Source organism: Hemitrygon akajei, chromosome 29 (assembly GCF_048418815.1).
Source record: "Hemitrygon akajei chromosome 29, sHemAka1.3, whole genome shotgun sequence".
In the NCBI taxonomy this organism is placed as follows: domain Eukaryota; kingdom Metazoa; phylum Chordata; class Chondrichthyes; order Myliobatiformes; family Dasyatidae; genus Hemitrygon; species Hemitrygon akajei.
Window position 1 is genome coordinate 24,049,473 of NC_133152.1, and position 285,706 is coordinate 24,335,178.

Consider the following 285,706-nt stretch of genomic DNA (forward strand, 5'->3'; position numbering starts at 1 on the left):
GAGAGTAGAGTGGAATTGGTTTGCTGGGGGCTGGCAAGGGTCTGATGGACCAAATGGCATCTTTCTGTGCTGTAATGTATTGCGCTAGGTCAATCTGATTACCAGAACTGTTAACTAGTCTTGCTGGCAGAGTTGAACCAGGGACCCTGTTAGCAGCACTATTCCTGGTAACAGGAATGTTGTTGCCAGCTCCTGTATCCAGTTCATCTTCAGTCAGTCAAAACAACGACCACAGTAATGTAGAATAGAATATGGCAACCACTATGAATTTGGGGTGGGGTGGGGGGGGGGGGGCGCAGATTTCTTTTGAAGGAGTGTGTGGGAGAAACCAAGTCAGCTATAATTACAATGTAGAAGGTGCTGATGAAAGGTCTCGGGCTGAAACATTGATTCTTTATTCCTTTCTGACGCTGCCTGACCTGCTGAGTTCCTCCAGCATTTTGTGTGTGTTACTCTGGGTTTCCAGCATCTGCAGAATCTCTTGTATTTAGAAAGTAGAAGGTCCAATTGGCCTAAGCTGGTATTTAACCTCTGCCTGCCCACCAAACCCCTCTTCAAACTAATAGTGTTATCATAATAGTCTCTGCTTCTATCACTGAGTGGGTGTTGTCATCTTGTTGAGCCCATTAGCCCGACTTGGCGTAGGGCAATAACAGCAGCGTGCCACTCCTGTGTCCTCGGCCCAGAATGCTGATCTTGGCCATGGTTATCTTCATATACTAACATCTTACAAATTCATTTAAAAATTTAAACGCACTCTCCTAAATCTTAGATTTAAAGCTATAGCCCCTTTCCCTCCCCATCCATCGCAAGGTTGGGCTATGTTTAGTTTTTTTTAAAGCTGTATAGTGTAATATGTGATTAAGGTGTGGTATAGTTTGAAGGCAGCTGACCCACAATTAAGTATTTGGAAGTCAAAGGTCATTAACTTTGCAGGGCAGGACTGTGAATTAGGAAGACGGTGGACAGCTTGTATTGGGCTGCCCGTGTCCTCGATGATGAGTGAAGAATGGACTTGTGCTAGGCAGTAGATAATTTAACTGCTCAGTAGACTGTGAGCTCTATTACAGTGGTTGCACCTTCAGCAGTCTCAGCCAACACTTTGAATTCCCTCCCTGAACCTTTAATAACACCTTCCTTAACATTCACTTATTTGAATAAAATTTTAGTTCAGGGGTTGCCAACCTGGGCTCCACGGATGGACCTCTCGGTTAATGGTAAGGATCCATGGTATAAAAAAAGGTTGGGAACTGCTTATTTAGTTACCTCTACCAATGTCTCCATCGTTGTTCCATATTCACTTTTCTCAGACTGTGCTTAGGAAAAGATGTCTGGGATAATTCAGGGTGCTGTGCCTCTAGTAACCAGCATCGGCCCTTGGCCTGTATAGTCATTACTGTATGGTGTGACTGTGTGTCTCCTTGAGGCCACTGTGAGGGTTAACACTAGCATCAACCCTGTGAACCCGCTCCCCTCCTAACCTGTGTATAGTATTACACTGTAACCTTAGTTTTTACGGGTCCCTGAGATTTTCTGTATCTTAACATCAAAGATAGAACAGTAAGGGCCCTTCTGCCCATGATGTTGAGCCGATTTTTAATCCACTCCAAGATAAATCTAAACTTCCCTTCCCACACAGCCCTCTGTTTTTCGTTAATCCCTACACCCATCTAAGAGTCTCTGAAGTGTCTCTGATGTATCAGCCTCTACCACCAACCCTGGCAGTTTCACACACCCACTACTCTGTATTTAAAAAAAACCCTACCTTTTGCATCCCCCATCCCCCAATACTTTCCTCCCAAGCCTGTAAAGTTACAACCCTTTGAGTTAGCCAACACAAGTCCTTTGCATCAGATTTCTGTCAGGGACACCTCCATATTTTCTGTTGCCAATGTAAGGAGCCCCTGACATGTTCCTTGTGAAAGTGTCTTTACATCTTCAGAGGATTCGTGACATTTCCTTTTTATAACATGGCGGCCGAGACTGCATCCTACTGGAAGCACAATACTGGGTTTAGCTAGATCTACCTCATTGCCTCTCTCAGTCCTCCACTTGTTCTGATTTGCCTACGTCAAGCAGTGGGATTGACAATACTCTAGTACGCACAAACTCCGTTCCTGGTTCATCAGCTCCATCCCTCTCCCTGGCCATTCTTTTATTACCTCAGTGTCATATTTAACCCAGCAGTGAGCATCAGACCCCAAATTTCTTCAGTCATTTCCTTCCTGGCTCAGCTGGTACTGAAATCCTCCTCATACAGTGCAGGAACAGGCCCTTCAGCCCATCATTGTCTGTGCTGACCATTATGCCAATCTAACTAATTCCATCTATCTGTATCTGTCCAGTCCCATTCTTAAATAATGCTATTTTATCTGCTCCCATCTCACGGCAGCATGTTCTGGGCACCTACCTCTCTGTGTAAAATAATGTCTCATTCAAAATCTCTTCTCCTGAAACCAGGGGTCCACAGACACCTTACTTAATGGTATTGGTCCAGGGCATAGAAAAGATTGGGGACCCCTGCCTTTAACCTATGCTCTCCAGCACTGGACTGTTCCACCTGGGATTGTGAAAGAGAACTACTGGGCATAGCTCTAGGATGTAACTCCATTGCTCAGCTATCACCCCCCAGAAAGGAGCTCATTCAAAGCTCTGCTCAGATCCTTACGTGATCCTTACCCAACACACCATACTTATGAATTTGCTCAGTTTAACATTTCTTGCTTTCAAACCCCTCTATGCTCCCACTGCAAGATCTGTGATTCATCACACTCTGCATCCTTCATTTTTTCACATTACTTCACCATGAGAAGCAGTGCTTGGGCCCAAAGCCCTAGAATTCCCTCAACAACCAGCCTCTCCTTGACTATTTTTGTTCCTTCAAGTCGTTCTGTTTTCTCTTGAGCAAGTTGCTGGAATAATGTCATTACCTCAATGGTGCTGTACATATATTCAAGTTTTTTTTTGTAGTACAGTCTTTTTTAGTTTAACAACTCCTTCGTTTGTAATTCTGTTCCCGCAAATGAACCACAAGCACTTGGTATACCTTATTAATTTGTGTTATCCTTTGCTGGTAATCTAATTCTGCTCACATAATAATACTGGACTCTAGCTACCTTAGTGCAGGGTATGAGACCTACTTTTAAACTTGCAAACATTTCCCACCTTGCCAAAAATTGTGTTTCATTCAGACTGCCTGTTTTTCTTCTAGACAGGACAGGACCAACCTGTTCAATTTCTCCTCACAAGGGAACCATCTCCTTCCAGGTATTAATTGAGACACCCAGCCCCTATGCATTTGTACCCCGCCTCCTTGCAATAAGGCCAGTGTTCTACATGCTTAAATTATTATCTCAACTTTGTGGTTGTTGACCTAGATCTCTCACCACCAAGATTTGATAGCATCACAGCACATAAATCATATGCTCCCTTTCCTACTGCTCATTTAACCCTTTACAATCCTTCACAGACTGTGTCCTCATGACTAACTTTCCTACTAATCTCTGTAGCATCTGCAAACCTGGATACGTTATACACACTTCCTTCAACTATTTACAATCCATGTTAATGATCCAGAGGCAAGCCACTAGTTATAGTTCACCAACTGGAAAACACCCTGTTGGGTCCCAATATTTTCTGTTAACTAAAATCCTTTCTCCATTATCATGTGTCCTTGTGCAGCAACCTACCAGGAATTGAAATGCATATTATATTCGTAACTTATCCATCCTGCTAATGGTGTTGGAAAACGGCCTTAAATTTTTCTCTTTCATGATTTCGCTTTTATGAAGCCACATTGAATCTTTCCAAACATTATTTTCTAAGTGCGTCATTATTTCTTCCCTAGTAAAGGATTATTCTTAATGCAATCTTTCTTTGTGTTCTCCACTTTACTTTCCCTTGATAAGTTGTCTTTTGTTTGTAGTTGCTGCAATAGTGTTTGATTTTTTTTTTAAAATTCATTTTTGTCACTTCCCTTTTTTGAGCTGTTCACCAATACTTTTTCTGTTGTATCGCCATCTTTCTTCCCTGCAGTGCTCATCTTACCTTTCCTCAGGAGTCTAAGCAGGTTCCCCCTCCCCATCTTCTTCAATTGTCAAAGTTCAAACTTCTCTCATTTACAAATCTCTCTATGACCAACCCTATCCAACCTCTGACAACATAAACTTTACCCTATTAGCCCTTAACTCAGGAGCCCACTGAAAATTTCCTCCTCCAGCATAAATCGACAGGGTCTCAATCTGAAATGTCCATTTCCCTCCCTAGACAGTCCCTGACCCCTGAGTTTCTCCAGCTCTGTGTGTCGCCTCAGATTCCAGCATCTGCAGTCTCTTGTCTCTGGATTAACCACATCTGTATCTTGATGTTACTGGCTGGAATCATCCCATAAGACAAAGCAACAGTGGTTAGCCCAGATACAGATGACCTTGTAGACTCACATCTGCCCCATTGTTAACCTATTTCAAAATTTATATTCACTGCCATTTAAAATGTAAATGCATGTTTATTTAATTAAAAACTTATTTAATCATTAGAAAATCTGTGAAGAGTTAATAAAATACAATTCATAATTAGTTTGAATACTCCGAGCCAACTGTTAACACTTGGCTCTAAGCTGTGAATTGTTTGATCTTCCATTTAGACCAAATCTGGTAACAACACAGAAAACATTCCCATGTTGTTCATATCAAAGGAAGGAAACTGTGGCCTGAAACTAGAGCTTGATTCCTATTTATTTTTCATTTCTATCAAGACGGGGCTGCAGATTTCCATAGGATAGCTACTTATCTGTCACTGGATGTCAGAAATGTCGATCACCAAAAGCAAGTTTTTTCCTCTTCCAAATATATTTCAGTCTAAGCTAAGTTTCAAAGAATCTAACTGAAAAGAAAACTCGAGACTGCTATTAGTCATAATCAAGACGTGTACACAATATGTAACGTATGTAAATATGTAACGTACAAGACCATAAACGATCCCTGTGACTGGGCCAACCACATTCTCCTTTTTTTTTAAAAGACACTTCCTCTTTCACCACACTATTGTTAGGGTTCTGTGTGCAGTAGGAATGATAATAGGCATCCGTTAGTCTCTTGAGACCATGGACTTGTGCCTTGGAAGGTTTCCAGGGCGCAGGCCTGGGCAGGGTTGTATGGGAGACCGGCAGTTGCCCAAGCTGCAAGCCTTCCCCTCTCCACGCCACCGATGTTGTCCAAGGGAAGGGCACTAGGACCCAAGCAGCTTGGCACCGGTGTCATCACAGAGCAATGTGTTGTTAAATGCCTTGCTCAAGGACACAACACACTGCCTCAGCTGAGGCTCGAATCAGTGACCTTCAGATCACTAGACTGATGCCTCATCCACTAGGCCACGCGCCAACACAGTAGGAATGAATCAACTGTTACCCACAAAACTGGCTACTCTTGACACAGAACTTCAACAGGTAACCACTGAGAATGATCAGAATCTTAGACCCTGGAAACTCTCAGCTGGTCAGGTGGCACCTGGGAAGAGAAAGACATGGTTAATATTTAAGGTCAGTCATCTTTCAACAGAAAAACCAACTCAGATTCTCTTTGTACAGATGCTGCCTGATTTAGTGTGTCAGTAAAATGTTGTTAGCAATTGGAAATCCCCATGGTTTGGCTCCCAGCTCACCAAGCGATGCTTCCAGTCCTTATCCCTTCACCAGGGCCCGAGATCCCGCTCTCCCATCAGATGTAGGAGCAAAATTAGGCCATTTGGCCCATCATGGCCGATCCAATCTCCTGTTTTCTCCCTGTATCTCTTCGTGCCCCAACCAATAAAGAATCTCTCCCTTTCAATTACCTGACTCACTGGAACATTTATGATATCGTAACATTTTAAAAAGCTGAATTAAGAGTGTTGAGATGTTAAAGGAGATGGCAATCAGTGGTCTGGAAAATCTTTCACTAACTTTCAAAATGTGCTGGATTATTGGGGTTACACTGTACCTTTCTGTTTTATTTTGGATTTCTAGCAAAGTTTTTTTTCCCTCCACTTTCCAGCCAGGTACAGATAAACAGCTTCCAGGCTGAATCACTGAAAGCTGTATGTGTGCACCTGGCTGGAAACATGGAAGCTGCCACTGATTTCCTCGTTCTTAATTCGCGGACAGTGAGGAACCCTGGCGGAGGCCATCTGGTCAGTATGGTTCCAGCGTGTGTAGTTTTCACTATAAATAGCAAGCTATTATTATTACAGTGCTGGGAATAATCCCAACTGCAAGGTTTTACAACTCTGGATGTTTTTATTTTAATCCCAGTGGAGTAAATAAACCACAACAGTTTCAAATCTATTTAAATCAGAATGTAGTCAGGAACAATTATGCCTTGAGTGGGAGAAATCTGCCGCTGCAGTTACTGCTCATGTCCTTTCATTAGAGAATATGAAAGATTAAAACGTGTTCTGATACTTTACACATTGCTGAGGCTATTACTTAACAAATCTGACTAATTGTTGACACTTAACTATCAGGATTCATAAAAGGTGCATCATCACTTCACTTTTTTATTGACTGGTGCCACTAGAACATTACAATATTAAGGTTCAAGCTGTCCTGGTTTAATAATAGTATATTCAGAGGGTGAATTTTGGGATCCCCTGGATCACTATTGCCTCTAAGCTGGCAGTACTAAGGGGTATTGATGTACAGAGACAGCTGGGGGTACAAGTTTGTAGTTCTCTGAAGTGAGTCCACAGGTGACTAGGTAGTGAACACTGTTCTCTATAAGCTGTGCAGGTTCATGGCCGCATGGTGACTGAAATGCTCCCGCACACACAGCCTTTGTTGCTGCGCAGCTGGGATTTTGTTTTATTTAAAAGGCCACGTAAATAGTCCCTGCTCAAGAGCAAAGTTTGGTCCGTGCAGCTGCGGAGGGAACGTTGCTCTGGCCGTCTTCCCAATTACAGTGGAAAAGCAGAGTATTTGACTCACTGTTCATAATTGCGACCTTTCACTTCTTGCCTAACTCTAGTATATCTGGTGTCTCATTATCTGTGACCTAATCTTTCTGTAGTGCAGCTCTCTGATCTATGAGCAGGGATTTAAATCTGATATATTTTTAATGATCTTTGGCAAAGGTTATGCTTCCCCTACGTGCCCCCTGAATTTGTGTAACACTGAGCGTGACCTATGCCAAGGGCTGCACAAATTCACCATTATTTTCCTTGGCATTAGTCACCACCCATGTGGATAAAATCCAGTGCCCCACTTCTAAAGGACTGTGCATGCAATCAGAATACATGTTCCATCATTTTTTCCTCTCTGAACAATTAAACCACTTATCTGTCCATTCTGCATTCTGTTGATCAGTTCTTCAGGTTTCCAAGCTCCTTAACCTATAGAACAGAAAACCTACAGCATAATACAGGCCCTTCGGCCCACAAAGTTGTGTCGAACATGTCCCTACCTTGGAAATTACCAGGGTTACTCATAGCCCTCTATTTTTCTAGGCTCCATGTACCTATCCAAAAGTCTCTTAAAAGACCCTATCGTATCCGCCTCCACCACCGTTGCCAGCAGCCCATTCCACGCACTCACCACTCTCCGAGTAAAAAACTTACCCCTGACATCTCCTTTGTACCTACTCCCCAGCACCTTAAACCTGTGTCCTCTTGTGGCAACCATTTCAGCCCTAGGGAAAAGTCTCTGACTATCCACACGATCAATGCCTCTCATCATCTTATACACCTGTATCAGGCCACCTCTCATCCTCCATTGCTCCAAGGAGAAAAGGCCGATTTCACTCAACCTATTCTCATAAGGCATGCTCCTCAATCCAGGCAACATCCTTGTAAATCTTGGAATAATTCAAATTTTTTCTCTCATTCAGATCTCTATTACAATAATTCTCATGAATAAGAATAAAAAGAATCTAAGATATACCTTTACCTGCAAGTCCAAATCTCCTTATTGCAACAAATCTCTATTTTGATCATGAATGTACAGACTGAAATTCCTGTTTCAATCAAATCCATAAACTTAAATTGTGAATTAGCTTTATCTGCGTCATAAGAAAGTCGATACTTACACCATGGAAGTCAATGCTGGCTTGATATTTTGTGCTAAAGCCAAGTCCTCGCCATCTCTCCAGTGCACTGAAGGTTGATTAATCTCTTTAAAAGATGCGTGGTCTTTGGCCTCTCATGACAAAATGTTCATAGCTCCCATAACCTTCGGTAAAATGTCTTCTAGTAATCATTAAAAACCAACAACCCTCACCCCTGACCTGTCTTTGTGATTTCCTAATACAGTTCTCACAGTTTTAATTAAGTGCGATTGTGGAAACATGCACTGCCCCTAGAGTCATAAATGGTAGGTAAAGGTGTAGTGGTATCAGCGTGGACTTCAAGGCAGATGGTCCTGTGTTCAGACCCAGCTGGGTCCCAACCCGGGCAGTAGCAGTATCTGCACGGAAGAACGGCCTAGCAATCTACTTCCGTATCTTGCCATTGAAACCCTGTAGACCCCATGATCTGAGGTCACGAAGAGTCTGAGTTGATTAAATGACTGAGCAATTTTAAAAAAGTGCTATTACCATTTAACTAGTTGTGGTTGGTCCTCAGTTGCTAACATAGGTGTACAGGTTCATGAGAATGATCCTGGAATGAAAGGGCTAATGTTTGAGGAGCTTTTGATGGCTCTGGGCCTGTACTTGCTGGAGTTCAGAAGGGTGGGGGGGGGGGCGGGGGTTGAATCTCATTAAAACCTATTGAATATTGAGAGGCCTAGAAAGTGGATGTGGAGACAATGTTCCCTCCAGTGGGTGAGTCTAGGACCAGAGGGTACAGCCTCTGAATAGAAGGATGTCCCTTTAGAACAGAGAGGAGTAGGAATTTGTTTATGAGAATTGTAAATCTGTGGAGTTCATTACCATAAACCATTGTGGAGGCCAAATCACTGGGTATATTTAAAGTTGATTAAGAAGAAAGTCAAAGATTATGAGGAAAAGGGAGGGAATACGATTGAGAGGGATGACAAATCAGCCATGATGGAATAGCAGAACAGACTCAATAGGCCAAATGGCCTTATTTGCTCCGAAATCTGAATTAGAATTCTCACTACAGCATAGGCCCTTCAGCCCTATAACAAATATTTAAATTAGTAATCAAATTGGCCAACTAAACTAATCCCTTCTGCCTACACGCGGTCCAAATCCTTCCATTTTCCTCATCCATGTGCCTATTGCAATGTCCTTTAAAAGTCTCTGATGTACCTGGCTCTGACACCAGCCCAGGTAGAGCATTCCAGGCCCCCACAACACTGTGTATAAAAGAAAGACTCTCATATCTCTTTGAAATTACACCTCCCCCCTCACCTTAAATGCATGTAGTATTAGACATTTCAACCCTTGGAAGAAGACACTGTCTGTCTCATCAGATCTCCCCTCAGTGTCCACTGCTCCACAGAAAACGACCCAAGTTTGTCCACATGTCCTCTCATCCCTTATGGCGTTATGCTGCTCAGTTATTTGTAATTCACTGATCAAGCTTCCCAGCTGACTACAGATCCTGAGTGGCACAGGGCTGAAAGCACCATGGGGGCATTGGAGGAATAAGCAGGAACCATGATCTAGAAGCAAACTGTGAGGTAGAAAACCTCAGATCTGGAGAGGAGAGAAAAGCATGGAACCCTTAATTCTCCCCATTTTAACAACCAAATGCCTGAACCGGAACATTAAACTTCAACGAATTACGTCCCAAAAGAAACTGCAGAGAGTTGTGGACACAGCTCAGCACATCACAGGAACCAGTCTCCCCTCTACAAACTCAGCATACTCCTCGGTCTCAGTAAAGCAGCCAGCACAGTCAAAACCCCCACCCACCCTGGATATTCTCTCTTCTCCTCTCTTCCATCAGGCAGAAGGTAGAAAAACCTGAAATCACATACTGTACTACCAGGCTCATGGACAGCTTCTACCCCACTGTTATCAGACTCTTGAATGAATCTCTGGTACAATAAGATGGATTGTTGGCTTCACACTCTACCTCATTATGGTCCTGCACTTCTTTGTTTCCCTGTACTGCACTGCTTTGGTAGCTTTTATACTTTTTTCTGCATTGTTATTACTCTGGATCAGGAGTTCTGAACCTGGTGTCCATGAACGCCTGCATTGGTCCAAGGCATAAAAAAAGGTTGGGAACGCCTGTTCTGGATCAATGCACTGTGTATGAACAGTATGCAAGGTCAGCTTTTCACTGTAACTTGGTACATATAACAATAATAATAGCAATAACATCTGTCATTAACATCATATTGTCTTCGTCTTCTCAAAGCAGTATCAACACCACCGTGTCATTCAGTTTCCCTTGGGCTCCACCCCATAATGGCCATTCCCCTTTGCCTCTTCCTATTCTTTGCAACCTGAAACACAAAAGTGTTCTTACTTTGCCTAGTTCTGACAAAAAGCCATCAACCTAAAATGCTAACTGTCCATCTCCACAGTTATTACTTGATTCGCTGTGTATTTCTAGCATTCTGTATTCATTTTTCCTTTATCTCTAGTTTTCTTTCCAATAAATTTTCACTGCCTGGATTATTGTCTATTATGCTGTTTTATTTTCTGAATAAAGATACTCATTTTAAGAAAACACAGAGGTCATTAACACACAACAATCTTGGGAACAACTGATGCTGTACACAAGGAACAGAACATTTGACCTGAAATGTTAGCTCTAATTCTTTCCCCACAGATACTCCCTGCCCTGCTGAGTATCCCCAGCATTTTCTGTTTCTATTTCAGACTTCCAGGACTGTATTTATTTTACTTTCAGATCATTTAAAATGCGTTATTTAACTGCATTGAGGTTAATGATCATTAATTCTAGGGCAATCCAAGCAACCATTCTAAATGGGAACAATGTTGGGATCTTTAAAAAGCTGTTTTTAATTGATGTCATCTGACTAAACTTCTACAAAGCATTCTGCTTTAAAAAAAAATCTATGTTAAAGGCATTAAAAAAAAACACACTCAGTGGCCACTTCATTAGTTACAGGAGTGGAATCCGGTGTGGCCTTCTGCTGTGGTAGCCCTTCCACTTCAACGTTTAACATGCTGTGCATTCAGTAATGCTCTTCTGCACACCACTGTTATAATTTGTGTTTGAGTTATTGTCACCTTCCTGTCAGCTTAAACCAGTCTGGCCATTCTCCTCCGACATCTCATTTTCACCCACAGAATGGTACAACACTGGATGGTTTTCATTTCACCACTCTCTGTAAACTCTAGACACTGCCGTGCATAAAAATCCCAGAAAACCATCAGTTTCCGAGATACTCAAACCACCCTGTCTGGCACCAACAGTCATTCCACAGTCAAAGTCACTTAGATCACATTTCTTCTCCAGTTTGAAGTTTGATCTGAACAACTGAATCTCTTGCCCATGTCTGTATGATTTTATGCATTGAGTTGCTGATTAGATATTTGCATTACAAGCAGAAGTATAGGTCTACCTAATAAAGTGGCCACTGAGTGTATATTATCAGAGGCACTGCAACACTCAAGTAATTTTCATCATTCTCTACGGTATAAAGTCGATACTTGCCTTTGGTGGTTCCTTTTTTTTTTAGCTACACTCCAATATTATTTTTTATTCACACATTTTAACGTGATGCCAACAGTCTAATTCCTTAAATATTTTTCTTGTGGATGCTGCTACGTACCTGTGACGATGCAGCAAGTAAGGTTTCATTACACCTGTGCATACGTATCCATATAATAAACTCCATTTCGATGAAGTTGACTTTGGGCACAGCTTTACCTGTGAAACAGCAGTTAAAATTATAATACAGGCTTGTTAGGGTTATAAATGCCTGATTTGTGGATACCCCTTTGAATGAACAAGCTCCTGTAATAACATTAAATTCAAAAGTCTAACGTACATGTTCATTGCTACAAATGGCAGAACTAGTTTTCTCTCTCCATTCCCTTTTTAGTATTTGTTCTTATCATCATTATTCTGTGGTTTTGCTGCCACTCACTACAGTCCTATTTCGGAATAGTTAACATTTCAAGTAGCATCTGTGTACTTTCTGACTTATGGACAAAATTGACTATGGGTCTCTGTAAGAACAGAATCCTTTTGTTACCCAGGAAATCAATAGTTTACTGTTCACATTTTCAGGACCAGGTTTCAGCAACATCCTTCTCGTCCTTTCATCCAGAGTTTTACTCTCCAGTCCGCTCATCCTGTTTGTTCCCTCTCAGAAATGTTTAAAATCTTCACTACCTGAACATATATTTTTTTTACAAAAATAGAAGAGTTTATTCTGAGCGAGGTTCAAAAATTAGTTCCTTGTACATGAATCACCGAGAGCCCTGGCAGCGTAGCAGTTAGTGCAATAGTGCAACAAAGGGCATTCCAGAGTTCAATTCCAACATCATTCAGTGCAGAGTATCCGTACGTCCTCACTGTGAAATGCATTGGGGTTTCTCTGGTTTCCTCGCACAGTCCAAAGTCATTAGGTTAATTGGTCATTGTAAATTGTCCTCTATCAGATCAGGATTAATCGGGTTTGTTGGGGGTTGCTAGGGCAGCATGGCTCGAAGAGCCTACTCTGCACTGTATTGCTAAATAGATCCCACTATAATTTAGATTATTTGAGGGCCGATGTTGGCCTTTGCTCTTTATCTCAAATACTTTAGCAAAAAAGTATTCTTACTTATATAGAGCTTTGTTGAGTCCACACCTCAAATCCCTGGAATTCTCCACACAAGTAGTGAAGGCTCGGTCAGCATACGTTCAAGAGAGATAGTTTGGATATGAAGGAGATCAAGAGTTAAGGGGTTGTCGAGGAGAGTGTTGCCAAGTGATTCTCTTGACTTGTGGGAGAGGTACAAGAGGCCAAATGACCTACCTCCTGGATCTATTACTTGTGTCCCTCCCAGATGCTTTTCAGCAAGTCTTCACCTGCTCAACACGCTGGAGGTCGGGCAGCATCCGTGGAAATGAGCAGTCGACGTTTCGGGCCGAGACCCTTCGTCAGGCCTTTTGCTCCAATAGATGATCTTCCATCTTACAACTTCCTCACTCCGTTCCCCCAGTGTTGGTTTCATTTTTAACCTGAGTTCAGATCTTTCTGCTTTGTTTCTGCCACTGTTGGAACTGGATCACTGCACTTGGTATCAGTTAATTCACCATTTATACACAAGGTTAATTTTGAGCTTAGCTGGTGTTTCAAGCAATTTGAAAGTGGCCTGGTCCTGCATTGGATTTCAATTTTTATCTGTACTTTCAATGAAAATGATTTTCTATATCCTTTGAGATGATCTGATGTCATTATGCTAATTGTCATTTTCTAGGAGTTCAAGCTGTTGGGAAAGACACTCCCCCACTCCCACTACAAGGCATGACACTAATATTTGGATGGGCAACTTTTTTCCAGCTTCAGTCGTTTCTACTGGAACAGTTCTTTTGCAAGATTGCTGCATGCTTTCATAACTGCAAGAATGTAATAGATTGGATGAAGTTTCACGGGTCACTCTCATATACCCTACGTTTACAGAGGCGAACAGAATACAGCAGTACTTGCTATCAATGGGCCGAGTCCTATGAGCTTTATATTTGTATTGGGTCTTTTGTTAACCCCGTAACACTGAATTACTTCTGAAGTCGAAACATAGGAAGTGCAGCAGGCAACTTGTACTCAATAGGATGTCACATAATATAGATAACATTATCTTTTCTGGTGATCTTGGTTGGACTGATGAATATTGCCGATTACATCAGAGGATGCTGCCATGCTTGAATGGCTGATCACAAGACAAGGATGACAGTACAGATTAGCTTTGTCACATGTGCATTGAAACAGTGAAATGTGTTGCTTGTGCAAATCAAGTCTGAAAGACTTGCGCTGGACGGCGTACAACTGTCACCACACATCCAGTGCCAACACAGCATGCCCACGCCTCACTAACCCCAACCAGAGTCTTTGGAATGTCGGAGGAAACCGAAGCACGTGATCACGGGGAGAATGTACAGACAGCGGTGGGAATTGAGCCCCAATCTTACAGATGGTACTGTAATAGCATTCTGAAAATTGCTACACTACTGTCCCTGTACCTTGGAACATCAACGTAGATTTTTGTACTCACCTGGGAGCTGGTCTGGAATTCAGCATCTTTTGACCTAGGCAGGACACGGAGCAGTAACCGGCAGGGGCCAGGGGTGGTGGTTTTGTGCAGCCACCACAATTAATTCATTCGAAGGACGGCTATAAATAGCCGCTTCAATAATAAACTCATTAACGCAGAGCAGAGAACTATCTTAACCAGTTTTTGTTTTCTTCTAAATATAGAATTTTTTAAAAAGCTTGAAATACTCAGGAGGTCAGGTAGTAGCTGTAAAAACAGAAACAATCTACTGTTGCAAGAAAAAGTTTGCGCCCTGCCCTATTAAAAAAATACACAAAGTCAGGTTACTGACTGAGCCTGCTCTTCTCAAGAAAGGTCTGTTTATTTGCACCATGCCTTGATCAAAACAACTTTCAGAGGACCTTAGAAGAAGAATTGTAGAGACGTACGAAGCTGGAAAAGGGTACAAAAGCATTTCTAAAGACCTGAGTGTTCATCAGTCCATAGTGAGAGAAATTGTCTGCAAATGAAGGAAATTCAGTACTGTTGCTACTCTCCTTAGGAGTGGGTGTCCTGCAAAGATCACACCAAGAGCACAATGTGCAATGCTAAAGGAGGTGAAAAAGAACGCAAGGGTAACAGCAAAAGACCTTCAGAAATCTCTAGAAGTCGTTCATGTGTCGACTGTAAAAACACTGAAGAGAAATGGTGTTCATGGAAGGACACCACTGCCCTCCAAAAACATTGCTGCACATCTCAAGCTTGCAAATAAACCTCCTGGATGTTCCACAATGTTTCTGGAATAATGTTCTGTGGACAGTTGAGACAAAAGGTGAACTTTTTGGCAGATATGCACACGATGTTTGGAGGAGAACGGATACTGCAAACCAACACCAAAACCTCATCCCAACTGTGAAATGCGGTGGAAGGAGCATCATGCTTTGGGGCTGCTCTGCTCCTCAGGGACCAGGCAGCTTGCATCATTAAGGGAACAATGAATTCAAAATTGTATCAAGACACTTTACAGGAGAATTTCACAGTAATGGTCTGTCAGCTGAAGCTTAATAAAAGTTGCAACAAGACAATGATCCGAAATGCAAGAGTAAATCAACAACAGAATAGTTTAAAAAGAAGAAAATTTGTGTTTTGGAATGGCCAAGTCAGAATCCAGACCTTAACTCAATCGAGATGCTGTGGCATGTAAGGTATCCCGGAAATATTAATGAACTGAAACAAATAAATAAGCTCTTCCCGGGCTTCAAGCCCTATACAGATATTGATTATAACAGATGCTTCAATGCTTCTGGAAGATGTCAGAGTTTATCATCCAAATGTCCATTATAATCAATACCTGTACACAGCTTGAAGCCCAAGAAGGGTTGATTCATCATATACGTTGGGAAAGCACAAAATCCTGTTTGAACTGGAACAGTTTGTACGGGGAAACATTCCTCCCCACCATTGTGCAATCCTGATCAGGAAATGTTTGGTGAAGATTATTGCTGCTAAAGGGGGTTCCACCAATTATGAAATACAAGGGTTCACATTTTTTTTCCAGCCTAGACTGTGAATGATTAAACAATATGTTCAATAATGACATGAAATGTACAATTGTTTGTATCTTGTTAGTTTAGGCAGACTGTGTTCGTCTATTGTGACTTAGATGAAGATCAGACCACATTTAATGAGTAATTAATGCAGAAAACCAGGAAATTGCGAAGGATCCACGAACTTTTTCTTGGAACTGTACATTGCCGGTCTAGGACCCTTGAACATACCAGGGAAAAAGAAAAGTTAATTTCAGGAACAAGGAAGATAGGGATGGTGAAGAACATCTCCAGAAGAATATAACTGGATGACCTAATGAGGCAGTTAAGGGGTGGTTACAATTAGATTAAGCTTCCGTCCAATGTATTGTTTAATGATAAGGCTGTGGGACATGCCCAAAACAGATCATACAAAACAAAGAGCTAATATAATTACAGGCCAACATGGCCAGTTCCAAAACAATGGGCCTGGCTACACAGTCCCATTCCGGGATCTTGGGTGAAAGTAATTGTCATAAAGCTGGGGGTATCAAAAGACTGGATGTTGTGGAGTGAAGATCTCTTGACAAAATGAGGGGTGCGATTGTCTTGAAGAATACCCTGGTGTTGGATGTTCAGTCATGGTCCAGAGAGGGGGACAGTATAACAGCTGACATTTAGCCTCTGCGTGGCAGAAGTCAATAAAACAGATTACAACAGCACTACCTTTTATCGTCGATTGATTTGCACAGCACTTGATGGAAAGCCCCATTTGGTAATTACTGGTGGAAACCTCTAGAAAGGTCTCAGTGGCCCTCTACACTAATTTGGTGTGGAGCCAAGAAATGGTCTTCCAAGGGAAAATTCGCCTCACCGGCAGTCAGATCTTCCTTGTATCCTATCTGTGGGAAATTCACCGTTGCACCAATTCGTCTGGATGCAATGTGTTAGGTAGCCAGTTCCATACTTAACAGTGACCATCTGTACGATAACAATTTCCTTTTCAACAATAACCAAATCTTTGTTTTTTTTTAAACAAAATAGCCTCTCTCAATTTCTCATTCTATCATTTTGTAATCTCATTTTATTAGATGAACAGGATTTACATGTTTAATCCAATAAAAAAGGATTTATCAAACTGAAATCATTCCATGTTGGAATATAGCGATGATGTTTTAAAAAACAAAGACAGAATCAGTTCCAACTTATAAAAGGAAATACAGGGTCTCCCACTGTAAGATTACCAGGATTGCTTCGACGATTAACAGAACATTTAGAATATATGCTACAGACCAGAAACCTCACTACCCTCTTGCCCAAACATGATTCAGTAGTATCACTGTACTTTCATTTCCCACAGAGTTTAGAGTTCTTAGTGGCAGTTCAGCACCATTGTGAAGGACAGAACATTGGGGTCACTAAGTATTACTTTGATCACATGGACACTTCCTTCTTTGGAGGCTAAGCTTTAAAATTGAGGCACATAACCACATTTTACAGGGTAAGCGTGCCAAATCCAAAACTAGACTTTCACCTAGCTCAACATCAACAAATAACCATATGTAGTCATCGGTCTAAACAGGATGAAACTGTTGGATTTAGGAAACCACAAACTGTCGCCTTAGCGTTTTCAGAGCTGAATTCGTAACCAACCCTCCCCACACTCTATGGGACTGATCCATAGGCAGCAGTGCACCAGGAGGAAGCTCATTATGGCCTTTTAGAAACAAATCCTTTTGTTTTATTAACGCTAAACACATAATAAGGCATTTCTTCCCTCAGTTCTTTGTTCTGGGCAGAAACCTTTGGAGGTCCTCTAGGTTGGAGATCAACAGCTGACTCAAATCTTTCACCATCAACAAGGAAGACAGAAGGCCAACTGTTTCTTTGCTCTGAAATACAGTGCATGGTTTTTTACTTTTTTCATTTAACTTTATATCAGTTTCACATTAAAATATATTCTCACTACAGACCAATAGATCTCAGCATTAACTATTAAGGGTGGCAACTTCAGAGGGTGCAGGATTGAAGGAAAAAGGCAGGAATGGTGGGGGCAGGGGGGGAGGAGGGATTTTCACTGTTTTTGGATAGTTTGAAGTTAATATTTTAATTAAACATTGGCTTTGGTCCAATGTAGACAGCAGCCAAGTTGGCATAGAACTGCAGTATATGACAGCATTTTAACCCTCTGAGTTAAGAGTAATATTTTCTATTTCTAGAACAAAACAGTCTGCCTGCAAATAATTCACCTCCAGCTAAAAAAAAGTCTGCAAAATTATTCCAAACTGAAAAGGGATAAATTAAATGTTTAATTTAAACAAATTTAATAGATTAAAATAATCTAAGTTATTTTAAATATTCATATTTAGAAGTTAATGGAAAGGATTAAATAAGGAAGCTGGTATTCTGACCTAATAAAGTCATCAGTAGGAATTCAAGAATCATATGGTTACTAAAGGGATGAACATGATTGCAAGACAAACAGGATCTGGCCAGCAGTCTCACTTTATTCCAGTGGGTTGTGTCAGTCAACGTGCCTCTATATGGCATTACAATAAGTTAGAATCTGCTTGGAAGAAGTCATCAGTTCTGGTTTACTTACAAAGTTCAGTAACTGTTTTATAATAGGTTTAATTTCTCCTCCTCAGAGTAAAACTCACCTAAACCAAAGATTTCCCAATCTTACCACTAATGGACTGTTGTACAATGTGAATCCCCATGATCTGTGTGAACTTTTACTGGAAAGTTACTGAAACTGTTCATTTCACGAAATGCATCTGAGGTAGGCAGTCAAAGGAATTCGGTCTTGAGCACGATGATTCTAATTGAAAATTAGAGTGATCAACATTTTGAAAGAAGGAACCCAGGAATAGAACTCACATCAATGCAAAACGTCTTCCAGTGGCAGATTTCACCATCCCAGTCTCGTCCCAGCCCAGAGTCCACTGCGAATAGCAGCCGCGAGGAGCTGTATGATGACATGGAACGTTGCTGAAACAGATCGACACACAGCATCGCCCTTTTGTTTTCCTCTCCAACATGCCATGTCCTCAGGTTCCGAGACAAGCAGCTGGAAACGTCTGCACGGTGCAGGCTGAACAGGTCAGGAACTGACTGCTCAAGCACCGGGCGTGAATAACCTTCGGGACTGGACAGTGTAAACTGATGCAGGTTTTGCGTTGGTGCTCAGCAGTTGAATTCAGGGATTCCTGGTGCAGAACCCTGCACCAAACACTCATACTGGTGTGCCCTCCGGTGGGTGCTGCTTGCCTTGCGATTTCTCCCCGCCCTCATTCTTCAACCACTCCATCTTCTGCTTGTGTTGGCCAATTGCATCGGTCACCCTGGAATCAATCATTGCTTCAGTCAGGACACCATCCTCTGAGGCATATGCTGCAGCCTGTAAAATATGACAAATGCAGCTGTCACTAACAATACACCAAAAATGGGTCCAATAAGATTAACAGAGAGACATTTAAATTTTTCCCTAAAATCTGTCTGGCACTGTTTTTGTTTCTCATAGACAGCGCCGCTCAAAGAAACCACAAGTTTTAGAAGTGAGCTTACTTAAAGGAAGCCTTTATTTTTAGTCAATTTAAGAATGTGTTCATTTCCAAATCTGTTCAATCCACTTCATTTCCTTTAATAAAACAAATGAATTAGAAAAGAATTGAGAGAAGGCAATACATGGCTAGGGAGTTACTGGGAGTGAAAGCAAAAAGCCAGAAGCAGCTGGTTTCAAAGAAACAGACCAGAAGGCATCACAGTTAAAAGATTCCAGCCAAAGATAAAATAAATGCAGAAGTTGGAAACCTAAAATAAAAACAAAAAAAATGTTGGAAACACTTTAGCAAGACGGGCAGCATTTAATGCAAAGAAAGACAGGAGTTAATGTTTCAGGTTGAAGACCCACTGTTAAAACTGGGAAAGAGATTCAATATAAAGATAGTTGCAGGAAAAAGTTCTGGGTACACAGCATAAAGGAAATATCTGTGCTATAGTGAGACCAGAATTACCATGGGATAAATTGTAGGGATTTTGGTCAAATGGGTTTATGGGGGAGCAGTTAGAATGTGGCAGCTCAGACAAAGAAGCTTAATTTAATAATAACAATAACAAGTACTTTATTGATCCTGAGTGGGAAATAAAGCAGAACGACTGGACATGCCCAGTGAGTTCCCGTAGCCTTCTTGGCTCTAAAAGATTCAGTGTCCTTTGGGTAATTACTTCTCAACTTGTTCTTTACCTTGTGATTGTGACACTGATGGGTCCTCAACCAGGGGAAATGAATGTTTACTCCGTTTCTTAAGTTCTAATGACCTCTGAAGAAACTGGAATCCAATTTTGAATACAATCTCGAGTTTACGTAGCACCACAAAGCACTTGCAAGACAAGATAATGAAGAATGAATTCACAGGCCCAGGGATCGTACAGAAAAAGTACATGGAGGTAGACGATCAGCAATAACCCTGATGAATGACAGAGACCACTCAAGAGGACAAATGGTCTACTCCCGCTCCTACCTCTGATGTTGTGTAACACTTACATACAGTTTATAAACTCTATCAGAACTTGGCACAGATCACCTCTCATTTCGCTGTTACAATCTCAGATTTGTCAAATATGAATTTTCATCGGAAATACACCTCAACTTCACCCATTCTTATTATTTTCTAAGTGTCCTGTAATAAATTGCAGGAGTTTTTAGTCAAATGGGTCTATTCCTTTAATATTAATGTTAGGCTACCTGGCCTATAGATCCCAATTTTTCTCTCTCTCTTGAAGTGTGGGGTTACATTTGCTCCTTCCCAGGGAATGGTTTTAGAATCTCTGTTACCTTCCAATGTGCCATCACCTTCACTGGCACCTTCTTCAAGCTATCAAGGTTTGGAGATTTAAAACACCCTCTGCCCCAGTAGTTTCTCTATTATTAAAGTTTTTTTAAAAAAAAATTAAGGCCAGTGCTTTTGTGCTCTTAATTCATGCTTAACCAATTTCATGCTCCACCATTTCCAGAAGATGTTCTGTTATTCTTTCGTCAGGACAGTCACTTCATTGCTCCTGCCTCAGCCTACAAGCTACATTTTGGTAGGACGAATCAAAATAGGACATACATGGTAAATGATAGGGCATTGAGGAATGCAGTAGGACAGAGTGATCAAGGAATAATGGTGCATGTTTCCCTGAAGGTGGAATCTCATGTGGATAGGGTGGTGAAGAAAGCTTTTGGTATGCTTGCCTTTATAAATCAGAGCATTCAGTATAGGAGTTGGGATGTAATGTTAAAATTATACAAGGCATTGATGAGGCCAAATTTGGAGTATCGTGTACAGTTCTGGTCACCGAACTATAGGAAAGATGTCAACAAAATAGAGAGAGTACAAAGGAGATTTACTAGAATGTTACCTGGGTTTCAGCACCTAAATTACAGAGAAAGGCTGAACAAGTTAGGTCTTTATTCTTTGGAGCGTAGAAGGTTGAGTGGGGTCTTGATAGAGGTATTTAAAATTATGAGGGGAATAAATAGAGTTGACGTGGATAGGCTTTTTCCATTGAGAGTCGGGGAGAATCAAACAAGAGGACTTGAGTTGAGAGTTAAGGGGCAAAAGTTAAGGGGTAACACGAGGGGGAATTTCTTTACTCAGAGAGTGGTAGCTGTGTGGAACAAGCTTCCAGTAGAAGTGGTAGAGGCAGGTTTGGTATTGTCAGTTTAAAAAAAAATTGGATAGGTATATGGACAGGAAAGGAATGGAATGTTATGGGCTGAGTGCAGGTCGGTGGGACTAGGTGAGAGTAAGCGTTCGGCACGGACTAGAAGGGCCGAGTTGGCCTGGTTCCGTACTGTAATTGTTATAAGAGATCTACTTGAGCTGTGCCTTGCTTACTTACATGAACGTGCTATGGAAGCAATTAACTGGAGGGCACTAGCCTGAGCCTAGCCATGTTCTCCAAAACTTTGGGAGTAGGGGGGTTCACTTAATGAGGAGCAGAAAAGCAAACTGATCTCTAGCTTGGGACCCTGAGACAGATTTCAGGTGAAAGCAAGAGAGTTATGAATATAGCATGAAACTTTAAATTTTAGAAGGGACATAGTATGGCCCAGCATCATTCAGGGCTGAGAGATATACCCACACACACTTCAGTTAAAGCAGGAATAACTGAAGCTAAGTAAGAGATCAGTTCAATGAAAAGCTGTTTATCTATCATGTCAACAACTCTAAACGCTACAAGATTTATTGCTTTAATTACAACTCCACACAGCACATCAATACATGCATTTAAAACTGAATCCAGCCATTTCAATTTTGATGAAATACTGAGTTGGATTTCATAGTAATAATGGTCATTTGTACAATACTACCTCTAAATTCTCACTGATTTATTCCTCAGAGATCTAGCTCAAATGGTTGTGTGCATTCATAACTAACATTTTAAAAACGATAAAGAGAAATCCCGTATAGGGAATTATAGTCATGCAACACATCCTTTATTTCCCCTCTGCCCACAAAAGTATTTGACAAAATGGCTCAAATTTTGAAAGAAAAGCAGAACAGCCCTGAATGAAGGAGGTCATAGTATCCATTATCAAAACTGCTGGCTTTGTACGTTGTTGATTCAATTGTTTCCCACTACTGGCAGGGACAAGACAGATGCTCACCACAAGACTCTTCAGATTTAGTTAAATTACAGGACATTAAGGAGCTGCAGTAATGACAATCAGTGGTAATTCTGGTATTGATGCCAGGATAAGATTCTCTGGGTTTAGGTACAAATGCTTTCAGAGTGTATGCTTGTAGAGTTGAGCTTGCAACCCAATTAATAAACAGTGTATAGCACGCCTATTTAATTTACTTATTTAGAAATACTTTCAGCCCAATCAGCCAGACGGCCCAGGAACCCAACCCTTCCCCAGCCATAGGAAAACTGACAATGACCAATGAACCTACCAGCCGGTATGTCTTTGGAGTGTGAGAGAGAGGGAGAGAGGGAGAGTGTGTGTGTGTGTGTGAGTGTGTGTGTGTGTGTGTGTGTGTGTGTGTGTGTGTGTGTGTGTGTGTGTGTGTGTGTGTGTGTGTGTGTGTGTGTGTGTGTGTGTGTGTGTGTGTGTGTGTAACCCCACACGTTGATGGGCGTTCACGCAAATCCCTCACGGGATTGAACTCTGAGCTGTGATAGTGTGCTACTATGCTACCGTAGCACCCATTAACCGCACAGGCCGATTTTTGGAAAGTGCCCAGCACAGTCAGCTCTAATAATTCGATAATAATTGGACAGGTAAATGACAAATGCATGTCACAGGTTTTTTTTTAAACAAGTGACTTGTTAGAAAAATAGCATACCACACTGCTGAAATGTTGTGCATGTTATATTTAACCATGTAAGGAATATAGACCTGTAGCTGCTCAGGCTTGTAATTCTCACAGTGAAGCAGCAACGACTATGATCATCTTATGTTGCACATGGGACATTTTTGATCCAGCACATCACCTACTCTCCATTCATTTCCCTCAAATGAAATGAAACCGTCTCTTCATTGGAATTAAAAATAATATCTAGGAAAAGTGTTCCAAATGCAATTCAAAAAGCTTCATGTGAGCAGTATACTTATTCCAATCTTTGAGATAATTAAAATCACCAGTATTGATCACTTCAATAATTACCATCTAATTTATTACCAGCACAGACTTGCCTACAAAGTACTGAACCAAATAAAAAAATCAGTTTAAAAGGTTTGGAATAGTGAAAAACAAAATCTCACTCAACTGACGCCTTATTCCTTAGCCCATTAAATTTCTCATAAGATAAACTAATCTGAGCTCGACTGTTCATGACAGAAACGTTATGAGACGACCCTGTCTACAGCTGAGTTCTGCCTCTTTAGCTCTTGGAGTCAGAGAGGTTCCACCTACCCTCCTGTGAAGAAAGACAACCACCAGGTAGCTCATTTACAATGGTCGGTTATGCTGGCTCAGAATGCAATCAGCACCATTAACCAGGCCAATGAATAAATCGGGGTTTCAGTGCCGATCCAGGCTGCTTCAGTGACAGCAACCACAAGTGATTCACAGAAAGACTACCTGTGGAAACTCTTATCATGCATTACATTGAATTTCCACCTGTCCACCAGAGCAATTAAAACTCTTAATGTAGTATGTGAAAAGGAGTTTTGAGTCCTTTGCGTTACACCAACAGATAGGCTGTCATTTATCTCACACACACTGCCAACAAACAAAGTGATTATGGCTGTGAAGCAATTTTCAGTGTTGGTGTTTTATGGATCTCACTAATCAAAAGAAAGTACTTTCCTTTGACCATGCTTGCCTTTTAGATTAAAAACCATAATAAGACTCTACAGGATAGGAGGAGGATTAAGGCCATTTGGATCATGTCTGCTCTGCCATTTGATGATGGCTGATTTATTTTCCCCTCAACCCCATTCTCCTGCCTTCTCCCCATGACCTTTGACTCCTTTACTAATCAGCCTCCACTTTGGATATACCCAATGAACTGACCTCCACAGCTTCAAAGATTCAACACCTTCTGGCTGACGTTACTCCCCATCTAAAGGGATGTCCTTCTACTCTTGAGGCTGTGCCCTCTGGCCCAAGACTCTCCCACAACCAGAAACATCATCATCTGCATGACCACTGAGATCCCCACCCCATTCTTCTAAGCTCCCGCAAGAACAGGCCCAGAGTTATCAAACACTCCTCACAGGTTAACTGGGGCCGAGCACTTGGGAGGATTTTGCTCGGTCTCTTGCGAGGCTCATTCCTCTCCCTGTGGCACTGAGGCTGTGAACTGCTCCACGGCCGTCATCTCTGCGAGTATCGCGGCATTTTTGCCCCACTAATACGATGAACTGAGATCGAGACTTGGGCCCACTCCAGCTGCCCTGGGGAGCGGATCTAAGGACTCAATCTGTCGTTTACTCCAATTGTTTGCATGGTGGCTGGGCGTGGGGCGTGTGGGGCATTTCCCCCTTTCTCAGTGCAGTGGTTATGATCTTTGTTTTTTTAAAAACTGGGTTATTCGGGGCTCTTGCTTTGAGTCTGCCTGTAAGCAAACAAATCTCAAGGTGTATAACTTATATATTCTTTGATAATAAATTATTTTTAATCTTGAATCTTTTACTCCCAGGATCATTCTCATAAACCTTCTCTGGACCCTTTCTGTTGCCAGCATATCTTTCCTTAGATATGGGGTGCAAAACCGTTTACAATACTCCAAATGTGGGCTGACCAGTGCTTCAGCATTACACTCTTGCTTTTATATTCTGGAAACGAATGCTATCATTGCATTTGCCTTCCTTACTACCAACTGAACTTGCAAGGTAACCTTTAGGGAATCCTACACTAGGACTCCCAAGTCCCTTTGCACCTCCGATTTCTGAAGGGACACATTCAATGGTTTAAGAACAGCTTCTATCCCTCTGCCATCAGATTTCTGAATGGACAGTGAACCAACCCATGAACATCTTAATATTTTTGCACTACTTATTTATTTTAATTATTTTAAAGACACATTTATTATTGTAATCTACAGTATTTTTAATGTATCTTTTAATGTTGCATATCACCAAATTTCATGATCTGTGTCAGTAATATTAAACCCAATTCTAATAATGAAATAAAACAAACTATTACAGCCAGGCGTTGGCCTTCAAAGTTCTGCTACCTTCATTCCCTGAGAAGATGATAGCAAAATCTGCCAACAATTCAGAGATCTTCAATCATGCTCATCTGAAGAGCCAACAGTTTTGGATTACTTGTGAGAACAGATTGCAGTTTTGACAGAGGTTTCCTGCCTCAGCTCAATATGCTCTATAATCTGCTCTCCTTCTGTTAAGACTGGTGGGCTCTTATTTCAAAATACATTAATGCCAATGCACTGGTATTTTTAGATCCAAGTCATTAATTTTCCATTAACCTATGTCAGCAGTAAATATACATAAAAGTGTTAATAATAAGGCACAGGTGGGAAGAGTTAATCCAAAATGGCACGTGAGCAAGAATCCAGTGCGACATTCAACTCTGTTAAAGCAGAGAGTAGTCAGGAACTAACACTGTAGGGAGAAAATGTAACTAAGCAAAACTGTTTCCGTGATACATCATTTGACATGGGAGAAACAGCTATGTCATGATGCTGAAAAAGAAGGACATCTGTTTGAGAGTCAGAGAGAGAGAGACACACACACAAAGAGCGGGAAAGCAAAAGGGAGACTAATTATTATGCACAAGAACTTTATTTACTCTTCTTGATCAAACAATGGCAAACTAAATATTTCCACAAAAAAAAATTCAAGTGTATTTAATGTATTGAGCATTCAAGTAACGCAAGAATTAAATAAAAGCCATACCTGCCAGGCCACTCCCAGCTTGGAGATCTCTCTACCCGACATCCCTTCAGTAAGCAACGCAAGTTCGGAGCATTTCTTGCTATAGTCAAACTGGGCCACTTTCAGGCGCCTGTGAAGTAGAGTTAGATGGTGACTGGGTGCTGTGAATAACAGAATTAGGACATTTGGCCCATCACGTTTGCTCCACCATCCAATCGTGGCTGATTTATTATCCCTCTCAATCCCAATTTTCCTGTCTTCTCCCTGCAGTGTTTGACACCCTTATTAATCTAGAACCTGTAAGCCTCCACTCTAAATATACCCAATGACTTTGACTTACTGTTGTCTGTAGCAATGAATTTAGCTTCAGGCTAAAAAAAAAATCCTCATCTCTGTTCTAAAGGGATTTTTTTTATTCAGAGGCTGTGCCCTCTGGTCCTAGAACATCCCACTATAGGAAACATGCCCACTCTATCTAGGCCGTTCAATATTAAATTGGTCATTTATGTGCAGCCAATTTCTTCAAGTTTAACTTTCACCTGACATGTGCATTTTTGCTGTTTAGCATTCAGCACTTGCTCATTCAAGCCTGGGGATTAATCTCATAAAATGAGGCAGGGAGCCTTGAGACATGGCATTCAGCTCTTACACTGGAACAGTTTTATGACAGAGGTATATCCTGTACAGAACAAGTGCCTGAACCTTTCTTGTACCCAGGGCGTCTCAAAGATGCTTCAACAAATTTTTGCACATTAATAAAATGAATAACCTGTTATCAGGAATGATGGCTAAGGATTATATAGCAGCCGTAACACTAAACCGAACTCTTCTCGCTGTAGCATCTACCTACCTGAATGGGCAGTTTTTGTGTGTTTAATCTGAGAGTCAAAACAATTGACAACACAGTACACTGCACTTATTGTGCTTAAACCACAAAGCAGGTCTTGACTGGGTCGAGTGGTTTTAAAGACTAAGGTTGCAGCTTTCATAATGGGGCTTGGAGCGACGGAGGATGAGAGGTGACCTGATAGAGGTGTATAAGATGATGATGGGCATTGATCATGTGGATAGTCAGAGGCTTTTTTCCCCAGGGCTGAAATGGTTGCCACAAGAGGACACAGGTTTAAAGTGCTGGGGAGTAGGTACAGAGGAGATGTCAGGGGTAAGTTTTTTTACTCAGAGAGTGGTGAGTGCGTAGAATGGGCTGCCGGCGACGGTGGTGGAGGCGGATACAATAGGGTCTTTTAAGAGACTTTTAGATAGGTACATGGAGCTTAGAAAAATAGAGACTATAGGTAAGCCTAGTAATTTCCAAGGTAGGGACATGTTCGGCACAACTTTGTGGGCAGAAAGGTCTGTATTGTGCTGTAGAGGTTTTCTATGCTTATACCAGCTGTAACCAGAGCATTTCGCACACAAAGAGATAAACTGATCTTAACTGCCCACTTAAGAAGTCACAACTTATCCAGATGCTGATGGTTAGGTTTGCTCTTGCTACAAAGCTGACGCCATTCAAAATCCAGTGGCCTTCATTGTACCTTCCAACAGTCACCCCACGACTATTCAGTACACTGCCGACTGATCAAGCTGAACTCTGGATTTTAAAATTCTCATTCTTTTCACCCACATCAGTCTTTATCCCACACCTACAGTACTGTGCAAACATCTCAGGCACATTTATATAGCTAGGGTGTCTAAGACATCCTTCGCTCCCACCAGATTTCCAAACTCTCCACTCCACTTTGACAAATACAGTACTGTGCACCCTAGCTGGATACAGTATATGCACCCAAGACTTTTACACAGTACTGCACACCATCTCCTTTCCTCACTAAGTCTAGTTTGTACTACTTTGTCAGGTACCTCCTGCACACCACCATTGTGAAGTCTGGTTATTTGAGACACTGTCTGTCGCCTTCCTGTCAGTTTGAACCAGTCTGACCATTCTCCTCTGACCTATCTCATTAACAAGGCAATTTTGCCCACAGAACTAGGTGTTTCTTGCACCATTCTCTCTAAACTATAGAGATTGTTGTGTGTGGAATATCTCAGGAGATAGAGTTTCTGAAATACTCAAACCACCCCATCTGGCACCAACAAACATTCCATGGTCAAAGTCACTTAGATCACATTTCTTCCCCGTTCTGATGTTTGTTCTGAACAACAAAGCAACCTGGTGATCATGTCTGCATCCTTTTATGAATTGAGTTGCTCCCACATGATTGGCTGATTAGATATTTGCATTAATGAGGTGTACAGGCGTAGCTAATAAAGTGGACACTGGATGAATATAGTTCTGAAGGGGGTAAGTGACTAACCCACAGAACTGAGGGCACTTGCTCTATCACTGGCAGGCACGTATTTACCCATCAATGCCCAAACTCTTAAATTCCCTTCCTCAATTAGAACCTGCAGTATCATTCAGTCCTTTGACCAACTGGTCAAATTGTCTGTATTTTGTTAGGCACTCGTCCTTTGAAGCACCTGGAGTTATTTCTGCTACTTTAAAAGCATTTATAAATTAGAATTGCTATTGTTACAGTCGGCTACTCATCGAACAAATCAAAATGTAGTTGTATGAAAACTCATTGCCCTTTTCAGGATTCAGGATTGTGTAAAGTCATTTTCTGAATACAAGTGTAAAGGAGAACAAAATAATTGTCACTCAAGATCTGATGCAACACAAGAAAAATTACGATAAAGAACATAATAATAATACTTAAAGGATGTCTGTACATAAGGTGACCCTGACCGGAAAGATAAAGTGGTGTTGGTGGGGGGCGTAAAGGAGTGGGTTAGTGGGTGGAGGCATTGATCAGCCATACTGCTTGAGGGAAGTAACTGTTTCTTTTTTGTTTTGAGTCTGGTGGTCCTGGTGTGAATGCCACGTAGCCTCCTCCCTGACGGGAGCGGACAAACAGTCCACGAGCAGGGTGGGAGGGAGGGGGAGCATCCTTCATCATGTCACCGGCACTTTGGTGATGGATTTCAGCTTTCGGTGAAATGAACAAACAAGTGAAAAACGACAGCTATGAACTTCACCCTGATGCTCGATTCCTTGACACCTTTCAATGGAAAGATCAGATCCTTCACTTTCCTTCACATAGGCGAACAATTCAGGAGAACAATATAGGGAAAAGGGACATTAAGGAATTACGTGTGTAAATGAAATGATATTTCAATAGTTCTACTCATAACTTTTATCTATTAAACAGATTAGCAAGGGGGTGATGAATCTTTGGAATCTGTTGTCACAGGCAGCTGTCTTATGTATATTTAAGGCAGAGGTTGTTAGATTCTCGCCTGGTCAGGGTATGAAGGGATATTATGGGGGTTGGGGAGGAAGGAAGGAGATTAGGGCTGAGAGGAAAATTGGATCAGCCATGATGAAATGGTGGAGCAGACTCAATGGATCAAACGGCCTGATTCGACTCCTATATCTTATGGTCTTATTACAAAAAACCAGCTCAAATGTAGGGCATGTCAGACTGGAGCAGTAAATGGCAGGCCCTCCAGTCTCTGCCCATCACAACAGAAACTCCAGTAACACACCTTGAGAGACTTTCTCTCTCAAGGAAGGTAGGCTAAAATGGGGCGGGGAGGCAGGAAGAAAAATCGGAAAAGTAAACATAAATAAAAGTAAGCAGGAATAGGAGCACCACATGAGACCCCATCGTGGTCCTCCAAACACAAGTTAGAGCACGTACTGTTTTCCCTCTGTGGCAGGTTGCAGGACATATTTGTCAAAATATAGCCGGACCAGCCGCTCCCTCTCCTCTAACCCTGGTAGGCCGAAGTTAACAATTTCATCAACACGATCGTTGATTGCCCAGTCAAACTGTTCCGGCTGATTGCTTGCTAACACCAGCATAAACCTGTCAGGAAAAGCAGACGAGACATTAATAGGTACAAAGCCCAGAGACCTAGAATATAAAAACAAGGATGTCATGCTCAGGCTTTATAAGGCATGGGTCAGACAACATTTGGAGTTACGGGCTCCATATCAAAGGAAAGATGTGGTGGCACAAGAGAAGACCCAGAGGAAATTTACGTGAATGATCCCAGGAATGAAAAAGTTAACATATGAGGAGCACTTGATGGTTCTGGGCCTCTACTCACCGGAGCTCAGAAGAGTGACAGGGAATCTCATTGAAACCTACTGGGGGGGGGGGGAGGGAAGGGGGGAGAGAGGGGGAGAGGGAGGTGTGTGTGTGTGTATGTATATTTATATATATATATATGTTCCCAACAGAAGGGGAGTCCAGGTAGGACCAGAGGGCAGAGCCTCAGAATAGAAGGGTGTCCTTCTAGAACACAGACGAGGAAGAATTTTTTTTAGCCAGATGCTGGGGAATTTGTTACCACAGGTAGCTGTGGAGGCAAAGTCATTGGCTATATTTAGACTGGAAGTTGATAGGCTCTTGATTAGTAAGGGCATCAAAGGTTTCAGGGTGAAAGCAGGAGAACTGGGTTGAGAGGGAAAATATATCAGCCAGGGCCGAATGGCAGTGCAGAAACGGCCAAATTTTGCACCTATGTCTTACGGTCTTTGATATTGTTCAAAAATAAAAATCGGAAAAAAAGAATCGATAAAAGCAGGCACCACTGTACAATTGATTGCAATGTTTCAAAGCATTTAGTGTGCTTCTCACATTTATTCTGAAATGAAATAATTATCCCTGGTGAGGCTTAAAATTCATCTTTCATCCGACCATTCTCTATATCAGTTACAATAAAATAAACACAACAAAGCTGTCAAACAGCAGCACTCATGAGAAAATGTACAGAATGAACTTTGTTAATATTTTAAAGAAACACAGAAGATTTACAGATGGGAATTTTGCAAGCAGTGTTAGAATTGGGCCAGGAAACTAAAAATGGATGAGATCATTACCATGGATTTTAGATATGTTGTCAGTCTCCAATGAAGTGAATTTAAGTATTAATCCAGTCCTCAGCATTTTCAAAAACTACATTATCACTGACAGCTCATGAAGTATAACTGGGGTTAGGCAGAATTCACATAATGCCTGTATTAAATGGAGGGGCGGAGCACAGTTAAGATGGCGCTAAACGGTGACTCCTTTGCTTGCATCTTCCAAAACAGCTCTATATCTATCTTTGATATCTCTTCCCCTGCCCCCCCCCCCAGGGTTCTTTTGAAGACCCTGACCTGGAGTCGCATTCTGACTGGTTCTCTGCGGGAATGGAACACGCTCTCAGGGTCCCATGACCGGCCACTTTTTTCTATCCCAAGGACACGGCCTAGAAGACTGGCATGCCTTCAGGATTCCAGATTTTCCTGGCTCTGGAGACGTGCTGGTTCTAGGCTGGTGCCCCTGACTGAGGCGTCACGGGAGAACATGGAATGTCAGGAGCAGCAGGTTAGCTGCCATGGTTGTGTGTCCAGAGATCTGCACCATTTTGGGCAGGAAACGACGTGACGGACTGAAACATCGTAAATCAGCCAGTTGTTTTATGTCTCCCCTCTCACTGTGAAACGGGGACACCTCTTTTTCCCTTATTAGGAGGGAGAGGGAGAGGGAGGAGGGAGGAGGGAGAGAGAGAGAGAGAGAGGGAGAGAGGGAGAGAGAGAGAGAGAGAGAGAGAGAGAGAGAGAGCCTGTGGTATGTTGAATTACTGGGTGAATGCGTAGTCTTTGGGGTACTGCAAGTCTGTGTCTTTATCAATATATTCGGTGGAGGGTGCTGATGCTTTTTGCTGGTGGGGGGGTCATCGCTTTGCTGTTGCTTGTGCGTGGGAGGGGCTTTGGGGTTCTAACGTTTAACTGTCATTCATTCTTTGGGGTACTCTCTGTTTTGTGGATGTTTGCGGAAAAAAAAGAATTTCAGGATGTATATTGTATACATTTCTCTGACATTAAATGTACCTATTGAAGTACAGGCGTCCCCCACTTTATGAACGTTCGCTTTACGACATTTCACTTTTACGAAAAGCCTACGTTAGTACCTGTTTTTGCTAACTGAAAGAGGATTTTCGCTTTTACGAAAACAGACGCCCGCTTTAAACTTGTGTTTACCCCAAGAAAGACTACCATGACCCTGAAGCCTTGCACGGGCAGGTGTGTGCGCATGCGTGTACGTGCCGATTTTTTTCTACAAATCGGTTTTGGCTCAACCTTTGAGATTCTGGTAAGTGAAACTACACTTTACATACAATATTTCTACTTTATATAGGCTGTGTGTTTATCATATCATTCCTGCTTTTACTATATGTTCGAGTTATTTTAGGTTTTATGTGTTATTTGGTATGATTTGGTAGGTTATTTTTTGGGTCTGGAAACACTCAAAAATTTTTCCCATATAAATTATTGGTAATTGCTTCTTCACTTTACACCATTTCGACTTACAAACTGTTTCATAGGAACGCTCTACCTTTGGATAGCGGGGGGAAACCTGTAATCAATAGAATTAAAAATGTTTTGCAAAATCTGTGTTTTGTTTAGAGTGTGCACTTTGAGATACAAAAATGCTGGTAAAATATTAGTCTGTTGCTCATAGTGGGGGAGATTTGATGGTAATGTATACACTACTCTGCGGAAGCCTTAGGCACTTATACATTATATAGCTATGGTGCCCAAGGCTTTTGCACAATACTATAATAATTTTATGTATTGCATTGTACAGCTGCCAAAAAAAACAAATTTCATGACACGTGAGTGATGACAAACCTGATTCTGATATGGGTCTCCATTGCGGACTGAGTGGGAAGGGTTGGGGCAGGGGAAGGGGAACGGAGAGGGGAGGGAGCGAGAAGCACCAAAGAGACATTCTGTAATTCTCAATAAACCAATTGATTAGAATCAAATGACCTTGCCCGGTGTCTCAGGGCTGGGTGTGTCTCCACCCACGCCACCCCCACACCACTCCGGGTCTCCTTCTCTGCAACCTGTCTCGCACCTCTCCCGCAGCTTAGGACTTTTGCATAGTACTAATAATGCAACATTAAAACTGCTGGTTTAATAGAAATATTTTCTCTGAAGACCGGCGCTAATGGAGAGAATTAAAGCACAGACTCCTAGCAAGTGGGCCATTTTGTTCTGAGATGTTATAAAATAGGAATCTTTTCAGTTAAGTGGCTATTAATAGCTGCAGTTGATTGGCAAGATGAAGAATGATATTCAGTGAAGGAAAATCATAGAGATGCGGCATGCAAGAGGTCTTTAAGCTTAATAACAAAATGCATCCAGCCGTAAATTTCACAGAAAAATCATTACAATATAATTGCTTAGCACAGCATCTTTTATGAGGAATTTTTCTCCTCCCCATGAGTGACGTTGCTTGCTGGGATGATGATTCCACAAGAACCGACCACACTCCAGCATCTGATAGAAAGAGCAACTTCTACATGAAGCCTACACAGAAGGGGTAGAGGGTGGTGTGAGTCGAGAGAAGTAAATGATGCTGACACAACTAGAGCTTCTTAAAAAGAAAGTCAAAATGTATGGTGATGTTGGTAAATAGAGATATTTAACTGAACATTTATAAGTGTTTTTTTTTAAGAAACTGCACTCTGCTTCACAATCAACAGAAAATGCCCCATCAATGGCATTTAAGGCATGAAGATTAAGTGGCTTGGAAAGCAATTATCAGCTGTCGCAGAGTTCACACAAACAGAGTGCACCGTGGAAGAGAGAGAGAGAGAGAGCGAGAGAGCAAGAGAGAGCGAGAGAGCGAGAGAGCGAGAGAGCGAGAGAGCGAGAGAGAGAGAGAGAGAGAGAGAGAGAGACACACACACGCACACACACCTACCTACCTACCTGATCTCAGCAAGTCAGACAACATCAATGGAGGGGAATAAACAGTTAACATTCAGGCCGAAACCCTTCCTGAGGAAATTAATAATGTGGATTCTTAAGCTTGTGTATTTAGTATGGTAGAGGAAGGAAATGGGGCACAGCCTTTTGCATTGTAGTGGTTCAAGATAGCAATGGATATTTAAAATTATCAATGCTTTGCTGTTCAGTGCAAAAAGAGAGTAATTTCTAAATGCTGAAATAGTTGCCATCTAAACTGGAATCCAAGTTTAAAGATTGTTAAAATTTCAGAGGCAAAAGAAATTGAAAAAAAAAAGCAATGCTAGCCCAGAAAACAAATTTGAAATAAAAGCAACACACACAAAATGCTGGTGGAACGCAGCAGGCCAGGCAGCATCTATAGGGAGAAGTACAGTCGACGTTTCGGGCCGAGACCCTTCGTCAGGACTAACTGAATTTCCAGCATCTACAGATTTCGTTTGCGTTTTTACATTTGAAATAAATGCTGGAGGTCATTGATGTCAAATGCTAACTCTTGCATCTCTCCACAGATGCTGCCTGACTGAGTAAGCTTTAGGACAGGAAATCAAGGTAGAGATGTTATGCTACAGCAAGGCAAAGCCCCGATAAGAGTACATATGGATCTACACTCTGCAGGGAGGAAATTCAAAGTTGAATTGACTGAAAACTGAGATCTCAATTGATTGAACAAATAAGATATAGACAGTCAGGAGTAAAGAACCCCTTTTTAAAAAAAACTGTCCCCAAAAAAAGGCAACTGGTGCAGTGCTGAGGCCCAGAATGCACTTCACCAGATTCGTCAGCGAAAGCCTGGATGCATTGAAATGTTGTCCACAAAATGCAATTTAAAATCACCTGTTTAACACAGACATTAAAACCTAAGGGGTTTATAGACTTGAATGTTTATTCCCTCCCCCAATGACTAGGAGGAAGGCCTTACACCACGTGCTTATCAAAACAGAATTTAAACCCAATCTTGAAAAACCCACAAAAAATGGCTGTTGATTTTGTATGAAAAGCCACTTTAATTGTACTCAGTTTTGAGTGGTCAAGGGCATCACCTTCAGCTTCTGCCCTAAATGCTCATCGGATAGTAAGCGGGATTTTTCTTGTCTGTGAGGCACAGCTCCACAATGGGTAAAGTTGCTGACTCACTAGGGGGAACAGCTTTACAAGTACTTAATAGATCCAATCTTCGTCAAGGAGAAAATCTCCGAAGGAAGTCAATACTCCAAGCTGCCCAGCAAATCGATTTGGCAGCACAGATGTAGCCTGCAAAGAAGTGTAACTCTGCAGTAGAGAAGAGAAGCAATAAAATGCTCTGCTTTTAACATGTAGCTCACTGTAAACCAATTCATTACTGCTCAAACACTATGTTCAAATAAATAACCTGACATGCTACATTTCAAACAAACTTTTAAACTGTTGTTAGCTTCTGCAACGATGCAAGTTCAGGATTAACACAGCTGCAGACCTTTGGGCTTTTCTGAATCAACAGGTTTCAAGGCTGTTATCATGCTCATTATAAACACTTTACATGATAGCTAATATTTTATTACGTGGAGATAGAAAACGGAACAGGCCCTTGCGATGTATAGAGCCATGCTGCTCAGCAACCCGCCAATTTTAAACCTAGCCTAATCACAGGACAATTTACAAGGACCAATTAACCTGCTAACCAGAGGAATCCCATCAGAGTTCTTATGCTCTTACGGGAAGAACGTACAAGTCTTCAAGAGGACGCTGGAATTGAACTCCGACACCCCGAGCTATAATAGCATTGTGTTAACTGTGGCACCCCATCATTATCTAGCCAATGAAGGAAAGGCTATTGGTTGTGAACGAGAAGAGGTACATGCATGAATCCAAGACAAAGGTTCAGGTGCTCCTCAATTCTTTTGTGCATTGTTAAGTCATTTTGCCCTCCTCTTTGCAATACCCTGAAGCAAAGTGGACACCTCTCCTGGAAAACCCCTCAGCTGTGCTCCATAATGAGGAATTAACTCGTCACCCCAACTCCAAGCCTTCTTGAATAGGCTTTTGCATTAGGGTCCAGATGATTGTTCTTTTTAAAAAAAAATTTTCCCCCCTGTACTTTTAGCTTTCTTCATGCTTCCTTACATTTGGATAATCACCAGTTTGTCTTAAAAACTGTTAGTGACTTGTAGTGCATTTGGTTCTATATTTTTGCAACCGCGGTCCACCTGCCCTATACCTCCTCCCACACAACCTTAACAGTCCTTTTCGGTGAGGTAGAACTTCACACAGAGCTGTTTATTGCTCCCGGTGAACTCAGCATGTGCTGCCTGACCTGCTGAGTTCCTCCAGCAGTTTGTGTGCTGCTCTCCTGTAGTTTCTTTGGCTGCAAGGCTGAAGAGCAACTCAGTCAAAACCTGTTAAGGAACTTCTTATCTAAACCTGTCAAACTGGTCTGTAGACAAGGCTGACACTGTCTGACCTGAACTATGATGACAGTTAATAAAATGGCTGCAACCACAAGACTTACACCTCATTCTTGTCTTCCAAAGAACCTTCTAGACAACATCAGCTCCAGATCTAACAGGGCTATAAGGCCCAATATGCTTCCGTCCAGGCAACTGCCTATTTAAAACCACTTGCGTTAAAGAAATGAAATTCTATTTCAAATAAAAAAGATGAGGGAGAATAAAAATGCATAATAAAATGCAAATCATGAAGCTCAGTAAGTTTTAAGGTGGATTCAATGACAGAAAAAGACAACAAAAACCAAAGAAAGCAGACCGGATACCCTATTCCTCCACTCTTTCTGCAGCATTAAGAGAAATCCCACATGAGAGATGATGTTAACCTCATTACTCACTATTACTGCACTAAAGAGCAATAAAAGTCTTGACGTACATTTTCTAAGCACTGTAATGCTGAATCAGGTTCGTGGATCTGGCAAGAGGGACAGAAAACACTGGCTGCGAATAAGCACATGAATCATTTATTTACAAGCAGTAAAAATCTGACCAAACATTCACTACAAAGCTGTATGTTCAACAAACACACTTTGTTAAAAGCATGGACAGAGCATACCCTCCCAATGGCTATGTGCACATCTTGCCTTAAACAAAGAGAAAGAACCTCCCATACATGCTCTCTAGATAGCCAGGATATTTGAATCTGGACACCAGACAGCTAACCAATGGGAAACACAAAGTACACTGCAGATGCTGGGGTCAAAGCAACACGTACAACAAGCTGGAGGAAGTCAGCAGGTCGGGCAGCATCCGTGGAAACCAATGGGAAAAACAGCTGCGGTTTCTAAACTAACCAATCACAATGGAAGTGACTTTCAATCAGAATAAGCCACGACTCCTATGGGACAAGCACCCTAAATATTGCAAAACATCCTGGAGGTGCCTCATTGGAAAGTTACAAAAATTTGTTTTTGAACATAATATTTACTGCCCTTAATGAAATAAAAGCAATTGTGGGCATTCCAAAGCCTCTGGGTTTAAGAAGCATCTTAAAAAAGTAAAGAGGAGAGGCAATGAAGATGTTTAGGAGGAAATGGATGAAATGGAGAAAAGATGAAATGGAGGCAATTCTATAATCAAGTCTTGGGGAGCTGATAAATCCCAATGGCTCAATCAACTTAAGATTTCAATTATAATTGTCAGTGAAACATCCACCTAGCCTTGAAATATAAATTCATGCGGATTCTATTTATCAAGAACATTAAAACATTGCCAATTTTATATAAAGGCTTTTTATTATTGAAGTTCTTCCCTTAGCCTCCTGTACAAATGCCAATCTTTCTGCACAACAGTGTAAATCTATTTTCTTTTAAATTTTCTACTTTGTTGTTTGAATCATCTTTCCATCTGATTCAGGAATTTGAAGAAAACATTAAAATATTTGCAAATGGCTTTTCATCTCAAGTTACAATTAAAATTATAGGTTAGTAAACAATTGCCAGACAGTGTCTTCACTATTATCCCTCGTTACAGTAGTGTAGTGACTAGTTAAACAATTTACAGTGCCAGTGATCGGGGTTCAATTTCAACCATTGTCTTTATGGAGTTGGTATATTCCACCCGTAACTGCAAGGGTTTCCTCTGGGTGCTCCAGTTTCCTCCCACATTCCAAAGTCACATGAATTATTTACGGTTACTAAGTTGTGGACACGCTATGCTGGCACTGGAAGTGTGGTGACACTTGTAGGCTGCCCCTGGCAAATCAACAGATTGTGTTGGTTGTTTATGTAAAAAACGCATTTCATTTTTCCCCCATCCTCTCTCTTCTCTACTCTGGCCTCTTATCTCGTCTCACCTGCCTAATACCTCCCCTTAGTCCTCTCCTCCTTCCCTTTCTCCTATGGTCCACTCTCCTCTCCGATCAGATTCCTTTCTCTCCAGTCCTCTAGCCTTCCCACCCACCCACCTGATTTCATCTATCATCTTCCAGCCCCATTCCCTCCCCCACTTTTTTATTCTGGAATCCTTCCTCTTCCTTTCCAGCCCTGAAGAAGGGTCTCGGCCTGAAACATTGACTGTTCATTCATTTCTACAGACGCCGCCTGACCTGCCAAGTTCCTCCAGCATTTTCTGGGTGCTGCTCTGGATTTCCAGCATCTGCAGAATTTCTCATGTGTATGAGAATGCGATATACATGTGACAAATAAAGCTGATCTTTATCTCATCCTGAGCAGTGATATCTACCTCATCTCTGCTCTGCTCATACGACCAGGGAAAATTCTTCTCTCCTCCAATGCGGACACCTGCTCAGCAGAGTTTAGAAATCAGTAGTAACTGTACCTGCTGCAATCTGCACTACAATAGAGTGACATAATTTACATCTGCACTTGAATGCTATAGAGGACAATTTGCACCAGCAGAATTAATGAACTGATGCTTTCGCAAAAGCACCAGCAGAAAGACAGAAGGAAGAGGGGAAAAAACACGACAGATTGAGCCCGCACCTTACCCCTGCCACTGGGCTCAATAATACCTCAGAGACAAGTAGCATCACCATCACTTTGCCATATGTCAGTACAAATATATGGAAATATAGAACTACACCTCAAATACAGTGGATTCTGCAGAATTGGGACACATCGGGACCAGTACTTCTTGGCCCAATTAAGCAGCATTCCCCACCAAATGAGGTTTCAAGGAAATAGCTGAAAGGTAATTAAAAAAAAACCCACAAACTATTGTTTAACTGGGTAACAATTTATGTATTTAAATGAAAAACCAAACAAACTAGAATACTATCAATGCCTCTACAGTACTATAGAACTGTGTATTAGTTCCCAATAGTTATCGACAGAGGTATCCATGTGCCATGTTCTTTTATTGACTGTAAATATCAAAATCAGAGCAGAAACCTCATGCAGATAATGGACTGCCTTCGTACAACGCTTTAAACGATTGCACCCTGCAAATCTTCATTTTCATTACAACATTCAAGATCATTGTCCTGGTGAAGGGTCTCGGCCCGAAACGTCATTTAGTCTTTTCCACAGATGCTGCTTGGCCTGCCGAGTTTCTCCAGCATTGGGTGTGCGCGTGCGTTGCTGCAGATGATTGTCAATACCTTTGTGGTTCCCAGCTTGAAGCAGTGAAGTAATTTCACGCTGCTTCTGGCATTTCCAAGGCTGATTGCTTGAAGCCACAGTGAACAAAACACTTCCAAATTGTCTTGCTGTTTATTTCTCGCCAACTATCAGTGACAAAAATCACTGCGGTTTGAACACAGATAGAAGCTGGCCGATGGCGTAGTGACATCAATACTGGACTTCGAAGTGAACGGGCCCCGAGTTCAAATCCGGCTCGTCTCAACCTGGGCAGCAGCAGTATTTACGCAGAAGATTGGCCCGGCGATCTAAATCCCTATCTTGCCACGAAAACCCTACGGAAAACTACTCTAGGGTCGCCACGAGTAGACGATGACATGATGGCACTTAACAACAAGCGACTGACGCTATTTAAAAGCTGATCGGTGTTGTGCACACAACTGATGTCAGTCAGAAACTGTTTGGCAAAAGCCGCCTGCCCCATTTAAGCAGCATAGTGTCCGAAATAAATAAAGGGAATCCTGGCTACTTTCTCAATTTTGTTTAAAAAAAAAAGATTTGTCCCAAATAAGCAGCAGTCCCAATTAACTAACGGTCCTATTAACCAGAATCCACTGTACATCAAAATAGAGTTACAATCATTAAATGTGCACACCTGGAGCATCATGCTGGGGATAAGGGTCAATGAAAACAAAGCACCATAATTTCTTTATTTCATGCTCTCAAAAATTCCATCACAATCACAACTCACCTTGAGTAAAGCCATAGGGCTGCATCAAATTTACACAAATCAATCAAGATGCATTCTGAAACCACGACTGCCACTTATATGGCTCAGCTGCTTTATGTTGAACTGTAAATGGCTTCTTACTTTAGACAGTGATTTAGCCTTCAGCTATTTTTAAAAGCGGGCTTGCGTGTCAATCAGTAAGCAGGAGGCATGACAGAGGTTAGCTGAGAACAGCTGATAAGGCTTCTATCTGATAAATACATTAGCATTCAAGACTTTATACAATAAGCATAGAACCACTTGGTCAGGAAACTGATTTATTCACCTCTGTAGTGCAATTATATTCACTGTGAATGGCAGATATAGGATGCCACATGAGATGTTTAAAGAGCAAAAGTTTAACAAGGACTGCACTGCACTAGATGGACAACAAGTTACAAGTGGACTCTCACAGGCCTAAAATATTGCCTTGCCTGGTTTGATTGTATTAAGTGTATATTAAAAATAAACATTAATGCTGTGCCTTTAGGATAAAGGAGCAATGCTCTGCCCAAGCCTGCAGTAATTTCTCTTGATCATAGATTAAGACAAAGGGTTTAGTTGATTCACTTTGTGATTAGGGATAAATCTTAACACAGAATTACCTCTACTACCCAAGTAATCATATCTTAAAAAGGGACATTTTGGTATTTTAGGGAGGAGAGCTGCACCCACATTCACATCAAGTAAATAAAGACATTGAGAAGCTCTTCAAAGTGTCTCATCAGATTATTACACATTGTCTCAAGCCTCAAGGTATCAGGAGAGAGAAAAAAACATGCTGGTCACATTCAGAGACAACTGAATTCCTCACTGATATAGAAACATTCCAGCAGACCCTTACAAACCAAAATCATTACTGCATATTTCAAACTACAGTCGGCCCTCCTTATCCCCAAGGGTTTGGTTCCGGGACCCCTCGTGGATACCAAAATTCGCGGATGCTCAAGTCCCTTATTCAACGTGTCTCAATGCAGTGGATCTTAGGACCCAGCGGAACCCCAGACCTTATTTAACCGGTCTTAGTGCGGGACATTAGGACCCAGCGGCAGAGATCTGAATCCGCAGTGTTTCTGCTCACGAAAATAATCACGATAACGATTGAAAATAAAGTGGAAATAATAAAGCAATCGGAAAGAGGTGAAACGCCATCGGTCATTGGAAAAGCGTTAGGCTACGTCGGTCAACGATCGGAACAGTTTTAAAGGATAAAGTGAGAAAGGCTCTGCCCCGATGAAAGCTACAATTATTACTAAGCAACACAGTGGTTTAATTATTGGGTTTTGGGGTTTTGGGTTTTTGATCCTCCACATCAACCCGGCACGGTGAAGAGTGCACTCGGAAGTGGTCTGTCACTAGATTGAACTTGGGAACTTCCATTCCCGAGCCTGGCGCTGAAACATACGTTCTGAAGTGCTTTATATGCATAGAAAGGTAAAATATATACTATATACGAAGACAAACATTTGACAAACTGACGCTAAATAATACCAGATGTACCTGTTCCGACTTACTTCCAATTTTTTTCGATCCCGATCCATGATAACCCACGCACATCCTCCCGTATACTTTAAATCATCTCTAGATTACTTATAATACCTAATACAATGTAAATGCTATGTAAAATAGTTGTTATACTGCATTGTTTAGGGAATAATGACAAGGAAAGAAAAGTCTTTACATGCTCGAACAGCAAGTGCTGGAAGGGTTTTCGCGATTCGTGGCTGGTTGAATTCACGGATAAGGAGGGCCGACTGTACTTTCAATTCAGGTATTTTTAAAGTTCCTTAAAAGTGATGAGTGAAACTCAACTCATAGTATCAAGTTATTTCTTATAATATATCTGGTATCTTTGATAGCCCCAAGCTCCAAAAGTGTCTCTAGCCTCTATAATTATATAGCCACCTATAATTTAAGAATCAGAGTGTACTTTGGAAGAAAAAAAATACCGATAATGGTAAAACTAATGCTTACGTCAATATCGAGCTGACTTAAAAACCAAACTAATTTGTACAACCTTTTGCAAAACCTTTTGTACAAACAATTTGCATCATTGCTTGCTGACGTACAGCAACTCATGACCAATAAAAGAGTGTTTTACTCTTAACTACCACTAGAGTTTATGAAGGGGTTAAACATTCTCAGGTGCAAGTACAAATGGCAGTGACCTGTACACTTTACAAGTCACATCCAATTCAAAAACAGAACTGCTACAATTCTCTATATTTAAAGTTTAAGAAATAATAGGGAAGACATAGTAGGGGTATAGCACTGACAGGATATTAGTGATAGGGATTAGTACAGATGAGTGAAAGTTGGCTTGGATGCGTGTACTGAAGGGCCAGATTCTATACTGTTCAATTCCAATTAGTACTTGCCTCTATGGTGTAGGGAGTGCACCTGAAGATGCTGTGTTTTCTTTTAAACCCTGTTACCCCTGTGTTTACTGAATTATAGATGTTTCCTTAATTAAACCTCAGGGGTCTTTGCAATGTTGCCTTGGTATTCGTGAGTGAGGAAAATTACCTCAGACTTAATCTTGTGAACCCCACTGTACTGGCAGCACTTATGTTTCCCTCCTTCCAAATAATCTCATGAGGTTTATCAGAAATTCACAATTGAATCCTCGATACTGGACACTGCACCCTACAACCTACTGCATAAGTAATTAAAAAGGGGTTAAGCAGAGGCTTTCTAAAGAGTCCTTTTCTTTCTTTCAGATGTTGATTTACCTACTGTATTCTCAGCATCTCTGGATATTAAGATCAATACCTACTTGTTACTTTGCTCCCCAGTTCGGTACAGGAATGCATTTAAAGTTGCTCTCAGATCTTCACTGATTTTTTCCTTTTAAAAAAAAAACACACACAAGATTTAGGAACAGAAACACCCTCCCAAACTCCTCAACAAAATGATGCACAAACATTTATGAATCTGCACCCAAAGCTTAAGAGTGCTCAGTGCAGAGTTTAAAATGCAAGAGAGCTTCTAAGGCTTTTAGATTGGATCTGGCTGACTGCCATCTAAATGGAAAGAAACCACCCATTATAAACGGGGGAAAAATACCTTATTTGGTAAAAATCTTATAGATCAATAGCAGATGCGCAATAAAGTGTTTGGCATGACAACAAAGAGAAACCAAAACAATAACAGTCAACTCAAGGGAAGGAGCTGCTCTGGAACTTGGTGGTGTGAGTCTTCAGACTCCTGTTATGATATTGGGGTGGTGCATGGGAGACTCCGATGTACTGGAACATCAATTTTTCTCTCGTTTTCCAATTTTCCTTCCTAACCAATGGACCCTGCTGCCGAATTCCTCCTCGCCAGAACCCTTTCGGAGCTGCACGTTGACTGCCACACCAACTGCCCAAGCTCACTTTCATACTTGGGATGAGGCTGGTCACTGAAAGGAGAGTTAACTCAGCCAGTGCCCAACTTTCTGCATGACCAGTGCAGGCCTACCCTCACGTCAAACGAACCAAGGCTCCCTATGGAGTCCAAAACCCGAGCAGAACAGGTTTACAAACACGAGATTCAGCAGATGCTGCAAATCCTGAGTGACGTACACAAGATGCTGGAGGAACACAGCATCTATGGAGAGGAATAAAGTGTCAACATTCTGAGCCGAGACCATTTATCGGGACTGGAAAGGAAGAGGGAGGAAGCAGAATAAGATGATGTGGGGGCGGGGGGAGAGGAGAAAGAGAAACTTCCAGTAATTTATCCCTCCTCCCACTTCTCTCTTACCCCATTTCCTATTCTGCCAGCCCCATTCTCTTCTCCTCATCTGCCTATCATCTCCACCTAGTACCCCATGGTCCGCTCTCCTCTCCAATCAAATTCCTCCTTTAGCCCTTCACTTCTTTCAACTATCGCCACCCAGCTTCTCACGAATCCCCCCTTCCCCACCCATCACCTTCCAACTTGTACTCCTTCCCCTCCCCTTCTTATTCTGGCTTCTTCGCCCTTCCTTTGCCGTCCTGATCAAGGGCCTTGGCCTGAAACTTCGACCCATTATTCCTCTCCATTGACGCTGCTTGACCTGCAGAGTTTCCCAGCACTGTGCATTTACTACTGAACAGGCTCAGAAATTAAACATTAAAAAGTTACCATTGAAAGGCACCTCTCCGCAATTCCTCATACTAATTAGTCTCTTTCAAAAACAAAAAGACACGAGTGTGTGCGCGGGCAATGCACTTACCGTTGCTCTCTTTCGAAGGAACGCATCTGCCTCATCCACAAACAGCAGAAGCCTGTGTACAGGCAAAATTCATTGTCATTCCACTGACTTTAGATTTGGAATTCAATATTTCACTGCACTAAAGCAACCCATCCCTCTTACATACAGGTGCCACGGAAGTCAAGAACAAGATTAAAACATTTCCAGAAAATGAGCAACTTGCAGTCGGCTTTCTAAGTAGATGGATGCATATGGAATAAATTTAGGACTGGAATTGAAATGAACGTCTGCCCTGATTGATGCCTACATATAATGGATACAGGCTGTTTCACATTTTTAAAAGTACAAGGCTACTGTTTTAAAGTTAAACTGGAACACAGGAAATTAAGTCTCAACACAGGAGCAACGCTGCTTAGGTTTTTGGTGTTTAATTCAATTGGCAGTAATATTCATCTTTCAAACAAGTACAGCAAAATTCACATGAAAAACATTGGGTACTGTAATATCACTGTCAAGTATGAGGCCTACAAAGTAGGGATTAACCTAAAACAGTGGTCTCCAACCTCCGGGCCGTGGACCGATACTGCAGAGCAAGTGAAATCAGCAATCACCTCCGATATGGGCCGACATTTACGTGCCGGGCGGCAGCTGATTAATTAGCTTGTTTATTTCAGCTTTTTTCTTAAAGATGTGCTGGGTGTGTTCCGGCTACCGCTGGACCCGTGCATGATTCGCGGCCCGGTATCGGTCCGTGGCCCGGAGGCTGGGGACCACTGACCCAAAATATCAGTCAGAATTACTGCCTCAACAATCATTCATACAAAATTAATTTATTTTTAACCAAGTTACAATTAAGACATGGCAAAATTAAGATAGAATATGATTGTGGAAAAGTGACCTTCACAACCCCTCTTCCCTACCCGCCAAACTGGCACAAACTCACCCTCTCCGGCTGGTAGCTGCCCAGTCAAAGACTTTGTGCATGGCCGTGACACCTTCTCGTCCCATGGGGGCCACATCACCACCCGTCATGATAGCATAATCCATGCCAGAATGTACAGCTAGTTTCTGTTAAGGAAAGGAAATATCACAAAGGTAAGCTGGGTCCTTTCCAAGCATCTTTCCTGTTGCCCGTCCCTGCAGAAAGGCACGGGTCTTTTCTTAGCCACATTACAAATACAAAAATTTTTTGCAGAGAAAGGCTTTTGTTAATTTAAAGGATTTTCCTTAACCTAAAGGATACCCCCATTTCAGTTAATGAAGTGCTTCAAGAAGTAATAAATGTAATGTTATAATAAAAATGTCAATTATGCTCATAACGAAAGTGCAAGTACGTGGAAGCAGATTTTGAGAGTGATACTGAAATGAAGTATAGAGAGGAAATATACTGATTTCATTGAAGTAGTGCAGTTACAGCTACCTGAGGGCAGAGGGATCCTATCTCAACATTGAATGATATGAAAAAGCACCTCCATTGGAGTGACAGGCGCTGCTGGACTGCTGCAGAACGCTGAGTGAAGACAGAGGCAAAATAATCTAAGTACTCTGGCCACCCAAAGATCGTTCAAATTTGTTCTCAGGCATCTTTTAATGACCTAAAAAGAAAAGCTATTATTGAGATCCTCTTATCCCTGAACCCTCTAACTATTTTAATAACAGCCATAGATTAATAACTGTGTTTACTACCAGTCATCATCTTACTGAGTATCACACACCTTTCCTCATGAAGTACTTGCCTACATATTTTATTTGTCTTTGCACATGACTAGCATGTTATCATTGCACACTCCCTGCTTTTGCGATCGAGTACATGTATTTTAATGATCAATTGCTGCTTTTAGTAACTTGCCTTGGTATGCATATTTCACATTAATATTGACTTCATCAGCAACTCCAACTTTATAACATCTCCCATAGTTACAATAAGTGGCAAAAATGCATGGCTTATCAGTTCTTTTATATATAAATGTATTTAACATGCTCAGATACAACTGCATTGGAAAAAAAACGTCCTTTAATACCAGTGAATGCAGATATCTTAATCTCTGTACACTGCAGAAAATCTTAAGAACACAGAAAAAATGTAGGAATATATTTGTCCATATATGCTCTTCCATTCCATAAGATTAAGTCTGATTTTTACTTCAAAACCACACTGTACTAATCCCATATTCTGCAATTCCCCTAACATACAAAATCTATCATCTCTCCTGAATATATTCAAGAATTTAGCCTACATAGCCCACTTTTTCAGTTAGAACATTCTTCCAGGTTAAAATTTCTTCTCCCCTCTTTCCTCAATAGCCAACCATTTCTTTTGAGGCTGCACATTCTGAAGACCCCAGGAGAAATAACAACAGTCCCGACGAAGGGTCTCAGCCCAAAACATTGACTCTATCTCTTTCCATATAGAATCAGAATCAGAATCAGGTTTATTATCACCAGCATGTGCCGTGCAATTTGTTAACTTCGCAGCAGCAGTTCAATGCAATACATAATATAGAAGAAAAATAAATAAGTAAATCAATTACAGTACATGTATATTGAATAGGTTAAAAAATCATGCAAAAACATAAATAATATTCACGGGTTCAATGTCCATTTAGGAATTGGATGGCAGAGGGGAAGAAGATGTACCTAAATTGTTTAGTGTGTGCCTTCAGGCTTCTGAACCTCCTACCTAATACAGGTAACAGTGAGAAAAGGACATGCCCTGGGTGCTGGGGGTCCTTAATAATGGACACTGCCTTTCTCAGACACCGCTCCCTGAAAATGTCCTGGGTACTTTGTAGGCTAGTATCCAAGATGGAGCTGACTAAATTTACAACACTCTGCAGCTTCTTTCAGTTCTGTGCAGTAGCCTTCCCATGCTAGACAGTGATGCAGCCTGTCAGAATGCTCTCCACAGTACATCTATAAAAGTTTTTGAGTGTTTTTGTTGACATGCCAAATCTCTTCAAACTCCTAATATAGTCGTTGTCTTGCCTCCTTTATAGCTGCATCATTACGTTGGGACCAGGTTAGGTCCTCAGAGATCTTGACACCCAGGAACTGCTGCTCACTCACTCCACTCCTGATCTCTCTGAGGATTGGTATGTGTTCCTTCGTCTTACCCTTCCTGAAGTCCACAAATAGCTCTTTCATCTTACTGACATATCTTGGTATATCTTGCTTCTGTACACCCTCGTCTCCATCTGAGATTCTACCAACAATGGTTGTTGTATCATCAGCAAATTTATAGGTGGTATTTGAGCCATGCCCAGCCACACAGTCACGCTGCCTGCCCTGAGTTCCTCCAGCACTTCGTGTTACTCTGGATTTCCAGCACCTGCAGAAGATTCTGCATTTCTCCTTGCATCCGATTTGTTCTCTACATCTTTTAATGATGATCTTTCAAATCACAAATGAAAAAGTTATTACTAAGATTCTCACATCCCCAAATGGCTAGCTTAGTAGTAGATACAGTTTCAATAATATCAGCTAACATTCTCTCAAATGGTTGCAGTACCTGCCTATTAACTCTGAGTAATCCATGTGCAGAGAGCCTCTGAACCCCACACCTTTCAATCACTCACCATCTGAACCCCACACCTTTCAATCACTCACCATCTGAACCCCACACCTTTCAATCACTCACCATTAAATAAAATTACCACACCTACTTTTTTCTACCAAAGTGGATGACTTCACTCTCCCACATTATACCATTTTGTCATGCCATTTTCCAGTTTTATTCAAGTTATTTCACTGCGTTTCTGGGCACCCCCCATTCCTGAAACACCAAAGATCACAACTCATTGCCCTACTGATGGGAGTAAAGGGATAGGTAAATAGAGGTATAGATTAAAAGACAATGATTAGTTAATGATCAATTACCCTACAGGTGCCTTATGCTTGGTAATGTTGCTGGACAGCCAAAAAGGAACCTTACCCAGCAACAAGTGACATACCAGATATTGTTCTCTAATAGGTTAGATATAGGTTCAAATAAGGAATTCTCTGGTCACACAAAGCATCTTGAGGTGTGACATAGCTAAATATGGGTAAGATAGTGTAGGGGGTAGAACGTTCGAGAGTAAGGGGAGGTGTCAGCATGCGGAACTAGTGTTGTATCCAGGCTAGCTTTGGCAGAAAATAATTATAACTAACCAATGATGATTTTACATCTAATTGTATCGAAACTATTCTAAAACTGTATTAACTCGTGTAATTATAATATTTCCTGTTATAAATTGTGTGGAATTGTGTTCGGGGGAGGGCAGTGTCCGGACTGTCTCTTTGGGAGATCAGTCCATAACTTTGCCCATAGCATGCTGTGAATAAAGAGTAACGAGTCAGAGTTATCAGTTGTTTTATGATTTCATTGTGTCCTTGGTACTTGTGCCTTTGCATCGAGTCGATCTGTCTTTGACGCTATCACCCTGAATTTTCTAAATTTCCCCCAACTAAAACAAAACACCCCTTCCACCCACAATTTAAAGACTTGATAGCTCAAGTTTCCCGTCCCAATTACAGATTTCCAGTCAGATTCAAATGAGGACCATCACAGTGAAACAGCTTCTGCTGTCCCCGGTATTGCTTGCAGTGTCCATTCCCTGCGCAATCAATTCTATTCTCATTAAAGTAGAGCCATTATGCATATGGCTTAGTATTACCCAAAGATTATCGAGGGTATGTTTTTTTTTTAAATGAAAAATTACTCATTCCCCTTCAGCAAAATTCCTTTTGATCCTAATTATATTGCTGGATCTCACATGGTCCATGACACTGAATCCTTTCTGCTCCATTTCTACTACAGCCCCAATAAGATGTGCTTAATCCTTTCACTATGCAGGCAACATAGAACTGGATTCGCCTCACAGGCGTAGAACACCACTTGTTCTGATGTGATTTAATTGACTTCTTTCCTTAAATGCAAAACCACAATGTTGTCTTTACCTCAAAGCAGCTGCCTGAAAATCCATACCCCACGGACAATGCGATTTATAGTGTCTGCATGGCACTTAGCATCCAAACATCCAAAAATCCCTCATTCTGAGGCTCTGACGTACTCCTATGATAAATTCTAACATCCACATTAGCAGTCAAAACCACCTTTATAATCTCCAAAAGCTTTACATTTTGTCCTCCCAATGGAGGTGCTGAGGCATCACTACTGTCGTGAACGGAGCTTTCTAGTTTCAATTATAACAGTGATTTAAGATCGAACATCGGGAAGGAGCTGCTCAGATGTGTACACAGAGGCAAGGATTTGGACAGATCTGGTTACATCAAGAGTAAATCAATGATGTTGTGTAAAATATCATTTGTATTCTGGCTCTGCTTCAAAGCCCAGTACAACTTATTCACTTTTGGTACAAACTGAATCACTGCAGTGTTATATAAAAAGAATTCTGCTTTCTAAATATAGCCCCATGACTCTCTGTAATTTAAGGCTAATTTTCTTTGATGCAGTTACAAGTGTTGATGCAAGTCCCCACAACTGAAGCGATTAAGCAGCTGGGCCATTTACAGTGGTGGAATCCTGTGAAACTGTCACAAATGGAGCTGGCGCAGTCATTAACCTAGCAGATGAGATATTCCTGTTGGTGCTCACTTTGCAGGCGATGCTACTAAATGTCTGCCCTTGGGAAGGAAATGTGGCAACTCGGCACGGTGCAAAGCTGATATGAAAGTACCCAGGAGCATCTACCGAATCACCCACTGCGTGCACACCGCGTGCGCACATTCTGCAATCGAGTCTCATGCAACCAGGCAATCTCATCACATACCAAATTATTATCCCACCATCTTAAATCAAAAAAAATGTAAATCGCTTGTCAAGACACAGTAGTGGCCAGTATCTTGATAATTGCACCAAACACGTTTAGACAGGGTCAACAACAGTATCAGTGAAACCACCTTAAAAATAACAGTAGTCTCACCAAGTCTTTTTTCTATCCTACCTTTACCCAAAAATTCCTGGACTTCATCCTTCCCACTGTCACATCATATCTGATCACAGATCCACAGCTCAATAACTTTAAACACTGAGAATGATTTTTTAAACATTTTGTACCATTTCCCAACACACAATGCACCAGTCACTGTGCTATTATAGAATAAGTTGTTCAGTTCTTTTTAAGTCCTCTTTACATTAGCAGAAACTTCACAGCTCTCTCTATGGTGCGTGGCCGCACAGTAGCTGAAATGCACCCATGCACATGGCCTTCGTTGCCACGCAGTTGGAATTTTCATTTATATGACGATTTATTAAAGTGCCATGGGGTTGCCAGACAGTAAAAAAATTCCTGCACAGAGCAATGGCTGGTCTGCGCAGCTGTAAAACAAAATTAGAGGGACCATCGAGAAAGTTACCAGCTCAAGGTACTGAGAATGCAAAATGCCACAGGGACACTTCTGACTCACTACAGCAATCAAAATACACAATCTACAGCAGCAGAAATTAAAATATAATTTCACTGCTTCTGTAACCGCTGCAGGGATCTGATTAGAAAACATTCTGCCTGGCTGTAAATTCATTATGTTTATTGCATTGTATTCTGTCCGCAGCAGACACCATTCTCATCTTTTTTTCCAAATTCATTTACTCATCACCAACCTTTTAATTTAGGTTTAAAAAAGATAGGATGTGGGCTAGCTTGCTACATAGGCTTTTATGGCAGGTGACATCACTGTTTGTTCTCACTCGCTACCGTGTAAACAGCAAACAAAAATCTCTTCATTTTCTGCTTTGGATGGCATGAATATTGAAACTTCCAGCTTCAGGTATCCTTCCACCCATGCTCCTGTCCCAGAGTCTCCCCCTCTTTGTTCACCGTTTCTACACCACCTCCCATCACCTAGACTCATCACCCTTCCTCACCCGCTTCCACCTGCCCATTAACCACATCCCTATCTACCTTGCACTCTCCTTTGGCACACTTTCCATACGCCCTCCCCATGTGCTCTATCTGCAAATAGTCTCGCCCATTGCTACAGCCTGCGTCACACCCCGCTCTCACTTCTACATACTAGCTATCTTCTCCCTACACCCTGATGTAGGCTCGTGCCTATCCTGTTACCTCCACAGTTGCTGCTTGACCCACTGAGTTCTTCCAACAGTGGATCTTTTGCTCTGTACATATCTCCTTTAGTACTCTTGAAACTGAATCCCTTTTCTCAACCAAACCTTCAACTTACCCAAGAGAGAGCAAAACTAGTAGGAGGCAACGAGTACGCTCACAGGAGGTTGGTCAAGTTCATGACACTTTATCATTTGAGTGAATCATGTCTTAGCAGACTAGCTGTTACTAAGATCTTAATGTGGTAACTGTCATCTATTTGGATGACATGTTAAAATGTGATCACCTATTTATAGCTATATGCAAATTTAATCAATCAACATCAAATCAAGTTTAATTATCATCCAACCATACACAGATACAGCTGAACGAGACAGCTTTCCTCAGGAGCCAAGGTGCAAAACAGTCAAAATTGCAAGCAAACATTCAAAAAATAGTGAGTAACATAATTCAAAATATCGAGCAAAGAAGAATATTTTCCCAAAAAAAAATGCAGTCAAAGACACTGAGTGACAATGTCCAGTAATTGATGGTACAGTTTCCCGTCAGTATACAGACACACACAATCCAGCCTGTCATTCCACTCCACTGCACAAACGGGGAGGGCCCCAGCTGAGCTCAACCTTGCCGTAATGCTTCCACGTCTCTCACCTGGTCTCCAGCAGCAGGCAAGCCCGAGGCTTGAGGCCTAGTTCTCCCTACAACTGAGGCTACACAGCTCCCATGCCGCCTCAGGTGTAGTGAGGACATAATGGTAAAAACCAAAGTCAACAATGGTAATTGGTCAATACTATCCCTTCAGTCAATACCACCTAAATAACTTTTAATTGTTCTTTTGCCCTTTACTGAATCAGGCTGTGCATCAAACTTCAGCATTCATCAATATTACATTATCATTATTCGATTGTGAAGTTCCTCGGGGCAACAAATAAACACAATTCTGCCGTACTTTAATGTAATGTTAAAATTGAAGATACTTGCTAATGTTTGCAGTGTTCATTTCCACTTGCAGCTCCTCAGACAAGAGTAGCCATGCTCACATTGGCGCCCAAAGTCTTGGACAACATCCAACTATATTGGTAAATGCCAAAGAACTTCTCTGTTACACAAGTACCAAGCAATGCCCATTTCAAACTAAATCGAAATCTTGCACATTAATGTTCTGAAAGTTACCATCAACCTTCCTGCCAGCCTAACAATATACAGTGGTCACTGACTCAACCCGATCCCAAAAGCCTTTCCACCATATATCAAACTCAAATCAGGACGATGATACACTATACCCCCTCGACTACATGCGTGCCATTCCAACACTGTTCAAGAACTCAATGTCTCCTCGAACTAAGCAGTTCAACAAATGAGCCCAAATACTCACTCGTTTTACCAGGGATACATTTATCTGTATCAGTTGTAGGATGCCTGCAGAAACACTTCAAGGATACCTTGACAAAGCCGATCGAATCTGCAACTTCTTATTGACTTGAAAAGGACACACGCACATTGAAACAGCACACTATTCTGTATTAGAAACATATTGGTATTCTTTTGATGTCACTGTATCTAAATGTTGGAACTTCCTACTGTCTAAGTGTAGGAACACCATAACAGTCCAAGTAAACAGCTCTTATTACCACCTTTAAATTATACAATACACATTTGCCAAGCCGCTACTCAATCTAACACATAAATTTGAGGTTACTCAAAACTCCTCCAGCTTCTCCTAACATACCCCAGTCCTATTCAACCTGTGCCTAATGACTTAAAGACTCAATTTTTGAAATCCTCACCTTAGTTTTTCAAATCTTGCCATTACTTGTTGGCCTGACCCCATTTATAATCTACATTTTCGCAATACTCCCTCTTACATTCCACTCCCCCCCCCCCCCACAACAACATCCTCCTCCCCCTCCAAGATATCCGTATTCTTCCAATTCTGGCCTCTTGATTACCCCTGAATTTACGGGCAGCTTCCAAAACGTCTTCTTTTCTTTAAGGCACAGAGTAAAATCTTGATCTTATTTTCCTAAAATCCTCACTTCTGATGAAGGGTTTCGGCCCGAAACGTCGTCACTACCTCCTCCCATAGATGCTGTCTGGCCTGCTGAGTTCTGCCAGCGTTTTGTGTTTTTATTTTTTCCTAAAATCTCTCTTTTTAAAAAAAAATCCACCCGTACAGCATTTTAGGACATTCTGATACATTAAAAGGTGCTATTTAGAAACAAGTTGTTCTTGTTATTCACAAGAGTAAGGTAGGGATATGAATAAACACTAACCTTGCCAGTAACATACAAATCCAAGAATACAAACAATAATTACTAACAGATGGAAGAGGAGAAAAAAAAGCAGTAAAACAAAATATTACATTAACTATAGTGTTTTGAAGGCATCACTGTATTTACTTTTACAGCCCAAAATTAAACAGTAGATTTAATTTGAATTTCAAGGGTAGTCACAAGGACAGATTCACTGACCTCACCTGGCAACCAGCATTGCTTTTAGCAGGCTTGCCGTGATCTTCAGCTGAAGGGTGTACGAGAGGGATGGGGGAGGGGACGTGGAAGAGAGGAATTTAATCAAGGCAATTTTATTTCCCAACCGGTAATCTATATCTGGGGCTGGCCGGTGGTGTGATGGCATCAGCACAAGGCAGATGGTCCCGAGTTCGAATCCGGCCGGGTCCCAACCCGAGCAGCAGCATCCGCTCGGAACGCCTGGCAATCTACTTCCATATCTTGCCACGACAACAGTAGGGACAACTCCATGATCCATAAGGTCTCTATGAGTCGATGATGACTCAAAATCTACAGCTAAAGGGCTGGATTGAGAGCTACACATTAAACATTCAGTAGCTCCTTTGTAGAAGCCAAATAACCCCAGATAAACGTTCTCCTAGACATCACAACATGCACAGAATCGATGGGAATGATTTACCTTAGCAAAAAGGGTCTTCCCTGTACCCGGAGGTCCATACATGAGGATATTTCGGTATAGTCCCTTGTTACTCTTGGTGTTTCTGGTTGCTATGGCAATATCTCTAACACGTTCCTCTAAGCTTGGCTACAAACAGAAATGAGAATGTGAAAAGAATGTCTACAGGCACCAAGATGAATGCAGGGTGCGGGTGGGGTGGAAATTGAGCAGAAATGCAGTTACTCACACTCAGCACTACTCCTTCCAGTGCATCCTGTGGCTTGCTCATCAAACGTTTACCAACCTGCGGGGAAAAGTTTCCGATTAGCCTTCAAAGTGTTTTTATTTAAAAATCACACCCACACGAAATGCTTCAGTAAAAATCAAATTGCAAAGGGAATACTCAAATCCCCCCTTACATTAACCTATAGAAACAGGAGAATATGTTTAGGTTTGCAAAGGTAATTTCAACACAGCATATAAACTTCCAAGAAACAGAATCAGGTTTAATATCACTGGCATATGTCATGAAATTTGTTAACTATGCAGCAGCAGTACAATGAAATAATGATAAATATAGAAAAATAAACTGAATTACATCAAGTATCAACAACACACACAAAATGCTGGTGGGACACAGCAGGCCAGGCAGCATCTATAGGGAGAAGCGCTGTCGACGTTTCGGGACGAGACCCTTCGTCAGGACTAACCGAAAGGAAAGATAGTAAGAGATTTGAAAGTAGTGGGGGGGAGGGGGAAATGCGAAATGATAGAAGACCGGAGGGGGTGGGATGAAGCTAAGAGCTGGAAAGGTGATTGGCGAAAGTGATACAGAGCTGGAGAAGGGAAAGGATCATGGGACGAGAGGCCTCAAGAGAAAGAAAGGGGGGGGGGGGGAGCCCCAGAGGGAGATAGAGAACAGGCAAACAACTAAATATGTCAGGGATGGGGTAAGAAGGGGAGGAGGGGCATTAACAGAAGTTAGAGAAGTCAATGTTCATGCCATCAGGTTGGAGGCTACCCAGCTGGTATATAAGGTGTTGTTATCTATCTATCTATATGTATATATATATATACACACACACACACACACACACACACACACACACACACACACACACACACACACATATATATATATACACGTGTGTATTAAATAAGTAGTGCAAAAACAGAAATAAAAAATATAGTGAGGTAGTGTTCATGGGTTCAGTGACCATTCAGAAATCGGAGGAAGAATCTGAATGTTTCTATATCACTGACTGTGTAAATTCAGGCTTCTGTACCTTTCTGATGGTAACAATGAGAAGAGGGCATGTCCTGGGTGATGGGGGTCGTTAATAATCGACGCCGCCTTTGTGAGGCACTTGCTCCTTGGAGATGTCTTGGATACTACGGAGGCTAGAGTCCATGATGGAGCTGACTAATTTTACAACTCTCTGCAGCTTACTTTGATTCTGTGTAAAAGCACACCCCTCTCATACCAGGCGGTGATGCAGTCAGTCAGAATGCTCTCCGCAGTACATCGGTAGAAAATTTTAAGTATCTTAGATGATATACAAATCTTCTCAAACTCCTACCGAAATACAGCTGCTGTCTTGCTTCTTTATAGCTACGTCAATATGTTGGGACCTGGTTAGGCCCCCAGAGACATTAACACTGACAAACTTGAACTTGCTCACTCTTTCCACCTCTGATCCCTCTGAGGATTGGTTTATGTTCCCTCGTCTTACCCTTTCTGAAGCCCACAATCAGGTCTTTGGCCTTACTGACATTGAGTGCCAGGTTGTTGCTGCGACACCACTCAACCAGCTGGTATAGTTTGCTCCTGTACGCCCTCTCAACACAAAATGATATTCTACCAAGAATGGTTGCATCATCAGCAAGTTTATAGACGGTATTTGAGCTGTGCCTAGCCATACAGTTGTGGGTGCAGAGAGAGTCGAGCAGTGGGCTAAACACACATCCCACAAGTGCACCAATGTTGATTGTTAGCGAGGTGGAGATATTATTACCAATCTGCACAGACTGCGATCTTTTTGGTTAGGAAGTCGAGGATCCAGTTGCAGAGGGAGGTACAGAGACCCAGGTTCTGTAGCTTTTCGATCAGGATTGTGGGAATGACGGTGTTGTCAATAAACAGCATCCTGAGACAGAGTTAAATATAGCGGTTTTCATAAACTGCCAAGATGTTCCATTGTTGAAAAGCTAAGCACATCTCACCATTTACCAACCTACATACATTAGTAACTCCTGAACTCTCAGTCTATGCATCAATGTAGTTCCTAGGAAATACTCCACTTCCAACTGTTCATTTTAACCACTGTGAGGATAACAGATTGCCAGAGAATTACTAAATGCAAACATAATTTTTGAAAATTGCAGTACGTAGAGATTCTAAATATGTCACTCAGCTAAGCTAAATGCATAATATACATTTCTATAAAGGAGAGCTTTATTTCACTTAAAGTGGTTCTAGTGCTCAAGACCATCAGCCAATTCCAGTTCTACTGTTGGTGTGCATTTAACTTCCCCATTATTTAAGAGTGGAAACAGCTACTGATGCAAGTTACCAATGTATTCTTTTGAGAGTCAGCATAAAAACTCAAGTTGACATTCAACTGTGTAAGTGCTGACTCTTCTAGCGTCTGTTGATGTCGCAGTGCCGACTTTGTTGTTTTTTGTAGATGCACGGATTGCGAGACCAGGGTTCGAGATCTAGCGTTCGATTTCCTGTCACCAGCAGGTTGGGAGCTCGAGGCTTGGATTTCATAAGGCACAGGAGTAATATTAGGCCATTCAGCCCATTGAATCTGCTCCGCTATTCCATCATGGCATCGTTGTCACTGGCAAATCTTGGGTTGATACTGAAGATCAAAACCCAAAAGGTCAATTGGAAATCTGGAAGTCGAGGCCCGATGGCCAGAGTCGAAGGCTGCAAATCTCTGTGCGTTCACTGAGGAAGTTGAAGGCCCAATATTAGTGAATCCACTTGTCTTTTGCAGGCCAGAGGCTGAAGAGACAGCCTGTCCTGGAGTTAGAGGTCCGCGTATGTACGTGATTGGGTGGGAGGAAAGGGCATTGCTTTTGCTTTGCTCTTGTGGCTTGGTATGTTGCACTTTGTGTCTGTGTTCTGCTGAACATTGTGGGCATGCTATGTTGGTGCCAGAATGTGTGGCCACATTTGCGGGCTTGTTCCCAGTGCATCCTCGGGTGTGTTGGCTGTTAGTGTATTTCACTATATGTTTTGATGTACATATGATAAACAAATCTGACTAGATTTTAAAACAGACTCGGGCAATCATGAAAAAGCTTCAGCATTATGCCAAGGAACAGAATCGCAGACTGCTTACTTTATGCAAGAGCAATTAAGACGGTTTCACTTCCCTGTCTTTTCCCTAAAGCCCTATAATTTTCTTTCCTCCACACTTTCGAGTATGTATTAGCTTTCTTTTCAATGCCATAGGGGGATATGTATGGTGTCCAGGCTATAACTTTCCCTTAATCAAAACAACTCTAAACCAATACATTTGGTTATTATAACACTGCTTCACGAGGGAATTTATGCACAAGATACTCGTCACATTTCACAGTTACAGCAACAATGTTTTCCCTGTGACTATGTGGATTTATTCCAATGCTGCAGTTTCTTCCCACGTTCCAAAGACAAGGAGTTAGGATTTGTGTTGGTAAACCGTGGGCAGGCTATGCTGGCACTGGAAGCACGGCCACACTTGTCCCTTGCCCCAGCACAACCCTCTCCGACCTGATTTGGCACAAACAATGCATTTCACGGCATGGTTCATGTACCTCTGACAAATAAAACTTCTTTAAAGAGCTTATCAATTTACACTCCTAAAAACAGAGCTTCACCCATTGTAACAAGCAATGCAACATCCCAGCAATAATGCCAAAGGAGCCACACAAATGAAGTTTCTTTGAAATCTAAAATTACATTGATGAATCGCCCTTTATCTACAAGAGCAAACAGGAGCTAGATGGAGAACTCTGACCAGACAGGAATGACTGCGGAAGCTGAACCTCACCACGCAGACAGACCCCCAAATTCAGATACACTCTGTAGTATAATCACTAGGGCTTCTATTTGGGAAAGATCACCCTACCTTCTAAACCACCACAAGCTGTCCTACCTTGATCGGATGTTTCAGCGCTTCCACTAACGTAATGCGGGAGGTGTCGCGGACCAGGGAGGGCTTTCCCAGCCGAGCCTCAATGTACCGCCCGGCAACTCCTGTAGCATTCCTGGCCGAGTAAACACCAACAGCCAGCAGCGTCAGTCCAGCCACCTAAGGACAAATTAGGGAGGGAAAAGTTACAGGATCATGTAGTGCAAAAACAAGCAGCACTAGGACAACTACTAGACACGACAGCTATGCAATGGTTGTTTCAGGCAAAATTTAGGAACATCTTTGAGGAAACATTGTAAAGTTTGGCAAGCACTGAGGTATCAGGAACAGATATCTGGGTACGTTCCTACCCAATCAAACTTGCACTCCAAAATTCATGTCATTTCTGCAGCAAACTCAATCAGCTATCAAGTGCTTGCAAAAATTTCACTATCCAAGGAAAAAAAATAAAGTCCAAGATATTTATTCACTTACAAAATTTCTCCAGTAGTTTGAGCTATGCCTTTCTTCTCCCACTAATTATATCAATCTATTCCCATTCCATTTGATTTCGTGATAATTTTCCAGCTTTATTTTTGAGGATGACAGACAGTACGTAAAAAACACAAGGAGTCAGCAGAAAACCAGGACACTATTCTCTCTACTGAAAATAAAGAGGAAAAAGCCAAAATGCACTGAGTATGGCTTAGACAATCTTGGGAGAATTAAACTATTTCAAGTAAAAAAAAGTAATAAATAGCACCAAGCTTGAGTTTCAATGGCCTTCACAAAGTCAGAAGGAAACATTACTAAGTGGATTTGCAATGATTAGATTTGGTCTTAACTTTTAACAGTGAGGATGCATATGTGCTGACAGCAATTCGAAGCAGGGGTGACTTGCAATTTAGAGGGAAAAGAGCAAAGTTGGGTAAAGCAAAAGCAGTTGAGCAAAAGGTCTTGTTATTAATCCCATCACAACAAAGTATTCTTGTAATTTGTTAAGTATTCAAAAGAGATCTAGGTCCTCAATTATATTTCAGTATGTACTCTGCCTTTTTCGATAATGCACTTGAAAATTAAATTTTAGAGGACTGGAAGAAATAGCCTAATATTAAAGTAATATCATTCAACTTGGCAGTGCAGCAAAGGTCAAACACTGCTGAATTACAAGAACAGTTTGAAATGGGCCAAAGGGACAGAGTGTACAAATATTTTGCAAGATGTACAAGAACAGATACCACTACTTGCAGAATCCTTCAGAATGGTTAAACATTGATTAAAAACAAGAGTCCATTTAGAATGGTGTAAAATTGCCCTTCTACTACTGCGTTACTGCCCAAGAGACAAAAACTAGGAAGCAAGCTGTAGCAACAACAGAAACGCAATGCCCAGTGCTCCTGTACTAACTTTAAGACCTCCTCATCATTGCTCATAAGTCAACAAGAGCTCTGTGCACATTAGCAGTGAAAGAGAAGTAGCTTGCAGCTACAGACTCCACAGCACTCCTAGTTCTCAGGCCTATTCTTTTTGGGTTTATTGGTGGATTTACTGGCAAGCCTACAGCCAGGGCAACTACTACGATCAATACCTGAACAGGATGGAACTAACTGGCAGGATTGCCACTATCCCACAACTAAAGCACAAAGGCTTGAGCAATAAACTGCTGATGTTCTTAGGAAACCTAATTACTCACACTAGGCTTATTAGCCTTTTAACAAATTTCAAACCTGGACACCCAGATCTCACTGCATCTCAGAATTAAGCAAAAGCTTACCATTGAGATAATAGATTAATGTTTAATTTCACCAACCAAAAAAGACAATTACACATTTTCCCACATTGAAATCTATTTGCCTAATCTTTGCTTCACCTTGTTATATCCCTGTAAGCCTTTTCTCCTTGTTACAACTGTCCTATCCATCTTTCTATCACCAGAAAATGCCTTCATCCAAGTTATTTACCATCATCGTTATGCGCCGTTTCAAAATGACATGGGCGACCATGGTTTCATTACAATGATTGTTCTTGGCTTTTTTAAAAATATACTCAGAAGCGGCTTGCTATTGCCTTCTTCTGGGCAGTGCCTTTACACGGTGGGTGACCCAGCCATTATTAATACTCTTCAGAGATTGTCTGCATGATGCCAGTGGTCACATAACCAGTACTTGTGATATACACCTGCTGCTCATACAACCATCCACAAGAACATAGAAATAGGAGCAGGAGTCAGGCATCTGGCCCAGCGAGCCTGCTCCGCCATTCAATAAGATCATGGCTGATCTGACCGTGGTCTCATCTCCACCTAACTGCCTTTTCCTCATAACCCTCAATTTCTCCTACTATGCAAAAATCTAACCAACTTTGTCTTAAATATATTTACTGAGGTAGCCTCCACTGCTTCATTGGGCAGAGAATTCCACTGATTCACCACTCTCTGGAAAACCAGCTCCTCCTCATCTCCATCCTAAATCTACTCCCCCGAATCTTGAGGCTATGTCCCCTGGTTCTAGTCTCACCTACCAGTGGAAACAACTTTCCTGCCTCTATATTATCTATCCCTTCCATAATTTTATATGTTTCTATAAGATCTCCTCTCATTCTTCTGAATTCTAGCGAGTACAGTCTCAAGCCACTCAATCTCTCTTCATAGTCTAACCCTCTCACTTCTGGAATCAACCTGGCGAACCTCCTCTGCAACTGCCTCCAAAGCCAGTATATCCTTCCTCAAGTAAGGAGACCAGAACTGCACACAGTACTCCAGGTACAGCCTCACAGTTACCCTGTACAGTTGCAGCATAACCTCCCTGCTCTTAAATGCAATTCATCTAGCAATGAAGGCCAACGTTCCATTTGCTTTCTTGATAGCCTGCTGCACCTGCAAACCAACCTTCTGTGATTCATGCACAAGCACTCCCAAATCCCTCTGCACAGCAGCATGCTGCAGTCTTTTGCCATCTAAATAATCTGATTTTCCATTTTTCCTTCCAAAGTGGAAGAAGAAGAATAGCCCTTAACTTGGCAGTGGAGTTATCGGGGCACCGTCATGACGGTGTTTCCGTAGCAAGCTATTCTTGTTTTTATGAGGCCAAGTTGCTAGCTCGACGCTCAACCCGACTTGGATTCGAACTCAGGAACCTTCGCTCCGGAGTCCGGCGCTGATATTATTGCGCCACCAAGCGGGACTTCCAAAGTGGATGACCTCGCATTTACCAACATTGTACTCTATCTGCCAGACCCTTGCCCACTCACTTAACCTATCTATATCTCTCTGCAGACTCTTTGTAGCCCCCACCTGCTCTCATGGCTTCAAATGACCCTGATTGGGGGGGCTAAGCAGGTGCCACACCTTGTCCAAGGGTAACCTGCAGGGTAGTGGAGGGAAGGGGTGCTTTTGATTGAGACGTATCTCCACCTCACCACCCAAAGTCATTTATACAAAGTGTAAAAAAAGTCAAGAACTTAGCTCCATTTCCTGCAGTGCAACACTCTTATGCATGTGGGCTGAAGAGAAAAAAAAGATGCATTGATGCCTGGAAGCCAGCCATTCATCCATCTGTGTCCCCTTTATCACAAGCTTTTATTTTATACTATATAGTACAGCACATCCATCATTTCCTTTTATTCATAACATGATACTTCTTTAAATAACGTTCTTTTAGTGAAACACAATTTCCCTTTCATAAAGCCATGCTGACACAGCTCAATTACCTTGATTTTTTCCTAAATGCTCTGCTACAGCATCTTAAATAATAGCAAACAATTTCTTTATGACTGATGTTAAGCTAACTAACCTGCAGTTTCTTACCTTCTGCCTCCTTCCCTTCCTGAATAAAGGAATTGCATTTTCTATCTTAATGTAACCTTTCCTAAATACAAGGGAATTCAGAAAATTTTAAAGCTCACACATCAACTACCCCTCTAGCCATTTCTATGAAGATCCTGGCATGAAGTCCATAAAGCCTGGGGATTGGTAACTCTGCAGCTCAATAATTTGCTCAGTTCTCCAGAATTCCTCCCTCCCTACTAATTCCCAATGGCCAGCAATTTCTGGGACATTACTCGTACATGCTAAAGTGAAGATCGAGACAAAATACTATTCATCTGCCTTCTCCATGCTTTCCATAATTAATTCCCAATATTACTTGCTCTACAGCAGAACTATTTGTAAACCTTTTTGAAATAAAAAAGGTCTTTGTATCTGTTTTCATACTTCTGGCTAGATTTATCTCCAATTCTAATTTTTCCTTTCGTATTAATCTTCTATCATTCCGACAGGTTATTTATTAGTGGGATCAAGGCCTCCTGCATATCTCCATTCATAAAGCTTCAGCATATTACTTTAACAGTGACTACTTCAGAATGGTTGAATCTTACTGCTGTCCAGTCTGATCTCATCCCTCACAGGACTGTCCAGCAAATCTTAATGGCACCTCCACCGCTGCTAATGCCACCTGCTGTTTGAGATAAGTACTGCAGCTACACAAGTGCTTCACTTGAAGAATCGCCAAACAGATGAGTTTGGCCTAATTATGTTCTGCTCTTCCAGGAATTCAAGAATATGGGTCCGCTTTGCCACTAATAATCCATGACCTCTCATCCACGCTGACTATGGTGCCCACCAAATTAGTCCCACTTGCTAGAATTTGACCATATCCCCCTAAACTCCTCCTATCCAAACATTTATGTAAATGTCTTTTGAACATTATCGTACCTGCCCCAACCACTTACTCTGGCAGCTCATTTCATAAATGTACTCCTTTCTGCATGAAGAAATTTCCCTCCGGGATCCTTTTAAATCGTTCACCTCTCACCTTAAAAAGGTAATGTGCACTCATTCTATGCCCCCCCCCCCACCGATTTCATACATATCTACAAGACCATAAGACAAGACACAAGAGCCTGTTTCCACACTCTATTACTTTGTGACTCTATGACCTTTGCTTTCAGCAGTTTTAACTTGCTTTCGTTCCCTTATTCTAGAGAGATGATATACCTCTTTTATAGTGCTGCAGATTTAGCATTGCCAGTTAGGAGCCTGCAAACTTACAGAAACTCCCCTCTAATTCATCTTTGATATAGCCAACTGGCCTTCAAAAATCTTCATCTTATCATGTTAGGCTCAGCTTTGCAAAGTTTAACCACTTAGGCTCTGAGGCTTTAGGTTTAACTTGTACAGCATCTTGATCAATACTAAACCAAACATCCAAGCTGTATCTTGCCCAGTAGACTACACAATTTTAATTAGTAGCTTTTGATCTATACAACAGTATGCTGAGTACATCAGATTGTCTCTCCTTACTACAGAGTAGATTAACAAAGAAAGCCTCAACTCTAATCACTATGTCACCCTCATTAGTACAACAATTTAATTGCATTCTAGCAAAATACTTTAAATGTTGACTTTTTAAATATAATCTCAGGGGAAAAAGAACTTGAACGCATCATAGCATTTTAATTTTGTTCATTGGAGGATCGTTTGTGCCTCCGTGCCTGTACTTGGAGTTCAGAAAGATCTCGTTGAAATCTACCAGATACTGAAAGGCCTAAATGGAGTGGATGTGGAAAGGATGTTTCTATTAATAGGACAGTCTAGGATCCGATGGCACAGTCTCAGAATAAAGGGATAAGGGGATATCATTTTAAAACTGACCTGAGGAAGAATTTCTTCAGAGGTGGTGAAACTGTGTGACTCATTGCCACAGAGGGCTGTGGAGGTCAAGATATTGATAGGATTATGGGTACAGGAAGAAGCTAGGAAAATGAAGCTCAAAAACAAATCTCTGATCCAATGGCACAGCAGATTCAGTGGGACAAATGGCCTGATTCTACTCCATAAGATATAGGAGCAGAATTAGGCCATTTGGCCCATCGAGTCTGCTCTGCCATTTCATCATGGCTAATCCAATTTACTTCTCAGTCCCAGTCTCCTGCTTTCTCCCTGTATCCCCTCATGCCCTGACCAATCAAGAATCTATCAACCTTTGCCTTAAATATACATAAAGACCGGGCCTCTACAGCTGCCTCTTGCAAAGAATTCCACAGATTCGCCACTCTCTGGGTAAAGAAATTCCTCCTCATGTCTGTTCTAAAAAGACACCCTTCTATTCTGAGGCTGTGTTCTCTGGTCTTAGGCTCTCCCACCACAGGAAACATCTTTTCCACATCACTCTATCGAGGCCTTTCACCATTCAATCAATAAGGTTTCAATTAGGTCACCCCTCACTCATCTGAATTCTAGTGCACACAGGCCCAGAGCCATCAAATGCTCTTAATATGACAAGCCATTCACTCCTGGAATCATTTTTGTGAACCTCCTTTTGAACTCTCTCCAGTCTCAGCCCATTCTTTCTAAGATAAGGGACCCAAAACTGCTCACAACTCTCAAAGTGAGGCCTCACCAGTGCTTTATAAAGTCTCAACATTACATCCTTGCTTTTATATTCTAGTCCTCTTGAAATGAATGCTAACATTGCATTTGCTTTCTTCACCACGTACTCCATCTGCAAATTAACCTTGAGAATCCGGCACAAGGACTCTCAAGTCCCTTTGAGCCTCAGGTTTTTGTATTTTACTCTCCATTTCGAAAATAGTTAACCCTTTTATTTATTCTACCAAAGTGCATGACCATACACTTCCTGACATTGTATTCCATCTGACACTTCTTTGCCCATTCTCCTGATATACCCAAGGCCTTCTGCAACCTCTCTACTTCCTCAGAACTGCCTGCCCTTCCGCCTATCTTCATATTGTGTGCAAACTTTGCAACAAAGCCAACATTTCCATCATCCAAATCATTGACATATAACATAAAAGGAATCAGTCCCTACACAGACCCCTGTGGAACACCACTAGTCACCGGCAGCCAGCCAGAAAAGGCTCCCTTTATTTATTCCTACTCTTTGCCTCCTGCCAATCAGCCACTGCTTTTATTCCTATAGCTTATGGTCTCAGGACAAGAGTGTTGATATGAAGACTTCATTTATTGTACGTCTCCAAATCATGGATGGTGACTTCATTCCCTTTGCACTCCACATGACGTTCAGTTGAGTGAAGAGGCGAAAATTCTGGCCAGTCAAATTTGAAGGTCATGCTCAGGTCAGAGTGTGACTTGGAAGAGAAACTGAGTGAGACATTTAGTGGGAAGAAGGACACTGCTAAATGAATATCAAATATAACACTGTAAAACACAGATGAGAAGCCATAAGATCCTCTCAGTGGAGAGTGAAATTCCGGTCCACTGGCAGACACTGATCTAATATTCCTCTCCACTCAAGTAGACTGTGGTTTTGAAGGTGAAGTGACCCAACCAGCCTCCTGCCTGCCAGTGGATTTAAAGACGACCACTAAAAACATAGACTGAAATCCTTGTAGTTAGTTTATGGGGATAGTGGAGAGTGACATGCGAATCACCGGGCACACACATGCAGCAAAGAAGATAGATTCCACCACACCACCCCCTCCCCTCATACCACCATGGCGTAGCTGCTTGTACCTCATGCAAATCATAAAAATTATAACACTTTACAGGAAACGAATCAGTCTGCAGCTTGCAGTGAAGCCTTTTGATTCCAATAAGGTGCCCAACTCAAAATTTGATGTTTGATCCTGAGGAGATGACATACTTCATTAAAGTACAATGTGGGGGGGAGTAGAAGATGAAGGACAACAGTAATAGCAATTGTATTATAATGTTATGTCAAGGGAAACCAAGGATCGAGACCATGAGTTCCACAGGTATACAGAATAGAGGTCTTTTGTCTACAGCCATCAGTGACCTTACTGAGCGGGCAATGACTACCAGCCAGCCCTCTTTACAAAGAAGAAATTAATTGTATGTTAGTAATTTATAGCACCGAATCAAATCCACAAATTCAACTTGGAAGTGCTCCCAAATGCATTTTGATTGGACCAGTAATGATGTATGGAATATCTGTGACATTTTTACAAAACGTGGACAGTGATGAAAACCTACGGTGACTTTAAAGCCAGTATCATATGCAGATTGATGATATAAAAGATGTGAATTGTAACTTATCACAAGTTAACTACAAAGGGCATAGGATGCACCATGCGTACTTCTAAATCCAACATCAGAAATACAAATGGGCCAAGATCAAAACAGGATTCAGCGGCAGTCAGCAGTGATGCTCTCAGTGACGATCCCCCAGCACTGGCTGTTGTTTCCCCAGGCAGAAAACTCACTGCTCAGCTGGATGGTTTTCACCTTGTGGCTGGCTTGATCACAAGCCAAGGGAAAGAAATAGTGCAGTTTCCTACTTCACCTCTTGTTCTCACTTACTGTGGCCGTCACTTTGTCCCAGTCAGAAACGAAGGCACGGAATCCTTCTCCAAACACTGCCCCAGCTGTCCTGAGTGAGTGAAAGGATAAAGTGGATCAGAAACCATATGGACACCAAAAGCCGCTCCACTGGAGAGGAAACCGAGCCCCTTTCTCTTGGAGAAAAGGGACTACCAGTAGAGAAGAACATTTTGGAAGTATGATTCTATTGGTCAAAATCAAAATTTTCTCCCCTCCAACCCCATCTGTCTACTAACAAGCTGGGAAATAAATATACAACAATTCACTTTTTGCATACCGAGACTATCCGGTTCCACACCCTTTCCCAGCACTGCTCATTTACGAAAGAAATCTTCATCTATGCTACGCTTAACCACTCCAGAGGAATGTCCTGGGGGGTTTCTCTATAATTAAGTAATTATGCTGTTGAAGTCATAACTTCCATTGTTTTGTCTACCTACCACTCCCATCCTCATTGATGACGATGTCCGGAGCAGCAGCTCAATTTAAAAATTTCCATTGATTTTCCCATCCATCCATGGTCTTGCCTGCTCCTGAATTTGCATTCTGATAACCCTCTTGAAACCTTGGCATCCATCCAGTACTAGCCTCTTGAATTGCCCCACCAATGGCAACAATCCAAGGTTTTAAGTCCTAGTGGTCACCTTCAAAGCTCCTGCAACATCTAACATTCTCAAAAATCAACAATTTAGCACAACATTTGCTTGTACTATGTGTAGCTTGGCATCAAAAATTGCTTGAAGATAATAATCGGAGCACTTCCAGATGTTACATTAAAAGTGCAACACAAGCGTGCTAACGGAGTCTGGCACACAACCCTACGACGCATACGATGTAAATTCTACCCAAATACTTGGCTTGAGGCAGGTTTGGCTCAGCACCGTATCCAGGTCAGGGTAATTTGCTCACTATTACTGTACGTGCCTTTTGTACTGACCTGGAGCTGCACGGACATGCAGCACCACAACCTTTGCTGCAAATCACTCTGGGTTGGATTGTGTGTGCCGTATCACCAAGTGCTCAGGCTTAGTTTGGACTGGATCGGTCACGTTGGGTTTAACATTATATTCCAGCAGACCTCCAAATCAATTTGCATTGATGACAACCCATTTCAGACCAGGCTCACAATGGTGAGCAACAGAGACTTCCTGCTCAGCAAGTAACTGGCAACTGTGCGAGAACAGATCTGGTCTAAGAGGCTGGTGCAAAAGTGGTTTGTACAGCGGCACCATTTCCTCTCATCGGTACACAGTTCTTATTATCTATAAAACCCACAGGCTTTTTGAACAAAATGTTCTAAACCCATGAGTTACAAGCACCTGGGCTCAGTGCAACATTTAAGTTTCCTTCCAAATAACTTGCTATACTGCAGATTATTCTCCATTCTACAGTGTTTCAACAACTCTTTTATAATTGACGGTTGTAAGTACTGAAGGTCTTTAATTAACAGCAATGCCGTTTGTTTTTTCATTTATTTATTTAGTGATATAGCCTCAGCAACTCCTGTCAAACCCAATTAGCTCTAACCTAATCACAGGACAATTAACCTACTGCAAGTCTTTGGGGTGTCAAAATGGCTGTTGTGATGCGTCTAGTGTGGTAGTGTAGTGGGTAGTGCTTGTCGTTCTCACTTTCAGATTCAGGTTGAACTAAAGAAGACGGGGAGGAGGTCTGGCCACCGCTCACATAGCACGCAGGCCCACCAGTGTGTGGACATGCCTTGGTGTTCATGAACAAGATCCCTAGCTATGGGTAAATACCCCCACTGCCTTGTGGGCAGCCTCGGAAGAGATGAAGGTTCGGGAGTAAACCCAGACAGCAAAGCTGGAATGGAGTCCCCAAGGCAGCTGGACGTCATTGAACATCCTTCCGGCAGCTCCTGCAGCCGAGCTGGTAACAAATGTATTGCTTCATAAGCTTTCCTTTGGACTACAGTGGGGAGGCCAAGACAGACGACTGGGCATCTCAGGATCCTTCGAGACAGACGGATGTCAACCAACCACAAACAAGAGAAAATCTGCCGATGCTGGAAATCTAAGCAATACACACCAAATGCTGGAGATACAGCAGGCCAGGCAGCATCTATGGGGAAAAGTACAGGGTCTCGGCCCAAAACGTCGACTGCACTCTTTTCCACAGGTGCTGCCTGGCCTGCTGAGTTCCACCAGCATTTTGTGTGTGTTGCTTGGATGCCAACCATGTTGTTGGATTGTGGGAGGAAACCGGAGGCTCAGAGGAAACCCATGCGTACCACATGGAGAGACTCCTTACAGAACGACACTGGAATTGAACTCTGCACTCTGGAATGCCCCGAGCTGTAATATCGTCACACAAACCGGTATAAAAGAGAATCATCAATGTGGTTCAAGACACATGTTCATACCTCATTCTCAAGGGCAAGTGCGGTTTTGCAATAAATGGTAGACTTGGCAGTGGCATCCACATTCCCCAGGAAAAGAAAGCTTGTACAGCCACAATCACAGGGTTAGCATCTGAATTTACTGCTGAAGCAGGAGATGGCTCTGAAGTGTTAACATATTCAGCGAGCAGTGAGTCACAATGAGCATTCAATGCCAAGTGTTTTAATTACTATCATTATCACCCATCTGTAGAAATTTCTATTAATCTGTAAAGCATTACTGCACCTGGATTGGCCGTGCACACTAAACAGCGCAGAAAGCAATAGGAAGGAGTGATGCGATGACTTGGGTGGAAAGGGAAAACAAGAGAATCGATCCCATTTATCGATAAAGGCTTCTGCTTCTACTCCAAACTCACTTGATGGAATCCAGGACAGTCTGACGGTGCTCAGCCGCTTTCAATCTGATCTGCTCTCGGATTAGGTCGGCATTCTCCCGTTCCACCTTAGCACGGGCCTTGGCTTCAGCTTCGATACGTAGCATCTCGTTCTTGTGCCGAAGCTCCATCTCATGCTCAATCGTAGCTGTGTGGAGAAGAAACACCAAATCAGAAGGTTTGGCGAATGAACTCCTCTGTTTCGTGCAATTGTGAAGCAGGAGAGCCAGCGACTATATTTCATTAGGAGTTTGAAGTAATTTGGTATGTAACCAAAGACTCCTAGCAAACTTCTACACAGCACCCTGACTGGGTGCATCGCTACTTGATATGGAAGCACCAATGCACAAGATTGGAAAAAGTTGCCAGAGGGCTGTAGACTCACCCAGCTCCATTATGGGTACTACCCTCCCGATAATCAAGGGCATTTTCAAAAGGCAATGCATCAAGAAGGTGGCATCCATCATAATGGACCCTTACCAACCTAGACATGCCCTCTTCTCATTACTACCACCAGGGAGGAGGTACAGGAGCCTGAACATTTTAGGAACAGCTTGTTCCCCTCCACCATCAGAATGGTCCATGATTTTGGTCCTTAATATTTTGCTCTCTTTTCCAGAATCAGAATCAGGTTTATTATCACTGGCATGAAATTTGTTAACTTAGCAGCAGCAGTTCAATGCAATACATAATTTAGCAGAGAGAGAAAATAAAACATAATAAATAAGTAAATCAATTATGTATATTGAATAGATTATTAAAAATGTGCAAAAACAGAAATACTGTATATTAAAAAAGTGAGGTAGTGTCCAAAGCTTCAATGTCCAGCTAGGAATCGGATGGCAGAGGGGAAGAAGCTGTTCCTGAATCGCTGAGTGTGTGCCTTCAGGCTTCTGTATCTCCTGTATTTTGATATACTTGTATTGTAATTTATAGTAATTTTCATGTAATTCTCCCACAAAACAACAAATTTCATGACACATGTCAGCAGCAATAAACCTGATTCTGCAAACAACTGAATTCAGGCCTTATTATTACTTGGTTTCAATTTGTATTAGAAAATGAAAGATAATCCACAATTTTAATGAGAACTTGTGGACTTGGTATGCTATAAATGTCCAACAGAAAAGTGTTAAAGAAACAGAAGACCAGTTAATTGACTGTAACAGGCAGTGATTGACACAACTTCAAGACATGTTAGAGTACAGCCTAATCCCAAATGTTCTATTGCACAATCCAAACATAATCAATGAAACTTCCATTCATCACCTTGAAGCACAGCCAACTATTAATAATTTGCAAATATGCAGTTTAGTGAATCTGTGATCAAAAGTCTCTTTAAAAAAGAAACCTCTTTTAGAACTTGATTATGAGCCATAATAAGCCAAGGCACAAGATCCAAGAGTCACCCCGAAGTGCAGCTAAAACAAATGTACAACTGGGGTGGTGAACAAATAAATACGGCTATAAATAGATTAGTAAGTCGGTCACTATTTTAATGTTGCTTAAGTTTTGTTTCTGTGCTGTACTTTTCTATGGCTCTGTCAGGGGTATGGAAGGCTATGGTCCCGGTGCAAGTCGATGGAGTAAGCACGGGCTAGATGGACTGAAAGGCCTGTTTCTGGGCTGTACTCTTCCTTGACTCTAAATAAAAAGTCACTGGGGTTTACCAGTCAAATGCATTTTGAGTGTAAGAAAGCTCAAAATACAGTAAATAGTTTACTGTATACACACTATGCAAAGATCTCCACCTTCAATTTTAAAATAAAGAACTAAATCAGAGCGGATAAATTCAACTCAGATATCAGCATCCTTTAAACCAACACAGGATGTTAAGATGACGCCACATGCATTCTCAGTGTCAGACACTTATGAACATACATACCTACAACCCCACCAAATTTCTGTAAGGACACTGAGGGAGGATTGAAGCTGCTTGCTCCCATTTACTCTCAGCCCGTCAGTTTACCAGCCTCATTTAGACTCCATCTCCCTCAGTACCATCACCTTTTCTGTTGGACCAGTGACCTCCTGTCATTAACTACACAGCTTAAGTGTTTTACCTCGGCGCATAGATTCCTGTTTATGAACAGATTCCTCTTGTTTCCTCAGGTTCTCTTCATTCAACAGTTGCTAATAAAGAAAAAAGAGAGAAATCAGTCTGAAATGACAATGCTTGTATTTTGTGTGCAAAGTTACAAGGTACAAGTTGTAGCAGTTAATGTTATAATACATAACATTGTATTATAATGTAATACAATTGTAAATGAGCAAATTGGCCAAACAGACTTGGCATATTCAAGTGTAGAGACACTGTATCCATTCTTCTTTCCTCAGGTTGCTGCCAAGGATGATACTTATTGTCTATTTTTGAACCCAGTTCAAAACTTTAAAGTGAACCACATTTTAATAAATTCAGATATTCTAGCTTAGTTGCACTTTTTTATCACCTTCTCATCAAACATAAACATACTCAAAATCAATCCTGAAGTGACACAAGATTTGTGGCCTCCTCAAACACTTTCCAGGCAAGAACCCGATTGGAGTCAATCGAGGTGTTTCAGCCTCCTCTGGTGGCAGAGTTCAACAGTGCAGCACTACTTACAATCTGATGCAAGTCTACTGGCCGTTCATAAACTTGATTCATCACGCACACGTGCTTCCCATTTGCACTACACCACATAGCAGTACACTACAAAGGGCAAGAAATATCTATCCTAAACTGGTTGGTTACCTAAACTGTGTCAGCTGTGTCTCAGTCAACAGCTTCTGAGCCAGAAGGTGGGTTCAAAGCCCAAACCAGAGACACGAGCACAAAACCTAGAAGGGAAGAAAAAAGCGGAAGCTCTGATTAAATTACTAAGCCAGTAACCTGGACACCTGGTCTAACAATTTAGAAATCCCACCAGTGCAGTTGAGTGAAAGAGTTTCGAGACTAAACAAAAGCCTAAAGTCAGGTGGCCAAGAACATCATGGCTGGTTATTGGTAAAAGCCCATCTGTTCTCCACCACTATTACTCCATTACTCATTGTACCCCTCATAAACTAAGCAATCAACCTGAGCCCAATGCAGGTCTACGTGCATACTGCACAGTAAGACAACTGTGACTGGCAGACAGATCAGTGCAGCCACAACCAAGCAGAACAAAGCTCTGAGGTCCTGCAAACGTTACAGGCAGTGGACAGCTAAGAGAAAGGACAATGGCGGCAGGCTCAGCCGCTATATTAAACCCTGCCCACCAACAGGATGCTGTGCCCTGAACGCTGCTGAGCTTTTTGAGTTTTGATTCTCCCGATCTGGATGAGTGCATCCCAGTTAGCCGGAATAATCAACGCTGGCTTCCTCCCAAGATCTCATCATACAGGCAGACCTGCCAAGTTGATTCCCTTTTCACACATACACGCAAGTCTAAGGATACTGGATACAGGAAAGGTGCTGCGATCAGGGAACAATCCTACTCGTACTCCAGAACGAGCCGCATCTCTAAGTAAGCTCTTCCAGTAGATGCCCCACTGGCATCTCACAGCAACTGACACCTAGGGACTCTAATAGAAAGCAATGGGTGTCAAGGGAAAAACACACCAAAGCTAGAGTCATGCCTTAAACAAAACGTGCTATCGTTGACCGATTATCCCGTAGAGGCAGAGACCTCAATGTACAAAAGAATACAGAAAGACCGAAGGGTACAGGTCTATAATCCTTGAAAATGATGATACAGGTGGATCAGTTAATGCATTGAGTATAAAAGTTTAGACACGGTGTAGCAATTGTACAAAACTTTGGTGTACTCTTAGTATAGTGTAGAGTTCTGGTCACTATACCACTGGAAATTTGTGGTAGCAATAAAGACACTGCAGAATATTCACTGGGATGTTTGCTAGAAAATGAGGGATGCAGTTATAAGGAGATATCAAATAAGCTGTTTTCATCCTCACTGGACAACAGTAGGATGAGGAGAGATCTTACAGAGATTTATTAAATTAGAAGCGGCAATAGATAGGGTAAGTGGTCAGAATCTTACTTCCAGGACATGGATGTTTAGAAAGCACAAGTTTAAGATGAGAGGGGAGAAATTTAAAGAAGATCTGAGCAGCAAGTCCACCCCCTCCCCGGCACAGTGGGAACATCCGGACTGAGCTGCCAGCAAAGGCTGATAAGATTACATCTGAAAGGTTTTTGAACAGGCACTTGGATAGGAAGCGCCCTATGGAGGAGTTGGGCCAAAAGGGGTCTGCTTCTGTGATGTATGCTTCTATGATTTAGGACATTGCTGTAGAAATTCCACAGGCCAGTTCCCCAGGCCCAACCATCTCTGGTTGCTTCTGTGCTCTTTCTCCCACCTTTAAGGCCAGAAGTGGAGAGGTGCGCTAACAACTCAGCTCCATTAGCAACACCACAGAAATATCTATGCCTGCTTGCAGCAGGACCTAGGTAACATTCTGACATGGGCCGATAAGAGGCAAGTAACATTTATAATAATAGTCCACTGTGGCTGACAAGGGAAGTCAAAGTGAATTTGAAAGTAAAAGAGAGGGCATACAACAAAGCAAAAATTAGCAGGAAGATAGAGGATTGGGAAGCTTTTAAAAACCTACAGAAAGCAACTAAAAGAGTCATTAAGAGGGAAAAGATGAAATAAGAAAACAAGCTAGCAAACAATATCAAAGTGGATAGAAAAAGCTTTCTCAAGAATATAAAAATAGAGATGAGAGTGGATAGAGGACCACTAGAAAATGAGGCCAGAGAAATAATAACGGAAGATGAGGAGACGGCAGATGAACTAAATGAGTATTTTGCATCAGTCTTCACTGTGGAAGATACTGGCAGTGTGCCAGATGTTGAAGGGTGTGAGGGAAGAGAAGTGAGTGCAGTTACTATTACAAGGGAGAAGGTGCTCAAAAAGCTGAAAGATCTAAAGGTATACAAGACCAGAGGAACTGCACCCTAGGGTTCTGAAAGAGGTAGTGGTGGAGGCATTGGTAATGATCTTTCAAGAATCATTGGACACTGGCATGGCTCTGGAGGACTGGATAATTGCAAATGTCACTCCACTCTTTAAGAAAGGAGGGAGGCAACAGAAAGGAAATTATAGACCAGTGAGCCTGACCTCAGTGGCTGAGAAGATGTTGGAGTCAATTGGTAAGGTTGAGCTGATGGAGTACCTGGTGACACAGGACAAGATAGGACAAAGTCAACATGATTTCCTTAAGGGAAAATCTTGCCTGACAAACCTGCTAGCATTCTTTGAGATTACAAGTAGGATAAAGGCGATGCAGTGGATGTTGTATATTTGGATTTTCAGAAGGCCTTTGACAAAGTGCCTCACATGAGGTTGCTTACTAAGTTACAGGAAAGTTACTAGCATGGGTAGAGCACTGGCTGATTGGAAAGAGGCAGCAAATAGGAATAAAAGGATCCTTTGCTGGTTGGCTGCCAGGGACTAATGGGGTTCTATGGGGGTGCGTTGGGACCACTTCTTTCCTTTATATCAATGATGTAGATGATGGAATAGATGGCTTTGCAGATGATACGAAGATTGGTAGAGGGGCAGGTGGAGTTGAGGAAACAAGGGAGGCTGCAGAAGTTCTTAGGCAGATTAGGAGAATGGGCATGAAGGAGCCAAATGAAGAACATGTTGGAAAATGCATGGTCATGCACTATGGTAGAAGAAATTTTCTAAACAGGGAGAAAATCTGAGATGCAAAGAGACTTGGGAATCCATGTGCAGAACACCCTAAAGGTTAACTTGCAGGTAGAGTTTGTGGTGAAGAAGGCAAATGCAAAGTTAGCATTCATTTCAAAAGGTCTAGAATATAAAAGCAGGGATGTGACAGTGAGGCCTCACCTTGAGGTAGTGTGAACAGTTTTGGGCTCCTTATCTAAGAAGTGATGTCCTGGCATTGGAGAGGGTTGAAAGGAAGTTTACAAGGATGATTCCAGGAATGAAAGGGTTATCTTATGAGAAATGTTTGATGGCTGTGGGCCTGTACTCGCTGGGATTTAGAAGGATGGGGGAGGCAGGGAGAGGGAAGGGATCTCTTTGAAACCTTTCCAATGTTGAAAGGCCTAGACCAGGGGTAGGCAACCTTAAGCACAAATGATTTTCTAGCATGTGCTTTTCATTAATTTGAGGCAATACATAACTAAATTTATTTAAATGGATAATTCCCATATCTCAAGTTTTTTATGGCATTTATCTGGCCCACCGTCCGCTCATTAATACCCGATCCAGCCCACAGAGGTAAAAAGGTTGCCAACCCCTGGCCTAGACAGAGTAGATGTGACATGGAAAGGATGTTTCCCCATGGTGGGGGAAGTCCAGGACAAGAGGGCACAGCCTCAGGATAGAGGGGTGTCCATTTAAAACTGAGATGCAGAGAAACCTCTTTAGCCAGAGGGTGGTGAATTTGTTACCACAGGCAGCTGTGAAGGCCATGTTGTTGGTGTATTTAAGGCAGAGATTGATAGGTTCTTGATTAAACACAGCATCAAAGGTTACAGGGAGAAGGCTGGGGAGTGGAGCTCGGGAGGGGACCAAATAGAAAGCATCAGCCATGATTAAATGGCAGAGCAGACTTGACCAAAATGTCCTAATTCTGCTCCCATGTCTTATGGTCTTAATAAGATTCTACTATCCATCCTTATTTAACGCCACAACAAATGAGCACTCTGGGAATTACCACTGATCGGAAGCTCAGAAAGCTCATCCACATGAATATCTCAGGGGGTTTAGGTGACTTACTTCATAACAACCTAAAGACTTTCTACTATCTGCAAGACACGAACTGGAAGTACAGTATAACAGAATCTAATTGTGTCGTGTGGATGAATGTAGCCCTACCAATGCCCAACATACTTAGCATGTATTATGACAAAGTAGACGGCTTGACTGGCATCACATCTATCACCCTCTATGCAGTGTGCACCGTCTATGAACTGCACTGCTGTTTACTGACTGAAACAACATCTCCCAAATATACAGCTCTACCAAAAGAGGTATAGGGTGCTCCTTCCCTCTGCTAGCCTGTAGGTCACCCTTGGGCAAGGTGTAGCACCTGCTTAGCCCCCAGATCAGAGTCACTTGAAGCCATGGGAGCAGGTGGTGGATGGTCATATGAGCAGCTGGTGCATATTGCAAGTCCTGGCTATGTGACCACTGATACCGGGCAGGCAATCTCTGAAGAGTATTGATAATGGCTGGGGTCACCCATATTGTAGAGACACTGTCCATAAGAAGGCAATGGCAAACCACTTCTGTAGAAAAGTTTGCTAACAATCATGGTCATGGGACAATGATTGCCCACGTCACTTTGACATGGCACATAATGATGCTGAAGACTGAGAAACGGACAGCAACTACATGAGAGCGCATCCACCTGCAGAGCTGCCCTCCCAAGCTGTACATCATTCCAACTTGGAAATATTTCAGAATTTCTTCATCATCAATGGCTCTAAAATCCTTGACCACATTGTGAAAACAACTTCCCCAAAAGGACAGCATCAGGACAACATGGTGGCTCACCACCATCTTCTCCAGGGCGATAAATGCTGGCTCCATCATGAAGGACTGGACTTTTTATTTAGTAAAATACAGAGCAGTTTTCTAAGGCCCTAATAAGGATAAATCAAAATCCTTTCTAAACATCTCCCCATTCTCCTTCATAAATCCATTCTAAAATCATACTTACTATGTTGCTCCCTATACATCTTAACAAAATGTATTACTTTCCACACCTCTGAATTAAATCTGCTCATTTCACCAGTCTGTGTTCTCAAGATCAATTTCAAAACTCAGTATTACGACCTTCCAAAATGTTTAGAATCATACCCAAGTCTACAGCACCAATAAAAAGAACCGCGGCCCATTATTGATACATGGGAACATCCCTAAATGTCTGACACAACCTGAGAAACATCGTTCATCCCTTCACTCTGGATTTTATCTAATCATCAATTTTTCACCCACATTGCCAACAATCCTTTATATTAGCTTTAATTCTACAAAGTTTATTATGTAATACCCTGGCAAACAATCAATTATAAACGTAAGCAGACAGTGCAGCATCTGCTCCATTCCAGAGAAGTAGCGGCCAAAAATGAGTCTTAATTAATTTGTGCTGTCTCTTATTTATAGAACAGTCACAGCACAGGATTATGTTCAGATTATGGAAGCGATCCCAACTCCATGTAGAGAAATCCAATCAGTCTCATTTTCCTGCTCTTCATTTCTCCCTGCCATTTCAAATATTTAGTCTATTCAATTATCCAAACTAGCGGAGGAGAGAGCCTCAATGAATAATGCAAAAGACACGAAATGGATTGTATAGCACTACTGAACTGCTGATGAAATACAACTTAAAGGGAACCCCCCAATTGACAGTGGCTCAGCAGCTAGCAGGATGAGTGTACACTTTGCACGTACCTGCACGTGTCATCTGTCATCTGATCATCAACCTAGTCTTTTCAGAGTATATCGAGAAATGATTCTCATTTCTCAAACTACTATGATTTCAAGTAACTTTATCATGTCTAGTCTCATCCCTCTCTGCTCCATCTAGACCAGGGTTCCCACCCCTTTTTATGTCACGGACCAATACCATTAAGCAAGGGATCTGTGGATCCCAGGTTGGGAACCCCTAGTCTAGAACCACTTCATCTTTCACATTTGAAACCCTCTCTGGAGCTGCCATTTCCATTTAAATATGCTAACAACTGTCCTTGATGCAACACACCACTTATAGCCTACACAGCGTTGTATAAAGTTTTGATATAATGTGCTTGATTTTGTCTTTAACTGGATTCAGATTTCTGGATCATTGGGACCTCTTTTGGGGCAGGTGTGACCTGTACAAAAAGGATGGGTTGCACTTGAATTGGAGGGGGACCAATATCCTGGCGGGGAGGTTTAGTAAGGTTACCGGGGAGAGTTTAAACTAGAATTGCTGGAGCTGGGAACTGAACTGAAGAGACTGGGGAAGAGGAGATTGGCTCACAAATACAGAAAGCTTGAGACAGTGTGAGAGGGAGGATAGGCAGGTGATAGAGAAGGGATGCGCTCAGACCGATGGTTTGAGTTGTGTCTATTTTAATGCAAGGAGTATCAATGAACAAAGAGGATGAGCTTAGAGCGTGGATCAGTACTTGGAGATATGATGTGGTGGCCATTACAGAGACTTAATTGGCTCAGGGGCAGGAATGGTTACTTAGAGTGCCAGGCTTTAGATGTTTCAGAAAGGGCAGGGAGGGAGGCAAAAGAGGTGGGGCGTGGCACTGTTGATCAGAGATAGTGTCACGGCCATAGAAAAGGAGGAAGTCATGGAGGGATTGTCTATTGAGTCTCTGTGGATGGAAGTTAGGAACAAGAAGGGGTCAATAACTCCACTGGGTGTTTTTTATAGACCACCCAATAGCAATAGGGACATCCAGGAGCAGATAGGGAGACAGATTCTGGAAAGGTGTAATAATATCAGGGTTATCATAGTGGGAGATTTTAATTTCCAAAATATTGATTGGCATCTTCCTAGAGCAAGGGGTTTGAATGGATTGGAGTTTGTTAGGTGTGTTCAGGAAGGTTTCCTGACACAATATGTATATAAGCTTACAAGAACAGAGGCTGCACTTGATCTGGTATTGGGAAATGAACCTGGTCAGGTATTGGGAAATGAACCTGGTCAGGTGTCAGGGCTCTCAGTGGGAGAGCATTTTGGAGATAGTGATCACAATTGTATCTTCTTTACCACAGCATTGGAAAGGGATAGGAACAGACAAATTAGGAAAGCGCTTAATTGGAGTAAGGGGAAATATGAAGCTATCAGGCAGGAACTTGGAAGCATAAATTGGGAACAGATGTTCTCAGGGAAATGTATGGCAGAGATATGGCAAATGTTCAAGGGATATTTGTGTGAAGTTCTCCACAGGTACACGCCAATGAGACAGGGAAAACATGGCAGGGTAGAGGAACTGTGGTATACAAAGGCTGTAGAAAAGCTTACAAAAGTTTCAAAAAACTAGATGATGATAGGGCTCTAGAAGATTATAAGGCTAGCAGGATTAAGGAAAACCCCAAGGCATTCTACAAATATGTGAAGAACAAGAGGATAAGATGTGAGAGATTAGGACCAATCAAGTGTTACAGTGGAAAAGTGTGTAGGGAACAGGAGGAGAGAGCAGAAGTACTTAATACTTTGCTTCAGTGTTCACTATGGAGAAGGATCTTGGCGATTATAGGGATGACTTACAGTGGATTGAAAAGCTTGAGCATATATAGGCATCCATTAGTCTCGTGAGACCATGGATTTGCACCTTGGAAGGTTTCCAGGGTGCAGGTCTGGGCAGGGTTGTATGGGAGACCGGCAGTTGCCCAAGCTGCAAGTCTTCCCCTCTCCACGCCACCGATGTTGTCCAAGGGAAGGGCACTAGGACCCAAGCAGCTTGGTACCGGTGTCATCACAGAGCAATGTGTTGTTAAATGCCTTGCTCAAGGACACAACACGCTGCCTCAGCAGAGGCTCGAACCAGTAACCTTCAGATTACTAGACCGATGCCTTATCCACTAGGCCACGCTTGAGCTTATAGACATTATAGAAAGAGGATGTGCTGGAGCTTTCGGGAAGCATCAAGTTGGATAAGTCACCAGGACTGGATGAGATGTACCCAAGGCTACTGTGGGAGGCGAGGGTGGAGAGGTTCTGGAGGACTGGAGGGTTCCGGATGTTCTTCCCTTATTCAAGAAAGGGAGTAAGGTTAGCCCAGGAAATTACAGACCAGTGAGTCTTAATTCAGTGGTTGGTAAGTTAATGGAAAAGATACTGAGAGGCAGGATTTATGAACATTTGGAGAGGCATATGATTAGGAATAGTCGGCATTTCTTTGTTAAAGGTAGGTCATGCCTTACGAGCTTGATTGAATTTTTTGAGGATGTAACTAACCACATTGATGAAGGCAGAGCAGTAGATGTAGTGTAAATAGATTTCAGCAAGGCATTTGATAAGGTACCCCACGCAAGGCTTATTGAGAAAGTAAGGAGGCATGGGATCCAAGGGGATATTGCTTTGTGGATCCAGAATTGGCTTGTCCACAGAAGGCAAAGCGTGGTTATAGACAGTTCATATTCTGCATGGAGGTTGGTGACCAGTGGTATGCCTCAGGGATCTGTTCTGGGACCCCTACTCTTTGTGATTTTTATAAATGACCTGGATGAGGAAGTGGAGGGATGGGTTATTAAGTTTGCTGATGACACAAAGGTTTGGGGTGTTGTGGATAGTGTGGAGGACTGTCAGAGGTTACCGCTGATAGGATGCAAAACTGGGCTGAGAAGTGGCAGATGGAGTTCAACCTAGATAAGTGTGAGGTGGTTCATTTTGGCAGGTCAAATATGATGGCAGAATATAGTATTAATGGTAAGACTCTTGGCAGCGTGGACGATCAGAGGGATCTTGGGGTCCAAGTCCAAAGGAAACTCAAAGCTGCTGTGCAGGTTGACTGTGTGGTTAAGAAGACACATGATGCATTGGCCTTCATCAACTGTGGGATTGAGTTTAAGAGCCAAGAGCTATATAGGACCCTGGTAGGACTTGGAGTACTGTGCTCAGTTCTGGTCGCCTCACTACAGGAAGGATGTGTAAAGCATAGAAAGAGTGCAGAGGAGATTTACAAGGATGTTGCCTGGATTGGGAAGCAGCCCTTATGAGAATAGGTTGAGTGAACTTCGCCTTTTCCCCCTGGGGTGGTGGAGGATGAGAGGTGACCTGATAGAGGTGTATAAGATAATGAGAGGCATTGATCATCTGGATAGTCAGAGGCTTTTTCCCAGGGTTGAAATGGCTAACATGAGAGGGCACAGTTTTAAGGTGCATAGAAGTAGGTACAGAGGGGATGTCAGTTTTTTTTAATGCAGAGAATGTTGAGTGTGTGGAATGGGCTGCCAGCGACAGTGGTGAAGGTGGGTATGATGGGGTCTTTTAAGAGACTCCTGGATAGGTACATGGAGCTTAGAAAAATAGAGGGCTATGGTTAACCCTAGGTAATTTCTAAAGTAAGTACATGCTCGGCACAGCATTGTGGGCCGACAGGCCTGTATTATGCTGTAGGTTTCTATGTTTCTATAGCATTCATTTTCCACTGTTAATCTCCCTGAACCAAGGAGGGAGAGGCAGTGAAGAGCTGACCATGTTGATGAATCTGGAATCACATTTGGACCAGAATGTGTAAAGTTTGTAGATTTAATGAATCAGGCGCTCTTTTTAAACAGTCAGGTAGCTTTATGATCATCATTACTGAAACATTTTAATTCCAGATTTAATTGCAAAACAATAGTGTTAACGTTGTCAGCTTTTGAGATCACTGCCATTTTTGATATACATCATCATGTGCTGTGTCGTATAGCATGGGCAACCCATGATCATGTTTGTTCTTGCAAATTTTTCTGCAGAAGAGGCTTGTCATTGCCTTCTTCTGGGCAGCATCTTTACAATGGCTGGTTACCCCAGGCATTATCAATACTCTCCTGAAATTGTCTGCCTGATGCCATCGTTCACATAAGCAGGACTTGTGACATGCACCAGCTGCTCATACAACCATCCACCACCTGCTCCCATAGCCTCACATGGCCCTGATCGAAGGGCTAAGCAGATGTTACACCTTGCCCACGGGTAGCCTGCAGGCTAGCGGAGGGAAGGAGTGCCTTACCCTTCCTTCGGTAGAGACGTATCACCACCCGACCACCCATTTTGATATTCACTGAGGGCTTAAACATGGAGGCTTAGAGTTAAATTCCAAATTTTCAGATCTATCGACTAGCATCACTGCCTATTTTGCTTCCACTTTACTCCTCTTCATAAAGTACTCAATTTGTACTTCAGCCAGCTCTTCACAAGACTATCTTTTTGGTCTTTTCTTCCCTTTGCAAACTTTTTGCTACTTTATGAAATTATTTCCAAGGTCTTCTTTAAAATATTTGTTTGCTCCTTCAAAAAAATTATACGCGGCTCCTTAATACAGGAAGTATGAAATTAAAAATGATTATTCGCAGTTCATGACCCATGAAAATAAAACTTGAGAGTTGTCAGCAAACACATGCAATTATATAGGGAGTACGGGCTCACCTGCTGGCGGAGTTGGTCATCATATCGTTGCCTCGCTAGTTTGTCCTGGTACTGTGCTCGCTGCAAAACAAAGTACAGAATTTATTTTGACCACTACAATAAAAAAAACATTGAATGATTTAAGATAAATTCAGACACAACTGAAAATGTTATGGCAATAAGACAAGATTTTCTGCTGACATGCACAATTGACAGTTTGAATTCTAAAGCTGATAGCTTGATCTTTTTACCCAGAGGAACTCTCAACATAATACATCTGCAAATTTATTATAGACAGAACTAAGTAGTCCTATCACAACATTCTCTATTAAATCACAGCCATCCATTTGTTCTGCTGGAAGAAGTAATGAGGAAATTGCTAAGACAGTGATGCAATTTACATACATGGATGCTTTCATTTCTTCCCCAGAAGCCAAGTGTCAATATGTTGGCACAGTTTCTTCCAAATGTCAGTCCAACAGAGCGGCCATCAGCTTGGTAATTTAAAGTGATTTTCTGAGTTATAAATTCAGGAGCACAAGCACATTCATTTGGGTGACCAGTTCCCTAAAGGAATTGGAAACTTACTGCCTGGTGCTGCCTGGTTTCTTCACCAAGTGTCTTCCGCTTTTCTTCTGCTTGGACTTTGATCTGATCGGACCGGAGTTGCTCCACAGCAGCTTCGTACTCCTGCACAGAGAATCACAAACGTACACATTGTAACAAGGCAAAGCCATCATCTGAGTAGACAGCATCACTACAACTTGAACCACTGGTTCCATTTCATTTGAACTTTAAAAATAAGAACAAAAATCAGAATCACTTTCTTGCTAGTATAGGAAACACCAGAATTGATTGTGGTTTGGTGCCAACTATAAAACGCAGGACAATACTATAATAGCAACCAACAATTTACAAGACAATAATGCAAACAATCACGAGCAATCAACAACTAACAGAACAGTCACATGTTCAAATATCAATAATCAAACTTAAATACATATGAACAGACTAAATAATTACCAACAGAATCAGGAGAGCAGGAAAGGCCATTTAACGGATGTTGTGCAGGGACAGACAGGGTATTACACCGGAGTGAGTTTTGTTGAGAAGCCGGACAGCTACAGGAAAGAAGCTTCAGAGATGAAGTGTGGTCCTGGTGGCGATGGAGCTGGAGTGTCTCTGTGATGGCAATTTGAGGAATAGGTGACTGCTAGGGTGGGTAGAATCAGCAGCATTTTTTTTTCTCAGTTTTTGCTTCACTTTAGCAATGAATAGGTCTTTTAATGTTGGTCGCTGACAGCCAATGACCTTCTCCGCTGAGTGAACCACTCACTGTAACAAGCACTTGGCGAGGGAGGAAGCAGCGGGAAATTAAACAGTGATGGAGATGGTCACAACACCTTCAGTGATGGCTGAGTAAAAATTCATCAGGATTCACCCTGAGATGTTAAGTTTCCTAAGCTGGTGTAGGAAGAACAATCACTGCTGGGCTCGCCTAGTGATGAAAGTAACATACTTGTCCCACTTCAATAGGTAATGGTAGTTACCAGGAATTTGAATAACTCGAACACAGACACAGCCTGACCATTCATTTCCAAAGTAGGGGTGGTGGCAGGTAGGGCATTATTGGCGGAAGTTAATCCCCATTTCCACTGTCTCGATGGTATTAAGCTCCACGTTGTTACGAGCAAACCATACCACAGGACTGTCTACCTCTCTTTGATAGCAGGTCACATCATTAGAGATGAGATCAAATACAGTTATGTCACCAACGAACGTTAGGATTTTAATGTATTTGTCTGTGGAGCTAAGAACAGGAGGGGTGGAAGACACAGCCTCAGGGAGAGCGTGTGCTTATATACACTGGATCAGACAAGTAAGAGCCCAGCCTTAAATACCTTTTCCTTCCTGCAAAGAAGCTCATAATCCACTGGCAAATACTGTAGGGTACAGGTAGTTGGGTTCACTTGCCGTGGAACAACTCCAGAGCAATAGTATTGAAGACAGAGTTAAAATCCACAAATAAGATCCTCACATAGGTGTTGGGGGGAATCAAAATGTAATAAAGGCACAAGTTAATGGTATCCTCAACTGAGTGATTTGCTCTAAAAGCAAACTGTGGCGGGTCAAGAACAGGATCCGTAATAATCCTTGTTAGTCCTGATGAATACCACTAAGCTGACCATCTCACTTGTAAGAGAGCAGACGTTTGAAAGGCAGATTGCCGGCATAGTAGTACAGAAGCCACTGTGTCTCCAGTGTACCAGGCGCTCGCCTGTTCATTTATCTCTATACCTCCTAGACATGCATTTTCCAGCCGGCATCAGTCAGAAGAAAATTTGGGGTGGGGGGTGTTGGGGGGGGGGAGGGGTCAATCCTCTATAGTGCAAACACAAGAAAAAAAAAATCCAGAAGCAATTAATCTCTTATATTCACGAGGACTTCAGGAGTAAAAATAACTGTTGAGGTTGATGATAAACACATATTTAACTACAAGAACAGGGGCATCTAAAACTGTGGTAGCCAGCTCAGTCAGGTGGCCTCCCACGTGGCTAATAAAAAAAAATCCACTGAACCAAGCTATCATCTGATATACTTTGTAATAAGACACAGAAACTTCATGTTTCTTATTGTTTAGATAGCAACAAGTTAATTCAAATACTATGTTATCCAAACAGTAACAAGTTGGAGATAAATCATATTTTAACCTTAACATAATGAACAATTTTAACATGAGAAACTTCCTATGAACTGTCTCCATTGCACACTCGGCTAATTAACGCAAACCATAACGATCAGGTTAATCAACATTGCTGTGACTCTGGCATCTCATACCTACAATGACCCCACAGCCCATTAGGTACACTACAGATCCCACTCTCCCTCTTTTTATTTCTCCAAACCCATCCCACCTCTGTCTAATAACATGTCCAATTCTTACACCAAGGCGTAATTACCTAAATAGATAAATAGGTAGAGAATTTACCCAAAAGCACATGTTTGGGATGTGGAAGAAACCCACACACCAAAGGAACATGCAGACTTTGCACAGACCAGTTACAGAAGTCAGGAATTAACCTGAGTCTCTGATGCTGTGAACTCTGCCATGGGCGGTTCTGGGCCCGCTGCGAAAGGAGGAGGATTGGGCATGGGGCTAGCAACCCCATCCCGTTAAGAAACACAGAGCTACAGCAACACCAACAGAAGCTCCAAAGAGCTCATCCCTGGGAGAGGAAGCATCTTCGATGGGCTACACCTGGGGACAACTTGAAAGACTGGCTCAGGAAGAGGACTAGGGGGCCTACGCCCCAGCAGGAGTTACGGGCTTAACTAACAAACCTGAAGCTGTGAAGTGCTGCACCATTCTGCAATCAAATTGGAAATTCCGTGCAGGAGATGCACATCTTTCCTCATCACTCAGCCCTTTGGGTAATGTATTTTGACGGCAGTATGATTCTCTCGTGAGGACCCGGGGCCACTGACCTACGACTCGCTTTCCGAACCCTGCCTCATACCTTGATGCGGCTTTGATGCTCCAGCTGGATCGTTTGCTCCTGTAACCGAGAGAGATTGAGCGCATCCTTGGCGTGGCCTGAAACAAAGAATCAGAGTTTGTTGATAACTTGACTCGCTACCACAAGCGGACACTTCAAATAACCCATTCACTGTAGTCTTGCAGGGCTGAACAATTTGCTACCCAGTATAAAAATGCTCAATTAAAATCAGTTTACTATTGAGCAAAGTAATGAAGTAGTAAGCTTCACAAAACCAAGGGAACATCAAACCCATGCCAAGGCCCACAAAACTGGGGGGAATGCCAACATATGTACATATAAACTTACAAAATGGGAGCAGGAACAAGCCACTCAGGCCCTTTAACCTGCTCTACCATTTCATAAGACCTTTGCTCATCCGATATAAACTGCAACTCTGTATCTGCCTACCAACGGTCATCTTCTACTCCCTTTAAAAGTCTGTTTCCACCGCCCTTTGAAGAAGGACATTCTGAACACTCAAGAGTGAAAACATGTTGCCTTATTTCTCTCTTAAATGGACAACCCATTAGTCCACGGGTTCCCAACCAAGGGACCACGGACCCCTCAGTTAATATTAAAGGTCTATGGCATAAAAAAGATTGGGGACCCCTGATTTAGTCAAAGCCAGTTCAATACACTCTCAACTTGAGGAAACATCCTTACTACATTTACCCTGTCAAGATCTCTCAGCATCCAGTATGTTTCAGTTCAGACCCCTCTTATTCTTTTCAATCACACTGTATTACAGGACTAGCCAACACTTCCTCAGAGGAGCACATATTAACAGCCGCTCATCGGACCAACTTCACCGAACTGTTTTCCAAAGCACTGACATCCTTCTTTAAACTAGGAATCAATATGTACACAGTGCCCCTGATATGACCTTGCTAATGCACACACTAGCCCACAGAACAGTACAACACAGGAACAGGCCCTCAGGCCCACAACGTTGGGCCAAACCAATTAAATTAGTAATCACAGTAGTTACTGAAGGACAATCTTTCTACTTTTACATTCAATTCTCCTGTCAATAAATATAAAATTCTATTAACCTTCCCTGTATTCATATCAGCTGGTCTTTTGCCCACCAGGAACTCAGAAAACACAGATCCACTGGCACCTTGAAGCTCTGCAAATTCTGGTTGTTTAGATAATGCTTTTTTAAAAAAACCCACCTTCTTTGCCAATTTTATTCCCTCACAATGACAGGAGGAATGCTTCATTTGCCAGATTAAACATACCCGTATCCCTTTATATCTTCTTTACCTACTCCTTCCAACTTACTTTCCTCTTTATTGCATCATTAGCACAGATAACCGAATATTTTATGCATTCACCGAAGTAACACGCTTCTAGGATTTTCATTATGGCAGATGTTAAGATAAGTGGCCCGCAGCCTTCCGTGTTCTGTATCCCACCGCTTTGAAATAAAGGAAATGCAGTTGCTATCATTCAAAGTAAGTAAGCCTCCCTGTTAAACCAATACACCAGCTTTCTCACTGCCCACTTCTGTTAAGTTACGCAAACCTTAGGGGCCATTACAAAAAAAATACAACCCTGGAGGCCCCAAGACCCAATGCCACGCACTTCTGACAGATCCCTCTGTCACACGCCCGTGCCGGATCCCGCTACACCCGGACCCTCCACGCCGTCCCAGATCCTGCTGTCTCGTTTGATGCCAGATCCCACTGTCCCAGGCCCCGCGCCCATCGCCAGATCCCGGTGTCACGGGGCCCCGCGCCCTAGTCTCCAACAACCCTGCCACATGCCACTGATGCCGAGCACCCGCCAGGTTTGCGGGCCCTGCGAGCATCTAGCGGGACCTCCCCGCCCACCGCTCCCGGTCCTCACTCACGGGATGAGTCCAGTTCTCGGGCAGCCTTGGCCGCACGCTCCAGGCCGGTCGGGTCGAAGTTGCTCCATTTGTCCTTTTGCCGGTCGGACCCGTCGTTGCCAGCCCCGGGAGGGGGTGGCGGTGGGGGTGGGCCTGCCGGCGCTCCAGGTACCGCCTGATCACCACCGGCCGGCGGCGATCCCTTGTTTAACCCGAAAATCCAGGACATGGCGGTGTCTCCACACGCGTACGGTGACCTTTAGATTACCGCGCGTGCGCGGCACGGAGAAACTCTGACCCCGTTGCTGATAGGTCAAGCGTGCGAGCAGGCAAACAGTGATTGGTTCGAGAGTGACTCTCTCTTCATTGGTGAATATGCCGGGCATTGCTTTGTGCCGATTGGCTGTCCTGGCCGTTGGGTGCGATGTTATTGGTTGTCGGCGCGGTCAGAGGTTGTCTCTGCCAGGGCTGCTACAAGTCGGAACCGGCTTCGGCGCCCATGGCTCTGAAGGCGGATCGAGCCCTCGTCCTGCACGGGGTGAGAAGTTCTCTGAGGTAAGGGTCCAGGCCGCCGTCTTCTATGGACTTGTGGTACCCAGAGCAAGCGATTACAAGTCACTGGTATTGTCAAATGTTGTCCGGGCGCCGACCGGGGCGCCGTTGCTATAGCGGTTGCTATGGACGCCTTAGCGTTATCGCAGTGTAAAGCAATTCTTTCTGGAAAATATCACCCGTTCTAGTTTACAATAACGCATCAAATTTTTTTTGGGTAAATTCAGTAAATTTGAAGTAAAGATCGACAGTTTCATTAGTTAAAGTTAAAAGGCATTTGGCTGCTTTTAACACCCTTTCCTGTTATTATGGTCTTAATTGTTCTGGTTTAAATATGTCGTTCATCTCCGCCCCCGATCATTTGGCGATTCTAAAGTCTCTGCATAACAGAGTTCGCACGGAGAACACGAAAAGCAGCATCTCACGCCGGGTTACTCTGTAATATACAATTCGCCAAGTCAAAATCTTTAAGTCTCCAGTTTACTAAAAAGAAAATTTAACGTGAATGGTTCTTCCTGACATAGACTTCTCCGAGATAATAAGAGACAGGCAATAAATACATGCTCTTATGAGCGTTTTTGTAATTGAGAATTCAAAATTAAACTATTACACTACAGGAAAGCATCTGTATTTGTAAACGAATTACTTACTGTTTAGTTTTAATAAACTCAACGTATAATAATAGAAAGTGAGAAATGAGAATAAGGATAGATGAAATACACAGCAGTCGTTCACAGAGCATCTGCAGGGAAAGCGATGGTATTAACCTTTTAGTTAGCAAATCTTTAATGAAACGAGCTATGTGAGATCTTTTATGATAGTTAAAATACTGTGTGTTAAAAGTCAAACGTACTCTTCAGGATTTTCATGGAAAGCAGACAAATCTATGCAACTTGATTGCCAAGACTGATCAATATCCAAGAGCTTGTCCTTAATCCCATAAAAGTAAAATTTATTTGCTGGGCCTTCATAAACCAATGGACTAAACTATATATGGATTATACAGTGCATGAAATGTTGTTCTTAATACAGCAGTTATTAAAAACCCAAGAAATGTTATATTTGTTGGGCAAGCGCATTGATTAAAAATTTCCACAGATGCACAATCCAATCTGAGACTTAATTCTAGGGGTGTTATATTGGTTATGTTCTCTTATAGAAAACATTAATCTGAAGATGTGCAAGAGTCTGGAATCTGGAGCTGGTGGAGGAAAGTGGGTCAGGCAACATTGGTAGAGGGAAATGGGTGTTTAGGGGGATTGAAACAGCAGAGGAGATGGTCAATACAGAGAAGTGAAGCACAGGGGTGGGACAAAAGTTGACAAATAATAGGCACATCCAAGTATGGAAGGGTGAATTGGCACATGAAGTCAGGTAGGAAAGGGAAGGGTTGAGATAACAATAGAGGCCGGGAAGGTGATCAGTGGAAACAGCAAAGGGCTGCAGGACGTGGAATCTGATAGAATGAAGGTGAAGAGGAACCTTCACCTTTCGCAGGGCAGCAATGGCCAGTACCAGAGGCCATCATTTCAGGCAAGTGGAGGAAAGTTTAGGAGAGTTATCAGAGAGAGGTTTTTTTATACTGAGAGTAGTGAATACACTGACATTTGAAAGACTCTTAGGTGGATGTGAGTAAAATGGAAGGTTAATGTCTGTGTGGGAGGGAAGGGCTAGATTGATGGCAGAACAGGTTTTGTTAGGTCGGCACAACATTATGGGCCAAAGGGCCCTTCCAGTGCTGAAATGTTCTGTGTGCTAATAAGGGAGAAAAGATGGGGACTTGGGGAGGGGACCCAGTGGGGCAGAATGTTGGTGGAGGAGATGGTAAAAAAGCAGGTTAATCAGGGACTTGTGGTGGGAAGACTTGTAAATCTGGGTAGACAAGAAGGAGAAAGGAAAGGGGCAGAGAGGGAGCAGGTTACTTGAAATATTGAAACTTCAATATTCATGCCACTGGCTTGTAGACTGTCTAGGTGGAATATGAGGTGCTCCTCCTTGAGTCTGCATCACATGGCAGGGATAGATGGGGCATGCAGAATAAGGAGGAGAATTAAAAATGCTTTCAACTGGGAGATCCATCTGGCCATTGCAACAGTGCCCGACCAATTGGTTGCATGGAGACACACAAAAGATTCTACAGATGCTGAAAATCTTGAAAACCACAGGTTAAATACTGGAGGAATTCTTCAGATCAGCCACCACCTATGGAGGGAAGTAAACAGATGATGCTTTAGGCTGAGATCTTTCATGTGGACATTTATACAGAAGGGGGCACAGTGAGAGAGGGTCTCACAGAACTCCCGTCAAAGAGAGCAGGAAGACCTTTTCAGGATAGGTATACCTGGAAGAGACTTCACAGTGGAACAGCAAAAGATGAAAAGGTCTCGGCCTGAAACTGGACAGTTCATTTCCCTACATTGATGCTGCTTGACCTGTTGAGTTCCTCCAGCATTTTGTGTATGTTGCTGCAGTTTCTGTAATTTATGTTTTTCGTGGCATTTATACACTGGGCATGTATACCCATTACACTAATGCTGAACTTGAAAACATGATCATTGACAAATAATTTTTTACCCTGGAGTCTCCAGATTTAAGTGAAGGATTTTTTTTTTTTACATCAGAGTTTGTTTGTTTGTTTATTTATTTCAGGAAAAGACCAAATGAGCATCTCACAAATGCACAAAAGACATTCACCATGCATCAGCAAGTATCAAGTGATCAACCAACAAACTGGAATTTTAATCGCAGCTCAGCAGACATCTCCATAGATGACAGGCTAAGGGGTATGATTTTATAATGTAAGAATTTAATGGAGCCTTTAGTGCTATACAAATTTTGAAACAGTATAATGGCAACCTGGAGAGCAAAATGGTTTAACAAACTTGTACTTCCTGCTAATGGAGGAAGCGCAGTAATAGTTAAAGGGACTCAGAGTGAAGAACAAGAAAGCTTTGCTGTTGGGAGCCTGCAGTGATATTCTAACAATATTTGTGACACAAGATTTGTTGCATAACTGAGTCAATATCACATTACTAGTGAGATGTGTTCACTTTTCTGCTACCTTCTCCTAGGCTAATATTCTGTGTTCCTGAAAGGATAATCGTTCCCTTCTAAATATCATGCAAAAGGACAATCAGGTTCCTTCTTCCTACTGTAGAGATCTCCCTTTCTCCACATCACTCTCACTTTAAGATGTCCAGCAGTCACTTAAGATTTGCTGGCACAGAGTGATGAAGATTTAGCTTCATGTGCCCACTGCGATGGCACGTTAATGCCTGAGCTTTCCAAAGTGCCATAGATGCATTACATGGCAACTACACTTTAGGAGTATTTTATTGTCTGAAAAGTATTTCATGAAAGATGAAAATCTGTCAGAATGTCATGTAACACTTAGTGATAGATCTGCTGAGAAATCATTGAAATTTCAGTGTAATTCAAGGCAATTTATTTTGGCTTTACTTTGATTTTTTTATTTCCTTCTATACTCTTCAGCCCTTTCCTCTTTCATTGTTGCACAATTCCTTGTTAAGTGTAGTGGTTGTTAGAATTATTTTTGAATGTAAGCCAAAACATATTCATTTGATTAAAACTATGTTGACTTTTATGTCTCTTTCTTTTAACTAGAGGTGCCTTTGTCTGGCAGCCAGACGAACAGCCCCAGCATCGATGAATTGGAACAAAGTTTAAGTGAGCTAAAGATGCAGGTGAAGAGTCTGACTTCGAGTCTGACCCCTGCATTAATGACAGACTACAAAAGGAAAGGAGACCTGGACGGCAATTCCAGACCGAGCAGCAGAAATGGTGATTGGCCGATCCTAACCAATGGGGCACTCCACGAGAACAGAGGTGGAACAGCACAACATTCCGATGAGTCGGAGTGGTTTGTGAGGCCAAGGCACTTAGTGCGATCACTGGGCAGATACCCAGCCCTTGAAGAGCTCGGAGTTCCTGCTCACTCTGTGTCTCCAGTTGACCGAGTGGTGGGCCTCACTGGAAGTGAGCTCTCCAGCAAAGGCTTCGCAACTGCCACCATCTCACCTGTCGACATTGCCTACAGAGAAAGCGTACCCGTGAGGGTGGGGGCACCACACGTAATTGGAGTCAGAGCTCTCCTTCCTCCTCAGATTCCGGTCCGGCTTCAGTGCCCTGAAAGGACGAGATCACCGTCTCCCAACACCCATTCCCGGACTCTCAGGCGCACCAGAGACTTCCGGTCACGGTCCCTGTCCCCTGCTCCTAAAAGAAGCCATTGGCAGCAATCCCGCCCTCAGTCTCCTAAACCAGTGTGGAGACCAAATTCTGCCAAAGTGAATGCATGCGGTAGGCCCCCTCTGCCCATAAAGAGGCAGACAACTGGGAGTAAGAAAGCAGCCTTTGCCAGTCTGTCTAGATCGTATTCCTACAATCCAGAGGCCTTCGGCTTGAGCTCCCAGCCTGTGCTGAATCAGAGTGTAGATGACCGTCTGAGTTTCAGAGCTCTGGATGTGGCATCACCTTCCGCAAAGGAGATCAGTGACAGGTGTGTTTCACCCTCTCTTTCGAATTTATATTGCAGCAACATCGCTTGAAGGCAAACTAACAGACAGCAAAAGTCCAGAGTCCTGATGCACCTTTTGGAATTGTTGGCAAGATCTCGTTTAAATAGATTAAAGATTCCTGCAGTGTTATTGTATGGAGGTGATCTAAAGATCTAATTTGATACTGGAGGTACCCCCTGTTTCAATTGATTTGTTTTATTTGTTTTATTCCTCTACAGTGCTCCACAACTAAGATAAATACAGAAAAGTTAAGTTATCAGAGAGGTTTCATTGAAGCCCATTGGATATAGTAAGGCCTGGATACAGTGGAGTTCTGATGAAGGGTCTCGGGCTGAAGCATGGACCGTTTATTCATTTCCATAGATGCTGCCCAACCTTCTGAGTTCCTCCAGCATTTTGTGTGTGTTGCTATGGAGAGGATGCTTCCACTATTAGGAGAGTCTAGGATTCAAGGGCTCAGCCTCAAAATACAGGACATCCCTTTAAAGCGGAGATGAGTAGCAACATCTTCAGCCAGAGGGTGGTGAATCTACGGAATTCATTGTCACAGAGGCTGTGGAAGCCAAGTTACTTGCTGTGTGTAAGGCAGGAATTGATAGGTTCTTGGTTGGTAAGAGGTTAAAGTTGATGGCGAGAAGGCGAGAGAATGGGTTTGGGAAAAATCCATCACGGTCGAATGGTGGAGCAGACTCAAGTGGCCGAATGGCCTAATTCTGCTTCTGTATCTTATGGTCTCATGATCTTTAAGTATAAGTGAGAGATTAAGAATATTTCACAAACACAAGGAAGTCTGCCAGTGCTGGAAATCCAAAGCAACACACACAGAATGCTGAAGGAACTCAGCAGGCCGGGCAGCACCTGTGGAAAAGGGTCAAGAGTTGATGTTTTGGCCTGAGACTGTTTACTGATCCCAGTGTATGACAGAGGGAAAATATTTCCAAACTGAAACCTTGAGGCCAGGAAGTCTGAGGTTTTGTTTACCAGGTTCTCTTTTGCTCTGATGTGCTGGTGCATAGAGATTCCAAACGTGCCTGGTGACCATTGCATTCAACTCCCTACTGACTCACACTGATGATCCCTGCTCTGATTCTCTGGTAACTGATCACAACTCTCACAAAGTGTTGGAGGAACTCACAAGGTCCTGAAGAAGGGTCTTTGCCTGTTTACTCCCCGCCATAGACGCTGCCTGACTTGCTGAGTCCCTCCAGCATTTTGTATGTGTTGCTCAAGATTTCCAGCAACTGCAGAATCACTTGTGCTTACGATCACAACTCTCTCGGCCGACTGGATTTTGCAGTTTCAGGCCCTTAAACAAAATGTTTATCGAATTGGCCTTAATTAAGCACTACTCATGAGTCATTCAAGTCAGCCAGTGTCTATGGAGGGGAATAAACAGTCAAAGTTTTGGAATGAGAAGGATTTCAGCCTGAAATGTTAACTGTTTCTTTCCCCCCCATAGATGCTGCTTGACTTGCTGAGTTCCTTCAGTATTTTGTGTTCTTTTCTGTTTGTCTGTTGCTGTAGGTTCCTGCAAACGCTGGCAGAGGGCGACATCAGACAGTCATTGGTGGAAATGTCTCCTTACCAACAGGAACTGTCTCAGTTGAGGCTGCAGCGCCTCCGTGTGGAGGAAGAGTTACTGCTGGAGCTCAAATGGAAACAGGAACTGGAAAGATTCCGGGGCCCACAGCCCAAATGGTAAAGGGACATAGTTACCTCGGGTTGAATGCTTAACCTGATAGCTACGCTCCAGATTAGGAAGAATGCTAAATCCTGCAGAGTGTGAAGAAGACATTCAGTAGCTATGACAGAGACTGATTCTGTAAAGAGTAATGGTTGTCCTCCTTAGAATAGAAAATTTAAGACATTTGAGGGCACTGTGCAAAGTCATAACTGTTTTTCATAAATATTTATCTTTAAGTTCATCCCTGGTCAGGTGCATTAAGCGTGTGTGGGAATTAAATGGAACTGAATTTTAAAACCAGATTACAATGCAGGATTACTGCATAGAACACCTTTAATGCTGACATCTGGCATAACTTGCAGGGCAAAAATGAATTCAGTAGTAAAGGGGTGATAACTAACCAGGGCAGAAGTTGAAGATGATATGCGATGATGTGTTATCTGGAAAGCACTCCCAGAAAGGGTATGGAAACAGATCTAATGCTTAAAAAAAAAATCAAAGTTCAAAGTAAATTTTATTATCAAAGTACATTTATGTCACCAAATACAGCCCTGAGATTCATTTTCCTGCGGGCATACTCAGCAAATCTATAGAGTAGTAACTACTAATGGATCATCTAGAGTGCAGAAGACAACAAACCATGCAAATGCAAATTTAAATAAGTAGCAATAAATAATAATGAGAACATGAGACAACAAGATAAAGAGTCCTTGAAGTGAGATAATTGGTTGTGGGAACACCTCAATGGATGGGCAAGTGAGTGTAGTTATTCCCTTTGTTCAAAAGCCTGATGGTTGAGGGGTAGTAACTGTTCTCGAACTTGGTGGTGCGAGTCCTGAGGCTCTTCTACCTTCTGCCTGATGTCAGCAGTGAGAAAGGAGCACGGCCTGGCTGGTGATGGATGCTAAGACAGAGTTTCTTTCTCTTTCCTAAGTCAGAGTTTCATATAGATGTGCTCAATAGCTGGAAGAGCTTTACCCATGATGGACTGGGCCGAATCCACTAACTTTTGTATGATCTTAGGATGATTGGAAATCAGTTGTGGGAAGGATATAATTGTTTGGTTCCACCAAGGAGCTAGCATTGCTTGATGGCCTGAATAGCCTTCACAGGTGCTGCATCATTCACTGTTAATGCAGAATCTGCTGAGGGCAGATGAGTGAAGCTTATCTAATAAAATGATTCCAGATATGGGAGCAGAATTGACTGGAAAGAAGGAAAGTAGCAAAATAGGTGCAAAGCACAAGTGATAATCATGCAGCACAGAACAAGTGCTTCAACCCAACTACTCCTTGCCAACCAAGCTGCCTAACTGAGCTAGTCTCAATTGTCTGTGATTTGCCCTTATCCCTCAGAACGTTCTACGTAACTGTGGGAATGCCTTTTAACTGATGCAATTGTGCCCCTTTTACCACTTCCTCTGGCAGTTCGTTCTATGCGCTCACCACCCTATGTGTGAAAATGCTACCTCTCAGGTTCTTTTTAAGTCTTTCCCCTCTCACTTTAAACCCAAGCCCCCTTGTTATGGACTCCTTTCTCTTGTGAAAACGAATCAGAATCAGGTTTATTACCACTGGTGTGTGTCGTGAAATTTGTCATCTTACCGGACTGTGACCATTCACTTGATCTATGCCCCTCATGACTTTATAAACCTCTGTAAGATAAGCACTCACCTTCCTAAAGGTGAGGGGAAAAAACCCTAGTTCTTCCTTTCTCTTCTTTCAACTCAATCCTGCTAATCCCATAACAACCTCACAAATCTGTTTTGTGCCCTCTCCAGTGTAGTGACCTCCTTGCTATAGGAGGGTGACCAGAAATGCATGCAGTAGTTAAAAAATACAACATTCCATTCAGGAAATAACTATTCCTCAACTCTTCCTGGGCCAAACCACTATCAGTACTCTTCAGAGCAAAGCAGATTCCACTTGTAATCACACCCACAAACAAGGATGTGTGAACATATCTAATTTATTTTCATAGATGGGATCATTAATTGTGGGGATCCATATCTGTATGTCTGTCAGCAGTCTGTTATATCTCCTCAATTTATGCTCTGATTGTTATATATAACAAATTTTTAAATTTTATGTCTGTTATAAATTATCCTGAGCCTAGTTATCTGGGGTTGATGAAAATCTGAATGAATTATTAGATTGTGTTGAGGTTAGCTGGCTCCCTATCTATATGTTAAATTGAAAGCAAGAAAACCACTTACCGTTTTCTTTCGAGTCCATTAAATTTTACAAACAAACTCATTATTATTTAAATAAACAGGAGACAGTTTAATGAATGTAATGTTATCTAAGGTTCAGAAAAAGATAGTAAATTATCTCATCTCTATTATAATGTATGACAGCATCTTAAGTTTTTATCTTGAATTCTAAATAGCAATTCTTTTGGAATCCAGTATGTTTTTACAATTGAGAGGTGTCACATAGGTTTCTTACATCCAATATCACCTTCAGGGATCATTGCAGATCAATTTAGTTTTGATGGGATTGGTTTTGAATCATTTTAGGTATGAAATGAAAGGACCTCGCTTTCATTATGAAGCACACAAGAACAATGAACTGTTACGAAGTAGCAAGGAGAGGGGGTCTGGATTTAGCTATGGAGAGGACTTCTCGGCTTCCAGTGACTTCTCTCAAAATGGCAACACAGACTCCGTGTGATATTCAACCGTGGTCATCCTCTGGATTCAGCTGATCATCAGTCTTCTTGGCTTTAATCCAAAATGGTTCTCATGTGCATTGACATAAAAGTAGTAAAATTGCTACATAAAGTAAAAGGGTTAATCAAGCATGCACAGGACTTTAGTGGTGTCAGACTTGCAAAGCTTCCCATCTATTGGATGCTATCTCTCTTATTACTCCTGTAATTAACTTGTAATTTGCTATTTTTTTTAGATGTTGCACAATTGAATAATAACGTTTCCAGAAAACCAGCTGGGTGGTCAGGGAAGCTGCAGAGAAACAGAACCAGGGGAGAGCAAGAACCAAGGCTGCAGTGAGTGAGAAGGGTATATGAGGACCAGTACCCTTGGGGGGGGGGGGGGGCAGAGTGGGGAAAGAAAACGCAAAGACTGGAACCATGAAGTGAGTGTCTGTGGTATGTGGAGCACCAGAATGTGAAAGGGAGACAAAAATCAGGGACCCCAGCCTGCTAAAGTGAACATAGGAATCAGTACCCAATGATTTAGACAACTTGCAATTTCCAAATAGATAGCAGGTTATTGGAGTTTTACTGTGGTTGGATCTCAGTCAATCACCAAAGTTCACCAACGTCTTGTGAGTCCTCCAATAGGAATGAGGTCTCCCTCTCCTTTCTCCCCTCCCACAACTCTCCACCCCCCCCCCCCACTCTTTCCCCCCCATCTCTCCCCGCTTGTCTCAATAGATGCTGCTTCACCATTGGAATCCTCCAGCAGTTTGCTTGTTGCCCCAGACTGCAGCATCCATTCCCTTATTTTCTACCTTGTGTTATTGATCAGCTCTGGTCTACCTACGGTGTCTGAGTTTCTCTCTGTTTTGTTTTAGTAGTCAGAGCGATCTGCTTGGAGCTCTTTTTTGTTATTACTTGATTTGAGACAACCCATTCTGTTGGTCCCTAAGTGCAGTGTTTTGACCGCACATTTAGAGATTATTACAAAATCATTTTCACATTCCCACTTCAATATTACTCATAGAGCATTTCACTTCTGCTATGAAATGGGCTAGGTAAAATCATTCCCTTCACTACCTGATACAGCATTTTGACCCGAACATGAACAATTTATTTGCCTGTCTCTCCAGCTGATTGTTTGTTGCTCCCTTCCCTACCTGTTGTCTGTTATTTGCCAGATTATTCACACACAATTTTTTTCCCCACTTTTCATTCCTGACAATTGGTGTATTTATTTTGGTCTGTTTTGATGTGATGCAGTCTGTTTGTGTTGAATGGGTGTATTTTGTCATAGTTTTGAAAATGGTCTCATGTATCATATAACCATATAACAATTACAGCACGGAAACAGGCCATCTCAGCCCTTCCAGTCCGTGCCAAATGCTTACTCTCATCTAGTTCCACTGACCTGCACTCAGCCCATAACCCTCCATTCCTTTCCCGTCCATATACCTATCCAATTTTTTTTTAAATGACGAAATCGAACCTGCCTCTACCACTTCTACAGGAAGCTCGTTCCACACTCTCTGAGTAAATAAGTTCCCCCTCATGTTACCCCTAAACTTTTGCCCCTTAACTCTCAACTCAAGTCCTTTTGTTTGAATCTCCCTTACTCTCAATGGAAAAAGCCTATCCATGTCAACTCTATCTATCCCCCTCATAATTTTAAATACCTCTATCAAGTCCCCCCTCAACCTTCTATGCTCCAAAGAATAAAGACTTAACTTGTTCAACCTTTCTCTGTAACTTAGGTGCTGAAACCCAGGTAACATTCTAGAAAATCTCCTCTGTACTGTCTCTATTTTGTTGACATCATAATTCCAATATAGTGTTAATCTCCCCAGGGTTTATCATTTCTAGCTATTTTACAAGCTGCTCCACATATCTCCCAATTTGTCTCTTTTTGTTTATATCAATTATGTGAAATGTGTGCTCGAGGGCTGAAACTCAATCAAGTACCATAGCTTTCACTTCTTTAGTGTGGAATATTTAAATTCTTTGGTGTGAAATGCTGAAATCCTTTAGTGTGAACTAGGTACCAATTCTGGCTGTAGAATTGTTGGCATTTTGAGGAGCGCATGCTACGCAGTTTAAACCTAATTTATCTTGTTCATCGGAGTAAGTTTTTTTAATCAGATCAAAGTGTGATAACTAGATCCTTCCTCTTTTTAAACGTAATCTTTTATTACTTAAACAATTTGTAATATTAATTTTATATGTCACTTTTCAGAGGGTTAGTGGAGACCTTTGTTACAGTGGGTTGGTTATCATCGGTTGGAAGATGGGTGTCCATTATTGAAGGCCCACTTGTCGAACATATTTATGGGACTGTTTATTAAATCTTTTGGAAAACAATATATTATTACTGATGGGCAGTTTATTGATATAATTGGAGTCAGTGTGCCCACATTATTAACAGATTAGTTGTTTTTAGCGGTTTATGCAATGTTTTCATTGTCTCTAATTAAAACAAGAGTCCAATCACAAACAAGACGAAGGGTCTCGGCCTGAAATGTCAACTGTACTCTTTTCCATAGATGCTGCCTGGCCTGCTGAGATCCTCCAGCATTTGTGTGTGTCTCTAATTAAATATGATTTGACAAATTCACTGTTTAAGTGTAACTTCCTCCAGCTTGTGTAATTCAATAATCATGGTTTGATTAATGTTGATGTAATGATAGTACTACATCTTTATTTAAACCAATCATAAAGGTCTATTAATGAGATAGCAGGTATGGCTATTTTTTGTGTGAGTGTTAGGTGGTGTGGGGTAATTGGAACTTTGCTGGTGTATAATGGTGAAGTATGTCATCTTATTGATAGGGCAGCATTTTGATATAACTGGAGCCACTTTCTCGATTATTTTGCTTATAGAGTAATTCACTATTGAACCAGGTCCTCAATGTCCATGCTGGCCGAGATGCCCACCTACACCAATCCCATTTCCCTGCATTTGACCCGCATCCTTCTATTTTTTTCTTATCCATGCACCATGTCTCAGTGTTTTTGAATGCAGTGACTGTACCTGCCTCTACAACCTCCAGTCCTGAAGGAGGGTCTCGGCCCGAAGCGTCGACGGTTAATCTTTTCCATAGACACTGCCCGACCCACTGAGCTCCTCCAGCATTTTGTGTGTGTTGCCGATTCTCATGTTTGTGATTTTCTACAACCTCCCTGGCAGCTCGTTCCATATATCCACCACCCTCTTGTCTGCAAAAATGTGTGCCTCGGATCTCCTTTACATATATCCTCTCTTGTCCTCTAGTTTAAACACTATCCTTGCAAAAAAGGCTGTAACTATCTACCTTGTGTATGCTTCTCAAAATGTTATAAACCTCCATAAGCCCCTCATCCTCCTGCGCTCCAGTGAAAACAATCCCAGACTCTCTCTGTAACTAAAGCCCCCCTGTTCATACAATGCCCTGGTGACATAAGAGACTGCAATTGTAATGTGGAGGTCAAACAGCATTTGTGAAGGCAGAGGGATAGTGACATTTTGGGCTGAGATATTGCATCAAGTCTTTCCTCTGCACACTTTCTAACACTATCACATCCATCCCAAGTATAGGCCTTGTGCAGCTGTAACATCATGCCACATCTCTTGTACTCAGTACCCTTCCCTATTAAGTCGAGCAAGCTAAATGCCTTCTCTTCACTATCCTATCCACCTATGACCCCAGAGATCCCACTGTACAGCAACACTTCTGAAGTCCTTGCCATTTTGCTGTAAATGCCCTCCAACATTTACTCACACTTGTCTGGATTAAACAGTAGGGATAAAGACACTGCATTGATAATTTAGTTAGGTTTGGTGTTCTATCAACACCGTTAAGCATCATTTGGTGTCTATATCATTAATCTAGGACACTGGTGCTTACATAATTGGTGAAAGTCATTATCTGATATGAATTTTAGGGGTTGATAAATCTGATAAATGGACAGTCCTGTTATATGTAGAGAGTGGAGTGTTGTTCAATTAACAAATAATTGTGATGGGCTGCAATAAGCATTTATCTGATGATGAGAAGAAATGAGCTGACACGTAATTAGTGGAGACCTGTAACCAAGAGCATTTCTTTCCTATTTTTTTAACCATGCTGTGTTTACTGAAATAACAGGATCGGGATTGTGTAAGTATTCGTGTACAGTATATTGACTAGCACACTCCTAATCCCCCGAGAAAAGAACATAAAGCAGCTTCACAGTGAAGTACAAAAAAAATAATTATTTCCATTCTAAAACACATTTTATTTCCCATTCCCAATGTAGGCTTATCATGCTATCTGAGCTTTAAATGAGGTCAGGAAGATTTCAGCTCTTTTTTTTACAGTAATGGCTGCATTGTCGCTATTAAAAGGACTGAGCTGATAAGATTGCACTGGCATATTAGACCGGGCTGGGTCAGTGGTTTCCACGTTTTCCTCAGAAGTTCTACTCTCTTGCTGGAAGCTCATCAGAAATCCAGCTTTATTTTAATAACTCCAAGGAAATTCCAGGCCTGTACTTTGTTATGCACTAACAACTTCCTGTGCTGTTGCTCATTCCAGCACATGTTCTCTGAGAGCAAAATGCCGCAGATGCTGGGGAGCTGAAATAAAAAAAGCAAACAGGAAATGCTACAAATAGTCAGCATGACTGGCAGCAGCAACAGCATTGATTTTTAGAAGGCATTTAGCGTGCTCACCTTCATAGCGGAGGGTACTGAGTACAAGAGATGGGACATGATGTAATGGCGGTACAAGGCATTGGTTGGACCATACTTAAGGTGGAAGAGAAAAGGAAGACCAGCGGAGAAAACAAAAGGAAATAACAGAGAGAGAAATTGAGTGACTCGTGTGGAGATGATGGTGGCATCTGAGAGGGTGAGTGACAAAAGTTGACAGTTGAAAGAATGAGTGATGGCTTTTTGAATCTGAATCAGGTTTAATATCACCAGCATATGTCACGAAATGTGTTAACTTCACAGCAAGTATACAGTACATTACATAATAATAGAGAAAAAACTGAGTTGCACTAATTGTGTGTGTGTGTGTGTGTGTATATACTACTTGTTTAATATTATATATATAAATAAAATATTAAACAAGTAGCGCAAAAAATTAGAAATTAAAGAAAAATTAGTGACCAAGTGTTCATGGGTTCAATGTCCATTCAGAAACCGTATGGCAGAGGGGAAGAAGCTGTTCCTGAATCACTGAGTGTGTGCCTTCAGGCTTCTGTACCTCCTTCCTGATGGTAACAGTGTGAAGAGAGCATTTCCTGGGTGGGGAAGATCTTTAACAATGGATATCACCTTTCTGAGGCATCACTTTTTGAAGATATCCTGGATACTGGAGGCAGGTGCTATAACTAGGCTTACAATCCTCTGCTCCTTACTTCGATCCTGTGCAGCAGCCGGTCAGAGTGTTCTCCACGGTATATCTGTAGAAATTTAAGAGTGTTTTAGGTGATGTACCAAATCTCCTCAAAACTCCTAATGAAGTATAGACACTGTCTTGCCTTCTTTCAACCTGCATCCATATGTTGGGTCCAGGATAGATCCTCAGAGATATTGACACCCAGGAATGTGTAAATAATCACTCTTCCCCGTTGAAACGGTTGAATTCAGTATTAAGTTTAGAAGGTTCAAGGATAAGATGCTGAACTTTGAGATTTTGTTGATTGGAATAGCATAGGAAGTCAAAGACAACGTCAGAGTTAGATATAATGAATTTAAATGACAGGCAATTCAGGGTAATCCGTTCAGACTGAATAGAGCTGTATATGGGATGTATTCTGCTTGTTTTCTGTGTCTGACTGCTGGTCTATGGGAAGGGAAAAGGAGGCAAGGAACCATTAGAAAGAGTAAGAAGGGGAGATGGTAGAATTAATAAATCAAAGGGGGAAGGATGACCAAAACAGTACAGTCTATTAAGACCAGAGAAAGGATGCAGCAAAGCAGAATGAAGGGGCAGGGATATAATAAACAGCAGGAGCAGCCAGGGAAAAAGGAACAACTTGTGCAGGGACACAGTGATGTTTGAAGAAGCAGCTAATTCATCTCATTTAACTGGAAGCTGTAAACAGAATTTGTTTTGCGATTTGTATTTTGAAATAAAATACCTTAAGGACTTGCGAAGGGAAAATCCCGGGCAAATATTACAACAATATTGAATGTTAGAAAACGGTTTATTAGATGGAATTGAAGTAGATATTACTGTGGCAGAACTAACCATTGATTCTATGGATGGGTGCCATGCCAGCATTACTAATTCAAGATTAACTGTATGATAAAATTTTGCTCCAGCATTTCATCTGTCAATATATTATGTACAGCATCTAAATAATAATTTTGCATGCAGTGAACTTCATAATGACCAGTGATGGATGGCCGTGCATGATATTTCAACACAATAGCAGCTTGAATTAATAGCCAAAACCTTTATCATTAATTGCTGAATATTTAATACGGGGTTTTGAAGATATGAACTTGGAGGCAGTAGCTGCTGTGCAGGGCGAACTTTAACTCAACAACTTCAAAGCCACATGTTTTTCTGTAGGTAGAATCATGAAAGGAAGTCATTCAACTCAGGGCCTAACACATCCTAACACATATTGGCTGCCGATATCACACAAGTAATTATTTCAGTTCAAAACAAGCTGAAGTATTCTATTCGATTCACTGAAACCTTCGAGACGGTTTAAAGTAGATTCATACTTAGGCATTAAAGTGAAGCAGTAAACCACACTTCATGATACAACATATTCAGCATTCTTGTACATAAAAATGGAAGGTATTGTCCTTTCTACTCGAACAATTTTCTTAATGATTCGCGTGATCGGTATTTTGGCTACCATGTACTAACACGTTAAAGGTGAATTTAGAAGACCATGAATGTACCGCAGGTGATGCATAACAGCTGATTGCAATCTACCATGCACGCAGAACAGAACCTTTTGCATGGTTCAGCAATCCACAAAAAAACCCCACTAAACTTTTGGTCAAATCAGCATTATAAGCATTTCACAGCAAACAGCATAGTGCTGGGTAATTTAACAGGAATATTTATTTTGCTTGTATCAGTTTTCCAAAGATTGTGGCTTAGCTTTGATTGGGCTATTGTATAAGAGAGTCCCTCCATTGGTCGTGGTCAACCGTGGATGTGATGCCCCAGCTGTCTACGTGATGAGCAGTACGATACGGAGAGCATGCTCTCGCTCTCCCTCTCCAAGGGAACAGCAGAGACCAATACAGTTCAGCACCAGCAGCGTCACAGGAATTGCCCGTTAGCATTGAACTCAACGTAAGACTGCCGGAGGGACTCCAGCTCCGGATTTTTCCTTTGGGGTTTACTCTGAAAGCCAGCCCAGTGAGTGGGTATAGCCGCAAGGCAGCGGAGATTTGAGATCAGAGTTTCCCTTCTCCTAGATGAGCTGCCAACCATGCATGGCTGATGAGCCTCGTCTGTCTGAAGCGACTCGTTTTAAGGCATCAGTAACCCACGTTTGCCCCTTCTTCTGTCAATAAAAATGGTTCTGCCAGGCTTAGTATCCAAGCCACATGTGAAGGCCAGCAGCTGGAGTTGGTTGTCAGAGGCTATTTGAGGCACACGCATTGGGAGCATTTGATAAGTAGTGGGAGCTTGCCCCCATTACCACCCCCAGCCATAACAACCTATTATAGACCTATAACAAAAACTGATTTTGAAAGGGATCCATTTGGTTAAAATGTATTTTGCAAATAATGGGCCAATATATTTAATGAGTAAACTCCTAGTTTATAAGTTACTCCTGATTATAGAGGAAGGAAGGATATATATGAATGGTTAAGTACTGATAGGATATTCTTTAGAGAAATGGAATATTAAAACAGTTTTTGCCAAATGGTTATGTCCTGTGTGAAGTATTCTGAAGATCAAATATATTGAGAAAACCCGAAAATCTGAGATGCAGAGGGACTTGGGAGTCCTTGTGCAGAACACCCTGAAGGTTAACTTGCAGGTGGTGAGGAAGGCAAATACCATGTTAGCATTCATTTCAAGAGGTCTAGAATACAAGAACAGGGATGTGATGCTGAGGCTTTATAAGGCACTGGTGAGGCTTCACCTTGAGTATTGTGAACAGTTTTGGGCCCCTCATCTTAAAAAAGATGTGCTGGCATTGGAGAGGGTCCAGAGGAGGTTCACAAGGATGATTCCAGGAATGAAAGGGGTATCATATGAGGAACGTTTGATTGCTCTGGGTCTGTACTTGCTGGAATTCAGATGGATGAGGGGGGAATCTCATTGAAACCTTTTGAACGTTGGAAGGCCTAGACAGAGTAGATGTGGAAAGGGTTTCCCATGGTGGGAGAGTCTAGGACAAGAGGGCACAGCCTCAGGATAGAGGGGTGCCCTTTCAAAACAGAGATGTGAAAAAATTTATTTAGCCAAAGGGTGGTGAATTTGTGGAATTTGTTGCCACAGGCAGCTGTGGAGGCCAGGTCGTTGGGTGTACTTAAGGCAGAGCTTGATAGGTTCTTGATTGGACATGGCATCAAAGGTTACGGGAAGAAGGCCAGGAACTGGGTTTGAGGAGGAGCCATGATTGAAGGATCAGCCATGATTGAATGGCGGAGCAGACTCGATGGGCCAAATGGCCTAATTGAGCTCCTATGTCTTATTGGTCTTAATATTCACAATGCATGGGATTTACTCTTCTTGCTTGTCCCTATAATTTATGCTGTTCAGGAAAGTAACAACAGCATCTGCACTATTAAGTCAGATCAACATCCCATTCCTTATCGTTCTTGATCCATCTAGACTATTGAGAAACTTATGGTCATTTAAAAAAAACATAGTTTTCAAAATACACACCAACCGCCGCCTAACTGACCGTGGAATCAATTCCTTTGTGTTTCATTTGCATTCACATTTAATTTAACGTGTGAGCTACTCGCATTTATTTGTACATAGAAGCCAAACATTTAAACTGTTACATTTACATGGTGTTCAATGAGAATTGGGCTTTCGTTAAATAAACTAGTGATGAGAAGCACCACATGCTAGCATTTCCTAGCTCATAAACTATGGACAAATCCAACAAAATTAGCTTTTTCTTTCAGAGTATTTAGACTCATATTGACAGGCTACAATATTTAATTATTATTTTTGTTTCAGAAGGTTTTGTCATCTCTTTGATACTAATGTACACATAGATGTACAGCCACACTAATTGTCTGTCACTGGGACAGCAACCAAGAGGATCTCAGATAGATATTTCATCTTCTTGAGGGTCATGAGATCACCTGCAGCTCCCCATGCTCATCCAGCTGGGGATTATACCTGTGCATTGTTCAATACCATGTTAGTATTTCATGAGATGTCTTTTTTCATTTAAAAATTCTAAAATAAAGAAAGTTATAAGAAAAGGTATATTGAATTTCCATGGGCATAAAATGCCTCTTGGGTATCTTCTCAGAACACAGCCTTTCAAAGGTAGAGCTATTTTTTCAGTGTTAGTATTTGCACTCGAAATAATCTCATTATAACTCTGCTGTCAAAAATGAAACACAGAAGCTGTTTTTGAGCTAGATATTGGCTCGTCAATTTGAAGGAAGGGCATAGCATCTTGGCATTATCTCAACTGCATGGATCTTGGCTCTGTTCAAAAGGAATGTGGGAAAAAAAAGCAGAGAGCTATCAAGGCATCTCCGGGAAAGGAATTCTCACAAACTCTCTACATTAAGTACTCTTCACACTTAATGAGGATTCTGCTTTGTCAAGAGCCTGGAATCACAGTTCAGGAATTTACACCGTGTCAACTGTTTGTCAATGAGCTCTACAAGCAAACTGCATTGAGATTTTTTAGAAATGTTGGCTTATAGTTGATGTTCTTGTTTTTTGTCGTAAATTTTCCTGTTGTTTCACAGCTTTCCATTATCCTTGGGAAACATTCATCTCTTTTGCCAGCACTGGTGCTTCTGGGTACAGAATGATTTGGTAGACTGTTTCTCAGGCGATAAAATATCTGAGAAAGGAAGGGAGTCAAGAGTTAGGAGAATGTGTTAGGACTTTAGCACTTAATGTAAAAAAACAAACAAAAGCTGTTCAGATGGAAATTTCTGCGATGAAGCAGACACCTCCATATTGACGCACATTTGTGAATGTTATCATAATGGTGACAGTGTGGCTGGGAGTAGATTTGAAATGTAACATGCCAGTACAGACTCCTCTAGTCGGGATGTCTACAGACAGACTGCTGTTGTACTCAAGGTAAAGGTCAGGTATGTGGGGGAGAAGATTGAGCATTGCTGTTAGAAGCTGCACTGCATTCTCTAGATGCATGAGGTCTACAATTAGTTCAAAGTATTGTGAAGTAGAAATACTCTGTTGAAGTAATCGACTCCAAGTTGCTCTTGGAAGTTACTGACGCACATTTCAAGTTGCACAATGAAAGTGCTGGCAGGGCACATAGCTCCAGTGAACCGGGTTTAATCCTGACTACCAGTATCGTCTATGAGGAGACCGAACACACTTCCTGTGACAATCTAGGTTTCTTCCAAGTGCTCCCGTTTCCTTCCACGGTTCGAAAATATTTGGGTTGGGAACTGTAACTTGGCTCTAGTGAGTAAATAAGTGGTGGAGTCTTTCGTGTCTGGGAATGGGTTGGTGACGCAGATGTCAGGAGAATGAATTGGGTTAGGGTAGGATTAGTGTAAAAGTAGGAGCTGAATGGTTACCATGGAGACAGTGGGCTGACGGGCCTGTTTACATGCAGGATCTTCCTGTGCCTCTAGAGCCATTGTATCACATCTGGTTAAAAGGACAGGCTTTGCAACTCCTACTTTGCCCAGTTACATACCTTGTTGCTGAGGCGTGCGTATCGTCCTGCACGAGGCTCTCCCCACACCATTTCTGTAAACTGCCCTCACACAGATCCGGTTCTCTGTCCCCGGAATGAGATCTGTTAATAGCACTCCCCGAGCTTGTGGTGGAACAGTCCGTACGGATGGGCTTCTTCGATGGCGGGTACACCGTACCCTGTAGTGCAGCACTTTGCCCTGAACAGGGTCCCACAGGGCGGCCACACTGGTGGAACTGATATTAATAAGTTTCAGTTTGCTGCCTTCAGAACTCACTGTTCAGAGCAAAAAGAGAGATCAAAAATAATCTGGCATTGGGAATAACACCTAAGATTAGTAATGCATTACATAATTCTGGTGCTTTTCCGCCAGTCCTGTTCTTCTATATGTTAAATGAACTAGATGTTGATGGTGATAAGGGAGTGACTAGGTTACGCTAGAGGTCACCTCATTCTGGGTCCCCTCCTCCTTCCCTTTCTCCTATGGTCCGCTCTCCTCTCTGTCACATTCCTTCCTCTCCAGCACTTGACCTTCCCCACCCACCTGGCTTCACCTATCACCTTCCAGCTATCCTCCTTCCCCTCCCCCCCCCCACCTTCTTATTCCGTTCTCTTCCCAGTCCTGAAGAAAGGAGTCGGCACGAAACGTCGACTGCTCATTCACTTCCATAGATGCTGCCTGGCCTGCTGATCCTCTCCAACATCTTGTGTGTGTTGCTTTGGATTTCCAGCACCTGCTCCATGTTTGCAGTATAGATTGCTTCGTTGTGGGGCTAACGTCAGGATCTCACTGCACAAATTCAATACCTCTCTCTGGAGTTCTTATCGAATTCCAACATGGAGCACTTTCCAACACCATATTATTTCTCTCACTAAGGAAGTAATGGTTCATCTCAAAATAGCTTATCCCCACCACCATCTAGTAGGGGAGATTCAAACAAGAGGACATGAGTTGAGAGTTAGGGGGCAAAAGTTTAGGGGTAACACGAGGGAGAACTTCTTTACTCAGAGTGGTAGCTGTGTGGAACGAGCTTCCAGTAGAAGTGGTAGAGGCAGGTTCGATATTGTCATTTAAAAAAAAATTGGATAGGTATATGGACAGGAAAGGAATGGAGGGTTATGGACTGAATGCAGGTCAGTGGGACTAGGTGAGAGTAAGCATTCGGCATGGACTAGAAGGGCCGAGATGGCCTGTTTCCATGCTGTAATTGTTATATGGTTATATCTCTGTTCTGCCAACTACCATAAAATAGGTCCTTTGTCTGCATTGCATTCCTCTCTTCTGACTTCCATCAGCTTCTCTCGGCTTAGACACACAGTTAGTGGCTATTCTCAGCCATGATCTGGCCAACAAGGAACACTCTAAGTTGTCTGGAATCGTGAACAATATCAGGGAAAATATAAAGTTATGTCCTTGCTGACATAGAGAAACACTCCACTTTCAGACGGAAGCAGGAGAGTGTTGACTGAAAGGAAGGGTGGAGGAAATTTAAATGGGAGAGCACCTTTTTTCGTGACTTTCTATATGTGTAACACAACTTAAATGGAGATGAGCTAGCCGGCCGGCGGTGTACTGGCATCAGCACCGGACTACGAGGCGAGTGGTGTTGAGTTCGAATCCAGCTGGCTCCTTGCACGCTTTCCATCCGTGTTGGGTTGAGTGTCGAGCCAGCAACTCAGCCTTGTAATGAAACTGTCAGATGCTATGGGAACGGCAAAAATGCTGTTCAAGGTGCACAAAGGAACAACAACAGACGGAGATGAAACACCACAATGCATGAATTGCGTGTGGCAAATGACACACAGCTCTTCGGACTCCAAGACAAGATGCTTACTATGCAACACACTCAGAATGCTGGAGGAGCTCAGCAGGCCAGGCAGCACCTATGGAAAAGAGTCAACAGTTAATGTTTTGGGCCAAGACCCTTCATCAGGACTCACTATCTTCAGGATGCTTGTTATACTCTTCCTCAGGAACTCCATCTTCCTTTAAATGTCCATTATCAAACTGCAATACATCTATTGAAATATTTCTGGAACCTCTCTTGATGTTGCTTCACACTGCCTAATACACACTCTAATTTTATAATTTTACATGCTGTGGAATCTATATTTGGACACTCAATCACATTCTCATTTTTCCTGCAATATTTCATCACTATTAGATCAGTGGGGTTACTAATGCTTTTTAGTGTTTCACTTATTTACTGCCTGTTATGCCACTGGTGTTTAAGGCAGCAATGAAGCTCCTCCAATCCTGTCAGTCTAGAAAGATTCTTCACTGCTGTTTCCTTAACGATTGTTTTTTGACCAGTCAGGGTTGTTGGCCCTGAGCTGGAGGACCGGTGGACCACTCTTAGTCTGGCCTCTACCCTTTGACCTGTTTGGCGTGGGTGACCCTACCGAGAGCCAAACCACAAAGCCCCAACTCTAACCAACATAGCTCTCCGGGTCACTGAGGCATGCAAGCCTTCAAACTCTACGCCAAGATTGTGGTCATCTTGGAGGTTGTTAGTATTGAATGCAGAGATCTTCAGTAAGAATCAGTCTGATGCTGAGTTTTGAAATTGTGATGTTGAACGTCTAAAGATCAAAGTAAATTTTATTATCAAAGTACTTGTCACCAAATACAACCTGGAGATTTATTCTCTTATGGGCATACTCAACAAAACTACAGAACAGTAACCTTAACAGGATCGATGAAAGAGCACCCAACTAGGGTGTTCAAACAATTGTGCAAATGCAAATATAAATATATAGCAATAAGTAACGAGAACATGAGAGGAAGAGTTCTTGAAAGTGACTCGATTGTTTGTGCGATGAAGATTATTTTGTAGGTTAGTGTATGTCAACAAGGGAAACTTTGTGCTTGGCTGGCATTTGTTGAAGTGGCATTGTATCAGACCATTTTCCACTGGATGAAGTGAAAAGCTTATTAAACGTTTTGTGAGTGCTAATTTGGAGCTTATTACCGTCTTGAGTGCAAGCTTTCACTGATAACGCTTCGGTTCTGCCGGATTGGTAGATCGCTGACACGGTCACCAAGTAGGTGGTGTTGGGTTCCAAGTTGTTCACAATGGTGGCGTTCTGGTCACCACTGATGCTGAGTAAATTGGTTCTGCCCCCTGGCAGGACCCCATACAGAACCTCGTACGAGGCAACGCTGGGCGGAGTTGGGGTCCAACTGACTTGAAAACTTCTTGGCTGTGAGTCTGAAATTACAACGACCTGTGGACTCAGCTCCTCTGGAGTCTCTGAAAGCAAAACAGTTTGAGTTAATTTGGTTCAATCCAATTGCTGCAAACATTCTCGTCAAGTTGCATGAGAATAATATGAACGTCACATTAATAATGTTCCAATATCATTAACTTTCTAAATTTATATTATAAATATCTTTAGTATCTCTATGTATCAGGACACACTGCAGTAAATAAGTCATCCATTCCTGAAGGTGTACACCATGGACGCACAGTCTCAAGGAATGTATGACCATGGAAACACATGCCTTAGAAACTGTATACCTCAACACAGGCCCTTTGACTCAGCTTGACCATGCAGACCAATACGCCTATCTAAGCTAGTCCCATATCCCTCTAAAATGTATCTATCCATGTATCTGTCAAAATGACTTTCAAATATTGTACCATTCTCTGCTGCTTCCTCGAACAGTTCATTCCATACACCCACACTCTCTGCTTGCCCCTCCCATCCCCTTTCTCACCTTAAACCGCTGTCCTGTAGTTTTAGATCCCCTTACACCGGGGAAAAGACTGTGACTATTTACCCTGGTGATTTTATAAGTCTCCGTAAAGTCATCCTTCTCACCTCGTCACTCCAGGGAAAACAGTCCACCCTATCCAGTCTCCTTATAACTCCAACCCTCCAGACCAGGCAATGTTGTTGGAATTCTCGTCGCTGCCTGTTAGGAGTTTGTACGTTCTCCCCGTGACCGCGTGGGTTTCCTCCGGGTGCTCAGGGTTCCTCCCACAGTCCATAGATGTACCATTAGTTAGGTTAATTGGTCATTGTAAACTGTCCCGTGATTAAACTGGGGCTAAATCGGGGGTTTGCTGGGCAACACGAAGGGCAGGAAGGGCCTATTCCGCGGTGTATCCCAATAAATGAATAAAATCTTTTATTCATCCTCTCTAACTTCATCACACCTTTCCCGTAGTGGATCTTCTTTCCTGAAACTGGGGCTCTGACTTGAATATTGGACTTCAGTTTTAAGTTCCTGATAACATACTTCCTGATCAATTGGATTGCTGTCAGTTGAATCCAGCAGTCAATCTGGCAGCTTGCCCAGCAGATAACTGTGTAACTGACCGTTATACCTGAAGGTGACAGACCCTGATGTGTGCTCTGCTGCTGGGCTAATCACCAGTGTAAGTCATTGACTAAACAGGCCCTGACCAGACCTGTTGCTCTTTGGATTCCCAAAGTGTCTTGCGATAAGCACATGTCCTCTTTGTAACGAAAACTTTGCAAATGTATGTGGCAATATCAAGCGTGCATTGCAACCGTATGCCCAGAGTGGTTAGGCATGTGCTTTAAACCCACAGAAATGATGTTTCTTGCAACGTCAAGATATCCTGAACTGCTTAGCAACTAATGATGTTCTTTTGAACGGCAGTCAATATTTTAATGTGTCAAACACTGTAGAATATTTGGACAAAGCAACTCCCTCACCTAACAAAACGATAACAAGCAGGTAATTGGCTTCTGTGCCATTGATTGAGGGATAAATATTAGCCAGTGTATCACGGTTCACAAAAAATAGTGCTAAGGATTGTTTTATGTTAACCTGAGAGTAGAGAGAGCTCTGATTTAATGTTTCATCCGAAACACAAGCAACTTAGAAATCTAATCACACAGTGCAGGATCTCAAACACTCAGCAACACCATTACGTGCTGTGTTGTATGACGCGGGCAAGCGTGAGCACGATTGTTCTTGGCAAATCTTTCTACAGAAAGTGGCTTGTCTTTGCCTTCTTCTGGGCCGTGTCTTTACAAGATGGATGACCCACCCAGTCATTATCAATATACTCCTCAGAGAATGTCTGCCTGGCGTCAGTGACCAGATAGTCAGGACTGGTGACGTGCACCAGCTGCTCATATGACCATCCATCGCCTGCTTCCATGGCTTCACGTGATCCGATTGGGGGGCTATGCAGGTGTTACACCTTGCCCAAGGGTGACCTGCAGGCTAGTGGCGGGAAAGAGTGCCTTGGTAGAGACATATTTCCACCCCACCATTCATATTAAACACTACAGAATTGAATTATGGAATACAATCGATTGCTAAGCATGACTGAAACTTGCTTGTTCACATCAAAACTTTGGATTGTGCACTTGTGTGGATATACTGTCCACCTGCAGTGCATGCTTGAGCACTCTGCAAAGGGACCTGCCCATGATTTTAAACCGCATATGTAGTGCATATGACTCCTGACAGTATTTCCAACTTGTGAGTCACTACATAAACCCTGATGGACAAATACACTCATCACTAGAGTTCGAAAGCCAACTGTGATGCGGGGAGGAAATCTCGTCGCTGACTGGCTGTGTGGCCAACTTCGAGCCTTGTGGTCTGGAATCTTGCCCACGTCGGCTCACGTGTAGTGTCCGAAATGGCGTCCAGTCAGCTGATTGGAAAGTATCATGAAGGCCAAGCATTCAGAGGACACACCACAATTAACAGCGCACTGACCATGTCTCCTCGCATGGTGACAAAATGTTTGCAAGTAAATTGGCAAGATCGGAGAACAACCCAACCCAACCCAACCATCTATACACTTTCCAAATTATTTCCGGTCAGTAATACCTTAGACTTTATGCAAGCTAATTGTATCACTTAAACAAAGAAACATGAGTGATTGCTTCTGTTTCCAGGATGATGGGACTCATGTTGGGACTTAGAAAAGATGTGTGAACACTGGAGAGGGTTCAAAGAAGGTTCACAATAACGATTCCAGCATTGAACAGACTGTCATATGGAGAACGTTTGATGGCTCTGAGCCTATATTCACTAGAATTTGGAAAAAATGAGGGGTGACCTAACTGAAACCTATCCAATGTTGAAAGGCCTTGATAGAGTGGATGTGGAGAGGATGCTTCCTATGATGGGAGAGTCTAGGATCTGCGGACACAGCCTCAAAATACAGGGCATCCTTTTAGAACGGAGATGAGGAGGGATCTCTTTAGCCAGAGAGTGGTAACTGTGCAATTCATTGCCACAGGCAGCTGTGGAGATGAATTCTTTATGTATATTTAAGGCAGAGGTTGATAAACTCTTGATTGGCCAGGGTATGAGGGGATACAGGGAGAAGGCAGGAGATTAGGGCTGAGAGGAAAATTGGATCAGCCATGATGAAATGGTGGAGCAGACTCGATGGGCCAAATGGCCCTCCTTTGTCTTATGGTCTTATGTTTGGAACCTTGGGAGCACAGTGCGTAACACACCTCCCCTTTGCAGGAAAGGCACTGAGGATTTACAAGGATGAAACGTGAGGTTCCAGGTATGTGAAAAGGCTGCCACAGGGCTGAACACTTCCTCTAGAAACAGAAGGCGTGAGGATCGTTAAAATAATGATTGGCGTACAAATATGAAGAGGTTGCGTATTTTAAAGAGATTTCAATAACTGGTACGATGAGTCTCAGGTGAAGAATTATAGCCTGATTCATATTTTAAAGAGAAGGAGAATGGAGACTAACAACGCCAATACTTCTAATGTGAAGCTCATGGGCCACAGGAAGGACTTGGCGCTAACTGAGCAGGACATAGAGAGGAAGGGAAGAACACAAGATACGGACACAGATCTGCTGGGACATTCCTGCACTCTGGACCTCAGTATTTGATCTCGACTGTGAAAACTCTCCCTCTTTCTGGGCCGATACGAAGTGAATTGAGCTGCCCTTTCCCATGATGGCTCTCGGGGCGAACGGAGAGAGCTGGGCCAAAGCGGAAGTCCGGTGGCTGGCCTGGACATGGTCTGCTTGTCTCCCACCAGTGTTACAGCCGTGTATCTGTCCAAAACCCATTTGGCACACTCATCCCTCACAATGTAATGAGAGCTGGATAGGCCTAAAGTGGACACAGATAACGAGTCAGAATCACATTTTGGCTTGGATGGTTTTGGTTTCCAGGACTAAGGTAATATCTCCCCTGCCTCTTTACCAAAATCAGCTAACAGGCTGGTGGCATTCTGTCTTAGAGCTTATGTTATGTGCCAGCACTGCCACGTTCCTGTAAACCGTCTCGTCAATCTCAGGTAATTCATGTTACCGAAATCAGTCAGAACTCACCTTCCAGCGTAGTTACCACTGTCTCAAGGAACTTATTATAGTTGTCACTTATAGGAGTAAGTTTCACTTCATAGGTGGTCTTTGGGAGCAGCTGTCTCAAAACAACACTTGTTTCTTCCCTAGTAACAGTCTTCCATGACTTCTTCTGGGGATCCACGAGTGGACTGTATTCAATCAAATAATAGTCTGCGCTGTTACTAAGCAACCTGGGCCACGACAAGCGGAAGCTGGTTGCTGTGATGTCCATTGCTCTTAGCTTCTTAACCTGGATAATGTCTGCAGGGGGAAAAATAAGAGAGAAGAAACAGTGAAATTTCTAGATAGGCGAGTGTTTCTATGTGTGTGTGTACAGCAGAGAAGGACATCCATCGTGTGTATCCCATATGCACAGCCACACGTGTGTGAGGAGGTGGTTATGCAGGAGCATTTGTGTTTTGCATATGTTCACTGAATCACGAGGTAATGATGCAGCTCTGTAAAACTCTAGTTAGGCCACACTTGGAGTATTGTGTCCAGTTCTGGTCGCCTCAGTATAGGAAGGATGTGGAAGCATTGGAAAGGGTACAGAGGAGATTTACCAGGATGCTGCCTGGTTTAGAGAGTATGGATTATGATCAGAGATTAAGGGAGCTAGGTCTTTACTCTTTGGAGAGAAGGAGGATGAGAGGAGACATGATAGAGGTATACAAGATATTAAGAGGAATAGACAGAGTGGACAGCCAGCGCCTCTTCCCCAGGGCACCACTGCTCAATACAAGAGGACATGGCTTTAAGTTAAGGGGTGGAAAGTTCAAGGGGGATATTAGAGGAAGGTTTTTTACTCAAAGAGTCATTGGTGTGTGGAATGCACTGCCTGAGTCAATGGTGGAGGCAGATACACTAGTGAAGTTTAAGAGACTACTAGACAGGTATATGGAGGAATTTAAGGTGGGGGGGTATATGGGAGGCAGGGTTTAAGGGTTGGCACAACATTGTGGGCTGAAGGGCCTGTACTGTGCTGTATTGTTCTATGTTCTAATATCATACATGAAGTGTGTATGTGTGTGTGTATGTACTGTGTGTGTATACTGTGTGTACATATGTGTGTGTGTACTGTGTTATGTTTGTGATGCACTGATGAACTCAGGTGCAGCAAATGGAATATCCCTGTGGCTCGCCATAGACGGCATTGGGCTTCTCCGGTTTTTGGGCCCCTGTATTTACTAATCATTATCTTAACCAGAGTTGTTAAGCCCTTGCGTTTTCGGTGTAACCATGTCAAGTTAATTGTGGCTGGCACCTGTTTCCCATGGTCCATAATTATTTAAGAAGGACTCTCAGTCGATGCCTAATGGGAGTCATTGTGTTGGAGAGGATAAGTTCTCGTGGTGGTGCTCCTCCGATGTTTAACCTCTAGTTTCCTACCGTTCCTCTGCACCTGGGTCCAGTCCTTCGGGAGCACGTTTCAACATGACAGGTGTACAACGTGCGCATAACGTAATTTGTGGTGCACGATCATGTATGCAGTGCCTGTGAGACGTTCAATGTGAACTTAATAGGTGTGTCGATAGCGTAAGTCTGCATCGTGCAAAATACGAATGTGTGTGTGTTGCTTCTACTGTACAGTCCTGCCGAAGGGTCTCAGACAGAAACTCCTTTCCATAGACGCTGCCTGGCCTGCTGAGTTCCTCCAGCAGCTTGTGTGTGTGGTACTGTACATAGTTCTGTGTCTCGGTGGGTTGTGGGTAAGAAGAAAGGGATAAGATATTTAGAGTTAATGAAGACTGACTGGAAAAGTTGCTGATTACTCACGCAATCAGGCCTGAAACAGGAGCTCAAACGTCACGTTAGTAACTGTCACACAGATGAGACTGGAACCAGTGAGATTTGCCCATGCAGTTCATGCATGTTCAAACTGAGTACCATCGTCTTCAAACCTAGAGGAAGTGGTGGCGGGACTCGGGAGTAGCGGTGAGGAACGATGGACAGGGGCAACAGAAGGTGCAGGAGTTCAAAATTATTGCACAGTATCAATGTTCATCGTGGAGTATATCATCTTTGAGAGCATTGCTTCAGCCATCACCATTGTGCTTTTAAACATTCACCTAAAGTCTTCAGCAATCAGAAGGCGATCAGCAAACCACTGTTTTGTGACTGGACAGCAGGCACTCGACCGTTCCCCGGCAACTGCACCACAGAAGTAATGCGGCAAAACGCACAGCCCAAGCGGTGAGAATAATAACCGTCTGCAAGCTGGGAAACAGTTTCTTCCCTCAGGCCGTTAAACTGCTGAACTCCCTGCTGCCTCGCATTCAAAGATGCGAGAACAAAGATACAGAACAGTTAATCTGTTCTGTACCGGACAATATTTAACTTATGCACTTTAGTTTGCTTTTTATGTGTAATCCATCTGTAGGGTTCATCCTACGCTGCCTTACACCCTGGTTCGGAGAAACGTCGTCTCATTCGATGCACATGTATATAGTTAAATGTCAATAAACTTGACTTCATGTGGAGAAATGGAGGATGTTTTCTTATGAAGAATTGCAGAAATCATGCATGCCATCTGAGGCGCTCACAACACCCACCTTCCTGTCAGCTTGAACCAGTTTGGCCATTCACCTCTGACCTCTCTCATTAACAAACCTTTTGAGCCCCCAGGACTGCCGCCCACTGGATTTTTTTTTGTTTGTTTGGTTGGTTTTTTTTTGCACAGTTCTCTGTAAACTCGTGCGTGAAATCCCAGGAGAGCAGCAGTTTCTGAGATAAGCTACCCCGTCTGGCACCAACGGTCACTCCCCAGTCAAAGTCACTTAGATCACATTTCCCCCCCAGTCTGGTGTTTGGCCTGAATAACAGCCCATGTTTTTATACATTGAGTTGCCGCCGCATGATTGACTGATAGGACGTCCATGTTAACGTGCGGATAAAGTGGCCACAGCACGAGCGTTGAAGTGCCAGTTCGAACGCAGACTGAATGTTCACTATTTCCCTCACTTTCTCTTCAGTCCTTCCACGGCTGATGTGGCTGCACAGATCTGATTTTGTGCACGCTGTGTGAGCTGAGAGCGTAAATATTCATTCCTGGCCACAGCTGCAGTAGATATGGGTAAAGGCCTCCCCACCATTGAGCACATCTACACAGAACGCTGTCACATGACAGCAGCATCCATCATGAAGGACCCCACAATTCACTCATTCTCTTTCCTTGCTGCTGCCATCAGGAAGAAGGTACAGGAGCCTCAGGATCCACACCCCTGGTTCAGGAACTGTTATCACCCTTCAGTCATCAGGCTGTCAAACCAGTGGGGATAACTTCACTTGCCCCATCACTGAACTATTCCCACAACCTATGGACCCACTTTCACAGATTCTTCATTTCCCGATCTCGATATTTATTGCTTATTTATTATTATTATTACTATTCCTTTTTTTTTGCTTTTTTCTTGCATTTCCACTTTTGATGTCATTTGCGTAGTGGTTGTTGGGTGCAGTCTTTCCAAATGTGCTTCTTGCGTTTACTGTGAATGCCCACAAGAAAATGAATCTTAGGGTTTGCAAAGTACTTCGAACTTTAAGCTTGTCATTTCTTTGTAACACTTCTAATAGGATTGCTGAAATATTTCAGGGAGCCCGAGGCAACAAGGAGAGACGAGTAACTGGGACTGGAGAGAGGAAGGACACCATATGGAAGCATCTGTTATAGATTTACACAGAGACACAGAGCTTCAGTTGTTTCTCTTTGTTCTGTAAGTTATTATAAGAACAGAAAATTAACACAACTGGAACCTGACAATGATTTAAATACAGTGGGAGAGCAACATGAATAATAATAGTTCCCTGAATTGCAAGACCAACCCTTGATCTTCCGTGGGAGAGTCTGAGGCACACGTATTTGGATGGGTGAGTGTGAAGTCTTAGTCAGTTCTGGAGGGGGAGGGGGCAGAGTGATTGGTGGAAACTAAGGCAAGAAGCATTACGGGGGAGTGTGCTAAGGAATAAAAGGCAAAGAAGTGGGTGGGGATTGGTCTGAGGCACGGAAAGGGCCAAAGCAAGGGGAGTTTTGGTCTGAAAAGGATTCATTTGTTTTTCCACTAACATGATATCTTCCAGGAGCAGTCGATGCCAATTGTCCTCGTAACTCAATGCCCCATCGTCATTTTAGTTATCCTCCATTGTAACTCCTAAGACATCAATAAAGCATTCCTGAGGTAATTAGACCAAAAGGAAACGCAATACTCCCAATGGAGTCTTGAAATGAACCCGTAGGCTATGGAATCAGTTCAGAGTTGCGGTGAGAGAAGTTATCCACGCCGGTTCAGGAGCTGGATGGTCGAAGAGCAATAAGTGTTCCTGAACCTGGTGGTGAGGGACCTAAAGCTTCAGCCCAATAGTAATAGTGAGGGAGAGCATGGTTGAGGCATGGGGGGGGGGGAATAATTCTAGATGCGAGGCAGGGGTTTGGGGTAATGAGCAGGGTGAGGCGTTGGTTGGCATGGTCCAAGGCATCAGGTAGGCCTGAGGTAACAAGGTGGGTCTGAGGCACGAGTTGAGGGGGGGGGGGTTGGGATGGTCAGAGACATGGTGCAATAGGGTGGTGCCGAGAGTCTAAGGTGGGAGGCAGGTGTGGAATTGGAGTCCAGGCCACACGGCAGAGCGGAATTCGAAGCGAGGGGAATTTGGGTCTAAAAGGATCCATTTGTTTTTTCACTAACACTGTGTTACAGTCGAGCTGGTTGTAGTTTCCCTTTGTCAATGAGAGTAAGGGCTGATGTTGCAATAAACTGGTTTATACTTCTAATTAGCTTGATTGGTGCGTTAGAAAACATATTGAATACGTAGCTGGAGGAACTCAGCCAATCAGACAGCATCTATGAAAGAGAATAAACAGTCAACATTTCGGGCCGAGACCCTTCTTCAACTTCCTCATAGATGCTGCCTGACCTGCTGAGTTCCTCCAGCATTTTGTGTGGGTTGCTTTGGATTTCCAGCATCTGCAGACTTCCCATTGTTTTTGAAACCATAGCGGACTAGTTTCACCCTTTGTCTGTTATACATCCTCAACGAGGTCTTACAAACCATGATTTTAACTGTACACAGTTCTTAAAAACTCAGGAACACCACTCTGATATCAGGATGAGATCAAAATTCACCATAAATGTGTCAATCACAGCAAATATATGGCGCTGAGATGATGAATTATAGTTCAAGTATATAGGAAGAGGTCGCGCTAATGTAGCCCCGGGAAATAACTCCAACACTGAATCACACTTGTTCCTCAACTCCATGTACAGTACTTGCCTAATAGCAATATCCCCTGCTAAACTTAACCGACAAAGCAAATAGATCAATTTCAACTTCCATCATATTTTGGGAGACAGGCCTTCAAATTTCCTATATGCTCTTAATATGAAAAGCACCTCCTTTTATATAGCGATCTGTAATATGAAGATTAAATTGTCTTGCATTTTCCCACTAGAAGTGTTCATATTGAATTGACTTTATTACTTGTATCCTTCATATACATGAGGAATAAAAATCTTTACGTTATGTCTCTAAGTGTGCAATGTGCAATTTATAGTAATTTCTAATAAATAGTATGTAAAACAGGACAGTCAATATAACATAGAAATACAGTTCATCAGTCTGATGGCCTGGTCGAAGAAGCTGTCCTGGAGCCTGTTGGTCTACAGTTGCACTGGGCTGTCTGCACCACTCTCTGCAGAGTCCTGCGATTAAGGGAGGTACTGTTCCCATACCAGGCAGTGACGCAGCCCGTCAGGATGCTCTCAATTGTGCCCCTGTAGAAAGTTCTTAGGATCTGGAGGCCCATACTAAACTTCCTCAACCGTCTGAGGTGAAAGAGGCGCTGTTGTGCTTTTTTCACCACACAGCCAGTTTGCACAGACCACGTGAGATCCTCGGTGATGTGTATGCCAAGGAACTTCAAGCTGTTCACCCTCTCAACCCCAGATAATTGATGTCAATAGGGGTGAGGCCATGTCCATTCCTCCTGTAGTCCACAACCAGCCCCTTTGTTATATATGTATCCCTTCTGCACTTCAAATACTGTATGTCAGATGGACCATCCTACAACCTTCTAAAGGTAAGGGAACATTAATCAAATTTATATAAGCTGTCCTCATAACTCAACCCTGCGTTAGGATAAAGATGAGCTTTATTAGATTCATGTATCCAGGACATCTTCAAGGAGCAATGCCTCAAGAAGGTGGCATCCATCATTCAGGTCCCCTGACACCCAGGACATGCCCTCTTGTCATCGCTACCATCAGGAAGGAGGCCTGAAGACACACACTCAATGATTCAGGAACAGTTTCTTCCCCTCTACCATCTGATTTTTGAATGAACACTACCTCACTACTTTTGTTTTATTTTGCATTACTGATTTAACAATTTTATATGTATATTTATTTACTGTAATTTACATTTTCCTCTTTTGTTATGTATTGCATTGTACTGCTGCCATAAAGACGACAAATTTCATGATCTATGCCGGTGATATTAAGCCCGATTCTGATTATTTGTCACATGTACGTCGAAACATACAGTGAATGGTGTCATTTTGTGTCAATGACCAACACTGGGGCTGGGGGGCAGCCTGCGAGTGTATCACGTTTGTGGCACTGACATTGAACGGTCACGACTCACTAACCTTAACCGTACATCTTTGGACTGTGTTAGGAAACCCGAGCACCCGGAGGAAACCTACACGGTCATGGGGAGAACGTACAAACTCCTTACAGAGAGTGGCGAACCGAACCCAGTAAAGTGACCGCTGGTGCTATACGGTGATACAATATCCACTGTGCTACCATGCTGACTATCGGTAATGTCACATCATCATTCCATCATTCATCATCAGAGTATGTATGCGGTACACAACTCTGAGATTCGCCTTCTCCGGATGGCCACGAAACAAAGAAAACCGCGGAGCTTGTTCAATGGAAAACCATCAGGACCGCGCCTCCAAGCAGGAGAAAAAGAATGGCAACACGATAATCTCCCCTCACACAAAAATCTAACAGAACACGCCAAGTGGCAACAGGAACGTCGAACCCCAAACCCCCTCTCCTCACACAGAAATCTAACAGAACACGCCAAGTGGCAACAGGAACGTCGAACCCCAAACCCCCTCCCCTCACACAGAAATCTAACAGAACACGCCAAGTGGCAACAGGAACGTCGAACCCCAAACCCCCTCTCCTCACACAGAAATCTAACAGAACACGCCAAGTGGCAACAGGAACGTCGAACCCCAAACCCCCTCCCCTCACACAGAAATCTAACAGAACACGCCAAGTGGCAACAGGAACGTCGAACCCCAAACCCCCTCCCCTCACACAGAAATCTAACAGAACACGCCAAGTGGCAACAGGAACGTCGAACCCCAAACCCCCTCCCCTCACACAGAAATCTAACAAAAATACAATGCAATGATACAGTGAGGAAATTGTTGTATCTCCTCAAAGGTCAAGGTATCTTTCCTGAGGTAAGTTGCCCAAGACTAAGCACAATACTCCCAATGGGGTCTGAAGCATCACTTCTAACCTTTCATATTTTATTTCTTCTTCTGCTAAAGGTCAAGTTCATTAGCTTTTTAGTTATGTTTCAAGCCATGCATTGTGGTCTAAATTTATAGGCCAGAATATCCCTTTGCTCTTCAACAATCATTCATCTGTTATAATAAAATTAAAAGATCAAGAGCCAATAAATGATCTAGTAAGCTGCTAGAGTTAAAAAGTTCATGGAACTATGTTAACCGTGACAGTCTTTTGGGCGACAGCCTGACTGAAGTTAAACGATTCACAGTCTGCACTTGTATCAGGACTTCACCCCAATCTTTACTCATCGCTAGTATGTACAGTACATTGAAAGTTCTGAACTATCTGCTGGTCTCCAAGACCACTGATATCAGATAAATTAATAATCACTATCAATAGAAGTTATGGAATTCATGTGGACTAATCCAAGTAGAAAGGGTGTACAAGGGGCAAAATCATAATTAGAAGTTGGATGATGAAGCACGTGATCTCGAAGTTTGAAAATTTCTGCAGCAGATCACCATAATGTTGTCCAAAGATGTCCATGTACTGTAATTCTTAATGATTTGCAATTTTTGAGTCTTTGAGTAATGTGTCTATAATTCTCATTCCTGTAATCTGGATATTAACTGTGACCTTCACTTATCTTTACACTTGAATCAAAACAAATGATCTCACACTTTCACCCTACCGGAAATTTACTGGCCACAATTTTGACCAAACATTTAATATGTGAATATCTGCAACCTCTTCTTCCCAAGTGCACAACCTAATATGGTCAAAATCTTAATCACTGTCACTGTGTGAAACGTAACCTCATGCAGAAATGAGATTATAAGACGTTTGCCACAGTAAAGTTCAGGTCATCCCATCCTGATTTTAAATGGGTGATGAGTAACAACTAAATAAGGGAGACTGTCTGCACTCTGTCTGGGATAATACAATCTAATTATTGTGCAAAACTACCTTGGGAAAATGTCCAATTTTTTTTTGCTAGTAATCAGACAAAGATTCGGCAACAACAACTGCATTTTTAAGTTGCATAGCGTATTTAGAGTAATAACACACCCAAATACTTCACAGGAATATTATGAAGCAAAGTTTAACACTCATCCAGGGGAGGAAAAATACTATTTTTTAATTAGTTTTTTAAATACATTTTCTACATAACTACAGATAAAAAACCCCAGATCGAAATGAAGAACATTGATACAGTGCAAAAATAAACATACAATAATAATATGATACAAAGAAAGATAATTGAGAAAGCACCCAAATTGAGGACATGTAAAATTAGTATCCTCCCCAAGCCCCGCAACAAACAAAAAAAAAACTCCAGACCAACCACAACACAGTATAGGGAATATAAATCAGGACAATCAAACCCCCAAAACTGTAAATACACTTAGCAACAGAAGATATTAATGCCTACTACCAACAAAAAAAGGAGCTGAAAGCAAGGGACCGAAAAAAAACCCTAGTCAAGAGGAAGGTTATGAAAGTACTCAATAAAAGGTCCCCAGACCTTATGGAACTTTAAATCCGAATTAAGAACTGAATAATGAATTTTTTCAAGGTCTAAGCAGGCCATAATATCATTAAGCCATTGAGCATGCGTGGGCGGGGCAACATCTCTCCATCTAAGGAGGATTAAACGTCTAGCCAGGAGAGAGGCAAAAGATAATATTTGACACTTAGTCGAACTCAGACGTAAATCTGTCTCGCCCCAGAAACCGAACAAAGCAATTAAAGGGTTAGGTTCTAGGCGGTGATTCAGAATATACGATAACGTTATGAAGACCTCTTTCCAAAATTTCTCCAAGCTAGGACAAAACCAGTACATATGGATGAGAGAGGCCACGCCCCTTTTACATTTATCACAAAGCGGACTAATGTTAGGGTAAAATCAAGATAATCTAGATTTAGACATATGGGCTCTATGAACAATCTTAAACTGTAAAAGGCAATGGCGAGCACAAAGAGAGGTTGAATTAACCGATTTGAGAATCGAGTCCCAAGTCTCATCAGATAGGGAGGTACTTAGATCGTGCTCCCATGCCATTTTAATTTTATCCACAGGGGCCGGAAAAATATTATTGCATACGTAAAAATCTTGTCAAAGGGCTGTCTATTTTAAAAGAAGAAATGACCAGAAACGATTGGGAAAAGAATTTCAGAGGCCAATGGGTTTGGCAACTGAAGGCCAAGCAGCAAATGGGATGATTAAATTTCTCAGTGCTTAATGGGTCAGAAAGCTGCATTGCAGATAGTGCCCGAGAAGACTCTTGTGATAAGGACGGAGCAAGGTCATAGGTAGCTTTGAAAACAAGCAAAAGAGTTTCAAAAGAGTAGTGTGAAATCAATGCAAGTAAACAACACCAGAACTGGTGCTGCTCAAGACTACGTCAGCAGAATTTTTGGATGACCTCATTTCTAGAGGGTAGACCAGGGTAACCTGGCCAGGTCTGTATAGAAAGCAGTGACAGTTCAACTCAGTTTGTCAGGGGAAATGCAGGAAAATGAGAGGAGGAGGCACGGATTAGAGAGAAGCATATCAAGCGTCCAAGAGTGACGGAGCATTTGCATTACCTACACAGGACGAGCAGCAACAAGTCTGCCCTAAATGCAAAAATGTGCGCACACAGCTGCACATTGCCTGAAGTTGCAATTTAAAAGCAAAAGGGAAAATTAAACTTCCAGCGGCTCCAGCCAGAGCAGCACACGGCTGAGACAAATCAGTAAGTGATCGGACAGATGTTGCGTTCTTGATTCTCCAGTCCTCCGTCCTAAAGCAGCTGAAAAATGCCCGGGGGGGAGGGGGGAGATAGGGGCAGCAAGTCGCAGTTCACTGTAATTAAACCTCAGGGTTCCAGCTGCTACGATGAGTGATGTGTCTTTACAAAAAGTATTTAAACCATCAAATCAAGAACGTCATGTCTAACAACATGTACTGGAAATGAATCTGTTATGCTGCTGGCACGCACATGCCTGAAGAATGAATACTTCTCCTGAGGGCGAGTGGGCTGAAAGCCTAGCTTTTTATCTAAATATCTTTGAAATTTGTCCTGTCCTAAGTCGTCCATACCGAAGTAGCCTAAACTTTGCCATCTCCTACAGCAAAATGTTTCAATTTCTTTATTGATTCCAGGATATTCATATCTATTCTAGACGTATTTTTTAAAAATTGAGATACAGCACTCAATAGGCCCTTCCAGCTCTTGGAGACGCGCTGTCCCCTGATCTAATCCTGGCCTAATCACAGGACAATCCACAATGACCAATTAACTTATCAGCAAGTACGCCTCAATGTTCATTGTTGATGTGAAGCAAAGCCCTAAAATTTCATTGTGGCTCACTTGTTCTACCTTTACAATTTTAACATGATATTCTGTAGAATATCTTGCATACTCAGGAGAGATCACTGCTCGGATTCCTCCTTTTCTCCTGACTGGAAAAGCGAGCGGTGAAAGCTTGGTCTGTGTTGTTAATAAAGAATAGAAAATTATATCTGTGCAAAGTTGGGTCAGAACCAGCGAAATTATAAGGAACTGAAAATATTAGCAAACTAGAAATTGCATTTTTGGCCACAAAGAGTGCAAATATCAAACAACACACACAAAATGCTGGTGGAACACAGCAGGCCAGGCAGCATCTATAAGGAGAAGCACTGTCGACGTTTCGGGCAGAGACCTGACCTGACGAAGGGTCTCGGCCCGAAACGTCGACAGCGCTTCTCCCTATAGATGCTGCCTGGCCTGCTGTGTTCCATCAGCATTTTGTGTATGTTGTTTGAATTTCCAGCATCTGCAGATTTCCTCATGTTTGCTGTGCAAATATCAATCTGGTTTCCTGTAGAAATTTGTGAAATTTGTGAATTCTCATAGAGGGATCAGAAGTAGAGAGGGTGAGCAGTTTCAAGTTCCTGGGAGTCACTATCTCTGAGGATCTAACCTGGACGCAACAGATTGATGCAGCTATAAAGAAGGCAAGGCAGTGACTATACTTCATGAGGAGTTTGAGGAGATGTGGCTTGTGAACTAAATACTCAAAAACTTCTACAGATGTGCAACAGACATTCTTTCTGGCTGCATCACCATCTGATATGGGGGGAGCTACTGCACAAGATCGAAACCAGTTGCAGAAACCTGTACAATTAGTCAGCTCCATCACGGGTACACTCTTCCGTAGTATCCAAGCCATCTTCAAGGAGCATGGCCTAAGGAAGGAAGGCGGGGTCCATCATTAAGGACAGACCTTGTTCCTATTGTTACCGTCAGGAAGGAGGTACAGAAGCCTGAAGGCACACACTCAGTGATTCAGGAACAGCTTCTTCCCCTCTGCCATCTGATTTCTGAATGGATATTGAACCCTTGAACACTACCTCACTACTTTTTTTTTGCACTACTTATTTCATTTAACTATTTAATATATATATACTTACTGTAACTCAGTTACTGTTCTCTATATTTATTTATCATGTATTTCACTGTACCGCTATTGCAAAGTTAACAAATTTCATGCCATATGCTGGTGATATGACATCTGATGCTAACTCTGAAATTGGCTGAAATACTGTTTGAAACACTGTTAAGTGGTGTAGATCAGAAGCGAGCTTTGAGGGTAGTCCTACACCAAATCTAATAGGACCTCACTCAATTCTGTGCATGTCTTAAAATCGCTGCACTCCTCTCAGAGGACCGTAAGGGATACAACACAGTAACAACGTTTGCTTTGACCGCCATGGGATGGGATTAGCTCGGATATACATTCAAATCTGTACAAGTCCCGGTCAACTAAATCAAGATCAGAAGAAAATTGCTTTGTGCTAGGGAGAGAGGAAGGCGGCAGCAAGCTGTCAGATCCCCCATAAAGACATGTGCGTGGGAAGCCAGCTATTTGGCAGATTCCAGTGCCTGAGACTCCGCCTGTTCTTCAGTGAGTGAGATAACTTCTTCTCAAATTCACTTCACAAATGTAACCTCTCTCGTCCAGTGGGAAACAATGAATTGCAGTACATGCTAGAGGTCTAGGCCAGCCGTTTAGAAAGAAGCTGTGTTTAGTAAGTTGAAAGTCAATGTGACCTTGGGAAATAAGGAGGGAGTACAGACTGCAGAGCAGGGATTCTTAAACCCCTTTTATGCCGTGGACCAATAACTGTAAGCAAGGGGTCCAGTCCCCCACCCCCCCCCCCCACCACCCCCACCAGCTCCAGAGTGTGGCAAAGCATTTCCCCAGGAATATCACTTATGTCAGTAATCCAGAACCTCAGGAAACCCGAGCCTACAAATCAGGGAGGTTTAGGTGATATGAATGCTCTATGAGGGGAGACTCTTTGCCAATAGGCAGATTTTGCCTCCTACCCCAATGTCCCTAACGTGGTCTGAGAGGCCACGACGACACCTCCTGCAATGGACTGCTGCCACCAGGGTCACAACTGAGGCACCGAGTGAATGTAAGCAGTTAAATGCTAGGAAAAAGTATCTCCCTCTGGATTTCAGCACACTCTTGTGAACTTTGGAAGAGATCTGAGCAGGCTACAGTCATTTCTGAAAGTAATAAATCGCAACGTCAGCGAACAGCTCACTTTAATAACAGAGACAGCACAAACAGAGACAGCACAAGTTCTCCTCGTTCCACTGAGGCTGTACTGTGCTGGTTATGGCGGGGAAGTTTCTGCTCCAGCTAACGCTGGGATAGACAGAGGAACACCAGAGCGTACGTTTCAAAGACGGCATGGCATTGCTTTTACTTTCATAGAAGTTTGCGCAGATTCGGCACGAGTCACCTGAAACTTCGGCAAACTTCGACAGGTGCACAGTGGGGAGAATCCTGGATGGTGGCATCACAGCCTGTACGGGTACGCCAACGAGCAAGAGTGGAACAGCCTACCGAAAGTGGTGGGTTCAGCTCAGTTCATCACAAGAAAAGCCCTCCCCACTATTGAGCACACCTACAAGAAAGCAGCGTCCTTCGTCGAGGACCCCATCATCCAGACATGCTCTCTTCCTGCTGCAGCCATTGGGAAGGAGGAACAGGAGCCTTAGGGCACACATCACCAGATATTACCCTTCAACCATCGGGCTCCTGAACTGCATGAACAACCTCACCCTCCACAACACTGAACCAGTCATTAAACATAACCTAGGGACTCCCTTTCAAGGGCCCCATAACTCATGCTCTCAGTGTAATTAATTTATCCATCTATATATGATGATGTCTTTTTGTGTATTTGTAAAGATTGTCTTCTTTGTACGCTGGTTGCTTGTCAGTCTTTATGTATAGTTTTTCATAGATTCCACTGTATTTCTTTGCCCTACTGTGAATGCCTGCAAGAAAATGAATCTCAGGGTAATGTATGGTGACCTATTCGTACTTTGATAATACTTTGAACTTTTGAACTTTGAAAGATGAAAGGATTGAAAATAGGTGTGTGGTGGTTGCAGAGTTAGCTGATGTCCCAGAAGTAACTTTGAAGATGAGGCAATTTGGTGAGCCGATCATAACATCAGATAATCGAGTTCACCATCAAAGAGTTACCAGTAAGGGGTTTGCCATTGGTAGCTAGCGAAGGGGATTCGTGTGGAATTAAAGATGATCAGTTAAGTCCTTCAATATCTCTTTGTAGAAAATCTCTGCTTAGCCAGTACAAGGACGCTGGGCGAGCAGCCTGGCGAATCGGTGACAGGCAAGAGGTCAAGAGACGCAGCGGGGAGATGGAATCATCAGCGCACCCACGGAACCAAACACAAGAGATGCTGCAGATGCGGGAAATCCAGATCAACACACACAAGATGCTGGAGGAACTCAGCAGGTGATGACTGAACAGTCAAAGCTAAATAGGACAAACAGTCAGGTGGAGGCCCTCCGTTAGGACAGGTGACATCAGCAATCGGCAGCAGAAGCACATGCTATAGGGGAAAGGCAACTTTATACCTTTAGGATAACTCCAGGCGTAAAGGGGCAGAAGTGGGAAGAAAATCCAACTATTTCCTTACACTCCTCTTTACGTTTTTCCATTTAGAGATATTTAGCTACCAATTAAGCTAGCAACCAGACTGTGGGAGGAAACCAGAGCACCCGGAGGAAACCCACCCGGTCACGGGGAGAACGTACAGGCTCTTTACAGATAGTGCCAGAACTGAACTCTGAACTCTGACCGCTACGCTACTGTGTCGCCCAACATTATATGGTTAATAATGAAAATCAAACTGTAGATGGAATAAAAATTGGAAATGCTAGAAAAACTCAGCAGGTCAAGTAGCATGAACAGTTAATGTTTCACTCAAACTTCAAAGTAAATTTATTATCAAAGTACATATATGTCACCACATACAACCCTGAGATATATTTTCTTGTGGGGGTGCTCAATAAACCTACAGAATAATAGTAGAATCAATGAAGGACTGCACCAACTTGGGTATTCAGCCAGTGTGCTAAAGGCAGCAAAGTGCACAAATACAAAAAGAAATAAATAATAATAACTGTAACACGCTGTAAAGTTTCACTGCTGAGGTAATGGCGTCTCTGTTGCAGCAATGTTTGGGTTATGACTAGAGTTAACAGGGCTTTGGAATGTGGGGCTATCCAATGAGAGGGATGTTGCTCTTTCTTGTGGGTCTGGAAGAGGGATTTTCGTGTTCTTTTGTCGGGAAGAGATGAAGAGTTGCTAGGCCGCTGAATGGAGTGGACTGAGGAGTGAGGGTCCGAGGGTTGGCTACACTTGGAGGACGGCGGGAACAAATGGAGAAACCGTGAGCTCCAACGTTTGCGCATTTGACTGTTTCATGAGAATGGGCCCTTTTCTTTACCAACCATATAGTCAAATTAAGAATTACAAAGCTCAATCCTTTAATCACATATCATGTACGGTTTGTTATTTCGGGGTACTGATTTGTAACGGGGACACATCACGTAGCACCCACCCAAATGAGATTTCTTAAGTTTGGCCGGGCTGGGGGCTATCATCTCCCAGATTAAGCCACTGGCCCAACTGAGGGTTGCATAATAAATAAATAAGCAATAAATATCGAGAACATGTGATGAAGAGTCCTTGAAAGTGAGTCCATAGCTTGTGGGAACATTTCAATGATGGGGCAAGTGAAGTTATCCCCTCTGGCTCATGAGCCTGGTGGTTGAGGAGTAATAACTGTTCCTGAAGCTGGTGTGTGAGTCCCGAGGCTCCTGTACCACCTTCCTGATGGTTGAAGGGTAATGACTGTTCCTGAACCTGGTGTGTGAGTCCCGAGTCCCGAGGGCAGCAACAAGAGGAGACCGTGTCCTGGGTGCCAAGGTTCCTGATGATAGATGCCACTTTCCTGTGACAGTGTTTCATGTCGATTCGCTCTGTGGCGGGAAAGCACTCTGTGACCCGTTGTCAGAACTCCATAAGATCCTTTGCAGGCTGCAGTATTGTTTCATCAAAATTAAAAAGGATTTGTAGACTCAAGACTACAGGAGAAGTAGTTTAAAACTCTAGCTGGAATAAGCTCTACAATATATAAAATAAGCCGCTTTAGAGACATTGATAACTGGAAACAGTGAAATGGCACAAATGCACGAGCTTGCATTAAATGACAGAATCTGAGGTCTTTGCTATTCACACATTACTAAATTATGTCATCATATTTTCCTGCATTAAGCTAAATCATTCGATTTGACACAGGCTTCATCGTTGGCAGTACACAGTGTAAAGAGTAAAAACACAGGATCTATCTTTCACAACCTCAGTATGTCTCACGTACATAACAGCCATTTCGATTTCTGAAGTGTAGCAGTCACAAAGTGGGCAATGTGCTTCGTTAATTAGAAACCTAATAACAAGCAGATAAAATTATGCTGGCTGAGGTATAAATGTTGATAGCCTCTCGTATAATATCTCTTCATTGAAATCCACTCGGTCAGCTTCTTACTAAATTATCATTGAAAATAACAATCAACTACTTGGGATTGGATTAGCTACATCCAACTGAATTATTTCCACGGGGGGAGAGCCATAAGACCATAAGATATAGGAGCAGAATTGGGCCTTTCGGCCCATCGAGTCTGCTCCACTATTTGATCATGGCTGATCCACTTCCCTCTGAACACCAGTGCCCGGCCTTCTCCCCGTAACCTTTCACACCCTGACTGCTCAAGGATCTATCCACCTGCGGGCTTAGGTACACCCAATGACCTAGCCTTCACAGCCGCCTGTGGCAACGAATTCCACAGATTCTCCCCACTCTGGCTAAAGAAGTTTCTCTTCATCTCTTCGGAATGGACATCCCTCCCTTCTGAGGTTGTGCCCTCTGGTCCGAGATTCCCACACTATAGGAAATATCCTTTCTACATCCACTCTATTTAAGCCTTTCAGCATTTGATAGGCTTCAATGAGATCTCCCTTCATTCTTCTAAATTCCAGCAATTACGGGCCCAGAGCCATCAAACACTCTTCACACGATAAGTCTTTCATTCCCAGAATCACTTTTATGAACCTCCGTTGATCCCTTTCCAATGTCAGCACAACCCTTTTTAGATAGGGGGCCAAAACTGTTCATAATACTCTAAGTGTGGTCTGACCAGTGCCTTATAAAGTCTCAGCATCACATCCTTATTCTTACATTCTAGCCCTCGTAAAACGAATGCTAACATTACATTTGCCTTCCTCACCACTGACTAAGCCTGTAAGTTAACTTTCAGGGAATCCTGCATGAGGACAAGGCCCTTTGCACCTCAGAATTTTGAATTTTCTCCCCGTTTAGAAAATAGTCTATGCTTTTACCCCTTCCACCAAAGTGCATGACCATACACTTCCTCACTCCGTATTCCATCTTTACCCATTCTCCTAATCTGTCCTTCCGCAGCCTCCCTGCTCCCTCAACACCACCTGCCTGTCTATCTATCTTTGTATCATCCGAAAACTTGGCCACAAAGCCATCAATTCTGCCATAAAATGAAGTGGTCCCATCACCTCTCCCTGCGGAACACCACTAGTCACTGGCAGCTAACTGGAAAAGGGCCCCCTTTATTCCCACTCTTTGCCTTCTGTCAGTCAGCCAATATTTTATCCATGCTAGTATCTTTCCTGTAATACCATGGGCTCTTATCTTGCTAAGCAGCCTCATGTGCGGCACCTTGTCAAAGGCCTTCTAAAAATCCAAGTACACAACATCCATCGATTCTCCTTTGTCTACACTGCTTGTTATTTCCTCAAAGAATTCCAACAGACTTGTGAGGCAAGATTTTCCCTGAGAAAAATCTTTAGTCCCATTTGTAGTCTATCAGGGATATAGTCAGTTGTGGATCTGGAGAGGTAACTAAGGAATTTTTACAAAATATATATTTAATTACGGGATGTGGGCATCACCAGCTAAGCCAGCATTTATTGCCCATCCCTAGCTGCCCTTGAGAAGGTGGTGATGAGCTACCTTCTTGAACCGCTGCAGCCCCTGAGGTGTGGGTACACCCACGGTGCTGTTAGAGGGAGGGGGGGGGGGAAATTCCATGATTTTGACCCAGCAACAATGAAGGAATGGCGATATGTTTCCAAGTCAGGATGGTGAGAGAGAGACTTGGAGGGGGATTTCCAAGTGGTGGTGTTCCCAGGTGTCTGCTGCCCTTGTCCTTCTAGATGGCAGTGGCTGTGGATCTGGAAGGTGCTGTATTGTTGCAATACATCTTGTAGATAGTACACACTGTCTGTCGATGGTGGAGGGATTGGATGCTTGTGGAAGGGGTACCAATCAAGTGGGATGCCTTGCACTGGATGGTGTCAAGCTTCTTGAATCTTGATGGGGCTGCACTCATCCAGGCGAGTGGCGAGTATTCCATTACACTCCTGACCTGAGCCTTGTAGATGATAGACAGGCTTTGGGGAGTCAGGAGGTGAGTTACACGCCGCAGGATTCCCAGCCTTTGACCTGCTCTGGTAGCCACATAGACCAGTTCAGTTTCCTGTCAATGGTAACCCCTAGGATGTTGATAGGGGATTTAGTGATGGTGATACCACTAAATCTCAAGGGACAATGGTTAGAGCCTGGCACATGTGTGGCTCAAAAGAGAGAGAGGGGGATAAGTGATACCAGTTCATTTTGGAAGCGAAATCCTCATGGCAGTGAATTGAAAACAATGACTAGTGCATGCATTCCTTAGAGGGCATAATTTGCCTTCCACAATTTGCAACCAACAATTAAGAAAATAAACAGCCAATGTTTAGGGAAGCTGGTACTAAATAGGGGGCTCTTGCTCTTTGCAGGGAACCTTGGAGTCCCCCTCCCCTCCAAAAAAAAACTGTTTTAATCCCCTCCTTTTCAACTACGTTGCCCTTGACTAGCTCACACAAAGATAGGCAATGGGACTGACAGTTAATGACCGGCAAACGAAGGTCTTCTCTAACTTACTGGCAAAAACAATGTCAGAAGTTTGGAACTGGATTGGAAGTCTGGTTGTTATATTGAGAGGAATAGACAGAGTGGACAGCCAGTGCCTCTTCCCCAGGGCACCACTGCTCAGTACAAGAGGACATGGCTTTAAGGTAAGGGGAGGGAAGATCAAGGGGGATATTAGAGGAAGGTTTTTCACTCAGAGAGTGGTTGGTGCGTGGAATGCACTGCCTGAGTCAGTGGTGGAGGCAGATACACTAGTGAAGTTTAAGAGACTACTAGACAGGTATATGGAGGAATTTAAGGTGGGGGGTTATATGGGAGGCAGGGTTTGAGGGTCAGCACAGCATTGTGGGCCGAAGGCCTGTAATGTGCTGTACTGTTCTATGTTCTATGTAAACCATAGCTGGGAGGAAATAGAGAAAACAAGGAAGAGGGTGGTGGTTGGGTAACGTGGTGGGAAAGGAGATCATGAGTAGAAGGTTTGGACGGAGGAGGTTGCTGACCATGGAATTCCATCCCCCTTCAAAGCAGGGGGGGGAATATGGATATCAATGAAATCCAACTCGACCTAGTCCACTAAACCTTCTGACCTTCCTCTGACACTGCCAATTCCTTTCACAAACTATTGCTCTATTGGTCCTGGATAGTCGACAGTTCTTTTCTGTAGCTCTTTGAGAAGGCCAAATCGAACATTCATGGACAGGATCAAGAATCACTTGGGTGGGTACATGGAGAGGTGGGACTTCCGGGGGGGGGGGGGGGGGGGGGAGTACGGGCTGAACACAGGAAATTGGGACTAGCTGGGGGGGGGGGACACCATGGTCAACATAGACTCATAGAACAGTACAGGCCCTTCGGCCCACAATGTGGTGCCGGCCTTTTAACCTACTCCAAGATCAATCTAACCCTTCCCTCCCACATAGCCCTCCATTTTTCTTTCAACCATGTGCCTAAGAGTTTCTTAAGTGTCCCAAGCGTGTCGGCTTCTACCAACACCCCCCGCAGTACGTTCCACACATCTACTACTCTCTGTTTTTAAAAAAAGCTACCTCTGACATCCCCCCTGTACTTTCCTCCAGTCACCTTAAAGTGTGAAGGCCCTGTATCCATACTCTCCTGCTCTGTGAGTCTAATATTCTTGCCGACGGTTCCAACCCACCGCTCAACATATCACCTCATTTTCCGAGCAAGTACTTGCCAGTTCAATTCATCACACTACTGGACGGCTTCCCACCTCTGAGCTCCTGGTAACTTAATGCTGTTAAAGACAGCTGCTTGTACCCAAAACCACACTAGGTCTTGTTTACGCCGCTCTGTCCTCTCCTGCTGGCTGATCCACATCTTCTAAAGCAGGACGCGCCTTTGGAACGGAGTCGAGGATGAATTTCTTTAGGCAGAGTGTGGTGAATCTGTGGAATTCATGGCTCTGGAGGCCAAGTCGTTGGGTATGTTTAAAGCGGGAGAGTTGTGTATTTAATGTTTCAGTGATATTTGATTAATTATATAAATATATTGTCTGATTAAGCATTCTTGTTTGTTTACTTAATTCATTGTGGTTAGATGTAAAAATACGTCATCACTCTACCCCATGCACGCCTCGCTTTAAGTAAACGTGAAGTCAGACTCACGTCTTCGGACTCCCGCATCTTCCTTTGAATTAGTTTAAAGTTTTTGAAGTTACATGGTAGTTGATAGGTTTTTGATTAGTCAGGGGGATGAAAGTTACGGGGAGATGGCAGAGGAATGGGGTTGAGAGGGTTAATAAATCGGCCATGACTGAATGCTGGAGCAGACTCGATGGGCTGAACGGCCTAAGTCTGCTCCTGTGTTTTCTGCCTTACATAGGCTGCTGCTCCGGAACGGCTGAAATTTAAAATTCTCAGCATCGCGATTAAATCCCTTCATGGTCTGTTCACTCCTAATCCTACAACTCTGTGAGAAATCTGTTCTTTCTGCTCTGCTCCAATACTTCCAGCATTTCCTTTATATGCCCTGGCATCATAAAATTGTTGACAACTGTAGAAACAGCACTGAAGATGTTACCTTCTGTAACAAACAAAGAAGCTGATTAGTCTACATTCTTATCCTACCTGACAACCTATGGGCTGGCGTGACTTTACTGGGCTCCGAGTTCGCAATTTTCCCAGTAAATATTTCCATTTCTACTATCTTCCCTAAAACCAGTATTTACACAATGTTTTTTTAAAAAATCGTCTCTTCAGTTTAATTACACTTTTGGAAGCATGTTGGGGCACTTTCACTTTCTCCCACCTTCAGCGCTGTAAAATTCTTTCGTTTTTTACTATAAGGTCCTTTTGTTCTGTGCACTGAAAAGTCGAATCGTAACCAGGTCAGATGGGTAGAAGAAATTAAACAGCAGATTTTCTGTACAGGGTGAACGTGGGTGGAGTTGGGTGGCGGGGAGTGAAGGAGGAATTACTGGATGGAATTAAGTGACAACCTCAGCTGAAAACTCCGCAAATATAAATGGAGGGGAAGCTCTTCAGGAATCTTTAATTTTAACTCAATAGGAAGTCATTTTCATTAAGCGATTCTCACGCAATGAACAAGATCTTCAGACATTATCTTGTCATGCAATGAAGCAAAATGTCCGTGAGATAAAATCAATTGTAATTAATCTTTGTTAACCTTTCACACACTTGTTAAAAGGAAAGGACATTACTGGAAAATGGTGGACATATTAAAGAGAAAGAAGATAATGATACTTCTGGTGTAAAGCACTCAAAATTAATATAATTGAAAGGCATTTTAACCTTACTGACTGATTAGAACTAGATGAATGAGATTTAAATTGAATTCTCTGCTCCTTCCTCCAAACATATTGCGGATCAGCGGCCAGTTTCATTCACGTCAAATTAAGATCAAAGATCCATTTTCCTGTACATAGTATATAACACTGTGGCAAATTAACAAGTACGAGGGACCTGATCAAAGATTAAAGTCATGGATATGTGTTACAAAGCAGAGCAAATACGTGTCAGTTATAGATATAACACACTATATTTGAGGAACATAGCTGTAAATGTGGTAATGCTTTAATGCACAGCAAACTCCTTAGATATATTTGCAGTATTTGCTGAGATATGATTAAATAATAAAGCACTGTATTTACAGTGGAAAGATGCACCATTCAGTCCAAAGGGTCAATGAGTGATTATGCTTCTCCCACACTTCTTGCCCTAGGATCTCACTCATGAGGTAGTTCCTCATGCCCCAAGGTTGGCAAGTAACGGGCTGATTGACACCGCTGCTCGGCTCTGCGCTGAGCTAACGGTCTGGGGACAGGTCTGTCTTTGTGGTCTTCAGTCCAGAGCGGCATTTGCTCGCGTTTGTTGTTCGCGCGATTCTTTTTCTCTTTCTGGATACTATAGAGAGAGTGCAGAGGAGACTTACGAGGACGTTGCCTGGATTGGGGAGCGTACCTTATGAGAGCAGGCTGAGCGAACTTGGCCTTTTCTCCTTGGAGTGACGGAGGATGAGAGGTGACCTGATAGAGGTGTATAAGATGATGAGGCATTGATCGTGTGGCTAGTCAGAGGCTTTTTCCCAGGGCTGAAAAGGCTAGCATGAGGGGGCATCATTTTAAGGTGCTTGGAAGTAGGTACAAGGGGAATGTCAGGGGTAAGTTTTTCACACAGAGAGTGGTGGGTGCGTGGAATGCACTGCCAGGACGGTGGTGGAGGCAGATACAATAGAGTCTTTTAAGAGACTCTTAGGTAGGTACATGGAGCTTAGAAAAAAATAGAGGGATATGCGGTAGGGCAATTTTAAACAGGTTCTAGAGTAGGTTGTGTGGTCAGCACAGCATTGTGGGCCGAAGGGCCTGTAAGCTGCTGTAGATTTCGATGTCCTGCGTTCTGCACATTGGGTCTTTGATGGCCTTCCTTCTATTTAATGGGTTCTTTTTGGTTTTTTTGTTTCATGGCTGCCTGTTAGGAGACGAATCTCAAGGTTGTATAATGTATACATACTTTGATAATAAGTGTACTTTGAACATCGGCATCAATCTATTTAATTATTATAATGGTCAGAATCCAGGATGATCCTCTCTTTGTTGACATTGACTATTTTCCAGTCGTGGTGTAAACCCCTCCTCACCAAACTTCAATTTCATCAAACACATTTAATTATTGCCCTGTTTGAGATCAGGAAGCTCAGTATATTTCCAGAGTCTACTACAGCGAGGCACGGTAAGGTAAAAGCCAGAAATGCGGTTGAATGCCATGACGAGTTAAGTTTCAGCTCCAACCAAGAAACTGGAAACCAAACACAAGAAAGCAGTTTTCTCGATTGTTTTCACATCCACCATCCAGTCCCTCCTCCACTGGTCCACACAGGCTGTGGTATGTACTGTCAACAAGACAACTGCTTGCCAATACTTCCCCCAAACCCAGGAGCTCTACCACCTGGATTGGGAAAGCGCAGAATCCACATCATCTCCAGATTTCTCTCCATAAATATATTAACTTGGACATACAAAGAGATTCATTCATCTTTGCAAAGTCAAATTCCCAGAGTTCTTTACATAACGCCACATGGTTAACAGCAGGATTAATGACAGGATTCTTAACATTGAACAGAGGGATCCTGGGCTTCACAGCCATAGATCCTTCAAGTTTGCAGTGAAAGTTGGTGTTAAGAAGGAGGGTTGGGGTTTGAGCTCGAGAGCCAGAAAATAATGTTGCAGCTCCAGAAGACCCTGGTTAGACCACACTTGGAGTATCATGTTCAGTTCTGGTCACCTCATTTTGGGAAAATATGGATGCTTTAGAGAGGGTGCAGAGGGAGATCTGTCAAGAAGCTGCCTGGACAAGACAGCATGTTTTATGAGGATAGGTTGAGTGAGGTTTGGAGAGGAGGATGAGAGATGACTTGATGGAGTATACAGGATGATAAGAGGAATAGAGAGAGTGGAGACCAGACTTTTTCCCAGGGCTGAAATGACTACTAGGGGGCAAAACTTTAAGGTGTTTAGTTTTCTTTTCATATCTTCTTCTTCAGCTGTCCATCAATTTTCGATGATGACTGAGACCTGGGCAGGGTTGTATGGAAGACCGGCAGTTGCCCAAGCTGCAAGTCTCCCCTCTCCACGCCACCGATGTTGTCTAAGGGAAGGGCACTAGGACCCATACAACTTGGCACCGGTGTCGTCGCAGAGCAACGTGTGGTTAAGTGCCTTGCTCAAGGACACAACACGATGCCTCAGCTGAGGCTCGAACCAGTGACCTTCAGATCACTAGACCGATGCCTTATCCACTTGGCCACGCGCCACACTGAAGGGGGTGGGGGTGGAATGTCATAGGCAATTTATTTTCTTTACACAGAAATTAGTAGGTGTGTGGAATGATCTGCTAGTAAAGGTGGATACATTAGGGACAGTTAAGAGGCTTTTAGTTAGGCACATGGATGAAACAAAAATGGAGGGCTGTGTGGGAGGGGAGGGTTCGATTGTCAGCACAATGCAGAGGACCGAAGAGTCTGCACTGTTCTACGTTCTATCACAACGTGAACTCTAAACCCTGTGGAAGTTCGAAAGGATGGGTAATCTCCATCACCCCCAGAGCACGTCGTAAGGACAATAAACAGTGGGAACCACACACATCTCAGGAGTGTGATTTAAAAGGCACACTCATTTATCCAGCTCCAACTTCATGCCCACTTTGAGGACCTGGTCCAGAAGTATTTAATGCAACAGCAGCTCACAAGATGACCAATCTTTAGGAATCTGGGACTCAAAATATTGCAAGAACTATTTGATCTCCAGCATCTTTTTAATCTTTCCACACATAAGTGCCCAAAGATGGCGGGTTGGATAAGCCTGCAAAATATTCTGCTCCAGATGGTTCAGCCGAGCTATTTAGTAAATGGCTATCAGATCTTATTTGCACTTTATAAACAGACCATGCTGTATGTTTTGTTATCATCTATTACACCAGCTGTACGAGTAATAAATGAAACCTGTTTCCTACATTTTTTCTTTTTATTCCTCACGCTAACTTGTCCTTTCTTGCCTCCACACTTTGTTTTCTAACATCTCCTTTTCCTCCTGGAGGAGTCTTTCAATTAGTAATATTTGAACTAATTTGCTAACACTTTTTTCCTACAGTACTGAAAAAGGCCCTTCAGCCCATCGAGACTGTGCCTAGCACCATTGACCTGCACCTGGACCATTGCCCTCTATACCCCTCCCATCCATGTGCCCATCCAAATTTCTCACAGTAGCGTGGCGGTTAGCAACCACAGTGCAGGCAACCCAGGTCCAATTCCCGTTGCTGCCTGTAAGGAGGTTGTATGTTTCCCACCCCTGTGACCGCATGGGTTTCCTCCAGGTGCTCCGGTTTCCTCCCACAGTCCAAAGGCACACCGGTCAGTAGGGTAATTGATCATTGTAAATTATCCTGTGATTAGGCTAGGATTAAATCGGGGATCGGGGTATTGTTGGGCGGCTATTCCATGCTGTAGTGTCCATTCCGCGCTATATCTCTATAAAATAAAAAATAAACGTTGAAATCGAACCACCATTTCCACTGGCAGCTCATTCCACCCTCTCACACCCCTCTGAGTGAAGAAGATACTCCCCCCCACGTTCCCCTTAAACATTTCACCTTTCACCCTGAACCCAAGACCCGTAGCTCTCGCCTCACCCAACCTCAGTGTAAAAAGCCTGCTTTCATTTACCCCTCAGGTCAGGCAGCCTCTAAGGATAGGAATAAACCGTCAATATTTCCGGCCAAGAGGGTCTGGAAAGGAAGGGGGCAGAAGCCTGAATAAGAAGGTGGGGGGAGGGGAAGGAGCACAAGCTGGCACGTGACAGGTGAAGTTAGGTGTGGTTGAGAGAGGGGGAATGAAGTGAGAAGCTGGCAGGTGACAAGTGAAGTTTATTTCTCTCTGTAGATGCTGCCTCATCTACAAAATTATGAGGGGTGTAGATGGTAAAAGCAAGCAGGCTTTTTCCGGAGGTTGGATGGGACTACAACTAGAGGTCATGGGTCAAAGGTGAAAGATGAAAAGTTTAAGGGGAAGATGAGGGGAAACTTCTTCACTCAGGGTTGTCAGAGAGAGGAATGAGCTGCCAGTACAAGTGGTGCATGCGAGCTGGATTTCAACACAGTGTGGTATGCCAACTGCACAGCCGCCGAGCGACAAGACCTGCATCGTGTGGTGAAGGCGGCCCAGCGAATTGTCAGGATGGAGCTCCCAGGACTGGACACCGTCTATTCCAGCAGACTCAGGAGGAAAGCAATCAGCATAACCAGAGACACCACACACCCCGGCCACTCCCTGTTTGACCCGCTGCCGTCCAGCAAAAGGTTCAGGACACTAAAAGCCAGAACAAATAGACTGAGGAACAGCTTCTACCCCAGAGCTGTGGCCTCCATCACACCACTCCCACAGAACAATGACTGAAACTGTGACTCAAATACTCGCACTAACGGCACTTTGTGCATTACTGTGACGTTCTGGTGCTGCTGCAACTTATTTTCTGCTACTTATCTATTTAATACTGTTTTTCTATTGCTGTCTTGTTTTTATCTAACGCTTTATTTAATTGCCTGAGAGGAAGCCAAACAGAGTTTCATTGTACTTATGTGTAATGACAATAAAGATCATTCAATTCAATCATTCAACGTATAAGAGAAGCCCGGATAGGCACATGGATGGAAGGGGTGTGAAAGGGGTACAGAGTTCCTCCAGCACTTTGCGTGTGTTTCTCCCGGCTTCCAGCATCTGCAGATTTTCTCCTGTCTTTACCATCATAAGAGGTCTATATTCTGAGTCCCAGGACATGGTTAGAAACACTGCTGCACCTACTGGCCCAAAATTATGCCCAAAGTTTTAAGGTGCTTGGAAGTAGGTACTGAGGGGATGTCAGGGGTAAGTTTTCCACACACAGAGTGGTGGGTGTGTGGAATGCACTGCCAGCGACAGTGGTGGAAGTGGATACAATAGGGTCTTTTAAGAGCCTCTTAGATAGGTACATGGAGCTTAGAAAAATAGAGGGCTATGCGGTAGGGAAATTCTAGGCAGTTTCTAGAGTAGGTTACATGGTCGGCACAACATTGTGGGCCGAAGGGCCTGTAATGTGCTGTAGATTTCTATGTTCCATGCCCAGTAAAGCAGAATGGTTGTGACCGAACTGAAAGATTGTGTGGAATTAAGTAACAGCAATGTACACATACCTAGAATTTCGTTACGCAGCTCCTCCATAATAATGTGCATATCCTCAGGATCTACGTAGTATAAGCGTCTCTCTGTTGGTTCACTAGCGGCAGCTTTCAACTCAATGTAGTTGCCCCTGCCTATACTGACGATGAACACTGTCACCCCCTGATCCTTCAGGAACTTGATGGGCTGAGATATGTCGTCTGATGACGCGCCATCTGTCAGCCACACGAGCACCTTTGGAACATCTGGTCTGGCTCCTCCCTTCTGCGTGAACATGGTGTCCTGGGCATGAGCTAATGCCTTGCCAGTGTTGGTATCTCCCAGCTTCTGCTTCATGTTCAGAATAGCCCACTGCGTGGCAGTGATGGACGTGTACTTGCCAAATGGAAACTCCACCACTGGGTCATCACTCACTTGCACGAAGCTGATCTGGACATCCTCCGGGCCTATGGTGAAAGGCTTCAGCAAATCAGCAACAAACTCTTTCAGTCCTGTGAATTCGTAGGGTAAGATACTGCCAGAGCTGTCCATCACAAAGAGTAGATCTCCCACTGCATCCTCTATAGTGTGTTCAGCCCCTGGAGAAATGGGAAAATCAGAGTCAAGTTTAATATCACCGATATATGGCCCATTGCATCCTCTATAGTGTGCTCAGCCCCTGGAGAAATGGGAGAATCAGAGTCAAGTTTAATATCACTGACGTACGTCGTGAAATTTGTTAACTTTATGGCAGCAGTACAATGCAATACATGAAAAATATAGAGAAAAAATTAATTACAGTAACTATATATATGTCTATTAAATAGTCAAGTTAAAATACGTAGTGGAAAATAAACCCTAGTAGTGAGGTAGAAAGCAGGTTAACACAATCAGTGCATGGACTGTGACCCAAGGTTTATCTCGCTGCTGCTAGACATGCTGAGTGCCTCCTGCAATATTTTCATTTTATTCCGATCTCGATTTGCTGCCTGCACCGGGCGCAGGATCGCCGTACTTTTGACCGTGTTTAACGGTGAGTCCGGCTTCAGAACAGTCATTCTGAGAAGTGGAGAGCAGCAGCACAATCGTTTCTGATTTTGATACGCAGTCTTGATTTATTCACATTACAAAAAGGGCCTTTGTGGCGTATAAATTGCTCATAAAGGAAGTAATCAAAGTAATACAACAGGCCCTTCGTCCCAACACATCCATGCTGGTCAAGCTGCCTTCCTGAACTTGTTCCGTTTGCCTGCATTTTGGTCCACACCCCTCTAAGCATTTACTTTCTATGAACTTGTCCAAATACCTTTTAAATGTTGTAATTGTACCTACCCCCACCACTTCCTCGGACAGCTTTTTCCCCATATACTCATCACATGGAAAAGCCTACCCCTCATATCCTCTTTAAATATTTGTCTTTCAGCTTAAAACTGTTGGATTATGATGTAAAATTGTTATTTTTTTTGTTTAAATTTAACTTCCCTGTGCTTTATATAAGAATTCCCAGCATCCAGTGATTTTTGCTGAAGGAAATACATTAAACTTGGAACACGACCAAGAACTCAAGCACTGAACCTACCTTGCATGCTCTGTATTAGATACTGAGCTGTCAGTAAAACCCACTTTGAAAGCTTTCTCCCCCGTCTCAGAGGTTCCCGACCTTTATGCCACAGAGCCTTACCATTAACCAAGGGGTCTGTGGACCCATTTTGGGAACCCTTGCCTATCTAATGTTCCCCGTGTCACTCTGTGCATAGTACAAAGAATGTATTCCCAAAGGACATCCGATTTCCCGTCGAACGTGGAAACGAATCCCATTGTTTCAAACTAATACCTTTTCTATGCAGTTCCTGTGTTGTGCTAATTGTGTTGCAAATTCAACTGGCGTAAACAATAAAAAGTCAGTATAAATAACTCGCTCTCTTCAAGACCAAATATTTAATGATTTGGGAAATTTATGGACACTTTCAACTGACAATCTTGTCTAGCTTGGAACTTTTCTTATAGTTTTATGAAATAAGCTGATGTATTAGGAGAAATAACTGCTTATTGGCTATTGTATTGTTGCAAGTATCAATTCCTCTCAAGTTAACAGGACAAAATGGAAAGGAATACTGAATATTCTTTTGTGAATAAGACGTTCTGCTGTTGTACTTTATAAGGTAGAGAATACTACGAGCAGGAAATAGATTCATCAATATTAGCATTAAGTATTTCTATGGCAGGTGTGGCACAGAATAAGGGATCTCCACACTAACCCAGCACAGAGTAAAACATTGCATCATTTCCTGCGGTGGGTAGTTGTGTGGTCCAATGGGTGGGATTTTCAAGTTAATACCAATTAATGTCCTCAAAGAATTTGCTTAGGTCTGCCCCATGTCATTTTACACGGGTACCAGATAAATACAGCTACTGTAACTGGTCTGCCGTATACTGTATACGTAACCAAAACAGTTGTAGACTTCGTGTGTCAAATGTTCTGGGAGACAATTCAAAGGGCAGACTGTTTCCCTGGTGTCCAAACTCACTTTAAACTCCTAAAGCAGATTACCTAATTATTCATCTTTTTTAATCTCTCTTTGAGAGGCCCAGCTGTGTAAAACTTAATGTAAATGGTTTACAAGATTTGTTTCAATTTAGAATAATCTAATTAGCTGTGATTGTGGAGAACCCTATACAAAAGCGAATGCCTGCTGCGCATAATTACACATCTTTAAAACAAAAGGGAAAGTGATGTAGCTGAATTTGACAATGTGACAAGGGTAAGCGGAGTATTCTCGACAGCCTCCTTGCTGTGATTTTGCTGAGTATTTCCCCAGACCTTCTTCCCTGCAGTCATTTGTTTCCATTCTTGTTCAGTCTGGAGCTGTTGGATTAGGTTGTGGAGTTGTCATTTTCCTGTATTTTAACTTTCCTCAGCTTGCTTCCAGTTTTATATAATCGCCAATATACACATCAGTGAATTTTCCGTAATTACGGTATAGTTGCTTCTGTATTTCGTCTGGTCAAGGTGGCGCCTGCGTACAATTCTCCTTCAGTCGACATCTTCCAGATAGATCATGAAACTATATATTTCACTTCTTTTATGTCTCTTACATTTGCTTTTCATCTTGAATGTGATTCTGGAGCCTGTGATTTGCTGTTTGCAGATTGTTTGCTTTTTTTTCCAGCACTCTGCAGTCTCCGAGATAATTCCGGGAGACAGAGGCAGCGTGCACAAACCTTGTAGTGGGCAGACTGCGGGATAGGGCGCAAGCTGATGCTTGACCCCGTTTCGCCGATCAAAGCTTCCATGGTGCGCTGAGGGAGACTGAAGCATCGAGGCAAGTGCGGAGGGTGAGCACCGGCTGCCTCTCCTTTGATCTGTCTGTACCAGAGAGGGGAGTGCTTGACGCTGTGCCCAGACTGTGTTGCCAGGTTTTCTGTGTTTTGGATGTGGACTTGCACTATAGATTTTTTTCTCAGCCTTATAGTTTTTTATATTGTGTATTTTTTGCCCGATCCTTTCTAAATTTTTTGGGGGTTGATATGCCTGTTCCATTTTGGTGTGTTTTTTTTGTGCGGGAGGAGGGATTTCTGGGTCGATGTGCCTGTTTCATTTTGTTCAGATTTTTTGTGCGGAGGGCGAAGGATTTGGGGGTTGACGATCACACTGCCTTTCTTTTCTTTCTTGATTTCATGGCTACCCAGAGGAGATGAATTTCAGAGTTGTATACCTTGATAATAAATGAATCTTTGCATTTTCTGGAAACTTCTTAGTTTACAGTCATGCTGCTTGGATCTGGCTCTTTTATAAGTTAAATTTTATCACTGTAATTTTGTTTCTCTCTAGTCTGAGTGTGAGATAATCCTGACTGATTTGTTCGTTTGTTGTCTCAGCTCCTCTTAATAAAACAATCATAAGTGACAGGTTTTATGGCTAATTCTTGTCTTCCGAAGAACCATGGGGCACAGGAGTATCCGGATCCCACAGTGCCTTCTCCTAGGCTGAGGATTGGTGCTGCACCTTGCACCTGCTCCCTTGTCAGAACCGCCCTTCCTACAATGGGCAGTCCGTAAGTACAGCTTTAAAACAATAGCGTTTTTGTATATTTCAGCCAATGTACCCACAGCCTGCTGATGCATTGAGGATCAAAGCTAACACCAAAAAGCAGCAGCTATTTGAGTTTGATGCATGTATGCGCCTTGTTTGTAAAATGGGAGCTAAATACAGACTTGCAGCTGAGGAAGCAAAGAAATATGTAACAATAAATAATTACTGTGATCAGCCAATTGAAGTGAGGACAAAGACCAGGACTGAGAGTTCCATAGCTGGTTCAGAGGCTTACTCATCACCATGTTATGGATAGATAATTGGTTTCAAGAGACTGTAAGTGATTGCATTGTAAATGATAAACAAATACCCATGATTCATTCAACATGAGCTATCTGACTGTATACAGATGATCAGAGACTCACACCCTGAGCACCCGTACAAGCAATTCATTCAATACCATGCAATTTATAACGTATCCCTCCTTACCTTGTGGTCACTGGGATACAGTCACTTTCAAGAAGTGGGCTTGAAAACAAAGTAATTACTGATGCGACTATTGGTCCCATTACTATGGAACAAAGCCCCATACAATCGGTAAGACGATTAACGTTCGAAATCACAATCATGGGTTTTAATTATTTATTAAAATTAATCTTTTTTTATTTATTTACTGAGACTCAGTGAGGAATAGGCCCTTCCAGCCCTTTGAGCCGTGTTGCCCAGCAACCCCCCCCCCCCCCCCCATTTAACCCTGGCCTAAACACAGGACAATTGCAATGAACAACGAACCTACCAACTGGTCTGTCTTTGGACTGTGGGAGGAAACAAGAGCACCCAGAGGAAACCCACACGGTCACAGGGAGAATGTACAAACTCCTTACAGGCAGCGGCAGGAATTGAACCCGGGTTGCCTGTACTGTAAAGCGTTGTGCTAACCACTACACTACTGCGTCCTTTTTAAGTATACTTTAGTATACTTCTGTGGCTTTTTACTGCTGTTACTTCTTGTTTCTCAGACCTAGATATAACGTGGTATTCCAGCGGCAACCTGACAAGAGGAAATTGCAGTCTGATTGACTTAGGCTTGATTGATTTTACTATGTTGTGTAACATTCACTTGACTTCATAGAAACCTGCCACGTTCAGCAGATAATAAATATAGAACCATAGAACACTACAGCACAGAAAACAGGCCATTTGGCCCTTCTAGTCTGTACCAAAACCTTATTCCGCTAGTCCCATTGACCTGCACCCAGTCCATAACCCTCTAGACCTCTCCCATCCATGTATCTATCCAATTTATTCTTAAAACTTAAGAGTGAGCTTGCACTTACAACTCGTTCCACACTCCCACCACTCTCTGAGTGAAGATGTTTCTGCTAACCCTTTCCCCTTTCACCCTAAAGCCATGTCCTCACGTATTTATCTCTCCTAATAGTTATAACATTATGCAATTATCTAAAATGTTATTAAATTTCTATACGCTCCCTATTTTTCAATCCATTGACATAAATGTAAGAAAGTGTCAGTACCTCCAGCTGAACTCTGTCTTTTTCTGTGTTTCCCCCTGGCTGTCAGTCTGTGGTTTTGTATTGCCATGTGCTCCTGTCCCCACTCCTGCTCCACTCCAGCCCCTGTATCACTGAGTACTCCGTCTCTCACCTGTTTCTCATTATTACCTGTATTGCTGCCACCTGTGTCTCATTGTGCTCCACCTATCATCTGCCTCTCTGTTTATTGTTCAGTGTATTTCAGGCCTGTGTTTTCACCTGCTTGTCGTCAGATTGTGCCAGTGAGTTTTCCTGAGTCTGTCTGTCTGGATTTCTCTGGACATTTTCATCTCTGCCTGAACTTTGACGCTGATGTTGTTTGAACCTCGGGATTTGTTACTCAATTAATATCACTGTGTGCACAGTACTGGGTCTGCGATTGGATCCCTGCTCCACCGTCCTGACAGTAAGTGTGGCCTATCATGGAGTCGCGGCAGTGTAAGTGTTTAGCGTGACACTTTTACTGCTTGGGAGTTAGAGTTCACAGTTCAAATCTGATACTGTCTGTAAGAAGTTCGTATTTCCTTTCCATGAGCACACCGGTTTCTTCCGGGTGCTCTGATTTCCTCCCACAGTGCAAAAACGTACCAGTTAGTAGATCAATTGTATGTTGTAAATTGTCCTGTGATCAGGCTGGGGTTAAATATGTGGGTTGCTAGAGTAATTTATTGGATGTTGAACAAACAAGGTTTGTTTTTGTTTCAGCTTTTTGAGCACCATCACCTTTGAGGCAGCTGTGAGAGTGATTTTTGGGTTTGGGTTATTTACATTTCGCAAATGGCTCTGGCTACCAGTCTTCTGTTCCTTGACAATGTATTGTGGATTTAACTTGGAACAATGTATTCCTAGAAGCTGTGAATCCCAGTCCACAGACTTGCCGGTGCCTGTGGGATGGATGCGAGTCAGAAGGTATGAAGTTTGTATGTAGCTTCAAAAGAAAGCATTGTCTCTACTTTGTAAATATGGATTGTTCTTCGTGCTTAGCAAATAAATACTGAGCCCCATGTCGGGTCAGCAGGCCTTTCCACCGAAAGCGTCTCTGTACGATGCCTGCTGTATCTTGTTTTGTCGAATAATAAAGAAGCTGCTTTGTATCTACCAGTACCGCTCTCTGATTTCATTCACGCACCAACAGCCAGTTATGGGTTTTTTTATTTTTGAGTTTAGTAATTTACATTTGGTGACGATTTTTAAAATAATAATTCAACTGAAGCTCACTTGATATTATTTTGCAAAACTTCTTTAGATTATCTATTTGTTAACTTCTCTTTAAATGTGTTTTTAAAATCATCTTGGGTGAGATTAATCTTTTGGATTTAGTAATACATTTAATCATTATGCTCAGCATAACACTTTCAAAGATATCCCACTTGTCTTTCTCTGAACTGTGGGTTGAGTCAGAGAGGCACAGCATAGACACAGGACTACTGATACTAAAGGCAACTCACAGGGGCAATTAGCCTACTAATTAGCAAACCTATGGGATGTGAGAGGGAACTGGAGCACCCGGCAACATCACAAGTGAGGAACAAACCCAAATTACCAGAGTTGTGAGTCAGAAACTCTGAGTTGCACACTGTTTTGCAACAAAGGGATCTCTTTCAGCAATCTGCTGAATTGCTTTCAATGACAGATTTTCTAAAATTTAAAAATGAGTTCTTTCAAGGTTGTGCATAGCTTCTGGCTCCATGTACACTCAGTAGCCACTTTATTAGGCCAGTGTGTATGTTCATTCTTTCCTAGTGCTGTAGCCCATCCACTTCAAGGTTTGATGTGTTGTGCTTTCAGAGACGCTCTTCCGCACACCACTGTTGTGACACTCTGGTTATTAGAGTCGCTGTCACCTTGAACCAGTCTGGCCCTTCTCCTGAGACCTCTCTCATTGACAAGGCATTTTCTAAAAACAGAACTGGATGTTTCTCTGTGTTTTTGCACCACTCTCTCTAAACCGCAGAGATTGTGTGTGTGTGTAAGTTGCAGGAGATAAGCGGTTTCTGAGATACTCAAACCACATCATTTGATACCAATGATCATTCCACGGTCAAAGTCACTCAGGTCACAGTTCTTCCCTCTTCTGATGTTTGGTCTGAACAGTAACTGAACCTCTTCACCATGTCTGCATGCTTTTATGCTGCGACATAAATGGCTAATTAGGTATTTGCACTGACGAGCAAGTGTACAGTGTACCTGATAAAGTGGCCACTAAGTGTATATTTGGCTTCAAGTTCACATAGAACTGCTGAAGGGTCTCAGCCCAAAACATCGACAGTTGATGTTGCCTGACTTGCCGAGTTCCTCCAGAATTTTGTATGCATCATTCATTACTTGTTTCTCCAGAAAAGGCAACACCACATCACTATCCCACATGCTATACTCTATAACTAGTGACTGGTGTTGGTTAACCTTGCTGCTCTTCATTTCTTTAATACAATGGGATACGAAGCTGTCAAAACTCATATTTGAAATGTTGATTCCAAATCACGGTTTTCCCAGTTTACGTTTGAGTGTTCAAGTAAAAATATTCTCAAAAACTCTTTTGCGAACTCTTGACCTTGCAATCTACCTCATTATGATCTTGAACCTTGTCCTCTGCATGCAATCTGTTGCAGTTCGTTCTGCATTCTGTTGTGGTTTTACCATGTACCTTTGTGTAATGAATGGATCTGTAAAAACAGTATGCAAGACAAGCTTTTCACTGCTCTCCAGTATATGTGACAACAATAAAACAATTCCAGTGCGTTCCACCACCAACCAATTTGCCTCTGTGGCAGAGGCCACCAGCACGTTGCATCTGCGGTGTCCAAGTCATCTGGTATATTGAAAGAGGAGGTTGGACAGATTCTTGATTAGTCAGGGCATCAAAGGTTGCAGGAACAGGCATGGGGTTGAGAGGGATAGTAAATCAGCCACGATATAATGGCCGAGCAGTCTCAGATAATGGAGCAGACTCAATTCTACTCCATTATCGTATAGCCTTGTGCACATTTATTGAGAAGCTCAACTAGAGTTTAATGTTTAAATATTCTGCTCTTTGAGCCATTTCCTGCCTTGCTAATGACTAGGAATGAGGTCTCACCAGGTGGGTGGAAAGTCCAAGTGCTGTTCATTAAATGGAAAATGATTGATATCTTGAATTCCAAAATGTATCTTGGTGAGAAACTGGAAATTGGTAGTAATATAATGGTAATATAATATAATATAATGGGATTTATCAGGTGTCAGCCTCTGACAGAATTTTGATTTCTGGAGAAACGGAGTTTCACTTGAGTTAATGATCCTTTCTAATTCTGCTCACTGGAGTACACTCGCTGGCCGAGAATAGTCTCTCTGCATTCCAATATCACAGCGAAGGATCGCCTAGACAATGAGCCACACAGTTTATAACTTGTGTGGAGCCAGTACATTCCTAAACTCGGGGCATTAACGTCGCCGAGAGTTCGCTGCCAGCTTTCTGGCACGGAGCTCAAATAGCTTGAATTACATTGAAGCTAACTAAGGGCCGCTTAGCGTTTCAACCAGCTTCTCAAAGTGACACCGGGTGAGATGCAGCGACTGAGTTCGCACGTTAAATCGTTCTGAGGATTTCGAGACATTTATCCTCCAGTTCCGCGAAGTACCTCCATCTGGTCCTCTTCTCCAGGCGGAGCTAGCTAACCTGGTGAAGAGTCAGCTCTATGAAGATGAAACAAAAAAAAAATCGCAATAGGATCGATGATAATCAGACGACAAGACAACCGGGGCCCCAGTTAATGGGGGTTTGGTCTAGGACCAGCGCTGGAATTTTGCCGGAGTGAGGCGGGTGATCTCGTCAATCAGCAACGACTAGGAACTGCGCACCTTCCGCTGCGTTACGTGGGAGGGGAGGGGGTGGGGGAATGTTACCAGAACTAAGATCATAAGACCGTCAGCCATAGGAGAAGAATTAGGCGAGTCTATCCCACTTCGGGACCACAGAGCGGGCACAGGGTCCGAGATGGAAAACTGTTGGGGGGGTGGGTGAAAAGAACGGGAGGCTGCAGCAGTCTTTCTTACCGCTTCCGGGCTGCACGGAGCGGATAATGCTGAAGCTTTATAGTTAGGACGCACTTGGAGTATTGTCGAACGTTTTGAGCCCCATATCTCAGAAAGGAGAGAGTCCAGAGGATGTTCACGAGGATGATGCCGGGAATTAAGGGGTTAACATGGCTGTGCTTGGCAGCTTTGGATCCGAACTCACTGCAATTTATAAGATTGCGGGGTGGGGGCGGGGGGGATGCTGGCTTTTGTATATGAAATAAAACTTCCTGATTTCACTCTTCTCCCTTACAACATAAAGGAAGCGCTTGCACCATACGCAGCCCGTGGCGCCCGCTCCACCATTCAATAACACCACGGCTGATCTTTTAAAGCACCATTATTTTCCTGCACACGTGACTCGACTCCTTCTCATTTCCAACGTGAATATACTGCGTGATGGCCCCCACTGCCCGGCCGGGGAAATGATGGAAGCCCAAGTTCAAAGTAAATGAGTTAGAAAGTACGGATACGTCACCGTATACTACCTTGAAATTAACTTTCTTGCGGGCATTCGCAGCGGGACAAAGAAGTGCAGTAGAATCATTGAAAACCCACCCACGAAGGCTGACAAGCAGCCAATGTGTGAGATAAGACAAGCTGTGCAGATACAAAATGACAACAAATAAATAAATAACACAGAACACGCGTTGGAGAGTCTGTGGACTGCGTTCGGCGATTAGTTCCGCGTTAAGGTGAGTGAAGTTATCCACTCCGGTTCAGGAGCCCGATGGATAAGTGTATAGTTGATGCTGCATTATTAACAATGCAATTGCCCTCAAAGCCGGTAGGAATGGCATATAAGAACACTACTTCTGCTTCTAAACTTCAAAGAGTGCAGTCATTGCTCAATCTCTCTTCAGACAACAAAGCTTCCACCCCAGTCTGGTGAACCTTTGTTTCGCCCTCTTTGTCACAGGCATATCGCCACTGAGGTAGGAATATCATACTTGTGCGTAATATCCAGCTGGGCTCTATGTAACTGGAGCAAGTGGTCGCAGCTCTTTGACTCAGATTCTTAGTAACTATAAAAATAATGATTGCCTGCTGAACCTGCGTGATTCGTATATGAGCACAGTCAGGAGCCTCTCAACACCAAAGTCTTTCCATCTCTAACTTCCTATTTCCTCAACCAAAATGGATTCATATATTCTATCTCCTGTGCCTTTCTAAACCCTACTCACAATTCCCATTGCCACCCAGCTTTATATCAGCAGAAATTTGATTATATTATACTTAATATAATCAATACTCATCCAGATTACAGAAATAACCTGTGAACAGCTACCGCTCCAGATGTGGAGCAGACTTGAATGACGCAACTAAGCTCGCATATCTTATGTCTAATGATACTCCTGGCGTCCCTCTAATTACAGGCTCCCGATTCCCAAAAGGTGACCTATTTATTCCAAAGTTTCTATCCTTTAACTAATCCCCATTCCATGCCTACGCTCCACGGGGACCACAACCTGGTCGTAGGCTTTGGAGGCTTGCGTGCCTCAATGACGCGGAGAGATACGTTGGCTGGAGTCAGGGCTTTACGCTTTGTCTCTTGGTAGGGTCACCCATGCCAAGCAGGTTGAAGGGTAGAGGCCAGACTTAGAGTGGTCCACCGGTTCTCAAGGTTCGGGGGTTCAGCGCAGGGCTAACAACCACAACTAGTAAAACAAACTAGTTCCGGGAGTCCTTCTGTATCTGTGCGCAACCGTATGAACAGAGATGGGGACCTTCATTGCCGCCCTGAGCGCCAGCGCGTAACGGACTGTAAATTAGTTTTCCATACCTATGTGTTGACCATATTTTCTAATTGTGTTCAGAATTACTTGTGTGGCAGTTCATCAGTCACATTTGTAGAGTGAGCCTCTATGCAGGAGAGTGGGGAGTTTGACTCAGATTTAAAACTCCGCGTCCCCAATCTTCGATTTCAATTTTCCTGCTTCAGGCTGGACGGTTATAATCCAAACACCCCAACAGAACGGTTCAGTAGTACAGGGAGCTCAACGTTAACCCGAATAGTTGGCATCAGTGCGATCTCATCCCTAAAGAAATCCTAAAATTTCCACTGCCATAATTAAAAGTATTAAACGAGATTCCACACGCTGCCGCTCCAGGGTGGAGGAGGCTTCTGTTTCTGGGTGGAGGTAAAATTCTCAGATTTCAGCATGAGGTGGTGATTAACACTGCGTCTCAACAGGGACCTGACACCCGCATTAATACCCATCTTATTATAAACTCAAGACAGTCTCTACTCGGAAAGTCTGCACCTGCCCGTGTATTATTTTTTTTAAAATCTGCTCAATGTATCTAACTTTTCACTTAAATAAATGAACACTCTTTCCCTATCTACACTTTTGCGATCCGGAACTTCGGCTAATTCGGTATCCTTCCCACTGCTGATGTTTGTCTTCAGTGTCTGAAATATAAAGGGCAATTAATCCCATTTCCCTGACCACCCCCCACCCCCAACCTGGCTCACCTGCGCTCAGGACCCTGGTCTGGAAGATCCAAAACACTGGCAGAAGGGACTGCACACTCATGGCTTTGAATACGCGCATGGCGGCCGCGACTCCCGAATCTCCGTGCACTTTGTACTCTCCTTTCTCATATTATTCCCGCTGGAAATGTGGCCGGGTAGTCGAGCGCGTTTCAATCAGTTACTTGGTTCAGCGCGGTCTCCGATCCGCATCGCTCCTGGTTGCCGAAGACTGGGATTGTTCAGGGAGCATTGCGATCGGATGAACTTCTAAACGTCGCGTCACCAGAAGTTGGCACGGAGCCTAACTGGGAAATAAAACACACAAGGACTAAGCAAAAGGTTAACCGTCTCATAACTTAGTGTTGATATTGTATGGAAGGAGAGGTTCCCTGCGGCCCCAAATGCCCCGTAAACAACCCCATAACCCATTGCAACGCTTCTTTCAAGTTTTGTGTAGTGAGCGCCTAAATCAAGATAATGTTGTTATTGGGGGGAAAAATTGCTAAATCCGAGCAAGCTCCGGAAAACTCTGATCATAGGCTTATATCAAGTCAGCAAGGAGGGTAAAGCCAGGGATACTAGGTGTGATGCAGCACTGAAAGATGTCCACACGACGGACGCAGGACTGAGGGTGAAGGACAAGTGTCTGATCGGTAGCGAGATGGCTGTAACGCTGTTTCCCCGCACAACAATTCTGCGGACGGAACCGAGTTCCAAAGCGCCGACAGCACCGCGGGCGAGATGCACAGCACAGCCCAGAGCGGAAACGCACTAAACTATCGTATTGGTAGGTCAGAAAGCCGGAGCCACCCCTGGGGAAACGTGTGCGCGAGTAAAGAGATGCCTAACAGTGTCTGGTCTCCTTTCTGAGTGGAGCCGGTGACTTTCGGAGAAGCTCCGGCTGTCCCATGTTTCTAAAAAGCAATGCAGGATGCTCAGTTTTAAAACAAAGGTAAATTGATAACCTATCGCCACCTAATCACAGCCTCCCGCCCCAGGGCCAGATCTGCCCACCTCCTCCTTGCCCCAAACCGAAAATTTCCCTTCCTTTCTTACGGAAGGAAAAACGCTTTTTATCCACCCTGTAACAGATTTCGAACGGCCTATAAACACTACCTTATTATTCCCTCATTTTTGCGATTTTTATTTCGCAATTTGTAGTATGTTTGTGTCTTTGCGGTAAAGCACGTCACACAGAACAGAGATGATATACCTGGTTTTGCATCTTGTCCTCGAGTTCCCTTACACGGAGTCAGTAGAAAGGCGTCAATTTTAAATCATCTTTCTAACCAGGCGTTCCCAACCTGGGGTCTGGACCCCTCGGTCCATGGCGCAAAAAAGTTTGGGAGCCCCTGTTTCTAATGAACCCCAACACTCGAAGTTTGGTCAGTTATCGCTTGGTGGTATTGTAAAGGCCTACTTTGGAACAAAAGGGCCGGAATGAGAAGATGTTTGTTTCTCGCTTTCCTTTATTTTTTTTCCCCGCGATGGACGTGGAGAAATTGCTCTGTAGGCGCGCATAAGACGAATTGGTTAGATCGGCACTTGGAGCGTGTATCAGCAGTTCTGGCGCCATATTGGGGCGAGGGTGTGGCAGCTCCAGAAAGAGAGTGGACGAGACTTCCCTGGCTGTGTACTTACACGGAAATTGAAGAGGCTGGTCTGATTCTCACTGCAATGCAACAGGCTCTGGGTAACCTTTGCGGTAAGAGTCTTTTCCCAGGGCAGGGGAGTTTAGAACTGGAAGGAACAGGTTTGAGGAAAGAGGAAAGATATAAAGAAGAACTGAGGGGCAAGTTTTTCAGACCAATGCTGGTGGTTATGTGGAAGTTGCTGCCAGGGATGAATCTTATACTGCACAAAATGGTTAAATATCTAATTAGCTCACAAACATATTCCACTATTCAGGAAGAGAACTTCACCAATAAGTGTATGCTTTTCAAGGAAGCTTTGGTGGAATTGCTTTAGGGAGAAACATTGTCAGATTGCTGTACTGTTCTTTGAGTTGCATGGCTGGTCATAACAGGAAGATTTAGTTTAATATTTCATGCTAAAGATAACAGTTCCAGCAATGAATGTCTCCCTCAGGATCCCACTGGCATGCAAATAATTATTTGTTCCAACTTAAATTGTGGAATGGGCCTTGAACCTTTTAAACCCCTAAACAAAAAAGACAAGGTTGTGCCGTAGTATTAGTCATAACTAAACTTGAGTTCAAAATTGAAAATAATTTAAATGTAACTAAATATGAGAGAGAGAGAGGTGGGGGGGAGAGGAGGGACAGTAGAGAGGAGAGGGGGAGAGAGAGAGAGGTGGGAGAACAGAGAGAGTGTGTGAGAGAGAGAGAGGAGAGAGAAGAGGAGAGAGAAAGGTGGGGGAAGAGTGTGTGTGTGTGTGTGTGTGTGTGAGAGAGAGAGAGAGATGAATTGATAGAAGCAGAGTAAGTAGGAATTCTCACATTCTGCTACCAGATCCATCATGGTGTAAGAAAACCAAGCTGTTCACAAAACTTATTTGAAGAAATGTAACCTTGTCACTGAATCATGGCAATTCCCAGCAACAGCCGTACAAAGTGGTGGAGGAGTTTCTGGGATGGCACTACAAACCCTGAGTCCTGGGATGACACCAAAAGCCTTGCCAAGATGGCACAAGGAGCACACCATTTCCCATTCCACCCACCCACCCCATCGGGCTCCTCCTGCCCCACCTGTGGCACAGTGCATTAACGGCCACTTTGCCCCCCTCAGACACCTCAGAGCCCCTAGAACTACAGAGGAGGCAAATCTCTTTCCACTTGGACTCTAGTATAGACTAACCACTGCACTTTGGTGGTGACATGGGAGAGAAAGGGGGGCAGTTATTGGAGCTGAATAGTTTTGAGGTGCGAGGAGAAAAGCAAGGAACCAACAAATGTTTATACTGATGATGATAACATTGACTCAGGCCTGAGAGGCCAGCGTCGGGCATTTTCGTGCCTTACAAGGCGCGGAACGAAAGACTGTGTGGCACGCCCCTCCTCGCACAGACATTTTGCAGTATTTTTCTTTATTTTACGAGGTCGAGTTGCGAGCTCAACACTCAACCCGGCACGGATGGAAAGCGAGCTCGGGAACGTTCCCTGAGTGGTACGATGACATCTTATTAAAGATTTTATTAATCCAGCTATAGATATGCTTTTTAATAATAATAAGTACTTTCTCGATCCCAAGTGGGAAATTCTTTTGTTACAGCAGCAACATTTAAAAACACACTTAGCAGTGTGCAGACTTAACTAATAATAAAATACAGAATAATAATGTACCAATGTTCAATAATGTGCAATAATAATGTACGAAATAATAAAGCAGAGACTATTGTACTATCAACAACACACACAAAATGCTGGTGGAACACAGCAGGCCAGGCAGCATCTATAGGGAGAAGCGCTGTCGACGTTTCGGGCTGAGACCCTTCGTCAGGACTAACCGAAAGGAAAGATAGTAAGAGATTTGAAAGTAGTGGGGGGAGGGGGAAATGCGAAATGATAGGAGAAGACCGGAGGGGGTGGGATGAAGCTAAGAGCTGGAAAGGTGATTGGCGAAAGTGATACAGAGCTGGAGAAGGGAAAGGATCATGGGACGGGAGGCCTCGGGAGAAAGAAAGGGGGGGGGGGAGCACCAGAGGGAGATGGAGATCAGGCAAACAACTAAATATGTCAGGGATGGGGTAAGAAGAGGAGGAGGGGCATTAACGGAAGTTAGAGAAGTCCTGTTGCACAGAGATGAATTGGTGCATGTGCTTATTGCACTTGTTAGGAAAGATTTTCTGTAACGATCCTTGTGACTGCAGAGCTGAATAAGTCCGTTCAAAAAGGTGTGCTGCTGCTTATTGGGTAGGTCATGGAGAGGATGTGCCTGATTATCCTTAGTGGATAACAGTTTTTCTAGTGACCCCCCCCCTCTCCGGCACTAACTCAAAGGAGTTTGGGTTGAGCCTGTTCGATGAGTTTATTTAGTTTTTTTGTGTCACCAGCGCTGACGCTGCCCCCCCCAACATAAGGTCACCAGGAAGACTGGAGTCACCACAGCAGACTGGTAAAAGATCTCCAGCATCCTGCCGCACACATTGAAGGATCTCAGCTTCCTTAGAGTCTGCTCATCCCCTTCTTGTAAACAGCCTTGCTGTTGGTTTTCCAGTCAAGTCTGTCGTTCAAGTATGAAGATGTAATAAAAAAACAAATCGTGAGCTGGTCAGGCTGCATCTGCGGAGACAGAAACAGTTGCTGGTGGTGACCTTTCTTCTGAACGTTCTCACTGTTGTAACGTGAACAAAGTCACTGGAGAGATGCAGCTGATAAAGTAGACTTTTATTCAACAAAATGAGACTCCCTCTGAAGGAAGAGGCCTGTTCGACCCGATATGACATGACATTATATATGCTAAAGATCAAAGGATCATTCTGTATTTACAATGTATCTACAATGCTTCCTTTGCATCACATATAACCTTCACACCTCCTTCTTGGCACCCACATTCCAGACACCCAAAATGAACGTTAATCAGCATTGTCTGGTTTTTCAATTAACTGCTGTTCACTGCTCTAGGAACCTATTGTCCAGGGCTGCTTTTTCAATGTTATCTGCAGTCCATGTTCAGGTCTAAAGATTGGTTGCTGAAGTTAATATTTTGCTATATACCTAAGTCCAGAATATGCCCTAACACTCACAAAAGTTCATTGACCCAAATATTAACTTTGCGCACCTCCAGCGTTTTCTGTATTTTCAGATTTCCAACATCTGCTTTTTTTGCATTTCAGTAATGAAATAATAATCAGATGTGTACTTGTTACATTCTATTATTGAAGACAGATATTGTGTCTGGTAGTGTGCACAAAATAGTGAAGTTAGCGAGTCAGGGTGCATGTAGAATGTTGTAATTTGATACAGTTTGGAACTCAAAGCATTTTACCCATAAAACAATTAATTATAAATGCTCAGTTCTAACCATCTTACCAATCAGAATTATTCTCTTTCAAAGTTCAATAAATTCAAAGTAAATTTTATTATCAAAGTACATAGATATCACCATCTACAATCCTGAGATTCATTTTCTTGTGGGCATACTCAGCAAATCTATAGAACAGTAACTGTAACAGGATCAATGAACGATTAACCAGAGTGCAGAAGACAACAATCTGTGCAAATGCAAATATAAATAAATAACAAGAACATGAGATAAAGAGTCCTTAAAGTGAGACCTTTAGTTGCAGGAACATTTCTGTGATGGGGCAAGTTTCTCAATTATAGCTTTTGCCATAAGTGGGAAACCAAGCTTGTAAAATATATGATCACCTGAAGGGTAGAAAACGGGTAAAGAACCTGGCCTGGAGGTCCTGCCAAATTTAACATGTGGACCTCATTATTCTTCTCGTTTCCTGTTGAGTAGTCTGTACATTTGGTAGTCCGGTCAGCTGTCTGGGGGGGAAGCCAGTGGCGAGGAGCCTTATAAAGAGATTTCTGGGGTCCAGCCTGCAGTAACTGAGAGACCAAGATAGGTTTTGTAGAATGTTGGGGAACTGGACATAAGCCAAGTTCAAACATAAGTAAAGGATCAAGGCTGAACTTTATTAACCATACCTTTATTTACATGAATTAGGTATTTGCTGTGGTGAGTTGGTCAAGGTATGACATGCAATAAAACAAGTACTCAACAATTATAAAGATCAGAGGATTATACAAAAAATAAAGTTGGAGGTTAAAATATAGATATGGAATAAAAGACATAAATACATTATTATGTATGCATAAATACCAATATGTGTTTACAATGTAAATGGCATTATAAAAAGGTTTGCAGTACAGCGCAGAGTCAGGGTTAATAGACGGAGAAGAGTGAGGACATAAACTTGAATGGTTGATCAGATTAACTGCCTTGGGGAAGGTGACGTGAAGATTTTGTTTCAGTCGACCTGTAGCACTTTTTAAAAAGGGAGCTTTCGGGAAAAGCCGTTTGCAGGGTGGGAGACGTCTGCAATGATTTCTATCATCCTGCCTGCTTCTTTGACCCGGGCAAAGTCTACCATCCTGCGGTGATGGTGAACTGCAGCCAACGGCCTTTTCTGCTGACCTGGCAAAGTGAAAGTGACGTAAGTAATCATTGGTGAACAGTGATTGTTATCTTGACTGGGGTTTGTCATGGGTAATCCGTGTAGTGGTAAACGAGATATTGACTGCTGCTGGAATTTAAGTTAATTTGGAAGTCCCTGGAAAACTGATAGTGCTCTCTGCTGCCTGCAAAATCCCGACTCTTGGATGATCTTGGGACAAGTGTTATCCCAGAATGATTCAGTTCCCGGCAAGTCCATTCCACCGATCGAACGCCGGAGGAGAAGCAATCTCACTGAGGCTAGAAAACTCTCACACAACCTGAAAGGGTGGATGCAGGGCAGACATGTCCCTTAGCTGAGGAGTCCAGTGGACGCGGTTTCAGAATAACATTTAGGAGAGAAATTAGGAATTTTCTAACCTGGACAGCTGTAGAGGCTCAGCCACTAACTGCATTCAAAACAGGTCATCAGATATCCAGACACTGAGGCAATTGAGGAACATGGGAATAATCCTGGAAAGTGAGATTGAGTGAGAAAGTAACACAGTCTTGATAAACGGCAGGATAGCCGTGTGCAGTTATATGACCTACCCCTGCTTCTTAACTTCTCAAATATGAGTGCAGGAGGCAGTTTACCCACAGTACGGTCTGGCGAAAGATATTTAGATTATTTAGGTGTCTGACAACTTCACTTGCACCACTTCACTTTAATCAGCTATTGGTGCGTCAGCTCCAATCACCATTTTAAACTTGCTGGAGGCAATCCAGTTTATAACCATGAAATCCGTAAATAATCTAGAGTTCAACTGGATAAACATAATCAAAAACAGCAGACTCATTGTTTTGTTGAACGAGGAGCAGGAATGCCTGTGACACCCGCCTTCTCGGAACCAAACACGTTATTTCAAAAAAATTGACTCAGTTCCTGAAAAGCTAGTAACTCAAATTGAAATAATATCTACTTTAAAAAACTATTGATAAAAAAATGATGGAATAAGTGTATTTGGTACAAGGTATTACTTAACTTCTCTTGGAGGGTAAAGGACCTCCAGGAGGACCACTACTTTGTTGTTGGGTTTGGAGGCCTGCGGTCCTCAGTGACCTGGAGAGCTATGTTGGCTGGAGTCAGGGCTTTGTGCTTTGGCTCTTGGTAGGGTCACCCATGCCAAACAGGTCAAAGGGCAGAGGCCAGACTAAGAGCGGTCCACCGGTCCTCCAGGTTTGGAGGGGGGGGGGGGGGTTCAGCTCAGGGCCAACAACCCTGACTGGTAAAACAAAACTGTTAGGGAAACAGCAACGAGGAATCCTTCTACATCTGAGTGTGACGGTATTCCTGAGTCTCCACCTGGGATTTGCATGACTGACAGGAGTGAAAACCGAGAGGAAGCTACTGACACGATGAAGGAAGCCCTGACCACCACCAGAGATGGAGGACCTTCATTGCTGCCCTAAACGCCTGTGGCGTAAGGGGCAGTATATAAGAAAGCATTAGGGGTGAGAATTCTTGTGCCTACCGTGCAGGTTTGGTAGAATTACTGTAAATGAGTGTTGGAATGGACTATTGCTTTATTTCTGGATTCTGCAGTGACAGACCAAGACAATGGAAGGCTGGACATTGTCATTATTGTTTCTTTGATGGAAAAAAGGGATTTCAAATTCTGCCTGTTTGCGTCGAACGATCAGCACAAATGGTTGATGGAGACTCCATTTTGTCATGGATAGATCCTGCCCTAAAAATCACGTAGCCCTGCGCCTTTCAGTTTAACACACATTTTCAATACGTTTATATGCAAAACACAGCTTGCAAAATCTGATCTGGTACTTCTGTCAGCAGCTGTGCTCCTGGGGGTTTCTTAGTATATTCTGAGAATCATTACGTGTGATTAACTGATTATTTCTTTCAGTCTGTCATTGATCTGAGAGAGTAACTGTGCTTCCCCTTCACCGATGCACCTGACCGAGGGAGTATTCCTAGGCACACTCTGATTTTATTTCAGACAATATGGAAATGAATGCTCTGCTTTTTGTGACAGGCCCTCTGTCTTATTAAATAGTTTGACTCATGAGCATTTACAGCTGAATATCTTAAAAAAAGATGAAGGAACATAGATTAATGTTATTTGTTAATTATGCGTGTAAACGTGCAGTGAAATGTGTCACTTCTGTCAAATCAAACCAGCGATGATTGTGTTGGGAGCGGCCCGTAAGTGCTTCCGGCACCAGCAGAGCTTTCCCACAACTCACGAGCCCTCACCGTATGTCTTTGAAATGTGCGGGAAAACCAGAGCACCCTGGGAAAGCCCAGGCTGGTACAGGGAGATCGTACAAGCTCCTCACACTCCAACACTGGCACAATCTGTGTCACTGGGAGTCTTGAAACTCCCCCTCTGATCACTGCATACGCATCAACCAGAGCCCTGATATAATCCTCTGTTTGGTGTGTGCATTCTGAATTCACTGGGTCTCTGTTTCTTGCTCTGCATGCACACACTGGAACACAGTTTCCCATGCTCCTGTTAAATTTGCCTTCATACAAGTTGCATTAACCTGGGAAGAAGGGACTGAAGCAGTGAGGCGGGTATGAGGGCAGATGGAAAGGACGTTGGCCTACTGGATAAACGTCTGCTGGTGGCTTTGGATGAGAGAGAGAGAGAGAAAGAGAGAGAGAGACTGAATCCTTCAGCTACGTCTAGTGGAAGCAGCATTTGCAATCTACAGCATTATGGATTGGAACATTAAACTTGACAAATCAAGTGAAGTAAAAGAATCAACATTATTTACTAGAAATATTCAACAGATCCGGTGGAAGGAGAACCAATCTTTAATCTTTTAGGTCAATGACTCTACATCAAGATGAGGTCATGGGATCCTTCCTGGCACGTGCTGTTTCCAAGCAGGGGCAACGTGGCAGGTTGCTGGAAGAACCCCTGACTGGCTGTTATCCTGCCTGGTATGAAAGACCTGACAACCCCAACACAGGAGGCTCTTCACTTTATCAACAACGATATGGAGGTTTTAGTCAACCGGCAGTTGTAAGGAGGAGAGGAGGAGAGGCAGTGGCTTTTTAGCTGCATTAGAACGTGGAACTTGTGCTGGCCTTATAAGCTCAATCTAACCCTTTCCCCTTACGTAGCCCCTCCATTTTCCCATCAACCGTGTGCCTATGTAAGAGTTTCTAAAATGTCCCGAATGTATCTGTTTCTACCACCGCTCCTGGCAGAGTGCTTCATGAGTTCACCTCTCTCTGTGTAAAAACTTCTGACATCCCCCCTATACTGTCCTCCAGTCACCTTAAAACTATGCCCCGTCAGATCAAGTCTTTCGTCATCATTCTCTCTAAAGAAAGATGCCCCAGCTTGCTCAACCTGCCCTTGTAAGACCTGCTCATTGACCCAGGCAGTGTCCTGTTGAATCTCCTCTGCACCCTCTCTATGGTGAGGCACAGACTGACCTTGCCTCTCTTCTAGCTAATTCAGCTAAGGACAACTTGTCCTCTTCCTCTGGCGCACGTACTGGAGCCCGTCATCAACCCGTAGAGAGTGCATGAACAGGGAAAAGGATCATGCATTAAAAGAACATGCAGGTTCATGCTCATTGAGACTGCAACCAATGCCCTCCGTGAGTAAACAGAAAACTTGAAGAGAAATACCTGAAGAGCTCAGTTAGTCGAGTAGCATCTGTGGAAAGACCGATCAGGTGACCTGTTGCCCACTCAGTTGGGAAGGTCAGGTACAGGTTGAACGGAGGCAGCGGGGTCCAGGCCGCAGAGCTTAACGAAGCGAGGGAACCCAATGTGTGGACGATGGTTTATGCAGCAGGCCAGATTGAAAAGATCAGCGTGCCGGGGCCCGAGACGAGGGAACGGGCCTGTTCAGCTCGCTGCTCCACGACTTTTACTCGGCTCCGCGCTGGACTGAGGCTGTGGCTGTGAAAGAACTCTTCCGTGAACTTCAGCCCTGAACACTATTCACTTGCTTTTTTACTGCTTCTTTTCTGGCTACACGTTGGGTGTTTGACGATCTTCATTTTTAAAGATGGGTTCCTTTGGGTCTCCGTGTTTTGTGGCTGCTGGTAAGAAGACAAATCTCAAGTTGCATACTTTGATAATAAACGTACGTTGAACTTCGAACTTGTGACCTATACGAACAACGTTCCTTGCCGAGAAATGGGAGAACAGTGGAGGGTTTAAAATTTTCAAAGCAGAGCCGGGTGGGGGAGTGAAGTTTAAGGCAGAAGACTATATAGAGATTGGGTAAGACAAATCAGGTGATGAGGAGCATGAATATTGATCTTCAGTGAGGGATAAGAAACAAAGGTGCTGGGAAAGGGACACCTGCATAATCATAGGACATATAATTGTAAACCCTTCATTTTTCCCCAGTTCTGAAGAGGGGTTATTGACTAGAAATGTTAACTGATTTCTCTTTCCACAGATGCTGCATGCCTATTTCAGACAGTTTTATTAGTTTTCTATGAATGGGCATAAGTTACGTGAGCACCTCCTATTCAGGCATGACTAAATACTTAAGCCTTTATCTGCTGATTGAGATTTTAGAATAACTAAATATGGTGAAAATGAGGAACTTCTGCCCTTAACTGTTATATTTGTTCGTTGCTTTATCAGACTTTTGGGATTTTGTACTGAGTTTGCAAAATCTGTCGCCCACCACGTGCGCAGCGTGCTGGCGTGTATACGAAAGTCACTAATTAACTAATGTGCCAGCTAGGATTTGTCATTTCAATTCAGACAGGCGCAAATTGCATGTATCTCCCCAAGTTTCATTCAGCCACATTAGGAACACCGAATCTCCGGGGCATTCACACCAGCTTTCTGGTTTACACAAGGAACGCAGCTGAAAGCACCAAGTAAGGAAATGTCAGAGTCAGAGATTCAATTTTCACTGATTTGTCAAACTCAGACACGTCATTGAGCCATATAGCACAGAAACAGTCCTTTTGCTCCATTTTTTCCAAGTCAACTATCAAGGTTCCTAGTTTCTGCTTGTTCCCCTTTTAGTTGCTATTTTGGGTGACTTTGAATTGGGGCGGCCTGCAGATAATGAACACTGAGCTGAACTGAACATGCCTGGACTCTTTCTCTGATATTGCGTTTTAAATTTTGTGTTTATCGCTCGTTTTTTTTAATGTTGCCATTTGTGTGATTTGTTTTTTTTTGCCCGGGGGAGAGAGTAGGTGGTTGATGATTTTTTTCCTGAACGGGTTCCAGGGTTTTCTTTGTTTCGTGGTTGTCTGTGGGGAAGACGAATCTCAGGGTTGTATACTTTTAATAGACAATAGACAATAGGTGCAGAAGTAGACCATTCGGCCCTTCGAGCCTGCACCGCCATTTTGAGATCATGGCTGATCATCTACTATCAATACCCGGTTCCTGCCTTGTCCCCATATCCCTTGATTCCCCTAACCATAAGATACCTATCTAGCTCCTTCTTGAAAGCATCCAGAGAATTGGCCTCCACTACCTTCCGAGGCAGTGCATTCCAGACCCCCACAACTCTCTGGGAGAAGAAGTTTTTCCTTAACTCTGTCCTAAATGACCTACCCCTTATTCTCAAACCATGCCTTCTGGTACTGGACTCTCCCAGCATCAGGAACATATTTCCTGCCTCTATCTTGTCCAATCCCTTAATAATCTTATATGTTTCAATCAGATCCCCTCTCAATCTCCTTAATTCCAGCGTGTACAAGCCCAGTCTCTCTAACCTCTCTGCGTAAGACAGTCCAGACATCCCAGGAATTAACCTCGTGAATCTACGCTGCACTTCCTCTACAGCCAGGATGTCCTTCCTTAACCCTGGAGACCAAAACTGTACACAATACTCCAGGTGTGGTCTCACCAGGGCTCTGTACAAATGCAAGAGGATTTCCTTGCTCTTGTACTCAATTCCCTTTGTAATAAAGGCCAACATTCCATTAGCCTTCTTCACTGCCTGCTGCACTTGCTCATTCACCTTCAGTGACTGATGAACAAGGACTCCTAGATCTCTTTGTATTTCTCCCTTACCTAACTCTACACAGTTCAGATAATAATATGCCTTCCTGTTCTTACTGCCAAAGTGGATAACCTCACACTTATTCACATTAAACGTCATCTGCCAAGTATCTGCCCACTCACCCAGCCTATCCAAGTCACCCTGAATTCTCCTAACATCCTCATCACATGTCACACTGCCACCCAGCTTAGTATCATCAGCAAATTTGCTGATGTTATTTTCTATGCCTTCATCCAAATCGTTAACGTAAATGGTAAACAGCTGTGGTCCCAATACCAAGCCCTGTGGCACCCCACTAGTCACCACCTGCCATTCTGAGAAACATCCATTCACCGTTATCCTTTGCTTTCTATCTGTCAACCAGTTTTCTATCCATGTCAATGTCTTCCCCCCCCGATGCCCTGAGCTTTGATTTTACCCACCAATCTCCTACGTGGGACCTTATCAAATGCCTTCTGAAAATCGAGGTACACTACATCCACTGGATCTCCCTTGTCTAACTTCCTGGTTACATCCTCGAAAAACTCCAACAGATTAGTCAAGCTTTTATTATGAAAGACTAAATTTTTGAATCTTTGAAGTTCTCATCTATACTAATCCCATTTCCAGCACTTAGCTTACGCCTGCTTTGGCAGAGACATCTCCACCCCACCACCCACTTTAAACACTACACTTTAAAATCTTTACTGACCGCAGGTAACTCAACAATAACAGATGTGGTTCTTGCTTACAAGCTTTGAAACCCTATCACATTTGTTTTATTAATAAAATATTTATCTTGTCAAGATCTTATATACAAGTCAATGATGTCAATCACTGTAATGTATCTTGGGAGTCTAAATTGTGAGTGCCCCGATTTTGAAAAACATGACCTCTGCAGCAACTTTGAACATTATTTAGATAACCACTATTTTATCTCTGTTACTTCACAGACTGTGATAAATGTAAGTCAGACATTAGTAAATATTTGAAATTCAAAATGTGAACGACCCTGTCTCAGTACATCAATCCCTTTGGACTGTGTTTTGCATGTTTGGCAAATAAACATTCAAGCAAAATAAAGAATCACACTCCATTTTAGATTTCACTCAGCTTATTTTCCCTCTTGCTTATTGTATCTCCCAGATGTTATTCATTTTAATTATAGTATTAATAAAAAACCTAATTGTATACTGTTTTCTCTACATTAAGCCCGTAAGAAACTATCCTGCTGAAGGGTCTCGTCCCGAAACGTTGACTGTACTTTTTTTCCACAGACGCTGCCTGCCCTGCTGAGTTCCTCCAGCATTTTGAGTGAGTTTTTCAGAATCAGAATCAAGTTTAATATCACCAGCATATGTTGTGAAATTTGTTATCTTTGCAGCAGCAGTTCAATGCAGTACATAATAACAGAAAAAAACCTTGAATTACAGTCATAATATATATATATATTTAATAGTTAAATTAAAGAAGTAGTGCAAAAATAGAAATAGAAAGACTGTGCTGTTTTCCACAGATGCTGCCTGGCCTGCTGAGTTCCTCTAGCATTTTGTGTGTGTTGCTCGGATTTCCAGCATCTGCAGATTTTCTCTTGTTTGTGATGGAAAGTAGTGAGGTAGTGTTCATGGGTTCAATGTCCATTCAGAGAGCCTGCATTTATATAGGCCCCTGTTGGCCTGCCTCGGTCCTGATTGGCTACCCCTTCAGTTGACCTTTGAACTGTATTGGTTTGCGTTTCTCTGGCTCTTAGGGGCTTGTAGATGGCACCTATGTTTGTTTACAGTTACCAGAAGGGGTAGCCGTTCAGGATTGAGACATGCGAACAGGGGCCTGCGTACGTGTGCGCGCTCCCAGAGAGAAACACCGACAACTGCGCACAGAGGATGTCACCCTGACTGGCGGTGCAACGTCTGCAAGCTAATTGCCCAGCTCGGTGAACACCGCAACGTCAAACGCCTCAACCCGAGTCACAAACATTCGCCACCATCTGTTTGTGGGGCCATCTTACGTTGCTTGTGAGATTGACGCAAGGAGCAAGAACTGCATTTGCAGTGTTCGCAAAACAGAGTGGTTCATTTCCTTGTACAATGAGTGATTTGTGGAAAATGAGATAGCCGGTTTTATCATGGAAAATTCCTCACTCATACGTAGATGGTTCTTGCATTTGTCAGCACGAGAGTAAATACACCCTCTGTGGGCAGCCCTGGGACGTAGGCAGCACACGTCGGGCCGCCACAGAATGAACGGGTTATGCGCAGCATACACAGATACTGGAGGGACTCAGCAAGTCAGGCAGCATCTGTGGAGGGGGATTAACAGGCAAACACTGGGGCCAAGGCCCTGGAAAGGAAAGCCAGGATAAGAAGGTGATGGGAAGTGGTAGGAGGAGCAGCTGGCAGGTGATGGGTAAGGCCAGGCGAGGGGGAAGGTTGGTGCTTGGAGGAGGGACAGAGTATGTCCAAGCAAGGTGGCCTCCTGAGCCCATCTGAACTTGGCCCATTTCCTTCTAAACCGGGGCCAATTCCATTGAACAAGGGCTCTGTGGGCCCCAGGTCAGGAACCCCTGCATCTCTCCAATCTTTACCAGTCTGAATGAGTTTGAAAGCTCGTAATTGTGCCCTCTGAAGGAAGCATGGAATGGAAGAGTGGTTGGGGAATGGAGTTCAGACCTGCCCTCCACAGGAACCTGGAAACATAATACTGTAATATTTGCTCTGCCAAATGTCAAATATGGTAAGTTTTATCCTGCTCGCGAAACTATCACGGGCTGAATAAAAAGAAGCAAATTTGCGTATAGTTATCTCTTCACCTTGTTCACAGGATCGTCCATTGGCTATCGGAATAAGGCAAACTTTGCAGCCAACTTGTGGATACGCGTTTCTCTGGCTCTTAGGGGCTTGTAGATGGCACCTATGTTTGTTTACAGTTACCAGAAGGGGTAGCCGTTCAGGATTGAGACATGCGAACAGGGGCCTGCGTACGTGTGCGCGCTCCCAGAGAGAAACACCGACAACTGCGCACAGAGGATGTCACCCTGACTGGCGGTGCAACGTCTGCAAGCTAATTGCCCAGCTCGGTGAACACCGCAACGTCAAACGCTTCAACCCGAGTCACAAACATTCGCCGCCATCTGTTTGTGGGGCCATCTTACGTTGCTTGTGAGATTGACGCAAGGAGCAAGAACTGCATTTGCAGTGTTCGCAAAACAGAGTGGCTCATTTCCTTGTACAATGAGTGATTTGTGGAAAATGAGATAGCTGGTTTTATCATGGAATTCCTCACTCATACGTAGATGGTTCTTGCATTTGTCAGCACGAGAGTAAATACACCCTCTGTGGGCAGCCCTGGGACGTAGGCAGCACACGTCGGGCCGCCACAGAATGAACGGGTTATGCGCAGCATACACAGATACTGGAGGGACTCAGCAAGTCAGGCAGCATCTGTGGAGGGGGATTAACAGGCAAACACTGGGGCCAAGGCCCTGGAAAGGAAAGCCAGGATAAGAAGGTGATGGGAAGTGGTAGGAGGAGCAGCTGGCAGGTGATGGGTAAGGCCAGGCGAGGGGGAAGGTTGGTGCTTGGAGGAGGGACAGAGTATGTCCAAGCAAGGTGGCCTCCTGAGCCCATCTGAACTTGGCCCATTTCCTTCTAAACCGGGGCCAATTCCATTGAACAAGGGCTCTGTGGGCCCCAGGTCAGGAACCCCTGCATCTCTCCAATCTTTACCAGTCTGAATGAGTTTGAAAGCTCGTAATTGTGCCCTCTGAAGGAAGCATGGAATGGAAGAGTGGTTGGGGAATGGAGTTCAGACCTGCCCTCCACAGGAACCTGGAAACATAATACTGTAATATTTGCTCTGCCAAATGTCAAATATGGTAAGTTTTATCCTGCTCGCGAAACTATCACGGGCTGAATAAAAAGAAGCAAATTTGCGTATAGTTATCTCTTCACCTTGTTCACAGGATCGTCCATTGGCTATCGGAATAAGGCAAACTTTGCAGCCAACTTGTGGATAGATAGATAGATAGATAGATAGATAGATACTTTATTCATCCCCATGGGGAAATTCAACATTTTTTCCAATGTCCCATACACTTGTTGTAGCAAAAACTCATTACATACAATACTTAACTCAGTAATAATATGATATGCATCTAAAACACTAACTCAAAAAGCATTAATAATAGCTTTAAAAAAGTTCTTAAGTCCTGGCAGTTGAATTGTAAAGCCTAATGGCATTGGGGAGTATTGACCTCTTCATCCTGTCTGAGGAGCATTGCATCGACAGTAACCTGTCGCTGAAACTGCTTCTCTGTCTCTGGATGGTGCTATGTAGAGGATGTTCAGGGTTTTCCATAATTGACCGTAGCCTACTCAGCGCCCTTCGCTCAGCTACCGATGTTAAACTCTCCAGTACTTTGCCCACGACAGAGCCCGCCTTCCTTATCAGCTTATTAAGACGTGAGGCGTCCTTCTTCTTAATGCTTCCTCCCCAACACGCCACCACAAAGAAGAGGGCGCTCTCAACAACTGACCTATAGAACATCATCAGCATCTCACTGCAGACATTGAATGACGCCAACCTTCTAAGGAAGTACAGTCGACTCTGTGCCTTCCTGCACAAGGCATCTGTGTTGGCAGTCCAGTCTAGCTTCTCGTCCAACTGTACTCCCAGATACTTGTAGGTCTTAACCTGCTCCACACATTCTCCATTAATGAACACTGGCTCCATATGAGGCCTAGATCTCTGCGTTTCTCTGGCTCTTAGGGGTTTGTAGATGGCGCCTGTGTTTGTTTACAGTTACCAGAAGGGGTAGCCGTTCAGGATTGAGACATGCGAACAGGGGCCTGCGTATGTGTGCGCACTCCCAGAGAGAAACACCAACAACTGCGCACATCTGGATATCTTTGAAAACGAGACAAATGACAAATCTGTGTGCTTACTTCTCCATGATTGCAGGCTGTTCCCAGACTGCAAATGGGTTCCGTTTTCACAGAAGGTCAAGTGGCAATTTTGTCCCTAAGTTGGAAAAAAATACAAATATCACGATATGGTAAGCATATTGAAAGGCATCAAAACCACATGACAGGTGGAGAGAGAGAGGGATAGAGATAGATAGATAGAGAGAGAGGTTGAGAGAGAGGGAGAGGGAGAGAGAGAGAGGGAGAGAGAGGGGAGAGAAAGAGCGACAGAGAGTGGGAGAGAAAGAGGGGGTGAAAGAGGGGGAAGAAGGAGGGAGTGAGAGAGAGGGACGGGGAGAGGAGAGAGAGGGGAGAGACAGGAGAGAGAGGGGAGGGAGGGGGGAAAGAGTTAGAGAGAGGGGGAGGGAAGGAAAGAGAGGGGGAGAGAGGGGAGAGAGAGAATCTAGTTCTGGTACTCATAGTAATGAACAGTAAGAATGTGTGTATGTACATTGGACTTTTGAAGATAATGTTACTATGGAAGCTAGTTTCTACATACTGATGTCTTTAACCCAGGCTTCGGTTGATGGCTGGATGATCTTGGGCTTTTCTCATTGGAGCACCAAAGGATGAGAGGTGACTTGATAGAGGGGTATGAGATTATGGGAGACGTAGGTAGAGTAGGCAGCTGGCACCTTTTTTCCGGGGCAGCAATAGCTGATACCAGAGGACATCTTTTGGAGGGAAGTTTAGGGGAGGTGTTGGAGGTAGGTGTCTGGAACATACTGCAGGAGAAAGTGGCATAGGCTGACACTGTGGGGGCATTTAAAAAACTCCTAGATAGGTACATGGATGTAAGAAAGATGGAGTGTTATGGGCTGTGTAGGGAGGGAAGGGTTAGATTGAATGTGGAACATGTTCGTGTTGGTTGGCACAACATTGTGGGCCGAAGGACCTGTATTGTGCTGTACGTTTACATCTTCCGATTTTTAACCCAAGGTTGACTTGTGAGTGATTGGACAAAATGGAAGTGTGGGCTCCCTGATTATCATTTTGATGACACGGGGTATGATCTGAGACGCCCACCTATGAGTTCAGCTCGATTACGTGCCCTGGCCTCTCATCTGTAAACATCACCCACGGCTCTTTCTGACAATTGATCCTCCGATCTGTGCTGATTTTGACCCTACAGTAAGTAGCCAAGGTCAAATGGTTAGTGATTCAGAAAGGCTTACAGATGCACTCCACTGTGAATGATCAAAAATCAGGATTCTTGGTAGCAAACACAAAGTACACTGCAGATGCTGTGGGCAAATCAACACGCTGGATGAACTCAGCAGGTCGGGCAGCATCTGTTGAAATGTGCAGTCGACGTTTCGGGCCGAGACCCTTCGTCAGGACTGAAGAGGGAGTGGGCAGGGGCCCGATAAAGAAGTTGGGGGGAGGGTGGAAAACCAATCAGAGGAAAGATCAAGGGGTGGTGGAGGGGATAGGCAGGATAGCAAACTTGCAGATAAAAATTTGTCTGATGTCCAGTGCAAGAAAAATCTCTCCACAGCTTCCATATAGTTTTACATGAAGGCACTTAAGTATTGCTTTAAATAATTCGAAAGATTTGGCTTAAAACTGGTATTGTTTATTGTTTCTCAATGAGGAATTGAAAGCAATGCTATTATTTGACTCTTCGATGGGAAAAAACATTCACGGGACTCACACCTGTCTCAGAAAGCCACTCAAGCTTTTACGATTGACTCCTGGAAAACTAGGCCAGCAGGAAGTATAGGTGAAGAGCAAGTGTTCTTCCAAAATTTGTTGGCAGTGAAGAAGGTGTGGCATTGGAACAACCCTGTAAGGAGGCTTCCTGGAGGCCTAGAAATCTCTTTGTGGCACCTTCTGCCTTTCCTATACATTTTTCAAGGGAATCAGTCATTTCATTGTTCAAAGTTCAAAGTAAATGTTATTATCAAAGTACATATATGTCACCTTATACAACAATGAGATTCATTTTCTTCAGAGTCAGGTTTAATATCACCAGTATCTGTCTGTGTTGGCACGTGGCCATTAAGGTGCTCATCTAGTTAGCTGAAGGTCGCTAGTTCGAGCCTCGGCTGAGGCTGCGTGTGTGTCCTTGAGCAAGGCACTTAACCACACATTGCTCTGCGATGACACCAGTGCCAAGCTGTATGGGTCCTAATGCCCTTCCCTTGGACAACATCGGTGGCGTGGAGAGGGGAGACTTGCAGCTTGGGCAACTGCCGGTCCTCCATTTGCTTTCCAAGACGCAAATCCATGGTCTATTGAGACTAACGGAGGCCTACACACACACACACACACACAATACATGTCATGAAATTTGTTGTCTTTGTGGCAGCAGTATATTGCAATACATGATAATATATTAAAAACTGTGTATTACAGTCAGTGTATGTAGAAAACCTGCAGCACAATACAGGCCCTTCGGCCCACAAAGCTGTGCCAAACATGTCCTTACCTTAGAACTAACTAGGCTTTACCCATAGCCCCCTGTTTTTCTAAGCTCCATGTGTCCATCCAGGAGCCTCTTAAAAGACCCTATCGCATCTACCTCCACCACTGTCGCCAGCAGCCCATTCCGCGCACTCACCACTCTCTGCGTAAAAAACTTACCCCTGACATCTCCTGTGTACCTACCTCCAAGTTTTTTTTAACTGAAAACTATTTATTATACCAGTGACAAACATCTGGCCAAACCTCATTTTCACAATTTTCTGCAGCTTTGTCCTGAAGTTGTTTGCTAAGACCGTGTTTTAGGAGTTTCAACTTGAGATCACATGGACTCCTGAAAGGAAGCCTCCTCCTGCACGACGAGGTTGTCTCCGAAGACTAAAGCTTCTTACTGAGGGGGGTCCACACGGCGATATTATCGGTGGCCGTTCCGCCACTTGGCCTACGGTCTGCACCGTCAGGCCTGAAATCCCCCACTGCTGAGCGATGGGCCAGCATCAACTCCATGGGCAGAATGGCCACCTTCTGTGCCGACGTAATGGAGTGGCGGGGCTCCTCACTGTCACAGGCAGGGTTATTGCTGTTCTGAAGCCAGCCAGTCATCCAGTGGGAACCTCTGTCACAACACAACCCCTCCCTGCTGGTGGACTGGTGGATGCTCGAACTCTGAGTGGGTTGGGTTCCATTCCAAAGTCTGTTATTCTACACCACACGCACTCCTTTGTTTGGGAAAAAGTAGAACTACATTTAAATAGCACGACTTACACCATCTGGACATTGTACATCAAAATCAGGTTCCTTTCCAAATGTACTCACTGTGGTAAACGTAGAAGTCAGTATGAACTTAGAAAGATCCCTTAAACAGAAATAATAACGTGCTTCTTTCAATTATGGCGATTTGTTAAGTAAACATTGGTTAATCCATGTGACACGCCACGCAGGCCATCTTTGTTCCGCGCCCTGTTGGGACTCAGTAAGCCGGGTTGAGGTGAAGGGGCTTTGGCCGAGGTCACTCGGTGAAAAAAAGCTCCTTTGGTTCCTCAGCGGAGTTTGGCAGCCACACTCTACTAACAGGGCAAATCATTGGCTGATGGTTGAGCAGAAACCAAGTCACTGGGGGAGCTCAGCGGGTCAGGCAACATCCGTGGAGACAGAGACTATTACCCATGTTTTCATTCACTGAGAATTTTCTCCCAGGCCTCCTCAACACACTAGTATCAACACACAAATATTAAATAGTTAAATTAAATAAGTAGTGGAAAAATAAAAAATAAGGAAGTAGTGAGGTAGTGTTCATGGGTTCAATGTCCATTCAGAAATCAGATGGCAGAGAGGAAGCTGTTCCTGAATCGCTGAGTGTGTGCCTTCAGGCTTCTGTACCTCCTAACTGATGTTAATAATGAGAGCGGGGCATATCCTGGGCGGTGGGGGTCCTTAACGATAGATGCTGCCTTTTTGAGGCACCCCTTGTTGAAGATGTCTTGGATACTACGGAGGCTAGTAGCCAGGATGGAGCTGACAAATTTTACAACTCTGCAGCTTACTTCCATCCTGTGCAATAGCCCCCCCACCTCCCCACCTCCCATACCAGATGGTGATGCAGCCAGTTAGAATGGCTTGTGGGCATACTCAATACATCTAAAGAATACTGACTATAACAGAATCAATGAAAGACCCAACTAGAACATTCAACCAGAGTGCAGAAGACAACAAACTGTGTAAATGCAAATATAAATAAATAGCCATAAGTAATGAGAGCCTGAGATGAAGAGTCCTTGAAAGTGAGCCCATTGGTTGTGGGAACATTTCAATGATGGGGAAGTGAAGTTGAGTGACGTTATCCCCTTTGGTTTCAAGAGCCTGATTGCTGAGGGGTAGTAATTGTTCTTGAACCTGGTGATGTGAGTCCCGAGACTCATGAATCTCCTTCCTGATGGCAGCAGCAAGAAAAGAGCATGTCCCGGGAGCTGGGGGTCCCTGATGGACGCTGCTTTCCTGCGGCAGCATTTCGTGTTGATGTGCTCAATGGTTGGGAGGGCTTTACTCATGATGGACTGGGCCGTACCCACTACTTTGTGCAGGATTTTCAATTCAGGGACATCGCTGTTTCCATATCAGGCCACGATACAGCCAGTCAATACATACACTCTCCACCACACATCTACAGAAGCTTGTCAAAGTTTTGGATGTTGCGCCAAATCCCCACAAACTCCTAAGTCACTCTTAGTGTGCAGCAATCACTTTCATGAATTTTCACAGGAAGCAAAGTGCAAAAATGTTAATTCACTTTGTATCTGATCGCATTAATATTTAGTTCTGAAAGCTGTTTTTGCTCTTTAACATACAAGTAGCCCTCATTACAGCGTCAATAGGCCGGCAGCATTCTCTTCTGCACTCTGTACCGAACCTGCTTCGTAGTCAAGGAAGATGAGAGATAAACTGGATGACGTTCTTGCAGGTTGTATTAGCGTACAGTTCCGTTTCAGCTGCTGATCATCTCTAGGCCTGTATCAATGTATTCAAAAGGCCTAGGGTTGGGCCAGTGAGTTACAGCCCGTGCTATGCTGGTGCTGGAAATGTGCCACACTTGCAGGCTGACTCCAGCACCATTTTTGGACCGTGATGGTCATTGATGCATTTCACTGTATGTGACAAATAAAGCTACTCTAAGAAGCTTAATATTTAGCAGCTGGATTGTCCTGAATCTACACCAGTTAGCATGCCCACGGTGCCTCAATGGAGGACATCCTCACTGTGAAAATGGGATTTTATTTCCACAAGGGCTTACCCCTCAGAGGTCTTGGTAAGGTAATAGTTGAAGTACTATTAATCAACTTTTTCCAAACATTTGAATTATATTTTTAAATTCCATCTTTTGTGGAATTTATTAGAGACAATGAGAGTATATTGTTAGAGCCAGATTATTTGATGAGCAGTAATTTGTTGTGTATTTAATATTTAAAGTATATTCATGTATGTATATATGTATTTATATAGTTTTTTATGCGTGGTGTGTGAGTGTATTTTTCCCCTCAATCTCAGCCCCTTTACCAGAGGCCTGGGACATTGAGCGTTCGGGCGTGGTATCCTTGTTTTTCCTAGTACTGCGCTCTTCTGGACCGAGATCTCAGATGTTGTTCCTGGGATTTGTTGGAGCCAGTCTCCCAGTCCAGGTGTCACAGCTCCACGTGCCCCTATCACCTCCAGGTTTTAAACCTTCCACATCCTTTCTACCTGCTCTTTCAAGCCCTGGTATTTCTCCAGCTTCTCGTATTCTTTCTTCCTGATGTTGCTGTCATCGAGACTGTCACACCAATTTCTTTTGCTTCCTTCTGTTCCTTGTCCAGAATTACTCAGTCTGGCTGCTTGGCCAGTATCTGCTTATCGGACTGTATTTGGAAGTCCCACAGGATCTTAGCTCTGTCACTCGACCTTCTCGGCTGATCTCCATTTGGACTGGGGAGTGTCCAGTTCATGCTCAGCGCAGATGTTCCTGCACACAGTTCCTGCAACCTGGTTGTGCCGTTCAGTGTATACTGTCCCTGCCTGTATCTTGCACCCTGTTACTATGTGCTGGATGGTTCCAGCAGATTGCTTGCACAGTTTGCATCTTGGGTCTCGTCTGGTGTGACAGACCCATAGAGCATAGAACCACAGAACATTACAATACAGAAACAGGCCTTTTGGCCCTTCTTGGCTGTGCCGAACCATTTTCTGCCTAGTCCCACTGACCTGCACCTGGACCATATCCCTCCATACACCTCTCATCCACGTACCTGTCCAAAGTTTTTCTTAAATGTTAAAAGTGAGCCCGCATTTACCACTTCATCTGGCAGATCATTCCACAATCCGATCACTCTCTGTGTGAAGAAGCCCCCCCTAATGTTCCCTTTAAACTTTTCCCCCTTCACCCTTAACCCATGTCCTCTGGTTTTTTTCTCCCCTAGCCTCAGTGGAAAAAGCCTGCTCTATCTATGCCCATCATAATTTTATACACCTCTATCAAATCTCCCCTCATTCTTCTACGCTTCAGGGAATAAAGTCCGAACCTATTCAACCTTTCTCTGTAACTCAGTTTCTCAAGTCCCGGTAACATCCTTGTAAACCTTCTCTGCACTCTTTCAACTTTATTAATATCCTTCCTGTAATTCAGTGATCAAAACTGCTCACAATGCTCCAAATTCGGCCTCACCAATGCCTTATACAGCCTCACCCTGCTTCTATTGCTTTTGCACTCAGTGCCTGTTCTTGTGTAACTGTGAGCAGAGCCTCTGTGCTGTCCCTCAGCCCTGCCATTTCCAGCCATTGGTCGGACTTTCTTACGTCAGCCACCTCTGATATCTGGCAATGATACACATTGCCATGTCCTGCCACGGCCTCTGGTTCTCTGACTCTGCTTCACCCACTTCCATTTCCATGTCCCCTGCCTGCTGTCTGAGCTATTCTCCTGGCAGGTCATCCTTAGGGACATCTTCCTGACATACTCCTTGACGTTTCACATTCCTTCCAGGACTGTGTCCTTCACAATTCCAAGATTCTGTCCTCCTTTATTCTGGCGGGTGTTCAGTCGCTCGATGTTGGACTTTAGATAGAATCCTCCATGTATTGTTAGTAGTTTCTGGGTCTTGATGTCGGGGGCTTCCAGTTCGTTCCTTAGCCAGCTCGCTATTGCGGCTGGGTATCTGATGACTGGTAGGGCGAACGTGTTGACGGCTCTGATCCTGCGCTTCCCATTCAGGTGGCTTTTTAGAACCTGTCTCATTCTTCGGGGGTAGTTGGACGTTGCAGCCTTCCTTGTGCCCTCATTGTGTCTTCCTTGTACCTGTAGGATCCCCAAGTGTTTGGAGCTGTCCTTCAGATAACTTGACTCCTCCAGTCTCGATGAGTTCGATTAATCAAACATTCTTATTTCTTTAAGTAATTCATTATGTGTTATATGTAAAATTACATACATCATCACGCCACCACATGGTATGTGTGTGCCTCGCTTAAAGTAAAAGGACGAACTAGGCTCATATTCCTGGACTCCCGCCTTCATTTGAATTAGTTTAATGTTTTGAAGTTACAAAACATTACATATTGTGGTAAAGAATTAAAATCTTATGGAATTCATGTAACAAAGTATAAGACTTTCAAGGGGTAGCTTCTATACATCTTGGTCTCAAACAAGAGAAAATCCAAGCAACACACACAAATGCTGAAGGGTCTCGGCCTGAAATGTCGACTGTACTCTTTTCCGTAGATGCTGCCTGGCCTGCTGAGATCCTCCAGCATTTTGTGTCTGTTGCATTCATCTCAGTCTGACTGATTTTACATTATTGTGTACACTGCACAACCACGAGTGAAAATCTGAAGACAGCAGAGTGTTTAGTGGAGCATATTGAAGTAGCAATTGTGCGCAGTGATAAGGAAATCACCTCGTTTTTGTTTGGTGCCGAAGTCTGCCTGCAATTTTAGTAGCAACTCATTGCACTTGTGCTGTTAAATCATTCTGTGAGATCACAATATTCTTGGAAGGCTCATTATATTGATAGGATTGGATCAAAAAATACATTTCCTTATTTATGTTGAGAATTTCAGATTGTATCTAGTTCTAGGTAAAAAGATTACAAGCCACTTTTTCATCTCAGTTTGCAAATGAGCTTCTGATTGGGGCTCTGTGTTCCAACATAGCTCCAATGCCAATATATAATTTGGTTATACATTAACATGGAATTTTCTACTACTTGTAATTCTATTGCATTCTGTCCTATGGGACGAAGAAAGTCGTCAAAACTCAGACTGCAGTGCTTCAGTGAACAAGAATGCTACAAGTTGTGACCGCTGATTTCTTGTTGAAAACGAAATGAGCATTGCTGCACTTCTTGAAAGTATTTATATCTTTATAATGCCACCTTACAGTCCGCAGGTTTAAGCGCAACATGACTGGATATTTCAATCAGTGCTCTCTCTGGAAGCTGAGAAAGTCCCTTCAAAGCTGTGCCTGCCACAACCACAGATTCGGCAGCGTAGTAGATACTGCGCTTGAGAATTTGCACGTGTCAGCTAATTATTATTTAATCGTGATAATGTTTAACTCCATACTTGTCGACGCATGCTTTCAGCCTTCCCTGAAGAATTGGACCATCGAGTTAACTGCCTCTGAAGACTAGCGGTATTTGTTTAATGTTTAGATGTTCTTTTCAGCCGCAGTGTAGGCTTTGTTTCCCATTTCAGAGTTTTAGTTAACGACCCTGTTCGGCCTAGCGTTTATTGTTTATTCTCCCTTTAACACTGTTCACATTAAAGTTTGTGAACCATCGACCTGCTTCAGTGTCTCTCACTCCGCACTTGGGCCACGTCCAAACCTGGTGACAGTGTCAACATGAACTCTGTCGTGCTCAAAATGATTGTCTGGATCTTCAGCACAGATCAATGGATTTATAGTGTAATTAAATATAAGTTTTATGATGCATACCAGCAAAGGCATTCCAGTGTGACTGTTTAATAAAATGGAAAGGGATTCTTCAGCCATATACCCAAATGGAACACTAGTCCGGTCATCCAAAATAAAGTTGTGAGTGCCTTTGTTAGGCACTGCTAAACCAGAAGTTATAGAGGCCGAGAGTCAGATTAGTGATCAGGTAAATGGCTGGTGAGCTATACACTCAGTGGCCACTTTACAAGGTACACGTTAGAACCTGGTGTGGTCAATAGACAATAGACAACAGGTGCAGAAGTAGACCATTTGGCCCTTCGAGCCTGCACCGCCATTTTGAGATCATGGCTGATCAACTACTATCAATACCCGGTTCCTGCCTTGTCCCCATATCCCTTGATTCCCCTAACCATAAGATACCTATCTAGCTCCTTCTTGAAAGCATCCAGAGAATTGGCCTCCACTACCTTCCGAGGCAGTGCATTCCAGACCCCCACAACTCTCTGGGAGAAGAAGTTTTTCCTTAACTCTGTCCTAACTGACCTACCCCTTATTCTCAAACCATGCCCTCTGGTACTGGACTCCCCCAGCTTCTGGAACATATTTCCTGCCTCTGTCTTGTCCAATCCCTTAATAATCTTGTATGTTTCAATCAGATCCCCTCTCAATCTCCTTAATTCCAGTGTGTACAAGCCCAGTCTCTCTAACCTCTCTGCATAAGACAGTCCAGACATCCCAGGAATTAACCTCGTGAATCTACGCTGCACTTCTTCTACAGCCAGGATGTCCTTCCTTAACCCTGGAGACCAAAACTGTACACAATACTCCAGGTGTGGTCTCACCAGGGCTCTGTACAAATGCAAGAGGATTTCCTTGCTCTTGTACTCAATTCCCTTTGTAATAAAGGCCAACATTCCATTAGCCTTCTTCACTGCCTGCTGCACTTGCTCATTCACCTTCAGTGACTGATGAACAAGGACTCCTAGATCTCTTTGTATTTCTCCTTTACCTAACTCTACACTGTTCAGATAATAATCTGCCTTCCTGTTCTTACTCCCAAAGTGGATAACCTCACACTTATTCACATTAAGCATCAGCTGCCAAGTATCTGCCCACTCACCCAGCCTATCCAAGTCACCCTGAATTCTCCTAACATCCTCATCACATGTCACACTGCTACCCAGCTTAGTATCATCAGCAAATTTGCTGATGTTATTCTCAATGCCTTCATCTAAATTGTTGACGTAAATTGTAAGCAGCTGTGGTCCCAATACCGAACCCTGTGGCACCCCACTAGTCACCACCTGCCATTCCGAGAAACACCCATTCACCGCTACCCTTTGCTTTCTATTTGCCAACCAGTTTTCTATCCATGTCAATGTCTTCCCCCCGATGCCCTGAGCTTTGATTTTACCCACCAATCTCCTATGTGGGACCTTATCAAATGCCTTCTGAAAATCGAGGTACACTACATTCACTGGATCTCCCTTGTCTAACTTCCTGGTTACATCCTCAAAAAACTCCAATAGATTAGTCAAGCATGATTTACCCTTGGTAAATCCATGCTGGCTCGGCCCAATCCTATCACTGCTATCTAGATATGCCACTATTTCATCCTTAATAATGGACTCTAGCATCTTCCCCACCACCGATGTCAGGCTGACAGGTCGATAGTTCTCTGTTTTCTCCCTCCCTCCTTTCTTAAAAAGTGGGATAACATTAGCCATTCTCCAATCCTCAGGAACTGATCCTGGTCTTCTGCTGCTGTAGCCCATCCACTTCCAGGTTCGGTGTGTTGCATGTTTGGAGATGCTCTTGTACTGGCAAAGTTATGACAATGTTATTTCCCATGGTAGGGGAGTCTAGGACAAAAGGGCATGACTTCAGGATTGAAGTCCATTTAGAACAGAGATGTGGAGAAATTACTTTAGTCAGAGGATGGCAAATTGTGGAATTTTTTTGCCATGAGCGGCTGTGGAGGCCAAGTCATTGGGTGCATTTAAGGCAGAAGTAGATAGGTTCTTGATTATCCAGGGCATCAGAGGGTAATGGGAGAAGGCAGGGGAGTGGGGATGACTGGTAGAATTGGATCAGCCCATGATTGAATGGTGAAGCAGATTCAATTGGCCAAATGGCCTACTTCTGCTCCTATATCCTATGGTCTTATGGTCTTACTGTTGTATGTGTGGTTATTTGAGTTACTGTCTCCTTCCTGTTAGCTTGAGCCAGTTTGGCCATTTTCCTCTGACCTCTCTCATTAACAAGGCACTTTTGCCCACAGACCTGCTGCCCACTGGGTGTCTCTTTTTGTTTCTCACATCATAATTATAAACTCTTGTCTTGTGTGTGAAAATCCCAGGAGATGAGCAGTTTCTGAGATACTACAAACGACCTGGAGCCAACAATCGTTCCACGATCAAAATCACATAGATCACATTTCTTCCCCATTCTGATGTTTGGCCTGAACAACAACTGAAGCTCCTGACCATGTCTGCATGCTTTTATGCATTGAGTTACTGCCATGTGATTGGCTGATTAGATATTTGCATTGATGAGCAGGTGTACCTAATAAAGTGGCCACTCATCGTATTCCCAGCGAAGGATGCTGTGTGTCTTGGAGATGAAGTTGATGGTGGTCAGAATGAATGTTTAAGCTGATAAAGGGCATGCCAATCAAATGCCTTACTTTGTCCCGGGTAGTGTTAAGCCTTTTGACCTTCACTGAACTTATTCCAATTAGGATATTCAGGTATCTGATTAAAATTTTGTTGATGGTAAAAAATATTCCAGGGATCTGTCTGAGATAGGAACAAATGCAGTTTACTGAAATACATCTAAATGAAGCTTAGATGTCAAGTGGTCACCAGTGAACTTGAATTGGACCAACCTATTGCGAACATGGTGACTAAGTCATGAATATGGTTTCCACTTTTATTTCTCTATAAGCAGTGGACCTGACTTGAAAAATGAAAACTTGATTGTCTATGGTCACATTCCACATTCCTAGGATGTATACCTCAGGGAAATCATAGTGCAATGTTCTCCCTTAGTGTTCACAAATACTTTATATAATCAACACTGGCACACCTCAGGGGTGTATGCTTAGCCCATTGCTCCACTCTCTATATACACACGACTGTGTGGCTAGGCATAGCTCAAATACCATCTATAAATTTGCTGATGATACAATCATTGTTGGTAGAATCTCAGGTGGTGACAAGAGGGCGTACAGGAGTGAGATGTGCCAACTAGTGGAGTGATGCCGCAGCAACAACCTGGCACTCAATGTCAGTAAGATGAAAGAGCTGATTATGGATGTCAGGAAGGGTAAGATGAAGGAACACATACCAATCCTCATAGAGGGATCAGAAGAGGAGAAAGTGAGCAGTTTCAAGTTCCTGGGTGACAACATCTCTGAGGATCTGAGGACTGATGTAGTTATAATGAAGGCAAGACAGTGGTTATACTTCATTAGGAGTTTGAAGAGATTTGGCATGTCAACAAATACACTCAAAAACTTCTATAGTTGTACCATGGAGAGCATTCTGACAGGCTGTATCACTCTCTGGTATTGGGGGGATACTGCACGGGACTGAAAGAAGCTGCAGAGGGTTGTAATTCTAGCCATCTCCATCTTGAGTACTAGCCTACAAAGTATTCAGGACATCTTCAGGGAGCGGTGTCTCAGAAAGGCAGTGGCTATAATTAAGGACCCTCAGTACCCAGGGCATGCCCTTTTCTCATTGTTACCATCAGGCAGGAGATACAGAAGCCTGAAGGCACACACTCAGCGATTCAGGAACAGCTTCTTCCCCTCTGCCATCCCATTCCTAAAAGGACATTGAACTCATGGACACATCTCACTTTTTTTTAAATATACAGTATTTCTGGTTTTTTTACACGTTTTTAAAATCCATTCAATATACGTATAATGTAATTGATTTACGTACTTATTTATCTTTTTTTTCTCTTCTAGATTATGTATTGCATTGAACTGCTGCTGCTAAATTGACAAATTTCACGTCACATGCCGGTGATAATAAACCTGATTCTGATTCTGAAAAAAATCTGCCCACGCATTTAATGACACTTTAATATTCGTTGACATGCAAAACATCTGAATGACAGTGATGGAAGTGCCAATCAGCTTGGTGTAGAGTATATGTAAATGTTGTAAAGTATATGTAAATGATGTATAGTATATGTAAATAGTGTGAAGTATATGTTAATTGTGTAGAGTATATGTAAATGGTGTAGAGTTTATGTAAATAGTGTGAAGTATATGTTAATTGTGTAGAGTATATGTGAATAGTGTAAAGTATATGTAAATGGTGTAGAGTTTATGTAAATAGTGTGAAGTATATGTTAATTGTGTAGAGTATATGTAAATGGTGTAGAGTTTATGTAAATAGTGTGAAGTATATGTTAATTGTGTAGAGTATATGTAAATGGTGTAGAGTTTATGTAAATAGTGTGAAGTATATGTTAATTGTGTAGAGTATATGTAAATGGTGTAGAGTTTATGTAAATAGTGTGAAGTATATGTTAATTGTGTAGAGTATATGTGAATAGTGTAAAGTATATGTAAATAGTGTAGTTTATGTAAATAGTGTGAAGTATATGTTAATTGTGTAGAGTTTATGTAAATAGTGTGAAGTATATGTTAATTGTGTAGAGTATATGTAAATGGTGTAGAGTGCAGGCTTCCCCTGCTATTTGAAGGTAGAGCGTTCTTATGAAATGGTTCTTAAGCTGGAATGTCGTAAAGTGAAGAAGCTATTACCATTTATTTATATGGAAAAAACTTGTGAGCGTTCGCAGACCCAAAAAATAACCTACCAAATCATGCCAAATAACACATAAAGCCTAAAATAATAGTAATATATAGTAAAAGCAGGAATGATCTGATAAATACACAGCCTATATAAAGTAGGAATACTTTTCTGCAATCAGTGCAGCGTGGTCAATTGCAGCGATAATCTCACGCAATTGCTTCACGTTCAGTTCCTGGACGACTTCACTTTCGGGCCGTTCGCTACTGCATTCGGTTTCAATTGTTATCCTTTCCTCTTCATCAGCTCTTCATCTGTCAGTTCTTGGTCATGGGATGCCAAAACCTCTTCAACATCATCTTCGTCAACTTCCACAAACCCAGCCTCCTTAGCCAAACTCACTATGTCCTTACTTCATTCACCACGATCAAAACGCTTAATTATGTCGCCAAGTGTAACACCCTTACGCGCTCTTTTAGGCTTTTCCAATACCTTAGAACTCATCTTGCTAACGGATGCACAAAATAAATCGACATAAAGCACAGATGCTCACAGGCACGTGTTTCAGCAATGGCGGCTAGAATACAGTTCCAGGGGAGGAGCTCGGCTGCTCGGGGCACGCGCTGCCTTTTTTCATAACAGTAAAAAAACACCTTCTGTTGGCGAAAACAGGTAACTAATGTAGGTCTTTCGTAACAGCGAGGTGTCGTAAAGCGAGCGTTCGGAAAACGGGGGACATCTGTATATGTTAATGGTGTAGAGTTTATGTAAAGCTAGAGTGGAAGCAGGTCATTCTTGATCCCGAAAAGAAATGTTTGTGGGACTTACAGTGAAAAGGTGTGCGAGCGACTAATCGTCATCAACCGGAGATTGGGCGACACAGTAGTGTAGCAGTTAGCGTGATGTTATACAGTGCCAGCTATCCCCAGTCAGGGTTCAATTCCCTCTGCTGCCTATAGAGTTTGTATGTTCTTCCTGTGACCAGGTGGGATTTCTCCGGATGCTCCGGTTTCTTCCCACATTCCAAAAATGTATAAGTCACGGTTAGTAAGTTGTGGGCATGCTATGTCGGTGCCCAAAGTGTGGAACAGTTATGGGATGTCCCCAGCATGATGCTCAGACCGCATTAATCATTGATGCAAATGACAGATTTCACTGCATGTATTGATCCACCTGTGTGTCATGTTGGGGGTGGGGGTTGGTTTATTTGACAGTCAAAAGCTGCTTCTGCCGTGTCGGTCTTTGATTGGCCCGTTCAAAGGATGCGGCCGTTCTTTCCCATTGGTTGGCTTGTGCGCCACGGGTTTCCGGTTCCTCGGGGGTATAAGAATTGCACATGCAAGAGACTCACGGGCTTTCCTTTGTCTCCGGGGCCCACTTCAGGCCGAAGTCGTGACCAGCGCTGGTGGAGCATTGGGGAAGGCCGTTGCAGACGGCCCCATTCCTCCCTGCATTTGTTTAGTTAAGTATTCATTTGTAGCATGCTGAGTTCTTCAGTTTTATAACTTGGGGAGTTTTGATGGAGTTCCCGTTAAGTTAAAGAGTGACTGAATGTTCCGTATTGTAGTTCCATGTAGTTTGGGGCAGTTTGGATGAACCGGCCAAATGCCCGGTTCAGTGTTTCACTGTCCATTTATAAATAAATAGTTAACGTGCCCATTTGCAATCTGTGAATTCATTTCCACTCACTGGATCCTCGAATCTGCCTCCATGTTACAATGAGGCAAATAAACGGATGTAATGTAATCTAATCAACTATTACCTTTGATTCCAACAGAAGCATCAACTCCACATCTGCCCTGTGAAACCTCATAACAATTCTGTTTGTTTGAAAGGTAATTCCCTCTTATTCTTCTAAATTCTAGATAATTAAATCTCTAGTCAGCTTAATCTATCCTCATTTGGGAAAGCCCCATCTGAGGAATCTATCAAAGTATATACAGTGCTTCCTTGTGTGGGGAGTTCAGATACAACATTGCTCATGTCAAGTCAAGTCAAGTCACTTTTATTGTCATTTCGACCATAACTGCTGGTACAGTACATAGTAAAAATGAGACAATGTTTTTTAGGACCATGGTGCTACATGACACAGGACAAAAACTAAATTGAACTATGTAAATAACAACACAGAAAAAAAACTACACTAGACTACAGACCTACCCAGGACTGCATAAAGTGCACAAAACAGTGCAGGCATTACAATAAGTAATAAACAAGACAATAGGGCAGTAAGGTGTCAGTCCAGGCTCTGGGTATTGAGGAGTCTGATAGCTTGGGGGAAGAAACTGTTACATAGTCTGCTTGTGAGAGCCCGAATGCTTTGGTGTCTTTTCCCAGACGGCAGGAGGGAGAAGAGATTGTATGAGGGGTGAGTGGGGTCCTTCATAATGCTGTTTGCTTTGTGGATGCAGCGTGTAGTGTAAATATCTGTAATGGTGGGAAGAGAGACCCTGATGATCTTCTCAGCTGACCTCACTATCCGCTGCAGGGTCTTGTGATCCGAGACGGTGCAATTTCTGTACCAGGCAGTGATGCAGCTGCTCAGGATACTCTCAATACAACCCCTGTAGAATGTGATGAGGATGGGGGGCGGGAGATGGACTTTCCTCAGCCTTCGCAGAAAGTAGAGACGCTGCTGGGCTTTCTTTGCTATGGAGCTGGTGTTGAGGGACCAGGTGAGATTCTCCGCCAGGTGAACACCAAGGTGACCACTAAGCCCTGATATAATTGGAGAAATACATTCAGACTCTTGTACTCCAATCCTTTTCTACTATGTTGCCTTGCCAATTACTTGTATCAATTTGTGTTGACTTACATTGATTCATGAATATGCTATTTATTACCCTTTGTAACATTGTGGTTTGTGTAACACTATTCCAGCGACCCAGATTCGATTCCCGCCACTGTCTGTGAGGAGTTTGTACGTTCTCCCCGTGACCGTGTGGGTTTCCTCCAGGTGCTTCGGTTTCCTCCCACAGTCCAAAGACGTACGGTTTAGTAGGTTAATTGGTCTGGAGGACCTGTTTCTGTGCTGTATCTCTAAATAAAAATAGAATTAAAATTATTGATATGGATTATGAGCCTCAGTACCTTCAGTGCTACAATACTGTCATAGTCACAGTCCCTCAACCTGAAAAAGACCAGCTTTCTCCAACTCTTTTTATACTAACCAATCCTTGTATGAATTTATTCCAGTATCACATGTTCTAATCATATTTCACAGTCTCATCTGCGACACCTTACATAAGTTATCTGAGGGTCCGAACTCGCTGCACAACGGTTTACGGTACCAGCGACCCGGGTTCAATTCCCACTTCCTCCTGTAAGGAGTTTGTACGTTCTCCCCGTGACCGTGTGGGTTTCTCCTGGGTGCTCCATAGTCCAAAGATGTACTGGTAGGTCAAATGGCCATTGTAAATTGTCCCATGATTAGGCTAGGGTTAAAATTAGGGGATTGCTGAGTGGCACAACACAAGGAGCCAGAAGGGCCTATTCTCAAATCTCAAACAAAATAAAATAAAATCATTTGGATTGCCTTCAGCTATTTTGACAATTATGACTGCAGAAATAATACAATAGATTTATTGAACATTATTTCTCTAACATAAGACCCTATTGAATCTTCCTAATCCTATTAATATTGTCTAAGTGCCCAATCAGAAATAGATTTCAGCATTTTCCCTTTTTCTGATAAGTTATAAACCAAACTGCTTCAGGCAGTCCCCGACTGACAACAGCATTGAGATCTGTTCATACCACAAACTGTGCGTAGGTTGGAGATAAGCAGATACAACGTGAGGGAGGGGAGGTCAAGCCGGCTTGGGAAGAGTGCCCACCAGCTGGTCTCACTATCCACTGAATGAGGCTGCTCACTGCTCTCAACTGGGCTGAGCTTGGCCCAGATCCTGATTGTTGTGCTGGGGAAGGGAGTGGAGAGAAGGCACACAGAAATGCTCTAAATCCACCCGGCAGAAGGTGCCTGCTACCCTGTAGTGACCAGCAGATCCATCTGCATCCCACCTGTTTTCCAAAGGCTTGTTCCTTTCTCCGGGGCGCCCATAAGTCCAGAACTTCGTGAGTTCCCTTTTTTTCTCTCTCCTTCCTTCCTTAAATAGTGGGGTTCACCTTCAATGAGTGGATTTGCTCATCAAGACTGAAGTAGTCCAGGGCAGGGTTTCCCACCGGAAGTGGAGAGAGTGAGTAATTTCAAGTTCCTGGGTATTAATATCTCTGAGGACATAACCTGGTCCCAACATATCGATGCAGCCATAAAGAGAGCAAGACAGTGGCTATATTTCATTAGGACTTTGAGGAGATTTGGTCTGTCACTTAAAACACCTGAAAATTCCTACAGATACGCCATGGAGAGCATTTTGACTGGCTGCATCACAGTCTGTTATGAGGTGGGGGGGGGTACAGGATCAAAGTAAGCTGCAGAGAGTTGTTAAATTAGTCAGTTCCATCATGGGTACTAGCTTCCATATTATCCAAGGAATCTTCAAGGAGCGATAACTTACGAAGGCAGTGTCCATCTGTAAGGACCTCCAGCACCCAGGACATGCCCTCTTCTCACTTTTACCATCAGGGAGGAGGTACAGGAGCCTGAGGACACACACTCAATGACTCAGGAACAGCTTCTTCCCCTCTGCCATCTGATCTCTGAATGGACATTGAACCCATGAACACTACCTCACTACTTTTTTCTTCCTACTTTTGTACTACTTACTTAATTTAACTATTTAATATATACTTACTGTAATTTACAGTTCTTAAAATGTATATTATATTATCATATATTGCATTGTACAGCTACAGCAATGTTAACAAATTTCACGTGCCGGTGATATTAAACCTGATTCTGATTTTTATGCCATGGGCCAATACCATTAAGCAAGGAGACCATGGACCACAGGTTGGGAACCCTTGGTCTGGTGTGTCTTTGACTTCCAATGTGCGATGAATGATCAAATAGCAACACTTTGGCTCATTGCAATGCATATCAAACAATCTAGGGTCTTCAGCATATTTGCTTGTAGCGCGGACGTTAAAAGGAAGCAAAGGAGAACTTCTACTCTGACCCAGAATCTAAGCGAGACCTATGACCCGAAGGGGGCAAATGACTCCTTCCTGGATGACTTCAATGCCAGGGTCGGAAACAACGCAGTCCTCTGGAAAGGCCTGAACAGCAAGAAGGAGTAAAGGAAGTTAACTAAATGGAATTCTTCCCCGATCAATTTAACATTTTAACATTGAAAACCCTGTTTCATTATAAGTGTAAAGGGGGTTTCTTCTTTTTCTTTGTTACTGCGTATGTTAATCAAAATGGCTTCTTTGTTTTGTTAAAAGTAGGAATGCTTCTTTGTTATGAGAGAGTGCTGGAAGCTTGTTTGGGTTAAAATTTACTGATAACAGGGGATTGTGTTCATTTGTTAACCAATTGGGATTGATGTCATTCTCTCTTCTGGGTCTGTAAGCTAGTGTGGACGGTTATTGGTCAGTGAAAATGGAGTTCTTGGAGGCCAGTGTGGGGGGTGACTGAGGTTCATGAATTGTTAATGCTGACGTGTCCGGACACTGTTGAGACGGGCAGCATTTCGGTTCGGGAGGGGACTGCTGGTGCACTTGGGGGCCCCATTTACATGAAGACAAGCCCAGAGTCTTAAGGCAGCACCCCCGATCAGAGTGAGACACAGCAAGGATGTCTGCATCTTGTGTGCTAGAACAGGTTGACCACTGCCCAATCTCTCTCACTTCTAGCAGCCTGGTCCCAGGATTTATTTGGACAGCATGTCACTAACAACCTGACAATCATCAGAGAACAGGAACCGATGACTAGTTTGCCTTCGAGGCCATTGTGACTAGTGCTTTTGACCAAAGCCTTGGCTTCTCCACCAGAAGACATCCGAAAACTTGCAGAGGAAAGCTTATGAAGGAAATTGAGATAATTAACCTGTCCGAAAAGGAGAACTTTAAAGGATCCTAAAATGGGGTTCCTCGGCACAAGTGTCCTTAACTTTACCCCACAGCAAGCTCTACAGCCACAACAACTGACAAGAAAGCCCTACATTATCTGAGCAAAGCTTTTGGAGGGAGGGAGAAAAGTATCTCTTGTGACATTCAAAAACTTGGCAGAAGCTACATTTAACACACATACAATGCTGGAGGAACAATAGACAATAGACAATAGACAGTAGGTGCAGGCGTAGGCACCTACTAGCCAGTACCGCCATTCACTGTGATCATGGCTGATCATACACAATCAGTACCCCGTTCCTGCCCTCTCCCTATATCCCTTGACCCCGCTATCTATAAGAGCTCTATCTAACTCTCTCTTGAATGCATCCAGAGACTTGGCCTCCACTGCCTTCTGGGGCAGAGCATTCCACATATCCACCACTCTCTGGGTGAAAAAGTTTTTCCGCATCTCTGTTCTAAATGGCCTACCCCTTATTCTTAAACTGGACTCACCCATCAGCGGGAACATGCTTCCTGCCTCCAGCATGTCCAATCCCTTAATAATCTTATATGTCTCAATCAGATCCCCTCTCATCCTTCTAAATTCCAGAGTATACAAGCCCAGTCGCTCCAATCTTTCAACATATGACAGTCCCGCCATTCCGGGAATTAACCTTGTGAACCTACGCTGCAGTCCCTCAATAGCAAGAATTTCCTTCCTCAAATTTGGAGACCAAAACTGCACACAATACTCCAGGTGGGGTTTTACCAGGGCCCTGTACAGCTGCAGAAGGACCTCTTTACTCCTATACTCAATTCCTCTTGTTATAAAGGCCAGCATGCCATTAGCTTTCTTCACTGCCTGCTGTACCTGCATGCTTGCTTTCATTGACTGATGTACAAGAACACCTAGATCTCGTTGTACTTCCCCTTTTCCTAACTTGACTCCATTTAGATAGTAATCTGCCTTCCTGTTCTTGCCACCAAAGTGGATAACCTCACATTTATCCACATTAAACTGCATCTGCCATACATTTGCCCACTCACCCAGCCTGTCCAAGTCACCCTGCATTCTCATAACATCCTCCTGACATTTCACACTGCCACCCAGCTTTGTGCCACTCAGCAGGTCAGGCAACATCTATGGAAAGGAATTCATAGTTGATGCTTTGGGCTGAGGCCCTTCATCGGGGCTGGAAAGGAAGGGGGGTAGAAGCCAGAATAAGGAGGTGGGTGGGTGGAGGGGGAGGAGGACAAGCTGGTACAAGCAGGTGGTGGGTGAAACCAGATGAGAGGGCAGGAGGGCGGAATGATGTGAGAAGTGTGGAGGTGGAAGTGGTAAATGTATCTGATAGGAGTGGACAGTGAACCATGGGAGAAAGGGGGAGGAGGAGAACCAGAGGGAGGAATTGGGAAGGTAAGTGCAGTCTCAAATTCACAGCCTCATCCCCGAATCTGGGATCCCAGGAAGTCATGATTCTGAGTATCTTCAAGAAAATGTGATTGTGGTTACAGAGGGGCCCCCTGCTGTCTGCCACATGAAACTAATTGCACAGAACCTCCTAAACTACTGCCTCCTAGTGGACAGTGCTGCTCCCTGAATTACATCCATTTAAAGGCACGATCTTCACCATGTGGCAACTTCAGGAGAAATATAGAGAGCAACATCAACTACTATATGTGACTGCTTTTGATCTTATCTTGGGTCTGTCAATAGATGGGCTTTCCCCAAATTTGACTACACTTAGAAATTTCTCTTCATCCTACATGATAGTATTCAACTGGTAATCTTCACCAACAGTCCACAATGAACATAATCACATTGCGAAGTTCAATGTAAATTTTATTATCAGATTATATATACAACCCTGAGATTCATTTTCCTGCAGGCATACTCAGCAAATCTATAGAACGGTGACTGTAAACAGGATTAATGAAAGATCAACCAGAGTGCAGAAGACAACAAACAGTGCAAATGCAGATATAAATTAATAGCAATAATGAAAGCATGAAATAACAAGTTAAAGAGCCCTTAAAGTGACTGGTCTCGGGTAAGGATGCCTCGTTCTCCGCTACCGTCACTGAGTATCTTAATCTTTCTTTCCCCAGAACTGTACCCAACCATCAACAAACAGGCTTTTTGCTGAAACAGAACAATTAGGAAATCATTCCACCCATTTTGTCTCCAATCTGAAACTAAGATCACTGAGTTGGAGTACAACAATAATGTTTGCAAGTGCACACACAAGGATGTAGGGCTTCAAATCATCTTCGACATGTTCAGTGAAGCATCCAAGACAACAGCTTTTAAACTAAATATCCACTGAAGGAGATAATGTTGAGGCTTTATAAAGCACTGGTGAGGCCTCACGGAGTATTGTCAGCAGTTTGGAGACCTTTATCTTAGAAAAGATGTGCTGAAACTGGAGAAGGTTCAAAGGAGGTTCACGAAAATGATCCCAAAATTAAATGTCTTGTCATATGAAGAGCATTTGATGGCTCTGGGCCTGTATTCACTAGAATTCAGAAGAATGAGGAGTGACCTCATTGAAACCTATCGAATGGCGAAAGGCCTTGCTAAAGTGAATGCGGGGAGGATGTTTGCTATGGTGGGAGAGTCCAAGACCAGAGGACACAACCTCAGAACAGAGCGATATCTTTTTAGAATGGAGATGAGGTGGAATTTCTTTAGCCAGAGTGTGTTGAAACTGTGGAATTCTTTGCCACAGACATCGGTGGAGGCCAGGTCTTTATGTATATTTAAGGCAGAGGTTGGTAGATCCTTGATGGGTTAGGTCATGAAGGGATATGGGGGAAAGGCAGGAGGTTGGGGCTGGGAGGAAAATTGGATCAGCCATGATGAAATGATGGAGCAGACTGAATGTGTCATGGTCCTGTCCGGCAAACCCCCATCTTGCTATTTACCTCAGGAATTGGGCTTCAATCCCCTCGTTCAGTTTCCAATCATTCTCAGGTTCCACTAACTACACACACCTGCTTTCCATCAGAAAATGCAGGATAAAGACCCTGTGATCACAACAAGAAGCTGCCAGTTCGTTGGTTGACTCCGGTGTGAGTAACCTTGTTTCATGGTTCTCAGGACTGCCAGTTCTAAGTCTAGCTTCGCTCCTGGATACCGATTCCATGCTCGCTATGTCAAGACCGCCTCCCAACTCTGCCTCCATGCCCGTGTTCTGCACTTGGGTTCATCCACCGCCACGCTCGTGTAACACGGTGAGTCTAATGGTCTAATTCTGCTCCTATATCCTATTGTCTTATGGTCTAAACAGAGACTCTCTCACAATCTTCCCCGAATGCACAACACCACTTCCTGTCAATGTAGGTCCACAACAGGACCCTGGAGAGTGTGGACTACTTCCCATATTGCAGGAGCATCTTACCAAAGCTAGCTGCCAGTGAAGAAATTTGGCATCATCTTCAGTGCCTTTGTGCAATGTATGGAAAGGAATGTATGAAGATCTAGCAAAATTCAAGGTAAATTTACTACCAAAATACATATATGTTGTGTATCTCACCATATATTACCCTGAGATGCATTTTTTTTACAGGCATTCACAGTAGAACAAAGAAATACAATTGAATAAGATAAAACTTCATTTATCCCAAAGGAAATTATCATTGCGAGCTTGCTCAGACAGAAATATATGCTTTAAAATACAAAATGTAAACACTGAGGTACAAAAAAATGTGCATTAAAAAGTAATAATGCAAATGCAGATGTACAATGAAACTATATACTTATAAACTTAAGGAGGAGTTTTACAGCCATGGGGGAAAAAGCTACACACAAATGAAGATTGACATGCAAACAATGTGCAGAAGAGAAACTGCCCAAAAATATATAAGTAAATAAATAATACTGAGGACAAGTGTTGAAGAGTCCTTGAACTTGAGTCCACAGGTTGCGTTCAGTGATCAGTTCAGTGTTGAGGTGAGTACAGTTGTCCACATTAGCTCAGGAGGAACATTCCTTCTAATTTGTAATGACCAGAGTGTACAAAAATCTTGTGCTGTACAACTTTTTGCCCAGTGACAACAACATGTGCACACTGAATAATTTCTTCAATTAAAAACAGTATAAATAGCCAGATCTAAAATCTGCAGACAAGTCCTGGCCAACTCCACGTTGTCAACACCGTCTACATCAGAAGCTGGAAAAGGAGATGCGGTTGTGTATGATTGTGAAATATATTTAACATGCCAATGAGGCAGAGGACGGCAACCTCTTGGTGTGCAGTTAAAATTCCTTTGTGTGCTAGTACAAAAGATGTGTGCATACAGGCCTTAGAGGGAACGTTGTTCAGGAGCCTAATGGCTGAAGGGTAATAGCCATTCCTGAACCTGATGAAGTTGTACCTAAGGCCTTCCCGATGGTAGCAGCAATAAGAGAGTGCGGCCTGGATGGTGGAGGCCCTCGATGGTGGTTGCTGCTTTCTCGGAGAAGCACCTCAAAGACTGTGTCTGCAAAATTCTCGAATAGAGCTTGTGACCTAACGTCAGCATCCTCTCCATTGACCAACGTCCGCATCATTGAGGCATCGTGGACCCTGCTGGGTAGACCACATCGACCGCATGACTGACATGTGACCTGCGACGCATGTGACACCGGGGCTCAGCGTGGTGTGCAAGGGATTACCAGGTGGATGTAGCGGATGATTCAAAACTGATGTCAAAGCTATCTTGGCCACCAATGGGAGTCCTTGCCCCGTGACTGCTTGGTTTGGAGAAGTGGTATGGAAAAACACGGAGTCCCTTGGAAAGGAGCAAGCGGAAGCCCAGAGCAGCAAAAGGAAAAGCTCACCGCCTCCGAGACTGTCCACCCACTCCGTCATGCTCCTCCTGCCCCACCTATGGCAGGGTAGGTGGGTCCCACATTGGCTTCATCACCAACCTCATAATTCACAGGATTGTCGACTATAAGGATTTTTAAAGATTAGCTTCACTTGTCACACGCACATCGAAACATAGAGTGAAATGCGTCACTTCTGTGTCAACGACCAACATGCTCCGAGGATTGTGCCATGCTTCCAGTGCCAACGTGGCTCACTAACCCTAACCAGACATCTTTGGATTGTGGGAGGAAACTGTAGCACCCAGTCACGGGGAGAACGTACAGACTCCTTACAGGCGGCGGGGGGAATCGAACCGCGATCGGTGACCACCAGCGGTGCAACGTGATGACGCTAACCGCTATGCCTCTTGCCACTGAGCAAGTGAAGAAAAATGGCTGCGTGTTTTTCATACAGACTAATCACTCCTGAAATTTACTTTGCTCGTTTCAAGAGAAAACGTGCGCTGGAATTTTGTTCTACAAGTATAACCCTGGGGCTAAAAATTTAATACCTCATTTATAGATCAGTTCAAGCACTTACCCAACAGAACACAGCACATGGAAATCATAAAGTCAACTGACAATCATCCCTAATATTAACTGCTGCTATTTCCTTTCACCAAGAATGCTTCACTGCTGTGTTGGGAGGAATGCATGACACAGTAGCTGAGTCTCACCATAAACGTTCAGATCTATTAGAATTCAGGAATGGTCAATATTGCTTGATTTATATATATTTATATAAGTAATATGACCTCTCCTTTACAGAGAATGAAGACTAGTCAGAGCTCAGCTGACAATGTGGCAGGGAGCACCGAGGAATAAGCATTGAACTAAGCTTGAAAAAAGACACGTGACTTTTCCTTGATTCAGCTGCTGGCTTTTGGCTAGTGAGTGAAAGGGCAGCAAGTTACTCATTTTCATCCAAAAATGGAAAATGTTTCCCAAACAACTACTGCAAGTAAAGAAGCAAGTACCAGAGGCTGAAAGAATTTAGCAGCTGGTTGTGGGAGTCATCCTTGGCACCATTTCGCCGTTAAAGAAGATAAATTAATTGGCTGAATTCATTGGAACAGTCAGTTCTGCTTCTTATTAATCTGAGGGTTTTTTTTGGGGTTAATTATCTATTGCTTGTAGACATCCAATGAGGTTGGTTAGTGATAACCTGGGATCTAAGGCACATTGTATTCTGAAATTCTATCTAATGCTATTGAAAGAATTGTCTATTGTTGCACTTTGAGTGACAGTGGGAATGCAATATATTGCAACAAAGCTCTTTTTAAAAACGCCTTAACATGCTGTTGGTTCCCAAAATGGTTGATAGCATTATCAAACAAAATTTGGCATCAGTGCCGATCAGGACGTTCGGATGCTTAGTCAGAAGAATTCAAAAGGTTGAACAAGTTAGGTCTTTATTCTTTGAAGCGTAGAAGGTTGAGGGGGGACTTGATAGAGGTATTTAAAATTATGAGGGGGATAGACAGATTTGATGTGGATAGGCTTTTTCCATTGAGAGTAAGGGAGATTCAAATAAGAGGACGTGAGTTGAGAGTTAAGGGGCAAAAGTTTAGGGGTAACACAAGGGGGAACTTCTTTACTCAGAGAGTGGTAGCTGTGTGGAATGAACTTCCAGCAGAAGTGTTAGAGGCAGGTTCGATATTGTCATTTAAAAAAAAAATTGGACAGGTATATGGACAGGAAAGGAATGGAGGGTTATGGGCTGAGTGCAGGTAGGTGAGGCTAGGTGAGAGTAAGCATTCAGCACGGACTAGAAGGGCCGAAATGGCCTGTTTCTGTGGTGTAGTTGTTATATGATTATAAAAGGGTGAAGAATGCGGGACTGAAGGTGCTGTATTTAAATGCACGTAACATTTGGAATGAGGTGGATGGACACATGGCACAATTGCAGATTGGTCTGTATGACGATGTGGGCAACACTGAGTCGTGGCTGAAAGAAGGCCATAGTTGGGAGCTTAACATTATAGAGTATACTTTCTATCGTAAGGACAGGCAGGAAGGCATAGGTGGTGACGTGGCTCTGCTGGTAAGAGATGGAATTACATCTTTAGAAAGAGGTGACATAAGAATGTTGAATCTTTGTGGGTGGAATTGAGAAACTGCAAGGGTAAAATAAACCATTATGGGAATGATATATAGGCCGCTACATAATAGCAAAGATGTGAATTTAAGATTGCAAAGGGTGCTGGAAAAGGCATGCAATAAGGGTAATGACATATTGTAATGGGAGTCTTCAATATATAAGGGGATTGGGAAAATCAAGTTGGTGTCAGATCATAAGAGAGGGAATTTGTTGAATGCCTATGAAATGGCTTTTTAGAGCAGCTTGTGCTTGAGCCTACTCGGGGGAGGGCTATCTGAGATTGGGTGTTGTGTAATTACTCAGATCTTATTAGAGAGCTTAATGTAAAGGAACCCTTGGACGGCAGTGATCATAATAGGATTGAATTCAGACTGCAGTTTGAGAGGGAGAGGCATAAGTCACGTATATCAGTATTGCAAAGGAATAAAGGGAATTACAGAGGGTTGAGGGAGGAGCTTGCCCAGGTGAATTGGAGGAGGATACTGGCAGGGATGACGACAGAGCAGAGATGGCTGAAGTTTCTGTGAACAGTTCACAAGGCACAGGATAGATATGTTCCACAGAAGAAGTTCGCAAATGGCAGCGTTAGGCAACTGTGGCTGACGGGAGGCTAAGGACTATCTAAAAGCCAAGGAAAGGGCATATAAGGCAGCAAAAGTGAGTGGAAAGTTGGATGATTGGGAAGCTTTTAAAATCCAACCAAAGGCAACTAAAAATGCTATCAGAAGGGTAAAGATGAGGGCAAACTTGACAATAATTTAAAGCAAGATACAAAGAGTTTCTTCAGTTATATAGTAAAAAGGAGGTGAGAGTTGATATTGGACCACTGGAAAATGATGCTGGTGAGGTAGTAATTGGGGACAAAGAAATGGCAGATGAACCTAATGAATACCTTGCATCAGTCTTCACTGTGGAAGACACTAGCAGTATGCCGGAGGTCCATGAGTGTCAGGGAGCAGGAGTGAGTGCCATTGCTATTACAAAGGAAAAAGTGTCAGGCAAACTCAAAGGTCTTAAGGTGGATAAGTCACCTGGGCCAGATGGACTACATCCCAGAGTCCTGAGAGAGGTTGCTGAAGAGATAATGGATGCATTGGCCATGATCTTTTGAGAATCACTTGATTCTGGCATGGTCCCAGAGGACTGGAAAATTAAGAAAGAGAGAGGAAGGGAACAGAAAAGAAATTATAGGCCAGTTAGCCTAACCTCAGTGGTTGGGAGAGTGATGGAATCTATTATTAAGGATGAGGTTTCAGGGTATTTAGAGATTAATAATAAAATAAGTCAAAGTCAGCATGTTTTCTGGAAAGGGAAATCTTGCCTGACAAATCTGCAGGGATTTGTTAAAGGAGAGGCAGTGGATGTCATTTACATGGATTTTCAGAAGGCATTTGATAAGGTGCCTCACATGAGGCTGCTTAACCAGATAAAATCCTATAGCATTACAGGAAATACACTAGCATGGAGAGAGGAATGGCTGACAGGCAGGAGGCAGCAAGTGGGAATAAAGGGGGCCTTCACTAGTTGGCTGCCAGTGACCAGTGGTGTTCCTCAAGGGTCAGTATTGGGACCGCCATTTTTCACATTGTATGTCAATGATTTGGATTATGGAATTGATGGCTTTGTGGCAAAGTTTATGGATGAAGATGAAGGGTAGGTAGTGCTGAGGAAACAATGTGATTGCAGCAGGACTTAGACAGATTGGAAGAACAGGCAAAAAACTGGCAGATGGAATACAGTGTTGGGAAATGCATGATAATACATTTTGGTAAAAGGAACAATAGTGTGGACTATTACCTAAATGGGAGAAGGTTCAAACATCAGAGGTGCAGATGGACTTAGAAATCCTCATGCAAGACTCCCAGAAGGTTAATTTACAGGTTGAGTCCACAGTGAAGAAGGCAAATATAACGCTGGCATTGATTTCAAAGGGAATGAATTTAAAAGTGAGGACATAATGTTGAGGCTTTATAAACAACTAGTCTGGCCTCATGGAGTATTGTCAACAGTTTTGGGCTCAAATCTCAGAAAGGATGTATTGTCATTGGAGAGAGTCGAATGGAGGTTCAGGAGGATTATTCCAGGAATGAAAGGGTTAACATCTGAGGAACGTTTGGCAGCTTTGGGCCTGTACTCACTGGAATTTAGAAGAGTGTGGGGGGGCGGGGTGATTTCATTGAAACCTTCCGAATGTTGAAAGGACTAGATAGGGTGGATGTGAAGAGGATGTTTCCTATGGTGGGGTATCCAGAACTAGAGGGCACAGCCTCAACATTGAGGGGTGATCTTTTAGAACAGGGGTAAGGAGGAATGTTTTTTTAGCCAGACAGTAGTTAATCTGTGGAATGCTCTGCCACAGATTGTAGTGGAGGCCAAGCCTGTGGGTAAAGGTGGAAGTTGATTGTTTCCTGATTGGTCAAGACATCAAACGCTATGTCGAGAAGCAGGTGTATGGGGTTGAGTGGGATCTGGGATCAGCCATGATGGAATGGTGGAGCAGTCTCGATGGGCTGAAGGGCCTAATTCTGCTCCTATGTCTTATGGTCTAAGCAGGAGAATGTTGATGAAGTGGGGGGAAAGCAAGAAAGAGAGAATTCCAGAGATTAGGCCTGAGGCAACCATTGGCAGAATAGTGATAGTGGGGGATATCCTAGTAGCAAAAATAGATTAATGACAGAATATTGCAGGGTTGTACATCCAGAGAAGATTATAGAGCTCGGAGGGACTGAAACGATGGAGATGTATAAAAGCAAGGAACAAGTAGTTATTAGACTATCAATCACATGTCTCATTGGCCTTTGTCCTGTTTTAATAATTTATTGCTTTTACTCTTTCACACCTTTAATAATTTATCATCTTTACTCTTTGGTAAATATGGAAATATTTACCTAATAAATGACTAAAATTTAAAAATAAAACTGAGACATTAGGATAGATCCCTGGGACTGTCAACACATGTAGATAGAGTTGTGAACACTACCACACTAATTTTTATTTCTGTTTTTGCACTACTTATTTAATTTAACTATTTAATATATATATAATTACTGTAACTCACAGTTATTTCCCTATATTATCGTATATTGCATGCTGCTGCAAAGTTAACACATTTTACAACATATGCCTGTGACATTAAACATGATTCTGATTCTATTCTGAAGGAGGCTTGCTTGTCCTCGTAAGTCAGGGCACAGAATATAAAAATTGGGACGTTATGTTACAACTTTACAAAAGATTGGTTACACAGCAGTTGAAATATTATGTCAAAGAATTAGGCTAACACTTTAGTACAGTACTGAGGAAATGCCATCCGTCATCATTTGGAATAAGATGTATTTTTGCCATTTTTTAAAATCCATCACTCAATATTTCTGTATCATATTTTCTGGGGTTTTATATTGGCATTAGTGTTGGCGCGTGGCCTAGTGGGCAAGGCATCAGACTAGTAACCTGAAGGTCACTGGTTCGAGCCTCAGCTGAGGCAGCGTGTTTGTGTCTTTGAGCAAGGCACTTAACAACACATTGCTCTGCGATATCACCGGTGCCAAGCTGCATGGGTCCTAGTGCCCTTCCCTTGGACAACATCGGTGGCGTGGAGAGGGGAAGGCCTGCAGCTTGGGCAACTGCCGGTCTCCCATACAACCCTGCCCAGGCCTGCGCCCTGGAAACTCCAGGCGCAGATCCATGGTCTCTCAAGACCGACGGATGCCACCACCATATTGGCATTGCTGTTGTGTGTGAATACAGTGCACAAACTGGCTGCCACATTACTACTTCACAGAAGTGTCTGAACTTCAGAATCAATATACTTCATTGACTTTGAAATACTTTGGGGCATCCATTAAGGAACAGGAAAGGCATCATAAAAATGTAACTTTTTCCACTGTTAAACTTTAGTCGTCACCTCTTGCAAACCAATAATTATTATCTGCATATTATACCTTAAATAGTTGATCCTATTACAAGTTTAATTATTTGCCATGTTATATGTTTAATAACTTACCTTTCTTGCATCTTTATCATTTAGCCTATGTTAACCACTTGACAACACATACAAAAGACTGGGGGAGCTCAGCCGGTCAGGAAGCATCTACAGAGAAGAATAAAGGGTTTAACATTTTGAGCTGAGACACTTAATCTTTATTCCTTTCTATACAGCAGATGCTGCCTGACCTGCTGAGTTCCTCCAGCACTCTGTATGTGTTTCCAGCATCTGCAGAAACTCCTGTGTTTCCCCATTTGACACATGATCTGTGACACCCCTCTTCAATATCGCTCAATGTTTAACTACTGTTGCCCCAGTAATCTTTCCCTGACGAAGGGTCTCGGCCCGAAATGTCGACAGTGCTTCTCCCTATAGACGCTGCCTGGCCTGCTGCGTTCCACCAGCATTTTGTGTGTGTTGCAATCTTTCCCTGTGATTTGTTGGAAACCACTGTTTTTTTTGAATAGTACTTTTTATAAGATCCGTACTTTTTAACAAACTTGTGTATTTTTCACACTCGCTGGCAGAAAGCGGTATAGCAGCTAAAATAACGGTTTATCAACTTTCTCATTTTTCATTAACACTTTACCCATGTAAAGTAATTGTTTTAATTATGTACACTATTAACTAGTTTATCACTATCTAAGGAATATCTTATCTATAAAAGTGATAGATTCTTTGGAAGCACCATGTAGCTTTTCTTTTGTTTTACACCCCTTAACATTAATTCCCTTCTTAGCATTGTTCCTTAGCTCTTTGGTTAGCTTGCTTAGTATTTATTTGTTTCTACTAAAATAAACTGAAATCTTGGAATTAAGACAGCTCGCCATTTTTGGCACCAGGAAGAATCCTGAGGATCAGTAATTAAACAGAACTCCAACTGTTATCTATAACAAACACGAGGAAATCTGCAGATGCTGGAAGTTCAACCAACACACACAAAATGCTGGTGGAACGCAGCAGGCCAGGCAGCATCTATTGGGAGAAGCACTGTCGACGTTTCGGGCCGAGACTCTCCGTCAGGACTAACGAAGGATCCTGACGGAGGGTCTCACCCCGAAATGTCAACAGCGCTTCTCCCTAAAGACGCTGCCTGGCCTGCTGCGTTCCGCCAGCATTTTGTGTGTGTTGGTTATCTATGGTATTATTTACCTGTTACTGAGATGCCCATTGCTACACTTTAAATCATCACCCAATAATCGTGAATGCTACAAAAGTTGTGAATAGTGGGAAAAATTGAACAAAATTGTGGCCCGCAGTCAACAAACAACACAGTGCTAAATTGAACTGAAATGAACACTCCTGGACTGATTCGATGACTCTGTTTTTTTTGGCATGTTGAAGGTTTGATGTTTTTCTTTCAACGGGTTCCATGGATTTTCTTTGTTTCGTTGCTGCCTGTAGGAAGATGAAACTCAGGGTTGTTTCCTGCATACACACTTTCAATGTTGTCTGAATTGGAGGATTTTGGTTATGAGGAGAGATTGGATAGGCTAGGTTTGTTTTTTTTTCCTGGAACAAAGGAGACTGAGAGATGACCTGATAGAAGTAGATAGAATTATGAGGCATAAATGGACTAGATAGCATTGTTTCTCATGGTAGGGTATCAAAAACAAGTAGGTTTAGATTTATGTTGAGAGGAAGGAGTTTTAAAGGGAATTTGAGGGGGTTGTCTTTAGCAGATTGATTCCTTGAGGACCTGGTGGTGTTAGATACAATCACGGCATTTTAAGAAGTGTTTGTACCAGCTTTTAAATGAGCAAACCATAGAATGCAGACAGATGGGATTAGTATAGATGGACAGAATGGTCAGCACAAATACAGCGAGTCAAAGGGCCAATTTCTCTTTAGTACAAGTCGATGAATCTATGGCTCTGATCGTTTACATAAAGATAATTGTAAAATCCAATTAGCTCATATCATTGAATGTGTAATATTACTTTTAAAATTATGTGCTGGTGTGATCATAATAGTTATTTATCTAATGTTACTGTGGATGTATTTGCCTCATTTTTCATTCATGCAGGTCCCTCTGGAAATTCCAAACCTTTTTTTTAATCCTTGCATAAAGCTTGCCACTGTGATCTCTCTTAACGTTACCTCCGTTGTCTTGCATGCTTCGCCCCCGATTACACCTTTGTAAAGCATTTTGGGCTATTTCCCACGGTAAAAATGCTAGAAAAGCACCAGAGCAAAATACTGCAAAAGCTTAAAAATCTGAAATAAAAACACACAGTATTTGAAATATCAAGCGGGCCTTGGAGAGAGAAGCAGAGTTGGTGTCCCACGTCAACGACGTGCTGTGGCCATCGAGTTCAATTGACAAAATAGTGTCATCCTAATGGTGCATATTGAATTATGATTCTCTGTTTTTTCAGAAAATTGAGGATATTTCCTTATTGATATTTCTAAATTTTGGCTTAGTTGGCATCAATGAACTTAAGCAGCTGTGAGATAATATTCTGATGTTTTGGGCTGTGAAACTGAATTTCGTGCATGTAGGAACTAAATACCCGAGCTACGCTGTGTTGCGGTGCATAACAAGAATACGAGAGTTAAGAGGTAGTTTAACAGATGCCCCATTTATCTACAGCATCTAGTAAAACAGGCAACATCGGCTTGTTGTGTGAAAGAAAGATCTGTAAATAAATTTCAGTGTGGCATCATGCCTCAGCTTTCTCATTTATTTAACAATGAGGTTAACAATGATCTGACATGGTTGATGAGATTACACACTCAGTCATTCACTGAATTTAATTTCTTCTCACATCCGTATGAATATTATTGATCCTGGAATGATTTTTTTACACACAATCACTCTGCGGAAAGAACTTGCCTTAAGTTTGCTTCTTTCTTCAAAGAGATCAGCCCTGAAACATGCTGCAACAGAATCTGTTCAAAGAATTCTATTTATTTATTGATACAGCATGGAGTAACTCCTTTCGGATATTCGAGACGCGCCACCCAGCAATCCCCCAATTTAATTGAGGGACAATTTACCATGATCAATTAACCTACCAACCAGACTGTGGGAAGAATCTGGAGCACTTAGGGGAAATCCATGCAGTCACAGGCAGAACGTACGAATTCCTTACAGGCAGCAGTGGGAATTGAACCTGGGTCACCGGCACTCTGAAGCATTGAGCGAACCACAACACTACTGTTCCTTAAAACTTGTGTCTTTGACAATGCAAGTTATCATTTTACCAATATCTATTTATATGGTTCAGCAAAGGTGTTTTTGTACATATGGAGCACTTTAGGGCACTGTTTTGTGATGCTCAAGGTGCTATACAAATGGAAGTTGTTACTTAACCTTTGAAGGGCCGTGGATCTGCCGGGCTGCTAAAGAATGGGATTCACAAACACAAGAGCCTGCAGACGCTGGAAATCCAAAGCAAAACACACAAAATGCTGGAGGAACTCAGCAGGCCGGGCAGCGTCTACGGAAAGGAATAAACAGTCAACGTTTAGGGCTGAGACTGCTCATTGGGATTGGAAAAAAGAAGCGAAGTCACGGTAAGAAGGTGGGGGGAGGGGAGGAAGAAATACAAGGTGGTAGGTGATAGGTGGAACCGGGAAGGGAGGGGGGGAGGGTGAAGTAAAGAGCTGGGAAGTCGATTGGTGAAAGAGATACAGGGCTGGAGAAGAGGGAAATCTGATAGGAGAGGACACCAGAATGGGGTGACGGGCAAGTAAGGAAAAAGGTGAGAGAGGGAAACGGGAACGGGGAATCATTAAGTGGGGGAGGCAATTACCAGAAGAATGGGATTTCCAATTTTTAAATATCAAAATCACCAATTTTATTCAAAAGTGTGTGATTATCATTTTGTAAGCTAATAATTCATCCATTACTAATTGCTATAATGCAATGAACTACTTCCTGTCATCCATTAGATTGTGTGGTTCATTTGCTGCATTATAAATACCCATGAAACAGAACCCAAGGATAGCAACTGCTTACAGCTTGCGTCCTCGGTACTGCCTAGACAGGTCACTGGACGGCACAGCTCACACTCCGAGCTTCACAACCTTGTGCACGTGCTGGACCCATGGGCCAACACCCACACCCAGGCAGTCAGCCTCTGCACACTTCAAGTGGTCCTGCTGAATTAAACGTTCCGCCCCCTCGTGCTCTAGGATCCTTCACTGAGATTAACAGAGAGTGTCAAAGATTTAGAGCCACAATCAGCTTTCACAAACAAAAAAAAGATGTTTGAAATACAGCATCTGTGCGGTGACAGGGGAGAATTGTTTTTGGACCCAGTGAGCTCAGGTTAGGGTCTTTGCAGAGGTGCCTGGCATCATCAACTCCTTCTAAACTGGATTTGAAAATAGTCTAATAGCCTCTAAGGTTGTCTTGTCCTCTCTTAAACGTATGCTGAGATAGAAGAGGAGCATATTTGATAAGACACCAAGTGTTACCGGTAGCCTTACATTTTTGAGGAACTTAGTGTTATTTTACTCTTTAAAATCGACTGTCGTCACTCCAGTCCTGGACCCTCTGTTCCAGTTAACTTGTCCTATTTGTTCACCAAGATTTTAACTCTTATTGAAAAAGCAAAAATCCTGCAGATGCTGAAAATGGCGAGGCGGCAACGAAAAAGCGTTGGGATAATCGAGGTCAGGCAGCAGCTATGTAGAAAGCGATCAGAGTTAATACTTCTGGCCAATGACTCTTCCTCAGAGTTCACAATTAGAACTTTTTCTCTCCCTAGCAACATAGACTTCAATTCACTTCTCTTTCATTGACTTCCTCTATTCTGTTTAGAAGACCATTCTTCATGGCATTTAGCTGGCTATATCTAAAGTTGCAAACGTCACTCTGTCACTGTGACCTCAATACGATATCCCCCACCCATCCTAATTTTCTATCTCTTTCTGCCTCTTTTGGTACGTCTGGCTCATTATCCGCCCACAAACTTTCACTGCACATCACTGAGAAGTTCTCCCTACCCGATTTCAATCCAGTCCACAGCCCTGCAGAAACCCTTCCGCTTCCCACAACGTACACAACTCCTCCTGGAATTCCCCACAGCTGTTTCATTACCTCCTTTGTCTGGTGGCCATCTCTTCTTACTCGTTTGAAAATTGGCTTGCTTTCCACATCCTTGCCCATTAAAATTTTAAATTGTAGTGTTCTGTCTGATTTCAAATCCGAAATCAGCTATATTTGGAAGAAGAGGGTCATTGGAGTCCTAGTATCATACAGAAAGGAAAAGGGCCCTTCAGCCCAACTTGTCCTTACTAACCCCATTACTCTCTACGCCTAAGTGGTTCAAGTACTTATCTGCTTACAATGTACGTAAAGGCTGTCAGCGATCCAGCTGCAATCACTCTTAGAACCATTCCACCATCAAACATAAGCTTCAGCTTGGTTAACGCTAAACAAAAGGCAAAATTCTCCGTGGGAAGAAGGTCCACTTAATATCTGAATATCCTCTAAGTAACTGCCCCCAGGGGTGTATGGGGTGTCTAGGGAGGGGTAGCACTTCTGGTGGGGGGGCTTGCCGTGCCCTTTTTCAGGGCAGCTCGTCCACCTTTGGTCCCCACCGGCCGCTCAGCTCTCACCTGTGGCTCCAAGTAGCCGTAACACGTGCAGCAGCCACACCCCGGTAAACCGTCTCAGCAGACGGGCCAAACCAGGTGAGGGTAGCCAAAGGGGGTCTTCGACCCTCGGTGAGGTAGGGGATCTGTCTGTCCCTGACGGATTGAGCGGAGGAGACCGATTAATGATCCAACGGTCAAGAAGGCAGGCCAGTAGGCGTTTGTGGAGCGCTAAGAGCACGACAAGGCACTTAGACGTCCTGGTCATCCACTACAAAAGGTGGTGATCTCTGTAAACTCACCTGGCAGAAGGCAAAGGCAAACCACCGCTGTAACCTGCCTGGTACGATTTCCCAATATGTCAGAGCAGCGTGGCAGGAAATTGTCCGCCAACTGGAAATTCCAGATGCAACTTAACAATGAACTGCCCCCAAACCCTAAACTTATGTCCTCTAGTTTTATCTATCTCTGACATGGGGGAACGTTTCCAATAGTCTATCATATTGAATTTTATAGACCCGAATCATATCCCTTCTTGAAGTCTCCTGCACCACTTACCTTCTCCAGTCTCTCCTCGTAACCGAACTGCTCTAGCCCAGGCAACAGAATGACGAATCTCCTCTGCACCCTCTCTTTCTATACTTTATGCCTCTGGTCTCAGCTTCTATTCTTTCAGCACCTACTGTTGGGCAGTTCTTCAATTAGGGGCACTTCTTGAAAGTCTGAAAAATGAACTTTTTTTGAAAGTCTGTTTCGTTTATGTTATAACCTTTATTTTAGGCTCTGGAATGAAGACCAGATCTTGGCATTGATCAACCTTGAAGAGAACTTTTATAATTTAAGGCGTTTTTGCAGAGTTTTCACGGACGAGTGTCATTACCATCACACCATCAAAATACTGAATTCAATTTAAAATGAAATCACAAACAACGATCTCAAAGCCAATCCTGCAAACAGAAAGCACTGTTTCGTTTGAACTCTTTTTAAGTACATTCAGAGTATATTTTTGAGACAAGGGCAAGAGGTAGGCGTGACATGCAGGCAGAGGTATCAAACCACGAGGACAAAAGACGGGTATTGAGTTGGGGGTCACAGGGCGCCTGGATGAAATGGGATCTTCTCAAGCACATGATCACTCGGGCAGAGCTTTGGAGACTGGGCCCTTCCACATTTCTTTCCTCCTGCAGTTTGTGTATAACACACTCCCTACACCATCACAGCTGCACACATGAGGGCTGAGAGAGGACCCTAACTGTAAGCTTTGTGGTCGGCGGGGTTCACTGGCACACGTACCGTCAGGATGCAGAACAGCTTTAGCACAAGGACGGTATAGCTGACGCCACCGCAAGGACCTGCTGTCCCTTGCTGACACACTGGAGCGGGGCGGGTGTGAAAAGAGGCCAGAGGCATTTTCATCAAACAGAGAGCCATGCCAGTCATATCAAAGAGGCACAAATCCAATCTGCTGCAAACTGCCGTATAATGGGAGATGAGGGTTGATGTGGGGAGGAAGCTGCAGTTCCCGGAGGTCGTGCAGGCCACACTTTGACCAGACATTGACTGTGGTCCACCAAGGACAAGAAAACCATCCTGGTGGAGCTCACAGTACTGTGGGAGGAAGGATGTGAGGAGGCTCATGAGAGGAAGGCCCTGAAGAGCCAGTCCTTAGTCCAGGAGCGCAGGGACAAAGGACGGCAGACGTAGCTATTCCCTGTGGAGATCGGCCATAGAGGTCTCCCAGCAAGGTTGGCGTTGAGGTTGCTGTCTGCACTGGGCCTTGATGAAAAGAGCAAGAACCAAGCAGCTCGCAGGATGGGGGAGGAAGCAGAAAGAGCCTCTTACTGGATATGGAGCAGATAAGAGGAGTTGAGCTGCAAGTCAGGGGCAGATGGGCAGTGACTTGGCCCTCACTGCTGACCCGCCAACTGGACAGTGTGGTGGTAAAGGGTCGAAGCACTCTAGAAAGGTTGGGCACCACCCGACGACATCTGCTCCTGGCCAGAGGCTATGGTTACCTCATTGGATAACTGTAGCCGGTGTATGATGCAAACTTAAGCGTGTTAGTATTTTCCTTGGCTAAACAACGCAACATATGTTTACTAATTAGACTACTGGAATTTTAGCCTGTATTACTGGAATGCTGATTTTGGCACCAAAGCACTCGACTCTGGCAAATGAATTCAGACCAATGTCACTAAACAAAACTATATTTCTCATCAAGATATGCACTGTGATGTAATTACAAAATACTTTTGACATTGGTAACCAATGGATTTAGTTTAACATAAACTCTGACAAAACATCTGTCCAACTAGAAGAAACAACACTTACTATTAAAAACACATCCTTACGGTCTGCACTACTTATCAAAATTCCATAAGAGATCACAGATTTTAAGGCAGCCGGCTGGAGAACTTTGTTAAAAACATCTACGTGAAGCATGAACATAAGCGGCCCAGCTTAGCTAGGCATTGTCTAGTCTTATTAAAAAAAACACTATAATGTTTACAAAACATCTGCCTAACCCTCCCCAACTCTGGGATAAGCAGCAATTCAAATTTCAAACAGGTTATGGAGCTACACATACAAAATGCTGGAGGAACTCTGACTGTCCGTGAGAGAGGACACTTTTTTAAACACCGACAAAACTTTTACTCACCTCTCCACACACTTTCATTTATCAGTAACTTTTGAAACATCCACAGAAATCTAAACAATCCTGAAAATTCGACACTCGAAGTTTAAAGCACCTTCTTATCAACTCCATTAGTGCATAGGTGAAGCCCCAGGAAGATGGAGCTCATTCTGCTCTCATTGCTGGTCTTCTGGAGACTCTGACGGGGTATTCTCTGCGATAAAGCTTTGTACTACCTATTTTTTCTTATCAGCAGCCCTTTCGTTTCATCGATTGACTCTCCGCTTCTCAGCCTCCGTTCGCACTTTGGCAGTTGTGAAATGATCTTAAGTTTTCCTGTCCTCCTCCTTTTTCTGCCTCTCTCCCTTTCTCTTTCAAGGTACTGCTGATAGCTTGCTGGGTTTTGAACTGTGTTTCGGTATTATTTTGATTGGTTTGCTGATGATTTTGGGGCCAACCTTGCCACCAGTTTTGTGATGGTAATGACATTTCTCACTTTTTAAAGGAAAAGTTGGCCAAGTCTCACACTTGCTAACTCGACTGGATAGCTAAATGTAATTTAAATATACAGAAATAAAATGAATTTATTTATTTCCCAGATACAACACTCAAATAGTAATTTGTTTGTAATGATATGTATTAAATTCAGGTGAAACTTTTAGTTTGTATTTTCTCACAAGAACTTTTAAAACTCAAATAGTAACTTGTTTGGTAATGACTACTCTCAGATCAGGAGGTATAAATCTTTAAATAACTCACATTTCTGTGCATCAAAATGTCAGTCTTTTATCATGACATCCACATGCTCCCCTGTCTCTTCTCCTTTCCATGGCAACCACATAAGCAGTTGATAAATAAACTCTTCTTGGGCTTCCAGGTATTGATTTTAACTGGCGTTTCGACGATAGACTCTGCCATTTTCATTAGGGATGATGCCTGGGCATGTCAAGTCTGGAGAAATTTATACCCCTATTGTCTGTCCCTCCTGATTGGTTAGTCCTTATCCAATCAGGTTTTCACTGTCCCACCTTGTTTACCATTGAATTCATCATATACGCTGGGAAAGCACGAGATCGTTTTTTGCATTAGCAGTTGTTTGATTGGTCTCTCAAATATGTTGCGTGTCTGGGTCTGGGACAAGCCCAAAATTGTGATATTCTGGCACATTCAAGCTTTGAACTCAAATAAAGAATAAGAACATATTATTTATGAAGCGTACTGAAAAAGGTTTAGAGGTACTATTACCTAACTTTTAAAACTCCAGTGCTCGTTTTTGTAAAACTATTTTTTTCCTTGAAATTCTACCCCAGTGACAACAAGGTTACCCTAGTTAAGGAATCACCCTGATGTACCTTGCCTGCTGTTTAACTTTGACCAAACTGAATCTTATATTTAATTCTGAGCTTTGTTATCAAGGGCATGGTGCTTTTGGGGGCCTATTCTGTGACATTGTAGAGGATTAGAAGTAAGCAAGAAATGCTTTTGAGTAATTTAATCTGAGGTCGATGGGAGTAGGCAGTTAAATGGTTCAGCACTGACTAGATGGGCCGAAGGGCTTGTTTCTGCGCTGTACTTTTCTATGACTCTAGGTAGCTGGCAACGTTTTGTTTGATCTCAATTTATAGATCTGTAATCAACAAGCTTGAAGAAAATTAATAAACTCTCTATGGAAGAAACTCAATTTTTAGTTTTTTAATGTTAAAATATATGAGTCTCCAACCCACATCAACGACTTATTGCTCAAGCTCTCATTCATACTTTTATCTGGATTCAACTACTCAGTCCTTGATTTCTTCCTATCTCCTACAGGTTCTAGGTCTTCCAAGACCCCGATTCTTGAATACAATTATTTCTGGGCCAAACTGTTCCATCGCCATCAATTAACAGCTAGATCCTGCTCCATCAGTATCATGGATTTAAAACTCTTGCCCTTCGTTTTATATCCATCCCTGATCTTTTTTTTCCTGCCTTTGCAATTTTTCCTAGACTTAGAGCTCATCCAAAGCTAATCTGATCATACTGTTCTAAATGTCTTGTGAAACTCATCCCCCATTTGGCCTCATTCCCTGGAAATTTCGCATAAACATTTCTGACGGTCTTCTCTTTCAATGAATCTTTCAAATAAATTGCTGTCTTCAGCCAAGTATTCATTATTCCTATCCCTCCCTGAAACAAATCATGCAGTAGAAGTTATCTGCGTACACAAGTAGTACCTTTATTGGTCAGTTTTCCACCAAGACTTAAGGAATGTAATTTTTCTAGAACTCATTCTTTGAGGTGTGGTGGCTGCTATGAATCTCTTGCAGTCCTGAAGCACCAGGATCAGTGTGGAGTCATTCAGTCTCATCTAATCTTAGGATGAACCAACAGGAAGAGGAGAGGAAATTGATGTACAATTCAAATTCAAAAACAATGTGTTTAAAGAGCATTGACCGTAAAATACTGTATGTGCGTGTGTCTTCTAGCCCGTCACTGAGTGCAGCTCCTGAGGGTAGGAGGAGGAATGGGAATCAGGAGACAAGTATCATAGAAACTGGCAATACTCCAGTCTCTTCAGATCTCCTACCTGACTTTGCACTGATCAATATTGAGTATTAATGAACCTTCTCCCTTCCAAAGGAGAAAAGGTGACTTCTCATATGCTAATAGCTGCTATACACTCATTGGCCACTCTGTTAGGTGCACCTGCACGTTAATGCAGATATCTAATCAGCCAATCATGTGGCAGCATCTCAATGCATTAAAGCATGCAGATGTGGTCAAGAGGTTCAGTTGTTGTTCAGATCAACCATCAGAATGGGGATGAAATTATATCTTGGTGACTTTGATCGTGGAATGATTGTTGGTGCCAGGTGGGGTGGTTCGAGTATCTCAGAAGCTACTGGTCTCCTGGGATTTTCAAGCAAAGTCTCTTAAATTTGCAGAGAATAGTGCGAAAAACAAATTTTAAAAAACATCCATTGGGCAGCAGTTCTGTGGGCAAAAGTGCCTTGTTAATGAGAGAGGTCAGAGGAGAAAGGCCAGACTGGTTCAAGCTGATAGGTAGGTGACAGGTAACCACGCATCACAACATGTTGAGCCTTGAAGTGGATGGGCTACAGCAACAGGAGGCCATAAACATACACTCAGTAGACACTTTATTAGGTACATCCTATACCTAATAAAGTAGCCACTGTGTACATAGCTATTTCAAATCAGTTTTGTGAACGTTACATTGTTGTCATAATTATTTAGATAAATTCATAATCACTAGATTAATTATGTTAATTACTAGTAATTTGGCCTAAGACAAATATTCAAATTAATAGCTTATATAAGCAGTAATAAAGTTAAGATTGAGAACAGGATATTTGCTGAGATCAAACAAAACAAAGAGGCAAATCCTACTAAGAGTTTATATAAAACATACAAAATTAACAAAACAGGAACAATTATCTGGCATGCTTCTTGTTGAATTGACGTTGCTCTGATAAGCATCTCATTTATATTAAAACTGAAAACACTCAACTATTGACCTTGAAGGATTTGTCCAATCTGCTTGTGTAAAGTTAAAGGCGAAGGGGTGATGCAGACCACAGACACACAGTACTGAGATGGCTACAGTCTGACTCTAGAAGGGCCTGCTCATATATGGTTCATCTGGGAGAACAGAATATCAAATAAACAGAAAAATAAATAATTGGTGGTGGAACTGTGCATTTGAAATTGTAAACTAAGAAGCTAAATATGTTTCTGCTATCGTCTACAACTTGGGGAAATGCTTAGAGCTTGAATCAACCTGAGCTGGTGCCAAACAGAAGGACGGCCGTTTTACAAAGTAGATGAGCAGAGGAGGCTGCTGTGTACTGTCTATTGATAACTGACCCTGGGTGACCTGTACTTGCTTCAGAGATTTTGTTTGAGAATTAGATGCCAGTGCACACTTTCAAATTCTGTTTTACATTCCAATGCTGAGAAATCTTTTTAGTGGTTTCAGTGTCTTAAGCGAGCATCCAAATTTGAATTATATTAAACTGACTTTTCAAAGCCAATAACAACATAAATGCAAGCAGCTACAGCTGACACTGATTTATACCGTTCATTATTGAGGTATTAAGTGACAAAGTATATTGAAGTGAGTTTGGTGTGGGTGTTTTGTGTTTCTGTGAGAGTGTAACTCGCTGTCTTGATTGCTCAGGCTATGAAGGGATACAGGGAGAAGGCAGGAGATTGAGACTGAGAGGAAAGATAAATAAGCTGTGATGAAATGGTGGAGCAGATTTGATGGGCCGTATGACCTAATTCTGCTCCTGTATCTGGCCCTGTGGTTCAGAAGGGTAAGGAACTGAGGAAGATGTCAGTAGTATTAGGGGTCTCTATAGTTAGGGGAAACAGATAGGCGATTCTGTGGACGCAAATAGGAAACACAGATAGTAACTTGCCTCCCAGGTGCCAGGGAGTTCATTGAGGGACTAACAAACAGGGTGGATAAAGGAGAGGCAGTGAATATCATTTACTTGGATTTTCAGAAGGCATTTGATATGTTGCCACACATGAGACTGTTTAATAAGATAAAATCCTATAGCATTACAGGAAAGCTACTGGCATGGATAGGGGAATGGCTGACAGGCAGGAGGCAGTGAGTGGGAATAAAAGGGGCCTTTTCTGGTTGACTGCCAATGACTAGTGGTGTTCCTCAGGGGTCAGTATTGGGACCGCTGCTTTTCACATTGTTTGTCAATGATTTTGATAATGGAATTGAGGGTGATACGAAGAAAAGAATCTACAGCACTTTTTCTCAAAAGTACCAATGTAGTCAAGTATAGTTAATACTTTGAAATGCAACTACTGTTGATATTACTGACATTCAGTCTAGCCATTTTTTCAGGCATCAATACCTCATAGACAGCAGAGTCAAATAAGATGTTTCTGATTGCATTTTTGATGGAAAAATTTTGGCAGAGATTGAGAAGTTTGATTTTCTTAAAAGCAGTGTTAGAATTCCTTACAGTTACCCAAAGTACCAAATAAGAATCTTTTCATAGAATTGAATATCATATTACTCCTGAAATATATTACTTGGATTTCACTCAGATATCTAAAGAAGTTCTTGATGCTGCTGTTGGGTTACCTGAAGCCACATCAGTAATGTGAAAGAAATTGACCTAAACAGGGACGTTTGGCCATGGAAGAGATTTTCTGTTGTATCACAGTGTGTATGTTCAGTCTTTGGGTTTATGCCTATTCATTATCTTGGATGAAAAATCAAGAACAAGATTGGACTGTGCAACAGTAGAAGGATCAACACTGGCATCTGGTCCTGTGATATGTCACTCCACTTTGCAGCAGAATGGAAAGTACTGTTTCTGTTGTCAACAAGTTGGAAGGAAAAGCAGTCTACTGAATTTCCATCTTGGATTTCCAACTTACACAAGATAAGGGATAAAACTGTAAAGGAAATTAATGATAGTCAAATATTAACTCTAGCCTTTATTTGAAGTTTTGTGGCTTGATAAGTTTTTGGTGGAAAACTCCATGGAGCAGAATACATTTCCAAGAGAAACATTGGAGAATGGGATGTTTGGCAGAGAAGGAAGCAAGTCAAGAGCAGAGGAGCATGCTGAGTACTGTCTGTTGGTGATTTCAAGTTTAGCCGGCTCTTTCACCAAATCAGGGTGACCCCTAATTTGCTTCAGAGATTTTGAGTGAGAATTATATATTAGTCAGACATCAGGGCACACTTTCAAATTTTATTTTACAATCTGAAAAATCTTTTCAGCATTTCTAAGTAAATTTTATTATCAATAAAATAATAAAATTATATTATTATATATGCATGTCACCATATACTACCCTGAGATTCATTTTTAGTGTCTTAAATCAGAAACTAAATTTGAATTATATTAAACTGACTTTCCAAAACCAATAACAACATAAATGCAAGCAGCTACAGCTGAAACTGATTTATATTGTTAATTATTGAGGTATTAAGTGACAAAGGATATTGAAGCGAGTTTAGTTCGGGTAGTTGTGTTTCTGTCAGAGTGTAGCTTGCTGTCCTCTCTGCTGGATCATTAAGTGTTAAAAAATTCACCGGCAAATTTATGAAGGGCAGGAAGTTCCCCACCATCTCAACTAATAAACTTCCCACAACCATCACCTGCAGACAGTACATTTGTATCTTGTTACTATTTGTAGAATCTAGCTGAAATCAGATGCCTGCAGTGTTTGTCTCCATATTAACAATAGTGTGTAGTAGATCAAAATGATTCCTTTTGCATGATGGGTTTTGTGACTTTGGGAACAATTACTTTCCATTTGACGTATTTTGTTATGACCCCTTGTTTGGATCGTAACTTCTTCCTCAAGCTGATTTATCTCTTTAGGCAGAACTAAGTGGCTAGATCTAAAGGAACTGCAGCACAAAGAAAATATTTTCGTTTTGAATGAACTGGAATATAATCTTTTACTTGTGCTTTCACCAGCATGAATAGTGAATCCGGAACAAATATCTGTCTCTTCTGAAAAGCTGGACACAGTTTTGGAAATATCCCTAACAATTTGCGGCAATGGCATTAGGGTCAGAGAATAATTTACTTTTTAACAATTGCGGGTAACTGATTCTCACCAGGCCCTGCTCTGGTTTCATTATCTGAGATCAATGTGGCCTTACATTGGCTATGATGACTAACATTCTCAGCAAAATTTGCCACTTTTTTCCTCTCCAAAGTAGTAGAGTATGATCATTTGAGTTAAGCATTTTGTTCTCCTAAGGGATTGTCTGTTGCTGGGTCTTCAGGTGGCTGTAGATGCTAATCCGGGGATCTATACAAATGGAGGATGTCTATGCATGACTTTGTTTAACTTGGAATGCATAGGCAGCCACCACGGGGTCCTTGACAGATTGGGATCAGGGTCCAATGCATGGAATGCAAGATGACTGGAGAATGCTTCACTGTTGCAGCCTTCCTTCCGTCCACACTGCTGTTGTGATGTGTCATCTTCTACCAGCTCCACCGATGAGGTCTTGGTTGGACGGTTCTTGGTCTGGAACCTCCCTTTGACCTTACCACCGTGGGTGACCCTACCAAGAGTTAAGCGCCAGATGACTAAGCACTAGACGGCATCGCTCTTGGGATTATAGAAGCTCACGAGCTTCTCCACCGCAAAAAAAGGTGACGTTGCTTGGAGATTCTCCAAAGTATCTTCCATTGTCCAGCTGTTCCATAAAATTATTTCTCCCCATTGGTGTGTTAGCTGTGACTTTGGATTCTCACCATTCATTAGATAAATACAAAATCTCAGTGCTGCTATGCTGGCGATAAGGGGGAGGGATTTGTGTCCTGGGTTGTTTGTGCTAAACACGCAAAAAGTGGCAGCTGCTTCTTTACACGCCTCAATATGAAAGTTAGTATGGAAGTGATACTTATTCAAGTTTTTACAGCCAGTGATCAAAGGCGAATTCAAATCAGATGAATTTTCCTCTTACATTCCTAGATGAGATAGCTGTATCCAAGATAAGAGCTAAAACTTAAAAAGAATTTTAATTTTGGTGAAATATTTACTCTGGACTTCATTCAACTTCTTGTGGTAGGATTCAGTTTACTGGAGGACTCCCAGGAGTTGGGTGTGTTTCAAAAGGAAGCATTGGCTTTATATAGGAGAGGAACAAACAAGACATGAGCAGAAGAGAATGTCATGTACTGCCGATTAAAAGCCTATTGACCTTTTCCACCAAAGTTCAAAGTAAATTTATTATCAAAGTATGTATATATACTGTATGTCACCATGTACCACCCTGAGATTCATTTTCTTGCAGGTGTTCACAGTAGAACAAAGAAATACATTTGAATCAGTGATTCCATAGATTATACTCACTTTCAAGGACTCTACAGTTCCTGTTCTCAGCATTGTTTGTTTGTTTTGTGTTTGCATTTTGACTTCTTTTTCACATTAGCTGTCTGTCTCTATGTGTAGTTTTTCATTGATTCTATTGTACTTAGTTCTACTGGAAATGCCTGCAAAAATGAATCTTGGGGTAGTATCTGCACTTTGATAATAAATTTACTTTTTGTACTTTGAACTTTGACGATTGCTCCCAGCTCATAATTTTAAACATTTCAGTGAGGTTGCCCTGCATTCTCCCACCTTCAAAGGAACAAAGAGCCCGCCTGGGAAGCTGCTCCCTTCTACTCCAGCCCCCTTGTCACGCCAACATCCTTGTAGGTCTTTTCTGCACTTTCTGGTACAACCACATCTCCAAGTACAGCTTCACCAACAGGCTCACACTACAGCAACATAGTCCCAGCTTCTACATTCAGTGCTCTGACTGATGAAGGCCAACATGCTAAACATCTTTTTCACCACCCGGTCTAGCTGCGACACCACTTTCAAAGAACCATGCACTTGTGCTCCTAAATCTCTCCGTTCCTAGTACCCACCATTCATGGTATAAGCCCAATGCTGATTTGACTTTACAAACTGCATCACTTCATACTTAGCTTTACTGAAACCTATTTACTACTCCTTGGCCACTTCCCTAACTAATCAACTTCCCCTGCAATCAATGACAACCAGAACTGTAAAATGTGTAACTGGTTCAGCTTGACCACCCTGCTGTTACATTTAAAATGTCCTGGCCCAAAAAAAACATCTTGGGATCTAAAGCTAAAATTTTATGGAACACCATTCCATAGTTTCCATAAACAAGAGAAAATCTGCAGATGCTGGAAGATTTGACAAAACACACGAAGCGCTAGAGGAACCGAGCAGCCCAGGCAGCATCTATGGAAAAGAGATGTTCTGCGCTGAGATCCTGCTTCAGGACTTCATCAGGTCCTGATGAAGGATCTTGGCCCAAAACGTTGACTGTTTACTCCTTTCCATAGGTGCTGCCTGGCCTGCTCAGTTCCTCTGGTGTTTTGTGTGTTTTGCCAAACTTTCCATTGACATTTTCATAGACTGTCGTTGGTCCATCTTACTATTTCCCTTTCTTGATTAGATTCTGTCGTCTATGAGTTGTCGTAAATAAGCCGTTACCCCGATTAACCGATGCCCCAATTAGCTGGAATCCCTCCACGTCTACATCTAACCCTCCCTCTCATGTGCCCTTCCCCACCTCCAAAAACACCTTCCTCCCCTCCTCCACTCCCTGTCTCTATCACGCCCTTCATATTTCAGATGCCTTCATATTTCCTCTCCATGTTTATCATACATAGCATGACCTTCTGCATGATATCAATTTTTGTATCATCCTTTTTTTTAATGGAAGTGTTCATCTAAGCCTTCATTCAAAACCATATTCATACCTTTCTTCCTCATTCTGACGTTTTGGTCTCTAACAGAGGTTTCTGTTTTCTTTGTGGTTTGTTATAGAATTTTGGGGTTTTCTATGATATCATTTAGCAGTATTTTATCAGGTACCTTCTCTTTCCGGACTTCAGTTCAGAACGCTATTTGCTTGCGGTTATTGTCCACATGATGTGTTTTTTTTCTCTCTGCACACTGGGTGTTCGATGGACTTAAAAAATTTTTTTTTGTGGTGGGCATGTTATGTTTTTTCTCTCCGCACACTGGGTGTTTGACGGTCCTTTTTGTACAGGGTTTTCTGGGTTCCTTTGTTTAGTGGCTGCCTATAAGACGATGAATCTCAAGGTTGTATTATTTATAAGACCAGAAGATATAGGAATGAAGTTAGCCCATTCGGCCCATCGAGTCTGCTCTGCTATTTCATCCTGGCTGATCCATTTCCCTCTCAGCCCCAATCTCCTGCCTTCTCCCCACAACCCTTCATGCCCTGTCTAATCAAGAATTGATCAATCTCTGCCTGATATATACCCAATGACATGGCCTCTACAGCCATCTGTGGAAATGAATTCTACAGATTCATCACACTCTGGCTGAAGAAATTCCTCCTCATCTCTGTGATAATAAATGCACTTTGAACTTTGGTTTTTCTAATTTGTATTCTTAAAAATTCCACTTCTTAACTAGCTACGCCTCCAGGGTGCCTGTAATGTTTTTGCTCTTACATTGGGCCTGTTTAGAAATATCTCATTTTTTTCAAACGCTGATTCATCGGATATAAACATTACGTCTTTACAAGACCAAATGGGAGCTTGGACATGGAGCATAACAAAGATGAAAGGGCAGCTTTAATTCTGCTGGAACGGTATCATTACTAAATGAAACAAACAGCATGCGGTTCAAACTCACCACCCCACCCCGCCCTCCACCGCTTCTCTAAAGCTGCATTGATTGTTCAGCCTTCATTATCGGATGAGTAGAAATTTCCTTCTATTGAGTTGTGGAAAATTATTTATTACTCGATTGCCTAACCTTTCAAAGTAAACTCCATTCTGCAGCTACTGACTCCATCCTCCCTTCGGTCATCATACATTCCATAACCAAAACGGGACCCTGTAGCAGTACCTGTTAACCCCCTACCCCGCACCCCCGTCTCCACTTATCCGCTGCCAGAACCCTCACAGATGGTGAACTCGTTAGCCTTGTAGTTGAGTCACTGGACCAGTATCCAGAGACCCAGACTATTTATGCAGGGATACGTATTCAAATCCTACCACAGGAATTTAAATTAAATAAAACTGGAATTAAAGAGCTGGTGGCTGGTACTAGTAACCAAGAAATGATTTGATTCATATTAAAAATCCACCCGGTTCACTTGTATCCTTCAGGGGCTGGATTTGCCATCCTAATTTGGTCTGGTCTACAAATGATTCCAATCCCATTTATCTGCCCAATGCAATTAGGGATAATAAGTGCCGACCACATCTTAAGATGACAGATAGACCTCAGTATGTGCGGTTGGGAGACTGTAGGTCTGACACGGTGGTCAGCAGCACAGGGGCGCCGCAGGGAACCGTACTCTCTCCGGTCCTGTTCACCCTGTACACATCAGACTTCCAATATAACTCGGAGTCCTGCCATGTGCAGAAGTTCGCTGATGACACGGCCATAGTGGGGTGTGTCAGGAATGGACAGGAGGAGGAGTATAGGAAACTGATACAGGACTTTGTGATATGGTGCAACTCAAACTACCTGCGTCTCAATATCACCAAGACCAAGGAGATGGTGGTGGACTTTAGGAGATCTAGGCCTCATATGGAGCCAGTGATCATTAATGGAGAATGTGTGGAGCAGGTTAAGACCTACAAGTATCTGGGAGTACAGTTAGACGAGAAGCTAGACTGGACTGCCAACACAGATGCCTTGTGCAGGAAGGCACAGAGTCGACTGTACTTCCTAAGAAGGTTGGCGTCATTCAATGTCTGTAGTGAGATGCTGAAGATGTTCTATAGGTCAGTTGTGGAGAGCGCCCTCTTCTTTGTGGTGGCGTGTTGGGGAGGAAGCATTAAGAAGAGGGATGCCTCACGTCTTAATAAGCTGGTAAGGAAGGCGGGCTCTGTCGTGGGCAAAGTACTGGAGAGTTTAACATCGGTAGCTGAGCGAAGGGCGCTGAGTAGGCTACGGTCAATTATGGATAACTCTGAACATCCTCTACATAGCACCATCCAGAGACAGAGAAGCAGTTTCAGCGACAGGTTACTATCGATGCAATGCTCCTCAGACAGGATGAAGAGGTCAATACTCCCCAATGCCATTAGGCTTTACAATTCTACCGCCAGGACTTAAGAACTTTTTATAAGCTATTATTAATGCTTTTTGAGATAGTGATTTAGATGCATATCATATTTTTTACTGAGTTAAGTATTGTATGTAATTAGTTTTGCTACAACAAGTGTATGGGACATTGGAAAAAAGTTGTATTTCCCCATGGGGATGAATAAAGTATCTATCTATCTATCTATCTAAGAAGTAATAAAATAAAACTTTCTTTGTTACATTTTGTCTGCAATGAACACTGTTGATATTCCACTCTTGAGTTTATCTGAAACTCAATACCTTTATCCAAACTCGCACGATTCAGATCCCCTGTTACCTCTATGATGGCTGAGCTACCTGGTTATATTCTACAAAAACCTCTGTTTTGAAATTCCCACCCTTTCATGGGTTTGTTTTCCCTTCCCTGTGGCTTAATGCTCTGTTGCCATGGAGACCCAGCTGCAGAGGCTGATGGGTAGAAAGGATAGGAGACCCGAGCTTTAATAGAAAGGCATTTCCATGAACCAAATTTAATTCCAGGAAGACATGCCTTCTCTTAAAGATAATGGTTAAAGATGCCTCTAGAGGGAGACTAGACAAGCAGGTCTCCTTGTCTGTGTGGCAATCAAAGAAATGTAGGTCAAAAAAGCTGAGAGGCTGCAGGAAGATTACAGGGAGCTGGAGTTGAGATTTTAAAGGATACTACAATGCAATGAACTTTTCAGTACAGGAAATTAATGAATTGCTGAAGACGTGATACAGGAAGAAGGGTTTAAATTTCAGGGCATGGCAATCGGTTCTGGAGGAACTGAGAATCATACAAGAAGGACTCTTTGGATCTCAGCGAGGCCAGAATTAATATTCTAGTGCCTTTGGAGAGCACTCAAATTAGCTTGGCTGGGAAATCCAGAGTAACACACATAAAATGCTGGAGGAACTCAGCAGGCCAGGCAGCATCTATGGAAAGGAATAAAGAGCCAATGTTTTGGGCCAAAACATTTCACCAAGATTGTAGGACACTCTTTCCGCATGTTCCTCCTCTCCCTCTCTGCCTCTCTGTATATCTCTGTCTGTCTCTGTATTTCTCTCTTTCTCTCCTCTCTCTCGCTCTTTCTCTCTCTTTCTCTGTCATTTTATTTCACATAATTTTTCTTGCTATCTCCCTTCCCTCTTCCTCTTTCCCTGACTCTTCTCGCAACTTGTGACTACCTTTTCTATTTTTCTAATTCTATTTTTCCTGTGTCCATCTTTCTTCACTAGTAAACTCTCCATAGACTCAAGAGTCTTCGTCTGTGCCTAACCCTCTCCACTCATCATCATAATGCGCCACGTCGTATGACGTAGGTGATGATGGTCTCATGATCTTGACTATTCTTGGCAAATTCTTCTACAGAAAGTTTGCCATTGCCTTCTCCTGGGCAGTTCTGGGCTTCCGGTCAGGAAGGCACCTGTGTACAATGCTCCAGTTGACAGCTTCTGGATAGATCAGGAAACCATATATTTCACTTCTTCTACATCTTTTACATTGGCTTTTCATCTTGGATGTGATTCTGGAACTGTTGGGGCCTATGACTTGGTGCTTGGAGATCGTTTGGGTGCTTCAGCACTCTGCAGTTTCTGAGGGGATTCCAGGAGACAGAAGCAGCGTGTGGTAGACAGGCTGCAGGATGGGGCACAAACTGACGTTTGACTCCACTTTGCCGATTAAAGATTCCATTGTGGACCGATGAAGCTGATAAGGGGGTTGAAACATTGAGGCGAGTGCGGAGGGTGAACGCTGGCTGCCTGTCGTTTGATCGCTTTGTTACTGGGGAGGGGAGAGCCTGCCACAGTGCCCAGAGAGTGTGGCCACCTTTTCTATATTTTGGATGTGGGCCTGGACATTTTGTTCAGTCTTATGATTTTTATATTCTGTGTTTTTCACCTGATCTTTCTTGTGTTTTTTTGTGCGGGGAGGGGGATTTGGGGGTCGATGTATCTGTTCCATTTTTGTTTGTACTCTTTGTGTGGGGAGGGGGGATTTGGGGGTCGATGTATCTGTTCCAGTTTTGTTTGTACTCTTTGTGCGGGGAGGGGGGATTTGGGGGTTGATGTATCTGTTCCAGTTTTGTTTGTACTCTTTGTGCGGGGAGGGGGGATTTGGGGGTCGATGTATCTGTTCCAGTTTTGTTTGTACTCTTTGTGCGGGGAGGGGGGGATTTGGGGGTCGATGTATCTGTTCCAGTTTTGTTTGTACTCTTTGTGCGGGGAGGGGGGATTTGGGGGTCGATGTATCTGTTCCAGTTTTGTTTGTACTCTTTGTGTGGGGAGGGGGGATTGGGGGTCGATGTATCTGTTCCAGTTTTGTTTGTATTCTTTGTGTGGGGAGGGGGATTTGGGGGTCGATGTATCTGTTCCAGTTTTGTTTGTACTCTTTGTGTGGGGAGGGGGGATTTGGAGGTCGATGTATCTGTTCCAGTTTTGTTTGTACTCTTTGTGTGGGGAGGGGGGATTTGGGGGTCGATGTATCTGTTCCAGTTTTGTTTGTATTCTTTGTGCGGGGAGGGGGGATTTGGGGGTCGATGTATCTGTTCCAGTTTTGTTTGTTTTCTTTGTGTGGGGAGGGGGGATTTGGGGGTCGATGTATCTGTTCCATTTTTGTTTGTACTCTTTGTGTGGGGAGGGGGGATTTGGGGGTCGATGTATCTGTTCCAGTTTTGTTTGTACTCTTTGTGTGGGGAGGGGGGATTTGGGGGTCGATGTATCTGTTCCAGTTTTGTTTGTACTCTTTGTGTGGGGAGGGGGATTTGGGGGTCGATGTATCTGTTCCAGTTTTGTTTGTACTCTTTGTGTGGGGAGGGGGGATTTGGGGGTCGATGTATCTGTTCCAGTTTTGTTTGTACTCTTTGTGCGGGGAGGGGGGATTTGGGGATCGATGTATCTGTTCCAGTTTTGTTTGTATTCTTTGTGCGGGGAGGGGGGATTTGGGGGTCGATGTATCTGTTCCAGTTTTGTTTGTACTCTTTGTGTGGGGAGGGGGATTTGGGGGTCGATGTATCTGTTCCAGTTTTGTTTGTATTCTTTGTGCGGGGAGGGGGGATTTGGGGGTCGATGTATCTGTTCCAGTTTTGTTTGTATTTTTTGTGCGGGGAGGGGGATTTGGGGGTCGATGTATCTGTTCCAGTTTTGTTTGTACTCTTTGTGTGGGGAGGGGGATTTGGGGGTCGATGTATCTGTTCCAGTTTTGTTTGTATTCTTTGTGTGGGGAGGGGGGATTTGGGGGTCGATGTATCTGTTCCAGTTTTGTTTGTATTCTTTGTGTGGGGAGGGGGGATTTGGGGGTCGATGTATCTGTTCCATTTTTGTTTGTATTCTTTGTGCGGGGAGGGGGGGATTTGGGGGTTGATGTATCTGTTCCAGTTTTGTTTGTACTCTTTGTGCGGGGAGGGGGGATTTGGGGGTTGATGTATCTGTTCCAGTTTTGTTTGTACTCTTTGTGCGGGGAGGGGGGATTTGGGGGTCGATGTATCTGTTCCAGTTTTGTTTGTACTCTTTGTGCGGGGAGGGGGGATTTGGGGGTCGATGTATCTGTTCCATTTTTGTTTTTTTTGTGCGGGGAGGGGGGATTTGGGGGTCGATGTATCTGTTCCATTTTTGTTTTTTTTGTGCGGGGAGGGGGGATTTGGGGGTTGATGTATCTGTTCCAGTTTTGTTTGTACTCTTTGTGCGGGGAGGGGGGATTTGGGGGTCGATGTATCTGTTCCAGTTTTGTTTGTATTCTTTGTGTGGGGAGGGGGGATTTGGGGGTCGATGTATCTGTTCCAGTTTTGTTTTTTTTGTGTGGGGAGGGGGGATTTGGGGGTCGATGTATCTGTTCCAATTTTGTTTTTTTTGTGTGGGGAGGGGGGATTTGGGGGTCGATGTATCTGTTCCATTTTTGTTTGTACTCTTTGTGTGGGGAGGGGGGATTTGGGGGTCGATGTATCTGTTCCAGTTTTGTTTTTTTTGTGTGGGGAGGGGGGATTTGGGGGTCGATGTATCTGTTCCAATTTTGTTTTTTTTGTGTGGGGAGGGGGGATTTGGGGGTCGATGTATCTGTTCCAATTTTGTTTTTTTTGTGCGGGGAGGGGGGATTTGGGGGTCGATGTATCTGTTCCAGTTTTGTTTGTACTCTTTGTGCGGGGAGGGGGGATTTGGGGTCGATGTATCTGTTCCAGTTTTGTTTGTACTCTTTGTGTGGGGAGGGGGGATTTGGGGGTCGATGTATCTGTTCCAATTTTGTTTTTTTTGTGCGGGGAGGGGGGATTTGGGGGTCGATGTATCTGTTCCAGTTTTGTTTGTACTCTTTGTGCGGGGAGGGGGGATTTGGGGTCGATGTATCTGTTCCAGTTTTGTTTGTACTCTTTGTGTGGGGAGGGGGGATTTGGGGATCGATGTATCTGTTCCATTTTTGTTTGTACTCTTTGTGCGGGGAGGGGGGATTTGGGGGTTGATGTATCTGTTCCAGTTTTGTTTGTACTCTTTGTGCGGGGAGGGGGGATTTGGGGGTCGATGTATCTGTTCCATTTTTGTTTGTACTCTTTGTGCGGGGAGGGGGGATTTGGGGGTCGATGTATCTGTTCCATTTTTGTTTTTTTTTGTGGGGGAGGGGGATTTGGGGGGTCGATGTATCTGTTCCAGTTTTGTTTGTACTCTTTGTGCGGGGAGGGGGGATTTGGGGGTTGATGTATCTGTTCCAGTTTTGTTTGTACTCTTTGTGTGGGGAGGGGGGATTGGGGGTCGATGTATCTGTTCCATTTTTGTTTGTACTCTTTGTGCGGGGAGGGGGGATTTGGGGGTCGATGTATCTGTTCCATTTTTGTTTTTTTTGTGCGGAGAGGGGGATTTGGGGGTCGATGTATCTGTTCCAGTTTTGTTTGTACTCTTTGTGCGGGGAGGGGGGATTTGGGGGTTGATGTATCTGTTCCAGTTTTGTTTGTACTCTTTGTGTGGGGAGGGGGGGTTTGGGGGTCGATGTATCTGTTCCAGTTTTGTTTGTACTCTTTGTGCGGGGAGGGGGATTTGGGGGTCGATGTATCTGTTCCAGTTTTGTTTGTACTCTTTGTGCGGGGAGGGGGATTTGGGGGTCGATGTATCTGTTCCAGTTTTGTTTGTACTCTTTGTGCGGGGAGGGGGGGTTTGGGGGTCGATGTATCTGTTCCAGTTTTGTTTGTACTCTTTGTGCGGGGAGGGGGATTTGGGGGTCGATGTATCTGTTCCAGTTTTGTTTGTACTCTTTGTGCGGGGAGGGGGGATTTGGAGGTCGATGTATCTGTTCCAGTTTTGTTTGTACTCTTTGTGTGGGGAGGGGGGGTTTGGGGGTCGATGTATCTGTTCCAGTTTTGTTTGTACTCTTTGTGTGGGGAGGGGGGATTTGGGGGTTGATGTATCTGTTCCAGTTTTGTTTGTACTCTTTGTGTGGGGAGGGGGGATTGGGGGTCGATGTATCTGTTCCATTTTTGTTTGTACTCTTTGTGCGGGGAGGGGGGATTTGGGGGTCGATGTATCTGTTCCATTTTTGTTTTTTTTGTGCGGGGAGGGGGATTTGGGGGTCGATGTATCTGTTCCAGTTTTGTTTGTACTCTTTGTGCGGGGAGGGGGGATTTGGGGATCGATGTATCTGTTCCAGTTTTGTTTGTACTCTTTGTGCGGGGAGGGGGGATTTGGGGTCGATGTATCTGTTCCAGTTTTGTTTGTATTCTTTGTGCGGGGAGGGGGGATTTGGGGGGTCGATGTATCTGTTCCAGTTTTGTTTGTACTCTTTGTGTGGGGAGGGGGGATTTGGGGGTTGATGTATCTGTTCCAGTTTTGTTTGTACTCTTTGTGCGGGGAGGGGGGATTTGGGGGTCGATGTATCTGTTCCAGTTTTGTTTGTACTCTTTGTGCGGGGAGGGGGGATTTGGGGTCGATGTATCTGTTCCAGTTTTGTTTGTACTCTTTGTGCGGGGAGGGGGGATTTGGGGGTCGATGTATCTGTTCCAGTTTTGTTTGTACTCTTTGTGCGGGGAGGGGGGATTTGGGGGTCGATGTATCTGTTCCAGTTTTGTTTGTATTCTTTGTGCGGGGAGGGGGGATTTGGGGTCGATGTATCTGTTCCAGTTTTGTTTGTATTCTTTGTGTGGGGAGGGGGGATTTGGGGGTCGATGTATCTGTTCCAGTTTTGTTTGTACTCTTTGTGTGGGGAGGGGGGATTTGGGGATCGATGTATCTGTTCCAGTTTTGTTTGTACTCTTTGTGCGGGGAGGGGGGATTTGGGGATCGATGTATCTGTTCCAGTTTTGTTTGTACTCTTTGTGCGGGGAGGGGGGATTTGGGGGTCGATGTATCTGTTCCAGTTTTGTTTGTACTCTTTGTGCGGGGAGGGGGGATTTGGGGGTCGATGTATCTGTTCCAGTTTTGTTTGTACTCTTTGTGCGGGGAGGGGGGATTTGGGGTCGATGTATCTGTTCCAGTTTTGTTTGTACTCTTTGTGCGGGGAGGGGGGATTTGGGGGTCGATGTATCTGTTCCAGTTTTGTTTGTACTCTTTGTGCGGGGAGGGGGGATTTGGGGGTCGATGTATCTGTTCCAGTTTTGTTTGTATTCTTTGTGCGGGGAGGGGGGATTTGGGGTCGATGTATCTGTTCCAGTTTTGTTTGTATTCTTTGTGTGGGGAGGGGGGATTTGGGGGTCGATGTATCTGTTCCAGTTTTGTTTGTACTCTTTGTGCGGGGAGGGGGGATTTGGGGATCGATGTATCTGTTCCAGTTTTGTTTGTACTCTTTGTGCGGGGAGGGGGGATTTGGGGGTCGATGTATCTGTTCCAGTTTTGTTTGTACTCTTTGTGCGGGGAGGGGGGATTTGGGGGTCGATGTATCTGTTCCAGTTTTGTTTGTACTCTTTGTGCGGGGAGGGGGGATTTGGGGGTCGATGTATCTGTTCCAGTTTTGTTTGTACTCTTTGTGCGGGGAGGGGGGATTTGGGGGTCGATGTATCTGTTCCAGTTTTGTTTGTACTCTTTGTGCGGGGAGGGGGGATTTGGGGGTCGATGTATCTGTTCCAGTTTTGTTTGTACTCTTTGTGCGGGGAGGGGGGATTTGGGGGTCGATGTATCTGTTCCAGTTTTGTTTGTACTCTTTGTGTGGGGAGGGGGGATTTGGGGGTCAATGTATCTGTTCCAGTTTTGTTTGTACTCTTTGTGCGGGGAGGGGGGATTTGGGGGTCGATGTATCTGTTCCAATTTTGTTTGTATTCTTTGTGCGGGGAGGGGGGATTTGGGGTCAGTGACCGCGCTGCCTGTCTTTTCTTTCTTGGTTTCACGGCGACCTGGGAGAAGAAAAATTTCAGAGTTGTATACTTTGATAAAAAATGAACCTTTGATCTTTGAACAAGACGGGTGACCCCAACCATTATCAATACTCTTCAGAGACTGTCTGCCTGGCGTCAGCGATCGCATAACCAGGTCTTGAGATATGCACCGGCTGCTCATACGACCATCCACCACCTTCATGTGACCCTGATCGGGGGCTAAATAGATGCTACATCTTGCCCAAGGGTGACCTGCAGGCTAGCGGAGGGAAGGAGCGCCAAACATCTCCTTTGATAGAGATGTATCCCCACCCCTCCACCCAACCTCTTCACTAACAAACTCCTAACAGGCAGAACGGCCTTCCTCTGTGATTTAATTCCTCCTCTGCTATTACCCTTTCCTATGCTTGCCAATCAGAATCAGGTTTATTATCACCGACATATGTTGTGAAATTTTATTGTTTTGCGGTAGCAGTACAGTGCAATGCATAAAAACTATGAATTACAAGAAGAAATATATTTTTTAAAATGGAATAAGTGAGCAAAAACTGAGGCAGTGTTCATGGGCTCATTGTCCATTCAGAAGTCTGATAGTGGAGGGGCAGAAGCTGTTCCAAAACTTTGAATGTGTGTCCTCAGGCTCCAGTACTCCCTCCTTGTTGGTAGTGATGAGAAGGGGACAAGTCCTGGGTAATGGGGTCCTTAATTGACATTGTGGGTAATTAATTGGTCTGATGTTATTGAGAGATCAATGAATTCTGAATGGCCCCAGCCTCCATATTGTTGCGGCCATGACTGACAAGAGGTATTTTTATTTAACTCCCAGAATGTGGAAGAGTCTCCTCAAACTTGCAGCAAGCTGCAGGAAGATTTGTTTAGTCTTATTTCCCTCAGCTTGTTGCCTGCTCCTTGAATCTGGTTCATTCCGTGCTTCCACTACATTTTGCTCCAAATATTTAGATGTGGAATTTTATCATGGCTAAAAATATTCCTTCCTGTGTGGATGAGAAATCAATAGCTGTGCTCATCCCTCCCGTGGTTCAAAAAATAAACAGCCCATTTCCCATTGCGTACTGCTAACCTCTTGCTAGCCTTTGGACTCTTTATTAATTTAAACACTTTTTGTACTTTGTCCCATTCAGGAAGCGACCGGCTTCCCAATTGGACTCACCTACCTTGTTCAGTTGGAAATAGATCTTATTTTAAATGGAGAGGTGACAGCACGGTAACAGGCCCGTCCGGCCCGACGAGCCCCTGCCGCACAATTACACCCGTGTGGCCAATTAACCTACTGACCCAGCATGTAATTAGGACGCGGGGAAACCAGAGGGCCTGCGGGAAAGGCTCACGGTCACAGACTCCTTACAGCCAGCGGTGGGAAATGAACCCGGATCGCTGGCGTCCTGCTAGCGTTCTAGAATCACGGAACCAAGCTTGGCATCTATATACTGCCCAAGATTTCGCCTCCTGCGAAAGAGGAGTTTCAGGTAGATCAGAATTTGAGAGATTATTTAGTACTTGCCCACTTACCTCTCAAATGGTAAACCTGCAGCCAGATAAAGCCGGCTCATTATGCTGAATATCTACAGCTCTACGGCAGGAGAAGAGGGGATTTGACAGGATGGCATGGTGACCTGTGATGATATCACTGTTATTCTGCATCTCCTTTATCTCTGTTTTAATTAGGGTGGCATGGTCGTGTAGTGGTTAGCACAACGCTTTATAGTACAGGCAACCCGGGTTCAATTCCTGCTGCTGCCTGTAAGGAGTTTGTATGTTCTCCTTCATGGCTGTGTGAATTTCCTCCAGGTGCTCCAATTTCATCCCATGGCCCAAGATGTATTTAGATGGTCATTGAACATTGTCCCGTGATAAGGCCAGGGTTAAATCGGGGGTTGCTGGGCAACATGGCTCAAAGGGCCAGAAGGGCCAATTCCACGGTGTATCTCAATATATAAATGAAAAGTGATGCTATACCTCTTCTTAAAATACCCTCCCTTGACCTCTCTGTCCCAACAAACATCTCCGAGTTCTCCACAATGTCTTCAATATATTGTTTCCCATCTTCCCTGCAATATTTTGTCGAAATCATGAAGTTTTTTTTTCTGTTGTCACATCATATGCCCTTTTCAAATTTGTGCATGGCAAGCTATCCCTCATCTTCTTTCTCAGACTGCCCGAAGCCTTCGGTCTGTGGCCCTGGGTTTGGGATGTGGAGCAGTCGTGGCTGATGTTCAGTTTAATTCAATTCGTTTCAAGTTTAGTTGTCATTTCACCGTACCTGAGTACAACCAAACAAGGCAGCGTTACTCTGGGGTCAAGGTGCAAAACACTACCAACAGTCACTCACAGCACAAAGCACACACAAGACAGCAAGCAGAAATGGTACCACAGTTACGGAATATAAGAGTCCCAACACTTGCGCTATTAATCCACAGTTGACACAATAGAACCCGTCTCCCGCAGAGTGAACACTGGGGGACCACGGCAACCTCAGACTGCACGCCGCACACCACACCCCCCCTCTGGCGACACCGCAGCCTGAGGCCCAGTCCTCGCACATACAAGATAACAAGCACATATAGAATATCAGCAAAATACAACGATGCGGAATAAGTCTCTATATTTTCTCCAGGACCCCCCCCAGCACATCAATATCATCTGTCGACCACAATGGAGCGTACCACCCCAATGCCCACTGGGAGTCACCACGGCTTGACGTCTAATCCTCGCGTATTCTAAGCACATAGAGGATATTAGTAAGACACAGCCACGCAAGTATGAATGGCGACTTTGGAAAACAAGAGCTCAAAAGCCTGAGTTCCAGCAATTGCTTCTGGTGTTCCAGTCAATTGTCATTCTAGCAAACTGTCATGCTTTTAACAAAATACTATTAAGCATCAGTGCATAAATAAAATCTGCTATGTGCAATCTTTCATCAAAGGTGTCAAACATTATTGTTGGAAAAATAATGCCTTCCATTAGCAATGTCAGGAGCCTGATGAATCGTAAACAGACTCTCTGATCCTAACCATCTGCTCGGATTTTCATCTTGCTGGAATATTGGTTGCAAAGTCCTTTACATAAATTATCTTCCTGAGCACAGTTGTTTGCACAAGTGCATAGCTATCAAAACGTAAAAGTCACCAAGAGCATCGGGAACAGCGGATTGGTTGCCGGGGGCTCTGTACTTGGCGAATCGCGAGTGCGCTCTCTCTCTTTCTCTCATTGGTGGGGAGGAGTCAGAGAACTCGGGGGGTGGGGGGAGAAACACGACACGACAGACTTAATTACTGTAAATCAGCAAGTTGTTTTGTTGATGTTTCCCCCTCTCACTTTGGATGGGTGACACCTCTCTGTCCCTTTATTATTCGACTATGTTGAATTGTCGTGTGAATGATTACTATTTGTTGGACTGCAGATCATGGTCTTTCTTGGGGGCTTTTCTATTGCTTGCTTGGTGGGTGGAGGGGGCTGATGCTTTTTTTTGCTGAAGGACGTGGAGGAGGGAGAGGGTTGTTTTGTTTGTGTGTGGGAGGGGGACTGGGGTGGTCTTTGGGGTGCTAATGTTTCTATTGTCACTCATTCTTCGGGGCAGTCTTCTGTTTTTGTAGGTGTCCGTGAAGAACAAGAATTTCAGGGTGTAAGCTGGATACATTTCTCTGATATTAAATGGAACGATTGAAGACAGAAAAAATGTCTTTTAAGCAAAGGATAGCGAAAATGTGGAACTTATCACCAGAGGGAGAGGTTGAAATAAATATTGTTTTTGGAGAGACCAAAGACACCAATGAGAGAGAAGGGAATAAAGGATTACATTGATAGTTTTAGATGTGGTAAGAAGAGGAGTAGAGTGTGAAGGTCATCTTGGACTGATAGGGTAGAACATCCTGTTATTCTATAATCTGATTGTTTAAATACCTGATGAAATGACATTTGAACTTTCACCTCTGCTGTAATAATTTCCTGTGAGCAATGCTCTTGGCATTAATTTCCCTCACATTCTTCTTTCACTGGGAGTTGCAAGAGTATGTTCTGACTCCCAGCAGAAAAGTGCACGATTGGACCAGTGCCCAAGTATTTCAGTATTGGCTGAAGATGTCACCTGTAGATTGTGGCTAGGAGTCAACTCTTTGTTTATTCATTTTCTTCCCATCCAGTGTTAACTACGGGTCCCACATAACGGTCAGTCCCCCGACACAGTTCGGTTTTTGTCATTACTGCCTGTGTTCAAAATCAAACAGTGGAAATCTTTGTCTTTGCGAGAATAATCACAGTGGTGACTACAAAGCAGCATAGAACATGCTCCTGTAGTCTTTCCATAATGACCTTCCTCACCCACGTTTGACCATGTCTGCATGCTTTAATGCATTGAGTTGCTGTCACATGATTGGCTGATCAGATATTTGTATTAATGAGCAGGCGCACCTAATAAAATAGCTTCTGAGTGTATTTAGCCAGTTCTTCATTCAACACCAGACTATTCAATTCCAAATTTATTTGAGATGGAACCGTAATTTAAGGTGAAGGTAATTACTCTGAGATCATTAATTCTGCAATTCAATGTTTTATTAGGTAAACAATTAATTTCTCAGCTGTCAGCCAAGCTCTGGAAGTAATACATGTTCCAACTCAGTTAACAGTTCTGTTAAATTAATTATGCAATGATGATGATCTAAAAATCAAAGTACTTTTCAGTCATTGTTTTGATTACTCATTAACGTAAACCATTGGGAATTTATATCATTTATTTCCATTGTATAATTAATTGAATAGTCTTGCTTATTCAGGCATAGTTCTGAAAATTAATTATTCTCAGTCGGCATCCTTCAACATTAAATTTATTGGGGCCGATTTATTTGCTGGCATTTGGAAGGTCGTTATTCATCACCGATACTGATTTCTATAGAAAGACTTCTGCTGAACAAGAAATATATGTTAATTAATCTGAGGGATAGCAACTCTGATTCATCAAAAAGGTGGTAGATTTGAATACAATTAACTGATCGGATGTTGTGCTACAGTACAGCGGATTGCTGGCTATCAACTTTAATGCCGGCTCCTCCGACTCAGAACCAGAAGTTTGTTGGACCAACAAGTTTGTTGGCGCACGTATAGCTTGAGATGCATTTATAATGAGGTAAGTCTGTTGAGTTGTAGCTCAGCTTTACTTGTTCTTTAACTGTTTTTAGGTTTTTGTAAGAATGGCTTGGGGGGGGAGGGAGGGAGGGAGGGAGGGAGAGAGAGAGAGAGAGACAGACAGACAGACAGAGAGAGAGAGTGTGTTTAGAAAATTGGTGGGATGTGGGGGAATTAGAGGGCAGGCAGGAGTCAAAGTCTTCACTCTGCATGTGAAGGCCGGCAACATGGGTGTGGGACATCCGTAGTCGGATGCTGGATGTCGGGCTGGCAGAGAGTAGATGAGGCACCCCCTCCCCTCCCCACCCCAGGTCGGTCTCTGAGTTCTGGAGTCAGAGTTCTGTGCGGGCAGGAGGAGCGAGTGTTTGCAAATCGGCGAGACTAGAGTTTGAGGCCTAGCGCTCAGGACGCCATCGGTGATTGGCGATCAGTATGTCGTAGGGCCGATGCTGAAGATGGAGGCTCAAGGGTTGAATTGGAAATCTAGAAGGCCGGAACTGAGTCTGCGAGTTCACTGGGGAGGTCGAAACCGGATGTCTCCAGACCTGAGTCCGCTGGGGGCCTGCGCTGGGGTTAAAGGACTACGTATGAGGGTGGGTGGGGGTGAGGAATGGGATTTGCTTTGTTGTTGTTGCTTGTTGTGCTCTGTGTTGCTCTGCTGAGCATTGTGGGTAGGCTATATTGGTGCCGAATCATGTGGTGACACTTGTGGGCTGCCCCCAGCAAGCCTTCAGCTGTGTTGATTGTTAGCGCAAACAACGCATATCACTGTATGCTTCAATGTACACATGACAAATGAACTGGAATCTTGAATGTGGAAGATCTATTTAATGAAAATCAGAAAAACACTTGCTGCTTCCCTAAACAATGGATTGTTTGTTTATTTATCTCATTGCCCTTTAAAGGCTGTTTTGAGTTTTTGATCTTCTCACAATGATCTTTCAAAGCTTGGTCGTCCACGATGACACATATTGGTCCATCTCATGGTTGCAAAAGGCAGTTTTTAGAGGCAGTTTCACAAACTCTTTCTAATTCTCCTCCTCTGCCAGGAGGTTAAAACATGGCTGTTGAAATAGGTGCCTAGTCCTGTCAGTCCTGAAGAATACAACATTTTTGCAAAACACTTCCAAGGACTTGGGGTGAAAATTATATTTTGTCTTCATTAAACTTTATCAAATGATGTCACATATGAAGACTCAAATATCGTCATTTGTTGAAAGACAAGAATTTAAAATATTCGCAGCTTTACAAATTCAAACAGTGTGGGACAGTATCAGCTTCTTTGATGCCCTCTCCCTGTCTCTTGGTGTTTCTTTCATCAGATCAATTGCTGACACCTTTACTGTGTCTCTGATACTCCTTCCCATATTTATTTATTTATTTATTGGCATTCAGCGTGGAATAGGCCTTTCCATCCCTTTGAGCCACACCACCCAGCAGCCCCCGATTTAACCCTAATCACAGGACAATTTACAATGACCGGTTAACCTACCAACCGGTATGTCTTTGGACTGTGGGAGGAAACCAGAGCACTTGGAGGAGATCCACGCAGTCACAGGGAGAACGTTCAAAGTCCTTAACAGGCACCGGTGCAAATTGCTGTGCTCTTTTTTGAAAGCGCGCACACTTCTCCCTGGTTTGAGCTATTTTAATATTCCAATTTAAAGAATTGCATGGGGCTCTAGGACACTGTGGAGTCCATAAGGCTTCACAGTTTTAGAACTTCCTCCTGATTAACAAAAACAAATGGGAATCAGCATTTTTTTTCAGTCAATATTGGGACATAAACTCAACAAATATCTCCTGGAATGGTGAGGGTGCGCAGGGTAGAAACAAATCTTGCATCTGCCCAGTGACTGGGTGTCTGAACAATAACGTGTTGAGCATCAGAAAGTTCTTTTAAAAACTCCATTAAGCACCAAGTGCCATTAATGTCCTTATCACTCGCTAAGCACTTACAGAAAACAGGAAATAAACAGTAATTCGTCAAGCATGGAAGTCCTCCCTTCCATTTATGTATAATTGAGTGGGATTTGGATGAAGGTGGGAAGATAAACAAAACTTTGCCACTAAGGCAGTAGATTTCTATCATTTTTTTTCTTTCCCTCAGGGTATCAAATCATTTGATAACTGGTAACTTACTGCTTTTGGAAGTATAAAGGCCATTCAACTGTAAAAAAAAGTGCTACTTGTGCACTAAGTGAACTCCCAATGCTAGGAGAGAGCTATTTCAGAGGAGCTGTAGCCGATTTGCTCACTTTGCGGAGGATACAGTGATTTTAAAATGTTTACAAGCTGATGAAAGTCCTGTTGAGTGAATTAGTACGTAACTATGCATGCTCCTGTCTTGCAATGACTGCAGCAACTGCAGACGCACAGATGCTTGATGGCTGAATAAGAGTTAGTTACTTAATATTTTGGCTTCCTTGCATATGGAATACTGCAGAGCTGTGAAGTGTAATAAGACCCACTATCTACTCAACATCAGGATGGAAGTAAAATTCCATGCGCTTAATTAAATCAGTACCATAATGCATTTCTTAGATTTTGAGATTAGGTTTATGTTCTCTATAGTAATTTCAATTGGCAGACTTTCCAATGAGACTATTTTTTGGTTGCATGCAGACGTAACTATATTAGCTCTCATTCAACCATCAAATGTTTACGTTACTGCAACCGGTGCCAGTTGAGGCTAGCACGGGCCGCTCAAGCTGGTCTGTACCTCATTCAACGAGTTGTGCTTTGTTGTTCAGTCGGTCTGACTGAAGGAGTGCCGCAGGAAAGCTAACAGCAGAAGACGGTGTTCATTCATTAAAGATTCATTAAATAAAGATTAATTAAAGAGCCGTTCATTAAAGAATCGAAGTAAAATTTATTATCGCAGTACGTTCACGTCACCACACACAACCCTGAGATTCTTTTCCCTGCGAGCATGCTCAGCGAATCTATAGAACGCTAACTGTAAACAGGATCACTGAAAGAGCAGCGGCATAGAAGACAACAAACTGTGAAAATGCAACTACAAATAAATAGCAATAAATAACAAAAGCATGAAATGACAAGATAAAGAATTCTTAAGGTGAGATCATTGGTTGTGGGAACATCTCAATGGATGAGTGTAGCTATCCTCTTGTGGTGAACTACATATACCTGTCTGGACACGCCCCCCCCTGCTGACTGCTCCTGTGGCTTCTCCCACGGACCCCGGTATAAAGGCGATTGGAGCCCGAGCCCTGGCCTCAGTCTCCAGGATGTAGCATGGTGGTCAATTGCTGCTTGTTCTTTCTTCCAGCCAATAAAAGCCGATATCTCGCCTCACGTCTTGGAGAGTTATTGATGGTGCATCACTTCTTTTGTTCAAGGGCCTGATGGTTGAGGGTAGTAACTGTTCTTAACTTAGAGGCCTAGCTAGAGGAGTGAAAAATAGGAGAAATGTCCTGAATGATGCAAAGGTTAGGAGGCCCACCAGAAAGGTGCTCAAAACAGTAATTGGACCAGATTATCGGTGGCATCTAGCGTAGTTGTTATTGTAACCCTACTCCAGTGCCTAGCATGCAGACCCTTCTGAGACAGCACAGACTGCGGTGGCTGGGGCATGTTCACAGGATGGAGGATGGAAGAGTACCAGAAGACATCCTATATGGGGAGCTGGCCTCCGGCAATCCACCAACCGGACGGCCCCATCTGCACTTCAAGGATGTATGCAAGAAAGACCTGAAAGACCTGGAGATCAGTGTGGATAGTTGGGAAGGTGATCGCGGCAGATGGAGGCAGGAACTCCACCAAGGTCTCGAAAGAGGTGAAGAGAAGCTGAGGCGGATGGCTGAGGAGAGGCGCTTACGCAGGAAGCAGAAACGTCAAGAGATGGACCGACAGGACACTTATCACACTTGTGCTATATGCGGCAAGGACTGTCACTCCCTGCTGGGCCTCTTCAGTCACAATCGACGCTGCAGACCACCGTGATTAGATTTTTCAAGGGCGCAACTCCATGGTCTCTTGAGATTGATGGATGCCTATAGCTATACGGTGCCAGTGACCCAGGTTCAATTCCACTACTGTCTCCAGCAAGTTTGTACGTTCTCGCTGTGACTGCACGGGTTTCCCAGGGGGCTTCAGTTTCCTCCCACATTCCCAAGATCTATGGGAATAGATCTAGGTTCATTGGTCAATTGGGCGGCTTGGGTTTGTTGGGCCGGGAGGATCTGTTACCATATTGTGTCTCGAAATTTAAAACAAACTGGAATTAGCCCCAAGGGCCTGAGTACGGTACAGCAAAGTTGGTGACCAGTGATTGCATCTTCAAAAACGCTATATCCTATACTGCGCCACTAATCACTGATGCTGGTCAAAGCACCACAACTTCGAATTGGAACCATACCTAACATTCAAAGTCTTCCCCTTATCCTCATCTTATTGAATGTCCCACTCACTGGTAAAATTCACTCTCCCTGGAACAGAGGCTTCCACAGGCAAACAGGCAGCTCTACATGAGCATTGCAAATTTGCCTTTATTGCAAAGGTGTTGGGGTTTTCCAGAGGAGCTCCTCGAGAATTATCCCGAGGATGAAAGGGTTAACGTATGAGGAGCGTTTGGTGGCTCTGAGGTGTACTCACTGGAGTTTAGAAGAATAAGGGGGGAGGGTGGATATTGAATATCGAAAGGCTGAGATAGAGTGGATGTGGAGAGGATGCTTCCTACAGTGGGGAAACTCTAGAACCAGAGGGGACAGCTTCAGAATACAAGGATATCACTTAAGAATGGAGATGAGGAGAAATTTCTTTAATTAGATGGGGGCAAACCTGTGGAATTCATTGCCACAGACTGCTGTGAAGCCAAGTCACTGGGTATATTTAAAGCCGATGTTGATAGGTTCTTGATGTTGAAGGTGACGGGGAGAAGGCAGGAGAATGGGATTGAGAGGGATAATAAATCAACCATGATGGAATGGTGGCGCAGTCTCAATGGGCTGAATGGCCTAATTCTGCTCCTTTTTTATGGTATTGTTGTCTTGTGGTCTAACATTTAAGATTTAGCATTCAGCTCAACATTCCAGGGCAACACCACTTCAGACACGATTAATAGAGATGCAAAAGAGGTGGGCTAATTGTATTAGTGATCATGGCGAACTTCATGATAGGAGGACATACTAGCGGGCTCATCCACTGTGGTAACTGGGTAGAGCCCAAAATAATAAGAAAGGCACAGTCATTCTTAGAGGGTTATACTATCGGCCTCCCCATCACTGTCAGGAGACCAAGGAACGGATGTGTAGGTACATCACAGAAAGATGTAAAAGCAAACAGGGTAGTCGGAGTGGAAGACTTTAACTTCCCCAATACTGACTGGGACTTCCTTAGTGTGAGAGGCTTAGAAGAGGCAGAATTTGTTAGGTGCATCCAGGAGGATTTCTTGAAATACTGTGTAAATAATTCCAACTAGATGAAAGACCATACCGGACCATGTATCTAAGCTTGGCTAGATCATTGGGAGAGCATTTTGTGAATAGCGATCACGTTATTAATCTGGATAATGGATAATAACTGCTTGAAGTTAAACACAAATATAATTTCAGACTACTTGTATCACGTAGGAATTTGGAGAAACAGCAAATTAACTTATTGAATATGATGTGTTTAATTGCATAATGGTGCTGATGCTTTGCAATAGTTCAACTAAATTAAAAATATTTTGTTAATGATTTTCATTTGTACTCAGTGTCTGAGGCTTCTCGCTTAAGTGTCCAACAATAATTCGCCAGCATTGATGGATTCCAGTTGCCCTGGTATCTTTTTTCCATGACTGCAATGTCCTGGTGAAACCTTTCACCATGCTCATCACTAACAGCACCAAGATTTGCAGGGAAGAAGTCTAAATGGGAATACAGAAAATGAATCTTTAGTGACGTGTTGCACTTCATGGTTTTATATGCTTGAAGCATGCTTTCAACCAGCTGCATGTAGCTTGGTGCTCTGTAGATGCCGAGAAAAATTTCAACAACTTCCTTGAATGCCTTCCATGTGATTTTCTCTGGTCCCACTAGAAATTCTTCAAATTGCCTGTCATTGATGACCTGTTTGATTTGTGGACCAACAAAAATGCTTTCCTTAATCTTGGCATCAGTTATTCCGGGAAGCATCTGTCTCAAATATCAAAATCCTTCACAGAAATTTTTGTGCCTGGTGGTAGCAAATTCCATCCTTACAGTCCTGAACTCAATAATTATTACAAAAACCTGTCCTGCAATGCAATAGCCGTGCCGCCTAAGCATACCTGGACAAGATAGGAAACGTTCCAGCTTACATTGTAAGCAACATTTTAATTGACTTGAATTATGAATTGAAATAATAAACAAAATGGTGCGTAATAGGGAAATTTCATGGTGATTTTCATGATCAGTAGCCCAAAATTCATAAGATACACCTAAAGGTATTCAGGAAGCAAAATCTTTGTTGTCCAGTGTTATTGGTGTTGCTCAGACCCCAAACACAAAAATCAATCATCGTAGAAAATCGAGGTAGATGTTATGTTGCTGTGTAGGATTGGCTGCAGTTTACCTGCAGTTGATAGAGCGGAGTGTCAACTAAATAATCTATTCACTAGCTGGATACCCTCCTTTTCAGAAATGTTGGGATGCTTACACAATATAGCCCAAACTTGTCAGTCGAATCTCATCTAGTCTTCTTTCACTCTCATGTAACTATCGCAATTGCAAACCTGATTCTCTAACTCCAAGCTCTTCAAAATTCCTCCTTTAGATTATATGACAGATGGACTTCAGCGGTGATGCGAAGTGGACAATGATAGATTGACTTTCAGGCGTGTGACTTTCATTTTAACAACACGAATAGAAGAATAAACGTGATACAAAATGAACCTCTCCATCCTTCATCAGCAATTTTGTGAATTTAACCTTATTTGTATATTCTTTGTTTTTAAAAGTTAAGAATTAATCATTTATTTGTGGAAAAATAGTTACTTGAATACAAGTGTGTGTGTGTGTGTGTGTGTGTGTGTGTGTGTGTGTGTGTGTGTGTGTGTGTGTGTGTGTGTGTGTGTGTGTGTGTGTGTGTGTGTGTGTGTGTGTGTGTGTGTGTGTGTGTGTGTGTGCACCCCCATGTCGGCTACCCCGCAGAGTGTTATACGGCCAGCTACATCACGGTTGATGCTCAGCTGGAGGGCCGAAGAAGTGCTATAAGGATGAGATGAAGAATGCTTTAAGGAAGTGCAAGATCAGACCTGAGGACCTGGAGGATGTTGCTGCTGACCGTAACACTTGGCGACAGCTGTGTAGGAATGGGGTTCGTATTCTGGAGATGGAAAGAACAACCGGAAGACAGCAGAAGAGAGCCAGGAGAAATGCAGCCATGGTTGCCATCACTACCACATATACATGTCCCACCTGCAATAGAGCTTGTGGGTCCAGGACAGGACTGTACAGTCATCAAAGATCTCACTGTTAAAGGAGTGGACATCATCATTGGATTTCGATGGACAACCGAAGAAGATATATGGTGGCATCTGTTAGTCTCGCAAGACCATGGATCTGCACCTGGAATGGTTTCCAGGGCGCAGGCCTGCGCAAGGTTGTATGGAAGACCAGCAGTTGCCCAATCAGCAAGTCTCCCCTCTCCACACCACCGATGTTGTCCAAGGGAAGGGCAAGGGCCAATACAGCTTGGCACCAGTGTCATCGCAGGAGTTGCCAGAGAGAGGTTGAAGACAATGTCGGACTGCCTTAGGGATTCCAGCTCTGGATTTGTCCTCAGGGTTTACCCCCTGAAGCCTTTCCCATGAACGGGTGTGGCCGCAAGGCAGTGGAGGTTTAAAATCAGAGTTTTCCCTCTCTTAGATGGACTGCCTTCCCAGGCTGACGAGCTCCATCTCCCCGAACAGCAATATATACACACTTAGCAGAAGTAATGGCTTAAATATATTAAGTATCTGTATTCTTTTTCCTATTTTATTCTTTTATTGTTTGTTCTCATTACTTTAGACGGAGGTGGATATTCTGCAGTACAGTATTTATCAACTACTTGATACCGATCTTGCAGTTTCTGGAACATTTTGTTCTGTGTTCTCTTTGTCTCTGTTACACCACGTAGAGAATAACGACCAACTATTTCCCAGTGTATTCAATTTCACTTCAATTCCAGAAATGATTTCTTCCATAAATTTTTCTGAGCATCAAATCAAACAATGTAGTTACATTAAAGAATATCTCTGTCCTCAACTTGAATTGTGCAGGTAGGCTGAAGTTTTTCGGAGCCCTGCAGTTTTTTAAGTTGCTTGTCTGCTTCATTGTTAACCTATATCAGGACATGGAACAATTCTCATGAAGACTATTATTAAACACTATTATTTCTGCTTTTCCATCTCTGTTCTTGCTGTCTGTCTTCTTGACTGTATCAACACTTTAAGGTATTTGTTTAAAATATCCATAGATTTTTGTTTTACTGCTTTGCCTGCTCCATTTAAAGCCTTTTATGTTGTTTATGATACAATCATAAGACCATAAGACATAGTGCAGAATTAGGCCATTCGGCCCATTGAGTCTGCTCCACCATTCCATCATGGCTGATTTATTGTCCCTCTCAACCCCATTCTCCTGCTTTCCCATCAGAATCTTCGACACCCTGACCAAGCAAGAACCTATCAATCTCTGCTTTAACTATATCCAATGACTTGAATCCACAGCTGTTTGTGGCAATGAATCCCACAGATTCACCGCCCTCTGTCAAAATAAATTCCTTCTCATCTCTGTTCTAAATGAACGTCTTGCTACTCTGAGACTGTGCCCTCTGGCCCTAGACACCCCCATTCTAGGAAACATCATGTCCACTTCCACTCTATTAAGAACTTCCAATATTCAATAGTCCTCAACGATATCACTCCTCATTCTAAACTCCAGTGAGTACAGGCAGGGAACCGTCAAACGCTCCTCCTACATTAATCCTCTCATTCCTGGGATCATTCTCCTGAATCTCCCCTGGACCCTCTCCAATGGCAGCACATCTTCTCTTTGATAAGGGGCTGAAAACTGCTCGCAATATGCCAAGTTTAGTCTGTTCATTGCCTTATAAAGCCTCAGTATTATATCTTTGTTTATATATATCGCAGTCCTCTCGAAATGAATGCTAGCAATGCATTTGTCTTCCTCACCACCGACTCAACCTGCAAGTTAACCTTTAGGAAATTCTGCACGAGGACTCCCAAGTCCCTTTGCACCTCTGATTGTTGAATTTTCTCCCCATTTAGAAAATAGTCTACACTTTTATTCCATACACATCCCGACACTGTTTTCCATCTGCCACTTCTCTGCCCGGTCCCCTAATCTGTCTAAATCTTTCTGCAGTCTCACTGCTTCCTCATCACCACCTGCCCTTCAACCTATTTTTTAATCCTCTGCAAACTTGGCCACAAAGCCACCAATCCTGTCAACCAAATCATTGGCATATAATGTGAAAAGAGGCAGCCTCAACAACGACCCCATGCAGAACAGGACTAGACACTGTATGCCAACCAGAAAAGTCCTCCTTCTACTTGTACTCTTTGCCTCCTGCCAGTCAGCCTATCTTCTATCCGTGCTAGTATCTTTCTAGTAATACCATGGACACTTACCTTGTTAAGCAGCCTCATGTGTGGCACCTTGCCAAAGGCCTTCTGAAAATCCAATTAAACGCTATCAACTGACTCTCCTTTTTCTATCCTGTTTGTTATTTCCTCAAAGAATTCCAACAGATTTGTCGGGCAAGATTTCCCCTTAAGGAAACCATGCTGGCTTTGGCCTAGTTTATCATGCACCTCCAAGTACCTGAAATCTCATCCTTAATAATTGACTTCCCAGCCACTGAGGTCAGACCTAACTTGCATGTAATTCTGCCTCCATTCTTAAAGAGTGGAGTGACAAATGGAATTTTCCATTCCTCCGGAATCATTCCTGGAATCATTCTCCTGAATATAGTGATTCTTGAAAGATCATTACTAATGCCTCTACAGTCTCTTCAGTTACCTCTTTCAGACCCTGGGGTGTGGTCCAGCTGACTCATTTACCTTCAGACCTTTCAGATTCCCAAGCACTTTCTCCTTAGTAATAGCAACCACACTCACTTTTACCCCCTGACACTCTCAAATTTCTGGCCTACAGCTAGTGTCTTCCACAGTGAAGACTGATGAAAAATACTTATTAAGTTCATCCATTATTACTACCTCTCCAGCATAATTTTCCAGTTGTCTGATATCCACTCACCTTTCTTGTACTCTTTATATATCTGAGATAACTTTTGGTATCCTCGTTTATATTATTGTTTAACTTACCTTCATATTTCATCTTTTCTCTCCTTATTGATTTTTAGTTGCTTTCTGTTAATTTTTAAAAGCTTCCCAATCCCCTAATCAAGAACCTATCAACCTCCCCTTTAAATACACTCAATGACTTGGCCTCCACTGCCATCTGGGGCAATTAATTCCACAGATTCATGACTCTCTGGTTGATGAAATTCCTCCTTATCTCTGTTCTAAAGAGACTTCCTTTTACTCTGCGGCTCTGGTGCAAGACTTGCCCAGTACTTCTCTCTGCATGTCCACTCCAAAGAGGCCTTTCAATATTCAAGTGCAGGCCCAGAGCCATCAAATGCTCCTCATACATTAACCCTTTGGGGGTCAGTTTTGTAAACCTCTGGACCTTCTCCAACACCAGCTAATCCTGCTTTATACTATATATGGGGCTCAACACTCCAGATGTGGTCAGTCCAATGCCTTTTAAAGTCTCAGCATATTCTAATCCTCTTGAAAACAAAAGAGATGGTTGTTGACTTCAGGAGGGCACGGAGCAACCACTCCCTGCTGAACATTGACGGCTCCTCGGTAGAGATCGTAAAGAGCACCAAATTTCTTGGTGTTCACCTGACGGAGAATCTCACCTGGTCCCTCAACACCAGCTCCATAGCAAAGAAAGCCCAGCAGTTTCTCTACTTTCTGCGAAGGCTGAGGAAAGTCCATCTCCCACCCCCATCCTCATCACATTCTACAGGGGTTGTATTGAGAGCATCCTGAGCAGCTGCATCACTGCCTGGTTCGGAAATTGCACCATCTCGGATCGCAAGACCCTGCAGCGGATAGTGAGGTCAGCTGAGAAGATCATCGGGGTCTCTCTTCCCGCCATCACGGACATTTACACTACACACTGCATCCGCAAAGGAAACAGCATTATGAAGGACCCCACACACCCCTCATACAATCTCTTCTCCCTCTTGCCGTCTGGGAAAAGGCTCCGAAGCATTCGGGTTCTCACGACCAGACTATGTAACAGTTTCTTCCCCCAAGCTATCAGACTCCTCAATACCCGAAGCCTGGACTGACACCTTGCCCTACTGTCCTGTTTATTATTTATTGTAATGCCTGCACTGTTTTTGTGCACTTTATGCAGTCCAGTGTAGGTCTGTAGTCTAGTGTAGCTTTCTCTGTGTTGTTTTTTTTATATTATGTAGTTCAGTCTAGTTTTTTGTACTGTGTTATGTAACACTATGGGCCTGAAAAACGTTGTCTCATTTTTACTATGCACTGTACCAGCAGTTATGGTCGAAATGACAATAAAAGTGACTTGACTTGACTTGAAATGAATGCTAACAGTGCATTTGCCTTCCTCACCGCAGACTCAACCCGCAAGTTGACCTTTAGGGGATCTTGCACTAGGGCGCCCAAATCCCTTTGCAACCCCAAATTCTGAATCCCCTTCCTTTTTAGGAAATGGTCTGCACTTCATTCCTTCTACCTAAGGACATGACCATATATTTCCACATGCTGCATCCATGAGACCATAAGATTGATCAGAAATTGGGCCATAAGACCATGAGAGATTTGAGGAAAATTAGACCATCTTCCCGCCGAGCCTACTCGGCCATTCAATCATTTTCCCTGTCAACCCCATTCCCCTGCCTTCTCCCCATAACCTTTGACATCCTTACTAATCAAGAACCTATTAAATATACCCAATGACTTGGCCTCCACAGCCATCTGTGGCAATGAATTCTGAGGACTCAACACCCTCACCCTCAAAAGAAATAAATCCGTCCCTCTGCAGGCTCCCTACTTCCTCAGCACTACCTGCCTCTCCACCTGTCTTTGTATCACTCGCAGATTTAATGCACTATCTAGATCACTAGCGCATGAGATGAGAATTAGCCTTGTGAAACCACTAATCACCAGCAGCCAACCAGTGAAAGCCCCCCTTCATCCCCACTCTGCCTCCTCTTAGTGAGTCGGTCAACCTTCTGCCCGTGGCAGTACCTCTCCTGCAAATCCACTTGCCCCCCAGCTTGTTTAGCAGCTTCATGTGCGGCAGCTTGACAGATCTCAATGAGCAACGTCCACTGACTCTCCTTTGTCTATCCCGCTGGTTACTTCCTCCAGCAGTTCAGGTGAGATCTCCCCTCAAGGAAATTATGCTGACTTCAGCCTATTTTATCAGTGCTTCCGAGTACCAGATTCCTCACCCTTCGGAATAGTCTCACCGGCCACCGAAGCTAGGCTAACCAGTGTCTAAGTTCCTGTCTTTTGCCTTTCTCCCTTCTTAAGGAGTGGAGTGATGTTTGGGATTTTCCAGTTACAGAGTCAGAGAGGAGTACGGCACAGAAACAGATCCTGTTATCCAACTCGTCAATACCCCCTCCCTGCTAGTCCCAGTTGCCAGCACAGAGCCCATAACCCTCAGGCCTTCCCCTCCACGCATCTGTCCAAATGTCTCTTAAATGTTGCAATTGTGCCCACCTCAGCCAGGTCTACCATTCCTCTGGCACCTCATTCCTGGCCACTCACTACCCTCTGTGTAAAGAATTACCTCCCAGGTCTCTTTTACTTCTCTCCCCAATTGTACCTGTGTGCTCTGGCTTTGGACTCCCTGATCCTGGGGGAAAAGACTGTGACCGTCCCTTTTATCCACACCATTATGCTTTTATAGGGCCACCCCCCCACCTTGTTTGGCACTTCGGGTGGCAACCTTTCACATTTCTCTGATTTTACGAGGCCGAGCTGCTAGCTCGATGCTCAATCCAGCATGGATAGAAAGTGTGCAAGGAGCCAGCTGGATTCGAACCCAGGGCCATTTGACCCAAAGTCTGGTGTGGACGCCACCACGCCACTGGCAATAGGTAGCTTTTATAAGCTTCTATTTTATCAGTCTTGTATCTTTAAATTCATTCCCCTATGACTAAAGGTCCATCATGACCAATCTCTCCTCACAACTCAGGCTATCTACTCCAGGAAGCATCCTTGTAAATCTCTTCTGCACCCTCTCCATCTTGACCATAAGTAGCTGACTAAAACTACACAATACTGCAAGTGTCTTATAGAACTGCAACATAATGTCCCTACTCGTAAATTCATGCCCTAACTGATAAAGACCAGCCTTCTTCACCACACCGTGTGGCCACTTTTAGTAAACTATGTATTTATATTCCCAGGGATTCTTGAAAGATCACCACTAATGCCTCCACAGTGTTCTCAGCTACCTCTTTCAGAACCTAGGGGTATAGGTTACCCAGTTCAGGTGACTTATCCACCTTCAGACCTTTCTTGTACCAAGCACCTTCTCCTTAGTAATAGTGACGACACTCACTTCTGCCCCCCCGCCACTCCCGAATTTCTCAAGCTTCTGGCTTGTTGCTGACTTCTTCCGAGGTGTAGTCTGACACAAAATGCTCTTGATTCTCTTTTACTCTTTGTATGTCTGGGAAACCTATCAGTATCCTCCTTTTTATTATTGATAGTTTACCTTCATATTTCACCTTTTCTCCTCTTATTACTTTTCTAGTGGCCTTCTGTTTGTTTTTAAAAGCTTCCCAGTCCTCTAGCTTCCCAATAATTTGTGCATGTCCCCTCTTTAGTCTTCGTACAGTCTTTGGCTTCCCTTGTCAGTTACAGAAGAAGAATGCTTCTTCTTCTTTAGGATGGAATGATCCTGGGGCTTTCAAATTACTCCCAAAAACTCCAGCCATTTCTGCTCTACCATCATCCCTGATGAGGTCCTCTTCAAAACAACTTTGGTCATCTCGTCTCTCATGCTTCTATAGTTGCCTTTCAGATTCAGAATCAGAATCAGGTTTATTATCACCGGCATGTGATGTGAAATTTGTTAACTTAGCAGCAGCAATTCAAAGCAATACATAATCTAGCAGAGAGAAAAAAATAAAAATAATAATAAATAAACAAGTAAATCAATTACAGTATACATATATTGAATAGATTTTTAAAAGTCAAGTCAAGTCAACTTTTATTGTCATTTCGACCATAACTGCTGGTACAGTGCATAGTAAAAATGAGACAACGTTTTTCAGGACCATGGTGCTACATGACACAGTACAAAAACTAGACTGAGCTACGTAATAAAAAAAACACAGAGAAAGCTATACTAGACTACAGACCTACACTGGACTGCATAAAGTGCACAAAACAGTGCAGGCATTACAATAAATAATAAACAGGACAGTAGGGCAAGGTGTCAGTCCAGGCTTCGGGTATTGAGGAGTCTGATAGCTTGGGGGAAGAAACTGTTATATAGTCTGGTCGTAAGAGCCCGAATGCTTTGGAGCCTTTTCCCAGACGGCAGGAGGGAGAAGAGATTGTATGATGGGTGCATGGGGTCCTTCATAATGCTGTTTCCTTTGCGGATGCAGCGTGTGGTGTAAATGTCCGTGATGGCGGGGAGAGAGACCCCGATGATCTTCTCAGCTGACCTCACTATCCGCTGCAGGGTCTTGTGATCCGAGATGGTACAATTTCCGAACCAGGCAGTGATGCAGTTGCTCAGGACGCTCTCAATACAACCTCTGTAGAATGTGATGAGGATGGGGGGTGGGAGATGTAAAAATGCAAAAATCAGAAATACTGTATATTAAAAAAAAGTGAGGTAGTGTCCAAGAGTTCAATGTCCATTTAGTAATCGGCCTCTTTCCTTTGTCTCCAGGGCCCGCTTCAGACCCAAAGTTGCAACCAGCACTGAAGGACCATTGGGAAAGAGCGTTGCAGACGGCCCCCTCCCTCCCATGTTTGTTTAGTTAAGAACTCGTTTGTAGCATACTTAGTTTTTCAGTTTTATAACTGGGGAGATCTGATGGAGTACCCGTTAAGTTAAAGAGTGACTGAATGTTCCGTATTGTAGTTCCGTGTAGTTTGGGGCAGTTTGGACGAACCGGCCAAATGCCCGGTTCAGTGTTTCACTGTCCATTTATAAATAAATAGTTAACGTGCCCATTTGCAATCTGTGAATTCATTTCCACTCACTGGATCCTCGAATCTGCCTCCACGCCACAGCTGCAGATGTTTAGTGACTCACAGACACAACCCAACCTACCATTGGAGATATCTTCAAGAGGCGGTGTCTCAAGAAGGCAGCATCCATCACGAAGGACTCGGACCATCTGGGAAAACATTCCTACAGGGAGGAGGTACAGAAGCCTGAACCCTCACACTCAATGATCTAGGAACAGTTGTTGTTATTTTGTAAGTTCCAGTAACTTTATGTCTTTGCACAGTGCTGTAGCCACAGATCAACACATTTCATGTTATATCTGGTTCTGATTCTGAAGAGGATTCTTTATTTTCCATCTGGCCACCTTGGATTTCCATTCTGGCTCAAAATAGAGGAGGATCACTAAGTGAGAAGCTCTGTATAACTGGTTGTATAATGTGAGAAGCTCAGTATAATGCATAACCTCACAAAATACCCGCTCACCCTCTGGATCAGGGACCCCCTATGTGAAAGTGTCTGTAGTTCCCATATAGGCCTCAACTGACCTCAAAACCCTCAAAATCAGAATAAATCAACTCATCCTCAATCCTGAGGGAATACCTAAGTTGATAAATACTTATGCTTAAGTTTTTAAAAAATGTATATTTTCAGCCAGTTGTAATTGGGTGCCGTGTGATTACTGTTGCCTTCTGCTACAGTACGAGTGGCTCCATTAACCCTCGCAAGGATGTTAACTGTGTAAGGGTCTCGGTCTGAAACGTCGACTGTTTACTCTTTTTGATAGATGCTGCCTGGCTGGCTGAGTTCCTCCAGCACTTTGTGTGTGTTGCTGCATATTGGCTTCTATAAATGAATCTCGTACTTGAATGTGCAGAAGTGATTCTGACCTCAGTGAGCCCCTGTACCAAATGAAGAGGCCACAAGGGAGATGCTTCAAGAAAATAAGAAGCAAAATTAGGAGAATGTTTACTTTTGTTATTGTAAGAGAACAAGGGAAGTCTTTTATTTACTTGGCAAAGTCATATCTATCATAATACTTAGAACATGTTCTAATAATGCTTAATGTACATTACTTTAAAACGTGCAAACACAGAAGCCTAGATTAGTGTCTGCTGAAATCATCTTGTGCAAATTAGAAAGCATAAACTGGAAAAAAAAGTAAGTGATAATTTGCACAACTGAAAATAGAAGTATTACTCTCAAAATTGTAATTGTTAATGTTGGTATTTATAACCTCTGGCTCTACCTGCCTGTCTAGTTTGCCACAAAGCACCTCAACTGATTTAGTTGTTCCATTCATCATAATCATTCTAATCGGTCTTCCTTATTTCCAACCCTGACATCATCATTCACTCTGTTCGACTGTTGACGATGATGGAATTTCCTATACCTGGACATGGTAGATGGCAATGTTTTTATTGAATTTTGGAGTTTACACCATAATCCACCGTTTTGAGTCTGAAGATAAAGATTAGCTTTATTTATCACATGCAGGTGAAACACGTCATATGCATCAAATCAAATCAGTGTGGATTGTGCAGGGCAGCCCACAAGTGCCAGCACGCTTCCACTGACATAGCATGCCCACAACTCAGTAACCGTGACTGCGCATCTTCGGAATCTGGAGGGAAACGGGAGCACCAGGAAGAAACCCACATGGTGACGGGAGAGAAATACAAACTCCTTATAGACGGGTAAGAGTTGAACCTCAATCTTACAGCTATTGTTGTATTTGCTTTACACTAACTTTTATACTACCATGCCACACCTTACCATCTTTCTGTGGCTCTCAGTCACATACATTTCTTTTTAATCTCCACACTAGGCAAATAAGATTGATAATAATTCAGCCCAGCTGCTTTTGTAGTGAAAATTGTCAGTTTAGTGATGGGCTTAATGATTCACTGAGAGATAGTTTCGTTTGCGAAAGCTTACAAGAAAGCATTCAAAAATGGCTTCTAACTGAAGCACAACTGACATTTAAAAGAGCAGTTGAAATTGCTGTATCAATGGCAAGAGCAGCCAGAGGTGCAATTTCATTGCGTTCAGGAATGAAAGTGAGTGTGAACCAAGGTGTAGCCTCTAAACAGAAACCAGTCTGGTTGAACAAATTGTGTTAGCAGTGTGGCAGGAACTCATGTACACCAGACCGATGCAGACTTAAATGCAAAGTTTGCACAAAGTGCAACAAGGTAGGAACGTACAGAGAGCATGCTGGGCAGACAAAAATAAAAGTACTGCACACACAAGAGGAAAGGCTAAATGCGAGGTGTCTTTCAAAAAGAGCACAGATCTGCCTACAGCTGATAAAAAAATCTGATAATGATGAGAGTGACACAGGACTAGCCAGGCTTAAGGTTTTCAATGTGTAAACTAAAAATAGACAAACTAATTGGCTTACACCAGAAGTGAACAGCAAATTAATTAAAATGAAATTGGACACCGGCTCAGCCGTTTCAGTCATTCCACAAAATTAGTCTGAATGACATTTCAAAGGTACTGAACTGAATCATGCAGATATCTAACTGAGAACTTGTAATAGAAAAAAGATAACTGCTGTACGAATGATGTTCATGGCGGTAAAGTACAACAACCAACAAGCCACGTTGAGATTGTAGGTGGTAAGAACAGGAGTGCCAGAATTGTGGGGGTGTGATTGGCTGAGACAACTACAACCTGAGTGGAGATCCATCCATCATTTGCATGCCGCATTTCCTACAAGGAAGTCAAATGGAAGCGATTTAAGAAAGGTGCTGGATGATGCCACAATTATCTCCATGCTGTACACCATGAACTGCTCCCCGAGGACAAATAGATCTTGGTGCCAACCTCTGAGCCTCTGGTTGGAAGACATATTGGAGAGAGGAAGCGTGTGCGTGACGGAAGCAGTGGTCTGACTACGACAGTTTTCGTGGGGAACATACCTGACAAAGCCTCTGATATGTTAATCGGGCAGTCACGTGTGACATGTTGCTTGGCTTTAAGCTGGAAGGGAACTCAGGGAGCTTCAGGCGAGTTGCAAGCTTTCTGCTTTTGTGAGTGTGAAGAACCAGAATCTAGTCTGTGGGCATTCAGGTTGTTGCATGCAGGTGGGGGACAGAAAGTAGATGCAGAGCCCAGGAGGATGGATGAAAGGCCAAAGAGAAAGGAGTCAATAGAGATATGAAAACAGAGCATTCGGCTGAGTACGTTGCGGATCCGGAAACCGAGAGGAGAGATCGGATTGTAAAGCCACCAGCAGAAGGATTAATACTCCAATGAACTAAATGCATCTTCCCAAGATCAAGATGCACAAATTAGAAGAGGAAAAAGGAGGGAGGAGAGAGGCGTCCAGAGCTGTCAGAACCACTTCCTGCAGTCTCAGAGTCAACTCCTACAACCACCACGGCAGAGGCTCCAGGATCTGAGATGGTTTTCCTGGCCACAAGCAGGGTGAGCCCCTTGTCAGGAAAGATGTTATCCCACAAGAGTAAGAAAGCCTCCATAGTGGTTAAATCTGTAGGCCTGAATGGGACAATTTAAAACTTACTACGCTGTGGATGTCAATATAGTAGCTGTATTAGATAGTGTAATGTGTACTGTGTACTTGCTGTTGGTAAGTCTGTGGAATGTGTCCATCAGGTCAGACAACGCCAAATAAAACCAAATCTTGTCTCTCTTTTTGTTACCGTAAGAAAAAGTGTATTTGGGTATCTTTAAGATTTCTCGCCCTTATAGAAAGTAAAGTTCATGTTTCAGCATGACTTTGAGTCCAATACAAGGTTTATGTGTTATTACATACATTAAGGTTTGGATTTGTAACTTATATGAGCTTACATATTAGAAAATCATTTCTCTTCAGCTTCAACCAACACTGACAGAGCTCCCTGACATCTGGCTGTGTCAACGTGCTGAAAAATTTCTACTCACTTACTGCAGTCTGGCTTCCCCCTCACTGGAGAAACCAAACGGACCTAAACTGGGGAAAGGCTAATTTTGATGGTATTCGACAGAAAAGCTGATTGGTAGTGCCTTTAAATGGATTATGTGGAATACTCTGTTTCGAACCTACTCAAATCAACTTTACTGATCATCTGTCCCATTACTCTCTTGGTGCTTTGCTCTGTTATTAATCTGATCTGAAAATTTTCATTAACTATGTATGCCAGTTCCATGCATCTTTCTCTCTCCTCTTTGCTAATTTGACATTTGGCCTTCTACAAGCATGAAATAATGCCCTATTCTGAGCACTGTCTTGGGTGCATATTACCAGGGGCTCAGACAACAAGTAAAGGGGTGCTCAATACTTCCTCAAAGACTCTCGGGGATCTTTGGCTCACGGTCGCACAAAACAGAGAAGGAGCATTTGAAATGGTGTTGAAAACCTTGAGGCCTCGCTTCAGAATCAGAGTCAATACCACTGGCATACGCTGTGAAATTTGTTAACTGTACAGCAGCAGTACAACAAAATACACAATAAATAAATCTAGAGAAAAAAACCTGAATTACAGTAAGTATATATGTCTATTAAGCAGCTAAATTAAAATAAGTAGTGCAAAAAAACAGAAATAAAGAAGTTGTGAGGTAGTGTTCACGGGTTCAGTGTCCATTCCGAAATCGGATGGCAGAGGGGACGAAGCTGTTCCTGAACCGCTGAGTGTGTGGCTTTAGGTTTCTGACCTCCTTCCCAATGGTAACAATGAGAAGAGGGCATGCCCTGGGGGGTGGGGGTCTTTAATGATGGACGCCGTCGTCCTGTGGCACTGCTCCTTGAGGAAGTCTTGCATACTACGGAGGCTCGTGATGGAGTTAGCAACGGAGGGATGGTTGGATTGGTGGGGTCTCTCATTGGTTCTATTATGGCCATTGGATTTATTGAGTATGCCCACAAGAAAATGAATCTCAGGATTGCTAATGATGGCGTAGATGTATTTTGATAGCAAATCTACCTTGAACTTTGAAGGATGGAGCATACCAGTGGTTACTTTGTGCACTCACTATCCCACCCCGTCAGCTACCTCCCGAGTTCCATTCTAATTGCTCCGTTTTTGATCATGTTATGAGAGCGGAAGGCCCAGTTTCCACTCTTGCCGAGCACATTGGTTCTCCCTTTTCCTGTGCTTTTTTGAAGCACATAAGGAGAATTTGGGATGCATGGTAAATTATATCTAGAAGGCCGATTTGCCCTGTGAGGACACTCTAGGGCAGGGGTCTCCAACTCCTTTTATGCCAAAACCCCTACCATAAACCAGGGGGGGGGTGGTCTGTCTGTGGGCCCCAGGTTGGGAACCCCTGTTCCAGGAGAAGCAGGGAGAGGGTTTACACTTTGGATTTTGGCTTACCTTGTGTCTTTGTGGATGAAGGTTTATTTTCACCATTTACAATAATTAATTTGGTTTCCCTGTAGGTGCATGAACTGAGGGAGCATTGGAGGGTTGCATGGAGTCTTCCTATAAAGATCAAGGTCCCAGACTAGAAATTTAATTTCCCTTCTCCATCTGCTGAAGGGTTTTGCCTTTTAATGAAATTCAATTCCCCGGGACCACCTATGACTGACAAATTTGCTTTGGGATTAGTGTGAATGACACTGTGCTTGTTGCTCCGCAGTCATCAACAAGGCACCTTTTGTCCGTATCTTTCACCTGTTCACCATTTCACACCCAGATGTTCTCTTTCAATGTTTGTTTTCTCCATTAGCTCATAGTGTGCATTATTTGTAAGCCTCCGACAAGGGTTTTTAACTGAATGTTGTCATTCAGTTGACCAAACTCCTTTCTGTACTCATGTTAAAGGCTAACCCCTTCTTTTTTCTTGGAACTTTGTGCAGTTCTGTTTAGGCCACAAGCAAAGACTTGTCTTTTCTATTTCATGTTCTAATTGTCTAATATTAGAACATTAGAAAGTTTTTGATCGAACAGGCCATTTGGCCCAACAAGACTTGCCAAATTCCTATTCACATAGTGTGTTGAAATAACTATTGAGTTTAGATTTGAATGTCTCTAAGATATTACTCTCAGCTACACAACCTGATAGTTTGTCCCATGTGTCCACAACTCACTGTGTATAGAGATGGTTCCTGAAGTTAGCCTGAAACTCCCTTTATCATGGTAAGCACCAAAATACCTTAGTTATGAGGATGACATTCAGATTGATCTAATAGTGTCATCAAGTGACTATGGCCCCATACAATCACTAAAAAAAAACCTCTATTGAACAGATCACTGATTGGATGAGCCAAATTTTCCCCCAATTAAACAAAGAGAAAACTGGAATAATTGTTTTTGGTGCCAAAAAAGAACAATTAAAAGCCAGTGTTTACCTAGAATCCCTGTTGTTACAGACCACAAACCGAGCCAGAAACCTTGGTGTTGTGATGGACTCCAACTCGAATTTTGACAGCCACATTAAGACAATTACAAAGTCAGCCTACTACCATCTTAAAAAATTTAGTGAGTGTTGAAGTGAGATCTAGAAAAACTGGACCAGACATTTATTTTTAGTAGGCTTGACTACAGTAATGGCGTTTTCATGGGTATCTGTAAAAAGTCCTTCAGACAGCTGCAGCTCATTCAGAACGTTGCTGCTAGAGTCCTCACAAAGACCAAGAAAGTAGAACATGTCACTCCAGTTCTCAGATCACTACACTGGCTTCCTGTCCATCAGAGGACTGGATTTAAAATGTTACTGCTGGTTTTATAAAGCACTGAATGGTCTAGGGCCGAAATACATCTTCAATCTCCTGCTGCATTATGAACCTTCCCAAGCTCTCAGGTCGTCTGAGATGGGCCTGCTTACCATCCCCAGGGCCAAAACTAAACATGGTGAAGCAGCTTTTAGTTACTATGCTCCACATATCTGGAATAACTTTCCAAAGCATCTGAAGTTTGCCCCAACTTTAAGCTCTTTTAAATAGAAACATAGAAAATCTACAGCACATTACAGGCCCTTCGGCCCACAATGTTGTGCCGACCATGTAACCCACTCTAGAAGTTGCCTAGAATTTCCCTACCACACAGTTCTCTATTTTTTAAGCTCCATGTGCCTATCTAAGAGTCTCTTAAAAGGCCCTATTGTATCCACTTCCACCACTGTTGCTGGCAGTACATTCCACACACCGACCACTCTGTGTGAAAAACTTACCTCTGACATCCCCCTTGTACGTACCTAGTTCCAAGCACCTTAAAACTATGCCCCCTCATGTTAGCCATTTCAGCCCTGGGAAAAGGCCTCTGGCTATCCACATGATCAATGCCCCTCATCATCTTATACACCTCTATCAGGTCATCTCTCATCCTCCGTCGCTCCAAGGAGAAAAGGCCAACTTAACCCAACCTATTCTCTTAAGGCATGCTCCCCAATCCAGGCAACATCCTTGTAAATCTTGTAATTTGAGGCTTAAAGCTTTTCTTTTCATTGTAGCTTTCAATTAGAATCTCCTGCACTGTAACTTTTATTCCTTTTTAAATCTATTTATCGTAACTATCTTTTTGTGTAATTTAATTCTCTTTTATATTGTCTGAAATTTGACACTTGATTCTTATATCTTGTTCTATGTAAAGCACCTTGAACTGCCTTGTGTTTGTGTTACGAATGAGGAGCAACTCTGTTGGGCAGAAGGGTGCAAAGTCGCCCCCCCCCCCTTTTGGAGAATCGCAAAATCGCTACTATTTCGGGTCTGATACCAAGGAAATGAGAGAGATAACATCAAAGGCAGTTGTTATTGACAACGCTCATGAAAAATTAATGAGAGGAGAGACACAGCTCAGCTGCACAAGTTGGAATATCTCCTATTGACAAAAGAGAGATTACTGCTATTGTCTCGTGGAGAAGGATTGTTTATTGAGTACTGTTCTATTCATTGAAACCCCTCAGGGGGCAACCAGAGTGGGCTGGTTTGATGGGTTGCATCATCCCAACCTGATTGACACCTGAGACCCCGTGAGTGGGGATAAAAGTAAGGTCTGGGGAACACCCCTCAGACGCACCAGGAGAGACGCTACGAGACCGGTGGGGGCTTGTGTGTGTGTCCACCCTTGCCTGGGTGACGAGTCCACCACGGAAGAACGGTCTAGCTAAAGGACGGAGGGGTCATACATGAATGGCCACAACAACAACGCATCGACGGATCAAGATCGTAAAGGAAAGTCGGCAAGTCAATAGCTGTTACTGTTCTCGTCTCTCTCTCTCTCCAACAATTGCAATACAGCGACCAACAACTACCACAGCCTGCATGAACTGAACTGAACTTTATATTTCCATCGGGCAATTCATTATCCCCTAGACAATGATAGAGCTTATTTCTTATTGATTATTATTATACCCGCACTTTTAGGTTTAGTATTGATGACGTATATTATCTGTATATTTGCATTGATATTATTTTTGTGTATCTTTACTAATAAATACTGTTAATAATAGTATCACCAGACTCCAATGGACATTTCTATCTTTGCTGGTAAGATACCCAGTTACGGGGTTCGTAACATTTGAAAAGTGTTATCCAAACGAACTTGCTTGCCTTGCCTTTAATCAGTCTCCACCTTTGGCCCCATGTCATTAATGACGGATTAATCTTGAAGCAGCAGCTGGCATCCACCTTACTTATACTCTTAATGATTTTGAACAGTTCTATCATGTCTCCTCTCATTCTATGTCTACTTTGGCCAAAAAGATTTCATTCTTTCAATCTTTCTTCACAGCTCATATCCTGCAGACCTGGAATGAGTCTAGTCGCCCTTCTCTGCACTCTCTCCAGTGCCTTCACGTCCCTCACAAAACATGGAGGCCAAAATTGTACACAGTACTCAAAGTGTGGCTTAAGTGCAGTGTACAGCTTAAAGAGAATGTCTCTAGACTTGAACTCCACTGAACGCATTATATAGCCCAACATTCTATTAACCTTCCTAATCGCTTCTGTGTATTGTCTAGATATCGATAGCAATGAGTCTCCCAGGACATCTGAATACTTCTCATACAGTGTACTTTCTAAATCAAGACCCCCAACTGTATTTTTATACCTAACGTTTCTGCTTCTTATATGTACTACTTTACATTTACTTACATTAAATTTCATTTGCCATTTGTCTGCCCATATCTGGGCAGGAAGGATATTAATAAGGTTGAAATAGCGCAGAGAAGGTTTACAAGGATGTTACTGGGACTTGAGAAACTCAGTTACAGAGAAAGGTTGAATAGGTTCGGACTTTATTCCCTGGAGCGTAGAAGAATGCGGAAAGACTTGATAGAGGTATATAAAATTATGATGGGTATAGATAGAGTGAATGCAAGCAGGCTTTTTCCACTGAGGCTAGGGGAGAAAAAAAAACCAGAGGACATGGGTTAAGGGTGAAGGGGGAAAAGTTTAAAGGGAACATTAGGGGGGGCTTCTTCATGCAGAGAGCGGTGGGAGTGTGGAATGAGCTGCCAGATGAAGTGGTAAATGCGGGCTCACTTTTGACATTTAAGAAAAACTTTGGACAGGTACATGGATGAGAGGGGTATGGAGGGATATGGTCCAGGTGCAGGTCAGTGGGAATAGGCAGAAAATGGTTCGGCACAGCCAAGAAGGGCCAAAAGGCCTGTTTCTGTGCTGTAATGTTCTATGGTTCTATGGTTCTATCTGGATTTTGTTTAGATTTAACTGTGCTGATTTTGCTGCCTGAATGTTATCAGCCCTTCCCCCTAATTTTGTGTCGCTCACGAACTTTACTAGTTTAGTTGTTATGCGCTTATCTGAATCATTAATGTAAATTAAAAAGAGCAGCAGTCCCAAAACTGATGCCTGCGGAACCCCACTTCAACCCGAAAGGTGTGAAAGTGATCCTGTCACCATAACTCATTATGTTATTAACAATTTCTTTGAATTTCTTTTTTTGTTTGAACAGACCGAATTGCTGAGCATTAAGAAGTGTATTCATTATTGCCCATATCACCAGCAAAAGAAATACACTTTAATAATCATCCATGTCACAGCCTGTCACTTCTGCCTTTGAAACCGTTTCCAAAAATTGCTGAGAAACTAATTATTTTTTTTAAAATGAAGACAGAACCCATTGGCAATTAGAGAAATGTCTGCCATGGAAACTGTGATGACTCTCTGCTTTGAGGGTCAGGGAGTGGGAGGCTGAGAACAGGGCATGATAAAGTGAAGGTCTGTGACAAACTGGAGGGTTCGAATCACAGCAGGGCAACTGACATTTAGATTTGCCACACTGCTTTTCTTTTTCTCTAAAATACAAATCGACAGAACTTTATTTTCTGGTTAAACACACAAAGAGCCGACTTAGATCCTTTATGTTCGGTGACCCAGGCGGTAGTTAGAAGTCATTTTGTTGACTGGGAGTATTGCGGGGACAATTCTCTTTTGAATATAGAAAAGTATTAAAGCATCATTGTCTTTGTTGTTTGTAAAGCACCCCATTGGATTGGCCTGTGTTCGTTTATGCATCTCTGACGCAGCAGTCGTCAGACCTTAATAGTGGTGTACACTGCAAGAGATTTGGCTTCAGTCTTGAATTCAGATTGCATTTGACAGATTCTGCTCATTCTCTCTGTAATGGGGTGCATTTCCTCTGGGTGCTCCAGTTTCCTTCCTGATCTATGAGATCTACTTGCTGACAGCTTAATTGGCCGCTGAAAGTCGCTCCTCACGTCGGTGATTGGCGATTGTTCGCAGTGACCAAGAACTGAGCAGGAAATGGAACAGATGGGACTGCTGTCAGAGCCAACAAAATCTCAGTGGAATGAATTGTCTTCCATACTAATATAGGAAATAGATTTTAATATAACAAATTCTCAGACAAGGTTAACAATTGAACAATCACATCTCAGAATGATTTCTTCCTAAGGCCACTGAACGGCATTCAAAATTATGCTATTTAATCAGATGTAAAATACCCACGATCCAGCCTTCAAAATAGCCTCATGTAACCAGAATCATTATCGTCAGTTATGTTCAGCATGTGTCTTTACCTTGTTCTCAGAAAGTTCTAAACATCTTCTCATTATTCAAGTGTGATTGTATTACAGGCAGGATGCTACCCTGTCCTTCCTCTGTGAAATAGTGATTTGGCTGTTAGGTACCGTGGATTCCTGCTAATTAGGACACATTGGGACCTGTATTTAGCTCAAATAAGCAGCTGCCCTGGTTAGCTTCAGTTTCATGGAGACAGTTGAAAAGACAAATTATGTATTTAAATGAAATACATTTACAAATTATGTTGAAATTATGTTGGAAATTATGTTGGAAGTGAAATTATGTTTGGAAACGGTTTCAAAGGAAGAAGTGAAATACAAATTACCGGTATGCATTTAACTGAAATACAGAACAATTTAGAATACTACCTAAACCTCTACAGTACTATAAAACTATGTACTAATTCCCAATAGTTATCAAGAGTAATTCATCTGCCGTGTTCGTTTGATTGACTGTAAATGAATACAGTCAGCACAGACACCTAGTGCAGAAAATGGACTGCCTTCATACAATGGGACCAGAGGCTCCCAATCTTTTTTAAGCCATTAACTGAGTTGGGAAACCCTGCTTTAGACGATTATGTCTTCCAAGTTTTCATTTTTTATTGTATCGTTCAATACCTTTATAATTCCTAACTTGTTGAAGTAGTGAAATTGTTTCATTTTCATGTTCGGCTGTTTCTGACATCTCCAAGCCTGAATGCTTGAAACCATGATAGGCAAAACAGTTTGGAGTTGTCCTACTGCTTATTTCTCAGTGACAAAAGTCACTGCTTTTTGAACACCAACAGCTGCAACTGACACTATTTAAAAACTGATCGCTCCTAGCATGGTGTAGTATCTAATGGCCGCCCAAGTGCATGTGACTGACATGAATTAGCAATAGTCTCTTGCCCCTTTGCTGTTATTCCTTTTCACGCCTTGTGGCATTTTTTTTTTCTTTGCCGTTTCCATGGCATTTAACTGTTTTTTTCTATGAGGCTGAGCTGCTAGCTCGACGCTCAACCCAGCGAGCATGTAAGGAGCCAACTGGATTCGAACTCAGGACCATTCGCCTCGCAGTGCAGTGCTGATGCCACTACACCACCGGCCAGCTAAATTAAGCAGAATATTGTCCCAGATTTTAAAAAAAATAGAATTCTGGCTATTTTCTTGATAAAGTTTCTGTTCTTTAAGAGTCACCCCAAATAAAATCCTGACTAACCAAATAGCCCAGTTAGCCAGAATCCATTGTACTTATTAATTACTTACAGCTGTAGCTACTAAACTTATCAATTTAATTGATTTTAATTTACACACCTAATAAAAAATATGGACATCGGTTTCCCTCTATAATGATGTATTTATGCTTAAAAACGCAAGAACATGAAACATTGAAGTAGAAATGAGCCTTTGGGCCCCTTTTATCTGCTCCACAATTCAATTTGGTCATGACCGGTCTTGTACCATTTTCTTGCAATAACCCATAAGACGTAGGAGCAGGGTTAAGTCATTGCCCCCCGCCCCCCCCCAAGTCTGCTCCACCTCTCGATCATGGCTGATTTATTTTTCCCCATTTTCCTGCCTTCTCCCTGCAACCTTAGACACCCTTACTAATCAAACTCCCCTTAAGTATACTCAGTGACTTGGCCTCCACAGCTGTCTGTGGCACTGAATTCTACAGCTACACCACTCAGATTAAAGAAATACCTCAGTTCTATTCTGAGGCTGTGCCCCCGGGTTCTAGGCTTTTCCACTATTGGAAACATTTAGTCCATGTCCACTCAGTCTCAGCCTTTCAATATCTGGTGGGTTTCAATGAGATCCCCCCCTCACCCTTCTAAACTCCAGCAAGCACAGGCCCAGAGCCATCAAATGCACCTCATGCATTAAACCCTTTCATTTTTGAGTCATTCTTGGACCTCTGAACCTTCTCCAATGGATCCTCTGGGCCTTCTCCAATGGACCCTCTGAACCTTCTCCAATGGATCCTCTGGGCCTTCTCCAATGGACCCTCTGGGCCTTCAATGGACCTTCTGGGCCTTCTCCAATGGACCCTCTGGGCCTTCTCCAATGGACCCTCTGGGCCTTCTCCAATGGATCCTCTGGGCCTCCAATGGACCCTCTGGGCCTTCTCCAATGGACCCTCTGGGCCTCCAATGGACCTTCTGGGCCTTCTCCAATGGACCCTCTGGGCCTCCAATGGACCTTCTGGGCCTTCTCCAATGGACCCTCTGGGCCTTCTCCAATGGACCCTCTGGGCCTCCAATGGATCCTCTGGGCCTTCTCCAATGGACCCTCTGGGCCTCCACTGGACCCTCTGGGCCTTCTCCAATGGACCCTCTGGGCCTCCAATGGATCTTCTGGGCCTTCTCCAATGGACCCTCTGGACCTTCTCCAATGGACCCTCTGGACCTTCTCCAATGTCAGTGCATCCTTCCTTAGATAAGGGGCCCAAATCTGGTCCTAAACTGTTGTCTAATCAGTGCCTTATAAAGCCTCAGCATTACACCCTTGATTTTATATTCTCAAAGTGAATGTTAACGATTTGCCTTCTTTATAGCTGACTCAATCTACAAGTTAACCTTTCAGGTATCCTGCATTAGGACTCCCAAATGCCTTTACAGCTCTGATTTCTGAATTTACTCCCTGCTTTGAAAATAGTCCATACCTTTATTCCTTCTACCAAAGTGCCTGACTATGCACCTTTCCATGTATTCCATCTGCCACTTCTTTGCCTATTCTTCTAATCTGTCCTATCCTTTCTGCAGTCCCCTCACACCCTCAACACTAATGCCCCCCCACCTACCTTTGTATCATCTGCATCTCCCTATCCGATGACCCCCATCTCTTAATTTTATCTCTGTTCTCATCACTTCAACACTTAGCCTGGAGTCTCAGTCAGAAGAAACATCAACTATTTATTTATCCTGTCAAAGTCCTTATGATGGTCTGATAATTATTCTTAAAAAATTCTGAAAAGGACAAAAAAGGTTTAACTGCATCATATGATTAATATACATGATGCTTTATAGAAACATAGAGAACCTACAGCACAGTACAGGCCCTTCTACCCACAAAGTTGTGCCGAACATGTCCCTACCTTGGAAATTACTAGGCTTACCCATATTCCTCTATTTTCCGAAGCTCCATATACCTATCCAGGAGTCTCTTAAAAGACCCGATCGTTTCGACCTCCACCACCATCACTGGCAGCCCATTCCACGCACTCACCACTCTCTGTGTAAAAAACTTACCCCTGACATCTCCTCTGTACCTGCTTCCATGCACCTTTAAACTGTGCCCTTTCATGTTAGCTATTTCAGCCCTGGGAAAAAGCCTCTGACTATCCACACGATCAATGCCTCTCATCAACTTATACACCTCTATCAGGTCACCTCTCATCCTCTGTCGCTCCAAGGAGAAAAGCCCGAGTTCACTCAACCTATTCTCATAAGGCATGCTCCCCAATCCAGGCAACATCCTTGTAAATCTCCTCTGCACCCTTTCTATGGTTTCCACGCAAGTGGGGTGAAGAATGACGTATAATTTGAGATTTTCACTGCCACGTCTACATTCTGTGTATCAAGTTACGTAAAGCCTCTGATTAAGGGAACAGCTCTTACATAGCTGATCACTTGAGATCCAAACTGAGGCTTCCAATGATCAGCGTATCTGCTTCCATTAGGCAACTAATATGAATGCTGTCTGCAGCATCCACAACCTCTCAGCCTCTCCCTCTTCACCTCTTCCCTCCCTGTACGTCTGTTCCTGACAGCTGGATGCGTCACTGTCCCTAACCTTTATCTCCAACCAGCCTTGCTTCTAGGTTCCCACTTACCCCCCCCCCCCCCCTCACATTTGCCAGTTCCCAGCAGTGGCATTGCTATCAGTCAGATCATAGCACGCCTCCATTCCGCACAATATAAGTATCTTTTCAAACTGGGAATTAACAACTGCTGTCCTCTCAAAGGGGCATTTTAATTGTGCGATGCATGATTGCATCTTATGTGTTAAGCGGCACGTTTAAGAGATCAAAGAGCAGCTCCAGTATAAGCAATTAGAACTGAGTAAACTTAAAAATGCTTTTTATCCCTGGTGAAAAGTTTGTCAGCCTTAGAAAATCTGGCAATTCATTCTCTGTATTGAAGTGAACAGGTTGACTGAGGCTGAGATTAACTCACTGTAAAGTGGAAACTGAGAACCTGTTCTTGAGATTCTTTGTGATAAGGAGGGTTGTGGTCGTTTTAGAGCTAAGTACCAGAGGAATCTGTCAGAGGAAATAAAATGAAGCATTCTCTGACACTTCACATGGGGGAGAAAGGACGAGTAACTGTGAAAGTGTAAGAAAAGGATAGATGGAGAGATAGTGCAGGGATGAGGCAAGGTGAGAGAGATTGGAAGGGTATTGGAACAAATAGGAAAGTTGCCTGAAGTTGTCAAAAACTTTTCTGTATGTTTTTAAAAATTAAAATAATGGTTCAATGAAGACATTCCAGCGGATACAACATAGGTGGCAAGAAATTTCTGGCAGAGTGGCAAGGAAGACAGGAAAGCTCAAAGTCATTTATTATAAGGTGTGTTAAAGGGCTTACAGAAGTAAGATACAGTGAGTCTAAAAGAGCAATGAATAAACAAGGTACGTTTCTGAACTGAAAGCCTGAAGGCGATGGAGACCGATAGTAGAAAGGGCCACGGAGAAGTGAAATTCAATGGGTGCAGCTGTGCGACGCACATAAGTTGTAGCTCCTGTTGGATGGAGTTTGAAGACCAGCAAAGAAAACGTTCAAAATATAAAGTTAAGTTAATAGATATATGGATAAAGGTCGCACATCAGAAGGCATGAAGAAGGGGTGGAAGTCAATAGCACAGCAGTTAATTTAACCTGGGTGAGCTGCCAGTGTGTAATCACGAGGCTACCACGGAAAGAAACTTAAAGCAAGAACGGAGAACACACAGCTTAAGTATCACTGAGTACAGAACGACTCATTTCTTGGTTGGGAGGTTGGCAGTGTTTCTTGAAAGTTTCACCAAATTTAATAAAATCAAGATTATGTAAATCTATCGGTTTCCTCTGCTTTGGAGTGCTGAACTTTCTCTGCAGATATTAACTTTAAGGAAAAATTTCGGATCACAGTAGACACATCTAACTGTTATTAAAGCCATTTGTTCTGTTCCTTGTCTCTGCACAGGATGTGATATTATTGTCATGGGAAGAGCACGGAAGCAGTGGAAAGAAATGAAATGTAGCTTCACCCATTTGTTACCAGGGATGAAGGAAATTAGTTGTTATATTAAGTCCTGTGTATATGTTTACAGAAAAGTTGTGAAAAAATGTAACACAGGGTTGAAAGTTTGAGTTCAAAGTTCTAAGTAAATTTATTATCAAAGTACATATACGACCCGGAGATTCATTTCCTTGCAGGCATTCACAGCAGAGCAAATTGGATATGGAGAGCATTTCGGACCATTTAGGCCATTGTTTATTCTCCACTTGAACCTTCTTCTGTCGTTCCTCACCTAAGCTTGTTAGCATAACCCTTTTCACTAGTCATGTGTGTCCATTTTCCTTTCCGATTCACCTCACTCCTGAGGTAGTGAGTTCCCTGCTCTCACTGCCCTTTGGCTCAAGAACAGTTATTACCTCTCAACCATCAGGCTCCTCAACCAGGGTGGATAACTTCACTCGTTCCAACACTGAACCGATGACACAACCTAGGGACTCACTTTCAAGAACTCTGCAACTCATGTCCTCAATATTATTTATTTATTGTTATTGTTTTGTTATTCTTCTTTGCTTTTGCACAATTTGTTGTCAATTGCACATTGCCTGTTAGTTCATCTTTGTATGAGATTTTCATTAATTCTAAACATAGAAACATAGAAAACCTACAGCACAGTACAGGCCCTTCGGCCCACAAAGTTGTGCCAAACATGTCCCTACCTTAGGCTTACTAGGCTTACCTATAGCCCTCTATTTTACTAAGCTCCTTGTAATTCTACTGTGTTTCTTTGTATACCAGCAAGAAAATGAATCTCAGGGTAGTATAAGGGGGCTTGTATGAACTTTGTTAATAAATTTACTTAGAATTTTTAACTTTTGAAACCTAAAGGTTTACAGTATTTTAAAGGTTCCCTCTGAAGAACTTTGATTGCGAGTGCATGAAACAGCAATAGGAACAGTGTATAAACACAAGAAATTCCTCAAATGTTGGAAATCCAATGAAACACGCACAAAAAGCTGGAGGAACTCAGCAGGTCAGGCAGCATCTATGGAAATGAATAGGTAGTTGACATTTTGGGCCAAGACCCATTTTCAGAACTAAGAAGGAAAGGGGGGAAGATGCCAGAATAAAAAGGTGGGGGGGGGAGGGGGGAGGAGGCTAGCTGGAAGGTGATGGGTGAATCCAGGTGGTTGGGAAAGGTCAAGGGCTGGAGAAGAAGGAGATGGGAGAGGAGAGTGGACCATAGGAGAAAGGGAAGGTATAGTGGACCCAGGGGTAAGTAATAGGCAAGTGAGAAGAGACAAAAGGTCTGAGTGAGGAATGGAGGAGGAGGAGGGGGGAGAATTGTTTACCAGAAGGAGACATCGACATTCATGCCATCAGGTTGGAGTGGAGCTCCTTGTGTCATGATGAATTAATGTTGATCAGACAACCAAGTGGAACGTTCTTCCTCCCACCTGAATATAACATGGTGAGAGGTAGCTAATGCTGTTCTATTGACCTCGAGAAGGTTAGATACACCTTGAGAATGAAGAGAATCTTGATAAGGAATTCCGTAATATCATTGGTCAGATACAGGTAAACAAGACAATAATACCAAAAGATATAGGAGCAGAATTAGGTCGATTGGCCCATTGTGTCTGCTCTGCCATTTCACCATGGCTGATCCAATGTTCCCCTCAGCCCCAGTATCCTGCCTTCTCCCAGTACCCCTTCATGCCCTGACCAATAAAGAATCTATCAACCTCTGAGTTAAATATACATAAAGACTTGGCCTCCACAGCTACTGTGGCAAAGAATTCTACAGATTCACCACTCTCTGGCCAAAGAAATTCCTCCTCATCTCTGTTCTAAAAGGACGCACCTCTATTCTGAGGCTGTGGTCTCTGGTCCTAGACTCTCCCACTACAGGAAACATCCTCTCCACATCCACTCTACCGAGGCCTTTCACCATTTAATAGGTTTCACTGAGGACACTCCTCATTCTTCTGAATTCTAGTGAATACAGGCCCAGAGCCAGAAACTTTTTTCATATTACAAGCTGTTCAATCCTGGAATCATTTTCCTGAACTTCCTTTAAACCCTCTTCAGTTTCAGTTCATCCTTTCTAACAAACAAAGGGCCCAAAGCTGCTCACAATACTCCAAGTAGGCCTCACCAGTGCTTTATAAAGTCTCAACATTACATCCTTGCTTTTATATTCTAGTCCTCTTGAAATGAATGCTAACGTTGCATTTGTCTTCATCATCATAGACCAAACCTGCAAATTAACCTTTAGTGAGTCCTGTACAAGGACTCCCAATTCCCTTTGCACCTCAGTTTTTGTATTTTCTCTCCATTTAGAGAAGAGTCAACCCTTTCATTCCTTCTACCAAAGTGCGTGACCACACACTTCCTGTGTGTACCATCTGCACTTCTTTACCCATTCTCCTAATCTGTCTGTAGTCTCTCTACCTCCTCAAAACTACCTTCCCCTCCACCTTTGGGTTCATTGCACAACACCCAATCCAGAATAGCTGATCTGCTAGTGAGCTCAACTACGAGTTGCTCCAAAACGCCAACTCGTCAGCATTCTAGAAATTCCCTCCTTCCCCCCCCACCCCCACAAGTCAATGGAAATACTAATGGTTTTCCCAGGATGACCCCCAATCTAATGATTTGCCAGAGAGCAGCTAAAAGCCAAACCATTCCTGCAAGCATGGAAGTATTGCAATCTGATTTAAGACCATCCGGGGACAGAGATGAAGAATATAGGACAAACCCAAGAATGTCCATTAAACCCAGGGTCTTGAGATATCAGACCATCGTTATGAAAAAACAATTAAAAATCACAAAAGGTTGAGTTGGGTCAGCACCACAGTACAATTATCGATTAAAGAGTCAACCCTTTGAAATCGGAAGGATTCAGGAACTATCTCAAAGGTTCTCCATCAAAAGTATCAATTGATTCTTTAAGGGAACAGAGTTTGTTGCATTTTATCATCTCCGGATTTCACAGTGATGTTCTCCACTGAACATGACTGTGCAAACAATTAGTGCAGAATACAGCTGACTCATAATCCATCGAACTTAGATCTCACCACCTTCGCCTCAGAATGAATCAGTGTTTTGCCTCAGTGTGGCTGTGCTTGTTAATGATTCCACTGGAGCATGACTTAGTCAGCTCTTTCCTCTATTATCACTCATGCCACAGGAAGTTCAAAACGGGTATGTCAGGCCATGCTACTTGGGCTCTTGTGCTAAGTTCATTTTGTGACCGCATGCGCTGGATCGAAACTCCATGTGCTGCCTGTGACTATATTAACTGTGTTTTGCCCCTTGGCCCTAGAGGGACGATGTTTCATTTAGCTGTGTATGGTTGTGTCACGTAAGGAAAATGTAAAAAGGCTTCAAGGGGTTATGAACAATTTGAACAAGTTTAAACTCATGGCCGAATATAAAGTTGAAAGCTTTGAGGTAATTCAATGTGTTGTGCAAAGCAGAATGGCAGAGTACTTGTTAAATGGTGAGAGATTGGGTAGTAGTGATAGAGTCCAGGATAAGTACTGCACAGAAGGAGGCCCTTTGGTCCATCTAGTCCATGCTGAACCATTTAAACTGCCTAATCTTATCGACCTGCACCCAGATCATAGCCCTCCACACCTCTTATTCGGTATCCCTCCCCCCTTCCTTTCCAGCCCTAATGAAGGTGCTGGGCCTGAAAAGTTGAGTGTTTATTCATTTCCATAGATGCAGCCTGACTTGCTGAGTTCCTCCAGCATCTTGTGCGTGTCTCCAAACTTCTGTCCAAGCTAACCCTATTTAAGTACAGCACTGGCCGTGCGACTTTTTCCAGTCTCTGAGCCTTCTGAATTGGAAGAGAAAGGAAGACTACCAGATGATGATCTTCAAGAATATTGTGCCTGCCTGGGAGAGCTGCATAAGGACATGTCAGAAAGACTTCAGGATCTACTCGTGATCCACACTCCAGATTGGTTCATAAATCCAAGTACTTGCAATGAGGAATTAACAGGAAGGATGAAGGAAGAACTGATCTCACTACAAAAAGACATTGAGCTGAAGCTGAGGTTCAAGAAAATATATCAAGACTTTTGGTTACAGAAAGAAATCTGATTTCTGTCCCGCACAGTGGAAAAAGGTCAAGAGGTTCTTTATTGCCTTTCCAACGTCATATTTAGTCACCCAACTTCTTTCAAAGCAACGAAACAGGGTACAAATTACTGAATGTAGGGATCTGAGACGCCTTCTGTGTGACGTTCAGCCTGACGTTGAGAAGCCAATGTCACAACACAAGCTCATCCAGCATCTCACTGTGAAAAAGCAATGAAGCAGTGAAAAGTATGTATGCTCAAAAATTGTTTTTACTGTGATTAAATAAGGGAATAATTTTATTTGTGGCTGTAAATAGATTTGAATGATAACTGCATTTATTTTTCACTGCTTTGAATTTGCTGTTCCTATTTTCTCTCACTGTGCTCCGTAAATCAAAACTCTTTATATTTTTTATATCATCGCCAGAAAGGGAGATGGTGTCTGGGAGCCGAGGGGCTGGTAACCCAAAATAAATTGGGCCACTCTTTTAATAGAATAGAGAAAAATGCTGAGGAATTATGCACTCCTGTACACTTTGAATCTTTTCTCAAATTCGTTTTCATTGTACAGGACTTGATTACTTCCATCAACAGGTTTCTCTTATGAGCTAATGGGTACCTATTTTCAGTGATGTGATGTGCTCGCATTCAGCCCAAGTTTAACTACCAAACTTTCAAAAACTTTAGAATATATTGAGTGCCAGGCATTTTCTTCTTTCATTACAAAATATCACTGCACATATTTCTTGTAAGATCTTTTCATAGATTGAATACTCTGTGGAACAGGACAGACTCTTCACAGCACAAAGTTAACTGGCACGCTCTGACATCATGCTGATTGCTTACAAGTATCTCTGCGTTCTTTCCACTTCCTCTCAACCAGTCGGAAAACAGGGCTATCTTCACCATCGTTTCGGCTGGGAGAGATGAATGCAACATTGATTAGCGCTGCCGGTCTCTGTTGTACGCTGGCTTCGGTGTCGGAGGAGCATTTTGACGCTTTGATAGGCTGCGAATCGTTAATATTCAGGTCGACCGCTGGCTCCATATCATGTTGTGTTCAGGTTGGTTATCCCTGACTTGCTGGTGAGTTTGGGTTTAATTGCTTCTGGCTTTATAGGACACACATTTCAAGGTTCAGTATTAAATTGACCTGTGATGAGTTTCACGTAAAGACCCGCAATTTCTTTAGCGCGTCCATAAAACCATAAGACAGAGGAGCAGAATTAGGCCATTTGGCCCATCAAGTCTGCTCTGCCATTCCATCATGGCTGATTTATTATCCCTCTCAACCCTATTCTCCTGCCTTTTCCTGGTAACTTTTGACGTCCTTATTATTCAAGAACCTATCAGCCTCGATTTTACGTATACCCAAATGACTTGGCTTCCCCAGCTGACTGTGGCAACAAACTTCACAGATTCGCCACCCTCTAAAGAAATTCCTCCTTATCTCTGTTCTTATGGGACGTTGTTCTATTCTGAAGTTGTGCCCTCTTTCGCTACAGGAAATGGTCTCTCCATGTCCACGACACCTGGGCCTCTCAATATACCATGGGTTTCAGTGAGATCCTCCCCCTCAGTGAATACAGGCCCAAAGCTAACAAATGTTAACCCTTTCATTCCCGAGATCCTTCTCATGAACCACTCTGGACCGTCTCCAGCACATCTTTTCTTTGATAAGGGACCCGAACCTGCTTCATTCTGGTTCTCACCAACTCTGAATTTCAACTTGACAAGATGGCTGTGTTCGTGCGAGCAGGACTCAGTGTCTGGGAAATCCAAAGGAGGTGGAATCTATGTGCACATTAACAAAGGTTGGTGCTCAAATTTGCTTGCAGTTAAAGCTGAGCATCTTATGACTAAATTCTGGCTGCATTAGCTGCTCAGGGAATTTACAGTTGTAATCATCACTGCTGTCTGCAACCCCCCCCCCCCACCCCCCAAGCAGGATTGTACTGGGAGAGCTTTACAATATCTTCAGCTGTCAACAAATCAAATATCCGGATGGTCTCTTCATAATTGCAGGAGACTTCAATCATGTTAACCTGCAGGGCACTTTACCCAAATTCCACCAACTTGTCACCATGGCCACTAGGGGAACAAGCAGACTGGACCACGTTAATGCAAACAGACACAGTACTTACAAAACCACCTTGGTCTCTCTGACCATATCTCCATAGTGTTAAACCCAGCCGAAGCTGAAACTGGAGGAACCAGTCAAGAGGACCATCACTGCTTGGCCTAATGCGGCAATCTCTACGCTTCAGGACTGTCTCGAACGGACAGATGTTCAAGGAGGCCACCTCAAGAGGAGCAGGCACAGACCTCGAGAAAGATGTCTCATCTGCCATCGGCTCCATCTGTGAGTGTGTAGACAATTTTGGTACCTCAAAGACGGCACCTGACAGTCCGAGTAGAAGCCGTGGCTGAACACAGAGGTGTGCTCCCTACTAAAGGCCTGGGATGCTGCTTCAAATCCAGTGACAGAATTGCTGTCAGAGTAGCCAGGAGGAGCCTCATCTTAGGCATTAAAAGACACCTATGCACAAAAACTTCAGGAACACCTGTCTGATAACGACCCCCAGCATACGTGGCCAGGCATCGAGGGCATTACTGACTATGCAAGGAGAAACACCGTGCAGAAGTTTGAAGTTAATAACTCATCAGGGGTGATTGATAAGTTTGTGGCCTGAGGTGGAAGGAGATGAGTTATTAACTTCAAACTTTCTGCATAATCACTCAAAGAGTTGACCTGCATGTGCATGTAACGAGAGCTGTCTCCTTCTACCTTAGGCCATGAACTTATCAATCACCCGTGCTGTGGACACCTTCTGGAGGTCCAAGATCCATATGTTCCACAACCGCTGGACTAAGTGTGTAAATGTAGGAGGGGACTATGTTGAAAAATAAATGTGCTAGGGTTTCTAAAACTGACTCCTTCTACTTTAGGCCACAAACTTATCAATCACCCTTTGTATGTGAAGGATGTAAGAAATAAAGTCAATTCAATTCAATCTGAGTGGTTCATGGAACTGCTGGGATCTGAAAGATTGTCATATCCAACTCTGTCGTAATTTGAGGCTGTATTTCTGTCTATTGATAGTGCTGTGTAGCAGAACTCCCCACCCAACAGAACTATGAGAACTTCTTCAGGACTCATTGGAGTGGGATGGACATTGAACTCACGAACTCCACCTCACTACTTTTTTATTTCTGCTATTTTGCTCTACTTATTTTAACTTAACTATTTAATAGACATACACCTGCTTAATGTAACTCTTTCTTCTTCTCTTCATTTACTTATCACGTACTTCACTGTACTGCTGCCGTGATGTTAACAAATTTCACGAGATATGCCGGTGATATTAAATCTGATTCTGACTCAGGAGGGCGTAATGGGCAGATCGATGTGAGCTGGACTTACCAGTCCTGATGAAGGGTCTTGGCCCGAAACGTCTACTTTTTATTCCCCTCCGTAGAAGCTGCCTGACCTGCTGAATTCCTCCAGCACTTCTGTGTGTCTTGCTCTGGATTTCCAGCATCTGCAGAATCCCTTGAGTCTGGACTTACCAGTAATGTCTACAGTCCTGTAACTGGATTAAAAATATCTCCCAATTTCATGATTAACTCAAGAGAAATCTAAAATGGGATGGTAAATAGGGTTAGTATACATAGTTACTTGATGGTTTTCATAGGCATGTGTCTACTGAAAATCATCATACCATTCTACCATTCGTTTGTACCATTCTGTGACACATCTACCATGGTCCTTTTACCTCAATGTTAATTCTATGATGATTACAAGTGTACTTGACCCACCTGATTGTTCCACAAAATGGTTGGTTCTTTAGGAATCTCAATGGCTAGATTTAAATGTTTCCTTACACACTTGAGCCACTTTCAACATTTCATTTTGTTCTGTCATCAAGAACCTGATTGAGACCCAATCGTCATCATTTATTTCCACACGCCAAGTACCTCTCATGTAACAAATCATACTTGGTTGCAACTTCCGAAGGCAACAGCACTTGATTTCCAATTCGGACCGTTCTTCAGTTGTCTGGTTACCTTATCAGCAGATTACTGGGAAGAGGTCTGGGTTTGGGGAAGATCATGAAATCTCTGTTCATCATCCCCTGGATGTTTCCCAGTGTCTTGGTGTCTCGGATAGCTATGGAGCTGTTTACATAATATTTAGTCTGCTTCCTTTTTCAGCTAGCCACTCAATTTCTGTGGGTTTTGAGGTAATGAGCTTCCTGAGTATTTCCACAGATCTATTCAGCAAATGGGGGAGGAAATCCTTAGTGATGAATGGATTGATCCATCTAAGCACCACACAGATTTAGAAAGGCCCAGAGCGTATCGTTGTGGCAGGGCAGGTGTTTGGGACTGATTTTGGGGGACGACCCAATGTTTGGACAATTTAAGCACCGGGGCAGATGGAAAAGGCAAGATATTGGGACCAGAGGTGAGGGTCGAGCAGTTCTGCTCCGCGATGTTTTCCTCTGGCGATTTGCCCCTGAGCGGTGGCCTGAGATTGCGACTATGGGCCGACTCGGGCTGCTCCCGGATTCAGGTTTATGGAGTCAATTCCGTTCTGAATGCTGATGTTTGCGTGATTTGATTTGATTTGTCTTTTTATCCTTCTCCCTCTGTGCACTGGGCATTGGTCTTTTTAAAAATGGGGTTTTTCAGGTTTCTTGTTTTGTGGCTGCCTGTAAGTAGAAGAATCTCAAGGTTGTATAATTTATACATACTTTTATAATAAAAATGTACTTTGAACTTTGCTGCCCTTGGTGCCAGTTCGTGTCGCTGCCCTCAGAGGGGCCACCGGTTCATGCTGCTGCCCTTGGGGGGGGCTGCTGGGTCCCGATGCTCTCAGAGATGCTATTGAAATTCTGAGATTTATGGATTGGACTGTAGTTCATGTTGACCTCTTCCAGTTCTATGTTTTTCTCATGTTCTCGTCCATTCAATCTTGCAATTTGGATGAGAGAGGGATGGGGAGGGTGGAGTTTGAGGTTTGAGAGTTCTTGTTTCTTTTTATTACTATGTGGCAGGGTTTATTGTCCTTCTTTCGACTACGACTGTGGTTTTCTGTATTTCATGGCTATCTGGAGAAGACAAATCTCATACGTACAAAATCTGCATATGTACTTTGATAATAAAATGAACACAAAAACATAGAAAAATTACAGCACAATACAGGCCCTTCGGCCCACAATGCCTTGCCGAACATGTACTTACTTTAGAAATTACCTCGGGTTACCCATAGCCCTCTATTTTTCAAAGCTCCATGTACAACCTTGGAGCCTTTGAAGTTGTCTTTGGGAGGCTGTGCACTCCTCCTTGTTTATGCTGAGTTTCGGTATATCTTTGGAATGTGGGAGGAAACTGGAACACCAGAAGGAAACCCACCCAATCTCCGGGAGAGTGTACAAATTCCTTACGGCCGCCCTGCTCCATTTAGAGCAATTATAAATCCTGGAACTTCCTGTCCAACGGCATTGTGGGAGTACCTTTGCCAGAGGGACTGCCGCAGCTCAGCAACACCTAGGGATGGGCGATAAATGCTGGCCTTGCTAATGATGGTCAGATCCCGAGAGGTTGATTTAAAAAGTATTATCTTTCATTAAAATGTGCATTGATTTTAGATTCGTTTTTCCAGGTGATTTATGCACAGACGATCAATATTACTCAGATACACACACCCACAACTTTTCCTGCACCACTTTGGGTTCACTTCAGTCATCCAAAGTCCAAATCGCTGATGTGATTTTAATTGCTTCGTTTAAATAACCCACGTTAGCAACGTACAGTATTCTGTTTAATTTTGCCAAGCTGAGTCGCCTTCTGGGCCTTTTATTTCCAAGGCTATTCTTCGCTGTAGTATGAGTCCTAGTTCTATGTATTGTCTTCTACTCACAGAGACGAGCAGCCCATTAAACAGATCATTGTGCCTCTGCAGGATGCAGTAATTCAGGACGCTGTTCAGAATGGATAGTGGCTGTCAGTTCGGCCTGATGAGTCCACATTAAAAAAAGTGCAGGTAACTCCTCTCTAAAAGCAATTTATATTTTCATGGAAGCACATGTCCAAAGACCGTGTAGCTTTAAAATGACTTGTTGGCTGGACTTTTGACGCTTGTACTTGCACTTTTGACGATTTTGAACCAGATGTCCTCCTGGGTTTTGGGTCACCTGTATACAGAGCTCAGTACCATTGACAGATCTTCCCTCATTCAATTTCCAAGTAATTCATTTTAATTTGTGTATTTAGCATTGCTTAAAGTTCCCTGACTTCATCGCATCGTCACCCCTGAGGCCTGACATGAAACCTCCGACCGGGTGGTCACGGTAGAGCCAACAGTTCCTTGGGGGAGACCGGATTGAGGAGGTGTTTGAGCGTAAGAAGGCCAAATACCGGGAGCTGGTAGAGCAGTGCCAGAGACAGGGGTGGAGGGCACGATGTGGGCCTACAGAGGTGGGGTGGCTGCTCACTGCGCAGAGCCTTCTCTCTCCTGGGCATTATGGGGGCTGCGAGCAAGCCTCCAGATGGTCATGGATCAAGAGGTGTGGCCCATGGACCTATGCTGCTGGAACACAAGCCAGGGCCTGATCAACCCTGGCTGGGTCACCCGGGCGAGAGCGTCTGATATTGAAGCACCCAGTAATCCAGGTTACATCACTGATGATGAGCCCCAGAGCATTCTGGGATGTATTTCAGCATCAATGTTAATGATTAATAATACTTTCACCATGACTAATTATACCTAAGGAGACAGAATGGGAAGGTAATTAAAATCCAAGTGGTTGCAAGACATCTGGCAAATGAATCCCAGAACCAGAAACAATTTAATAGATAGCGAGTGCATACTTGGCATTATTCTGCTAAAATTGCAGGGAAGCCCCAGAATGGCACAATGGTACAACTGGTAGAGAGCTGCCTCACAGTGCCAGAGGATGTTCCATGCTGACCTTTGGGACCGTCTGTGTGGAGTTTGCATGTTCTCCCAGTTTCTGCATTTCCTCCATCGTTCTTTGAAATTGCCTCAATATTTTGTCCTACTGCGCTCATAGTTTTGCCCTGCTCATTTTGTTAAAGTTAAAGCATAAATCCCGGTTGTTATTTGGTTATTTACTGTGGGACGATGTATTGAGCATCTGTTAATTTATTTATTGTGAAGTTTGGAAATATTTTTCTGCAAGGGACTGTAATTGATGCTGTTTTTTTCTGTTCTCCCTCGAGTTTGTGGGTTTTCTCTGGGTGTTCTGGTTTCTCCCACGGTCCAAGGATCTATAATTAGAGTTGGTGAGATACAGGCCTACTATACGGTGCAGGAAGTGTGGTGACACTTGCAGACTCCACTTGGCGGAGCTCAGACTGTGTTGGTCATTGACGCAAAACGATGCAATTCACTGCATGTTTCGAAACACATGTGACAAATGAAACTAATCTGTAAGGTGACATTGGTAGTTAATATTAATACTGATATTTTGCTGTGGAATGGATGACACCGCTCTCTCCATTGTTAGCGAGAGAGAGGCTGTGGCCTGTCCAATTGCTGGGTAAGCGATAGTTTTTGATGACTGCAGATCACGGTCTCTCGTTGGGGGCCTTGCTGTTGCTTGGTGGGTGCTGGGCTCTGGTGCTTTCAGCTGAATGGGTGGTGGGGAGGGGTGGAAGTTGATGCTTTGCCGCTGCTTATGCGTGGGAGGGGGAGGAGGGGCTAACGTTTTCCTGTTGTTCGTTCTTTGAGGTTCTCTTCCTGTTTTCGTGGATGCCCGTGAAGAGTAAGAATTTCAGGTTGTACACTATAAACATTCTCTGATATTAAAATGGAACCACTCAAACCATTTGAAAACCCCAGATATCACTGCTGGGTTTCTGTCCCACTGATTCCTTGTTGTCTTTATTAGATCCAAATCATTTTCAAGAACCATTGTTATGATTCTACTTTTCAGATATCCAAAAATGTAATCAATTTTCCATGCTGAATTTAACAGAAAAATGTTTCTGACTGTTACATTCCTGATTATTTTTCCATTAATAGTCAATACAAAGCACATTTCTTGAAATAATACCACATGGTAGTAACCTTCAAAAATAAATAACCGTCTCAGATCGAAAGCATTTAAATCTCATAAAGTCAAAACAACAAAAAAAGCAATTAAAAATAAAATTTACTGATTCACCTGCAGCATGATTCACTCCAACCAAGCTAGATACTATTGAATTTCCAGGTCATTAAATTTAAATTTGGTTGCACAGATCCATCTATTTTAGTTTGGCATTTAAACTCTGTTGCATACAATGACTCATTGAGTTTGCTTCTCCCAATGGCACACCGAGCTCGTTTCTTCAACTAGACTCATTGCACCAATTTGATCGATCCACTGCGCACAATGCATTGGCTTTCCATCCTTGGTTCCAATGAAGACCAGACAGAAGAAGGGACTTTGTTTGGTTCATTTGTTTTCACTTCTTTACACATGATGTACAATATGTTCCCAGCTACACTTCCCTCATGGGGATTTTATTCCCTCCGCCTCTCCTCTTCCTCTATTCCCCATTCTGGCCTTTTGCCTCCTCTCACCTGCCTATCACTTCCTCGTCCCTCCTTCGCAACAGCACTTTGCTGACGTGTTGAAGCCATCTTCTTCATGTGCTCCTGACTTAACCTCCCAATTCTGCTACACACCCATATTAAAATTAACACGAATAGTTCTATGTATTAATATTATAATTTTAAAGGGGGCTGGGGATGGAATACATAATTTGGGGCACAAAATTATTGCAAGTGTATCAAGTTAGTAAGTGACAGTCCTCACGCGACTTGTGTCAAGTAGGATCCACTTTAATTCATCCTTTTGCCATCCAGGGTTGTGTCGTACACAGCTGTTAACCTCCCCTGACTAAATATACAAATTAAAAGCCTAACAAATGTATTAGAACCTCATGCAAAGTTGTCTGGTCCAGACCAGGTCCAACTCCAGGCCCACAGGTGGAGGCAAAGTCAGTGGCAACTCAATGGCACGTTTTTAACTCTCATTATATTCTCCTCTGATCTTCTGGCCCATTCCAGCTCTAGAGATCTGCAGTCTCTGATCTCCTTAATCTCTTTGGTCACGTGAGCTACTTGCAGCAGTGTCTTGTATCACCAAAAAAAATAAGACCCCAAGGAACAATTTTAATCGATCCTTTCATATCTTGGACAGATTGTTTGTACAGGAGGCAGGCCCAGATCAGAATTTGTCTCCATAATACCCCCCAATATGTGGTTATACAATAATATCTTTGATGTGATTTGGTTTGGCTTCGAATTAGAAGTAGTATTCATTGCCATCAGTAAGGAAATAACAAAATCCCTGTGTTGATAGGTTTTATTATTGTAACACTACCACCTAAAAGCCTTTATTTTACCGGAAGTGGTATTGACAGACATCAGTATAACTGTCAATTGTTCAAATTATGTTGATGTCATAACAATTCTAAATGGTTTCAGCACTATCAGCATCCCTTTCCAACTAATTGTAATACTATTCCTGTGTTGAATGATGTCAAGATTGTTATGTTACAACACCAATGATCATGGATGTTTTCAGTCTAATGACTTACGGTACATTAGTTCCTGCACTGATAAGTGCTACAGATTCATTGCCACTATAATGGCCAATGCAGTAATTATATTTTATCAATCCTGTTAGTTCATTGAGCTGAAAAAGCTCTTTAAATGCAGTATTCACAGAGTGGTAAAATATTGTCTTAGCCTCGAAAAGGATCCCTCCCATCCTTCCCGCAAACTCTTTGAAGTCCTACCAGCAGGCAGGAGGTACCATAACATTAGGCCAAGGACTGTTAGGATGGGAAACAGTTTCTTCCCCCGGGACGTGAGGCCACTGAACTCCCTACCACCACCCTGGCCTCATCATGTATGAAGCACCAGTAGCTTTATATTGTTTGCTTTCTCAGTTGTAAGTACACCTTATGCTAAATATCGATCTTCTGGGATATATCTTATTATTTGTAGTAATATTGTGTGTGAGTTATACGTACTGTGTTCTGTGCCTTGGTCCAGAAGAACGTTGTTTCGTTTGACAGTGTACAGGTTTACAGTGGAGTACAATAAATCAGAACTGTAGAAACATCTGGTTCTGAGCCGCTCATTGCATGCGTGGCTGGCAATTAAAAATGACAGTCAGTCCGATCTTAAAGTTTCTCGTGAAAGAGGTGCCAATCTCTTGATTTCTGTGTTCAAACGCATTTCTTCCTTTTACATTTTATATTAATACTTTCAACAATTTGCAGCTTTTATACATTACACTAACATTGACAAACTGGAAGCAAGTATGAAGGAAGAGATAAAGTTATCACGTGAATAGATAGTTACGAAAATATTTCAGCTGAATAATATGTTTAGCATTTTAAATAATATTTTACCAAATGAACATCATATGTCATTTGTAATTTACAACTTTTTCTTAGTTTAGGATTGGGAATTGACTTGACCAACATTGGGACATTGACCAGAAACATTTATAAAAAGCTTCACTGTTTTTGTTTCACTTTTCTAGCTGTTTGCTTTTGCATTAAGTCGTGATGACGCTATCAGATCAATGATAGTCACTCGAGGAGATGTGATTTCATGCATCATTCAAAAGCACATTTGCCTGACCATGCGGCGCTCTCTTGCTACGTCACTCGAGGTTAATACTGAGGCGCCTGGCCTGTGAGTCAAGACATTCTGTCCATAAGTACAATCAGCTGAGCCAGGGCTGATACAATTGATCCCGCAGATGTCGCAGTGTTGTTGAAGATCGCAGACGTAATGATGTTCAATTTGCAAATTTTATACATTGTCAAAACAGAAGGAAATATAAGTAAACTTAGAGGCGAGCATCATCACGATTTTGGTAAATACATTTATTTGTGAGAAATAAGCCTATTAATAAGATCATAAAGACTGTGAGATTCAAGGCAAACATCATCATTTTAGTAAATATGTCTTTTTACATGAATAAACCTATTAAATATAAACCTGTATTAATAAGGGCATCAAGACTGTGGGATGCAAGGCAAATATTATCATAACTTTGGCAAATAAGTTTATTTCCAAGAAATAAATTTACTGATTTTAAACCTATATTAATAAGGGTGTAAAAACTGAGAGATGCAGATATATCTCTCCTCTATTAGTGTTTCTCATTTAGTTCACATACTGTACATATGCATCGGCTGAAAATTGGGATCAGAATTGATGCACTGGGCTTACAGAATACTTTTCAAAGTATTCTGCACCCAAGTGATTTGAAGACAGTAACTTTGCATCATAAAAATAACTTTTATTTTGTAATATGCAGCTTGAAATTCAGCAGCCAGACTAACTGAGGTGCTGAATGGAGCTGCCTTTTGACCGTGCAGTTCTTACAACTGTCATGGTTCTTGTGATGACTTAAAACCTGGTCAAATGTATCTGAACTTTAATATTGTTACTGAGTTAATTGGTCCAGATTGTGGTGCGTTATGAAGGGCAGGATAATTTGGTTCATTTCTTTTGAAATAAATGTTTGCCAGAACATTGAATTCTGGAGATTTTCTCCCTGGGCTATCTTTCAAACACTTGTTTGATTGTTCTGACTGAATAGAAAAATGCAGAGTTGTAATGTTCCATTGGCACAATACCGACTGCAACAAAAGCCCAAACAACAGCATTTATTGGGACTCTAAGTCTGCTACATTCAGGATGATAAATAGTCATGGCGTTGGGTAGAGATGAAACCAGCTTGTAGGGGAATGTGTAGGATTTGGAACAGGCTGAAATGTGGCGATAGGGTCCATGCCTAGAGCATATCGATGCGACAGGGCCCGGGTCTCAGAACAAGGAGCAAGTTGATGTTTGGACGATTTAAACGCCGGGTCAGATGGATAGGAAATGCAAGGTGTTGGGACCAGAGGAGCGAGGGTCAGGCCATTGTTCCCGCAATGTTTACTCCGCTGTGCGCTGAACTGAGGCTGAGGCTGAGGCCTGCTCCAGGCTTCACTTTTGCTCGAAATGCTATTTTTACTAAATGCTATTGGTTGCACAATATGTTTTTTTTTTCTCTCTGCACATTGGATGCTCGCTAATCTTTTTCTTCTAAGGGCTCTTTGGGGTTTCTTTGCTTTGTGGCAGCCTGTAAGGAGACGAACCTCAAGATTGTATACTGTATACATACTTTGATAACAAATGTACTTTGAACTTTAAAATGCAAGACACGTAAAGCTGGAAACAGATGGCAAAGAATTGGTAAGAACATTTGGAGGGCAGGAGAAATAAAAGTTAGAAAAATTGAGAGCAGGGGAGCTTGTCAGAGTGGCAGGGGTCCTATAAGGAGCCTAATACGCTGCTCCAAAGAGCGTTATATGAGGTCATTCTTACCCTCAGCCATTAGGCTCTATAATGAGTCAACCTGTGGCTATGGAAGTGATGACCCTCCTGTTAGTCTGTCTGTGGTAAATTATTTTTTATTCTTTCTACTGCTCGTCTAACATTTGTGTATCTGTGCACTTGTAAGGCTACTGTGACACTGTAATTTCCTTTGGGATCAATAAAGTATCTATCTAATCTAATGAAAGGCCGCATGAACTCATGGCACTGATGCAGTAGCTTTTAAGAGCAAGATATAGCTGTTCAGTGTGCCTGGGAATAGAATGGTTAAAAAGAAGAGGGGGAGGTGAGGTTTCACAACGTTGATGAAAGGAACAATTTTAGCTGTGAGGTCGCTGAAGTATCTATGCTGAAGAGATCATCAAGTCACGTGGAGTGAACTAAAGAACAAAAAAGGGGCAGTCGCATTGATAGGAGTATTCAATAGATGCTAAAATGTCAGAGGGGACCAGAAGACAAATAGTATTTGTAGTCACATTTTTGACAAGTTGAAGGTTTCAATTATCCTGATCAAAATGGGATTGTGTCATACATTAAAGTTACCACAGGATTCTTTTGTTTTAGCTTGATATGCCAAAGGCCAACAAAGTCTGAGGTGCCGTTCTGCAGTTTTACTGTAAGTGGAAGGGGATCAAAAAGATGCGTTTTGGTGATAGCACCTTCTTCTTCATGGAAAAGAACAAAGGTCAATTAGGAATTGTCAGAGGAATATGGTAATTCCACCATATTATTTTTGTGTATCATTTGGAAAAGTGGATAGGGAACAGCTTGTCAAAGATTACACACTCTTGAGTTTGTGGGAGACACTCAAAGAGATAGTGAGTTTTTAAAGCAAATAACTTATTAAGAATGAAAAGGCTTGGCACTCCCAAACCTGGAGCCCACTGAACCAAGCAGCACCCAGGATTGGATATGCCAGAAATGGAAGTTTAGGACACACTCTGAGGTCGCAGTGTTGCAGAAAGCCTTGGGAAATCAGACGATGAAGGTAGAAGCAAAATAGGGGCACAAAGAATATCGGAATACTCCTTGACGGTAGGGGCTTATAGAAAAAGCAGAAATCTTGTGTCGTGTAGGCCTCTGTTAGTCTCGATAGACCATGGATTTGCACCTTGGAAAGTTTCCAGGGCACAAGCATGGGCAAGGTTTTTTATGGAAGACTGGCAGTTGCCCAGGGAGACTGTAAGTCTCCCCTCTCCATGCCACCGATGTCGTCCAAGAGAAGGGCATTAGGACCCATACAGCTTGGCACCAGTGTCGTCGCAGAGCAACGTGTGGTTAAGTGCCTTGCTCAAAGACACACACACAAGCCTCAGCCAAGGCTCGAACTAGCGACCTTCAGGTAACTAGACGAACGCCTTAACCACTTGGCCACATGCCTACACAACGGAAATCTTATCTGTGCGGATACAGAACAAGGGTGAATAATTTTTATGATTACTCTGTCCCTTCAGCATATTTAATGAGACAAATTTACTGCAGTAAACAGAAAACATTAAAGAATTTGTCATCCCTGAAAGTAGGTTGGTCAATTAGGTTAGATGAACAGAAGCTTTTACAAGGAGGACGGAAAGAAATCATGCCGGGAAGTGTATGGTCATGCACTTTGGTAGAAGGAATAAAGGTATAGACCGTTTTATAAATGGGATGAAATTTCAAGCATTAGAGGTGCGAACGGACTTGGGAGTCCTCGTGCAGGTTTCCCTAAAGGTTAACTTGCAAGGTGAGTCTGTGGTAAGGAAGGTAAATGCAATGTTAGCATTCATTTTAATAGGACTAGAATATAAAAGCAAGGGAGTAATGCTAAGGCTTTGTAAGGCATTAGTCTGTCTGCACTTGGAGTGCTGTGAGCAGTTTTGGGTCCCTTATCTAAGAAAAGATGTGCTCCTATTCAGAAATCCCGTTGCCCCATGAGGGAAATGTGGACTTGAGCAAGATCTCCTCTCATTCTAAATAACAGCCCAGCCTTCTCATTTGTTCCTCATAAGTCAACCCTTTTTTTCCCTCCTGCTGTCTGGGAAAAGGCTCCGAAGCATTTGGGCTCTCACGACCAGACTATGTAACAGTTTCTTCCCCCAAGCTATCAGACTCCTCAATACCCAGAGCCTGGACTGACACCTTACTGCCCTATTGTCCTGTTTATTATTTATTGTAATGCCTGCACTGTTTTTGTGCACTTTATGCAGTCCTGGGTAGGTCTGTAGTCTAGTGTAGCTTTCTCTGTGTTGTTTTTTTTTCACGTAGTTCAGTCTAGTTTTTGTACTGTGTTATGTAACACCATGGTCCTGAAAAACGTTGTCTCATTTTTACTATGTACTGTACCAGCAGTCACGGTCAATTAAATGACAATAAAAGTGACTTGACTTGACTTGACTTTGGAAACAATTCATTGCAACTTCTCTCAACCGCTCAGATGCATCTCATCTCACCTTATTGTAATGAGTACGCCTACAATAACTCCATCATTCCCCTCCTTTCATTGCCTGTTCCCTTTACGAATAAGGCCAATATTTTATTTTCTTCATGACTACTTGCAGAATCTACATTCAACTGTTCATGATCAGGGTTCACATATGTAACGGTTTGTTTTATTAGTTGAAGTAAGGGATATAAGAGCATAAAATTTGTGCTTCAGTTGTATAAAACGTTAATACCAATATCACGATTATAGCTCTGTTCATCATATCATAAGAAGGGGGTGATTACAAGAGATGGGATGTAGAGATATACAAGGATTTTGTCAGAGATGGAACTGCCAGCTCTGAGAAAAAAATAGGGCTTTTTGTTTGGGCCTGTGCTCTCTGGAATTTAGAAGAAGGCGTGGGGATCTCATTGAAACCTATTGAATGTTGAAAGGACTAGATAGGGTGGGTGTGATGTTTTCTGTGGTGGGGGTATCCAGAGCTAGAGGACATGGCCTCAAAGTTGAGGGGCGACCTTTTAGAACAGTTTTTTTTTAGCCAGAGAGTAGTAAATCTGTGGAATGCTCTGCCACAGATGAGGTGGAGGCCAAGTCCGTGTGTATATTTAATTGGGAAGTTTATCGTTTTCTGATCGGTCAGGGCATCAAGGGTAATGGTGAGAGGGCAGGTGTGTGGGTTTGAGTGGGATCTGGGATCGGCCATGATAGAATGGGGAGCAGACTCGATGGGCTGAATGGCCTAATTCTGCTCCTGGGTCTTATGGTCTCATGTTTTTGGGACAGAAGAGGCTGAGGGGAGATTTAATTAAGGCGAACCGGTTGTTATTGTAATAACTTACGGAGGCCTAAACAATGAGTTTGAATCCCAAGGAATCCTCTTTGTGATGATTACCAACCAGTTTCAAACCCCCCTCTACAAGCATCT

At 43.0% G+C, this 285,706-nt stretch overlaps 3 protein-coding genes across 6 annotated transcripts; 1 reads left to right on the forward strand and 2 right to left on the reverse strand.

Annotated features, from left to right (window-relative positions):
- Positions 1 to 16,691: 16,691 nt before the first annotated feature.
- atad3 (ATPase family AAA domain containing 3) lies at positions 16,692 to 88,190 on the reverse strand. The gene is made up of 16 exons (XM_073031905.1): positions 87,945 to 88,190; positions 86,069 to 86,145; positions 83,139 to 83,240; positions 82,572 to 82,631; positions 71,531 to 71,600; positions 69,450 to 69,615; positions 66,651 to 66,720; positions 58,376 to 58,531; positions 54,472 to 54,528; positions 54,246 to 54,371; positions 45,194 to 45,318; positions 44,272 to 44,323; positions 42,847 to 42,917; positions 29,669 to 29,836; positions 25,983 to 26,091; positions 16,692 to 19,022 (listed from the first exon to the last, which is right to left on the reverse strand). The coding sequence occupies exons 1-16, from the start codon at positions 88,150 to 88,152 to the stop codon at positions 18,858 to 18,860; spliced, it is 1,782 nt and encodes a 593-aa protein (XP_072888006.1). The 5' UTR covers positions 88,153 to 88,190; the 3' UTR covers positions 16,692 to 18,857.
- Positions 88,191 to 88,399: 209 nt separating this feature from the next.
- On the forward strand, positions 88,400 to 97,717 carry LOC140718559 (uncharacterized). Of its 3 annotated transcripts, XM_073032523.1 has the most exons (5): positions 88,400 to 88,478; positions 91,125 to 91,258; positions 92,100 to 92,994; positions 94,538 to 94,711; positions 97,216 to 97,717. In XM_073032523.1, the coding sequence occupies exons 1-5, from the start codon at positions 88,423 to 88,425 to the stop codon at positions 97,367 to 97,369; spliced, it is 1,413 nt and encodes a 470-aa protein (XP_072888624.1). In that variant the 5' UTR covers positions 88,400 to 88,422; the 3' UTR covers positions 97,370 to 97,717. The 3 variants fall into 3 exon arrangements, with proteins under 3 accessions (XP_072888624.1, XP_072888626.1, XP_072888625.1); XM_073032525.1 differs by lacking the exon at positions 91,125 to 91,258 and having other exon boundaries at positions 88,420 to 88,478; XM_073032524.1 differs by lacking the exon at positions 88,400 to 88,478 and having other exon boundaries at positions 91,219 to 91,273.
- Positions 97,718 to 102,261: 4,544 nt separating this feature from the next.
- On the reverse strand, positions 102,262 to 155,044 carry vwa1 (von Willebrand factor A domain containing 1). 2 transcript variants are annotated; one of them, XM_073031906.1, is made up of 6 exons: positions 154,670 to 155,037; positions 142,590 to 143,153; positions 115,485 to 115,760; positions 111,152 to 111,433; positions 108,180 to 108,455; positions 103,508 to 107,345 (listed from the first exon to the last, which is right to left on the reverse strand). In XM_073031906.1, the coding sequence occupies exons 1-6, from the start codon at positions 154,746 to 154,748 to the stop codon at positions 107,272 to 107,274; spliced, it is 1,551 nt and encodes a 516-aa protein (XP_072888007.1). In that variant the 5' UTR covers positions 154,749 to 155,037; the 3' UTR covers positions 103,508 to 107,271. The 2 variants fall into 2 exon arrangements, with proteins under 2 accessions (XP_072888008.1, XP_072888007.1); XM_073031907.1 differs by lacking the exons at positions 103,508 to 107,345; positions 108,180 to 108,455 and adding an exon at positions 102,262 to 102,779 and having other exon boundaries at positions 154,670 to 155,044.
- Positions 155,045 to 285,706: the final 130,662 nt, after the last annotated feature.

What these genes read in the sequence shown, in the direction of transcription:
- atad3 (XM_073031905.1), bottom strand. Translation starts at nt 88,152, where the DNA reads ATGTCCTGGATTTTCGGGTTAAACAAGGGATCGCCGCCGGCCGGTGGT. An exon ending in ACTGTCCTGGATTCCATCAA is followed by an intron (nt 66,721 to 69,449) that starts GTGAGTTTGGAG and finishes TCACTCACTCAG; the next exon opens with GACAGCTGGGGCAGTGTTTG. An exon ending in TGGAAGGAGTAGTGCTGAGT is followed by an intron (nt 54,372 to 54,471) that starts GTGAGTAACTGC and finishes TTCTGTTTGTAG; the next exon opens with CCAAGCTTAGAGGAACGTGT.
- LOC140718559 (XM_073032523.1), top strand. Translation starts at nt 88,423, where the DNA reads ATGGCTCTGAAGGCGGATCGAGCCCTCGTCCTGCACGGGGTGAGAAGT. An exon ending in GGGGTGAGAAGTTCTCTGAG is followed by an intron (nt 88,479 to 91,124) that starts GTAAGGGTCCAG and finishes TATTTATTTCAG; the next exon opens with GAAAAGACCAAATGAGCATC. An exon ending in CGGGGCCCACAGCCCAAATG is followed by an intron (nt 94,712 to 97,215) that starts GTAAAGGGACAT and finishes GAATCATTTTAG; the next exon opens with GTATGAAATGAAAGGACCTC.
- vwa1 (XM_073031906.1), bottom strand. Translation starts at nt 154,748, where the DNA reads ATGCGCGTATTCAAAGCCATGAGTGTGCAGTCCCTTCTGCCAGTGTTT. An exon ending in GACCAGGGTCCTGAGCGCAG is followed by an intron (nt 143,154 to 154,669) that starts GTGAGCCAGGTT and finishes CCATTTCTCCAG; the next exon opens with GGGCTGAACACACTATAGAG. An exon ending in GAAAGCTTGCACTCAAGACG is followed by an intron (nt 108,456 to 111,151) that starts GTAATAAGCTCC and finishes TGCTCTGAACAG; the next exon opens with TGAGTTCTGAAGGCAGCAAA.